Genomic DNA, 233813 nt, shown 5'->3' with positions numbered 1-233813 from the left:
GGCCGTGGCAATGTCAAGTGTGTTTTGCTGTAGCCATTCAACCAGAGAGTGGATCTTTTACAGTGCAATTTGCATGTGGAGAAATCTGGATGGCCCTTAGTTCTGGGGGGGATTTCAGTACTTGTTCTTCAAAAAAAGGCTGTTTTTATGGGGTTGAACTGTCTGTTGTTGTAAAGCATTACATTTTACCAAAGGAGCAAAGCTACTCACCATGATCCTCAGAGTTTTAGTCTCTGTTGTGTATACAAAGTCTGGCCGTGGAGAGAAGTCTCAGCCAAGTTTGGAAGTTAAGTGCCTAATTTGAAACGTTACGGGAATCTAATGTAGGTTATGAGAGGTTTGCCATGCCTGCAGTCGCCTGTGTTGCTGAGGGAAGTGTACTGCAGCAGGCTGTGCTAGGGAGAATTTCCTTTGTGCTGCAGGTTTCATGCCTAGTGATTTTATGGTGCTGAAAGAGAGGAAGGAGGTGACAAAATTGTGAAAAATTGAGGCCAGGTCATTACTGTCAGACGAGGAGAGAGTCCTGTAGCCAGTCAGATGTGACGGAACGCACTTGCTGATGCTGCTACCAGGAAGCTTGAGAGAAATGTGACTGAATGATAGCAGTGCGCATGTGCCTTTGGAGAAAGGAGGCTATCTGTAAGCTCTTGCAATGCTTTTCTCTGCCCAGCAACATCGTTGCTTCTTTCCCTTGCGTTCTGCTTAAGCAGCTGTTCTGCATTTATGATCCAATCTATTCTTCGTATAGGGCCATCTTCGCACCGAGCCACCTTCATTCTAACAGCAGTTATCTGAGATGAATGACAGCTAGGACCTCAGGTTTGCTTTGAGTACGCACCATAAATAGGGCAAAAGCACTATAGTTACTGTTCTCTTAAACTAGTGTGAGAGCCTTGTAGGACCAGCCCCAGTCTCCACCTATGCAAAATGGCTCCTGTTGCCTTGAAAGAGGGAGGCTTCAGCCAAATGCATCTCCGAATTGACAAGTATGGAGAGAATTCTGGGCAAGATCAGCTCGCTAAGGATTTCATTTGATGTAAAGCTGAGCTGAAAGTAAGCTGCCAATAAAAAAGGAAGCTCTGCATCCCTTGCTGTGTGCTTCTAGTGCATTTTGAAGCTACAGGCCACCTTGATTGCAGACTGTAGTTAGACTAGGTTATAGGTAAAATCAACTCTCAGTACCACTCCCATGACCATTTAGCACAGTCATTTCTGAGCACTGCAGTACAGCTCTCGCCACAGCCTTCTCCTTCCCTTCAGTGAGAGTTGCTCCTTGTCTGCCCTGCCCAGCTTGCAAATGTAGCTCATCAGCCTCTGCTTCTTTGCAAATGAGCTGCGTAGGTAATGGGAGGAGGAGGAAGAGGCAGCTCAGCAACCTGCCCATCCCAGCCAGTCGTAAAGGCTCAGTGCTTCTCAGGCTTTCTGGAGTTATTTGCCATGTGAATCGTGTGGGTATAAAACTTCGTTGTTTCCCTAAATGCTCTGCCTTTTGCAACAGGAGGTCATTTCCCAGTGGGGAAAACAGGCTGTTGATGTGGTGGGCAGTCAGCCTGTCATTTGGATAAAATCCAGAGCCGATTAGTTTGGGCGCAGCAGTGTGCTAACACAGGCAGAATGCACCCAGACTGGCTCCAGTCTAGATAGCGCCGATCTCCCCACACTGCTCTCCACCGTCCCTGCAGTGAGCACAGGTCCCTCTCCTTGCCTGTGCTGGCATGCCCACAGTAAACCATAATTTGTAACCCAGTGCTGCTTGCCTGTGTCTCGATTGGTGACAAACCCTCCCAAAGCAAATAGTGATTTGCCTGTCGGCACCGACTCAGCTATGCTGAAGGCAGGAATTGGAGCTAAATCCGGTTCAGTGAAGTCTATAGGTAAAGAATAGGCTTCCATAGCAGACACTGAGGCATTTTAAAGGAACTTGACTATGTCCCAGGAAGTGCACTGAAGTGAGCAATGCTGCATTAGGCAAGAGAGCCTACCCAGGAGCCATTAATCTCTCAACATCTGTAGCCCTGTGGTTGTAAGCGCTGGGAGTTTTCTTCCCCTGCCTGCAATTACTAGCTAGCAACAGGGAATTCAAAGGAATCTGAGCTATCTTTAGGAAGCAAGTACCTACTCTTCGCCTCTTCTCAGGAAGCAAGGTCCTTCATTACAGCCTGTCATGGCAAGGGGCTCACAGATAAAGGAGGAAGGGCAGGAAACCTGCCAGGCTTCACTTCTTTAGCAACTCTAAATATTTTCCATAGTCCTAGCACTATGAGTCAGCATTTCTAGAGCCTAGATTTGTTTACAGCAGCAGTCAGTGAGATGGTACTAGGTAGGTGGGGTGTGGAGGTACGTGTGTGTCTAAAATGAGAAACCCTTTGCCCAGGCGCAAGTGGGGAAGTTACTAACTGTCTTTCCAAAATGGGACTAACAGGGAGCAAAGGATCAGATACCCTGAACAGTAACTGCAGCGGAGCCATTTGCAGGGTAAGGAGTTTCCTAGTGTGAGTAAGGGAGTCAGAACTTCACAAAGCTGTATATATTGTGTTGTCTTTAGTTGAGTTAAAATTAAAAAAGAAAAAAAAGGACTCTGCAAATATTTGGGATTATCAATATAGTGGGATAAAGGTAACACTTCCTGCCTCAAGTGGTCATGGATTCATTTTGCATTGGCCTGGCCAGACTGGCTGCGTGGGAGGAAGGCTCCCAAAATTGTACAGGTAACAGACCAAACACTGAGGTTTCTATTCAGAGCCCATACCTGCACTGGAATAAGGAGCATGAGCCATGGGATCTCTTGTATCACTGCATGCAAGCTTTTTGACTATGCCTGGCTGTTCCGCCTGGATGGATTTCATGGCAAAGGGAGGTAACATCGAAAACAGTATGGATTATTTTAGATCTGCAACCTCAGTTCTGCAAAGGTATTTATTTTGAAAATTCTAGTTTCCATAGCAATGTAGTGCTGTTCTGTCTCATCTCTCTCCTATTACTCCAATCTTAGCAGCCATTAGATAAATTATCAGTGAGGCAAACCTTAGCATTTTTTTATCTTGGGTGATTTTATATATGTTGGTTCCTTAGTGAATCAGAGCCAGTTAGTCAAGGATTGACTCATATCCTTTCCTGGGGCTGACATGAGGTCTATTGCAGTGTAAAGATTGATAATGAAGAATGAATATTATTAATTGGACTTGGTGTATGAATTCCTTGGCTACTTTCCAGTAGAGTGGGGGGTCTTATATCTAGAATCCTGGATCAATTCTAGATGAGTTGTTTGTTATGTCTTTAGATTTTACTTGTGTTTCACTATAGCTTCATTAGGACATAATATTCTTGTTCCATACATGCAGTAAATAAACTCTTTTGCAAGGGTTGCTGTGTACTGCTATTCAGCTGCTGTTCTCCACCCCAGAGGTGACTTCTGGACACAGTCCCCTTCCCATTGTTAACAGAGCCAGTGCTCATGGCTCATTCGTTCATTCTTCTCTTTCAATATGAACAAAAAAGCAGCAGTATGTTAAGAAAACAAAACAAGCTCTTCTTTTTCTCTTTTTTTTTGGTGTGGTTTTTTGGTTTTTTTGTTTCCTGGTGCATCTTGTCTTCCTGGTCAAGGAACTACTAGTCTTGCCAGAATAGTTATGCAGGTTGGAATGTAAAAATCCCAGACTTAACCCTGCAGCAATGATGGCATGCAAAAAGCAAAGATGTAGAGATGATTTATTCTGAGGGTGTAGTTTGCCTTTTAAGGAGATGGTTTAGTGAGTTCTTTTGCCTATACGAACTGTATCTCCACCTGGGGAGCTGTGCTAGAATAGCTGTTCCACAAACCCTTTGCTGCGAACAATAGCCTTTGTCCTGTAATTCAGTCCTCATGAGTATGTAAGCAGTGAAGTAAAGAAACTGTGTGGGAGAACAAGAGTGGCACTGTGGACCAGATTCCAAGATAAGGAAGCAGGGCTAAAGATGAGACGAGAGTTAGCCTTTGATTGTCTTCTGCAGTGTTGTCACTTAGTAACTACAATACCTGAATTTTATAAATTGGAGCATAGATCCATTAAGTTGAGGATGCGAGAACCCCTCTATGGAATCTAGATATTAACAGGCATCTGCTGCACAGCGACCGTTGCTTGCCTTGCCAGTCATTACTGGTCTCTGGTGCCTTGCGTTTTCTTCTGTCTTGTTTATATTCAGTTCATGAGTTCTTTGGAGTAGATGGTTTTATTATGAGTAAATTCTGCCCCCTGCTTCTATTTGAGCTCTCCAGGTGTTGGATACCTAGCAGAAATCTCCTCTTAAATCCTAAGAGGTAGAAGCTCACTTGTGCCCTGAAGAATGATAGATAATAATCCTTCTAAAACCTCTATTTTAGATGTTAAATATTTACTTTTAACTGAATTATGCCCATCCTTTGAGAATACTAATAATACCTTGCTCTTCACAATGTTGCATGTCAGTGATTTCCTTATGTATTTTATGCAAAGCGTTAAAATGTGGTTGCTTATCTTTTAATTTACCTCTTTTTTTTTTTTTCCCTTCATGTTCTTGTGTTCCTATGTTTTGAGATAAGGTGAACAAAAGTTCTCAAACTGCTATCTCCAGGCTATGCATTCTGTAATGCCTTCACTGTGGACTTTTTTTATTCACTCCCTCAGAGGAGAATGGTCCCAGTCTTTTTAATTTTCCTTCAGACAAGGGCTCTTCTCAATCCCTAATCTTGTAGTCAACTGTCATTGCCCTGTGTCACATAATGAAACAGCCATTGTAGTAATAACTCAAATAATAACCCTTCCAGAGTCAATGTTCTGCCAATGCCGGGCATTGTTAGGTTGGAGACCCTGAGTCCAAACACAAGTATTTAAGTCCCCACGTGCCAGATGCAGACATACCCAATGCGTATTTTAAAAATAATTTAAAAATCCGTTTGAAAATAATACATGCTTGGTATCTAAATGCAATGAGAATGAAATGTGAGTGACTAGCGACCTTGTGACTGTTGTGTTGTATAACAAGATAAAAAGTACTTCGGATTTGTGGAATGAGCTTTTTCTCGTTTGTCTTCCAGAGGTCAAAGTCTACTGCAAGCAGTGACTGATACAATCCCCCATGTAAGTCAGGCTAGACTGCCTGTGCGTCAGGTCCTAACAGCAGGGCAGTTTTTGCAAGAGCACCTTGGAAGGTGTTTGTGCAGATTTCTCTGTGGTCCCTGTGATGATCCTAGGAATCATAGAATCATAGAATGGTTTGGGCTGGAAGGGACCTTAAAGATCACCTAGTTCCAACCCCCCAGCCATGGGCAGGGACACCTTCCACAAGACCAGGTTGCTCAAAGCCCCGTCCAACCTGGCCTTGAACGCTTCCAGGGATGGGGCATCCACAACTTCTCTGGGCAACCTGTTCCAGTGCCTCACCACCCTCACAGTGAAGAATTTCTTCCTTACATCTAATCTCAATCTACCCTCTTTCAGTTTAAAGTCATCACCCCTGTCCTATCACTACATGCCCTTGTAAAAAGTCCCTCTCCAGCTTTCTGGGAGGCCCCCTTCAGGTACTGGAAGGCTGCAACAAGGTCTCCCCAGAGCCTTCTCTTCTCCAGGCTGAACAACCCCAACTCTCTCAGCCTGTCTTCATAGGAGAGGTGCTCCAGCCCTCTGATCATCTTTGTGGCCCTCCTCTGGACTCGCTCCAACAGGTCCCTGTCCTTCTTATGCTGAGGACCCCAGAGCTGAGCGCAGTGCTCCAGGTGGGGTCTCATGAGAGCAGAGTAGAGGGGCAGAATCCCCTCCCTCGACCTGCTGGCCACGCTGCTTTTGGTGCAGCCCAGGATACGGTTGGCTTTCTGGGCTGCGAGTGCACCTTGCCAGGCCACGTTGAGCTTCTCATCAACCAACACCCCCAAGTCCTTCTCCTCAGGGCTGCTCCCAATCCATTCTCCGCCCAGCCTGTATTTGTGCTTGGGATTGTCCTGATCCCTGTGCAGGACTTTGCACTTGGCCTTGTTGAACTTCATGAGGTTCGCACGGGCCCACCTCTCAAGCCTGTCAAGGTCCCTCTGGATGGCATCCTTTTCTTCCAGAGTAGTGACCGCACCACACAGCTTGGTGTCGTCGGCAAACTTGCCAAGGGTGCACTGAGTCCTGCTGTCCATGTTGCTGACAAAGATGTTAAACAGCGCCAATCCCAATACCGACCCCTGAGGAACGCCACTCATCACTGGTCTCCCCTTGGACATCAAGCCGTTGACCGCAACTCTTTGAGTGTGACCATCCAGCCAATTCCTTATCCACCGAGTGGTCCATCTGTCAAATCCATGTCTCTCCAATTTACAGACAAGGATGTCGTGCAGGACAGTGTCAAATGCTTTGCGCAAGTCCAGGTAGATGACATCAGTTGCTCTTCCCTTATCCACCAACAGTGTAACCCCATTGTAGAAGGCCACCAAATTTGTCAGGCATGATTTGCCCTTAGTGAAGCCATGTTGGCTGTCACCAATCACCTCCTTATTTTCCATGTGCCTTAGCATAGTTTCCAGGAGGATCTGTTCCATGATCTTGCTGGGCACAGAGATGAGACTGATTGGCCTGTAGTTCCCCAGGTCTTACTTTTTTCCCTTTTTAAAAATAGGGGTTATGTTTCCCCATAAGCAGGAGGAGATCCAGAACTGTCTGAAAGCCCAGAGCCAGGATTCTTTGAAATCCCAGACAAGTAATGATGAGAGACTTGGCTGAGGCCAACCTGCTAGCCTGCCTCCTGTGCTGCTGCTTGTATGTGTCGAAGAAGCTGCCTCCAGTTTATATGACTGCACTCCAGTAAACAATTTTTCATGCAGATATGGGCAGCAGATGTTACTCATGCCTGTGTGAACACTTCAATGTGTTTACAACAGGGGACATTCCTCAGATCTAGTCCTATTAAACAATGGATGTAGCCACCAGAAGGAAGTCCCACTGGTTACAGCCATTCTGTTATAGCTTGCTCAAAACACTTTGAAGGGTGGTCACGCCATCCCTCTTTGGGCACTCGAGGGGATTGACTCACAAATATGAGCAAAATAAAATTAGATGGCTTAAGTGGCTGCAACCCCAGCTGTGTCCCCACTGCCCGATTCCCAGAAGGGGTCATCCCTGCAGCAGGGTTGGCTGTAGAAGGCAACTCCTGAGTTGCTGTAGTGACAGCCCATTCTTAAGGGTATTAATACTTGTCTGGCTCCTCTGTGAAACAGTTCAGGAATAAAAATGTGCACTTTTTTCATCTGAAGAATCGTCTTTTTAGTTTAATTTCTCAAATGGGCTCAGAAAAGCACCAGTGCTGCTGCAAGGGCAGGGCAGTGGCAGGCAGAGGGAGAGAGATGACCTTCCCTTTTGAGAGCAGCTAGCTGTTACGTCAGTTTTTCTGCCTCACAAAACTATGCCTTATGGTTATTTTTGGTGCTGGGCTGCCTTAATTTTCTGGAGAGTGAATGAAGGATTAACGTAGCGTGCTTATGGTGTTTGGAAGTTAAGTTTTTAGGGGAAAAAAAAAAAATCTTAATTCAGCATGTGCTATTAGGTGGAAATGCTTAAATTGTTAGGGATTGGAAAGATAAGTGTCCACGGTATCCATTCCTACAATTCAGTTAGGGGTTAAATCCTTTTTTTTTTTTTTTTTGGCTGCTTTTTAAGACCTCTAACCCAAAGTCTACTATCAAGCTGTCTCTAGAGAACGAAGTCTTTAAAGAGACCAGCTTTGTACCTATAAATAATGTACCCAGCAGAGTACAAAAATGGAGTCGAGGAGAGGCTCCACCTTACCTGAACGTAATTGCGAAGGCTGCTATTGTGAGCTCCGTGAGGATAGCTGTACCCCTGGTCAAGCAGAAGGCTGCAAGGAGCGCTGTCGCCCCTGTCATCCATTTTGACTAGACTACTTCAGAGATCTGAGTCTCCCTCCAACATTTGAACATCAACTGGTAAATCATGACTGCATTGTACTGAAATACATCAGATTTCAGGGGCCAAATGTGGCAAGGTTTTGAATAGTATGGTTATAAACGTACTTGGAACTAAACATCTGCTTGAGTGCTTTGTTAGGTTGGATGTGTTAGAATATAGAGAATTTTGCAAGTCTGAACCCTTGCTATAAATGAAAACAGTGTGGCAAAAAAATGTAAACAAATGCCACACATACTTTATATAAGAGCCCTTCCCAATATCTATAAATATGGTAATTTTGATGTTTCCCACTTTTGAGTCTTAAAATGGGAGACAGACACAAGAAATATTACAAAGCCAGCATTTTTCTTTTCACAGATTAATTTTATAGTTTCTGTTTTAACTTACCTGAAAACACTTAATGGAAATTAAGTAGTGTCTTAAAGAGGATTGCCTTTGAAAGGAAATTATTTGTTCTTAGAAAATCACTAGAATAGCTTCTCAGTTTAACTGCATTGTCATATGAATTCAAAAGTCATCTCGGGTCAGACTCTCCAGGAAAATTTTCTCATGATTTCTGTAGCAGTCGATTCATCCCTTGCTGCCTTCATTTTGCGGCTTTAAATGGCAGGTTCTCTGAAAGCCATCTACTTCGAAGCTTTATAAAATAAAGCTTTGAATAAATTACCGAGTTAGAAATTATGCTGGCTGTGCCCAGCTTTGTGCCTGGATGTGGGAATACTTGGCACTGGCTGTGGAATTCCAAGGAAAATTACCTCTTTCGTTCGCATGAGACCCTGCTGGCTTGCCAAACTCGGAGCAGTAAGAAGGAAAACCGCTGCAGATGAGGAGGCACGGAAATCTCCGGTTTCCCTTTTCCACAGAGAACACATCCCGAACAACTGTGGAATATTAATAGGCGGTGTAACTGGTGCAGCAACGTCGTGCTAACGATGGGATTAATATCCAGTATAGCTTCTGAAGACTACATGTCCCAGCATGGCAGGTAGGAGACACCAGGCTGTGGTGCAGCACTGCATGCTGGAACTTGTAGTACCTGTAAAATGCATCTCTGCCCTAAGCAGGGCGGTGACCCACCTTGTAGACGCGTGTGCAGTTAGCCACCTCACGGTGTGGGATGCCTGTGCTTCATCCGCTAGGTGTGTTACTGAAGGTGATGGGTCCCGGGCTGTATTATTTTGCAGTTTTTTAAATCTGTTTTTGCAAGCTTTAGATAATACTGACAACATGACACTTCTAAGTGGCAAAGTAGTTGCTTTGTCTTTCTCAAAGTGACAACCCGCCGCCCTCTGTATTTGGATTTCTGGTATACGTGTGTGCAGAGCTGATTTGTCCGTAATTATTTGCTTTCTTCAGAGTCTTTTGAAGTTTGTCTTCAAGCCCGTTCCTTATATTAAAAATAAATTCTTCCAAGCCACCAATAAAATGTCAGCTGTGATTAAAGCCTGACTCCTCATTTTAAGACTTGTCTCCTAAGCAATGTGAGGTCGCTCTATGAGTCAGCGTTTGAAAGGACCGTTATTCCTGAGAGCATGGGTAAAGCCCAAAGTTCATAGCTGCTTGCTTAAATGGTTTCACTGCATTTTAAATTGCTTTGCATTGTGCTGAAAGAAATGTAAACTGTGGGGCCCGTTTGGCACAGGACTCATGATATTTCAGGTACCTCAAATCTTGAAAAAAATCCTCCATATTAATGTAGAGGTTGTTATTTCTGGTAGGAAAAGTTTTACCTCCTGTGTATGAAAGAGGAAGGTGGAGTGGGAAGCTGTGCTTGAGGCATAAACTTTCAACGATGTTCTGTTGAAATAAAACTTGGGAACTGTAAAATCTCCGGGCGAGGGCTTTGTCTTTTGTACAGTGCCCAGCAGAACCAAGCCAAAGTCTGACAGGGCTTTCTGGACACAGGAACTTTATTAATTGTTTATTAAAATACTAACAAAATATAGCAGGGCATTAAGGCTGCGAGTGCAAGCCCTGAGAAGCGAGGAAATACTATTTTTAAGACAATCTATGCAGCCTGTTTATTCTTTTTGTGCACATTAATTATAAGAGTCTTTAATTACATGATCACATTTTCTTTTGTGATTCTTCTTCCCTGTTTGCTGTGGTGCACACTCTTGAGCATTTGGAGGTAATTAATCACACCGGAGTAGTTAGTAACTCGGAGCAGGACTCTGACTCCAGCCTGTATGTGTCAATCTCGGGTCTCCCCATCCCTCTCTCTGCCCTTTTCCTACCCTCCTAATTAACTCCCGCCTCGGTTCCTCACTGCTCTGCATTCAAATCAAAACCCTTTGTCTCGGTGCTGCCTGGGTGTCCGTGGGGAATCCTTGGGTCCGGGTGCTCTCTGCCCGAGTGCTGAGGAGGGAACTGGGAGCCGTTGGCCGGAGAGGTAATCTGAGGGGAAGGTCTTGCTGGCCTTTTCCTCCTGCGGTGGAGCATGCTCAGAGCAGAGGCAGTTCAGGTCATTTAGCTGCCCAACACCCCACTGAACGTGCTCCAGTGGGGATTATCAGGGGTTTGATGTGGTATGAAATACGTTACAAATTTTGACAAGTTTCAGGTTGTCTCCCCCTTCCGCTCTCAGGCTTTCCAACAACCTGTGATTTTTTTTGTTAAGCAGCAATCAAAATCTCCAGTGCTTCTCTCAGAAGTGGGCAGGAGTATTTGTTGGAACCTACTTTTTCCCCTCACCAGAGCTGGTACTGAACGCGCACCACGCTCGGCCGAGAGCGGCAGGGCCCGGGAGGGGAGGGGAGGGCGGCGGGCTCTGTGCCGGGCTGCGCTGCTGCCGGGCGGTCTGCGGGTGGAGCCCGGGAGCAGACCGGGGCTCCGGCCCCCGCGGGAGTCTCTGCAGCTCAACCCGGCGTCTTTCCGAGGGCTGCTGCTGCTCCGGAATTCTCAGCGACTGCGGCTGGGAACCCGGCCGTTTACGGCGTTCCCGCTTCACGTCCCTGACCAAACCCCCTCCAGCGTGGCCCTTTGACGCTATTCCAATAACCCCCGCCTGGTGCAGCCACCCCCTCGGCAGCGGGGCGCGGTTTATCCGCTCGTTTACGGTAAAACGAGGCTTTGCTGCATCCCAAGCCGCCCTCCTCCCGGGTGACCCTGCAGCAAAACCCTACTGGGAAACGCGCCGCTCCTCTCCAGGAGGCGAGGCTGCGGCGCCGGGTTGTGAAACACCCCGCTTGTGTGGAAGCGAAGGCGCGGGGCTGCTCGCCAGGCTCCGAGGCCTGACTCAGCGGCGAGGGCAGGGGAAGGAGGTGGCTGCGGCGTGGCCCCTTCTTCCGGCTCGGCCGTGTTTGCACGGGGAGTGTGGGGGGGAGGCGAAACCCACCCGCCCCAAGGCGGTCACCCTCTCCGGCGGCGCGGCCTCACCTGCCGCTGCCCCCGGGGAGGGGGCGGCCGGGTCTCCCCGCCTCGCCTCGCCTCTCCGCCGGGCGGCCGGCGCTTCCTTTTCCGCCGGGCGGGCGGGGCGGGGCGGGGCGGGGGGCGGTCGCGGCGGCGCGACTCGCTGATTGCAGGGCGGGCGCTGCCAGTCCGCCGCCTCCCCCGCGCCAGCCGCGTCCCAGCGCCGGAGCCGCACGGCCCAGCAGCGAGCGCTCAGCCCGGCCCGGCCCCGCCAGCCGCCCCCCATGGAGGAGCAGCCCCACCACCACCATCACCACCATTACTACTACTACGGCCACCACCACCACCACCCGCAGAGCGCCTACCTGCCGCCGCCCGACAGCCGAGCCCAGCCCAAGCCGCCGCTCCGACACGAGCACAAGCACGGCGGCCCGCAGCACCAGGAGGCGCCGAAGCGGAGAGCAGGTCGGGGCGGGCGGCGGGCCGGGGCCTGTGACCTTCGCGGGGCGGCGGCGGGGCCCTCCTCCTCCTCCGCCTCCTCCTCCCCCGGCCCGGCTGGAAGCTTCTCCGCCGCGCTGGGGCCGCTTCCTGTCCGCCATGTTGGGGCCGGCGCGGCTGCGGGAGCCGCGGGGCCCGCCGGCGCCGCCGCCGCCCGCCGGGCACGTGGGGCCGGGCCGCGCCGCCCCGAGGGGCGCTGCCCCCCGCCCGGGCCGCGCCGAGCCGGGGGGGTGGTGGGGGGCGAGGCGCTGGTTAAAAATTGAGGAACGTAAAAATCAATGAGTCAGATAAGGCGGAGGGGGCCCGGCCCGGCCCCGCCGGCGGGAGCGGGGAGGCGGCGGGGCCCGGTCCGGCCCGGGAGGCCTTCGGCCGCCTGCTCCCCGGCCGCCGCCCGTAGCCGGGGGGCGCAGGGGCTGGGGCCGGGGCTGCTCTCTGCGGGCCGGCCGGGAGAGGGGATGCGCTGAGCCGGCGGCGTACCGGCGCGCTGGCCGGGCGGCAGCGCCGCAGAGGCGGTGGCTGGGCAGCCCTGGCTACGGCGCGGCTGCCGCCGGGGGGGGGGGGGGGGGGGGGGGGGGGGGGGCGCTGCTCCCGGGCAGGGTCGGAGCCCCCATTTCGCTCCTGGAGGGCTGCCCGGCTGCTGTGTCTTAAAAAAATCCCATCTGGGGACTTGTGGGTGTTCAAAGCAAGTGCGTGATTACGAGAAGAGCCGGAATGCCGTGTACATTTATTTTATTTTTTCCTTAAAATTTTCATTTACATAATCAGGCGGGAGATGGGAAGGGACCTGGCTTGCACCAGGAGCAGGGTTGGTAGTGCCCCAGAACCATGCATGGTGCCCCCGTGTACGGCCTCTGGAGCGTGGGTAGGGAGGGCCCTGGTCAGGCATACGCTAAAATAAGTTACTGAGCAAAAATAAGTTGAGTAGTCATTTCACTGTTTGCAGTGTGTGCCCGGGGTTTTGATATGCACTTACTCTGACACCCCTCCCTCTCCAGCTATGAAACGATTTGTGAGGTTGCCAGATACTCTTCACCTGTTCATTTTGACATCCTTTATCTTTTCCTCCCCTAAATTTTGGTTGTTGCACCTCTGTGTCCAGGCCAGAGCCAGCTGTGCCAAATGTTGATTTGGAGACAACTCAGGCAGCTGAGTTGTGAATACTTGAAAATTGGAACTAGAAACTGCTGACACACTGACTTGCTGAAATGGATTTTGTTCTTCATTTTATTATTTTCGCTCCTCATCTGCAATGGTCTTACGACCACTCTTGCTGTTTTGTTTCATTAACAAGTGGTGTCAGAAGTCTTGAGTCGTACAAGGTCAGCTATAACACGTTGCTCTTGAGAAGGCTTCCTCTGCGCGTTATTCTGAAATACTTAATTTTTAGTCCTTGACTCAGCTGAGAATCCCATCCTATCGGTTTTCTCTGGGATGAAGTATTTATGGGTAATATTCTTAACAGCGTATTTGAAAGTTATAGTGGAAGTTGTGGTGGTTACAGATACTTGCGTGTAGTAAAATCCTTTTTGATCCCTCTCGGCAAACTCAGTTGTGGAATTTCTGTAAAGATTCCTACAAGGATTCTTGTGTTCCCGACTTGAGCAGTTACATCTGCCAGACATCTGAGGCTCCAGGATGTGAGGATAACAATGATTTTTAGTATAGCAGTTAATTTCAACAACATCGGCAACAACAAAAACATTCTTTTTCAAGCTGGAGTTTTGCCCACTCTCATTCTTGGGGGACTCTGCGCTGCGCTGACTTCGCGCCACCGTGGCTGCAGATGAAGCCTTAGGTGGGTCAGTTGTTGCGGGAGATGTAAGGCTTTCCACCCTCGGGAAGGAGGACGGGTGAGTCAGAGGGAGGATAGCGCTCTTCCCGAAGGAGCGGGTGCAGCAGGAGGGAGTCCCTCTCCTCGGTCCACAGCTGGAGTGTATTTGCTGAGCTGGGTACAGCATGCTCTTCCTGTCTCTCAGTGGGGCTTCAGGGCTTCTCTTGGGGCATTGTAGCAGGGGTCCTCGAAAGCAATAGGTCTCTGGCCAGAGATTAAAAAAAAAAAAAGTTGAGGAGGATGAGGTGGTTTGGTCTGGACTGTTCTGGGCTTCCAGCTTCACTTGAACTGCACTCTCAAGATTCATTTCAGAACCGTAAGGCCTGGAAATGAACTTGAGAAGCAAAAAGGAAAGCCGAGCGTACAGCATGATCTCAGGGTTTGATGAGTTGGAGCCCTCAGCAAGTACTGTACTGCTCGGGTCTCAAGCTAGTACTGGGTCTCCCAGGGACTCCGAAGTTTCTCAGTGGGCAGGAGGCCAGTTGCCAGTGGTGGTGGAAGGGTGCTTGCAGGGATGCATTTCTTCCCAGTTTTATCACCTTTCCAAAGCTAAAGAGCACGTGTAGGGAGGTGTTGGTTGCTACTTTGAAATGAAGCGAGGAGGTGCAACTCCTAACTGGACTTGCACATGTCCTTTTGGAAAATGGCTTGCTTTTTTTTTTTTTCTTTTTTTTTCTTTTTTCCCCTGTTACTAGAGATGGCGTTTGGGAGGAGGGCGGGAAGGAGGGCTGCTGGTGTTGCAGGCCTGGGAGCTGATGATGGAGATGATAGGAGTTGGCCCTTGTTCACAGTATGGATTCTGAACTTCAACAAATCTTGTAGCAAAGGCAGTGGATCTCTCTGTCTTGAAGCATCCTGGGAATTAATTTTTTTCCTCTGTGTGACCTGGAAATAGTAGCTGATGAAATAGCTCTCCAGCTTGCCAGTGATCTTTAGTACAGTATATTTTCCTTACATAGTATCTGTATATATTTTTGCTTTTTTTGTTATCTACACATCACCCTGTTGTATGTGAGAGTCAGTAGCTGCTGCTACTTTCTGCTTAACCCTTCTTGCCATGGCTTCCAGCAAATAAGCATGTGCTTTTGTATGTCAGAGACTAGATGTTTTCCTATTTTAAAATGTCTGCTTGAGGAAACTGGATATGTTTGGGGCTGATTACAGCTTTCTGCATCAGAAGTTTAACATTTCACATTCTAATTCTTGCCTTTTGTTGTTTTTGGCTTTCTTCTAGGCTACGGAGAGCTAAATGGTAACGCAGGAGAAAGAGAAGTGTCATTAAAGGGCCTGTGCTCTGATGAAACCACCACCCCAGGATCCAGGGTACCCAATGGCAGCCAGCAGCTCGTAGACACTAACGTGACCCCAAAGCAGACTGTGAAGGCCAGTGCTTTGGGGAAAGCTGGAATCAAAACCAAGAACTTCATTCAGAAAAATAGCATGGACAAAAAGAATGAGAAGTCCTACGAAAATAAACTTAGAGAAAGCCAGTCCTCAGACAAGCCAGAGGGAGTGTCTATTCCAAACGGTGTGGTAACCAGTAATTCTAGCTATATCACGAATGGCTACGTAGGCAAAGGGGCCGATAACGATGGTAGCGGCTCAGAGAGTGGATATACTACACCTAAAAAACGGAAAGGCAGGCGCAACAGCGCCAAGGGTTGTGAGAACTTGAATCTAGTACAGGACAAAATAATGCAACAGGAGGTCAGTGCACCAACCTTAAAACAGGAACTTGAGAGTTTCAAGCCTGATTATACTGAACAAAAGGGGAACCGAATTGAAAATACTAAGCCTGTTTGGAAATACGAGGCTGGGGCTGGTGGAGCAGGCCGGGGAAAGCCTGGGCTTGGGGATGTGCAGCGAAAAAACTCTGATGCCAAACCTGGGATTAGCAGCAAGAAGTTTGATGACCGGCCCAAAGGGAAGCATGCATCGTCTGCTACGTCTAAAGAGGACTCGTGGACCTTATTTAAACCACCCCCAGTTTTTCCAGTGGACAATAGCAGTGCTAAAATTGTTCCCAAAATAAGTTATGCAAGTAAAGTTAAAGAAAACCTCAACAAAGCGGCTCAAACCCCATCCACATCGTCTTTGTCATCTTCGTCATCTGCCGGGGAAACTCAGGCCCAAACATCAAGTCGACTGTCCCAAGTCCCCATGTCTGCTATGAAATCTGTTACTTCTGCTAGCTTCTCGAATGGGCCGATTCTAGCAGGGACTGATGGAAGTGTGTATTCTCCAGGGACCCAGCCACTGCTCTCAACTGCTGCTAGTACCGTACCATCAACCTCCTCTGAGTCAGTAACCCAGGACATGAGTACAACTTCAACAGCTCTCGAACAAAAGAAATCTAGCCTTTTTATCTACCCTTCAAATATGCAAACTGTGCTTCTGGGTACAGCGCAAGTCGATTTCCCATCACAGGCGAATCAGCAGAACCTGGGAGATATCTTCCAGAATCAGTGGGGCTTGTCTTTCATAAACGAGCCCAGCGCTGGCCCTGAAACTGTTGTGGGGAAATCTGCAGATAATCAGTTAACGGAAGTGACATTTCAAGGGGAATATCCTGCCACTTTGGTTTCACAGTGTGCTGAAATCATTCCCTCAGGAACTGAACAACCTGTGTTTCCTAAGGCTTACGAGCTGGATAAACGGACTAGCCCTCAAATTCTTAGTGCTGTTCTTAAGCCTGGGACTGCTGTTGAGGGTAGTGTCTTAGCTTTGGAGTCGCATCACACAGGTGACCTACAAAAGGCAGACCCCGGTAGCCAAGGTGCTTTAGTGTTTCTTTCAAAAGACTATGAAGTAGAGAATCCTCTGGCCTCTCCTACGAACAATTTGCTAGCCTCCGCCAAAGAACAGAGGTACCAGAGAGGCCTAGAAAGGAAAGATAGCTGGGGTTCTTTTGACCTGAGGGCTGCTATTATATATCACACTAAAGGTAATGGCTTAACTTGCTGCCTAAGGGCATTCTCTTCTCTTTTTTTTTATTTTATTTTTAAGTGCAATATTCTAACATGATCTATTCCTTACAGCAATTCTGATTGTTTTAAAAATGAGCTTTTTGCTTGCATATTTCTAATGGCAATAACGGTTTGGGAAAGTTATTCAAATGGTTGTTTAATTAATGTTAAGAGGTATTTGTTTCCATGTTCCTTTGAACAAGCATAAGTGATGTTGACAGGGATAATAGTTAGCTAGTGTGTTTTACATTTTAATTGCTACGGAAGGAGCAGGTGGTCCTAAGCTTCTCGGCATTGAAGGAGTTAAATGTGTAGGTTCACCTGCTCTGTTCCAGCTTTACCAGGTGATATTCTGTCACTGAAAAGGCTTCATAGTATGTCCTCACACCTCTACCACCAAAGTGTTGCAGCTTCTCCCCTGGGCAGATCAGGCCATGAAATCATGGCTTTGAAGGAAGAAGAAAAAAATATTCCTACAGCTTTTCATGGTGTGACTGATTTTATTTTTTTTAAGTGAACTCCACAAACACTTTTCCCCTGCCCTTCTTGAGTATTATGGCAACAGCAAGACAAATCTTTGCTTATCAACTCTTCTGTAAGCTGCAGATTGAATTCTGTCGTTGTCTTTGTAGGCCAAATCTTTCAGATGATCTTATTGCTTTCGTGGAGTCCTTTGTAGTCCAGCTCCTTTTTTTCCTGGGGGGGTTTTTTTGGTTTGGTTTTTTTTTTTTGAGACTGAAATGACTCAAACATGATACAGATGCTTTAAACTGGGAATGAAGAGAGGGAAGCCTGAGGGACACCTTGCTTTCTGCTTTAGGCTCAGCCCCAGAAGCTCTGAGGTCTTGTGGCAGTTCTTGGCTTTTGGTGCTGGCTCGGCATGAAGGGGAGCCCGGCAGCGTGTTCCCTTTTGGCACGGTGTTATTACCCACCCCTGACAAACACAGGGGCAGTTCCTTTTTTATTCGCCTCCCCCTTCCCTCTCCCTGCATCCCCCTACCTGAAGGGAAAAAGGTGATCATCCATTTTTTGTTTACTGTTCCACATACATACGCGGATAACGTCTTGCTCCTCTCTGCAGAGGGGTTGGTATTTGGATGGTGTTGGCCAATTTGGTGTGTTTTGACCCACTGCAAAGTTCTTAAATTACCTGTTCACAAACTCTTCGTATAGCATACAGAAACTTAGTTGCCTTCCTTTAGTAATAATAATCCCAGTCACTTTAAAATAATAACTCCAAATATTTTTTCCAGGTTATCACACTCTCAAGATGTTAACATTTTAAGTTCTAGTATTCTTGAGAACAGCGTTCATCAGTTGATTTTATCTGGGTCTTCATCCTCTACTGTCTGCTCGGTCTATTCCAGTATTAAAGCAAGCTTTCCGTTCTCATTTCTTGTGTCTGCCTGCAGCCTAAATCCCAGTCTCTCATCAGAAAATGGGGGTACCAGAAAGCATAGCGTGGTGTAGAAGGGAAGGCCTAGGCAATCCTTTTCTTAAGTTGGCAAATTTTCCCAACACTTAAGTTTGTTTCTCTTTTGTTTTTGTCAGCCTGAACTTTCATGTAGAAAAGGAACTCTGTACAGCCACAGCAAGACTCATCAGCCCTCCTTTTTTTCTCTCACTAGCTGTGTGAAAGACAGACCCCAGTAAAACAATAGTAACAACAGGAAAATAAAGAACACTCCCTTCCCATGTCCTCTTAAGGAGGTGTTAACTTCAAAGTCTGGCTGTGTTTAGTTCTTTTAAACACAGGAGTTAATTACATTCAATAGCAAGAATGGACACCTAAAGCACTCTTTAAAATACCGTTTTCTGCTCTTTCCTTGCCTCTGCATGTGAATGCTCTTGCTTTGAGCATCCAGAGCAAGCACCCTTGTGATGCCCTGGGGAAACGGGTTCCTGCCCCACCCCTCCCCTGTGCCGATTTGTTTTTCAAGCTGTATGTGTGCCAACTTCAAGGTGTTACTTAGGGGTGAAAGATGATGGATGTTTCTAATCAGTGTTGTCATTAATGCAGTGATAGGGGTGCTCCAAACAGCTTGAGCTTGTCTTTCTCCTACTTAGTATTCAGTTGCTATTGCTGGTTTACAAAGCAGGAGATCAGGTCTTAGTACATCTTCTGTAATGATGTTGGGTGTTGCATTTCTGTGTGTGTTCCAGTCCATTGGGGTGAGTTGGGTTAAGGGGTATTGGGAGGAATCCAATACTCTGCCCCATGCAGGTGGAAAACGCTGTCCCCTCTTCATGGCTGTGATCCTGCAGCCAGAGCCCCCTCCTGAGGCACAGCGTGCTGCCAAATGTCTAGAAAATGGAGTTGCCAGGGTGTGTTTGCAGGACAGTGGTGCAGTGGTTAATTCCCACACCATTCTCTCCGTTTATCTTGGGTTGTTTTCCTGAGGTCCTACTCCTAGCCAACCAGTTCCTCTGCAATAGGAAAGGAATGATTTAACTCGCTTATTTTTCACAAGCTGCCTTCCCCTCCTCCCCGCTCAGGAGACCGTGTGGGTTTGCCTGGGCCAGCGTTAGGGTGTCCTGGGCAGCTGGATACTCAGATTGTTTGGTTTTGATTTTGAGAGGAGGGTGAACTTCTCCCTCTTCAAATTGATCTGTTTGCTTTTGAGCAAAGTCTTGATAGTTTGATCTTCAAATCTGCCCTGCCTCTGGGGTTATGGACACAAAGAGAAATGATTGCGGGGCAAGGACAGGGGTGAGCGTGGAGCACCGGTGGGGGTCCCTACCCTGAGCTCTTCCGTGTGCGGTAGTTCAGTGCAATCTGCCCATGGTGCGACGATGAGGCTCTGGGTGTTGCAGTGAGGAATGGGCTCTAGCGTGAGCAGTTACAGTGCTTTGACCTGTCTGTCGCAAGCTTGCATCCTTGTTTGCACTGTTTGTGTCTGTAGCTGTGATCAGGTTATGTGGATCCTCATCTTGGACTGTAAATAGGCTGTGGGAAAGCCTCCAGCTTACGCAGTAGCTTTGTTCCAGTAAACCAGGCTTTCCTGTGCACGGCTTGCCCGGTGACTGCAAGGGGCATTATAGATTGTAATTGCTTCACAGCTTCCCTGGGAAAGGATGGATGGAGGAGGTAACGCACAGGGTGGGCTGGCACTGGTACAGTAATCCTGTTTCAACCACCGCAGCACCGTGTGTGCTGGCAAGGCTGTGCTGGGGTGTAAGGCTGGGTGACCGCAGAGCAGAGCGAGGTCCTGATAGAGGAAGCTGTGCTCATTTGCGTGTACCCAGATTGCTTTTTCCCCAGAAGTCAGGGCACTGGGAACATGCTGGCAAGGCTGATGGCGCACCTTCCTGTTCTTCTCTTGGATGCTTTTTGTGCTGGTTTCCTCTGTGCCCCTGCTCCATGCCTTGCTTTTTTTATTATTTTCTTTTTAAAGAGCAGAAAGACTCCCTTGATCATCTGATCTGCCTGTCTGTAAAACACGATCCTTCAACGTGGCTGCCTTCATTGACAGCACATGCTGCTCAGTGTTTGTGACGGTGCCTTGAAACGCTCACAGGTGACATCCCTGATTTAGCAAGGTAGATCTGATTTAGTTGAGCACTGGTGGGCCTGCTGTTTATGTGGTTGGAGGCAGGGACGGTAGCTCAGTATGGAAGACTGGAAGGACCAGGAAGGAGCAATGCTCTTGCTTAGGGACATTGCCCCTATCTAGGTTAGAACTGAACCTCTGCCTCCGTGTGGCATTGCCAAAATCCTCATCTTTTTGAGGTAAAACTGGTCCTCACAGATTTTTTGGTCCTTCAGAAGAGGAGGCTGGGTGTATCTCAGCTTTACTTCTGTTGAAATCAGTATCTTCTTACTGCTTCAGTTCTCCTTTTAAAGACAGCTGGATGAAACATTTCATATCGGAATAATTGTCAGCGCTTTGCAGAATTTCCTCGTGTTTGGGCAGTTGCAGTCTTCCAGGCCAGGCTGTCTGTCACTTAACACCGGGCTCTGTATGGCAAGCTTTGTGGTGGGAAGCTCGGTAGTTTGCTTGTCCTTAGCTAAAAAGCAAATAATGGAGGTCTCCAGTCCAGCTGCACAGTAGCAAAAGACCACGTAGGTGGAGGAGAGGAAACTGCAGGGCTTCCCTCTTCTGTCTTGCCCCCAAGTTTCTGCCTGTGCTGCTGCTTTGTTCCTTCTCGGCATCTCGGTTGCGCCGGCATCTCTGCTTGCGTGAAGAAGCAGAAGAGCAGCATGGAAAATAGAGCAAGACAGCGTGGGCCAGCCAGGAGTGGCATTCGCCGGAATGGTGAACTGGGTCAGAAGAAATAGCAGAGCTGTGAATTCAGCAGTTTTCATCCTTTACATCAGGAGAGGGAAAAATAAAAGCCTTGGTTTCCCATCCCCCTTGGTGGGAAGGGGTTAGATCTCAGTCTGTTGCTTTTGGTCTTGTGGGGCCTGAGCTGTGGGGCAAAAGCTGATTTAATTCTCCTTCAAGTCTCTGCTTTTTCCAGTTGTCAGGATGAGTACAGTGTATTTGGTACAGCGATGAGTCTCCACAGTACTGAATTTTTAGTCTTTGCTTTGTTTCAAGTGCCATCCCCTAACTTAATCGTTGTGTCCTGCAGATAGAAAAGTCAGACGAGGATGGTCCCTCTTCAGGGGTTTGGTTGTTTTTTTTTAGCGTTTCATTTTAGGGACAATTGTCAGTTTATATGTTAGATTTATAAGAACAAAGAACTAGTACCGTGGCATTGTGCAGACACTTCTTTTCGCAGGGGCAGACTCTCTAGCAAGGAAAATGTGTGTAAAAGTGCCTGTCTTAACAAGTTATCACAGAAAAACTTCCCCTGCGAGGTTATGTACCAGTCCTGCTATAAAGTTTATTGACCTATGAGGAATCTCACTGCAATTCACCAGAATGTGCCGTAGTCTGTTCCTGACATCAAAGCCTTCCTCCACCGACTCTTTGTTTCAGTGATAGTCCCCAGAAAAAGTGGTTCCTCTCTGTGGAGCTTGTTAGGTGGATGTGGCTGGGGCCGTCAGCAATTCCTCAGCAAACCGCAAGACCTCCTAGTTCTGCCCCTGGCTCTGAGCAGGGCTGGCTTTGACGCTGGGTTGTGCAAGGGTTTGTTGATGGCATTTTCTCCAGCTGGGTTGGAGTCCGCTGAGAAGGAAGCGTGCCATTTCCCTGGCCGCGTGTCCTGTTTTGGGAATGGTGGCTCTGCTGAGCTGCCTGTCCACCAAGTCGGTCACTGAGGTCTGTCTAATCGCTGTTACAGTGGTCGTGGCACTTGTCACAGCACCTTGCGACGGTTGTAGGAGACCACAGTCTGTAACTGATCCAGAACCAGGAGGAAAACTCACTCTAATGTATAATCAAGTAAAGCAGAATAAATCATAAAATTCCATCTTAAGGTTGAAGGAAAACCTTTTTTTTTCCTAGTTTCGTGTTGCAGTTAGCCCAAGACATTTTTTTTTTCCTCTGTGAAGTTGTTTCAGTTGGTAAATGTGTTTAACCTGTGCTATCCCGTATCCACGTGCCGCTGGCCAGGCAGAGGGGAGGACCTTGCTCTTGCTCTTCTGATGGCAGATGGTATTCAATAACAGTCGATACTGCATCCAGTTTGCCGATGGTCTTTGTTTTTGTAGCTTTGTCAGGCTGAGCATCTGCCAGCCAATGTTCAGGTGTTTGGGATTTACAGGACACTTGGCACCACCCTCTCTCCTACCTCCCTTTCTGAAGAAGGAGAAGGAAGATTGAAGTCTGAAAAGGTTGGGGAGTTTGGGTGTTGGTTTGCTAGGGTTTTTTTATAAAACAGAATTTTGACAACTTAAAAGTTTTTTGGTGTGTTTTTGGTAGTATGTCACTGTCTATCTTATTGTCAGGCACATCTTAATACAAGCAGTTCACATTCTTGTGGTGTCCAGTGAAGTTAGGACCAAATGGAAGTGCAAAAGAAAGCACGGTCTTTTGCATGGAGATACAGTAGCGGGCAGCGCTTCAGCCTCTGCCTTGTATTTGATGCCCCAACGTTGCTTTAATGTGGAGGAACCAACAGCTTGAGAGTAGTTTTCTGTCCCCCTGCCTTTGGGGAAAGCTGTTAAAACAGGTGACGGTCTGTAGCTGTTAGGAAGTGATGCATCTAATGTCACTGAATGGAAAACTAGCTCTGCTGGAGGTAATTTTAGTAGCTGGTTCATTTTACTTCTGGGGAATCCGCATCTGGCGGATGAGGGAGGTAGTCCCTTGCTAGGTTGCTTATATCCCTGGGGTTGTTAGAGGCTGGTTACTATTCCCAAAGCACTTAGGGTTCCCCCGATGAAAGTGCAAAGTATTGCTGCTGTTATCATGATGCAAAAATAACAGACCTCGTAAAATTTTGTCGGGGCCTTCCTTACAAAAGACTTAATTGTGCAGAGAGGGCTGGCAATATTTATTTGCATGCAATTTCCTGCCCCCGGGGAGCTTGAGATTGTAGCGGACAAAGGACAGATGAAGGGTTGGAGAAGGGACGCGAACATGCAAGCGATTGATTGAGGTGACACTTGGCACACATCGTGCTGAGGCCATGAGTTTTGTAGGGGTTTTTCTTCTTCCTTTCCCATGCCGGTTAGTTTACTTATTGCCTCGTTTTGTGCTTTACTGCACATACCGTGTAGCTTAACAATCCATTGCCGTTCTCTGTTCCTAGCCCATACCAAGGTCCTGTCACCTTCCTTTCTGGCAGAAGGGAGACTTGAAAGATTGTTCCTGCAGGTTGTGTTCCTACGAAATGCTCCTTTTCTGTAATTTTGTCTCTTAAACTTGGGCGCAGGATACAGTTAGTGTCTTTATAAATATTCTAGCTCACAAAATTCCAACTTGATAGTGGCTAAATGTAGTTATTTTGAGTAGGTCTCTAAAGATGTGACTTAATTTTTAGGATATTTTAAAGGGAAGAGCCTTCTGTTTCGTAACGTGAATGAAAAGAGCATTTAACTTTGCTGTTATTTCCTAGGTAAACAAAAGCATGTGCTCTTTCAGCGTGAATTGGGGAGGGTTTGTTTGTCTTTAGCCCACAAGTGTGTTGTAGAGGTAAATTGGGGAAAGAGCTGCAAGCCAAGCAGGCAGCCGGGTGTCTGGAGCATCGCACCTTGTTCTCGGATGATATGTAGGCAGCGGTTTTGCAGTGATGTTAGCAGAGTAATCTTTGCATGATGTGCTTCAGCAGATGCATGCTGTGAACCATGAGAAACTCGCTTTGTCCAGCGGTTCTGATTTCACACACGCTAAGCGTCAACTCGTAAAAATCATCTCTCCAGGCTACTTGTTGAGGCTGTAATGTGTGAAGCAGCGCTGGAGTCAGAGTAGTAAAGCCCGAAGTTAGATTGTGATTTGTAGGAGCGGAGAACGGCGATGACATTTCTGATGCTCAGTTTGGCCATCTGACCCTTAAGACCGTGTTACAGCCATCTCTCTGCCTTTTATCGCTGGATCATTCACATCAAATTTGTGCAATCCTGTGGGCTGGGTTGGGGCTGCGCTGCCGGGCTGGATGGGGCTGGCTTTGTGTGAAAGCCTCGGCACAACTGCAGTGGCGTCATGCCGCGCTTGGAAAATTAAAGCATGTTTAGAGTTGTCTCTAATGGCAGCATAAATGTGCGTAATAACAATGGTCTTCTCGTTTTGCCTCCACAGAAATGGAATCGGTTTGGAATTTGCAGAAGCAAGGTAAGGATCTTGGAAGGAATAAATAAACCAAATTGCTCCGTCCTGCTCTGTTGGGACGGGTGTTGAGAACGGGTTGTCTTGGTGTCCGCAGATGCCCGAGTTTGGTTCTTCAGCACTTGCTGTTTGTAGTCTGAGTTTATCTGTGTTTTGGATAGCTAAAAGTCGGGACAGTAAGCTTCGCCGTAAGTGGGGTGGGTGTTCAGAGAGAAGCAGAGTCTCTAAAAGAGAGAGAAAACCAATGTCAAATTAGATGTAATGAGTCTTCCCTGTGTGTATGCAATAATCGCTTTCTATTTCTGGTGTTGAGTGTCACACCCAAGGATAAGTTTTAAATTCTGGTGTGTCCCCACACTTCACCTGTGAAGATGTTCTGTCGGCTTGTGGGAAGAGCAGTAAGTGGAGACTCGTGTGCTGCTTGCAGCGTTGCTGCCCAGGGGTGTAACGTGGGGAGCAGGCACTGCTCTGTTAGGGTCAGCCAGGGCTCCTGAGTGCGTTTGCAGGAGGTGGTGTCACTGGGGGTCCTAAGGAAAAGTTTGTTAGCGGCTGAGTACCTTGCAGATTTCTTGTGAATGTCTTCAGCCACAGGTCCTGAAAGTAGCTTGTTGAAAACTTAGGATTTTGCTTTCTTTCCAGATCCCAAAAGGATAATCACTTACGATGAAGCCATGGATCGCCCGGATCAATGAAGGTAGCAAGACGAGACTGCCTGTTATAACCTTTCTGCAGCATTTGTGCTGTTCGTGGGGGACAAAAGGCTTTTATGCTCCTTCTAAATCTTCAGTGCAGCAGAGGAACCATAACTAGAATCACAGGATAATATATACAAATATATATATAGTTATTTAAAAATGGCAACTGAAAGTAATTAGACTTCTTAAGGAATCTGAAATTTATTTCAACGAGACTACACACGTGATTATTTAATCTCCGGTACTGAATAGATTTTTTTCGTTTTTTTTGTTTTGTTTTTGTTTAAAGAGTGAATGCAAGTGATTAACAAATACAGACTCAATTTACAAGCCCGGTTCTAAAGTTTCTGCTGTCGTCTACATGGGCAACAGCAACCCACTGGAGAGGCATTTCCACTTGACAAGGTTTCTGTTTCTTGTTCTGTGACTGTAGTGACACACTAATCACAGGGAAATCAGGATGATTCACCATCCTTCATCTCCCCTTTTCCTTCCACCTCCCCTATTTGGGTTTTTTTTTTCTGTTTTGTTTTCCATTGAATGCTGGAGAAACGCCTTGAAGTTTGCAGAGTTTCTTTTTTTTTTTTCCAGAAAATTATAATCCGCATGTTTTGCCAGGAGTAAAGCAGCCAATCCTATGCTGGGGATATTGTCTTAAAGCATCATTCTTCTGGGGGAAAGATGGTAATACTGCAGTTCTAGGATGCATGGTGAAGTCACACAGTTGACCTGGCTCCGGTTACACGTTGGACTATTGCAACTGAAGAGTTCTTTCATTTTAAAAGACAACATGCAAAAATAAGCAATCTCTTTAGGCATTTAATATGAAAAAAAAAAAACCAACAAAAAACCACTGTTCCCATAGTTTAATGCCATTGTATTACTGGGAGCAAAAAAAAAAAAAAAAATCTTCTGCTTTCAACTGTAGGTGCTTCATATTTGCTCTGTCTGTCTCCTAACACTAAATGTGCCGGATTTTTTTCCCATTTTCATTGGAAAACTGAAGAGGAATTGAGTTCTGCTAACTTTCACCCTTCTTGAATTATTTTTTTTCTCTTTAAAAAAAAAAAAACACAAAAGAAAAAAAAGGAAAAAAAAGAAAAAAACAGGAAAAAAAGAAAAATGGGAATTTGAATCCTTTTCATTTTGTCCATAGAACGCCAATGGCTGGTCTTCCCGCACCTGCCTATTGGAAATGCTCTTTTATATTTTAATGCAGTCTGTGTATTTCCGGGCTCTGCTTCTAATTATCTCTTAATAAAAATATATTTTATTACAAAAATGGAGGACTTAGGAATGAAAATAACAATTTAAAAATTTAAAAAAAAAAAAAAATATCCCAAGGAAGGGAAAGCTTCCTAGCAGTGGTAGAGAAGGCTGAGCAGACTGCAGACTCCAGCTGTGTAACCCGCTCTGTCCCATTGCAGCTTGTGTAGCGCATCCAAATCATCTTGGGGTTGGGTAGTTTTTCTGGGTTTTTTTTTAAAAGGTGGAAAGTTCACAGGGTCCAGTGCAAGAGCAAGCAGTGAATGAAGCAAAAATGGGATTTCTGACCAGCCCAAGCTCCACACGTACCCAATGCTCGTCATCGGTGTTTGTGGCTGAATGCTGGTTAATATACGTCTGGGCATCAAGGTCAGCAGCAGCTGGTGTGTCCTAAAATTAGATTGGACCCTATGGGGCATTACGGGAAGCAGATAAGCCCAAAACCTTTGCCTACCCCTTGTGCTTAGATTTATCCACGCTTTTTTTTTTTGTTAACTAGGAGTATGTAGCATGCGTTTTTTAATTGTTTTTATTCTTTTAATAAGATTGTTCCTGAATGAGACGCGTAGGTTCATGGTGGGACAATGAAACTTAATTCTGTACCTTTTGTAAGATTGCTAGCTTTCTGCCATGCTTAGTTTTAAACGTTTGACTATGGATTGCCTACTCCATTTTATGTATAAAATACTATATAGTATAATACTGTAGTGTAATACTATATAGTAATCATGTATTGTATCAGTCCAGGTTCAGAAATGTGTGGTTGGCCAGTCGCAAATAGTTCTGTTTCACCTATAAACTGTACCACCTTTACAGGTGTGTGTAACTTTCAGATGTATAACATGTTTACAGATGTGCCCGACATCTAGTCCTCTGATGTTCCTATTTTTAATTCTGTTGAGTCTCCCAACTGCTTGCCAAAAGTCGGAATCGCCTCCGGCTCCGCTGCGGAAGAGCTGGGGCGTTCCTGAGCTTTAAAGTGTTGAACAAACTGGACGGTGGGACTGGGAAGATTAAAGTGGAGAAAATGTTCTTTTATTTTATTATTATTTTCAAAAAGTTGAAGGCTAATAGCAAAGTTTCCAGTTTGTTTTACTGGCTTTAAGGCTCTGCTGTGTATTTCTTTGCCTTGTGTAGTCACTTGTCGCCTTAAGGGCTGGGTTCCATTAAAAAAAAAAAAAAAGAAAAAAGACACAAAAAAAAAAAAAAAAAAAAAGACAAAACCAAACCCTGTTTTGCTTACCTGGGGTCTGCGCTGTCCTGGTACCCCTGCCCCCAGATCCCCTCTCGGGGCTGGCGCGATGCAGCAGCTGAACAGCAATAACCCATGCTGAATCTGACCCTGCGTGTTTAGAAAGGTCTGAGTCTTGCTGAATATTTGAGGACGCTCATCTTGGCCTAGTCCAGTCTGTCTCCTAAGTAGCGAAAGAAGTGCTGAAAGAAACACGGTTCGAGTGATGGGTTGGTTTTTTCCCTGATGTTCGTCCCTACTGCTTTTCCTCGCTGCACGTGGCCCCTTGCCAGTGGTACCCATCCAGAAACACCCTCTGCAGCTTCTCTGCTGTATTTCTGACCATCCTCTCTTCAAATGTCTGTCTGTCTGCCTCCGTGAGCTCCACGGTGTGTGCTCAGCGCTAAGCAGTTAGGAGATCCTTCCTCTGAGCTCCTGTAGCTCTGGCGTGCCGGCACAGGCGGTATTTCTGGGATAGACTATTGCCTAGAGCCAGGCAGGACCGTGGAAGAAACTTCCTTGTGCCGTCGTGTAACTCACCCTGTCGCTGTCTGCAGTCCTCCCGAAGTCCTCACACAATTCTTTACTGAGCACTTATTAAAAATATCTTAAGATTTAATCTGTTTTCTGATTATTTTTGTGTAAACTTATAAAAAAAAAAAGGAAAAAAAACTGAAATTGAGCTGTGACTAATTTAGCGCATTTAAATAATGCTAAGGTGTTACTGATAAGTCTTATGTTTTGGGTTTTTTTGTTTTTGTTTGACTCAGAGTATTAGTACTGTAGCATAAACCAAATACAGCCCGGGAAGGGGTGCAGCAGCCTTCTCTCCCGGGTCTGCGCCCGAGGGTGTCTGTGCGTGCACGCGTGCGGGGGGGCAGGGAGCTGACGGTGCGTGTGCGAGCATCTCACGTAAGGAGAGTGAGCATGTATTTATTTGTGCCATTGTTTTCATTACACTGAGTAAAGTTTTAAAACAAAAACCCTTAAATACGTGTAGTATCGGAAAGTGGCACTAAGGGTGAAATCATGACCTATTTTTTTATTAGCTATGAAGATACTAATTCAGGTTAAGGCTTCTCTCCCATTTCTGTTCCCGTTGTGGGTCTGACGGCTCCCTTTCCTCTAGTTCCCTTGCCAGGCTTTCTATTTATTGGAAGAACAATTCCTGCGCGGGCAGGGGCTGTCTCCTTTCTCCTCTGGTCTTTCCCCACCGCTCCTCCTCTGCCGGCAGGTCCTGCCGGGTGTCTTGTACAGGGTCTTGTGCGACACGGGCTGGAGCGCGTACCGTCGGCCAGATCCAGCACGGGATCAGCTCTCTCTTTGGTGGATCAGGGAGTGTTTCCTCCACTCCAAGAGATGATTTAAAAGCTGCTCTGTGCTCCTGTCTCCGGCAACGGTGGTTTGGGGACCTTCAGCCTCTCTGCTCCCTCCCACTCCACCTGTCCGGTGGATTGGCAACGCGATGGCTTTCAAGGTTTGGTTGGAGTTTGGTTTTGGTTTAAACCCACCTCGGTCATCCGTGAAACCTGTTTTCGTCATTAGGAATCTCTCGTCTCTTCGACAACGTGGGTAGCTCCAGGGCATGGTTTCTTTCGCTAACCCACTTCAAACCATCGCCCTTTCTGAACTGTAAATCCCGCTGTTTGCCTTTGCTGCTGTGAACTTCTTTGAAATGTGGAGGAAAAAAAAAACCCACCCCAATTCTCATTAGGTTGCAAGTATGCCAGCTATTCGGCAGCTGGGAGCGGGTAACGGGGTGAACCGGCTCGCTAAATCGAAAGGAAAATCACTTACTGCTAGGGAAAAAAAAAAAGGAAAAAAAAGAGAGATGGAAGTTGTTGTCTCAGTTGCATGTGTAATTAGTGCTTTTCACCTTCAAGAGAGTATCGTAGCACGATAGCATCCTTTCCAGAAGTGGCCAGTGGGTGACCTCAGGGACATCTGGGAGCGATGGCATTCACAGACGTGTTTCAGAACTGCTGGTAGTTTTCCCGTGCGTTCAGTTTTTGCTCTTGATTCAGCATTTTCAGTAAATTGCTATGGTGTCTGAAGCTTTCAGGAGTCTTGTCCCTCGAAGATTTTTCTGTACATAACGTCCGTAGTGATTTGTTTTCCTTACAGAGGCTGTTTACAAGGGAGATGGTCGAGGTCAGGAGGGGAGAGAATGAGGCTACACATCATTTAAAGCTGCTACACATTTTCACACCAGTGCGTAAGGCAGGAGGAGGGCCGGGGCTGGAAGAGCTCTAGCGTGGTGGAGTAGCCGAAGAAGCCAGAGTAATTCTAGCTTTGGCCACCACGAGAGCATTTTTTCCAGGTGAAAATACCCTAGCGCAAGCAGTTGAGAAGCAGGAACCTGGGCTGGTGCGAAGGAGCAGAAGATCTCGGTCTGCGCTGCCGGACGCGCTGCCTTCCAGAGATTACAGAGCTTTAGACATTTGCACAATACGTGTTACACCACAGGGTAAGGCTGGCGTCCTTGTCTCCTGCTCGGGATCCTCAAAAGTGGCATCGCTCTGCAGCGAGACACCGAAGCAGCGGATGTCTGGGGAGGTACAAGAGAGCTCCGCGGTGGCCTTGTGTTCGGGGCATGAGACCCTCGGAGGCACGCTGCTGGGGGTGCCGGGCTGCGCTCTGTCCTGGGACAGGAGCAAAAGTCGTACCTGTGCTTTCACCAGGGGATGCTGAGCTGTATTTATCTTGACTGTTAATCAGAAAGCTTCATACAACGCGTCCAGAGCTCTAAAGCCATTTTGTAAGATAGCAGTATCCCTTTTCTACAGCCTTATTAATGAGTAGAGTATCTTTAAAAAGAAGAAAAAAAAAAAATAGTTCATTTCTTTCTGTGGTATGAAACTTGTGTACTGCGAACATATGAACGTTTAGCAAAACCACAACTTACAGTTTTCTTAAAAAACAAAGGAAAAACAACAAAAAAAAAAACCTGTCTGCTTTCCATACGGTCTTTCCTCAGGTGCTAAATAAGGGTTCCAAAAATGGATACTGCTTTAGGAGTTTCTGCTTTATTCTTAAAATACATATTTTTTTGCTTAGGTGGTGTAAAGATATTTTAACAAGAATGTTTTTTTAATGTAAATAAGATTGTGTCTTTAATTTTTGTTTTATCTCCTTTTTGTCTATATTGAATAGTCTAATTTTCATTTTATCCTTTTGAGAAGGACCCTCTTATGACCTTCCTTGAAGACATTTCATTAAGTGTTGCTGCATTTAAGAATGAATCTACAACTGTTCATTGTCTTGGATTAATGCTGCTGCTGCTATAAGTAACCCTGAAAATCAAGAATGTGTGATGCACTTTTTTTTACATGACCATATAGTTCCTCTGCAGATAGTTGAACCCTCCTGTAACACAGCCACTAACTCTGCGGGTAGCGTAGGAACTGGGGGAGCCGGGGTGTAGGAGCGGGGTGTACCTGATTTTGGTGCTGACCTACGGGAATTTCTATGCAAACGCAAGCAAAGGAGAACTCTTAACTTGAGAGAACACTGTGCATTTTTATTTTTTTTCCTCTCCTTCCTTTTCTCAAGCTGCTATTGGAAGGGTAGTACAAATCCCTGAGGTTTTCAACTTCTTCCTCGATGGCTGGCGGTGTGGGAAAGATGCCTGAGTAACTTGTAAGGTAGAAAAATCTCGATCAACTATTGTCTCGTCTCCGGTTTTAATATTTTGTTTTCTATTCGAATCTATCTATGGAAGGAAGTTGCTCATCTCTGCAAAAAGATCTTTTTAATGCTTTATCTCAATGTGAAGTTAATCAGCAGTATTAAAGATTGCACGGCCTCCTGCCCGTGCCCCCGGCGCTGGGGAGTCATGGGCTCCTTCTCCAGCTGCCCTCGGGTGCCGGGGAGCGGTCGGTGCCCGGAGTCGGATGTTTTCTGAGAAAAAAGCCATGCCACGCCATCTACCCAGCCGAAACCTGACGGCTGAGACGTGAAAGCCCGCGGCTTAGGGAGTAGTGGAGGGAGGTCTCGCTGCATCGAGGTGCTGCTGTGGGGCGCGGGCAGGTCCAGAACCTCTTGTCGTCTCGGGTCACACCTGGACCACCACGGGGGGACGCGTACCGTGAAGGAGGAGTTCACTGGAGGGAAAAAAGGGAATTTACTTGACTATTTATAGAAGATCCTTTAGAAAAATAAAGTACCTCTGCAAAGTGAGGGAAGAGAAAGGAAGATCTAAAGTCGTGTAGGAAAAACGCTTGGGGATTACAACTGCCTGGAAAATAGTATATAAATACCATAGGCCAGAACTCTCTGCCTGTTTAATTAGTTTATTCAGCATCAATTTGTTTTTAGCCAGCGTTTGCTTTTTTGCACACATGCGAGTGTGTGTACATCTGACTAAATGTGCCTTGCGTGTGTGCTTAGTCTCTCTGAAGAGAGTTTGTAGTGGTGCGTGAGCGGCTGGGACGTGGCGTGGGACGGCCGGGCTCCTGGCTGGCAGCACGATGTCCGTGCCCCATCTACAGTCGAGGGTTCGTCACTGTCCCGGTGACCCTTCGGATCGAAATGAGACTTGGACTCGAGCCTGCGTAGTGGCTGTCTGGCGGCCTGGGGACGATGTCCTGTGGGATGGCACCTTTCCTTTCCTAACACGAGCCGTTTTCTGTGACTTTGGAGGGTAGCGGGGGGGAGAGAAAGAGAAGCTGCTTTGCTGTTCTCCTGCGGACAAAAATAAGCGTTGCAATGCTTTGCCTGCAAAGCGAAAACAAGCGAAGGTCTGGAACCAGCTTTGCTCTGGAGTTAGGGCTCTCCGTGGCGCCGGGGACCCTGTTACCCAGGGGATTTATCCCCTTCCAGGTTGTGGTTCTTGTTACTGTGGGGTTTTTTCAGTTTTTTTTGTAAAAGGAGAAGTAAACACGCCTTGCTTAAAGTTAATGAAATAGAAATGCTTATGTTTGCAGTCAGTGACTCAGAATATGAAGCTGTGCAATTCTTGTTTCTTCATCTCTCTCCCGACTCACTCGCCCCAATGTGTGATTTCTGTCCGAGTCTTTCTGTACTTCTGCCACTGTAAATGTGAAAGCTTGCTTGCATTATTTTTTAGAAATGCATTTTGCACACTCGGGTTTCGCTGAAGCTCCGTGAAAAGGTTAGTTTGAAGCAGAAGAATAAAGCTATGCACATGTTTTGAAAGTTTAATTTGTGTCTCATTACCAGAAGTGACTTATCTGCCCTCTTTTGCATTCCTGTGCTGTCATTGCCTGCATTATCTTCACCATCTCGGAGGGTATGATGTAAGGTGACAGTTCTTTGCTGACAGCTGTAGCAGAAAACTGGCGCTTCTTGATTTTTTTTAGTAGCCTCTCTCTCTCTCTCCTTTGCTTTCTCTGTATCTCTCTGTATAGCTATATAAATATATATATTATTTTTTTATTTTAAAGAGTCTACTTTAGTAATTGAATTGGAGGGAGCAGGGTGTGCTGGCTTGTGTTTCAGATATACTTCATACTGTCGGATGAACGAGTGCCCTTTTTTCTCTGGTCGAGAGCACGGTGGTGGTACCCGCCGGCATCCCGCCGGGTGCGCGGGCAGCGATGGGGACGGGGAGCGCGCGGCTCGGCCCCACGCGAAGCAGCCTCGAGGGGGGGATGGAGATCAGTCAGCCACGTTGCAGGCTGATGGCGTGGGCAAACTTGAGGTTTCTAATGACAAAATTAACCGAAGAGAAACCCTACCGTTGCGTATTCCCACTGTGAGGCGGGAGGGACAGGCTTCCTCGCTGTCCCCGCTGCGGGGGCTGTAGTCCATGGCCCACTGGAGCGGAGGGTGGGCTCCCTTCGGTCTCCGGGGCGAGAGCTTTGTTTTGGTTTTGTTTTCGTGAGTTGGGTGCATTGGGTTGCAGGTACCACCTTTGGAAACTTGTTGCTTAGCCCAGAGTCTTTGTGCGGGAGAGTCGGGATTTTGTGACGGGAGAAAGACCCTGACAGCTTTCTCCTCGCGTTCCCTTCGCCATGGCAGAAATTTGTACTAACTTGACAGCTTTTTTTCATACAGAACAGGGCTGCTTTTCTATCTACCATCACACGTGTACTTACACACCTTCGGCGGCTTGCGAGCCTCTGAAGGTCCTCAACTTGTTTACTGGGGGGACGGATGCCCCTCTCTCCCCCCTCCCCTGAATATTTCAGTGTTAAGGGCGGTGCGAAACACAACCGCGCGCTTCGACTGCGAGCTGGGGCGGGACAGGTCCCTCCAGGCGGAGCCGCCGGAGCCGTCTCCTCTCCTGCCCACCCTCGTCGATAAGTTCTCATTTCGTTCGGTTTCCTGGTGTGTATTAAAATCGCCGCGAAGGGTTGTGTTCTACCTGCTCAGGAGCTGAATTACCTCTGACCTGCGGAGAGGGGCAGCCCCTCTTTGTTGTCGATGTTGTAGTGTGCGACCACACGGATCGGTAAAGGTAGTCTTTGTTTTCTTCTCCCCTCCCCGGTATTTCCAATTAGGTTAATGCACTCTGTGTGCCCAGCTGGAAAAGCGTAGGCGTTTTCCCGGTCGTGAGAGGGTGGCTAGAAGAGTTAGTGTAATACCTGCTGTAGCTGTGTCTGGCGCAGCCCCTTGCGCTGGTATGGGTGATGTCACGGACTGTAAGGATAGGTAATGTCCATGAGCTGTAATGGCATGATGTATCTTTACCAATGATGTCATACTTCACACTAAATGTTTAAAAAAAAAAAAAAAAAAATTACCTGAAATTTTGTTTATTCTGCACCAACAGGTCTTCAAAATTTATCCAAATTTTATTATTTTATCAGGAAAAAAAAGAAATTTGTGTAGATCGAATACGTTAAGACAGACAATAAGTGATGTAAATTGTTGAATAAAAATTTTAAAGTTTGCGGGTGTCAGCGTGACTTTCTTTTTTGCGCTCCGAGGGAGCATCCCTCGGCCCCGGGGATGCCGCGTGGCTGACGACGCGACTTTCGGTCCCTCAGGCCTGGCGGCGCTGGCCGCAGAGCCTACGAGCAGTGCGGCGCACGTGGCTGTGTGCACGTGGGTGCCTGGTGCTGGTGTGGCTTGGCGGGGCGGGGGGCCGGGAGCACGCTGCCCTTCACCTTGACTGGGGAAGGGGAGGGCAGGGAGGGAAGGAAGCCGCACGGCTGCAGAGCTGCAGCAACCGAGGATGTGGCTGCTGTGTTTGAGCGTGCGAGACGGTCGGGGGATGAACTTGCCTTGGTGTGAGCCCCACCGGGCTTCAGTCCTGCTTGAAACAGGCAGGGAGGAGTCTGGTCCCTGCTACTGGGACGGGGATGTGTGACTTCAATCCCAAACACACAAGAGCAAACACCCACCAAGCTGGTTTATCTTTTTCTTTCAGTCACATTTATTGGCAATTGTGGCAGTTGGTACCGTTTGGGAGTGTTGTTCCATAAGCAGTTGCAGTACAAGAAGGGGTGGTTATTTCAGGAGGGGAGTATTAGCACCAAAAGGGAGCCGGTGAGCTTTAGAAACCTTGCGGAGGTGTACTGGAAAGTGGGGAGCTACTGCTGGACACGCCTGATGGATTGGATCTGGGAGGTCTGGGCGTGCGAACCCCACTCTCTCCAGTGCTTGTAGTCTCCTCCGTGGTGGTCGGACTCCAGGACGTACTGGTAGCCACGGTACCCGGGATACTGGTAGCAAACCCAACTGGAAGAAAAGGAGTCGTCAGGCGACCGTAAGGGGGACAAGAGGTAAGCAAGGGGGTTACGGGGTGTCCCCTCTCCAGCTGTGGTAGCACAGCGATGGCAGCCATTTGTGGCCCTTCGCCCGTCACTTACGCGCCGCACTGGATCTTCATGGAGCCCACTTCGTTGTTGGCCCAGCCCATGGCCTGCAGCGAGGGGTAGTCATCGCTGATCTCCCACTGGCGGCCGATGAAGTTGTCTTTCTCGAAGATGGTGATCTTGGATTCCTTGTGATTCTGGGGCGGGGAGAGCAGGGGGTGAGGGGGAGGCGGTGCTCCTTCCCTGGTGTGGATGGGGACGGCGGAGCAACGGCTGTCCCTCCCTATGGCATTGCTTGGAGGGTTTCCTGGGGGTTGCGTGCACAGCCCGAGGGAGGGAGGTGTTCAGACCCTGGGCTGGTTTTTTTTGGGGGGGAGGGGGGGCTGGTTTTCCCAAAACCCAGATGTGTGGAGGTGCTCAGTGGGGTGGCGCTGGGCCAGGACGGGGCAGGGGTTGGCCTGGGAGGCGTCAGTGACAGCTATGCCACAGCTACCGTCTCAGGCTGGCTGTCCCCAAGCTCTGGTCATGTACAGCTGGCCCAGAAGTTCCCTTAGAAGTTTTAGAAAACGGGACAGCAACAGCAAATCCTGCTGGGCATGGTGGGGGGAAGAGCTGAGCCCACCCCAAGGAGCCTCTGCCAAACAGAGCCCCTGGCATGGCTGTGTTTGCCCTTCCTAACCTCACTGCCTTGGCCTGGTGCTATTGCCTGGGACATTTTAACGGGGTCGGAGTTGCGAGAGCTCCGTGGGAGCCAGGACACTCACAGCGGAGCAGACGGGGCGGAAGGACATCAGGCGCTCGATGTGGTAGGCATTGCTGCCGCTCCAGGCGTCCCAGCGTGGGTACTCTCCCCTCTCCAGGATGAACTGCTGCCCGCAGAAGCCGGTGTGCTCGTAACCAACCCAGCTGCAAAAACAGAGCAAGGGCTGCCAGGGCTTCCTGCGGCAGCTCTGGGCCTCCTGCTCGGGGCTGGCACCAGGGCATGGATGCAGGTGCGAGGAGGAGGTTGGGGTCTGGCCTCTGCCCGCAAGTCCGGGAGGAGAGGAAGCGGTGCTGGATGTGTAATCGTGTCTGGTGCCTGGGAGGCTGCCCACATGGCAGTGCCGGCATCCCCCGGCTGCGGCGGGTGATAGGGTCCCTCCCTCAAGGGGCCCAGCCTGCAAGGATGGCTCACTTTCCCCTAACTGCTCTGCGGTTATTTACGCAGATCGGCATCGCGTTAGGATGCCGCAGGACACCGGCGGCCGCCCTTCTCTCCCAAAGGCCTCATTTCTTACTTGTTTCCAATTACAACCTGGCACAGCTGGAAAGACCTGAATTCCTATTGCCCAAACCAGGCAGAACCCATCTGGCTGCGGGCAGGGCAGGGAGCTGTTGCCTTTCCCCTTTTTGGGTCCCCCTCTTCGCTGAAAACAAATATGGAGAGGTGAGAGGGATGCCTCTGCCCCGCAGGGGACATTTTGCAAGCCCTGGTGCTGCCCACATGAGAGCCTGCCCGTCCCCAGGGTGGGACCTCTCCTGGGCACATCCCCTTACAGGGACTGGGGACGGGACAGCCGCAGCCGAGCGGAGCAGGGAGGCAGAGGCTGGGCTGGGGGCTGGAAGGAGGATGGCACAGGCTGTGCAGCCCACAGACCCCCTGCTTACGGGGTATGTGGGGTGCTGAGGGGCACGCTGAGCCGGGGGGCTCGAGGGCCTCTTGCCACTGACCCAAACTGAGCCCCGATCCCCGTGTCCCGCAGTCAGCCTACCCTCGTGCAAGGTGACCAGCCTGATTAGGAACACGTCAACTGGAGCAGTGAGCTGATTACGGCGTGAGCACGCATGCCGCTGTAATCCCATTAGCGTTACAAATCCTAAATATAGCAGCGCAAATCTATCTTGTCTGCTTCCCCAGCCCCAGCGGGATGCTTGCCGTGGGGACCGCTCCTTACACACAGCGCCTCGGAGCAGCTCAGGAGATGTCTTGCCTGCGCCGGGGAAGATTCCCGCGTGCAGGGAGAAGCCCAGCTCTGCTCCCTACCCCTGTCAGCGACCGGGGCAGCCCAGCGCAGGCTGCGGGAAGGCTCTGCTCTGGCCCTGGGGAGCTGCACGGTGCGGGGAGAGCACGGGGCAGAGCAGGGCTGGGCCCTGGAGCATGAGAAGTCGTTCTTAGGCACGGTGCTTCATGGGGTTACACAGGCAGATGGGGACCAGGCTGAGCTCAAGAGCCACTCGCTGAGCACCGATCTTCGCTGCACCCTTGGGCAGCATCCCTGCGGGGCACCGGCGAGCTCCAAACCTGGCTGCTCCCAGACTGCAGGAGGCAGTTTTGGATGATGCCAGAGGCGTTGCCGCCGTCGTCTGGCCCTGTGCCTGCATCAGTGCTGCCCAGGGCTGGCTGCTCTACCCTGGCAGGGTGGGATCCCCCGTGCCTGGCTTCCCCCAGCTGAGCAGAGCAAAGACAGCCAGCCCCGCTCCGCGCTCAGGCACCCCTCAACTCTACCAGCACACCTGGGAAAGCATCCCCACCGCTGGCCGCCAGGTACTCACGCGCCGCACTCCACCTTCAGGGAGCGGATGTTGTCGAAGCCGCACTCCATGATGTTTGGACAGGCTGAAGTGAACTCCATCCTCTTGCCCTGGAAGTTTTCTTGGTCGTACACGGTGATCTGGAACGGAGAGCGAGCTGCCGAGTTGGGAACTGCCCGGCAGTGGCCCCAGGCGATTCAGCGCCTCTTCGAGACGGAGGGTCGTGCTCCGTCCAGGGAAGAGCCGGCGGAGGCTGCACCGGGCACCCCTCTGGGTTGGGACGCAGCCCCGCACGCCTCCGCACGTCCCTGCACTGCTGGCCCCGCGGCGCCCTGCCTTGGTGTCGGGGGAGCCGCACGCTGGCCCCCGCTCCGCTCTCCTGCTCACCCCTGCGGAGATCAGTTCCTGGGGTAGCGGTGCCGTCCGGAGAGAGGAGCGGAGCCGTTCTGGGACAGGCGGGTGGCAGGGCTGTGGCTGGCGGTTCTCCCGGCCTCTGCTCCGAACGCTCTAGGGCAAAGAGGATTAACGGGCGAAAGGGCGAGGGGGAATTCCCTGGGGGGCTGCGGCTGACACTCTCCTCTCCCGCAACAGCTTCAGGCTTCAGCGGGGTGCGCCCCGCTCACGCACGTGCTTCTCCTCTCCCTCTCGGCTCCCTCCTCAAACTGTGTCCTGGGAGCTGTCACCAGACCCCTCGGGGTTGCTCCCCACCTTGCTCTGCCGTGCCTGCCACCCCCTTTGCAGCCCTCGTGCCTGCCCCTGCCTGCCCTGCCAGCCTGCTGCACTAACAGGGGAGGGCGAATAACAAGCATGTGGCTTTCGGGAACTGCTGTAACTGCCTGGCAGAGGACGACTGGTAAGAGCGGGTCACGGCTGGGCCAGCGTGCTAAAAGAAGCTTATGAAAAAAACCCGGGAGGTGTTTGAGCAGGTGGGAGGCAAGTTCCCGTGGGCAGAGGACAGGGGTGCCTTGCTTCTTGTGCTCCCCCCTGCCTCATTGCCTGCTGTGCAGCTTTCCTGGCCCTGGAGGACTGGCTTTGCCCCTCTCCCTGTCCCCCACCTGCATGCAGGGAAAGGCGAGATACAGGGTGTGCGAGGACGTACCTTCCATGGGCCCACAGGGACAGGCAGAGGGTTTGTCTGAGCCATCTTTGCTGCTGGAACGGTGTCTGGAGAAGGAAGGAAAAGCTGTTTGCACTGCAGCATGCGCCTGTGCATCCCTGCTGCCTGCTCATGGGGCTGGGGGATGGCTCTGCGCCCGCCGCCCACAGCGCCTGTTCGAAGGCAGCTGCCCTGCTGCTCGGGACAAGTCACGCCAGTCACAGTGAGACCCTCTTGCTACCTGCAGGACTGGGGGGGGGGCACGGCGGGGAGCTCCGGGACACATCCAAAGCAGGGTGCTCCCTTCTCGCCACCACAGTGCCCCTTCCCTCCTCGCAGCAGTGGCATGGAGCCTGTGCGCCCGCCGGGGCACAGTGCCCGGCTCCCCTTTCTCCTTCCCCAAGGCCAGGATATCGCTAGGAAAAACACCCCTGAGCCGGAGTGGGGAGCTGCGGCGAGGGGCACGGGCTGCCCGGTACCTGGTGGTGTCCAACAGACCCACCTGCTCCCCTCTCCCTGCCCTGGCGCCCCGGCTATGCCTCCCTTGAGAGGCATGGTGGGCTCCCATGGATGGCCCCGGCTAATGGCAGGAGATGCCAACCGGCGTGCCGTGCCGGGGGCCGGAGCCAGGTGGGTGCCAGGAGTGGGGTGCCCCGCGGTAGAGGGGCTCTCAGCCACCCCGGTTGCCAGCAGGGACGTGTGAGCCTGACTTTTGCCACGGGAAATGGCGATGGTCCCTCTGGGTGTCTTTTGCCACCAGGCAGGAGGAAGAGTGTCTGCCCGGCCGGCCGGTGGCAGCGGGGGTGAGCAGGGGGCGAGGTGGAAGAGGTGCGAATCGGTCTCAGGACTCACCTAGCTCAGGCGGTTACTGCTGCTTCGCCCATGTAATGTTTGCCTACTTCAGCGGCTCGGTTTTTATAGGGTGCTGCTGGCCGGGAGCCGGTGCCAGCGTTTGCAGAGCCGTCAGCACAATGCTTGCTCTGGTATTGTCCCGCTGATCCCGGGAGATTTCAGCTGCTCATCCCCATGGTCTGAGCCACATTCTTAGGGAAAAAGAAAAAAAAAAATTTATAATAAAAAAAGAAAAATAATCGGGGCGGCTGTTTGCACAGATAATCTTGGGCACAAATGACTCAACAGTTTGACCGCTCTGGCATTTTCCAGGGGCAATGCACTACGCCGTCACGGGGCGAGCACAGGGGCTGGCCCGGCCCTGGCGCCGGTTGGCACGGTGGGGATGGCGCAGCACCCTCTTGGTGAGACCCTGCGGGTGGTGGGCTCGGCTGGGTGCTTGCCGGACACCGCCGTCACCTTGCTCTGCCGGCCACAGCAGGTCCCTGTCTCCATGTCGGTGTGGACACCCTCCTCCCACCGCGGCCCCATGGCGGGCGAGGGGGGGCTGTGAGGCTGCTCCTCCCCGGTCGGTGGGAGCTGGTGTGGGGCCTCCCGTTCACCGGCCTGGCAGCCACGGCCCCACGGCCGCACCGAGCCCCAGTGCTCGCCCCCTGGCTCCGCACAGCGCTGCCACCGCCCTGGCGCCGTGCCCGTAGGGAGCCGCCATGGGCCTGGGACGCCTCAGGCCTGCGGTAACCATGGCAACGAGGCACCCCCAGGCCTCGGGCCTCGCGGTAACCATGGCAACCAGGTCCTGCTCCCCCTTCCCTGCGGCACAGCTCCCTCAGGGCCCCGGCAGGGCGGGCGCTGCAGGCCCCGGGGTGCCATGGTGGGCGCAGGCCTGGGCCCTTGGGGGTCACGAGGCGAGCATGGTGGCGCGGGCTGCTGCCTCAGCGCATGGCTGCTGACACAATGCACCGCCCGCGTCTGACTGCCCCTTTTGTCTCCCCGCGGAGCGGCCGGCACAAAACAAAGCGCCCCGTCAGCGCTGCCCGCAGCACGGCCTGGCGCCCGGCCCAGGGGGACCCTGGTGGGGCCGCGCTACAGGGATGGCACCTGCCCAGCCCAGCCCAGCCCGAGAGGGCCCAGCAGGGTCCTGGGGGACCCCTCCTGCGGGCAGGGCTCCACCATGGTGGGGGAAGCTGGGGCTCGGGGGGGATCGTTCCCCTCGCCGGCTGCTGCCATGCGCTGCACTGGGCCTGGGCGCTACGGGGGGGGACAGGGATGGGGACGGGGTTGGCGAAGCCGGGGGGATCACTGGGAAGCAGAGCTGAGGCCTGATACCAGCTGCCGGGGCACGCTGGCTGACCGTACCGCCACGTCCTGGCAAATGTGGGATCAGGGAAAGGGAGGAGCAGGGCCACCTGCCCTCTGCAGGGCTGCCAAAACGTGGGCTGCTGGTGGGAACACTCCTGCAAAGCCGCCGGGCACCCTCCCTGTGCACCCCGCCATATGCACCCCCCCCCAGCCCAGCCATCCCCTGGCTGCGAGGGGGAGGCCAGGCTGGAGCTCATCCCCCGGCTCCCTCCAGACGCTCAGGCATGCCCTGGCCATGGCTTCGGCCGCCCCCTGCGGTGTGGAGGCTTTGCCAGGAGCCTGGTGCCACTAGAGGGAGAGCTCACCCCGAGCAGGCCGTGCCGCAGCCGGCGCATGCGGTTGTACGGCGTGTGTAAGGGGTGTACGGCGCCACACACCCCTCTACACCCCGCACGGGCACCCAGCTCCCCTCGTGAAGGGAAAACGCTGGCTCTGGCTGCAAACGGTCCCAGGGCAAAGCCCAGAGCCGGCAGCCACCCCAGGCCAGGAGCAGGGTGGGGGGAAAGCCCCCCCTGCACACCTTGCGTCGGGTACGGCTGGGGACAGGTTACCCTTGGCAGAGAGCAGGGACCCCAGGGTACGGCTCGGGGTGCGGCGGGCTCCCCAGCCGCTCTCCCAGCTCACACTGAGCTCTGCTGGCGGGGCAGGTCCTCCCGACAAGGACCTGGAGGGACATCGGTGAGCGCCTCGGGAGCCACCACTGCGACAATGCTGGTGGGTCCACAGGTTGTCCGGAACAACTGGTTTTTCTAGATCCCAGAGACTATAAAAAAGCAGTGACCTATTTAGGAAACCCTGCGGTGCTGTGAAACAGATGCTTTCCCTCTCAGCCTGGCTCGGGGCTCTTGCTGCTCTGGCCAGCCATCTGCATCTGCCAGGGGCACCGCGAAATGCCGCTGGCACAGGAGCTCTGTCCTGCTTCTCCCAACGTGGAGACTTTCCTTGGGCATGGGGTTTGCTGGTGCCTGTGAAACCCCTGTGCAGCTCCATGCCGGGGGAGAGCTGCTCAGGGCAGCCTGGCCCCGGGGAGAAGGGCTGGCGAGGCCGGACAGGATCTTGCGGGCATGGGCACCCGACTGCCTTGCTGGGAAGCACAGAGGTGTTTAGCCCTGGGGAGGTGGCAGGAGGCTGGCCCTGCTGGTGGCAGGGCTGTGTGAGCCACTGGGGCCCCCGTGCTGTCCCACAGCTCGGCTGTTCCAACCAGCATCAGCCCTGCTGCCGCCTGCCCGGCGTGATAAGGAAGTAGGAGCTGCCGCAGGCTGTAACCGGCTGTTCACCCGCCTGTGCCGGGGAGGCAGGGCAGAAGTACAGTCACACGATGTGTCCCCTTGCCACCGCAGCTGGAAAACCCTCCTGGCAGCTGAGCTGGGGCTCTGCCTTCCCTCCAGCTCACCCGTCCCCGTCACTGCTCTCCGGACGGCTGCAGCTCCCCGCACTGGGCACCACGTGCCTGGGACAAAGGAAAATGTGACAAAAGCAGGCGGTTATGCTCACTGCCGCCGTCCTCTGCTGCTGCTAGGGCTCCATCTCCTCCACCGCTGGGTCCCTCAGCCCAGGGCGCAGCGTGGAGCCTCTTGCACGGCTGCCAGCTTGCTCTCGCCGTGCTCCCGCAGATGCGTGCTGCTCTGCTGCTGCAGCGGGGCCGTGTCCTGGGCACATGTTGTGGGCTGGAAATCACACCCGGCCTTACCGCTGCGAGGAAACAGGGGCTTGTGACACCAGGACAAGCGTGTCCTGAGAGGGGGGGTGAACCCGGTGCGATTCTCAGTGCTTGTGGGGGTGATGCTCGCTGCTACAGAGATGCTCCGTGCTGAGGGCCGGATGGCGGGGGCCTTTCCCCCGTGCATGGCAAGGCCCAGCCTCCAGCTAGTGCACAGCCCGGCACTGCCATGCAGCAAGGCAGGGCGGTGAGGCTGCGACCGCCGGGAAGACCCAAGTCCCCCTCGCCCCGTCACGCTCACAGCCCAATCGCACGAGAGCCGGGACCACGCGGCTCAGCCTGGCTCAGCCTCCGATGGACGGTGGCAGGGTTTTGGAGTGAGTGCTTTGGGGTGCCCCGGGGCAGGGCAGGAGCTGTGGGAGGTGGCAGGGATGGTGCTGGGGGCAGACCCCTGTCCCCGTAGGTCCCTCTGTCCATCCTGAGCTTTCCAGCAGAGACGAAGCACACCCTGAAAAGTGCTTTTGGAAAGAGCTTGTGGATGCCTGTCTCTGGGGTTCCTGTTCCCCAAGCCCCGCTCCAGCTTCCCCAGGCTGCTGGGCCACACACGTACTGCGAAGGGCCCAGAGGTGGCCCAGCTGCTCCCATGTCCGATGGCAAGGGAGGTTGTCCCAGCACAGAGACTGCGGAGCTTGTCCTGAAACCATCTGTCCTAGGGCAGCCGCCACCAGCCTTCACGCTGTGTGCGGCCGGGGGGGGCCCCGCAGGATTTTAGCCGTATCTGACCAACCCCGATGCGATGTCCCAAAGCTGGACACGAGTGGAAGGGGCGTAACAAAGGCTTTGCAGCTCTCGCTGCCGGGCTCGCTGAGAGATGCTCGTCGTTAATCACATGCCGTCTCCTGGCCAAGGCAGCCAGGCACCATCCTGAACGGTCTGGTTTCTGCAGGCTCACAGCCCTCCCTGGGGACAGGCCGATGTGGGGAGAAGCACCAGCCGCAAAATGGCTCTGCAGGCGGCTCCGCCACGTCCTGCTTTGTATTCCCCAGGCTCGGCCCGTGCAGCCGCCTGCGGGGACTGGCCACCCTGCTCCGGCTGCCTGATCCCTGTGCCGGATCAGGCACTGCTCCTGATTGGATCCTTCTGAAAAGGGGAACCCCAGGAGCGTGTGTGTGCACTGGTGCGATGCACGGGGCTGCGTGTGCACCAGTGCGAGTGCACGGCATGCGAGTGCGTTTTCCAGCGCGTGCGTTGTATTCCAGGGTGAGGACTGGTGCGTGTGGGTTGCAGGGGTGCGCCAGAGGGACTCTGCGTTGCTGTGTGCTTACCGGGGGCGTGAGCACACCGCGTGCGTGTACACCGGCTGTGCAAAAGTGGGTGCGCGTGTGTTCCAGCGTGTGCTGCGGGGTGCGTATGCGTGCACACCCCCGTTTAAGAGCGGGCACGTGCGTTGCAGGGCGCACCCCGGCTGTCTGTGCGCCGGGGGTGTGTCACAGCCCGTGCACCGGTCCCGTGTGCGCACCCGCAGCCTGTACATTCGGGGTGCGCCGCGGGCACACCCCGAGTGCGCGTTGTGGCAGCGGGCGGGGGCGGGGGCGCGGCGCGCACCGGGGCTGCCCATGGCAGCGCCCGAGCGTTCCCCAGCGGGCAGGACGCCGCCGTGCCAAGCCCTCCCGTCCCGTCCCGTCCCGTTCCGTGCCGAGCGGAGCCGCGCCCGGCGCGGAGGGCGGCGCGCGCAGAGCCGGCAGTGCCCGCCCCGGTGCGGAGCCGCCCCGCCCCGCCCCGCCCCGCCCCGCGCCGCCGCCGGGGCCCGGCACCGCCGCCGCCAGCACCGGGCCCCGCTCCGCCGCCGCCGCTGGGTGAGTACCCGCCGTTTCCCCACCGCTACCGGTACCGGTACCGGCCCCGGGGCAGGGGAACGCACCGCCCGGCGCGGGGCGGGGCGGGCTGCGTCTGCATCGCCCCCCGGGGCGGGCCGGGCCGGGCCGTGCCCGTGCCCGTGCCCGTGCCCGTGCCCGTGCCCGTGCCCGTGCCCGTGCCCCCGCGGCGCTGCACAACCGGTGTGTGTGTGGTGGTGGTGGGGGGGGTGTTGCTTGCGTGCGTGCGTGCCCGCCCCCCCCCCCCCGGTGCTGTTGCGGGGTGTGTGTACGCGCACGGCCCGCTGTTGTCTTGCAGCGCCTGTGCTTGTGCATCCCCCGGTGTCTTGCGGCGTCTGTGTGTGCGCGTGCATGTGTGTGCGCGTGCATGCGTGTGGCGGCCCCCATTGTGTCACCTTGGGCATGCCCCCCGTTGCGCTGCGGGGTGTGTTTCTGCGTGCCCCCCCCCCCCCCCCCCCCCCCCCGTTGCATTGCAGCACCTGTGTGTTTACCACACGCGCTGTGGGGTGCTGGAGGTGTGTGCACCCCGCTGGGGGCAGCTGTGGGGGCAGCTGTGCCCCCAGGGTGGGCATGCACCCTCCGCCGGGGGGAACAGCCAGCCTGTCCCTGCAGGGTGCCCCATGTTGGGTGCCCCAGCATCCACAGCAGGGCTCCTTGGGGCCGGCCCCGCTTCCAGGGAGAAGCTGCTGGCCTGGGCCTTTCCCGCACCACTGGGGAATTGCATCCGAAGCCATTAGCCCGGCTCACCGTTAACCGCATCGCCGCCGGGGTCAGCGGCACTGGCACCTGGGTCCCTTTTTGGGGTGACACAAGGGGGGGGTGGGTGGCCTTGCAGCAAGCTGCTGTGCTGGGAGCGGCGGGGGCTCGTGAGGCCTGCGGCCACCACGGCGCCTGCCTGCACGTTAATTTGCCTGGGGAGGAATATATAGAGCGGCGGGTGAGGGCTGGGACGCGCGTCCAGAAATAGTGTGGTTTCCAGCCGGCCTGTGAGATGCAAATCGTCTGGTCAACGAGCGCCGGAGCTAAACTTAGGGCAATTACAGAAAAGTGTGGGCCCATGGCGGGTGTGCAAGGGCACGCGGCAGACAGTGTTCCTGCACCCCGGGCTGGCCCTGGCACCCCGGCACTGGGGGACCCCCACTCGGCAGCTCCCACCGCCCCGTCCCTCGTCGGGAGCCGAGCGTTCCCACAGCGCCTGCGCCGGCCCTGAACTTTGCCCACTGACGAGCCGCGGCTCAGCCCTTCACCTTTGCCGTGGGCTGGGCCGTGCTGGGGGTCAGGCTGCAAATTTGGGGCCAGAAACAGGCAGTGGGGGAAGCAAGTGCCTGATGGCAACAGGGCTGTGACCCGCCTGTCCTCCCCCCAGCTGGTTGCTAAACCATCTCCCGCTTTCTCTCCCACCCAGCAGAGCCTGGCAGCAATCGCCGCCCCACCACCTCTGTTTTGTAAGGACTCTCGGGCTGTTTTATTGCCCAGCTTTGGAGCGAGGTGGGTGCCTGCACCCCATGCACGCACCCCATGCACCCTCCTGGCCTCCGCCGCCAGCCCGGAGTGATGCTTCAAAGCCAGGCTGGGTCCCCTTTGCTGCTGGACACGGGGTTCCCGTGGAAGGAGGACCCGAAATTCCGCTTTGGAGACAGCCTGGCGGCACATCCCAGCTGTGACTCGGGTAAATCCAGGATCGTTTTCCTCCTGACGCATCCCAGCATTGTCCGTAAGGGCAGGCAGTGCAGAGGGATTTGGAAACCCCCTAAATTTCCTTGTTCTGTGGAAAATTTGTGTCCGGCAAGGAAGCGAGGAGCCGTCACACAGGTCAGCCCCCTTTGCCCTGTGGGGGAGCTGGGCTGGCCGCTTGGCATCACTGCTGGCAGCATCGTCCCTGCCTGGCTGGGCACAGCCGGGGCGTGGGGTGTCCCAACATGGTGTGCCCAAGGAGGCGACAGCCGCCAGCTCCTGTGCTGAAGCGGTGGGTGAGCACGGCCCTACCACCGGCATCGCGGCGGAGAGCAGAGCGGGGAGGGCAGGCGACCAGGAAACTTGCACTGCAGGTCCCTGCGTGGGGAGCGTGTCGGACGAGATTGCGTCTCGGGGAGGGAAGGAGTGGCCCGGAGTTTCAGTGAACGCCTTCCTCCCTGCCTGAAACTCCCCAGCACCCTGGCAGGGACACAGGGGCTCATGGCCGTGGTGGGGGAACAAGGGAGAAGTTGCATCCCCCTCACTCCTGCTTGGGGGGCTCAGGGAGGGTTTTTGGGTTTGGGAGCCTTGAGCTGGGTCTCCCTTTCTGCCACCCGGCCCTTCCAGCGTGACATCTGCTGTCCCCTGCCAGCCCAGGTGTCACAGCAGCGTCCTTGCGTGCGATCCCTGGGCACAGCCGGCGCCCGCGGGCGCCACTCCCTCCCCTGTCATGGCTCATGCACGCTGCTGCCCCGAGCATGCCTGGCAATCGGTAATCCCAGAGCGAGCCCGGGCTGAGTCAGGGAAGGCACGTTGGGTCTGATTCAGGAGCAAGGAGACGCTCAGCAGCTGCCTCCTGCTCGCGGCGTGGGGCTGCACCCATCCGGCATCCCCGGTGTGTGTGTGTGTGTGTGCCGCTGGTGCAAGCCTCCTCGGGGAAAAGGGAGCAAACCGCAACGGCATCTCACACGGGCTGGGGACGCTGGTGCAGGGGGGATGCTGGGGTCTTCACCCCAGCCCACGAAGCTCCCGTCCCCCCTGCCCGTCTGCTGCCGGCGGTGGCCTTGTGTGGGGCACATGTGGCCGGGCTGCTGGCTGCCGGCGCTGCCTGATTAGAGATGCAGATGCTAACGCTTGTTCCCCCTTTTTGTTGAGCGTACAAAGGCTGGGAGGGAGCGTGTGTGCGGGAGAGAGAAACCACCGAGGACAAAGAGCGCACCGGCCGCCTGCCTCCCAAGCGCCTCGGCTCTAACCAGCACCTGCCTGGCGAGTGGCTCTGCTCCCGAGGGTCCCCCCCTCGGACCCGGGAAGGGGTCCCAGCAGCCCCCTCCCTGCCATGGGGCGAGCTCAAGCTGCTCCCGGGGGTGTAGTCCTTTCTGCATCCCCCTGGCAGCACTGCTTCGGGGATGCCCAGGCAGCTGCGGGTCCCAGTGGCACGTGTCACGGTGGGGGGACGGGCGCAGGTGGTTCCCTCCCTGCCATTGTCTGTGCTGAGGCCCCGGCACCACCGTGGAGGAGCCGGCGGAGAGCAGCCCCTGCAGTGGCGCGGCCACGGGGCCCTTTGCCGGCAGCACCTGCTGCGAGTCAGGGGAAGGAGCTGCACCGTCCCTGGGCTCAGCTCAGCAGTCACCCCGCAGCCGGCATTTCTGGGAGAGGAGAAAGGAGCTGGCTTGTTTTCACGCGTTTTGGGGTCCTGCCCAGCCCAGGTGTAAGCAAAGCCCCGGGTGCTGCAGGGGAAGGCAGAACAGGCAGAGCCCCGGGGCTGAGCGGTGTGGGCAGAGCCACGGCAGCCCCTCTGGCCGTGGGCAGGAGGCTTGGAGCTGGCAAACGCAGCCGCCCGGCTGCGCTGCATGCCTGACCTTGTCCCTCCAACTGCTTCCCCTTGCCGCCTCGGCTGTATCGCGTGCCCCGGGGCCAGCACGGTGCCGCAGCTTGCAGAGCCCTGCCCTCACCTGCCCTGCGGCCGGGCCTCTCCTGGGCACGTGTGCTCCCGGCCCGGCCCTGAGGGGCAGCAGGGTTGGGGCACTCCCCTGCCATCCCCTGAACCCGTGTGGCTTTGCCAAGGAGAGGCCTTGGCAAGGGTTCCCCGTGTCCTGGGTGTGTTCGGGGGCAGTGGGGACCACGTACCCCCATAGGGAGGTGGCCCAGGCTGGGGTGGTGATGCAGCACCGATTCTGTGCTGGAGCCAAGGTGCAGCTTGGCACGGCACGGCATCCATGCATCCCAGGGTGCCCACAGAGCCCACACTGCCAGCGTGGCCAGCGTTGCCTGTCCCCACGGGTTGCCCAAACTTCATCCCCGCGCCCATCGGAGAGCTCTAAAGCAGATGCTTCGAACACCGGGAGTTTTCCTGTTGTCCTTTGTGCTGAGGTTAAGTTCCTGTGCGGCTTCCTGCCCCGTTATATATAGCTGTCAGCCTGTCCCGTGCGGTGCTGCCAGCCGGCTGCTCCAGTTTGGGGTTGTTTATCCGCAGCCCAAGCGCTCGATGGAGGTCGGGGAGGGGCTGGGGGGCAGCGGTTGCCCCGGGGGCAGACAGGTCCCATAGCAGCCCGATGCAGGGCGAGGCTGTGGGTGCCCCTGGGCTCTGGGTGCACATGAGGTTTTCCGAGGGGGGGACGGAGTTTCTGCCTGGCCATGGTTTTGCCACTGGCTGGGTGCTCCCCCCTGCGTGGGATGCCCGAATGAAAGAGTGACTGTTCCTGGAGGTCACCGGCGACGTCATGAGTTTCTGCGTCGCCCCGGCTAAAATTAGATACTTATCAGTGTTTGGGAGGGATGTGATTTTACAGGTTCCTGTTTATCAGAGCAGCCTTCACTTAGGGCCAGGTTTCCAGCTCCCTCCCCGGTGGGGACACTGCCCGTGGCTGTCCACCGCGGCTTTGCGGTGGCTGGGGCTGGGACAAGCGGCAGAGGCCTCTGTTTCTTTGACAAGGGGCTTTTGAACCGGCGGGCAGGACACCTGTGGTGCCGCAGCCAGCAGGGATGGGTGGTTATGCCCAGGGAGCATCCGTGCCAGTGGTAACCGCTGAAAATGCAACTGGGATGCCTTCCTCCCCTGCCTGTGCTGCTCCGAAATGGCTCCCGAGCTGCGGGAGATGCTGGGGGTCTTGGCTGCAGTGAGCTCCAGTGCTGGCATGGGGATGCACGGGGGTGCCAGGCTGCTGGGCTTCTTTCAGGGCATCCCTGGGGGTGCAGGGCCGCCCTTGCTGCATCCCTGGGGCTTGGTGCCCAGCCAGGACAAGGACACAATAACCGGGGCAGTCTCAGAGCCCCATGGTGCTGCTGTCCCCAAGGAGGGTGGGGACGCTGGGACATGGCTTGGGGCTGGGGGTGACCCATAGGGTGGAGTGAGGGGCGGTGGGGTGGGTGTTGGCTGTACCGCTGTCTGATGGCACCCTTACCCATCTGTCCTTCCGCAGGCAGGTGGCCGTGCCGTGACCAGCGCCCCGACCCAGCGCCCTGCCGTGGGGGCGGGCGCGCCCCAAGCCCCCCTCCACCATGTTCAACCTGATGAAGAAGGACAAAGAGAAGGATGGGGCCCGAAAGGAGAAGAAGGAAAAGAAGGAGAAGAAGGAGCGGATGTCGGCAGCTGAGCTCAAGAGCCTGGAGGAGATGAGCATGCGCCGGGGCTTCTTCAACCTCAACCGTGCCTCCAAGCGGGACTCCAAGACCCGCCTGGAGATCTCCAACCCCATCCCCATCAAGGTGGCCAGTGGCTCCGACCTGCATCTCACGGACATTGACTCCGACAGCAACCGGGGCAGCGTCATCTTGGACTCAGGCCACCTGAGCACAGCCAGCTCCAGCGACGATCTCAAGGTGGACGATGCCAACTTCAAGGGCTCAGTGCTGCAGCGGGCGGCCAAGTTCGGCTCATTGGCCAAGCAGAACTCCCAGATGATCGTCAAACGCTTCTCCTTCTCCCAGAAGAGCCGGGACGAGAGCACCTCAGAGACGTCCACCCCCTCCGAGCACTCGGCGGCCCCCTCCCCACAGGTGGAGGTGCGCACACTGGAGACCCAGCTTGCCAAGCAAGGGGTCCCCCCGGGACACCCCTGCACCCCTCCCACCGCCTCCCTGCGTGCCAGGGTGCCGGAGCTCGTCAGCAAGAGGTTCCCTGCTGAGCTGCGGCTGCCCGCCTTGGTGCCCCCGCAGCCCCCCACCCCACGGCAGCTGGAGCTGCAGAGGCGCAACACCGGCGATTTTGGCTTCTCCCTACGCCGCACCACCATGCTGGACCGGGCGCCCGACGGGCAGGTGTACCGGCGCGTCGTGCACTTCGCTGAACCTGGAGCCGGCTCCAAAGACTTGGCATTAGGGTTGGTGCCGGGTGACCGGCTGGTGGAGATCAATGGGCGAAACGTGGAGAACAAATCCCGGGATGAGATCGTGGAGATGATCCGGCAGTCGGGGGAGATGGTGCAGCTGAAGGTGCAGCCCATCCTGGAGCTGAGCGAGCTGAGCCGCTGCTGGCTGCGGGGCGGCCAGGGGACGCGCCGCGCTGCCTGGGATGTAAGTAACGCCATCCCCGCCGCGGGGCCTGTGCCCTGGGTTTCTGCCGGCCGCCAGTGTCCTCGTGGCGGGTGTCTGGGTTGGCAGGGGCCGTGGGAACCGGCGGGTGCTGGGGCTGCTCCGGCCAGAAGCGATGCACGAAGAGGAGCGGGAGACTGTGGCTGGGATGCAGGGACGATGCCTGCCCGTGCCCTGGGGCAGCAGAGGGGCTGCAAGGGAGCGTTTGCATCAGGGCTTGTGAACCGGCACCAGTGGGTTTTTCCCTCAAAATGCTCAGTGTGCTGCTGGGTTTGGTCTTCCTCCTGCCAGAGGGGCTCCGGGAGAGCCCAGCTCTGTGTCACCTGGGGGAAGTCTGTCCCTGTCCGGTCACCGAGGCAGCATGGTCCGGCAGGGAAGGGAGCTTTGCTCCTCACTGCCAGGAAATCCCTAATGCTGCTTTACAGGAGGGGTGCTGCCTGCCCTGCTGCCTGCCCCGCTGCCCACATCAGCCTCCCCACGTTGGGATCCCTCCCCGGGGACCAGGGAGGGCAGCGCGGTGTGCCGGGGGACGGGAGCTGCCGACAGCATGCGCAGCCCTGCGTGCGCGGCTGGTGCTGTATAAATAGAAACTTAATGGCTGGGTGACCCACATCTCCCGCGTGAGCCACCCGGCTCCACTGACCCTGCCGCAGGCTAACCAGTGTCCTGGCCGGCCAGCGTCCCGGCAGAGGCCTCCAAATGCCAACAGCCTGCAGGGTTGGACCCCCCCTCAAGGTCGCAGGGGGGTGCGGCAGCACGGCGTTGGATTAGCTTATAACCGAGCTTGTTTAGTGTATTTTTAAGCCTTCCTTAGGGAGAGGAGGGTACTTGTGCCTGTGGAGCAGGTCGCCTGTGCCCGGGAGAGCCGTGCCGAGTGTGGTGGGGCCCTGTCCCTGTGGGGCGGTGGCCGGGATGAAGCAAGGGTGGCTGTGGTGCAGGGATGCTGTGGCGGTGGCCATGGGGCTCCATGTGCTCCCTGAGCAGGCGCCGGCGCTGCGGGGTGGAGTCTGCGTCGAGCTGGAGCTCTGGCTTTCCGGCAGCTCCTCCCCAGAGTCCGGCAGGCGTCACCGGGCAATGCCGGCTGTGCCGCTGGGATAACCCCTGGCCGGATAAACCCGCGGGGCTGGGGGGCACGGCTGCCGCCCTTGCTGCAGCGCACTGGCATGGGAGCAGGTGCATGTTCAGTGCCAGCGTGCGGGGGTTGGCAAGGTGCTTGTGCCCGCCAAGAGAGCGGTGCTGCGGGCTGGGAAGGGGGGAAAAGGAGATGCTGGTGCCCTTGGGGCTGCAGGGGAGAGGCTGCAGCGTACGGCCTGGTGCCGGGTCCTGGCGCAGTTAGATGGCATCAGCTGGAGGAAACTGGTCAGAGGGGTGGCAGCGACCGTGTCCGTGGCATCTTCGGGTGCCACCGCAGCACGGGCACCCCCAGCGCAGGATGCTGTCCCCCTCCTGCGTGGTGCAAGGGTGCACCGGGGGATGTGCCATGGCTTTGCCTGTGCTGGGGAGCAGAGCCTGCGGTGCAGGGTGCGGTCGGGGGTCCCCCACCCGGCAGGGCTGTGCAAGGTGCCGGCGCGCAGGGAGGCCCGGCTCTCCCCCAGGCCCTGCTAAGCTCCCTGGAATGTTTCTGGTCCTAATTTAAATAAAAATGATCCTTTTTGAAACAGGAAATTATAGACATATTTTGGGCTGTTGCTCTGGAAGCCCCTCCCCGGCTGGAGCAGGGACAGTGCTGGGCTCCCTCTGTACTGCAGGGGGTTTAACCCCCTCGGCAGGGGCCGCGCTGAGCCGCCCTCGTCCCCACAGACCCACACTGCAGCCGGGCAGGGGCAGCACCCGCCGTGTCTGGGGGGGGCTTTCAGTACTGTGGGGTGCACAGGGGCTGGCCAGCAGCATGGTGTGGCCGGGCATCGGGGACCGGATGAAACCACCCCCCCGTGTCCCAGCGTTGCTCCCGGCACGGGGTGGACGGGCTTGCTCAGCTCTGCGCTTGTATTTATTTATTTACCAGCGAAATTCCTCTGGCAGGGCCCAGACGTGCGCCGGCTGGGCAGAAATATTCCAGAAACGCTGCCGACCACTCCAGCGCTTCGGCAGGACCACAGGCATTCGGCAGCCGTGCCGGCAGACCCTGCATGCCATGCTCGCCTGCCGGCCATGGCCGCCCTGGTCCTTGGAGGTTGCTGTCCCCAGGGTGCAAGACCACCGTGCCACAGCGTGGCTGGGTGCCAGCTCTTTGCCGTGCCCCGTGTCCCACCGGGGGACTCCGTGGGGGGATGTGGGGTGGGGGCTGCGGGACTCCCATCGTGCTGGAGACGCTTTCTCCTTTTGTCCACGCTTCTTCCAGGGGAAACTCTTGGGTTGGCTCTTCCTCTGCCCTCACCGTAGGGATGGTGCTGCTGGGGCGTCCCCGGCGTGGGGGTCCCCGAGAGGCCCTGGGGAGGGGGGGTGTGTCTGGCAGGCTCGTGTGTGGGGTTGGTACATCTCCACTGAAGTTCCCGGTGGAGGAACGAGAGGAATCTGCTGGCTGGGCAGAAACGCTGCAGTGGCTGCACGGCCGGGCTGGGGGTGCCAGTGGAGATGGCCCGTGGGAGCCGGGCTCCTCCCTGGTGGGTGGCTCTGTGCCCTGCCTTGTGGATGCTCAGGACCTCCCGGGAAGGCAGGCCCACATTGCATCGCCCGGGTCTGTGCAGGTTTAGCTCGCTGTGGAGGGGGCTGCGGTGGCTCTGCATGCCAGGGCTGGGCTGGTGCCCTTACCAAAGCCTCTTGTTCCTGCTGTCAGGGGATGTGACTTTGACTTTTTGCAAATAACCCAGTGGCTGCTGCCAGTGCTACCTGGGGACACCGCGGGCACCTCCACCGCGTCATGCCAGACCTGCCAAGGGTGTTTGCCGTGGCCTCTCCCTGGCATGTGCCCAGTGCGGAGAGGAGCCGGGGCTGCTGTGCGGTGCTAGCCCCGGGGCAGTGCTGCAAAACCTGGCCTTAACGTGGGCTGGGAGGGACGTGGCCTGGTGCTGGCATCCCCGGCATGGGGATTTCCAGCCCGCCATCGGCACAGCCCTCCCGGTCAGGCCAGGACCCCCTGCTCCCTCCGGGCGTGGTTTTTGGCTTGGGGCACATCTGCGTCCCCAGGGTCGGGCAGGGACCTGCTCTAGGCACCAGCTGGGGTCCCCACTGTGCCCGGGCGGTCACCGCCTCTCATCCACGCCGCCGGCGCGCCTGGCTCCCTGCCGCTGTCCTCCTCCCAGCAGGCCCCGCGCGGGGAGGCCCCCAGCCCCTCACCCGCCGCCCCGCTCCCGCTGTTTCCAGGGAGACCTTGGACCTCCAGAGGCGGCTTTTCCGTGAAAGTGGCTTTACTGTGGGCTACCATGTCGTGTTGGGGGGCTGCTGGGCCGGCACACTTCCTTGGTGCTGGCCCTTGCCTTGAGGCGGGGGGCTGTCTGTCCCCAGGAGCATTTTGGGGGGCTGTTGTGTTCATGGGAAAGCAAAGGGAGGAGCAAGCAGTGTTGGGGCTGCACCGCCTGGCATGATGCAGGACACCCCGCTACAACGCTGGGCACCTCGCTCCGACACCAGGCACCCCGCCGCGGGACCCCGGGGTGCAGGAGCGTGCAACCCCGTCCCTCGTGGCACAGGACCCTCCCTGGCTCCCCCCAGCCCCGCAACTGAGCTTGGCCCAGGGCGTCTTTCCCTGCTCCCCCCGGGGCGGGCAGTGGGACGGAGGCCAGGCAGTTCCTCCCGCGGCGCCGGGCTGCCGCGAGCCCACATCACTTCCTCCGGCGGCGGTGGTGGTGGCGGCGAGGCCCCGCTGCCCGTGTGTCCCCCCCTCGGCGCTCCCTCCGGCTGCTGCGCGCGCCGGCGGGGCCCTCGCATTCCTTGGCTATTTTTAGGGTGGCCCTATCAGCCCAGCTGTCCCCGCGCCGCCGGCTGCCACCCTGCGCGCCTCTCCCACCGTGCTGCGCCGCACTCGCCCCGGCAGAAACCCCGCTCCCGGCTCACCCCAACCCTGCGGTAAGGTGGGGACTCCCAGCGTGACCGGCACAGCATGGGGGAGCACGAGGGGGGCACGTGGGGGCCAGTTCTGGCATTGGGGTCGGGGACTGCGAGGCTGCACCCACCCCTGGGGCGCTTTGGTGGCTGGGGGCTGTTTTTTGCAGCTCCCCAAGGACCCCGACCCTCTGCCCCGACGCTGGTGCTCTCTGGGGACCTTTGGGGCTCTGTGAGGCTGCGTGGAGGTGGGAGCACCATGGGCAGAGGGTTTGGGGGCTCTGACCCCACGGGCAAGTTTGTCTCCGGACCCCTGTGCCCAGCCCGTGCTCTGGATGCCAGCATTTCATGCTATGGTGACGGGGGGTGGGGACAGACGGACGACACAGGGGACCCCTCCGGGACGGGGCAACTTGCCCCCCGATGGGTGGATTGGTTCGGTGGCCAGGTGCTCCTCTGCGCCATGCCCAGCCCTGGGAGGGGGAGTTCTCCCTGCTGGCCCTGGGTGCGACCCCTCTGGGTTTCGGAGCACGGCGGCAGCCAGGGCCGTGGGTCCTGCTGGGGCTGCCCGGCCGCTGGCACGGGGTCAGGCTCAGAATAAACCCCGGCTGTCAGGGCAAGCAGGGCACCCTGGGCAGAAAATATCCCTTCCCTCACCCTGGCATTTGCTTACCACAGCAGGCTGGCCCGCCCAGGGGGGGAAAGTGGGGCACAGTCCTGCGGCCTGACTAAAGGGGCTTTTTTTGCACAGTGAGTTTTGTCGGGTCTCAGCCTGGCCACCTGCCTGTCCCCAGAGCCCTTCCTATAGACACTGCCTGTTCGTACGCCGAGCAGGGCCAGGTGGGCTCAGACTCCCATTCCCGAGGGTCCTGGGCTCCCAGGGCCGGCAGGGAATGACATGTGCTCGTACACCGTGCCATGGTTCAGCATCCCGCGTGCCGGCCCCAGCCCGTCTCACCTCTCCCTCTCTCCTCAGCTAGGGCTGCGGCTCCATGAGACATCGCCATGGCGTTTTCATCCCGGTTTGCATTCTGGGAGCAGAAGGGAAGTCTCTCGCGTGTTTGCCCGCACCCCGCATTCGGGTCACGCTGCCGTGCGCTGCCGACCAGCTCCCCCAGTTTGTCCGGTGCCAGCACCATGTTCGGAGCGGTGCTCCCAGCCTCTCGCTGTGCTGCTGTGCCGGGGGCTGCGCTGAGCAAACAGGGAGCTGCCCCATGCCCCACCGCAGCACGGCTGCGGTCACCGACGCGGCCACGCATGCAATTACTAACGCCATCACTAACGACCGCTTTGCGAGTGGCTGGTGCAGCCCCTAACACAGTGTGAGCCACCTCGGTGTCGCCGGCCAGCCCCGAGTGCTTGCAGGGGTTGTGCGATGGCAAGTCGGGGAGCGTTGCCTGCAGGGTGCACCACGCGCTGCCATTGTGGTGCCACGGCCAAGCCTTGGAGCTCAGAGGCACGGCCCAGGGTAGGGGAGGGTTTGGCTGCCCACCCCCTAGAGACCCCTGGTTGCCCCACTTGGCAGGGAGCTGGCACGTCCCACGGTACGGCTGCCGCAGAGATTAGCTGGTGACACTTAAAACATGCTGTGACGCCCAGCGGGGTGACGTGCGGAAACACAGAGCCCCCATGGGGAGCGGCGACGGGGCTCTATGTACCAGCTCGCTCACTGGCTGCACGTGAGGAGGGGACCTGGGCCAGGAGGGCAGAGCGCTTTCCTCTCCCGCCTTTGGGGTTTGCCATAACTGGGGTGCATCTCCGTGCTTCCCCCCCACTTTTTCGGCTGCAGGGAAGCCTGGAAGGACACACGTCCACGTCCCTGGGGCTGCAGCAGGGGCTGTTTCATGCAGCAGCCTCCTGACCCCTGGCATGGAGGGATGGTCCCAGTAGCTTTTCCCGGTCCCTGTGGCTTTTCTGGCAGCGAGGCCCCGCAGCGGGCTGAAATGCACTCCTCTTGTTTGTCTGACCCTCAGGTCAAGGACGAGGACAAATCCTTAGCTGTGAAAAGACCCGGGAAGGAGGATGGGGCTGTAAGTGTTGCAGGGCACGGGCAGGGTGGAGCTGTGTCGGGGATGGGGCTTGCCCTTGGTGGGGACAGACCCTGTGACAGGGCTTGGGGACATCACGGGGGGTCGTGGGCTCAGCATTCCCCCCCACACCTGCCCTGGTCCCTGGGGAGCACCGGTGGCTGCTCCAAGGCAGTGTGTGGAGGGTGGTGGGTGTTTTCGGCAGGGATGCCCGGCTGTCAGTGCGCAGCGATCTCTCCCCCTCCACCTCCCCGGGGCTTGTCCCTGCCCTGCACACCCCGTCGGGTCAGTGCCCACCCCACGGTTACAGTGCCGGCTCCCGCGCTGCTCGCCAAAGCTGTTGGCGGAGGAAATCTTGCAGCTTGCCCTCCATGTTGCAGAGAGGTTGCTGGTGCCCTTGACCACTGAGTTTTACCCCCGTACTGGCAGCCTGAGGGTCGATGCGTCCCTGTGCGTGGGGCCGGGGAGGTCACCATCGGTTGCGGCCTTGGGGCTCCGGTGGGGGGCTGTAGGTTGGCTGGGGAAGGGGACAGGGTGCGGTGTCCCTTGGTGCCGGGGTCTGGCTGGGAGCTGTGCTCCCATGGCAGGGCATGAAGCCCCGGGCACCACCATGTCCCAAGCAGCGGGTGCTTGCGGTGGCAGGCACCGCACCGCTGGACCTCCACTCACACCGGTGTCATTGTGGCTGCAGTCAGAGAGCCCAAAGGATGTGGCGTCCGCACCCCCGAATCCTGAGCCCCTGAATCCTGAGCCCCCGAAGAGCCCCGAGCCGCCCCCTGGGCAAGGGAAGAGCCTGGAGCCGGTGCTGAACGGGGCGGCCGTGAATGGGCTGGAGGGCCTGGCCGTCGAGGCACAGGGGGACGACGGCCAGGGGCTGTCTCGTCGCAGGGTGGTCCGGGTGGTGCGCAAGGTGGTCCGCAAAGTCCTGCCGGGGGAGGACGCTGGCAGTGCCAAGGAGCCGGGGCGAGACGCCAAGTCTCCCGAGCCGGTGCCACCCCCCAGGAAGGAGGAGACGGGACGTCCCGCTGTCCCAGCTCCCCCCACCGCACCGCCTCCCCCTGCCATGCCGGCAGCCCCCGCCAAGCCGGAGCCCAAGGATGAGATCTCGGCGGGGCTCAAAACCCTCATGGCGAAGGGCAAAACCAAAGAGCACCGGCCACGGCTCCGGCCAGGGGACAGGCGGGAGGAGAAGTCCCCCGAACCGTCTGGGGGGGACGCAAAGCCGTCCCTGTCCCCGGGTGCCGAAGCCAAGACGGAGCCGCTGGTGCAACCTTCAGGAGGCAAAGCGGAGCCAGCAAAGGCATCCGCTCCGAAACCCACTGCCCTGGAGAGGCACAAGGTACCGGTGTGTACATGGCGGGGGATGCTCTAACAGAGTGGTGGGGTTCTGCCCCCCGGCGTGGCATGGTGTGAGCTCACCCGCATGGTTTACAGTGGTTTTGGGGTGTGCAGTGCTGGGCAGGGGTCACTTTTTGGGGCAGTTGTGTGCGCTGCGACCGCCCCATCACGCTGCCCCTTGTCTTCCTCCCCCGGCTCGTGCGGAGAAGAAGCTGCAGCCAGGCGAGAAGCGGCCGACCCCCATGAAAACCACCCCGGCACCCCCCCAGCAGGTGTGTGGGAGTGGGGACCCGCTGGTACCCTAGCTGTGCCAGCCTCAGTGCCCGCGGGTCTGCGCCAGCCTTCGCCCCAGTACCCCCCCCCGAGCACTGGCGGGCTGCAGGGCCGGGAAAGCCTTTGCGATAGCCCCTCTGGCGCCTGCGTACCGTGAGTGCCGGGCCGGCGGGGGCTGCGGGGGCTGCGGGGCGGCCGGCCCAGTGCTAACAGTGCTCTGCCTCCAGGCTGCCCCCGGCCCCGCATCCCAGCTGAGCCCGTCGGAGGAGGCGCAGCGCCGGCTGGAGAGGATCTTCACTGCTTCTGTAATTCCAGGGGCGTTGGCGCTCGCGTGCCGCCCGCCTGGGGTCGGGGAGGCATGGGCAGCGTGTGGCTGCCCCGGCCGTGCCGTGTGCTCCGCACAGGGTGATTGTACCCCTGTGCCTGGCCACCAGCCCCATGGTCCCTCTCCAGGTGGCACCGGCAGTGGGGGATGGATGACCGGGGCTGCCGGTGGGTTTGGGGATCACTGCCCGGACCAGCGTGTCTGACCGTGGGGAGCTGCAGTGCCCAGCAGCCCCCACTGGTGGCATGACTGCCGGTGGCTGGGATGATGCCCAGGTGGTGCCATGGGGACTGTGGTTGTGCCGGGGCCCTGTGGCACATGGTGCTGCTGCTGCTCTCTGCCTCTCACCCCCTCTCTTCTCCTTTCTCTCCTCCTTCCTCGCTGCTGTTAGCTGGACCCCGCCACCTCCGCCTCGGCACCCAGCCAGGTACCGTACCCCCGTCCTCAGGAGCCCTCTGCCTCTGCCGGCGACCCCCCGCCATCCTCTGTCTGCCGCTGGGCTGGCGTCTGCGCCCGCGCCTCGTGCTGGAGCGTAAGGCTTTCCCCATCCCACCCTGCTCCGTGGGCTGCCGCGTCGTCCACGGGGCCGGAGGGTGCCGGGGTGGCCGGGGCTGGGTGCCTCTCTCCAGTGGGGCTGTGCTGGGGAGCCAGGCGTCCTGGGAGGGTGCTCTTGGTGGAGGTGGCACAGCTGGGGCGGGCAGGGGTGCAGAGCAGGATGTAAAGGGGCAGAGCACCCAGCATAGGCAGGATGCACGGCTCGTGCCGAAGCAGCCGTGGCACGCGGTGCTGGCAGAGCTCACAGCGGGTCGGCACAGTGGTCCCCAGCCCCGGAGCTTTGGCGGCACGGCCTCATGGTCAATGTCCTTCCTGGCTCCGTGTGTCCCCAGCACCGTGCTGGACCTGCCACTCCGCTGGCCGCAGCGGTGGCCGTGGTACCGGGAGTGCTCGCAGGGTTTGGCATGGTGGCACTTTGCCCCCGCTCGCTTCCCCCCGCCGCTTTCCGTGCTGTCTGTGGGGGCAGAGATTAACCCTTCTCGCCTTCACTTCCCGTCTCTCGGCCTCGCCAGGGTCAAGCGGATGATGCGCCGGCAGCCCCCTTTGGCCCCGTCCCTGCTGCAGCTCAGGTTTGGCTTTGGGGCTCGCCCTACTCCTGCGTGGCGGGGACATCCCTGCTGTGCGGTTGTGCCAGCCCGGCACTTCCCATGCCGCGGTATTCTGCCATCACTGTGCCGTGTCCTGTGTCCCTCCATTATGTCCCTGCAGCGTGTCCTGTGTCCCTACAGCGTGTCCCTGCCCCGTCTCCCTGCAGCATGTCCCATGTCCTCACAGCATGCCTGGTGTCCCTGCATCCCGGCACGTGGCTGGCATGGGTGCCCGCTCTCTGGGCTGCAGTTTGGGAGCTCAACCCCTCCAGGCTTGCCCAAGGTGGCCGTGGTGAATGTGCTCCTGAGCTACTGTGGCTTCATGTCTGCCCCAAGCTGTGGCAGGGTCCTGGTGGTCTCTGCAGCCCCAAGCCCATTGGGGTCCCCAGGGGCAGGGGGCAAGCTGGGCACACGTGCCGGGAGGGCTTGGGGCTTGCAGAGGGTAGCCGTGGCTGCCTGGCATGTGGCCCTGTGGCCAGGCAGCCCTGCTCCCTCCAGCCCCAGGGACGTGGGGAAGGGGGCAAGACAGGGGGGGGGACAGGTGACCGTGACCACCCCACATCCCGCTGTCCCACAGGCCAAGACGGAGGAGCAGATAGCAGCCGAGGAGGCCTGGTATGAGACTGAGAAGGTTTGGCTGGTACACAGGGATGGCTTCTCCTTGGGTGAGTCGGGGGTCAGCCTGGCGCCTCCGGGACATGGGGCGCCCCGTCCTTCCCGCAGCATAGCAAGCCCCCCCGGCCTGGCTGCAGTGTCCCCAGGGGGCTGCCGGCACGGCCCCACTGAGCGCCCCGTGCCCCTTGCAGGCAGCCAGCTGCGGCCGGAGGAAGGTAGCCCCCTGCCCGAGGGCAAGGTGAAGGTGAAGCTGGACCACGACGGAGCCATCCTGGAGGTGGAGGAGGACGATGTGGAGAAGGTAGGGCCGCAGGGTGGGGGACGGCGGGGCAGACCCCCGTTCCCCACCTGACGCCCCCCCCCCACCTCGCTGCCAGGCAAACCCCCCTTCCTGTGACCGTGTGGAGGACCTCGCCAGCCTCCTCTACCTCAACGAGTCCAGCGTGCTGCACACGCTGCGGCAGCGCTACGGCGGCAACCTCCTGCACACCTACGCCGGCCCCACCATGGTCATCATCAACCCGCTGAGCTCCCCCTCCATGTACTCTGAGAAGGTGACCCCGCTGCCGGGGGGGGACCGGAGGGGACCGGCAGCTGGGAGCCGTGCCACCGTGCAGAGGGAGCCGGTGGGGGTGGCAGGGTGCTGACCCTCGCCCGCTTCCCCTCCCCCTCGCCAGGTCATGCACATGTTCAAAGGGTGCCGCAGGGAGGACACGTCCCCGCACATCTACGCGGTGGCCCAGGCTGCCTACCGCAGCATGCTGATGAGCCGTCAGGACCAGGCGGTCGTGCTGCTGGGTGCCAGTGGCAGCGGCAAAACCACCAACTGCCAGCACCTTGTCCAGTACCTCACCACCGTCGCCGGCAGCACTGGCAAGGTCTTCTCCGGTGAGTCCCCGGCGGGGTGTGGGGACCCCGTTGCCGCCTGCGCACGCCCCTTGCTTTGCGGTCACAGCCCTCTGCAGCCTCCCGCACCCGGCAGCGGCCAGCCACACGCCACACGGCGCGCTTTCACTTTCTCACGCCGGTCCCTTTACCGTGCTATCAAGGGCTGCCGCAGCGCGGAGCACGGCACAGGAGCAGCAGCACTTGGCCAGTCGGCAGTGCCGGCTCTGGCCACCTGCCGCACAACCCCTGCACCCCACCACCCCGCTTCTCTTCCTGCAGCGGAGAAGTGGCAGGCTCTCTACACCATCTTGGAGGCTTTTGGCAATAGCAGCACCGGCATGAACGGCAACGCCACCCGCTTCTCCCAGATCATCTCTCTGGACTTCGACCAGGCTGGGCAGGTGGCATCCGCCTCCGTACAGGTGAGGGGGCCGGGGTGGCCCCCCCTGGCATGGGAGCCGGTCCATCCTCACCGGGGCGGCTCCCCTTGGTGCGGGAGCCGGTTCATCCTCGCCGGGGTGTTTCATCCCGGCAGCCCGGCTGCGTGCTAGCCCGCAAGCTCCACCACAGGCCCCACCGGCTGCCCAGCTGTGCTCACAGCACTTTAGCAGCCAGGCATCCTGCTCTCGTCTTTGTTCACAGCCAGACGTGCACAGATCAGATCAACTCCCCGTCCTTGCTGAGTTAGCTCCGATATCAGGGTGTCTTTCTTCCAGACACCGCCCCGGTGTGATAACAGCAGAGCCCTTAAAATTCAAGAGAGCCGCTTTGTGCTCCTGTAGTAGCAGACACCCCGGGAGAGGAGATGCTCACGGGTTGCTTGGATGATGTTTGCATTCATATGATGCCCTGCGGTGGGCGGGAGACCCTCACGTCTCCACATGGACCCTGGGCAGGCAGCAAGGATGAGGCCGGGGTGGGCTGGGGGGGAGGGGGGGTGGCCTCTCTGTGGGAGAGGGGACCTCGGGGACGGTTCCCAACCCTCCCGCCTCCACCAGACGCTGCTGCTGGAGAAGCTGCGCGTTGCCAAGCGCCCGGCCAGCGAGGCCACCTTCAACGTCTTCTACTACCTGCTGGCCTGCTCCGACAGCGCCCTGCGGTGAGCTGAGGGGGGGGGCGAGGGCAGAGCCCCTGGCCTGGGGCATCTCCGGGGTCTCCCACACGGGGCCAATCTCGGTGTTTATCCCCACAGGACTGAGCTTCATTTCAACCACCTGGCAGAGAACAACGTCTTTGGCATCGTGCCCCTCTCCAAGGTCGCTGCTACGGGGTTGGGTGGGGGGCTGGGGGGGGGGGGAGTTCCCTGGCCCATTCGGGTGCAGGGGGAGGCAGAGCCGGGCTCCCACACCGATAGCTCCTGTTGCTCTCCGCAGCCAGAAGAAAAGCAGAAGGCAACCCAGCAGTTCAACAAGCTCCAGGCTGCCATGAAGGTGATGGGCATCTCCGGCGATGAGCAGAAAGCCTTCTGGCTCGTCCTGGGGGCCATTTATCATCTGGGGGCCGCCGGGGCCACGAAAGGTAACGAGCTGCTCAGGGCTGGGAGGCATTAACGAGCCGAGGCTTGGAGCTGGTGGCTGCATGGGGTCCCGGAGCGATCACCGGCACCTCAGCACCTTGCAAATGGCCCCACCGGTGTGGCCAAGCCCTGGGGGGCGTGTTTGGGGCTGTGGCAGCTGAGGGACAGTGCCCTGCCACCCTGGGCGCTCTGGGGCACCCGGCTTTGCCCCTCAGTTGGGGTGGTCCCACTGCCTGGTGGGAATCGAACACCCCCAGACCCTGGGCTGGCCCCTGCCAAGTTGGGGGACCGAGGACCTGGCTGGGGCTGAGGGAGTCAGGGGGTGCGTGTGTCCCTTGTCCCCAGTGTAATACCTCTCCCCCCTGTCCTCCCCGCAGAGCCGCTGGCGGACGGAGCCGGTAATCGGAGCCACGGGGGGCTCTGCTCCGGGTGGTGCCGTGCGGTGCTGGTTTTGGGGCTGAAATGGGGGCTTGGGATGCTGCTGGTGTGCCGGGACCAACCCTGACCCCCAGCTGGGTCCTGGCAGCCCCAAATTTGCCTGCTGCCCATCAGGACCCCCCCACCCGGTCCTCTTGGCACCATTGGTGGTGTGGGGCAGGGCTGCCCCGGCATCCAGAGCTCACCGTGGGCTGCAGGGCTTGCTCTGACGGGCACCAGCTTCACTCTCCGTCCCTGGGGGCGGTGAATTCGGCTTCGTGGGGCTGCTCTTCTCCCCCTGGGGCTTCACCTTCCCCCGGCAGTGCTGGAAGGCCCCGTGGTGCTGCACGCTGGCGGGAGGGCCTGGGCATGGCACACCCAAAATGGGCACCTGGAGCTGGTGGCTGCACCGAGGGAATTTGCAGCGCCGGGGGAAAAGCTGAGTCGGGGATGGGGAGGGAGAGACTGGAGGGGTCTCAGGGGCGCAGCGGGGTGCAGTGCTGGCCCAGGGGGTGCTTCGCGGCACTAGAGGGCAGCAGGGCCCCGCGCTGCAGCCACCGCAGCAGGATGCTTGGGCAGCTCGGGAGCCTCTTCATGGGGGCCTGCTGGGGGGGAACCCCAGATCCTGCTCGGGGGGAGCATCCCAGCCCCAGTTCTGTGCTGCTCCTGGAGCCTCCCCTGCATCTCGTGGACACTGGGGATGCTCAGAGCCAGCTCAGCCGCACCAGCCCCCATTTCCTTGGCCCCTTGACACTTGTACTGGGCTGGATCCGACAGCAGCTCCCCACGCTCTGGGCCAGAGCTGAGCTGCTCCCCACCAGTGCCCACAGTGCAGCTGGGGCTCGCAGGGGAAGGGCCCCCATGCTGGGTCACAGCGTCTCACTACAGCGATGCCCGGGGGGAGGCCGGGCTTGGTGCGTGTGTAGCGTGGCGGTGCCTGCACGTGGAGTGTTTCAGCAGGAGGGCATCCCCATGCCATGTGTCCGCGCTGTCGCGTGCCGTTGTTTCTAACCCCTGTCTCTGTTTGCATGGTGCATGCTGCCCTTTTGCAATGCAGACGCCGACGAAGGTAAAGTCTTATTCTCTGTGCGTGTCCCTGGCTTCCCCCTCCCACGTGCCACCGCCTTCCCACTGTCGTGTCCCTGCGTGTCACCATTAACCGGCTCCCACCTCCCCTGCCCTCCCCCGGCATCCGTGTGCTTACGTCCAGCAGCCACGGTCTGTCCTGCCGCGTCATGGCGGGGCTGCTCGGTGCATGTGGCCGAGCAGGGATGTGTCCTCGTGCTGGGGCAGCTCAGAGCCCCACGCTGTCGCAGGCCCCAGGGGTCCCCGGGCAGTGGTGGTGAGGGGTGACCCCTGCTTCCCACCCCACGGTGCGGCTCTGGGCTCAGCCCTGCAGAGACACGAAGCCGTTCACCCCCCCATCTCCTCTAATCAGACCCCAAAACACGCTTCCCGGCCCTCTGGCACCAGCCACGTGCTCCCACTGTGCACAGCACCCCCAGCCTACTCTGGGGGACCCTGAGACTGTCCCAGGTCTGGCTGGAAATGCCCCCCATTTGGGGGGATGCCCTGGCCGATGCTGAGCCCCCTTCTCCACCCTCCAGCCGGGAGGAAGCAGTTTGCACGGCACGAGTGGGCTCAGAAAGCCGCCTACCTGCTGGGCTGCAGCCTGGAGGAGCTCTCCTCCTCCATCTTCAAGCACCAGCCCAAGGGCACCCTGCAGCGATCCACCTCCTTCCGGCAGGGCCCCGACGAGCCCCCCCTGGGTGACGGCGGCACAGGTAGGGTGAGGGACGGCGGGGGCAGCGGGTGGCCCCGAGGGACACCGGGCTGGGGACACTCAGGGTTGCCTTGGCCAGGTCCCAAGCTGACGGCGCTGGAGTGCCTGGAGGGCATGGCGGCCGGCTTGTACTCCGAGCTCTTCACCCTCCTCATCTCCCTCCTCAACAGGTACATGCTGGGGGGCCGGGGGGGAGAGCCGGGGGGGGCCGGCAGCATCCGCTCACCCCTCTGTGTCCCTTTGTCTCCCACAGGGCACTGAAGTCGAGCCAGCACTCAGTGTGCTCGGTGACGGTGGTGGACACCCCCGGGGCGCAAAACCCCGAGCTGGCGGGGCAGAGCCGGGGGGCCACCTTCGAGGAGCTGTGCCACAACTACACCCAGGAGCGCCTGCAGCTCCTCTTCCACCAGCGCACCTTTGCCCGCGAGCTGGAGCGCTACAAAGAGGTAAGGGGGACGCCCAGGGCTGCCATCGCCTCCTGCCCTCCCCTCCCCTCTCTGTGCGAGCATCTCCTATGATGTCCCCCCAGTTTCTTACCCCACAGTTGCTCTGGACTGGGTCCGACCGAAGCAGCTCTGACGCGATGCTCAGTGCAGCGGGGGTTTCCCCAGGGCTCCCACTCCGGGCTGTGCCTTTGCTGGCAGCTCCAGCCCCAGCCAGGCGGCTTTGCCTGCAAACGTGCCAGGCTGGGAGGTGATGGGGGTGGCTGTGGGGGCTGGTGGTGGGGAAGATCACTGCTGCTGCTCCATCTCGGCACCGACAGCCCAGGGGGACCCCTCCATGTGTCCTGGTCCCCCCTCGGCACTTGGCATCACCCTGTACTGTGCCGACGCAGCGGGGCGGTGGGATGCTGGGAAAAGCCCTACCTCCTGCCTAGAGCCCATTGAGACCAACGCCCTGACCAGCTGCCAGTCCCTATCACTGCTCCCCTGCTGCGTGCCACTAACCGTGCCTCTGTCCCCCCTCGGCAGGAGAACATAGAGCTTGCCCTGGCTGATGCCGAGCCCGGCTCCTCTGGCTCTGTAGCCGCTGTAGACCAGCCCTCGCACCAGGCACTGGTAAGCACCCGCCGTGCTTCCTCGTGGCCGCGTCACGGCAGTTTGTAGCGTGAGGCAGCGGCCGGGAGGCTTTCCTGGCCCTTTGGCGGTAGTTAGTTAGGGGAAGGAGAGAGGCTGTCCCGAATGCTTGGCCATGAAAGCGCGGCTGCGAGCGTGTGTTCAGCCCGCGTCTCTGGTGCATCCCTCGGTATGGTGTCCCCCGCCACCCTGGGAGCTGCCCGTGCTGCGGGCAGGAGGGAGAGGAGCCCTTGGGCGATCCCCAGGGTGCTCCAGTCCCTGGGGTACACCAGTCCCTGGGATGCTCTGGTCCCCAAGGTGCTCAGGTCCCCAGGGTGCACAGGTCCCCAAGGTTCTCCGGTCCCTGGGGTGCTCTGGTCCTCAGGGTGCATAGGTACCCAAGGTGCACAGTCCCTGGGGTGCTCCAGTCCCTGCTGGAGGAGGCTGCAGAGACTGAGGGGGGCTGCTAGCACCAACCCTGTGCTGGGTTTCATCCCTCGGGTGCCTGAGCACAGCATTTTCCACCCCAGCGAGCATCTCGCTGCCTGGAGTATTACGTACTGACTCTTTCCCTGCTGGGTCTCCATTAAGGAGGGGCCCTCTCGCATGGTGCCGCTTTGCCTTGCTGCTGACAGCGGCCGAGGTTGCATGCTCCCCGGGTGGCCTGGGTTCCCTGTGTCCTCCCATCCCTGCCCCGGGGTACACCGGCGTGCTGGGCTGGGTGCAAGCGCAGTGTTGCTCACAGGTCCGGTCACTGGCCCGCACAGACGAGGCACGGGGGCTGCTGTGGCTGCTGGAGGAGGAAGCGTTGCAGCCGGGCGGCAACGAGGACACCTTGCTGGAGCGGCTCTTCTCCTACTATGGCCCCCAGGAAGGGGGCAAGAAAGGTCAGGGGGGGCCCGGCACCATGGGGCCATGTGTTGGCGAAGCGCCGGTCCTGTGCCCATCGGCGCTGTATCTCCCCGCAGGGCACAACCCGCTGCTCCCCAGTGACAAGCCCCGACACTTCCTCCTGGGTCACAGCTCGGGGACCAACTGGGTGGAGTACGATGCCACGGGCTGGCTCAACCATGTCAAGCACAACCCGGCCACCCAAAATGCCTCCGTCCTGCTGCAGGAGTCGCAGAAGTGAGTGGGGTCCCGGGGCGGTGGGGGGCACGGCGGGGGGGGGAGAGGTGATTTTGGGGGGTGACGTCCCCTCCGTGCTCCGCAGGAAGGTCATCAGCAGCCTGTTCGCCGGCCGCGGCGGGTCGGCGCTGGTGCTGTCGGGCTCGGTGGCAGGGCTGGAGGGGGGCTCCCAGCTGGCCCTGCGCCGGGCCACCAGCATGCGTAAGACCTTCACCACCGGCGTGGCCGCCGTCAAGAAGAAGTCCCTCTGCATCCAGATCAAGCTGCAAGTGGTGAGTGAGAGGGTGCCAAGGTGGGGTCGCCGGGTCTGGCTGGGGCACCGCTGCATGTCACCGCTCACCCTGCTCTCCCATGCTTGCAGGACGCCCTCATCGACAGCATCAAGAAATCCAAGCTCCACTTCGTGCACTGCTTCTTGCCCAAGGCGGCAGGGGGCGGCGGGGACCCCCAGGCTCTGCCGTGCCAGCGGGTGAGTGGCAGCGAGCTGGAGCTGCCGGCAGAGCACTGCGAGGCGGGGCTCATGCAGCTGGACGTGCCCCTCCTGCGCGCCCAGCTCCGCGGCTCCCGCCTGCTGGACGCTCTCCGCATGTACCGCCAAGGTGAGCTGTGCTGCCGGCACCCCTGGCACCCGGGGTGGGGGGATGCCAGGGCTGCGGTGCGCGTCCCACCGCAGGGATGGATGCTGTGGGGTCCTGGCTGCATCTCCTCCCTTGGGAGCCAAAGCCTCCCTGGGGAACCCCTTCGGCACGTGCCCTTGCTCCAAGCTCCACGGCTGCCAGCCGTGTCCCCAGGGCAGTCCTGTCCCCGTCCCCCCTCCCCAACAGGGCCATTATCTGCACCCGGGACAGGCATGGCCTTAATTGGGTGTCTCCGCTGGTGCCGCCGGTTCCTGGCAGCTCTCCCGCTGGCAGCTGGCCCCTGTCCCGCTGGGGTGAGGGACTCCAGGTCGTGCTCAGCAAAGCATTTATCGATACACATGGCCGGCCGCCCAGCCGAGGTTTTATTGCCTGGAGGCCGGACCCTTCCTGCCACAATCGGAAATCGATGCCGCCCGCACACCTCCTGGATCGATGGCTGCGGCCAGCTGGCTGTGCTGGGGTCAGCGTCCCCATCAATACCCCGTCGTTAATTAAGATGTGGAGGCTCAGCACTGCGAGCCTGATGCAGAAGTTGGCTGCGGCTCAGAGCAGAGCCGGCGCAGGGCTTGTTTGCTTGCACAGGCAACACACGTGTCCCTGCGCTCCCCCCGAGGCGGGATCTGGCCACTTTCTCCCCAGATCCCGGCCAAAATTGCTGGAGGACACGGCCAAGGAAAACCTCCCCGGACGGGTCAGGGCACTCCGGCCGTGCCTGGTCCTGTGGGGAACTTGTGCCACGTGGGGTGACCCCATCAGTTCTCCCAAAAGATGGGCCCCAGCAAGTCAGGGCACGCGGGGCTGTCCCTGGCCATCCCCCGGGCGTCCTGGCTGCCCCCGCAGCCCCACTCTCCCTTGCTCCCCCCAGGGTACCCCGACCACATGGTTTTTGCGGAGTTCAGGCGGCGCTTTGATGTCCTGGCCCCGCACCTGACCAAAAAGCACGGGCGCAACTACATCGTGGTGGATGAGAAGCGGGTATGTGCCCCGTTCTGGGGCCAGCGCTGCTTTCTGGGGTCCCCTGCACCTCGGGGTGCCGCCAGCCCAGCCCTAACACCTCTCCCTCCCCGCAGGCGGTGGAGGAGCTCCTGGAGTCACTGGACCTGGAGAAGAGCAGCTACCACATGGGCTTGAGCCGGGTACGATGCCCGACGCTGGCTGCGGGTGCCGGCAGTGGCGCAGGCAGGGGTGGGCGGCACGGCTTGGCACGGCGCGGCGGGGCAGCACAAGGGCGGCACTGTTTGCTCCCACCTACGGCATTCCTCGTGCCTGGGGAATAAAACCCCCACAGCGGGACAGGACCAGTGGCTGCAGAGGGGAAAGCTGCATCCCCACCAGCTGGTGCGGCAGGAGGGTGGCACGGCGTGGCCAGAGGGATGCCGGCACCCATCAGCATCTCACCCCGCTCCCCTCCCGCAGGTGTTTTTCCGGGCCGGGTCGCTGGCCAGGCTGGAGGAGCAACGGGACGCGCAGACCAGCAGGAACATCACCCTCTTCCAGGCGGCGTGCAGGGGCTTCCTAGCACGGCAGCAGTTCAAGAAGAGGAAGGTTCGTCCCAGCGGCTCTCCCCTCCCCGCTCCGCCGCACAATTTCGCCTAAAATGGGCAGCGCAGCCTTTCTGCCGCTGCCTGGGCCAGCACCTCCTCCTCCCGCCTCCCCCCCGCGCCTGCCCAGCCGTGGGGAGCCGGGGGGGGCCGGGGGGGACCGGGGGGCCGGGGGGAACCGACAGGGAGGGTGCTGGGCATCACCACGACGGGATGAAGCGGCATATCAGCTCCTACTTTTATTATTAAAGAGGGCGTAGAATAGGCGTCTCGGCAGCGCCTTGCCTTCCGCAAGATTAGCGTTTGGAGGGGCTGGAGGGAATCAAACACTGGATAAGCCAGGCGCAATTAGCCCAAATGCTAACAAAGGGGAGCATGCCGGGGTGCTGGCAGGGGTGCTGAGCGCCTGCCCGCCCCGCTTTGCCCCGCCGGCGGCACCCTGTGCTGACACCGTACCCCGTGCAGATCCAGGATTTGGCCATCCGGTGCGTGCAGAAGAACATCAAGAAGAACAAGGGGGTGAAGGGCTGGCCCTGGTGGAAGCTCTTCACCACCGTGCGGCCCCTCATCGAGGTGCAGCTCACTGAGGACCAGATCCGCGGCAAAGACGTGGGTATCTCTGTGCTGGGGGATACTGGATGGGGCAGGGTGGGCTCGGGGGAGCGTTGGTCCTGGACAGGGCCCCGCAGTGGGGTGGGATGCAGGACCCCACGGTGGGGTGGGATGCAGGATCCTGCAGTGGGGGGGGATGGAGGACCCCACGGTGGGGTGGGATGGAGGACCCCATGTTAGAGTGGGCTGCAGGATCCCGCAGTGGGGTGGAGGACCCCACAGCGGGGTGGGATGCAGGACCCCGCAGCGGAGTGGGATGCAGGACCCCACAGTAGGGTGGAATGCAGGAGCCCACAGTGAGGTGGGATGCAGGACTGCCGCTGCCCCGTGCCCCGCCAGTGCCAGGCTCAAATTGCTCCCTAATTTGCGAATCAGCATGTCATTAGCATCCCAAGAGCCGGCTGTTGCATGAGCCCAATTACAAAGCGTGGAGAATGGAAATGAAACCGTGTGCTGAGAGGCATATGCGGGGGCTCCGCGCTGCGCTGGCAACCAGACACTCATGTCCCTGCCGAGCCTGCCCGGCATGGAGCTGCTGCCTGGCTCAGCTTTCATCCTGACCCGCCGAGGTCGGGCACCCGGGGTGGGGGCACCTGGGGCCCCTCCTGCTCCCCCCGCCAGCCCATGCTGGGACCAGAGGAGAGGAGAGAAAGATGTGCTTGAAGCTGGCAGCCGGGCACGCCTCCCCGGTGCTGGCTGGTGGTCCCCGGGCATCCCGGTGGGCCCCCTCCCTCCCCACCTGGGCTGGGTGCACCCAAACCCTTCGGCGAGCTGCTGGCGGGTGGGTTTACTCCCACCCCTCTCCCGGGGGGTGCGGGGACCCCTCTCTGGCTTTGCCGGGGCTGCCTGGCGTTTCGACACCATTTATGGGGTTGGAGTCGGCACGGGGGCGGAGTGGGTTGGGGAAAGTCCCTGCCCAGCCCTTGGCAGGGGAGAATGGCCCCCGCCCCAGGAAGCCCCCACCCTGCCCACCCAGCGCTGGGGGGAGACTGGGGGATGGTGCGGAGACCTGCCGGGCTTCTGCCTGCCAACCTCTTCCCCCTTGCGCCTGCCCCCTCCCTCACCGCCCGCTCTGTTGCAGGAAGAGATCCAGCAGCTGAAGAGCAAACTCGAGAAGGTGGAGAAGGAGCGTAACGAGCTCCGTCTCAACAGCGACCGCCTGGAGAGCAGGGTAGGTCCTTGCCGGCACCGGGAGGGGGTGCGGTGCTGTGCCAGCCTGCCCTGGCGCCTGCCCCGGCCCATGGTCCCGCTCACCGCACCCCCCGCAGATCACAGAGCTGACGTCGGAGCTGACAGACGAGCGAAACACTGGCGAGTCGGCCTCCCAGCTGCTGGACGCCGAGACGGCTGAGAGGTTGCGGGCCGAGAAGGAGATGAAGGACCTGCAGGTACACGCACCTCTCCCCAGCCTCGTGGCATCTCCCAGTCCCCCCCGGTGCTCACCGTGGCCATGTCTCCTTCCAGGCCAAGTATGATGCTCTCAAGAAGCAGATGGAGTCGATGGAGATGGAGGTGATGGAGGCTCGGCTCATCCGGGTGGCCGAGCTCAACGGAGAGCTCGACGATGATGATTCGGGTACTGTCCTGCCTCCGGTGCTCACTGCCGGCACACCCTGGGTGCCCCGTGGTCACGGCACCATGCCCCCCTCTCCAGGGTGGCATCGCGCACCCATGGGGCCCTGTACCACCCTGTGCAGCCCCTCAGTGACCCCGTTTTCCCCGCGCAGGCGGCGAATGGCGGCTGAAATACGAGCGGGCGGTGCGGGAGATTGACTTCACCAAGAAACGGCTGCAGCAGGAGCTGGAGGACAAGCTGGAGGTGGAGCAGCAGGGCAAGAGGCAGCTGGAGCGGAGGGTGAGTGGGGCTCAGCCCTGGGGACCCCCCAGACCCCCCAGCGTGGGAATAGGCAGGGGGTGGGCAGCCGCTGCCTGCTCAGAGCTGAGGGAGCAGGTGGCCAGGGCAGCAGGGACGTGGTGGCTTCCCGGAGCCCTGACCGTCCTGCCCGCTCCTGCCCGCAGCTGACAGACCTGCAGGCAGACAGCGAGGAGAGCCAGCGGGCACTGCAGCAGCTGAAGAAGAAGTGCCAGCGCCTGGCTGCAGAGCTGCAGGACACCAAGCTGCATCTCGAGGGCCAGCAAGGACGCAACCACGACCTGGAGAAGAAGCAGCGGAGGTGGGGACCGTGCGCTGGCGGGGGGGGACGCGGCAGGGACGTCATCCTTGCCACACGGCAAGCCTCTTGCAAAGCGGCGTTACCATTTTAGCAGGGATTTGGGCACTTCACCAGCTCCCGCTTGGTCGAGGTGTCTCCAGTGGGATGGGGCTGCCCGGGTCAGATGTGTTCATTGGGGGGGGGGGACCCCAATGCCCTTTTGGGGGGGCCCGGAGCTGAGTGATCCCCCCGTGTGGGGCTGTGTCCCATGGTGGAGGCTGCTCGTGCCCCACGGCTCTGCTCGGTGCTCGTTCTCATCCCGTCCCCTCTCCCAGCCCCAAAGTTTGCTAACGTTATTAAGCAGCAGGGACGCTTTCATCTCATTATGGTAATGATCGCACACACAAATACAGCGAGAGAATCCAATCTAATTAATTTCAATTTCCGCGGATTGGAGTCTGTGCTAATGCAGCTGTTTATTACCCAGTGTGAGGAAAAATGGGGATTAGCTGCCAAGGTGTTTAACGCAGGTCACAAACTCAAGCACAGGGTTGTTTTCCAAGCCCCAAAGGCAGCAATTTCAGAGCAAACCTGGCTGATCCCATCCCAGGGGCATTGGGAGAGGCTGTCCCGGTGCTGCCCGGCTCCAGGCTGTGCTGAGCACTCCCCCGCCGGGGCCTCGTGTCCCTTCTGGGGGTGGGACCGGTGCCATCCCGCTTGGGACCGCGGCACCGGGCTGCGGCTGGGGGAGCCAGCTCCATCTCCGCTGGAGACTCCTCGTGCGTCATGGCCCTTCCATGTCCTGCTTGGAGGGCACGGTGTCCCCAGCTGCCACCGCGTAGCCATGCCCCCACTGTTAGCAGCCATGGCCTCTGCCAGCATGTGCCGGCCCCGTGGGGCGGCTGCTGGGGCTGCTGGGGTCTGCACTGCGGGTGCTGCGCTCTCCATGAGCCGCTGAGTGAAGGCGTCAGGAGTTTCTCAAGTGGCTCCGTGCCGCCATGCTGGCAATTAAAGGCTCATCAACAGCACGTTTCCAACCCAGCGGCACGCCATCCTTCCTGGTGCCTGCTGCCATGGGATGGGGATGCTTGGTGCGGGGCCAGCAGCACGGGGCTGGGGACCCATCCCCAGCACCCATCGTGGGACGCTGAGCACCCACCCTGCTCTCCCCGTGCAGGTTCGACAGCGAGCTCTCGCAGGCACACGAGGAGGCGCAGCGGGAGAGGCTGCAGCGGGAGAAGCTGAGCCGTGAGAAGGACGTCCTGGTGGCCGAGGTCTTCGGCCTCAAGCAGCTGCTGGAGGTGAGTGGCGCCCGGTTCCTTCCCCAGCCCCCCAGGCAGCGGACACCCCTGGCTCACTGTGACCCCTCTCTTGGCAGGACAAGGACTCAGACATCGCGGGGCTGACGCAGAAGGCAGAGGCGCTGGAGACCGAGCTGCAGGACATCTCCTCCCAGGAGTCGAAGGACGAGGCTTCCCTGGCCAAGGTGAAGAAGCAGCTGCGGGACTTGGAGGCGAAGGTCAAAGACCAGGAGGAGGAACTGGACGAGCAGGCTGGGACCATCCAGATGCTGGAGCAGGTATGGCAGGGAGGGGCGAGGTTTCTGGGTGGGGTGGTTTCATGAAGGGCTGTTATTACCTGGGCTGGGCTTGCCCGGGAAGCGGAGGCGGTCGCCCTCAGCCCGGCATCAGGGCAGGCACCGCCGCTGCCGACACGGCTCCTGGCCCTCCGTGCCATGGCCCGGCAGGTTGCTGTAGGGGGGGGGGCCCAGCCAGCCTCCGACCGGGGGGTTTTCCGGGTGAGCGACACCTGGGGATTGGCATGGGGGGGTCCCCATGTCCCCTTCGCTCTGACCATGTTCCCCCTCCCGATTTTGCAGGCCAAGCTGCGGCTGGAGATGGAGATGGAGCGGCTGCGGCAGACCCACGCCAAGGAGGTGGAGAGCCGTGACGAGGAGGTGGAGGAGATTCGGCAGTCGTGCCAGAAGAAGGTAGGGCTCGGCTGCAGCCCCTCTGCCCAGGTGGGGACAGGATGCGTCCCCGTGCCCCAGCCGGGTGCCAGGAGCTGCTGACCGGGCACTGTCATGCAGCACCCGGCTCCCACGCGGCCCCGGCCCAGCTCCACTGGCCCGGCAGGTCTGACTGGTCCCTCCGCCGCCCTGGCCGGCGTGCACCGGGCTTTGCGCCTCTGGTTGCACAAACACCCAGCTGGTGGGGTCACCCGGTGTCCCCAGTATGTGGGGACATGCGAGTGGGGGGGTCCCGGCCCCTTCCTGCCATCCTGACTGGGCTGCCCTTGCTGTCCCCCAGCTGAAGCAGATGGAGGTGCAGCTGGAGGAGGAGTACGAGGACAAGCAGAAGGTGCTGAGAGAGAAACGGGAGCTGGAGAGCAAATTATCTGCCGTCAGCGAGCAGGTACGGTGCAGGGCAGCCGGGCATGTGCCTCACTTTGGGGATCCCGAGGTGGCCGTGGAGGGGTGGGTGCCCCGCTGGCGTGGTGCCCTGGCACGGTCCCCCCTGCCGCAGGCCAACCAGCGGGACTTCGAGACGGAGAAGCGCCTGCGCCGGGACCTGAAGAGGACGAAGGCGCTGCTGGCTGACGCGCAGATCATGCTGGACCACCTGAAGAACAACGCGCCCAGCAAGAGGGAGATAGCCCAGCTCAAGAACCAGGTGTGCATCCAGACCCTCCCAAAACCGCAGCCCTTGAGGGACGCGGAGTGTTCCCGTCCCCCGGCCGGGTGCTGAGCCGTGTCCCCACAGCTGGAGGAGTCGGAGTTCACCTGCGCAGCCGCCGTTAAGGCCCGCAAGTCCATGGAGGTGGAGATCGAAGACCTCCACCTGCAGATCGACGACCTTGCCAAAGCCAAGGCAGCGGTAAGTGTTTTTGGGGTGCGATACACCATGATGGGGCCATGCCCCACATGCACCCAAGGGGAGACCCCCACTGGTGTGGCGCACGCTGGCAGGGTGACCCCACGCCGGTCGGGGTGGTTTTGGGGGTTGGGTGCACCACTCCTGGGGTGCAGCGGGAGACACAGGCGGCTCCCCCCAGCTGGAGGAGCAGCTGAGCCGGCTGCAGCGGGAGAAGAACGAGGTGCAGAGTCGGCTGGAGGAGGACCAGGAGGACATGAATGAGCTGATGAAGAAGCACAAGGCGGCTGTGGCCCAGGTGAGGGGGGAACAGCAGCCACGGCACCCCTGCCCCCCGTAATGCCCCTCTCGGAGCCAGTGCGGTGGGGTCCCTGCTGACGACCCTGGTGTGTCCCGCAGGCGTCCCGGGACCTGGCACAGATGAACGACCTCCAGGCGCAGCTGGAGGAGGTCAGCAAGGAGAAGCAGGAGCTGCAGGAGAAGGTGGGGAGCACCGACATCGTGCACGGGCATGCACGCCGAGTGAAGCCGGGGCGGGCAGGGGGGCACCCAGAGACCCGCTGCCCACACTATGGGGGGGGGCCCTGCACCCTGGGGGGTGCAGAGCAGTCCCACGGGGAGCTCTCCATTGGGATGGGAGCAGCGTGGCCGGGAGCTCCGCTCCAGGGCGGCGTGGCAGGGAGCCGGGGAGGTGGTGGTCGAGGCTGAGGCTGTTGCTCCCCCCCCAGCTGCAAGGCCTGCAGAGCCAGCTGGAGTTCCTGGAGCAGTCCATGGTGGACAAGTCGCTGGTGAGCCGGCAGGAGGCCAAGATCCGCGAGCTGGAGACCAGGCTGGAGTTTGAGCGGACGCAAGTCAAGCGCCTGGAGGTAGGCGCTGGGCAATCCCTCCGCTCCATCTGGGACAGGGATGCAACGGGACCATGATGCGAAGCTGCCCAGGGGGTCCCTGGAGTCCATCCCCAATATCCCCTCCTCGGGATCCCCCACGCTGCAGCCCTCCCCTGCTGGCAGCCGGGCCCTGGCTCCGCACGGAAAGCTCCCTGCAAGCGCCGATAACAATAATCCACCACCCAGCCCAGCAAAGTGCTGCTATTTCCCTGCATTGACTTAGGGAAATTATAGACTCTCCCGGCCCGGCTAAACGCAGCCTGCTTTATATTCTGCCTTTGCAGCTCTGCCGGGGGAACGGAGCAGCTTAGCTCTCTTAATATTTTCCTAGCTGTTATTTCCCTTCCCCGCTCTCTCTGCCGGGGCCATAAATATGCAGCGGTTGGCTCAGCGGCTGGGGGAGAATGGGAGCTATTTTTTCCCTACGTTACATGCTGTAATTACTTCACACACAGTTAAATCTATTTTTCCAATTCGACAAAGCCCCCGCAGGTTGTTCTGCCCTTTCCCTGGCCCTGGGGGGGTGTTTCTCCTCCATCTCCTCGTGTAAATTCGTGGGGATGGGGTCCGTCCTCGCGTGGGCCCTTGGTGGGTGTTGCTGCAGGGTGGGGGGTCCGTGGGGGGATCTGGAGTGACGCCATGGCCGCCGCTCCTCAGAGCCTGGCCACGCGGCTGAAGGAGAACATGGAGAAGCTGACGGAGGAGCGGGATCAGCGTGCGGCCGCCGAGAACCGGGAGAAGGAACAGAACAAGCGGCTGCAGCGGCAGCTCCGCGACGTCAAGGAGGAGATGGGTGAGCTGGCCAAGAAGGAGGCAGAGGCCAGCCGCAAGAAGCACGAGCTGGTGAGGCACCCACGACGGGGCCGGGCAGGGGGACGGGGGGGTTCCCAGGTGTACCTGGCTCACCCCGCTCCCTCCGCGCAGGAGATGGACCTGGAGAGCCTGGAAGCCGCCAACCAGAGCCTGCAGTCGGACCTGAAGCTGGCCTTCAAGCGCATCGGGGACCTGCAGGCGGCCATCGAGGATGAGATGGAGAGCGACAGCAACGAGGACCTCATCAACAGGTGAGAGCGCCTGGGCCTGGCTCCCACGCGGGGCACATCACCGGGGCTCACCGCTTCTCCTCGCCACTTCTGAAATGCCATGGGGACCCCTCGGCTCCGCCTGGCCCTGGCGGGATGCCATCTGTCAGTCCATCCATCCGTGCATCCTGCACACGTGCATCCGTCCGTCCATGCACCGTGCACACGTGCATCTGTCCATGCACCCGTGCATCCGTCCATCCATGCATCGTGCACATGTGCATCGGTCTGTGCATTCGTGCATCCATCCCTCCCTCCACCCGCAGCCCCCGTGCAGCTTCACCCGCTTGCGGAGGTGCCCGAAATGCAGCCGGGGCCGTGCCGGCTGGCTGGAAACAGCCTGGGGAGCCCCAGGAGCCAGGGCAGCGCAGGCTGGCAGGAGGTCTGGGATGCTGGGATCCAGCCCGGCCTGGGATGCTGGGATCCAGCCCGACCCGGGGTGCTGGGATCCAGCCGGGTGCAGCCCCACGCCAGGGGTGCAGGGCAGCTACACTTTCCTCCCCTGGCCCTTCCCCACCATTTAATTTGCCCCCCCCATTAGTTCCCCACCCACTTGGTCTTTTTTTTTCCCTTTCATTTGATTTCCTTTCTGTTGTGTTTCTCCCCCCTCTGACCCCCCCCAACCCCTCCCAGTTTGCAGGACATGGTGGCAAAGTATCAGAAAAGAAAGAGTAAACTGTGAGGAGCTCCTCTTTCCTTCCCCCCCCCTCCCCTAACTCCCACCTCACCCCCGCGGGCCGGGGCCCCGCATGCCGCTGGCCCACCTCCGCATGCCCTAACAGCACCCGTGGCACGGCACGGCATGGCACATAACCGCATCCCACGCCAGGGGACAGGGGATGAGCCCCCGGGATGGGGTGGGGGGTGATGCTCTGCCATGGCTAATGATGGGTGTATCGGCGTGGAGCGGTGACGGAGCCCCGCTGCCACGCACAATTAATATCCTCCGCCGCGGTCGCTCCCCCGCGACCCGGGTCTCGCTTAACTAACAGCACGCTCGCCTGGACATAAATTGCATTTGACGTGGAGTTTAATTCCGCCGGTTATAAAACCTTGGCTGCCCCCAGAGTTTGTTTACGGGGCTCGTTGGGGGGTTTTTTTTGTTGGTTTTTTTTTTTCCAAGCCGAGCATTGCCTGGATGTATTGCGGGGGAGGGAGAGGCGCCTGATGGAGTGCAGCTCATCGCTTTGAATTTAACGAGGAGGATTCATATACAGGGTCTATCCTAGCCCGTCCCCCGTGCCGTCTGCCGCCATCCCCAGGCAGGGAATAAGCCCAAAATCGGGCGGATAAAATGGCCGTTTAAGATCATATGATATATCCCTTCCCCGGCAGCAGCTCGGTGGGAGCCCTCGCCTCTCGCTGGCCGGCGGCGGGGTGGCGAGAGAGGGGGCCATGCCGCTTCGATTTCCTTATAGATCCCGCCGGTACCGCCATAACCCTAATGAAAGCAGTAAGCAGTTAGGTATTAAGGGAGATTTATGCAGGGATGCTTTTAACGTGGAGGAATGGATTTTGCAATGCGTACGGCACCTTCTTTCTAAAGGCAATCAATATGGTTACGAACGGCCGTTATAAATTAGATGGTTTAAGCCAGATAGGGCTTTTTTTACGCCAGGACGTAAATCAGGGGCTCTGGCACAGCAGGGCTGTAAATCTGCCCGCCGCGCTCCTGTGCCCGCCTTGCCGGAGTCGTTTCTGTTCTGCCTGCTAAACTCCTGTTTACCCAGGGCCATCAACATCGCTCTTCCTCGCTGTAATTTTGCACTCGACGGTGGCCTATAAAATGAACCCACTTACTTCCTTCCCAGCCCCGGAGCTGGAAGTCTCCCGTGTTTCTGGAGCCGTGCCCTGCCTGCTGCCCCTCGCTGCCCTGACGCCGGCCCCGCTGTCTTATCTTTCCAGCCCCGGAGCCGTGCAGTGGCGGGGGGGGATGGACATTAGGCAGAGAGTGCAGGAGCCCCTTGGCCAGGCAGGGGGGTAGTTTGGGGTTGCGTGGCACGGCTGTGCTTCAGGGAGCCCCTAGAATGCAGGTTGAGCTGTATGCATGCAGGTTGCGACCCGGAAGGTGGAGCAGGACCACGGGATGGGGTTTCGCCCATGCCAGGGCACACAGGCAGTAGGTGCTGGGGGGGTTCGGCACCCGCCAGCGCAATTTCGCCTCCCCAGCACCCAAAATCTCACCGCCCCATGCTCACTTCTTGCTTTCTTCCACCCCGACCTGCTCCTCCGGCAGCGACGGTGACTCAGATGTGGACTCGGAGCTGGAGGAGCGCGTGGACGGGGTGAAGTCCTGGCTTTCCAAGAACAAAGGCTCCTCCAAAGCACTCTCGGATGACGGCAGCCTGAAGGGCAGCAGGTGGGTGCAGGGCTGGGCGCAGGGCTGGCTGGCAGAGGACAGGGTGAGCTGTGCCAGGGGATGGCCAGGGTTGCGGGGTGGGCACCCATGGGATGTGGCACTCTGGGTGCCGTGCTCCCGCCCGGTGCTTGCATGGCCGGCCAGGGAAGGGTTGACACTGGCGAGCGGCTCAGTCTCCATTGGGGACACATGTCCCCCCACCCATGGGGACCTCCCTGGTCCCCCTCCCCAGCATCCCACCCGCTGCATCACCGGGACCCACCCTGGAGGTGCGTAGGCATCCGCAGCCCCCACCCCATCTGCCTTCCCCAGGGTTCACGGTGGTGGGCCCTAGCCCTGTGCATCGTCCCCCCGCTCCGGGGCCGGATGCCCCCTCCATCCTCCCCTTGTTTGCAGCCCCACCACATCCCTCCCCGCACCTCTCGGCAAACACCGGCTGCCCACACAGCCCCCGGCAGAGGTGGGGGATGTGCCCGGGTGCCCCCACAGTGTGGGGCCGGCGTGGGGCTGGGGCGCACAGCCCCGCTCCCCCGGGGAAAGCACTCGCCTGCTGAGCACAGATTGCTTTTATCCAAACCCAATTTCCTGGCAGGGCTCTGGGAGTCCCGGGGGGCTCCCCCTGCTCTGCCAAGCAGGGGGGAAAGATCTGAGCCGGTTTTTCTTAATTGGTTTAATTTATTCAGCCGTGCAGATGTAAAACATTTTGTTATTGGAGATAATTCCACCTTTTCTGAAGTTGGGAATCAAACGCAGCGGCTCCAGGTAGCCAACAATGAAATAAATTGAACGCAACACTTTAAATGGGAATCAAAGTGCCGGGCTAGAACAATTCCCCCATTTACATGACATTTTTCCACGATGCTATTTCCCGCTGACGCAAATTACCAAGGCTGCCTTGCCGCCGCACTGCCCCCCCCCCCCCCCCCCGCCGCCCGCTCATCTCCGTCTCTCTCTTGTCTCCCCGGTGCGTGCGCGGGGCTGCGGTGCTGCCGGCGCAGGTCAGCCCCGCCGGACGGTCCCGAGAGCGAGGAGCGGCCGGTGTCGGTGTTGAGCTGCCTCAGCTATAGGAAGCGGCCAGGCCTCAAGGACTCCATAGGCGGCCGTGGGGACGAGCAGACGCTCTTCAGTGCGCTTGGCGAGCGACCGCCTTCCCCCGAGCGCGCTGCCCGTAGGGCGGCCCGGGGCGGCGAGCCTGAAGACCGGGCGACCGTCATCGCCCGTGCCTTCGCCGACGCCAGCAGCCGGGCTCGGCAAGGGCTGGGCAAGCGTTGGTCCCTCTCGGCTGCCGATGGAGAGAAAGCCTCCGTCGCCTCTGCCCCAGTGAGCCGGGCCTCCTCCGCCTCCTGGCGCGGGCTGGAGGACGGGGACGAGGGGGACGAGGGGTGCTCGGTGCTGAGCTTCGCCCTCTCCAGCCCCGGGAGCTTGCGGAGCCGGCGTGGGGGGCCTGAGGGTCACCCCGAGTCGCGGCTCTCCCTGGTCCGCAGCCGCCTGGAGGAGGCGGACGAGGGGTCCCGCGGGCAGCCCCCCCTGGGGCGCAGCTTCTCTGTGCCCCCCCGGCCCCGCAGCGCTGCCTCTGAGGGGGGGGGTCCTGGGGACGCCCGCCCCGTGGGGCACTGCTCCTACCTCGACCCCGACCTGGAAGCCGCCATCCAGGAGGTGCTGAGCTACCGCCCACCACGGGCCGGGGGCTGCTCCAGCCCCGAGGCCGACTCGGGGGATGACAGCCGGAGCGTGCGGAGCGCGCGGAGCGCAGCCCCCCTGGGCGCTGCCGACCGCCACCCTGGCAGCCTCCGCCGCTCTGCATCTGCCCTCGACTTCTCTCGGCGCACCTGCCGGCGCCGCAGCAGCTCGGGCTCCTCCGAGGAAGAGGAGGAGCAGAAGAAGAAGAGCGCCAAGAAGCATGCCAAGAAGGCCAAGAAGAAATCCAGGAAGAAGAAGAAGCAGCAGCAGTCATCATCTGACTCAGGTTCCTCCTCCGATTCCTCCTCCGATTCCTCCTCCGGCTCCACCAGCTCCTACCGCAGCACCTCCAGTGTCAAAAAGGGCCCACGGGCGGCAGGGGGCGAGGAGCCGGGACATCCCGGCCGGGGCAAGAAGGAGGAGAAGCAGCGGAAGAAGCAGGTCGACAGCCTGATGATGAAGTACCTGTACCGGCCCGAGAGCGACTGAGGCAGGAGGTGGGAGCAGTGTGTGCCGTGCAGCATGAACCTCCCCGTGTGCCACTAACCGCTCACCTTAACCCTCGCCCGGCTCCGGGCACGGAGCCCAGCTCCACCGGGGGATAGGGCACCCCGCTGCGTCCGCAGCCAGCCCTGCTTTTGGGGTGCTGGAGGGCATCCCCAACGCATCTCCGGCCATAGGGAGCATCCCCAGCATGGCCGCAGCGGGACTGGCAGCTGCCTGTGCTGCCAGGACGCAGCGTGTTCGGTATTAGAGACTGCGGCACGTGGGACACTGGGAAGCGCTAATCCCTTCCCGGCTCCCCGGCCACTGGCCAGGACGCGGCTGAATTTATTCTTTCAGGAAATTTAAGGGTTTGCCGGGCGGCGCAGCATCCCCGCTCACCCCCGGGGGATTTGCTGCCCCAGGGATGGCAGCGGGCCCCGAAGGCGGCGAGGAGGAGCAGGGCGGGTACTAACACGCACCCGCTGCAGTGTGTGGGCGCGGGGGGGGGAGGCAGCACCCGTGGCGGGAGAGCCAGGGTGGGCGATTGGGGCTCAGAGGTGTTTCTCAGGGTGGCCGCATCCTGCTGCCCTGCGCCGTGTAGGGTGCCGGTGACAGGGAATCGGGGCGGGAACAGCCTCACCCTGCAGGGCTTTGGGGCTCTGCACCCTGTTTGATGGCAGAGGAGAGGGTGCGCCAGGGCTCGCCGGCAGCGATTTCGGAGCGGGTTCGTTCTTTTCCGATGGCTTGAATAGGAGAAGGGCTGGAGGAGGGGAAAAAAGCCTTTTGGAAACGTGGTCGCAGTTGGGCTGCCCGCTGCCTGCCAGGCTGCCTGTCCCGGGGCCAGGGAAGGCATCGCAGGGTGGCAGGGGGGGAGAAACACCCCCAGCACCCAGCCATGGGCTCCAGTGTGACCGGGACCCTCGAGTGGTGACACCCGTGAGCGCCAGCATTTGCATCCACGGCCACGTGCCTTTTTCTGAGCGCGTGATGCCGGGTGCCCGTGGGGGCTGCCGCCGCCGGGCAGGCTTGGCTCGGCCCCGCTGCAGAGCAGGGGCTCGGCTCAGCCCGGCGAGGAGTCAGTCGCGGTGGAGTGTGCCCCAAATATCTCGGAAATAATAAAAAAGGTGGCGATCGAGGCTCCATCCAGCTGGCTGCCAGCCTCCCCGTCCCCCCGCTAACCCCACTCTCTCCCGCACAGCCCCCCAGGCTCCCGGCACCCCTTCGCCTATGACAGATGGGACGAGGAGCAGGACGCCGGGGAAAGCACACGCCGCTCCTCCCGCAGCTCCCCCAGCGCCAGCGAGGTGGAGAGCCGGGCCGCCGAGACCCCCGCCTAGCCCCCCACCGCCCTTTCCCATCTCCCCAGAAACACTCAGCTCCTTTGCGGGGCCGCCCCGGGCAGCCGATATTTCTTCTGCACCGGGGGGGAGGGTGGACATGCAGCAGCCCCCCAGCCCTGGCCGCGGGGGGAGCAGCCCGGCCGGCGCGCTGGCTGCAGGCCCCAAGCCGCCCCCACCCTCCCACCCCCCCGTCTGTCCTCAGCGGCAGAGCCGGCAGCTCTGGCACCCTGGGTTTATTCCTCAGTGCCTGCTGGCTCCTTATTTTATAACTTAAACTCCCCACCCCGGGCACCCTCCCGTCCTCTTAAGCCCCTTTTAGTTGAGCCAAAGACGTCTCTCGCTGGCCGGGCCCTGGGGAGCAGCCGCCCCGCAGCTGGGAAGGGGACGTGGGGACAGGGTACCGCGCGCCCCCCGGGTTGTCGTCGCCCCCTCCCCAGCCCCCCACCCCTGCCTGGTTGTTTTGCACTAGCCCAGCTGTGCGTTCTCCCCTTCCCCCCCCCCCTTTACTTTCAGTATGAAAATAAACATCATTTCTGACTGGTGACGCCGGCTGCCGCCTGCTCTGCGTGCCGGGGGGGTCACCCCCACTTCGGGGGGGTGTTTGCATGGTGGTGTGGGCTGGCGGGATGGATCCAGCCCCGGCGAGGATCCAGGGCTGCATGGAGACGCCGAGCCTGGCACCTTCCCTGAGCCCGCTGCACCCCTGGGTGATGGGGAGGGGAGGGGGGAGACAGCCCTCGTGGGTGCCGGCGCTGAATCATTTATCAATCATAAATATGCAGATGAGCAGCGGGGATGGGAGCCCTCTGCCTGCCGGTGTTAATAATTTAAGGCGGAGGAGATGATGATGTGCATTGCCGGCCGCCTGCGCGGCACGTGGCTCGGCCTCGGCTCCGGCACCCACCGGCCCGTGCCGGGTGCTGCCCCCTGCCCCCCCCCCTCCCTCCCCCAGGGACCCCCTGCACCCCCAGGACCCCCCGCACCCCTGGGACCCCGGCAAACCAGGGCATTTGAGCCCTTTCCCCACCATCTCTTGGAAACAAATGGGCCAAGCTCAGCGCTCGCTGCCATAAAGCCACGCTGCGCTAATGCGCTTTCATTAAGTGGGAGCGATCTAATGATAATAAAATGGCACATTTAACATTAAAACATTTAACTTGACTCCTAAGCGAGTGTGTCTCTCCACGCTGTTCCAGCTCCATCTTCATGAGGCTGACAAAGCTCCTTAATTCGTTTCCGGGGAGCGGGAGCTCGGTAGAGACGGCTTGGCCCCGCGCGGCATGGGGGATGCCGGGATGCAAGGATATGGGGATGCTGGGATGTGGGGATGCTGGGATGCAGGGGTGGCTGGGATGTGGGATGCGGGGATGGAAGGGTGCTGGGATGCAGGTAGCAGGGATGCAGGGGTATGGAGATGCCAGGGTGCTGGGATGTGGGGATGCAGGGGTGCTGGGGTGCACAGATGGAGGGCTGCCGGGACGGAGGGGTGCCAGGATGCTGAGTGCTGGAATGGTGGAGTATGGGGACGTGGGGATGCAGGGTAGCTGGGGTGTGGGGGTGGAGGGGTGCTGGGGTGCAGCATATTGGGACACCAGGATGCAGGGAGATGGAGATACGTGGGGATGCAGGGATGCGGGGATGCCAGCACACTGGGGTCTGAGGACACTGGGATGCAGAGACACAGCTGCAGGCCAGTGTGATGCCGTGCAGGCACGGCCGGGACCCTGCACCTACAGTGCAGCCCGGAGCACGCCAGGGAAGCGGGTGATGGTGAAGGGGGCCGTGCTGTGGGATGGCTCCTCGCCCAGGCTCAGCTCGCACAGCAGCTTCCCCACCACTGGCGCCAGCTTGAACCCATGGCCTGTGGGAAGGAGCGGGGGATGTGGGGGGCACAGCCACCCCCACGGCCCCGGCCAGCTCTGGGGTGCCCGGGGGGGCCGGGTGCCCTCGCCTACCTGAGAAACCAGCCCCGATGATGATGTTGCTGAACTTGGGGTGCCGGTCCAGGATGAAGTCTTCATCCGGGGTGTTCTGGGGGAGCCACGGCGTGAGGGTTGTGGGGTCCAGGGTCCTCTCCTGGACCCAAGGTTGGGGGGTGGAAGGGATGGCAAGGTCCACCTTGGCGTGGGGGAGGGGTTGGGACCCCGGACACCTGGGTCCCGCTCCTGAGGGGGGTCTCACCGTGTAGAGGCAGGTCTCCACCACGGCTGGCCGGGGCTCCAGCCCGGGCAGGTAGCTGCTGATGAAGCTGCTCAGGAGGGCAACATCGGGGTGGGGGGTGCCCGGGGGGAGCCGGTCCCGCTCCTCAGGATCAGTGGGGCTGCCATGGTGGTAGCACACCTGGGGGGCAGCCGGTCAGGGGGTGCTGCCGAGGGGATCCCCCTGCCACCACCACCATGCCCCGCTCACCTTGACCAGCCCCGGGTACTCGAGGGCGGGCAGCCCGTAGACGCCGTGGGGGGCTCGGCTCAGCCCCAGGGCCATGAAGCAGGGACTGGCTCTGCCCGCGCTGGGGCTCCCCGGCTCCTTCTCCCTCCAGTAGCAGACGTTGATGCGCAGGGGCTGGGGTCACTGGGTTAGCCCTGGCCGCGGCCGGGCCGCCCCGCGGTGCCGCCGACCCTTACCTGCAGTGGCAGGCGGAGACCCAGGGGTGCCACGAGGGCACGGGTCCAGGCTCCGGCCGCAATGATGAGCCGGGGGGCTTGGTACACCCCAGCGGTGGTGGTGACAGTGAGCACAGCCCCGGGTTCAATGCGCAACACCTTCTCCCCGTCCCGCAGGGTGCCCCCGTGCCGGCGAAAGACGTCCTGGGTGGGGATGGTGATGGGAGGTGGCTGTGGGGATGGAGCCGGGGGACCCCCATTCCGTACCCTTGGTAGCACTCACCTGCACTGCCCGCAGCGCCCGGTTGGCGAAGAGCACCCCACCGGTGCCGTCCCACACGGCCACCTCGCCGGCATGGAGCCGAAGGCCAGGGAAGCGCCGGGCCAGCACCGTGGCATCGAGGACCTGGTCGGTACCCAGGCTGCGCCTGCAGCCCTCCAGCTCCGGGTCGCCCGCCGGCCCCAGCACCACCAGCCCCGTCCGCCTGTTCCCCGGCAGCCACATCAGCTCTCCCCTCGCCCCCTCCCCACGCAGCCCCCCCCGCCTTGCTTTGCCCCTGGGGGAAACTGAGGTGCAGCGGCATCGGTGACACTTGGGATGTGCTGAGCCCTGGTGGGATGCTGGGCAAGGGTGCACGGGGTGATGCACGGGGAAGGTCTGGATGCCAGCATCATGCTCGCCCCCCCAAATACAGCAAGCGCCATCCGCCCTGACCCCGGCAGCGGGGGATCGTTTAGATGCTCATTTCCTTAATGGAGCTTTCTTTACAGAGCTCCATAAATTACCCAGAGACAGCGACTGCCTCCCCGCTGCGTGGGGCTGGGGTGGCCTCATCCTGCCCAGCACTGCGCCCTGATGGAGCAGCGGCCGCAGCCCCCAGCCCGGCCCCGCGGGGAGGGGATGATGCCCGGCGGGGGCTGCGTCCCCGTCCCCGTCACCTGTAGAGGCTGGTGCCAGCCTCGGCCTCCAGCCGCTGCCAGAGGTGGAAGCTGTCGGGCATCATGTGGGCGTAGGGCGCCCGGGGGTAGGCGCTGCGGGTGATGCGGCTCTGCCCGTGAGAGCTGCCCCGCGAGTGGGGCAGGATGAACTGCGGGGCGGGGGGGGAATGTGGGGGCGACCGCGGCCACTGCCACCCCCCAACCCCGCCGGCCCCACGTGCACCGGTGCTGCGCCGCAGCGGGCGCTTTGGGACACAGCCTGCCCTGCCAACGGCGGTGCTGGGAAACAGCAGGACACGGGGGTCCTGGCACTGGGGACATGGGAGTGCTGGCACTGGGGTCACAGGGGTCCTGGTGCTGGGGATATGGGGGTCCTGGCATTGGGGACACAGGGGTGCCAGCCCTGGAGACGCAGGGGTCCTGGCACTGGAGCACACGGGGGTCCTGGTGCTGGGGACATGGGAGTGCTGGCACTAGGGTCACGGGGGTGCTGGCACTGGGGACACGGGGGTCCTGTCACTGGGGACACAGTGATCCTGGCACTGGGGACACAAGGGTGCTGGCACCGGGGACATGGGAGTGCTGACACTGAGGTCACAGGGGTCCTGGTGCTGGGGATATGGGGGTCCTGGCACTGGGGACACAAGGGGGCCAGCCCTGGAGACACAGGGGTCCTGGTGCTGGTGACAGAGGAGTGCTGGCACCAGGGACACAGGGGTGCTGGCACTGGGGACCAGGGGTGCCGGCAGCAGCTCCGCTCCATGCCGTGGCAGAGGGCAGCCAGGTCTGCGGGTGCCCACCCCAGCGCATCGGGGCTGGGGACACGGTGGTATGGGGACACGGCAGGGCTGGGGACACGGCAGGGCTGGGGACACCAGTACCTGCTCCAGCAGGAGGGTGTCCCTGCGGCGCTGGGCTAGGTGGTAGGCGGCGAAGGAGCCCTGGATGCCAGCCCCAATGACGATGGCGTCGTAGGTGGCCTGCTGGGGCTGGCTGGGGGCAGCCATGTCCGTCCTCGTCCCCGTCCCCTGTGGGCGGCTGGGAGCCGAGCCAAGGGGAGGGACAGGGCAGAGTCCGGCCGAGCCGAGTGGGTGGCAGAGTCTTGGCCGCCCTCCAGCCCCTGCGGGGACAACGGGGACATGCGGGGGCCGCATCCTTCCCACCCCTCGGGACTGGCCGGGCAGGAGCATCCCCATTCCCCCACCAATGCCAGCACCCGGTCCCGCTGGGGAAGGCAGCTCGTCCGTCGGCGATGGCAGAGCCGGCAGCATCGGGGGGGGGGGGTGTTCAGCCCCCTTCTTCCCCAGCCGCCCCCACACCGCTGCTGGCTATTTTCATCCCAGCTCGGCACCCGGCACCCGGCACCCTCCGCTCTCCCCGGCCCTGGCACGGGACAGGGACCACCAGCACCAACCCCCCCAACCCCACACCCCAGGTGATCACGGGGCACCACGCTCCCCCCCCCCGCCCCTCCACCTTCACACCCCACACCCCCCCACCGCAGCAGGGCACCACGGGCGAGATCAGAGCGCGTGGGTGGGATACATGTGGTGGAAAATTGTTTCCATTGAATTGCCCTTTCCCTCCCTGCCGCCGGCTGCCGGCTCCGGCTGTGGCGGGACGTGGGGCTCCGTAAGGCTCCCATTTGGGTGCCGATGGGAAACCCCCCGCTTGCTTCAAGGCAAACCAGTTTTTTTTTTTTCCTCCGGCACAATTTATTACGGCCATAAACTATTTTGTTGCCATCTTCTGTTGTTGTTATTTTTTTACCGGGAGATAGGCGTGATTTAGGGCTCGCCGGAGCAGCCGGGGTGCAGCGCGGAGCCCTGTGTCTCACCGGCAGTGGTGGATTTTGCAAGCCTGCAAAATTCTGGGTTGTTATTCGGGGTTTGGGGACACCCGGCGATGCGTCAGTGGGGGGGATAACGCAGGCAGGGGCTGCTGGCTTTGCCCGCCACTGCCACCGCCCCGTGCTGCCTGACAGCTAATTAGGGGAATTAATTTACTCTGGCTTTCCTGGTGTAAAAGGCATTATTTACTGGTTAATTGTCGTTATTACAAAATGTTAAATATCATTATTTATTTTGCCACTCACCTCCGGTGATGGATGAAGCATCGGGGAGCGCGGGAGGCCCACGCCAGGCTGGGGGGGATTTCCAGCCCCCCCCAACCACGGTGCCCAGCCGGGTCACGGGGACATCCCAGCATCGTGCAAAGGCAGAACTGGCAGATAACAGTGACGGGAAGGTGAGAGGAGGCAGATGGGGAGCACAGGCAAAGGCCGGGCTCGCCCCTGGGCCCCTCATCCACGCTGCTGCCCAGGACCACTAATGCAACGAGTGCGTGCCGGTCTCAGCATCACTCACTGTGATGCCCAGGGCTCTGCATCGTGCGGTGCCCCATTAAATCAGCACATCCTCCCTCGCCTTTGATGTTACAAATCATTCACCAGCTTCCCCGGGTTTCAGCTTGCTTTTTTTGCTTTGAACAGCCCCTCTACCTGCTCTTCCCTTTTTGCTGGGAAGATGAAGAATAATTAATTATCCGTGAAACGTTAAATGGCAAAAATGAACTCCCCTCCCGCTAACGGCGTGTTAATAGATCAGGCTGGAAAAGCCTCGCTCATGCCTCTATGAAGCCGGGGAGGCCATCGGTGGGGTGCGGGGACAGTCACCGGCACCGGTGACCGTCCCCAGGGCTCTGCGGGACCTCTCAAGCCATCGCTTTCATTGCACGGATGACCCCAACCAGGGCTGGTCGCAGGCATCAGGGAGGTCTGCAGCCCCGGACCCCAAAAAGCAGCTGCACGGGCTCATCTTAACATTGGAGTGAGTTTTTGGGATTCCCCCCCCCCCCAGCCCTGTGTCCGGTCTCCGGCATCCCTGCCGTCATTCTCTTGACCTGGGTTTAAATTAACCGGAGGCAACGCTTGTGGCAGGAAGAAATCCGTTTCCTAAAGCAGCCGGCGTGGGTCAGGAGAGCTGCGCCGAGAGCACAGTAAAAATGAAATATTCCCTGCGCGGGCTGGGTGGATGGATGGGGAAGCTCGGGGCTGGCATCGGCACGGGGGGGGGGTGATGGGGGTTTGGGGAACAGCCTGGTGCAGGCTGTGGGAGCCACCCTGGCTCAGATCCATGTGGGGCTGGAGAAATTGGGAACGAGGAGCTTTGGCCAAGGCCAGGCGGGGCTCGGCAGCGGCTTGCTGCCTGCTGAACTCTGCACCCGCTGCACCCACTGCACCCGCTGCATCCATTGCAGCCACTGCACCCACTGCACCCATTGCACTCACTGCACCCGCTGCACTCACTGCACCCGCTGCACCCGCTGCACCCACTGCATCCATTGCAGCCGCTGCACCCACTGCACCCATTGCACTCACTGCACCCGCTGCACCCGCTGCACCCACTGCATCCATTGCAGCCGCTGCACCCACTGCACCCATTGCACTCACTGCACCCGCTGCACCCGCTGCACCCACTGCACCCACTGCACCCACTGCACACTGGGATGGTGGCTGACGTTCCCCGAAAGCCCATCCTCATCCACGCCAGTGCTGCCTGCTGGGCTGTGCCAGCCTCATCCTCCAGCAAGTGCAAGCTAGCACTTAAAAAAGAATTAGGGAGCAACGTTGCTCCCCGGGGGAGCCGAGGCTGCGTGGCTGTGGGGAGCACAGCATCCCCCCGCCCGGTCGCAGCGTGCCAGCTCCGGCTGCGCTTGACCCCGTTTACCTCCCCGGCCCTCGCCGTCCCCGACGCTTTGAAGGCATCTGCGAGGGGCTTGTTTGCTTTGTGTCAAAACCAACAGCCGCCGAAGGCAGCCCCTCATTAGCAGTCCAGGTACGTGCCTGGGGAAGCGTCGGGCAGATTAAAATTATTTGAATATCATAATATTAGAAATGCCAATTTGGCCTCAAAATGCTCATCTTCCAAGCCCTACCAGGGCTTTGGTGCATTAAACATTGATGGAGCTACCGGCAGATCAAAGTTTCGGGTTTAACGCTAGAAGTGCTTTGCTGGACTGCCGGTTGCCCCCCGCCCGTTTTGCAGACCCCCCGGGACGAGAAGGATCACGGCGTTGCTGCCTGCCCCGCTCCCACCGCAGCCGTGGGGCTGGCGGTGCACAGCCCGTGCCGTGGGGCTGGCCACTGCTCTTTCCTCCCCGTGCCGAGCCGTGCAGCGCGTGGTTTGCCATTCTCCGTGGCAGGAGTGGTGCGTGTCGGCAAAGCAGGGCCTGGGATTAAAAATAAAAACCCACCCAGTGATGGTTGTGTGGGCCGTGTTTGCTGCCGGGGCTGGCCGGGCTGCGGGGGATCCGTGCCGCGCAAGGCGTCGGCGCGGAGAGGCGAAGCCATCTGGGCTTTCGTGGAGTTGGGGAGGGGGTTATTAAACAAAGAGCTGGGTTTTTTTTTTCATTTTTAACACACGCGAGAGCCGTCCGGCAGCCAGCGAGGAGCCACTTGGTGCTGGTGCCAACGCCATCTGCCTGCTGCAGGGCTGGCTGCCCCCCGCTGCCCGGCCCTCCCGGGGGAGCGGGACCCTGAGCCAGAGGGCTGGGGAGCGGGTGTCAGCCCCTCGCCATAAAGAATAAGGGTCCCCCCACACACCCCCGGCTTTGTGCCGTGCCCAGCTGCAGGGGCTGCCCTGGGCCCAGGTTTCCCTGCTTGGGGGATGATGAGCCCAGCCCCCATTTGGGCTATTTAGGGATGGGGAAGGGCAGCTGGGGGTGTCTCTGGGGCTGGGTGTGGCTGGGGTGAGTGTCCTGGAGGGTTCAGCATGGGGGGGCTGGCAATGGCGGGGAGGCAGGATATAATGGGGTGGGCTCCGAGGACCTTTCCCGCGGCCCTCGGTGGCTCCCCAGCCCGGGGGAGGTCGCCGGTATTCGGGGAGGTAGGAGATCCCCCTCCCCCAGCCTTCAGCTCCCAGCATTTGCTAGGCGCCGCATTCGGAGAGTTACGGCGCGGGGAGGGTGGGGTAGCAGGGAGGAGCCCCCCTTCCCAGCCTGCAGGATTGGCGGGCGCCGCACTCGGAGCGTTACGGCGGGGGGGGGGGGGGGGGGGGAGGCGGAGGCCCCCGGCCCGGGGATTGGCGGGCGCCGCACTCGGAGCGTTACGGCGGGGGGGGGGGGGGAGGCGGAGGCCCCCGGCCCGGGGATTGGCGGGCGCCGCACTCGGAGCGTTACGGCGGGGGGGGGGGGGGAGGCGGAGGCCCCCGGCCCCAGGATTGGCGGGCGCCGCACTCGGAGCGTTACGGCGCGGCGCGGCCGTGCCCGCAGCGCGGAGCTGTCCGCGGTGCTGACCGCCGCCGGCCATGGGCTCGCCGCCGCCCGCCCTGCTCCTGCCGCTCCTCGCCGCGCTGCTCCGCGCACCGGCCCACGGTAAGCGCCGGCCCCGCGCCGACCCGTCCGTCCGTCCCACCCGGTCACCCCCCATCATCCTGGTCACCCCCCCATACGCACCAACCACCCCCGGTACCGGTGGCCCCAGCCCCGCTCCGTCGCCGCCAAACTTTGCCAACTTGCGCTCGCCCCCGGTGCGGCGGGGGCGCTTCTTCCCCCCCCCCCCCCTCCCCAAATCCCGGTGAAGCGAAAATCTCCCCCCCCCGTTATCCGCCCCCCCACCCCGGTGGCGCCGGGAGCGGGAGCCGCCGGGGGCGCGCAGAGCGGTTTGCAGCCGGGCTGGTGCAACGCCGCCCCCGGCGGGCTCCGGCGACAGCCCCTCTGCCGGTATTACCGGCGGGGGGGGGGGGGCACGGCACCGCCCGGCGAGACCCGCTCCCCCGGCTGCCGAGCCCTTCGAGCCCCCCCCCCCCCCCCCCCGGCCGGCTACACCCGGCGGCGGGCTGCGAGCAGGTCCCTCCGTGCTGTTCCCACCATGGGGCTTGGGGACGTTGGGGTCTGGGGCTCTTCCCCCCGCCCCGGTTGGGGTGACCCCTCCAGCTCTGGGGAGGGCATCGGGGAGACGCAGGGATGGGGGGGGGGGGGTGTTGGTCCTTCCCAAAGAGAGCAGCCAACACCCAGCTCAGCTCGTTGGCTCTGCCACCCATGGGGCACGGGCTGCCTCAACACCTTGCGGCTCCACTGCCCCAAAAAAACCAGAACTGGGGACCCGCCGGGGCTTGGGGTGCTCCGGTCCACCGCGGCCATGCCGATGGCGGGCAGCGTGTCCGGGGCGAGGAGCGGGCGGGGGTCCAGCCCGGCGGGATGCGGGCAGCGGGACGCAGGCCGCCCGCACGGCTCAGCCGAGCTGCAGGCAGCAGCCGCGCAGGGAGTTACATAAACTCCCCATCTGGCAGCCGAGCCCAGGCGGGGAAGGGCGCCGTGGCCCTGTGCCCGCTGCTATTCCCGTCTCGCTCTGCCGCCCGGGGCTGCTGCCACAGCCTTCTTGCTTGGGGGGGGGGATGGTATATGGGGGACCCTCTATGGGGCAGCAAGTGGGGTAAGGCCACGGTACCCCCATCTCCTGCCCTGCTGGGGGGCGGGCAGTGAGGCTGGAGGGGTGTCCGTGTCCCTGGCTCTGTCCCCTGGCTCTGTCCTGGGAGCAGGGCCCTGGGCAGGGCAGGTTCCCCCGAGGGAGGTTGGTGCTTACTGTGTCAGTTTAATGATTTCTAATGAGCAATTACCTCTAGTCAGTCCCCTAATTTCTGAATATCAATAAAGTTAATTAAACTCTGCATGTGCATTTTCTAGAGTGTTAGAGGTAGGGATGCCCTGGGAGGTGCTGAGCCCTTCCCAGGGCTGAGAGCCACGGGGTCCCGTCCGCTCTGTGCCCCTCCATGTGCTGTCAGTGCTGGGAGCTACCCATGGGGCTCACCCACCTGCTCCCTGTCCCCCATCAGGCAGGGCTCCCAGCCCAGCACCCCGATTTCTGTGCAGCACCGCCACGCTCGGTGTCACCATGGCCTTGACTTGGCACCAGCTTGGGCTAGTGCATGGTGGGGAAGTGCCATGGGTCTGGGGGATGTGAGGATGGGGGTTTTAGATGCCTCACCCAGGCCAGGGGGATTGGAGATGCCCCCTGGGCGGTGGCAATGAAGGGCCTGATCCTGTCTCTCTCCTGCCACCCTGTGCAGGCCTGTCCCAGCCGTGGGGCAGTACTGGCCCCCGGTGCCCACAGGGGTTTGCCCCAGCAGAAAGTGAGGTCTGGGCCCCACGGCGCTGGTGCAGCCAGGGGGTATGGTGCTGGGCACGGCTCCATCCACCCTGCCCCACCGCACCCCCTCTCCCCAGCTCTCCAAAGCTGTCGCAGGCCTGGCATTTTTGGGGGGGTCATCTTTGCCATGCTGAAGGGAGCTCCTTATAATTTGGGGTCCTGGCAGCCTGAGGTAATGGGAAGCAGCAGGGGGCATGGGGCTTGGCTGTGCCCCCATGAGCTGTGCCGCACCATCCAGCGTCAGCTGGATGCGCCGTACCCACGGGGATGACGCATGGGGGACATGACGTCCCTGGGGATGCGGGTGCTGGTTGGGGTCTCGGTGCGAGGAGGGGGCCAGGGAAGGAAGCAGGCATCTGCTACAGTAATTAACAGCGTGTGTGCTCATCCCCTGCGTGCCTCGGAGGAGTTCATCACCGCTACGCTGCTGTGCCGCCAGGCCAGGATTATCTGGATAATGCTCTTAAGCCGGAGGGCAGGGCTGCCCCACGGGGATGCAGGGCGTGGGCTGGGCCAGCCGCGTCCGCCTGGTCGCCGCAGGACTGGCTGCAGGTTAGCGCCGGTGGGGACGGATTTGGCATGCAGTGCTGTGCCGGGCAGGGCTGCCGGCCCCGGGCTTCATGCAGCTGCCGGGCAGAGCCGGAGCAGCGGGATCACAGGGGGGGGAAAATGGGGTGCAAAGGAGCCTGGGCAAGGGCATGGCAAGGGCAGCCCCAGGCCTGGTGTGGAGCAGTGCGGGGACACACCCCCCCCCCGTGCTGCTGGTGGGACCCCCAGACCGGCACAGGCCTCGCCAGGGCCGTCTCTCTCGGCGTGCAGCCCTGTGCTGGGGCAGGGGCCAGGGCTGACCCCAGGCTGCTGGGCCCCCTGTGAGCGCAGGCAGGCCCCGGGAGAGGCAGATGAAGTTGTGTCTCCGGCGGAAGAGGATAATTTCACCTCCAATCAATTCTTTAAATGCGCACAATTGAAAGATTGCCTTTGAAAGCTGCCTATAACCAGGGAGGTAATGGATTCCCTCCAGTTGCAGGCTGCAGCTCGGGAGCGGCAGCATTCCTTCCTCCGGCTGCTGAGGAAATGGGGCCAGCGGGGGGACCGGCACCTCTCCTGCCACGGGCGTCCTTGGGTGGGCAAAGGGGCTGCCTGGACCCATCGGAGGCAGCCGGGGATGTCTCCATCTGCCTGGCTTCCCATCGGCCTGCCCCATGCTGAGACCCAACGCCACTCGTCACATCTTCTGAGGCGTTGGAGGGTCCCATCGGCCGGGGTTGGGGATGCGCTCGATCCCCCGCCTGCAGGAGAGGTGGCAGGAGCCAGCCCACGCGCTCGCCATGCCAGCGGGGGTTATTACATATATAATTTAAACGCAGTAACAAACTGTGCCATAAGGATCAAATATTAATCAGCCGTGAGAGTGCTGCTGTGACCCTGCAAAAATGCAGAGAGGTGCTTGAAATGCCAGATCGGCCGGCGCTGGCCGATGTGTGGGGGCAATGCCCAGGCAGGGTGGGCTCTGGTGGTCCCCAGCTGCCCTGGGGAGTGGCAGCAGAGGCGGGGGATGTGGCCGTAGCATCAGACCTTGGTGGCTTCCAGAACTGGATGGTTCATCCTACAGAAGGAGTGGTGACGGGGCAGGATGCAGGCTTTGCTGGCAAGGGGATGCTCACGTTGAATTCCCAGGGGGGCGAAGGTGGGCACTGGGGGCAGGCGGGAGGCCAGCTCTGGCGGGAGCAGGCGGCGATGCTCTGTGCTTCCCGCCCGCCGGGAGGGAATGGTGTCTGCGTGGAAGATGACATGGCTGAGCAGCCCAACACGGAGCCCGACAAGCAGCTCTCGCTCTCCTCCCGCAACCGGATTTTAATTACTGTGGCCGGCAGAGGGAAGGGCAGCCGGGAGGGCAGTGCGGCTCTGTTCTCCCCTCCTGCCCTGCGCCGGGCAGGCACCCCCAGCACCCAGGGGTGCCCTGCGGTCTGGGTGCTCCAGGGCGGTGAACAATGCCGGGTCCCAGGGGAGCCTGGAGCTGGCACAGAGCCCCATGGGGGGCTGGCACCCATACTGTGGGCGCCCTGGGGTGGCACAGGGTGGCTGCTGCCCGGCGGTGGGGGCTCCGTCGCAGGGGATCCTGATGCAGGGCTGGGGGGGGGCTGATTCGGGCACTGCCGGCGCGGGGAGGGGGGACATGGCACGGCGCGGCTCCAGCGCTCGGGTCTGAAATAGCAGCAGACATGCAATTTATCACCGCCACCGCTCAGGGAAATTGCTGTACAAACGCATTAGCTCCACAGGGAGAGCAGGGGAAGCGGGATTACACGGGCTGCGGGTGGCGAGGAGGGGACGGGGGCACTGCTGGCACCCCATGGCACCCACTGGGTGGGGAGGGAGGAAAGCCCTGGGGATGGGCACGCCGGTGCCTGCCGGGCTCTGACCTCGCACCCACCCAGTGTCAGTGATGCTCGGCGTTTGGTATGTCAGCCGGCGCTTGGCCGCCGCCGTGATGCTCCAGGAAACCGGTTGTGGCGACATGTGACATGTGTCAGCGGGTAAATGACTGTTCAATTCAAGGAGAATCACAAAACATACAAGGTCAAATGCTTCCCCGCAAGCGCCGCCATGAATATTAAAGCCGGGCTTCTCTGGCAGCCGCCGGGGCTGGCGGCCGCGCTCGCCAGCGGTGTCCCCAGGCACCAGGGCAGCCCCTCTGGTTCCCCCCTCCCCGGCTGCTCTGGCAGCCCCGGCTTGGCCGTGGGCATCTGGCTCGCTGGCGGTGCAGGGGTAGAAGAGGCCATGGGGCAGCAGGATGTGGGTGCCAGCTGGTGCCGATGGGGTGCCCAGCTCCCCACGCCGCGCGCCGGTGGCTCGGCTGCGTGGCAGTGGTGTTGGCTGGGTGGCATGGGGAGCAGGGCTGCGTGGTGGGGAGCTGGCTGCGCAGCCCTGCCCGCACCCACCTGCCTGCACCCTCACACCGTCTGTGTGCACCTGCCTGCACCCACCCGCCCACCCACCCATCCCTGCCTGCGCTCTTACACCACCCACCCGCACCTGCTTGCATCCTGACGCTGCCTGTACTCAATGCTGCCTACACCTCCCACCCACCGCCTGCGCCCACCCTCATTCCCTGCCTGCTCCTGCCCACGGGGCCTTCCTATCCGGAGGCAGGCAGGAGGGTGCCCCCCTCCTTGCAGGGGGGCCCCATCCCCAGGGCCACCGGGGCAGGGGACAGAGATGGGGATCTGGCATCAACCGGGCACGTCCCCCCTCCTGTGCCCGCCGTGGGGGCTGCGGGTGGGGGGAGCACTGCGCCGGCTGCCTGACAGCTCATTCATCACGGCTACCAGCCCCGGTCGCGGGGGCAAAGCCAGATTGGATTTTAAATTGGAAAATAAACCTGGACTCCCGTGAGCCCCAAGGCCTGCCCTCCCCCTGCGCCAGGGTCCCGGCTGCCTGCACCCCCTGCCTGCCCAGGCTGCCAGCTCCCTCCTACAGATGGGGAAACTGAGGCATGGAGCACCACCGTGCCGTGGGGCCGTGATGCTCCTGGGGCGGCCGAGGGCCCTGCACTGTCCCCTCTGCTGAGCTGGGCGCCACGTTATTGCTTTCTTGGCGGGCGGCATTGACTGGCGCTCCCCGGGCGGCTGCGTGCCACCGTATTTGTTTATTTGCGACAGCAGGCAGCATTGATTCCCGCCGGGGGGGTGGCCGCCCGCCGCAGCCGGATTAGTCTCTGGTATCTCTCCGGCTCCCAGCCGCTGTTAATAGGCTCCTGCCTGGCAAAGCTGATGTGAGGGATTAGGACCCCGGCCTGGCTGCAGCCGCGGGCATGTGCCACGCATGGCAAGGGGCCCCGGCGGGGACTTGACGGCCCCTTTGCAACCGCCTCTGCCCACCCTGAGCCCTGCGGGATCCCTGCTGGGTGACAGGGCCCGGAGGGGCGGGTGCTGGGTAGCAGGGTCCCTGTCACCAGCCCCTGGTCACCTTGGGGATGTGGGAGGGACACAGCTGTGGCACGGTCACTGGAGATAAGCTGCTTAGAGACATCTGTGGAGGTGGAGGCTCTAATCCTGTGGTGCTCGAGGGGCACCGGTGGCAACACCTGGGCACCCACTGCCTTCCCACGGTGCCCCGAGCATCCTGCACCCCCTGAGGGCCAAAAGCAACCCCAGTCCCAAGCATCCCATGGTACCCAGAGCATCCCCTGGTGCCAGGAGCATCCTGTAGTACCCAGACCACCACGCAGAGCCCAGGACAGCACCCATGCACTGCCCAGCCCAGGGTGCCACAGCACCCGGATGGGACCTGCTGTAGGAGCCTTGCCGTGGGGTCCGGCCTCACCCGGCAGCCCCAACATGGACCACTGTGCTCCCCAGCACCCCGGGCAGCTGAGACCGTGGGCAGGGGGGTGCAGGGGGCTGGGGTGGGCGTCTCTGCCCCAGCCTTCGCTGCGTGGGGCGGCCGTGGCAGCACAGGGCCCGGCCCCGAGCACTAATATGCTCTTAAAGCCTAGAAGAGATTTTGATGCCCTTCAGTATAAACTCATTAACTTTTATGTTCTAATAAATGGATCCTATTAGAAAATAATTCTGGCCTTGCTGGGGGGCAAGTGAACCTTTTGGAGCCAGTGCGGTCAGGTGCTCGCCTCCCTGCCATGCTGCCATGCCCAGGGCATAGTCACCATCCCGGGGTGCTGGGGACACAGGGGGGGTGGCAGGGTGGTGGGGATGCCCAGCAGCACCCAGCAGCTCCCCCTACACTGCTCACCCAAGCTAATGTCTCTTAATAGTCCCTTAAAAGTTGCAGTCGCAGAGTAATTAATCTTCACGAGGCCCTGCCCTGCTACGGATCGGTATAATTACCCAGTAATTGGCAGTATCGTGTCATCAGCGCCTGTGCATGGCGGCGAGATGTGCCCACACGCTATCACGGCCTCGCGCCCCGCACTGGGCCACGGAGGGATGCTGGGTGCCACCGTGGCATCCCTGTCGCCGAAGCATCCCCCCTGCATGGCACGGTGGGGCTGGAGAGCTGAGCCCCCTGAGGAAGGAGACCATCCAGCGCCGGATCCGGCAGGGAGAAGTGCTGGGTGGCTCATTAGGGCTGATTAATTTGTTTATTTTTTGGTCTAAAGGCTGTAAATGGCTGGACTGGCCACACCGGGGATTTGCTCAGTGGATAATGCACGGGAGGGCCAGGGGGCTGTGGCGGGGGGGTCCCCGTGGCTGCGGGTGGGAGATGGGGTGCGCCGGAGGGGAAGGGGTCCCCAGCAGATTGACATTGTCCGGGGACAGCCTGGCTGGCAGGTGGATGGAGAGAAGCTGAGCTCTCGCAGACTCGTTGCACTGGTGGCCCGGAGCTGGGTCCTAGCGTTTGGGCTCCGGTGGCACCCCCGGTGCAGCCGGTCACGGCAGCCACGGCAATCACCTGCACGTCTGCACCGCAGGGATGTGGGGTCCCGGGGGACCCTCAGCGCAGGATGGCCACCTCATGGAGAGGGACAAGCTGTGACCAGGAACAGCCAACCCCAGGGCTGTCCCCACCAGGGCTGGGTCATGGCAGGGGTGGGCACCCTTAACGTCTACAAGCTGCAGCTGAGTGTTAATTAGTGCTTAATTGCCTGGGCTTCCCCGGTGAAGGGCATAGGACAGCGAGGCAGGGCAGGGCCCCACCGCACCTGGCTGATGTGCTTGTTCGCTGTCCTGGCTGTGGTGCAGCATTGGTCCGCAGGGAAGCGTCAGTCCTTGGAGCAGCACTGGCTCGTGGTGCAGCATCGGTCCCCAGTGCAGCATCGGTCCCTGGTGCAGGATCAGTCCCCGGTGCAGCACAGGTCTGTGGCACTGCACCAGCATCGCTCCCCAGTGCAACATCAGTCCCCGGCGCTGCATCCATCCCTGGCGCAGCATCAGTCCACGGCCAAGGGTTGGTCCCTGGTGCAGCCTTGGTCCCAGGTGCCACATCGGTCCATGGTGCAGCACTGGTCCGTGATGAAGCATCGGTCCCTGGTGCAGCACCAGTCCCCAGTACCGCATCAGTCCATGATGCAGCATCGGTCCATGGTGCAGCACTGGTCTAGTATGAAGCGTTGGTCCCTGGTGCAGCATCAGTCTATGATGCAGCATCAATCCACGGGTCCCCAGCATCCCACGCTCTCTCCTCCTTCTAGGTTTCAACGGGCTGGCAAGCAAGGCCAGGGAGAGCTCTGAGGCCGAGGGGGAGCCGACAGCGTTGCCCACGCTGGCGGAGAGGGAGGCGGAGGCTCGTTTCGTGAGCACGGCGCCCACGCTGAAGCTCCTCAACCACCACCCACTGCTGGAGGACCTGCTGCACGAAGCCTTCCTGAAGAAGGACTACCTGGGCCAGGCACCATTCCTGCCCGCCGGCCCCGGTCCCCTCCTGCCTGCTGGTGCCCTCCAGCCGGCCCCTGGCCCCCCGGCCCCTGAGCCCCCGCCACGCACCCCCGCCCTGCCCAGGGCCGCCTTCCCCACTGACCCGCTGACCACGCCGGCGGGGCGCCCAGGGCCATGGGGGGAGGCGTGGGGGGCCATGCCGGGTGCCGACCCCTCGTGGTCCCCCACTGGGGTGCCGGAGTCGGGCCCCGCGTCCCCCAGCCAGGCACCCGCCGCCCCCGGCACATCCCTGGGACCCCACGCTGGGGCCACTGTGGTCCCCGGGGATGAGGAGGGGACCACCACCACCTCCACCATCACCACCACCACTGTCACCACGCTGCAGGGGCCAGGTGAGGGCCGGGGAGGGAGCTGGGGGGAGCTGGGGCGAAGCAGGGCTGAGCCAGGGTCTCCTCTGTCACCAGCCCCCTGCAACCGGACACTGGCGGGCCCCGAGGGCTGGCTGGTGTCCCCGGAGTCGGCCGCTGTCCCCTACGATGGCAGCCTAGACTGCACCTACACCATCTCCGTCTACCCTGGCTACGGCGTGGAGCTCAAGGTGAGCTGGGGGCTGCGGGTGGGATGGGGTGCCAAGTGCCGGCAGGCAAGCGTGGCCCGTCCCCTGCTCCGTGCCGTGGCTGCGTGGCCATGCACAGTGCAGCAAACAGGTGGTCCTGTCCCTGTCCTCGTCCTTGTCCCCGTGTCCCCGAGCCAGGAGAGCCAGCTCAGGGCATCGCCCACTCTCGGACCCTGCAGCAGGGATGCAGACACGTGAGCTGGTGGGAGCCCTGTGCTCACCGGCTGCCGTGGCTGGCACCCATCACGGAAGAAGCAACACGGGATTTAATTAATGAAGCACTGATGGAGAAGGTGTAAGCAATGCCGGCGGGTGCGACGCTGTGGTGCAGAGCCAGGAAAACCTGGTGCCCATCTGCCAGGAGCAGAGGCTGGCAGCAGCTCCCGCGGTGCTGAGGCCACGTGCTGTTCCCGTCAGCGGCAGGCGGCCGTGTGTCCCCCACCTCTTCCCAGCCCACCGCCTGAGCCGCCACAGGGCAGCACCGTGGCACACCGAAAGCGGGCAGTGAGCAGGAGGCAGCAGCTCCGCGGTCAGCCCCTGCTCCTCCTCCTCACGCAGCAGCGCTCGTCAGTGCCGCCGCTCATCACTGCGCGGCACCGCTTAATTAACATCATTAATAGCAAATTGCTCTGGAGCGCTGGGGCGCATGCCTGGCTGTTGGCAGGACTGTTGGTGTGGGTCCGGCTGTGCCGCGGCACTCCGGTGGAGCCACCGGCTGGGCCCTGCCGCTCTTTGCACGGCGGGATGATTTATGGCACTGCTAACCGTGTTTGAAAGGTGCTGCCCCGTGCAGACAAGCTCCAGCGCGCTATCGACCGCGGGCAAGCTGCCCGAGGACCGGCTCTGAGCCGGGTGCCGGGGCGATGCTGGGGCAGTGACGCCTGGCCGTCCGCCGCAGGTACAAAACATCAGCCTGTTGGAGGGGGAGACGCTGACGGTGGAGAGCGCGGGGAGCCTGGAGCCCACCCTCCTGGCCAACGAGTCCTTCCTGCTGCGGGGCCAGGTCATCCGCAGCCCCGCCAACCTCCTCACCCTCCGCTTCCAGAGCCCCCGGCCCCCCAGCCCCGGCTCCTACCGCTTCCGCTACCAAGGTACGGGGCAGCGCCCACCACAGGCACAGACCCCCCGTGTACCCCCTCCCCCCCCCCGGGGGCTCCCCCACCAATTTGGAGAGTGACGATGCGTGGCGGAGTTAATCTGTGCCGCTGGCTGGTTAAGCGGGCACCTACCGGGCGAAGAACGTCAGTGGAGAGCTAATTGGCATGAGCAATTATGGGCTCATTTAGCATCATTACCGGCAGCGATAGGCACTGTGTCACCCAGCCCTGCAGCACCCAGGTGCTCCCAGGGGGCTGGGGAGGCAGGTGCTGGGCGTGGGGCGGGCTGGGGTCCTGGGGGATCCGTGTGTCCCCCCCCAGTAACACCGCTGCCTGCCCCCAGCCTACCTGCTGAGCTGCCCCTTCCCGGCGCGGCCGGCTTTCGGGGAGGTCTCAGTCAGCAGCCTGCACCCCGGCGGGGACGCCCGCTTCCGCTGCACCACCGGCTACCAGCTGCAGGGAGCCCGCCGGCTCACCTGCCGCAATGCCACCCGCCCCTTCTGGAGCGCCCGTGAGCCCCTCTGCCTTGGTAAGCACCGGCACCGGGGAGACGCGGCACAGCCGGCACGGCACAGCCGGCCGCTGATGGTCCCTCTCCCACAGCGGCGTGCGGCGGGGTGGTCCGGAACGCCACCGTGGGACGCATCGTCTCGCCCGGCTTCCCCGGGAACTACAGCAACAACCTGACGTGCCACTGGCTGCTGGAAGCGCCCGCCAGCCACCGCCTGCACCTCCACTTCGAGAAGGTCTCGCTGGCAGAGGATGACGACAGGTTTGGCCCCGGGACGGGGGGGATTGGGGGGAGTGGGGGCACCCTGGGGCAGCCCCGCACCGGGCACAGGGCCATGTTCAAGGATGGGTGCCGTTCGCCATATCCAAGGATGGGGGCCATTGGCCATGCCCGTGGATGGGTGCCATTGGTCATATTCAAGGATGGGCGTCATTGGCCGTATCCAAGTACAGGTGCTGTTGGCCATGTTCAAAGATGGGTGTCGTTGGCCATGCCGAAGTGTGGGCACTGTTGGCCATTGGCCACAGTCGAGGATAGGTGCTGTTGGCCATGTTCAAGGAAGATACCATTGGCCATGCCCAAGGGTGGGTGCCATTCATCATGTTCAAGGATGGGTGCTGTTGGCCATGGCCGGCACAGCACTCTGCCCCTGCCGTGCCTTGGCAGGCTGATCATCCGCAACGGCAACAACGTGGAGGCGCCGCCGGTGTATGACTCCTACGAGGTGGAGTACCTGCCCATCGAGGGGCTGCTCAGCACCGGGCGCCACTTCTTCGTGGAGCTCACCACCGACAGCAGCGGGGCCGCTGCGGGCATGGCGCTGCGATACGAGGGTATGGGGCCAGGGCATAGGGGGGTACCCAGGCATCCCCGTGCCTGCCTGGCTGCCACAGACCTTCGCCCCTGTGCCCACAGCCTTTGAGCAGGGGCATTGCTACGAGCCCTTCGTTAAGTACGGGAACTTCACGGCCAGCAACCCCCGGTACTCTGTGGGCACCACAGTGGAGTTCAGCTGCGACCCCGGCTACACGCTGGAGCAGGGCTCCACCATCATCGAGTGTGTCGACCTCAGCGACCCGCAGTGGAATGAGACGGAGCCGGCGTGCCGTGGTGGGCACCAGGACCGGGGGGGCTGGGAGCTGGGGGTTCAGTGGGCGCCGGAGTTGGGGGGTGCTGTGTGAGCTGGAGATGGGCCATGATGGATGCTGGAGCCACCGTGCTGCGGTGCGTGCTGGACCTGAGGGACATGCTGGGAGCCGGAGCCAATGGGGATGGTGGGTGCTGGAGCTGGGGGTTGCTGTGGGTGCTGGTGTCGGGGATGGGCTACAATGGATGCTGGAGCCACTGTGCCGTGGTGGGTGCTGGAGCTGGAGCTAAGGGGGATGGTGGGTGCTGGAGCTGGGGTGCTGAAGTGGGTGCTGGAGCCGGGGGGCTGTGGTGGGTGCTGGACACCAGGTGGTAGGTGCCGGTGGGTGCCGTGGCGGATGTCCCCGTGGTGGTGCCGAGCCTGGTGTGTGCCTGCAGCGGTGTGCAGCGGGGAGCTGACGGACGCGGCCGGCGTGGTGCTGTCACCCAACTGGCCGGAGGCGTATGGCAAGGGCCAGGACTGCATCTGGGGGCTGCACGTGGAGGAGGACAAGCGCGTCATGCTGGACGTCCGGGTGTGAGTGCGGGGATGGCTGCAGGATGGGGCTGGCAGGATGGGGTGGTCCCCGTGCCCCCCACCCTCACGGCCCCACCGCCCCAGGCTGCGGCTGGGTGCGGGGGACGTACTGACCTTCTACGATGGGGACGACCTGACGGCGCGCATCCTGGGCCAGTATACGGGTGCCCGTGGCCGCTTCAAGCTCTACGCCTCCACCGCCGATGTCACCGTCCAGTTCCAGTCCGACCCCGGCGCTGGCACCTTCGCCTATCGGCAAGGGTTCGTCATCCACTTCTCCGGTGAGCCCCACGGTGGGATGGCGTCCCCGGCATCCCCAGTGTCCCCGCCACCCTGCTCACCCCACTGTCCCCGCAGAGGTCCCCCGTAACGACACCTGCCCCGAGCTGCCGGACATCGCCAACGGCTGGAAGACGTCCTCACAGCCAGAGCTGCTCCACGGCACCGTGGTCACCTACCATTGCTACCCCGGCTTCCAGCTGGCCGGCACCGACCTCCTGATGTGCCACTGGGACCTGACGTGGAGCGGCGACCTGCCCTCCTGCGAGCGGGGTGAGCTGCTCCCGCCGGTGTCCCCCTTGCCCTGCAGTGCGTCCCCGGCGGCCGCCGTCACCCCCGGTCCCTCCCGCCTGCAGTGACCTCCTGCCGGGACCCCGGGGACGCCGAGCACAGCCGCAGGGTGGTCTCCAGCCCCAAATTCCCGGTGGGAGCCACCGTGCAGTACGTCTGTGACAAGGGCTATGTCCTGGCGGGGGCCGGGACCCTCACCTGCCACGACCGCGCTGCGGGGGGACCCAAGTGGAGCGACCGTCTCCCCAAGTGCATCCGTGAGTCAGGTACCCCCTCCCCGGGCACATCCCCTGAACCGGCGGCAGGCACTGATGCCACCGTGCCCCTGCCCCGCAGCGGAGACGTACGAGCCTTGCCACAACCCCGGCGTGCCGGCGGGCGGGCGGCAGAGCCCCGAGCGGCGGCTGTACCCAGCGGGAGCCACCTTACGCTTCTCCTGTGCCACCGGCCGGGCGCTGCTGGGTGAGGGCAGCCTGCGCTGCCTGCCCGGGCACCCCTCGCGCTGGAGCGGCTCGCCTCCCATCTGCAAGGAGGGTGAGAGGACACCCTCACCCCCCACCCCCACCCCGGCACCCCGCCAGCGCCGCTCGGCACCCCGCTTCTCGCCGCTGACGCTGGCTTCTTTCTTCTGCCCCCTCCAGCCTCCTACGATGAGTTTTACAGCAACCGCAACCTGGATGGTAAGGGCAAGGGTTTGTCGGGGCAGCCTGGGGTGCCGGGGTGTGGACAGGCACCCCGGGGTGCAGCCGATGTGGGGTGCCCCCTTGGTGAGCCCCCGCTCTCCCGGGCAGCCGTGGCCAAAGCCGTGCCCTCGGGGACGGCACTGGAGGGCACCAACGTCGCCATTGCCATCTTCCTGCCCGTGCTGGTGGTGGCCCTGCTCATCGGGGGCATTTATCTCTACTTCTCCAAGTGAGTGGCCGGGTGGCCCCCGTCCCCCTGCGGGGTCCCCCCCAAGCCCCACGGCCGCCCCAGCTGCCCTCTCCCTGCAGGCTCCAGGGGAAGCCAACCCTGCAGTTGCCCCTCGCTGGCTCCCACCCCTACGACCACATCACCGTGGAGTCGGCTTTTGACAACCCCACCTACGAGACAGGAGTAAGTACTGGCCCCCGCGCCCCACCCCCACCCCCCCCACCCCCGGCCGGGGCTGGGCACCCCGGGGACCGAGCATCGCATGGGCCATGCGTGCCAGGGGCTGTGCATGGGGTGAGACAGGCACGGGATGGGGCCATGCGCTCCAGGGACCATGCACGGGGTGGGACATCCATCCAGGGACCATGCACGGGGTGGGACATGCATCCCTGGGGCCATCCCCGGGCTGGGATGTGCCCCCAGGGCCCTACGGGGTGGGAGATGCCCCGTCCCCGTCCCGGGCACCCCATCGCACCGCCGAGTGTCCAACCCCTCGCAGTCTGTTTTCTTTGCAGGAGACGAGGGAATATGAGGTGTCCATCTAGGCGCGGGCAGCGTGGAGCTGGGCGCCGCAGCCACCCCTCCCGGGCCCCCCCGTGCCCGCCAGCCCCCAGCACGGGCCGGGCGCACCTCTCCCAAGGAGACTCAAGCCGAGCGCTCGATGGGAGCGACCCGGGCGCCGGCCACCCCCCTGCCACTCCCAACCCACCCGGACCCCCGTGGGGTCTGCCCGAGCCCCGCTGTCACCCAACCCCCCGCCCCGGGCTCACGGGTTGCTGAGCCAACGGGGGTCCCCAGGCCCCATCCTGCCACCCCGGCCCCCGCAGGGGCACAGCAGCCCCCCCCCGCCCCCGGCCCCCGCGATGGAGGAGGGACCCAGGCAGGGGGAGCGGGGCCGTGGGGACCCCCCAGGTAAGGACAGGGCTCCCTGGGGCTGGGGGGGGGGGGGCCAGCGGGACACCCTGCAAAGCCCTGGGGGGGCGAAGGGCCTGGGTGGCCATGGAGGTGCCCACCCACCCCTCACCCACCCCCAGCAACAGGGCCTGGCCCCCCTGCACCCCCGTGTCTCCCACCAGCGCCACACAGGGACATGTCCCCCCAGTGCCCCAAGCATGTTGCGTGTGTGTCCCCCCCCGGCCCCCCCGCTTGCTTCGCCCTCCCCAGGGCGTCTCCTCTGCCACCGGCGCATCCCCCCCCCCCCCCCCCGTCCCGGCACCCCACCAGGGCCGGATCTGGGCCGCCAGCCCGGGGTGATGGGGTGGGCAGGGGGGCACCAGGCATGGCTGTGCCCCCCCCGCCGCGTCCCGCCCGGGCTGGTGGCCTCGGCCCCGGCCCCAGCCGCCCCCCCGGTCTGGAGAGGATCCCCCCCCCCCCATCTTTTGGTTGTTTCATTAATAAAAACTGGTGTTTTAGAAGAAGTGGTGGCGTCTTCCTCAGCAGGGCCGGGGAGCCCGGAATGGGGGTGCAAACCCACCCCCCACCCCCCAGGGTGGCCCTTGAGCCCCCCCGCATCCCTGCCCCCGCCCTGACCCATGCCCCCCCACCCTGCACCCCCATACCGCACCCCACCCTGCGCCCCCAGACAGCATCCCCGCGGCATCCCCCCCCCACCCGCTCACCCCGCCCCAGCCCCCCCCCCCCCCCATGCTGCCCCCTCCCGCCACACGCTGCGGGGGGGGTGGGGTGGGGGCCGCCAGTGCCCCTTTAAGGGGCGTGTCCTCCGCTGAGATGACGTCACGAGCAGGATACCGCCCCCTCCGCACTGGCGCGCCGCTCGCCGCGCGCCCCCTGCCGGCGGGCGGGCCCCGCCGCCCCGCCCCGCCCCGCGTCGTGACGTCACCGACGGCCGCGCTGCCCCCCCCCCCCCCCCCCCGCTCCCCCCGCCTCGCGCCGGAACGTGACGGCGGCCACGCGCCTGCGCGCCGCCCTCCTTCGCCCCGCCTCTCCCGCGCCTGCGCCGCGCCTTGGCGCGCCTGCGCGGCAAGGGGGTGGAGCGAGACGGGCGCGCGGGGGGGGGCGGTGCCGGCGTCGCGCCTGCGCAACGGAGGCGCGCCCGCCCCCCTCGGCCCCCCCCCCCGCCGCGCCAGGGCCGAGAGCGGGAGGCGGCGGGGGGGGGGAGGGGCGGCGGCGCGGGGCCGCGCCTGCGCGCGGGGTGGGGTGGGGGGCCCCCCCCCCCCGGCGGCGGGGCGCGGTCTGCGCATGCGCGGGCGGCGCGGCGGCGGCGGGGCCCTGAGCGTCGGCGCCGCCTGTGTGTGGTGCGTGCGCGGTGCGTGTGCGGCGGCGGCGGGCGCGGGGCCGCGCCGCCCCCTCCCTCCCCCCTTGCGCGGCATGGCAGCGGGCGCGGGGCCCCCCGCAGCCGCCCCCGGGACCGGCTGGAGGAGGAGGAGGACGACGGGCAAGCCGCAGCGGCCCGTGGGCTAGGCCCCGCCGCCCGCCCGCCCCCGCCGCCGCCCCCTCGACGCGGAGCCGCCGCCGCTGAGGGGCCGCCTCCCCCCCCCCCTCCTCCCCTCCCCTCCCCCCCCCCCCCCCCCGCTTCGCTCCCTCTCGCCGGGGGGGGCTCTCGGGGCCGCTCCCGGGCTGGATGAATGTGGGAGAAGATGGAGACCAAGACGATCGTCTACGACCTGGACACCTCCGGGGGGCTCATGGAGGTGAGGCCCGGGCCGCGGCGGGGGGGGAGGCCCGACCGGGGAGGCCGCGGGGCTGCAAAATGGTGAGGGGACCCCCCCCCCCCCCGCGGAGCCCCGTGGCCATACAAGGAAGTGCGGAGGGACGGAGGCGGCTCGCCCAATCCCCGGGAGAGGCCCTCCCGGACACGGGGCCGGCGGGCGGGGCGGGCCCGGCCGAGGCCCTGTCCCGCCGTCCCCCCACCCGCCTCACCCCCGACGGGCCCGGGGCCGCTTTTCCCCCGTCGGGCAGCTGGGAGAAGGGCGCTTGGGGTCAGGGTCCGTCCCAGCCCCTCAGAGCCCTCTCTGTCTGTCTGTCTGTGCATGTGCAGCAAATCCAAGCCCTCCTGGCTCCCCCCAAGAGCGAAGATGGGGAAAAGAAGAGCAGGAGGCCCGAGAAGGAGCCCAGGCGAAGTGGCAGGGCCACTAACCACGATAGCTGCGATAGCTGCAAGGAAGGAGGGGATCTGCTGTGCTGCGATCACTGCCCCGCCGCTTTCCACCTCCAGTGCTGGTAAGGCTCGGCGCTATCTCCCTCCGGATCTGGCCGTCCCGGCCCAGGCAGCACCTTCCCTCCAGCGGCTCCCACTTCCCGTTAGGTCCCTGCCTTGCGCGGGGAGGGGGGGCATGCGGGACCGGGCGTAGCAGGCAGGAACAAAAAGGAGGTGCAAGCCCCACTCGGGTCCATCCCGCCGAGACTAATCCACAGCGGCCGAGGTGAAAAGCCCCCTCGCTGCTTTCCCTGGGGGTTGGGGGTTCACCACCCTTCTTTCTTTTTGTGCTGAGCAGTGGCCGAGAGGCCTAGAGGAGGAGCGAGGCCTCTGGCTGCGCGGCCTGGCTCCTTTGGTGCTGCCCCTACCCGGCCTTCCACCCCCCCGCCTCCTCCGCCCCGAGCGGATAACTTCCCCTCCTCACCCCTCTCTAAGGGTGCGTTGCCTTGGGGGGGAGGGCCTCCGGAGGGTCCTGGCCGGAGGGGGGGAAGCGACAGTGGCGTCTCCGCACCAGGCCTGACGTTCCCAGCGCTTCCGTGCTGCTGCAGCTGCTGGGAATAATGGAGGTTGCTGTCTCTGTGTCTCCCTGCCTCACTGTTTACAATATGGCGACCTTCCTTTAAATTATATTTTTATTCTCAGCGCCATTTTGGCTGCATATATGACTTCCAAACCCTCGCGGTGCCCCCCCAGTATCTCAAACGTGAAAATACCTTCCCTGTGGAAATCCAGGCCTCCAGACTTTAAAATTGACCGGGTTTATTCTTTTCCCTCCTTTTTTCCTTCCTCCTGACTCTTCGGACCTGCTTGTCTCATCTGTGGGAGTGACTGCCGTGAATTGGGGGCAGTCGGGTCCTCTTGCCGGGAGTTGCGTGGCTTTGTTGATGAAGGCAGATCTTTCTGCATGCAAATCTGGGTGCCGTGTGGGAGTCGAGGTGCGCGTGGAGGCGGTGGCAAAGCTCTAGTCGGTAGAGGCTGCAGCGGGGAAGGACTCTCGCTGCCTTCTCTCGCAGCTTCCTAAGCTCTCGGCACAAAGCGACCTGCCAAAGGCACCTGAACTTTCCGCCCCAAAGTTTTTTCCTTTCTGCACCGGGAGCCCAGATGCATCCGGGGCCGCCTTACCCCCATCTCCCCTTCAACAGTTGACACAGGCGGGCGGTTTGTGTTAAATTAGCGCAGCCAGAGTGGATAATGGAGTGGAGGAGGGAGCGGGGCAAGTCAAACAGCTGGAGCTCGGGCGTAGAGAGTATTCTTCCTTAGGGGAGATTTTTTAACCACATTCCTTTCTCTCTTTCATGCTTTAGAGCTTTGTTTGCCACCCTGTTACAGCTGTCTCCTCTTTGCTTTTTTTTTTCTTCTTTTGCTTGGTGGTTATACTGCGTTTATATGCTAATTGCAGGTCTCTGAACGCTTATTAAACTGATTGCTGATACCAGGAAAACTGACTTGTGCGGTCACAGTTCTGTAGGGAGTGTCCCGTTAGCAGCATATAGCCAGACAAACCCGACAGTGCTGTAGCATGCAGCCATGACATCATCCCTCCTACCCGGAGGAAGTGCTACTGGTGGTAGTGCAGATCCTCTTAATATTTACTAGAAGGACACTAATTATTTTTTTTTTTTTTTGTCCGGCCTTCTTGGTGAGCTTTAATTTAAGGGTTTTTTTTTTTTCTTCTAACGGGCCTAGTTGCTTAAAACTTGGTGTTTGCTTTCAGATGCTGCCGAACACATCCTGAGCCTTCTCTTAGTGAGGCTGGAGCGATGGCTAAAACTTCACATTTTGAGACGGAAGAGCTGTGACTAACGCTGTAGAGTTTCCTGGTTGACTCTGAATCCTAGTTAAACCTAACCGTTAGTGAGACCACTTTGTGCATGGCTGAATTTCATGGCTTAATTTGGCAAGTTTCTTGTAGCTGGCGAGTGGGAAACAGTCATGTACGTCAGATATCTGTAAAGCTTTGGCTGTACTTGAGTTAGCTGCGTTATAATTACCAAAAAAAAAAAATCTTTGGCTAGCTAGTCACCCTTCAGAACAGAAATGGAAGGGGCAATTCTGATCACACCTTCTCGCTTCATTTGTTGCCTTTCCTGGGGTGTATCTCGGGCGATCGTTTTGACAGTAGCCCAGACCCTGCCGGGGGAGGTGGCACGGTCTGGAGTGGCACAGCGGGCCAGCTGCGCGCTGCTGGACAGGCTTCGCCTAAAGGCCTCCGGCTTGGGCCCGGTTCTGCCTCCCTGCTCGTGGACCCCTGTCCGTCGCTTGGCCGAGGCCTTCAAGTGAACCAGGCTGTTTTGAAGGGATGCTCGGTTTTTGTTTTCGTGTTTTCTTCCCTGTACCTCCTACATCTTGCTTAAAGTAAGTTTCCGTTCTGGATATAAACTTAGGCATAAAGGCAGCACTTGCAACTTCCTTTCTGCCTCCTTTTTTATTTAAAGAATAGCAGCTGTAATGCAATGCTTGTTTTAAGTCATTTGAACGGCAGTTTAAATATACTGCTGGGGCATACTAGCTGAATTGTGTCGACAGCTTACCTGTTCTTTAAATATTTATGTAAGCTTTAGTACCAGGTTGCATTTATTATCAATATAGCAAAAAGAGGAAAACAAAAAGAGAAGAGCAGCTCTTAATTGGACTAGGATTTGTAACCAGTTGATTAAAGCTGTATAGGAGAGGCCATATTATAAGAGAAAATGAATGACAAGGGTGTGATCAGCCCAAGTCACGCAGTAGGCTGGAGACAAGCCCAGGAGTTAACCCAGCTCAGTGGCCCATAAACTAGTTTTGTTTCTTCCTGCGTAGAGAAGGCTCTTCTGTATCGTGGTGTTTAAACGTGTAGCGAGCAGGTTGGCTTCATTAGGTAAGTGTGTGGTTCTCAAACTTCAGCGGTTTGCCTTAACTTCAGTTTGGTACCTAAACCTGTTGTCTTCTGCAGAAAACAGAAGGCGCTGGGCCAAAACCCCCAAAACTTTCCCCGTCTGATAGTATTACACATCACTGATGGGAAATAACAAGTTTTGTTGATACACTGTGGAACGCCTGCTCTCCTGAATTAATGTGGGTGGAAGTGGCTTCCCAATTCATCCGTCAGGGTGTCAGCTCTTCTCACAACTCTGTTTCAGAATTGCTAGTTCAGCGTAAAACTCCTACAGGTGCTGTAAGAGTCCACGGGCCGGGAGGATTACCAGCCTGGCTGCAGATAAACTGGCTTGGTGGGAGGGATACAGGAAAGTGTAAAATCCCTTCCAGATACTTAGTTTCAACATACTTGGATTAATATCGTAGTCAGGTGACTGTCTTCAGGTTTGAATTTACAGAGAGGTTTTTTTCTGTCCTTAATAATTCTTGAAAACAGAACAGAGGATTTTTAGCTCTTAAGTCTGCTTTTCGTTATGCTGTTTGCCCATAATCTGCTGCTTTGGGTAACGGTGCAGCGTACATTTTCATTCTGATGTTCTGCCTTAACCCAGGCCCCTGGGAATGGTGCACGCTTCTTCTTTACATGATTGAAAACCAATTTTCCAGTACTACTTCTATTCTTCCCTGCTTATATCCTCCTTCCGGCTATGTGATTGTTAGAATTCCCTGTATTTTCTTGAGCTTGTGATAAACTTGATTCACGCTGAAGTCGGTTTGCAAAGTGACTGATGTTGCAAATTCATTACAGCTTCGCTGAAGGGTCAGAAAGATCCCTGGGAGAGGAAAAGTTTAGTTAACAAGCTGGGGGAGGGGAGTGACAACAGGAGGGAGAACTAACACAGAACAGTTTTGTGTTTGTTTGTTTGTTTTGTTTTTTTTTTTAAAGTCTCACTGCCCGAGTTTCTGGTTGGAGGAGCCCAAAATCGCTTACCTCGCTGAATGCTGCTGTTCTAGTCCCTCTTACAAATCGCATGCTGCTGGCTGTGAAGCACTGCTAGCATGGCAAAGTGACCTGAGTTGCCTAAAGCTGACTAGCTGCCCGTTACGGTAAACAGACAGTACCAGTTTTGTGGCACTGCCCAGCATAAAAGGCTTCCCTTAGCTGCTGGATCACCCCGCGGCTGTGCTGGGAGAGGTACGCTGCATCCGTACTGGGGCCTGCTAGCTCCATCAGACTTTTTGCAACGCTTGCCTCTTCATGTTTATGTTTGGAGCGTTTGGCGCCATTTCCCCTCTGATTTGGCAGTCTTGGCCGAAGTGCTGTTGTCGAAGAACTGGAGTAACGGAGCTGCAGAGAGAAGCAGACGAAGCTAAACTAGCTTAGGTTTTGCATATTTTCTGTGAGTCACATCAGTTAAGTGCTTTGCACAAAGAAAGGAAAAAAGTTGTGTTTGACTGGTGGGACGGCAATAACTTTTTCCCCACCTTATTCAGGTCTAAAATGTCCTGCCTTATCTTGGCATTTGGTCTAGCTTTGGGGTTTTTACATAAATATTCATTCTGTGTGAGGGGAGGGAAACATTAGCCTGTCTATTGTCTTAGCTAATCCTTCCCTTAATGGGCATCTTCGGCTGCCTCGGGGGTTTCAGGTGAAACTTTGAATGGTCTGAAGCATCTGCCGCTGCAAGGAGTAGCAGGGAGTCCGGAAAGGTGCTGGAGAGGCTAACTTCAGGCCTAACAGTGAAGTACAGAGGAGGAGGGTTTCAGTACATTGAATTACATCTGGTGGTGTGACTCTTACACACTGGCACTTCTGACAGCTTCAAAAAAGCTTGTAGGTTAACTGCAGGAAGTTTTTTTTATTTTGAGGCTTTCTGGTTTCTTTTACATTAAATGACTGGCAAAAGCCTACTTTAATGTTCATGTAACTGCATTTTGAAGATCAGATAGTAAGCTGTTTTGTTCCAAACATTAATTTAAATCAATCTATCTTAACTGATAGTTTGTTAAAACTATATACATTTTTTTAGAAGCAGCAACTTTTATGTATCTCTGGTTCTGGTATTTTGGTAGTGTTGGGGCCGGCGTAGTCTCGATCCTAAACCAGAAGGAAGTAATTGCACTGGCTTGGTTTCTCGGTGCGGAGGGTCACTGCGCATGTGTCTGCGGATGTGGTAACATGATCAGTCTTGGCAGTTCTGTTCAGCGAAGAGATCTTTCACTCTCCTTATTTTGTCCTAAATCTCTCGATGCAAAGCCAGATAAGGTCAGCCTAAATCTACGAACTTAAGCTGAGGGCACCAGAAAACCATTCACAGTAAGAATTTGATGAACTAATCTAATTTTGGGACTTGGAAACCATGATTCTCACCTGTGCATGCATGTATGTTGCTCGTGTTAAACTGAGCGTGAGCAGATTTTGCAGCGTGGGCAAGAGTTGGGCGTTCAGATCAAGCCGTGGATCGCTGCTTCTGTTCTCGACATCAGCGTAAAGTGGTAGGAGCAAGGCATTGGGATTCTGACGAAGTCAAGGAGGGGGATGTTTAACTGCTTAACTTAAGCTTTGTCTTCAGACGTGGCTACTGTATGGACTAGCATTATGTCAAACATCCGTAATGATCTGAAGCTGTTTAAAAGGGCACGGTACAGGACTGTTAAGAAGGAAAATTCTCCACTGTTTTGTCCCTTTGCTTGGGAAGGTGCCAGTTTTATGTTGACTGGAACTTGTGGAACTGAGAAGTCTTTTTTTTGTGCTGCTGCGGGGTCCATTTTTGAGTTGACTCCTCGAGTTCGGTAGGATGCAGCGGCTTGCATCGAGGTGGGGTTCACGGCTCCGCTCGTGCTGCTCCAGAGCTGGTCTTTCCTGGTATGTCAGACCTTCAGGCGTGACTCACGGGAGCCTTTCAAAAGTGGAAAGGTCTTCCCAGAGGAATTCCAGCTCCTCCGGGCATTTGCAAAGGAAATTCTTAATTGGATTAGATTCATAATACTAATCTGCTAATGACTGTTTGTTATGGAGATCTTAGCACTATCTTGTAAATATATTCACCTTCATTTAGCTTGCCTTGTGTCTTTTTATCACATACAAGCTCAGTGCTGTTAAGATTGTACAGCCGCCTGCGGATCTTGTAGTTGGGAATGGGAGGACTACTGTTTATTACACAAAATCATATAATGCTCTCATAATTCTCCCCTCTCTCTCCATTTCTCAATGTTGCTTTAGGTGGAGGTAAGTAAATGGGAAGCAGTAAAGATTAGCATGTCTAATATCCTGCTGTGCTTCTGTTACAGCGGGTGTGAAGGACATCTTGGATGGGGAGTGCCCCCATACTGTTGTTGGCGACAGAACTGCGTATTTATAGTAAAAGTCAGGACTAAACATGCATTTTCCCCCCTGAAACTGACCTTTTTGACTTGGGTTGTAGGTGCTGTTGTGATGGTATGAAGAACACCTGCACGGAGGGCAGGGCTCCTGGCTGTCTCCCTGTGTAGGACAGACTGAGTCAATTCAATATTTCAGTTGTAGCATCGATACTGAAACAGTTTTTCTACATAGTAAAGGCACCAACATCAATTCTTCTGTTTATTGACCCACACAAGTGGATGTTAAACAGGTTTTGTTGCTAGACTGACTCACTGGCAGGTGTGAGTTCTTGAGTTTTTCCTGTGCTCTGGAGCCCTTGTTAATCCTCGAGTCAATAGCAGGTAGCAGCAATCTGCTGTGAAGAAAGGGAGCAGTTACTTCCAGAGTAGGAAGGAGGTGTATCTTCCTGAAAGCAAGTGTTACAAAGTCTGAATATTTAGGGAGTGCTGCCTGTTGCAATATAAATCCCATGTGAGAAGGATGTACCTGGGGTTTTTTTTTAACCAGTCAGGAAGTAAGCTTGGACTTGTGGAAATGCTAATGTATCTGAGAATATAATATGGCTTTGTTATAGGGGTATGAAGTACTGGATTTGAAAGAAGTGAGTGTAAGCAAAATGCATCTTGCCACGTCAGGTTACTGGCTAAACTTGTGATTTTGTGACACAGTTGGATTGTCAGAGCTGGCTTTTTCTTCTTACGGTAGTCGATTTACGCTGCCTCCGACTCCACCGCTCGCTAGATGTCTGCCCAGCTTCCTCGAAGGAATGCTGCAGTATCCAGTAACTTTGTAAGCTGAGTAAAAATAGTGTTGTACCTTCTCTTTAATAAAGGGGGTTGACAGATATCAGTTGTAAGGCAATTACGAACCTTTTTAGGGTATGGAGTAAATGGTCCCTATAGCCAAAAATGAAGAAGAAAAAATTCTATAGATCATTCTTCCAGTTGGTGTTTCAGATCTTGAGTACAAAAGGCAAAGACCGTCTCAGCCAGCTGGGGGAAATTTAGCGCCTGAACCCAACTCTTAACCTATTTCTGCTGACGTCTGCTCTGCACGAGTCGAAGTAAACTAGATGGAGTTGGAGATTACCGACTTTGAACCCTGCAGAAAGCAGTGGCCTGAGGATGCAGCTTAGCAGGCTGAAAACCCCATGCTGAATTTCTGGCAAGCGCTAGTGATTGGTGTGAAACACCTGCCTGTACAGCCTCTGACTTTGGGCAAGACATCATGTGAACTTCCCGGTGAACTCCATCTAGAATAGCAACAGGGAGCAGCATGTGAAGGTGATCCGGAAAAGGCAGGAAAGGATGTATACCCTGCTTTAAGGCGTTGGGGGTTTTTTGGTGGATATTTCTATTGCTGCCCTTTTCCCTCTCCTCCCCAGTGTTCTTGGGAAAGCCTAGTCCACATGTAGATGTCAGAATTATACTTCACTTGAATCTGTCTTCACGCAGGCACATACTTTTGCTTTTATGGGTCTGTCCTTCATCCTCTTCTGATGTGCTGCTTTCCTTTTTTCCACCTTACTGCGTCTGTCCTTTCACCCCCATCTCCTTTGAACATATTCAGTATGGCTAGGGCTGAATGTGTTCCCTTCTCAGAAACCTCTCAGACCTGTGTTTTGATTATTTTTTTTTTTCCCCACCAGAGATGTCTCTTCATTTATTGTTCTTAAAGACAAAATTGGATGAAGTGATTCTCACCAGAGCTGTGTTGTTCCTCAGCCCTCTTTCTTTTCCCTGATGCTGCCCTATGTGTCATCCTGCTTTGAGAAGATGACTTCTAATCTGTTAAGAAGATGGTGCTGTAAAGATCTGAACACTTAATAATGAATCTGGACATTGAATTCAGGCTATTGTTACTATTGTCTGCAGTACAGGCATGAGTGATGCATGGGAAAGAAGCAGGAGTCAGGATGTGCACAATGCCTGAATTTCTGGGTCTGACCCAAATTTTCCAAAGTCAACAAGTCTTCCTATTGCCTTCCATGATTTCTGCTTATAAAAAGCTGGATGGTTCTCTAGCAGATATGTCCCAAATATCAGAGTTCATAACCAACCAAACTAATCTAAAAAAAAAAAAAAAAATTCAAAACCCCTCAGTGCCGTACAGGTGGTATTGTACACTTTTTTATGCATATTTATTTATATAGATGTATACTTGGGGTTTTTTATATATATGTGGAAATTTAATATCTCATAAAGTAATACTTTAATTTTTTTGTCAGCTGTTAACGAGGGTGATAACTAATGAGTTGTCTAGGGAATGGTCTCTGTGGGCCAGGTTCTTTCTATAAATAGAAGTAACTAATTACATCAGGTGATCACATGTTTACATGCAGCTTATCCAGTTTATGGGACTCTCCTGCTTGTCAGGGCTGAGACAAAACAGTTCTACTTCATCACGTTGGAGGGAACTTTTCTGCTTCCCTGTGAGTCTCAGGGCTGCCTGCGTACGAGCGCACGGGGAGGAGGCTGGACCCCTGGCGACAAGTGGGAAGGGAAGCGAGGTAAGGTAGATAACACGTGCTTCCATGAAGTTGTACTTTGCTCTCTCTTCCCAAGATGAGACTAGCAGGAGTGGTTTGAGGAAGGATACAAGTAAATAACTTCACTGGCTTCAAAATTGACAAAATACTCAAATTCACAATACACTAGTGCTTTGGCTTGTGAAACAGTGCCTGGTTCTCAGGAGCACGGTAGTACTGCTGCCAGAGACTTGAACCGCTGGTCAGCACAACGTTCTGCCCTTGCAGTGTAGAACGCTGGCTGTTTTAGAAGGTAGAAAGAAGCACACAGTGAATGAAGTTGTGGAATATAGCATACCTGGCGATATTACTTTTAAACTCCTAAAGAGTTCGAGTCTTCCTCTGCTCTTGTACTGGCAGGTGGACAGCTTATGCTAGTGTACCGTTATTTTTCCTTGCGTGCATCTTGTTTCTCGCTGTCTGGCCATATAATGGTGTTTTAATCCTGCTTCTGTTCTCTGTCTGTTGCTGAACCCTTATTTCCAACTCTGGCCATGCTGTTGGAAAGATGCATGCTAAGCAGATGCAGCGTTCCAGGTGATGGGATAATTGGTGACCTGTGAAATGGCCATTACTGTTCCCTTCTTTGCGTAGTGGCAGCCGAAATAATCGTGTACTGACCTGTCCAGTGATGTCCAGGTCTCCTTGCTGGATGTTGCTAATTTAGAACTTTTTATATGCATGCCCAAGACTTTCACTTCAATGTAAACAAAGTTATGCTGACTGCTGTCAAGCTTTTTTTTACTAGTTCCCTCAGGAGGAGTTGCACCACAGGTAAAAGTATAGTGGCTGATGCTCTGTAGTTAATGTGAATTGCACTCCGGGGTTCGAGTAGGTATAACATATAAAATACGTGAGCCTAATTGAGGCCAAAAAGTTAGTCTGTGAGTTTTAATGTGATCAGGTTGTGCCTGGCTTACCTGAAGTTTGGTGGTGTCTGCTTTGATGCTTGAGAAATCTTTGGCTTCATCAACGTTTCTTTTACTCCTGAGCGTCACAGCTTTATCCATATTAAGGAGCAGATGGAGTTTGAAGAACTTGTAGACCTTCACTGAGTAGTTTGTGCTGAGGAATAATCCTGACACTGCTGGAAAAGAGTAGACAGTATTCCTACTAACCGTCTTTCAGGTAATGGAGCCTGACTTCTGTCTTCAGGAAAGAGTAAACTCTTCTTTGATCCAAGAGTTGCAATAGGAAGGTAAGAGAGTTGCAAGGGGGAGGAACTTGAAACAGGCTGCAGCTGTTAGCTTGTTTCGTGTGTTTTTTATTATGTATAAGGTAGAGGCTCCCAGTGCTGGGTTCCAGGTGTCCTCCTCCTGCAGGGTTTTGGAGCAGCTGTGAACAGAAGTGTGTAACTTGGGCACAGTAAAACTGTTTCAAAGAACTGAATTTGTAAATGATGCAACTTTCTCTGTTTCTCAATGGGGCGCTTGTAATGCACTGACAGTGAGGTTGGTTTCCTGGTTTGTTTTAGTTACGGCTGCCATTGAGGCCCTGCTGTAGGAAGCCAGGGAGCCTTGTTCTTTATGAAGCTGGTAAAACAGCTGTAGCTCTATCCATCATTGGGATAAATAGGAGCCCAATAGAAGAGCCGAAAGCCTTCTTCCTTTTTCTAACTGGCAAACATAACCAGCATCCTTCATTATATGCCTGTCATTGAGTCTTGGTAAGTTAATTAGAAGATATCTGAGAAGGAAAAATGTTCCTGCCTACATTTTTCATAGGGTTACTGTTTTCCCCTGCACAGAAAAAAAATACCCAAGTCCGATTGTTGAAAACAACTGACATCAAAGAAAGCTTTGCCAGACGCTGGTTTGTTTTCCTGCCACCATTATCCCAGCCCGATAGCTGGCTGTAGCCTGGTGGGTCCAGAGCGAGCTGTCAGCAGTGTCAATGTGCCGTTGGCGCAAGATGGCCACCAGGAATGCCGTGTGTAAATAGCTTCAGGTTTGCTTATAACGGGTTCCTTTGAGAGCTGTGGCCCAGTTTGTATTGAAGAAGGTGCCGTTCCTTTGAGCGTTTGTTTACTTATTTATTGAGGTCAGCAAAGTGAAGAGTAATTATGGGATTTAGACTAACAACAGGCATCTGCTGTATGAGAGCTCCAGAGTGTGAAATTGAAAAGCTAAGTGGCTTCATGCTATTGTTTGCTTGATAAAAACTCCTAATATATGGATGACTCTTGAAGATTTTTGATTCCTTCGTAGCCATTTAAATTTTATTTAAGGCAGGCTTTGCATAATGTTCTGACCATGGGAGCTAGTCCAGAAGTTTACAAGAGCAGGTCTTGACAACACAAATCTGGTATGAATTTCAGGAGACGCGACTTAACTTTTTTTAGAGAAAGCCATGAGACTAGTGTTATGGCAAGTGACTTCGTATTGGTGTAGTGGCTTTTGAATAGGTAGTGATAAACATCTCCTTTAATTTTCAGAGGCTTTGTATGATTTGGTCTTCCAGGTGTTTGTATAGATATTAACCTTGAAAGTCAGATTCACTTTTTCAGAGCTGTCTTTGTCTTAAATTCAGAAACACATTCTGCTGAGCAGATTTGATTCGGGTCACACCAAACCTTCCAGGTAAAATAACGCTGGCCACCGCTCTCGCCTGTGATGACAAAAGGGAAAACTTTCTGAAACTAAGGTTCAGCAAAATCGTACAGAACAGTACAACTGATTGGTGTGTACTTGAAAGGAGATGTGTTGTAACTGAAGATAAAGTTGGTGCTGTACAATTCCAGGTCCTGTTGGCAGCAAACACTTAACGGCTGGAGATCTGCATGCTAATGAACCTATGAAAGATAGGGAAAAAGCGGCTGTGGTGCTCCTGCCAAAGTGCTTATTCTTACATTGGTTATGAAGATCAAGTATCTTGTTCAGATTTAAAAATCAGTTTCTCTTATGCTTACAGTAAAAGGTTGAAGAATGTGGTCATAACTAGTCAATTAAAACGGCATTCTTTAGCGCTTCCCTGGCTTTATGCTAAGACCCAGGAAATGCTCTCTGCTTGCAGAGAGGCCAGCAGTGCAGGAACAGCATTCATCAGTCTTTGTTAGTGCAGCGAGCTGCCTTGATGAACAGTTCATTAACCAGGAGAAGCAGAATCAGTCTTTTAATACACTTGCTATAGCAGTTAGGCCCTGACAGCAAGCAAAAAAACTCAGGAGGCTAGTCTGAGAGCTAAAACCTTGCTGCTGGTCTGAAACTAATCTTTCCCCTTCCTTCCACAGGCCTTTGGGTAGCAGCATTAATTAAAATGCTTCTCTAAGCTGTCATTTAAGAGTACTGTATATGTAGGATCTCATGGTTGTTGAGCAGATAATTCAAACATAACAAATGGGACAATAACATACACGCTTAAGAAGAAACCTGTTCTAACTCTTCTAGGCATCTCTCAAGATTCACCGTGGTATTAATTGTTTCATTGTAAAATGCATAAGATTGAGGTAACAGTTAAAACAAATAACCGGAGGCATCTGGCAGCGCGTGGATCCCTGGCATGCCGCGCGTGCATTGGATTGGGGCAGACGTGTTTCCAGCAGTTCAGGCACGCTCATCAGTAGCTTCAGAGGGCTAAAATTCACTACGAACAAATCAAAGTCTGTAGGTTTTTTTTTTTTCCCCTGGGGTGCTGGGAGGGGAGGGATGAATGGGCCAGATGAATCTGTACTTGCTGTAGCTGCAGATCTAAGAGCTCAGTTTCTAGCAGGCGTAAAACCTGAGCTATTGCAGGATCCACCTCAGGACTCAAAATGGATTTACGCTGCAGCAAACACATAGGGATCATTTGTTACTCTCCTCCTTCCACCCCCCTTCCCTGTTTCTATTAGCAAAAGATCAGTTTGGGGCAGCGGGGAGTTACTGCTTCAGCCAAACATTTGAGACTTCATGTAAAGCAGCCAGTAGTTGAGGCTTTGGTGCTCTTGTCTAGAGCCTGATCTCTTGTTCATCCAAGTCCTCCAGGAAATGAGAAACATAAGCTGCAGGTATGTTTGTGCATGTATGCAGAGCGCTGCGTTTCTGGAGCGCCTGGAACACGGAGGCCTCTGAAACCCTGCACTCCTCCTCAAAATGGCTGCCAGATGTGTTGGCTCCACTGAATTCCCCGGAGCCTGACACCAGAAATGCTGAGGTTATTCCCAGTTTGGTTCTCGCTGTGTTCTTCCTTCAGTCTTCCAGGCACAGTGTTGCAAGACCGAGTGTGACCCTGGATGGCTGCGGTACCTGCGGAGGCTTTCTGTCGGCACGCTGGCGTGCTCGGGGCAAGGCTCGCCAGGACTCTTGTTTAAACAAAGGAAGCGTGTTTGTTTTTACAGCTCAAGCTCAGGAGCCTGGGCTGGGATCCTGTGCCATTTCCCTGTGCTAGGAGCAAGATACTCGAGGAAGACAGCATCTCTGCTGCAAAGCACAGCTCTTAGGGGCCAACAAATATGCATCTTGTCCTCTCTGGCTTGTCAGTGCCGGAGGCTTCTTAAAGCTCAACTTGGATTTGGTTTGATATTTGTCTGTAGGTGCAATAAACAGTATAGAGACTCCTGAAGTGAACCACAGTCTGGCTGCCCATGTTTGCGTGGCTTCTTGGGCCAGTCTTGTAAGCTCCTTGCTAGTGTGGCTGCACTACTGCTTGATCACCTTGTAACCCAGTCAGTCCCAGCTGGATCCCTTGCAACCCGTTTCCCAGTCAGTGGGAAATGGAGCTTCCAGGTCCTGCGATAGTGCATCTATCTGTTGAGTGTTCAGCACAAGAGAGCAGACTTGCTATGCAGCGGTCTCTAGCATCAGCAGGCAGAACTTATGAAAGTATATCTTAAAGCCATGCTGCATGGTAACTGGCTGTTTTTCTGACAGCATGTACACTTTTCCTGCAGCAGTCAGCAGTTTGCTGAAATAACAAATCTTAATGATAAAGAGGTGTTGGAAAGTACTTGAGCTAGTAGTAGGATCTGTAAGGAAAGTATCATCTAACATATGCTGCTCTGCCTTTAACTGAGGAAAAGTGTTTCTCAAAATAGTCCTCCTTACTCCTTCATCTAATTTGCTTTGGTTTATTTCTAGCATCAAAATGAGAATGTCATTTTGATGTGATACAGCTTTTATAGTAAGTGCAGATCCATATGAGTAGGATGTATCTTGTGCTTCATAGCCAAGGCAAGCTGTATATGTTGACACTTTTAAAGAGTATTTGGGTTGTCTTGGGATATAAAGTGGTTTCCACCATTAAGTAAGTGTGCCCAGGGATGGAGTACATGAGAAGCAGTGGGTAGACTTCATGGCAGCTTGTTCAGTTGGATTTGCACTGCAAATTCAAGGCATGGAAATGCCTAATACGTGACTGCTTGCTGCACGGGAATCTGTGTAGTCTTACATGGGGTAATCAAGTTATTTAAGGAAGTGTTGGTATTAGGGGGGAGGTATATGTGTTGCACACAAGCGAATCTTCCATTTGTCTTTGCTATTCAATTCTGATACTGTCTTCTGAAACTGTGGAGCGTGCCGCATCGTGGAGATGAGATGGGTGTCGTGGAAGACTAGCTTCTTAAAGGTGTCTTGCTAAGTGGTTGTATGGGGGAGCGAAACTGGGGAGCATCACTGTAAAGAAAAGGAGGAAGTGCCTGGGAGCGGAATCTGCAGACCTACCCTGACTCGGGCTGCGTGTACGTGAGAAGAGGCATTCCAGAAATAACAGTAAAGCGTTGCTTTGTATTTCTCTTGTAGCAACCCTCCACTCAGTGAGGAAATGCTGCCTCCGGGGGAGTGGATGTGTCACCGCTGCACTGTACGCCGCAAGGTAAAGCCTCTTGTAACAGACATGATCCTTGCCCATCCGACTGTCCATTTGAAATGTGAACCCTGTGTTTTATACCTTCCTCTCCCTTTAACGTGTATGTATATACCACCAGAGTTGCTCTTTGTGCTCGCAGTTGCGAAGGGCTTTGTTAGGAACAGGCTTAAAGAAAACTGTGGGGTCTTGATGAGACCCTCCTGGTATTTTTAATCTCTCTACTAGGAACCACAAAACTGAAGTGCCTGGTATATTCTTGTCAAGCTGTGCCTTTTAAACTGTTTTCCTTCCTCCCCCCAGCCCCTTCTGGAAAGGAGGGAGAGCTGAGGCACAGAGGGGCTGGGAATGGCTCCTATGCTCAAGGAGGTGAGCTGTCTACAGGCAGAACAGGAGTCATGTTAATGCAGCTTTGGCATCAGGGCTGTGATTCTGGTTAGTGTGTGTTTTTTAGAAGTGTGACTTCACAGCAGTTGCACATCAGCAGAGGGTGAAATCACAGTGAGTTATGATTTCCTGGGCTGTTGAACAGGATGGGGAGGAGATGATTGGGCAAGATTGTGGCTTGTCTTTTTTCCTTGATGCTCTTTCTCCAGGAAGCCGTCTTGCACAATGTAAACATCTCATTGCTGTGACTACGTAAGACTGCGTAGCAGAGGGTTTAGAAACTGCACCAAACTATCTAGCAACTGTTCCCTTGAAGTGACACCCAAAACAGATTGGAAGAAAACTGTGTACTCAGCCTTTTGTTCCTGAAGCAATTGCCTTGTTATGTTTCCAGGGTATTGTTCAGCCATCTGCCAACACTAAAAATGAAGGTTGCGAATTTAAAAAATTATAATAAAATAAATAAAAAAACAGAGAGAGGAAAAAAATCCCCAACTTTTCTGTATTAAAAATTGCCTGATAACACTTTGCTCCTTTTGCAGACCATTTTAGTGATCAAGTAGATTGGTTCATCCATATTGGTGATGCTGTCAGGCACTGGAGCAGTGCACAGTTGCCCATACTAGGCCATGCAGCGTCCCCTCCTGTTGCAAAATGGATCTCACAGTGATTGCAATGTATAGTTTTCCTCTGCTGCAGTTCTCCCTGCCCACCTTGTTCACGATTCCTGTCGTCAAGAGATAGCAGAGTGTCGTTTGTGCTTGTGTTCTCAAGCTGACCTTCTCGTTTCGTAGTGGGTTTGGATGCACTGCCAGGGTTAATAGACTGCATTGGCAACGAACGGTCTACTGTGGAGTTTCTCAGTGTTGGCTAGCAAAGTAAACAGAGTTGTCTGATTTGTCAAGTATTTAGGACTAGATGCAGTGAAACGTTGGCCTGATCTGGACTCAAATATGGCTATCCTGAAAGGAGAGAGACATGCTAACTTTCTTCCCTGTGCTTGGTTCCCTTCAGCTGTTTTGTCATCTGTATGTTAGCTGCAATCGAATTGTTTTTGCTAGGTCAAGGCTTTAATGACTTCACGGGAGAAGTTGTAGTAAGTGGCTCAAGCCTTTTTAGATGCTGTTTGTCTTTGCGTATTTGTCAAGGTTGATGTGCTTTGTTTGTGGCCTCCATGATAAGCCTGCCTATTCATGTCGTGCAGAAGCGAGAACAGAAGAAAGAGCTGGGGCAGGTAAATGGATTGGTGGACAAATCTGGGAAAAGGACCACCTCCCCCACCAGTGACGCAGACCTGTTGGACAGGTCTAGCAGCAGCATCAGGGCTAATGCGCATGCCAGGATCTTGGAAAGGAGAGCAAGCCGGCCTGGCACTCCCACATCCAATGCCAGCACCGAGACCCCCAACTCAGAGCAGAATGATGTCGATGAGGACATAATTGACGTGGATGATGACTCTGCCATTGCAGAAATGGACTGTGGGCAGCCCCAGCTGAAGCGACCCTTTGAGCTTCTTATTGCTGCTGCCATGGAAAGGAACCCAACGCAGTTCCAGTTGCCGAATGAACTGACCTGCACCACAGCACTTCCAGGTGAGCGATGGCTTGTCTAGTGTTGGTGAAGATGTCCGCAGTTGCATCCTGCTGCCATCTTGCCTCTTTTCCCTCTTGACTCCTTGGTAGTTGTGGCTCCAGTGATGCTCGCTGGGGAAAGCAGAGGGTACAGAAGTACCCCTGCTCCTCCTCCAGCTGTCCAACAGCAGGTGGCCTCTTAGATGTGAGCTGTGGGGACACTGCTATACACACTACACCTCCATCAGCACTTGTGATAGAGGCTTGCTGTTACCACCTTAGTCCAGATCATCAATCTGAAGAAAAAAATTCTGATTGTCGAAATACTTGATTTTGATTTATGATATGATAATCTAGTAACAAAGTAATGACTTAATGTATAGGATGTCACTGAAATGATTAATGTAAAATATGCCTACCTTTAAAGACAGTCTCTGTCACTAAGGCTAGATTTAGTGGTTGATAAGTGTTCCTTAAGCAGCTCTTTTTGCCTTTTCTGTTTGCCTCTGCCTGAGATGATTATATGTATCAGCCAGAAAGCAAATCTCTGCTATGTGGGTAACCCAGCGCCTTTTAAAACTTACTTTTAGGTACTAGTAAGAGGAGGAGAAAGGAAGAAACCACAGGAAAGAATGTCAAGAAAGCACAACACGAGTTAGACCACAATGGTTTGGTTCCCTTGCCAGTGAAAGTCTGCTTCACATGCAACAGGTACTTGACTCTTCCAGGGAAGCTGTTCGGTGTAGCTGCACCCTTCACAGGAGCAAAGTTCTTGCTGAAAATGTAGATGACCTGTTCGCTTTCTCATTCTCCTTCATTACTTGCTTACAATCCTCTAAACAAATGGGGGAATAATCATCTTTGCTAAATAACAGATGTTTAACCACGGCAAGTGTAGGTGTGGCTTCTGCAGCCCTGTGTGGCTGTAAAGGGTTTTAAAATGTAGCCTGAAGAGAGTGAGCCATCTTGTCTTCAGTATTTTTCTACTAAGAAAAATTTTAAAGTGATGGTGGTTTAGAAAACAGAGATACTTGTTTATGGTTCATGAAGAAAGTGTGCGAGGAGGTGACCTTTAGGAAATAGAAATCTACTGAGAGAGATATAAGCCCGAGGCAAATAGGAATATTGTGCTGAAATAGTAAATCTGAAAACCAGTACAAAATACTGCTGTTTTTTATAACTGCATAAAAAGTGCACAGATAAATCCCAGTTCAAAAATGTCAGTGAAAACGAAAAACTTTATTTCAGGAACCCAGTCAGAGTGAGTTTCTGGAAGTGGGCTGGAGATTCAGGAGAGTGGAGCTTTTGTGGAGAACAGCTGATGACTTTGTCATAGAGCGAAGACTTCTTTAAAGCCTGGGGAATCGGATGTAGTAGCTTTCTGGAGTTTGAGACTTATTCTGAGAACATCTTGTTGAAGTAAATGTCCCAACTTCACACAAGAGTCATCTTGAGAAAAATTGTAATAACCTAAATCTGAGATTGCCTTTTCATCTCTGAATTTTGCTCTAAATGAAGCCACTCGGAACTAATGCACAAGGTCAACTTGAAAAGTTGCTTATGTGAATCTGACAAGTGCTTACAGCTTTGGCATCTCTTCCTGCCAAAGGACCTCTTCTGCACCGAGAAACCCTCGTGTGCATGGGCAAGACCTTTTGCCTTGAGTGGGTCTTGCAGAAGGTCCATATAGATTAAGTTACAAACCTGAAGCCTGATTTTAGATGCAAGTAACGTAGTGTAGGGGAATTGGTGGGGAAAGACAAGCTAAAGTGGTTAGCCGCGCTTGCCTGCGTGCTCGGTTTATACCCTATATTCTGTATGGGAAATAAGATATGTCTCTCTCTTTGCAGGAGTTGCAGAGTGGCACCTCTAATTCAGTGTGATTATTGCCCACTCCTGTTCCACATGGATTGTCTGGAGCCACCGCTTACTGCCATGCCTCTGGGTAGATGGATGTGCCCAAATCACATAGAACATGTGGTGGTAAGCAGGACTATGATTGCAGTGCGGTAACCGGATGCTGGAGTGGAACCTGGCAGGTCCATTAAAGGACAAAATACAACAAATGTAAAACAGCTTCTGAGCTCTTATTGCTCCCTGTAACGCTTGTAAAGCTCCTGCTGCAAGCAACACACTCTCCAAAGGAATATGATGCTGCTATCTGCAATAAAATATAAAGATGGGGGAACTCCTTCTTGTAACTGAAGCTGACAGCTCAGACTGTGGCTCACTGACAGCTTGTCTAGTTTTCAGACTGGACTCCTTAAGATCTAGATGAGCTTCCAGAGCTGTGATACAAAGCAGCACAGTGCTACAAATAGGGGAAGTAATTCTTTGCATGCTTAACCCAAAAACTTTCATTCCAAGAGGGAGTTTTCATTTGTGGAAAAGCAGAGTACTTGAGACCTAAATACTCAGGAAACAGGGGGCTGAAACAAAGGGCTTGTGCCCAGACAAACTGCTTCTGAGAGCATTGATGCTGCTTAGTAGGCCTCTAAATGCTTTTGTATTCATCTCCAGCAATGTGCCCTTTAACAGAAATGGTTAGTGCTGCAGGAAACAAATAGTCTAAAGCTGAGCTGATGCTGTACTGCCAGTGCTACGAGGCGTTATGAAAGTCTTAGGGTACATTAGAGTGACCCGCAGATCCCTAACTCCTGTGGCATTATCTGATCACCCAGCTGAACCAGAAGAACTTGACCCTGAGTAATCGGTGCCGAGTATTTGACCGGTTCCAGGACACCATATCTCAGCATGTTGTCAAAGTGGATTTCTTAAACCGAATCCATAAGAAACATCCTCCGAATCGCAGAGTTCTTCAATCGGTAAAGAGAAAAGGTTTGAAGGTATGTGTAATCAAGTAGGTGTCGGTGAAACTCCCTGTATATGTATTCTAGTTTGGAAGGGAAACCAGCATGCCTAGTAGGGTTAGCCTCTGGGGGCAGGAGGAAGAGGGTGGGGTCTGAATGAATGTGTTGGTGAGAGGTCTGGAAGTCAACAGTTACTTTTCACTGTGTGTAGGATTTAAGAAGCTCTTTTTCCGCCAACCATAAGGCTCAGCTACTAGTGAGCCTTTAAATCTAGCACAAGCATAGAAGGTACAACACAAAACCTCCTGGAGGTGGCCCTACAGTTGGAATTGGGGCTACTGCATGTTCTGTGTTCAACCACGAAGAATATTTGCTGCCAGAATGCCTGAAAAATGCCATACAGGTTTCCCTTCTTACTTGGCCTTTTTTGCATGACTTCTCTTATGCTGTAGCCACCACGTTGTGCTGAAGTCATGCCTGACCTAAGGGAATAAAACCTATTAATTTCAGCGTGGCTGCATCACTTTAAAGTACTCAGTCCTTGAAACTTCTAATGTATTGTCTGCAGGGTTCCTTTGGGTCAGAAAGCAGCAAACACAAAGCGTAGTGCTGGTTAGTCATTCTTGAGTAATTGTTCTCATGTGTGATCTTCTTTCTCTATGTAGGTTCCTGATGCTATAAAGTCCCAATACCGGCTTCCGCCCCCGTTACTTGCGCCTGCAGCAATTAGAGATGGCGAGCTGATCTGTAACGGGATCCCTGAGGAACCCTTGCAGAAGCACCTTTTGAACACTGAGCACTTAGCCAGCCAGACAGAACAACAGGAGGTAAATGAAGTCAAATGCTTGGACTCTGTAGTTGCTTTGGTACAAAGATCTCTTCCATTTCAGTCATGATTAGAGCAGTTGTCTAGGCGACCGGTCTCAAAATCATGTCTGAAGGTGATAGCTTGTCTTGACTCTGACACCCTTGCCCATTAAAACTTCATTTTGACTTTCCAGGTGAAATGTAAAATTCCTCATTTGACGCTTCAGGGAAGTGGTGAAATAGTCTTCTGGCCTTAAGAGTTGAGTCGAGGGCTATCTGTCTAGATGTCATTTTTATTTCGTGGCTGAGGGGAAATACTTTCCACTTTGATTATGTAAGGCTGCTCTGACACGTTTATTTGTATGCTAATGTCACGTTTCTGGGCTGCTTTTTATTGCTGATAGAATTGGACTTTTAAATCAAGGTCAAATGAGTGTTTAAATCTTGTATGAAACTTCTTGCCAGATTCCACAACGTGAAGGCATGTTGCTTTGCAGTCAGTGGTGTAGTCGAGTCCTTCTGTTAGCTCAGGTGGGGTTCTTCTATGTGGCAGGTGCACGTTCACCATGGAGCTTAAAACTTCAAATAAATCTTTTTGTCTTCCTCTACCTTGTGTAAAAGGAAAGGTGCTCTCCACCCCAGCTTTGGCAGGTGACTCCCTATAGCGTGAGGTAGATGAGCGTTTCTTTCCAGCGTGCTACAGAGTAAGTTGGAGGATTGTGTTTGGATAGAAGCCCATATTAGTGAAAGATGTTGCAACTCTTCAGCTAGTTACGAACACACTTAACAGGTGAAGAGAGGGAAGGGTTTGGGGGTGAGGAAGTGCGTCTGCTGCCTTCTCCCTCCTTTAATCTCAGCTCCTCTGTGTACTGTCCCCAGCACGGAGATAAACGCTACCTAATTTTGGTTGCGCTTTTGTACCTCTGGACAAAGTTTTCTCCTGATTCTAGATGAGCATCAGAGCAGATGCTGTAGTTCCAGGCTGCATCAGAGCAGTCAGCAGCACAGTGAGGCAGCTGAATTTCTTCAAGCTGGGTGAACGATGGAGTAACTGTTGAGGTTTGGAGCGCTGTCTGCCTGTGGAGCTAACCTGCACTTTTTTCTTCCTCCCAGTGGCTCTGTAGTGTTGTTGCGCTCCAGTGCAGCATATTGAAACATTTATCTGCTAAGCAGATGACTTCGCTTTGGGACTCTGAACAAACAGAGAAGGCTGATATTAAGCCTGTTATTGTGGCAGACGGCTCACTCGCCAACCCTTACCAGGCAGCTGACAAGGCACCCACACCTTCCCTCTATTCCATGTCATCCTGCACCTCAGGGATTACCACCCAGAATTCCTTGAGCTCCTCGCAATCCCAGCAGACTTTGTCACAGGAAGATGTCAACTGCAGCTCTTGTATAGATAAATCCAAGAAGGTGTCTTCTTGCGGGACTTCGAATGGGCCGACAGCCTCTGACATTAAAGTAAACGGTCCTCATTTCTATGGCGTTTCGTCTGAATCTTCAGCACAGTTGACTGACTCCCAGAGACTAATCGGATCTGGTAACACAATACCTGTTTTGTCTCATCGGCAAACGTGGCCTCGGCCCCTCACGCCCCCAGCGACTTGTGGACTTCTGAATCACACCATTGGAACCATTGTCAAAACGGAGAACGTAGCAGGACCCGTTTCTTGTGCACAAAGGGGTTCTGTGCCGGTCACAAGTATGCCTACGTCCATATCGAGCTCCTGTGCCAGCCTGGAGACCACCAGCACTTTGCAAAGAAAGAATGTGCAGACACAGATAGGACCGCCGCTGACGGCAGACCTGCGATCTATGGGCTCCCCTCTGACTGCCACGAGGGCTCTCACCCCTCCGCAGGCTGCAGGAGATGGGATCTCTGCTGTTGGGTCCACAAACAGATTCTGTTCACCAGCACCACCTTCAGGTACGTGCCAAACAGCTGATCTTGGCCCCCGGGGCTGAGAAAGTGTTCCGGCTAAATGTTATTCTGAACCTCAAGGCTCTAGCAGTATGCCCTCATTTAACTGGGAATTGGGTTTTCCGTGGAGAGCCGGGAGAAGTTTGTCAAGTCTCCTCTGTCTTAGGTCCCTTCATGGGAGCCACGGGATGTGTTTTTGCTGGCTGCATACACCTGAGAGGGGAACTCTGTCCTGAGAAGCAGGATAGTAGATCGGTTTAATTCTGGAAAGCAACAGTAGTTTTAAATCAGTTGGCTGCTGTCTCGCTGTTTCAACAACTGGCCGCTCCAACGTTTGGTTGCAAGGTAGTCCTTCTCACAAGAGCAGCTGTCTGGCATCTGATCCTATGATCTCTGTACACGGTAACTGTTCTGGCGATGCTGTGTCCCCTAGTACAGGTGTGTTTTGAAGTCTTCAGCTGCACAGCCTTGATGTTAGAGAAATGTGGACTTGGAAAGCTCTAGTCTGTTTAGTATCTGCTAGTCTGTTAATACAAGGTAGTTATGGACTTGGGTATACCATCTCTGTCCTGAGTTGTACCCAAAAACCTTGCTGTTAAAGTGTATATACCCATTCTTCAGTATAAAAACATCAAGTCAAAGATGTTGATAGCTGTTGATCGATGTTGAAGTCAGAGTAACTGCCCATAACTCAAATTTTGTTAGAATGAGCTTTCACCTAAAGCATTCTCCTTCTCTTCCCTTTCCCCACACCAGCTCAACACTCAAACTAGTAAACTCTTTGTGCAGGTTGGGTAGAAGCAGTCACTGAAAAGCAAGCGACAGAGCTGTCTGCCACTTCTCTTGCAGTTCCTAGCTGCTCGGTGGCAGGCTTACGTGAAATGGCTCAGATCTGGCGATTGCAAGCAACAGAGGCAACATCTTTTCATTATTCTTTTTAAAATTCCTTAATGAGTAACTTCTGAGCTTTACCTCGTCTTTGGAAGCAGTCCCCGGAGTACTTGGCCTCCTTGCTTGTTGCTGAACAAACTCGGTTACTCTGAGGCTGCTGGTTTGACCGTGCCCTGCTTAGAAACGCAAGTCTGGGAGAAGTTTTAGTAGAGGAAATGAGACCGTACTATAGAAAACTTCTTGCTTGTGGTTTGAAGAGCACTGCAAACCCTACATAATTTTGCAGTTACTTACGATGTTAAATAATTGCTTTTGATGCAAAGCTTGCATTCTACAAAATGCAGATTAAAACATCATTTTGGTGCAGTGTCTCTTGGGAAAGGTGTAAATATTTAGATTTTCCATCTAACACAATGCATGTATGTATTTATAACAAATCTTAAATTACGGTGTGCAAATTTTGTTGCTGAGTACAAAAATACAAATCATTCATGGGCTCTTTTTTTTGCCATAAATTTCAGGCTTATAGTAGTTCTACTTCTAAGCAAACCAACTCAAGAAGATCTGGTATTAACAACACATTAAAGGGATTTTGTTTCCTGGCATTTGCCATTGCCTCTTTCAGCTGCATGGTCACTGCCAAAGCAGTAGGATTTTATTTTGTAAATAATAAAATCTGCTTATGACTGTCACATTCTCACTGGACAGTGAAGTACACCCCAGACTTGATAATCGTGCAGAAATAAAAATGGGGCAAGTGTCCTTTTTATGCATGTTCAGACCTAGACAAGCTACTTGGCAAATGTGTCTAGGTTTAGTAAGCTCTTCAAGCTCCTGGGGACTTGGTGCTCATCTTTCCAGCCTCTGCAGGACATGACTTACAGTCTGTCATTGCTGCTGCTTCAAACAGGGAGTGGGAGCTTAAATGTATAGGTCCAGAATTCCTCCGACAACTGGAGGTGAGAGGCAGAAGCCGGCAGCTGGCTCTGTGTTGGAGGCACACACTAGTCCTTCTGTGAGCAGAAGAAAGCTAACAGCCTCTAATTCAGGCCTTTTTCAACGCACGGCTATGAGCAAAATCAGTTATTCTGAGCAGCTTGGAAGCGAAGTGCAGCCTGAGGGCTGGGTGCATGTCTCACGAACGTCACAGTGACATATCTTTTCTGCACCATCTTTCTCTGTAGATGGTAAGGTCAGTCCCAGCACCTTATCCATAGGAAGCGCTTTAACTCTACCCTCATCACTCACTTCAAACTCTGCAGCTATGTTGGACCTCACCAGTTCCCTGAAAGCATTTATGGATGGCGGTGAGTATTTAGTTCATTATCAATCTCTACTAGCCCTGTGTGTTTGCTTCCCTAGAGCGTTCGGTTTCTGCTAGAGGAAAAGTTCCAGAGATAAAGAAGGGTTGCAGTCAGGTGAGGGCGGGGCTGGGTATACATTACCTGAAATATGTCACATGCTTCCCTACTTGTAGTGTTGCCAAGGCAGCAAGGCCAATGAAGTGTTTCTGCCTGAAGCTTTTCTGGAGAACGATCACAAAGCATTGCCCAGGCTGCTTTCCAGCTGGAATTCGCATGCAGAAACCTGCAGCCCTGCCATGTTGTGGTGCTAGCTGCAATCCAGAGCTGTTCCCAACGGGCGTAAAGTCCAGCAACAATAGATCTTGTAGTCGAGCAGTCACCTGAGTGGTGATGTTCCGATGGGTCAGTTAATTTTCTGATTTATTTCTGCTTCTGTCAGTCTTCTCCTAGACTGGCCCATTTTTTATTTTCCTTTTGTTGCACTTGGCAAGAAATGCCAAACCTTAGTGGAGTGAGTTCAGGAGGAGGAGATTGCTGAACAGCAATCGTCAGTAGCATAGCGAGGCTGTTGCCAGAGACTTCTACATCTGAAGAACAGCCTTTCTGGCGTTGCCAGTGTGACCCTCTTTTCTTGGGTGAACCCCGACTGCTCAGCCTGCCCAAACTACCTCTCTGCTATCAGGAAAGGCTGTTATAGCTCCGCTTCTTCTGCTTGCTGTTTTAACTGTCGCTGATGTGGAGAAAGCTCTTGGAAGAAGAGGTTAGCCAGCCTGCTTGCTGCCAGAAAGCAGACCTCTGTAGGGCTTTGCAAATATAAATACTTCAAAGCTATCAGCAACAGATCTGCTTTAAAGCCCGTTAATAATACTGTCTGAATTGCCCTGTTTGGTTTAATGGACCCTGCTACGAAAGTGTGTGACTCAATGAGCCTGTAGCAGCTTCAAAGGTGGTTACGGCTTTCCTCTGTGATGTAGGGTTAGACTTTCTAACTAGATAATGAAGCTTCACAAGAAGGACCCAACCTACTGCTCAAAGGGGCGCGATGTCCACCTCTGCAGACCTGTTGGTTCTGAGCCAGAACAGCAGATTTTCAACTTAGCAGTCCTTGTTCCCCTAAACTTCCACTTGCTGCCTGAATTGTAGCTCTCTGGCCATTGCTGGCACTCTCCTCGCACGCTGCTCACCCGAGATGATATGAAGTAATAGATCGCCTCTATGTAAGATTCTTGATATTGCAAAATTGGTCAAGTCTTTGCTGTTGAAGCGAATGGCAAGTTTGAAAGTGGGACAGTTAGATCCACTGCAGCTCAGATTGCACCCTTTCCATGAATAACTTACTAACTGCTTTTTGTTTATTAACAGAGATTGAGATAAATATGCTGGATGAGCAGCTGATCAAGTTTCTGGCCTTGCAGAGAATACATCAGCTCTTTCCTTCCAAAGCTCAGTCTCTAGCGAGCAGTGTCAGTTCCCATCAGCAATCTCCTGTGGGAAACCACATTGAAGGTAAGAGCAGCCCTAGAATAGTTGGTTTATGTTGAGCCATAGCTTTTTGGCACTCCCTTGCCTATTCATTGAAGGAGATCTCCCTCTTCTTCTGGTATCTGTCTGATGCTGCCTTTCGTGTTTCTTTCTTCTCATTTCCCGCTCTGGATATCCACCGGCCAGAAACTCCTTCAGGTCCCTCTACTTAATTATTTACAAATTATGGCAATGGAAATACCTTCAGTAACTTCTGATTATCTGCTGGAAGTCTTTAGTGAAGCTGTGTTTTATTCATCTCAGAATTAGCAAGAGATGGGAAGGTTCAGCTGGGGGGTTTTTTTTGTTTTGGTTTGGTTTTTTTGTCCTCACCTTTGAGATGGGCAAGAGAAATATGTGAATTCCTGCTCTCTTTCTGGAGAAGTTGCTTGTGAGATAAGCACACGAACAGGAGGAACCGGGGCACAGAATATATGTGGGACGTTGTCATTGCCCGTTCAGAATAATGTCACTGTCAAGCTGAAACACTAAATGCAACTAATGCAAATAATGGAAAACAACTTGCGCTTCTGTTGGAAATCTCCAGATTCCTGAGTTCAGCATTGGCTTTGTTTATGGTCACTGGTATCGGCATGCTAACACCTAAAGCTGCAGGGCGAACATGGCTTCCATGTTCCTCTGCGTGCAGCCAGTCAATTTAATCTGCTTTCAAGCACTAACTGGACAGCCGTGTTGTGGGAGCAGTTGTCTGCTCCCCCTCTGCTAGGCCTGGGGGTAAATATCCAAGATAAGACCTTTGGAAGTCTGCTGGCAGTCAGTAACCTTGCTCGCTGCTGTAGCATCACAGCATTCTCTAAATGCTTTGTCAATCTTCTTTTGAACACTGCTGTAGGACACAGCACCAGGCTGTGATATGAGCTGCCTTCCTGTGCTGCTCATAACAGAGGAGTTCTGGAAATTCTTCAGCAGTCTGCCTTTCAAAAGGCAGATTGATGCTGTCTTAACCCATCACCCTTTTTGGGCAGGAACGATGCATCCAGCTGACTGTTTAGCATTGCTGATGAAATGTTAGATCCAAAGCCTTTAGTGAGCCCTGTTGAGCCAGCAGAGCCAGACAGCTGAAAGGACTTGTGCAGGGCAGCTGGGCAGAGGTGGGAACCTGCACGTTTCAGCTGCGTTGAGTGCTGCACGTCCAGTGATGCCGCTCAGTGTGGCCAGTGTTCTTGACGTAGGTGGCTCTGCAAACAATCTCTCGTAATCCTCGTGTTCTGTTCTTTGATTTCACACTCTTGGTGTAAAACTGTCATACAGACGTAGTATCAGGAGAGGCCTAAACTCTGTGCATTTAAGGGGCTTATCTCCAAAAGACAGCTGCTGAAATCCTGGCTAGGCCTGTGTGGTCCACCAGGGTTTGGTATCTGTTCCACAGAAGATGATTTTCTGTCCAGTTAACGTGGGCATGTGAGAACGTGATTTGAACTTGTTTGCCAGGGAGCTGCTCTGGAGGCTCAGCCACTGTCGAGTGTGCCATAGGGACCAACCTGAGGGTAAAGGAGTCCACTCGGTAAATCATCTTGTCCTGGGAGCTGGGTTGGTCCCTGGACAAGCCCTGTTCAACCCATGTGTTTTTTCTGCAGCTTCACTAGAAGCGAAATCGCGGCTGTTAAGTTGATGACATTCAGCAGCACCAATTTTTTTTTTAAGTGGCACTTTGACAGCAAGACTCAGGTCTTTGATTACCCAAAGTGGAAGAGATTAAGAAAGAAGTCAGTGGTAGGAGGTTTGTGTTTTCCTCAGCGTGGCTCCATTGTGCACACTCGGTATTAACGTTCCCCCAGTTGCATGGCTTGTGTGGGTTACTGGAGAGCGCCATTTTCTCTGATGACTGGCAAAAAGACATTTAATGCGCAAACATTCCTGGAGGGTTGGGAATCGGAGTTCAGGCCAAAGCTCACTGCGTCCTCCTTAGGATCTGTGCTTTCTGGAGAGTCTAGTGCTGGGGAAGCTGAGGTCAAGCAGCCTTCATAGCTGATAACACTGTTCAAGTAATTTCTTTTTATCTTGCAGCGCAAAGAAAGGAAGTGCAAGCCCGGGCGGTGTTCTATCCTCTGATGGGCTTAGGGGGTGCAGTCAATATGTGCTATCGAACCCTCTACATTGGGACAGGTGAGTAGCTTTTTCCTGCCCTGACCTTTCAGAATCAGGGTGGTTCTCCCTGACCCTCCCTAAGTATTTGCCAAGTTGGTGTCGAAGAAAACAGACCCATTGTGGCTGCTTGTACTGGGATTCTTCGCTACCGAGAAACGTGGAAATTCCCCGTCCACTTGAATCTTTGTGGGGTTGCACCTTTGTAACCCGGCTGGTATCAAAATTAGCAGAATGGCTGTCCTGGAGATTTAATGCCTGACTGATGGGGAGAAGAGTTACGGTTTGTTCGCAGGTTTTGTTTGTTTCTGCTTAGATTCTTCTGGTGCTCTGGATAGACCCAGTAACTGTGAAATGCTCTTCAACCTTCATGGAGCTGCTAGCCTTCCCTTCCCCCACTGAAACTTTGTTCGGTGGCTTATCGCAGCATTATTCATGCAGTCCTGGGAGCGCGGACAAAGGCAGTTGCTCCCCTGTTGTTTTGCTAATTGAAGTTTAATTCTGTCTGTTGTTCTCTGCTGCCTGACAGTTTTTTTCTGAAATGAACTGAGCCTGTTTTGTCCTCCCCATTGACAGGAGCTGATATGGATGTGTGCCTTACAAGCTATGGTCACTGTAACTATGTGTCTGGCAAACACGCCTGCATATTCTACGATGAGGTGAGTGCCTGAGTGGGGTTTTTTTTTTTATTATTATTTGGCATGCACGGCAGTGGGAGCTGGAGATGCAGGCAGCAGGTTGTCTTTGTGTGGTGCTCCTTTGTGGACTACAAAGTAAGAGCCAGGGCTGTGAATGGTTTCACTCCAGTGAAGGCTGCGTCAGCGTTTTCTGTCAAACCCTTTTCTGAAGCACAGAGCTCTGCCAGCATGATTTCTCTGAGCTAACTGCTTGTGGACAAAGACTGACCGCAAGTAAGCACTGTCACTGCTGGTGTCTAGGGAAGGAAAAAGTCATAGAAACGGTTCGGTACTTTTTGATCCAGCTGCGTTGTTAATAAAAGCTAAACTTTACGTGTCGACATCGAACCTCAGCTGGAACAAAACAGGGAACTGCTCCAAGTCTCTTGCTTTCAGGTGTGATGGTGGTGCAAAGTGTTCATGCCATCTGCAGTACTCTGCATAAATCACTTATTTAACTGAAATTTCAGTTAAGCTCTCAGCATAAACAGAGGTCTACAGTTGCTCCTTAACTACAGTCCAGAGATTAGTTTGTTCTTGAAGTAAATAGACTGGCGGGTCTGCCAATAAAAGCGCCGCTGGAGATGTCTCTTAGCATGGAAACGGTCTTTGAAGCAAGATAGAGTCTTTTATATCACCATTTGTCAACCAGCTACTGAGCAGGATCCAGGATTAACCCATAGCCGGCTTTAGCCATTCCTCCAGCGCACTACAAGCTACAGAACACACTCGGTAATGGGATCCAGACCTTAAATCTGTGTTGAAGCATCTCCTCACAGTGGTCAATCCTAAATCGGGCTCTAGGCACTGAACTTCTTCCGTACTCCAGCAGGCCTCCTACGGCTGTGGTCGCTCTAGAGGGAGAATTCCCCTTCCTTAGCTCTCTCTGCTGTTTCTGCGTTGGCAGCTCGTGCTTGGCCTCAGTCTCTGCAGTCTAGCAGGTTACTTGAAAATTTACTCCCTTGTGCATGGGGAGGTTTTTGTAACTTGATTAAAGCTCTGTAGTCCCTGGGGGACAAGGTCTTCAGCCCTCAGATGATTCCCGTGAGCTAACCTGAAGTCTCCTCCACTCTGTCAACATCCTCTGCAAAGCTCAGTTGAGCGTGACGCTGCTTGTGTAATGCTGTGTCTCACGGTAACGTCTCCTGGCCTTTCAGCGTCCGCAAAAGGCCTGTAAATCCCAGACTGTCTCTATCTTGTGGCTGCCGCAGCACACTGGCATCCCTCTTGCCATCTTGTGTCCGCTTTCCAAAGCGCACTCTTTCCTGCCGGGCACAGGTCTCGGGCTAAGTTTGCATCTAGTGTGCCTGTTTAAACGGTGTGCTCGCTTTGTGAGAATCAACTTGAATCCCTGTTTCCAAAAGATCTGTTGGTCCAAGTGCAGCGGGTAAAACCCACTTCCCTTCAAAGCTGCTTTGGCCCTCCTTCCCTGCCGGGAAGCATCCTGGGAAGCAGCTCTTGCTGGAAAGCCGGCTGTTCTGTGAGCATGAGCCATGCACGAGGTTCGGGTTGGGGGTCTCTGAAGCTGGAGGATATTTAACTGCTCTTATTTAACCGTCAACAGCGGTAGGGAGAGAGGGGTTGCGTTTCGGTGCTCCAAAGGGGTATACGGGCAGAAGCCCTTCTGACTTGATGTCTCAAGTCCTTCCTCTTCCCTTTTTTTTTCAGAATACGAAACATTACGAGCTGCTGAACTACAGTGAGCATGGGACGACCGTGGACAACGTTCTGTATTCGTGTGACTTCTCGGAGAAGATGACGCCCACTCCTCCCAGCAGTATTGTTGCCAAAGTGCAGAGTGTGATAAGTGAGTGTTGAGACGGCGCCAGCCCCGCGTAACGCCACAGGGAGCTATTAGAGGGGGACGGGAGCGGGTGCAAACCGATTCCTTGTTGGTGCCCCTTGTTCCGCAGCGGTTGGTGCACCTCTTCCAAAAAGGGGACTCTCTCCACAGGCTTCAGCCTGGGTTCTGCAAGACCTTCCTCTGCGGGCTTGGGGAGTGCCTCAGCCTGCGGAGCGCTCTGCTGTCAACCCCGCTCCTGCCTCCGGTGCTGGAGTTAACCGAGCTCCAGCCCTGCCTGACATCAGCCCTGGCCGATGAACTCCGGTTCAGAGCTGGGCTGAGGGGTTTCCCCACGCACGTCCTCCCCTCCCAGGCTGTGAGTAGGCGATCTGGGCTGTGCTGCCGGCACCCCGTCCCCGCATGGCTCACTCCTGCTCTCCACCTGATCGGCTTCCTCTTTTTTTTGGCTGCCGAAATAGATGTGTAAATGCCTCTACCTCTCGGGGGCTGTGGGGAGATTCACGTTGCCCTTTTACCAGCCGCTTGCTGCAGAGGACTGAAATGCCTCGTGGCTGGAGGATTTTGCCCCTGAGGCAGCGCAGCAGTAGCCCCTGTTGATGAAAACAAGCTGCCGCTGGCCTGCCCGAATCTTACGTGTTGGGTTTGGTTTTTTTTTTTTTTTCTTTTCCAGAACGACATAAAAGCAGAAAACAAGAAGAGGAGCCGCATGAAGAAGCCGCTGTGATGAATTCGCAGGCACAAGGGCAGCATCGGAAACCCTGTAACTGCAAAGCCAGCAGCTCCAGCTTAATAGGGGGCAGCGGGGCTGGCTGGGAGGGGACGGCCCTGCTCCACCACGGCAGTTACATCAAGCTGGGCTGCCTGCAGTTTGTTTTCAGCATTACCGAATTTGCGACCAAACAGCCCAAGGGGGACACTGCCTTAGTACAAGACATGGACTTGGAGGAGAAGCTTTCTCTGAAACCCCACCAGGTGCCCGTGCTGCGGTCCAACTCAGTTCCCTAGGAATTTTAGGAAGAGAGCTTTGGAGTAAGGAAAAACGCCCTCAGACTCTTGCAATGCAAAAATGTACAAACCGAGGTGGGATTTTCTATGTCGGCCCAGAGACTGTTCACACGCCGTTTGCATGAAATGAAGAACGTTTAACTTTTTTTAATTTTTCTTTTTTGCTCAAGTTTTAGGGGCATTTGCACATATATTTGTACTATACATTTCATTTTAAAAGGAAAACTGCAGTGAGAGCAGGACGTGTCAGAGCGAGGGGCGACCGCTGTCTGACTCGAGGACTCTCTCTGACAGATAGTTCCCATGCAGTTGTAAAATAATCAGAAACTTGTTCTATTTTGTGCCAGTGACAATAGTTTTATATTAAAAGAGAAATACAGTTTTCATACAGCAAATCTATACAATATCATTGTTTTATTTAATGTAAAGAAGCGCTCTTCTTCCCACAGTTATTTTTCCCATCCCTCCCTGCTATGGTTGCACTACAAGTAGCTACTGTGTATTATGGGCAGTGAGAAATGAGTTCTTTTCCTGGTGTCCATCCTATTTTTATTTCAAATAAGGAAAAGTGTTGGATTCTGTGTAAATACATCAGTGATGGCATTTTTCAATGTTTTAAAGCTGTGTACAGTGCTACATGTGGTATGACGTTCCTCAAATTGTCTATTGTAGCAGATCGTTTGTCGTAACCTGTCTGTCTCTTTTGTTTATATGCCACCTCCCCGCAGCAGAACAGCTAGTTCCACTGTACATAGTAATTGTAACGTTTTAGACTTTACAGAAACTTTCCTGTATTCTGTATATAAAAAAAAAATACTTCACATTCTGTTTTCTGACTGTCTGTCTTAACTCTTTGTCACCACGACCTGGAGCTTCCCCGGAGCCTCTGACCGCAGAAGAGGAGCCCGAGCTGCGGAGAAGGGGCTGTGCCCGGGTGGAGCCAGCCTGCCCTCCTGCGTGGGGATGGTGACTGGGGAGGTCGCAGAATCACAGAACTGGTTTGGGTTGGAAGGGACCTTTGAGGGTCATGTCCAACACCCACCCCCCCCCGCAGCGAGCAGGGACCCTCTGCAACTCGATCGAGTCCAACCCGACCTTGGACGTCTCCGGGGATGGGGCATCTGCCACCTCCCTGGGCAAGAGAGGTGGGCTCTGGGTCTAGGGGCGACGGCGTGCACCCCTCGCCCTCTCCCCCAGGGCATCGTGCCGGGCAGCAGCCGCCTCTCCCGGCGCTCGGGCTTTGTAGCGAAGGAGGCGGTTCGGAGGCAGGAGGCTGCCCCGGCCCACGCCGCCGCCTCCTCTCCCCGTCTCTCCTCCCTCCGCTCCGACCCGGGGCCGCGAATTCATCGTGTCCGCAGACAAAGGGCTCCGCGAACCGCTTCCCCCCCCCCCCCCCCCCCGTGCAAACGGCCGCGCTCTGTGCCCGTGACCCCGCGCTTCGGTTGCGAAAGGAGCGGCGCGGCCCCTCGTCCCCGTCCTTCCTCCCGCCCCGGGGAGGCGGGGGCCGGCTGCCGGGGCGGCCCTTGCCCGGCGGGGCGGGACGGGACACGACGCGGAGGCGGCGGCAGCGGCGGCGGTGCCGGTGCGGCGGCGGCGGGATGGGGTGGGCGCTGCTGGGCGCCGGGCTGCTGCTGGCCCTCTACACGCTGCTCCGCCACGGGCTGCGCCGCGCCCCGCCGCCCCGCGCCCGCCCCGCGCTCCGCGGCCGCACCGCCATCGTCACCGGTGAGCGCCGGGCACGGCCCCGGTAAGGGCCCCGGTGCGGGCCCCGGTACGGCCCGGCCCCGCGCTCACCGCCCGCGCTCCGCTCCGCAGGGGGAAGCGGCGGCATCGGGGCGGCCACGGCGCTGGAGCTGGCCCGTTGCGGGGCCCGCGTCGTCCTGGCGGCCCGCAGCGCCCCGCGGGGGGAGGCCGCCGCCCGCCGCATCCGCACGGTGAGCGCCGGGGCACCGGCATCCCCCGGGACACCCCCGTGGGACATCCCCAGGAGACCCCCAGGACACCCCCGGGCACTACCATGGGACATCCCTGGACGTTGCCCGGGCACCCCCAGGACACCCCTATAGGCACCCCCAGGGAACCCCCATAGCACCCCCCCCAGCACCCCAGGGGCACCCCTGAGACACCCCCGTGGGACATCCCTGGGCATCACATGGGCACCCCCAGGACACCCTCGTGGGTACCCCCGGAGACTCCCAGGACACCCCCAGGCACACCCAGGGCACCGCCCAGGACACCCCCATGGGACATCTCTGGGCATCACATGGGCACCCCCAGGACACCCCCATGACCACCTCCGGGAGACCCCCATGGCACACCCCTGGGCGCCCCCGGGGTATCCCCAGGACGCCCCCATGGGACATCCCCAAGCACCCCAGGGGCCCCCTCGGGAAACCCCCAGGACACCCCAGAGCAACCCCCCGGGCATGGGCACCCCCAGCCCAAGCACGGGGCACCCCCACCCACCCCTAACACGGTGCAGTCCCAGGGCACTCTGCAGCCCCCCCTGACCCCCCACCCCGGGCTGGATCCAGCCCCCATCCCGGGCAGGGTGCCCCCACCCCGGGCCGCCCCCCCCGCCCCGGCCCTGCCCCAGGCTGCGCTGTGCCCACAGGAGACGGGGAACGCGGAGGTGCGGTTCATGCAGCTGGACCTGGCCAGCTTGCGCTCGGTGCGAGCCTTCGCCAGCGCCTTCCTGCGCCAGGAGCCCCACCTGCACCTCCTCATCAACAACGCGGGTGAGCGCCGGGATCCCCCCCCCGTCCCCCCCTGCACCCCCCGGGCACCCACCGTGGGCTGCAATGTCTCCTTTGCAGGGGTGAGCGCCGGGGGCACGACGGAGGACGGCTTCAGCCTCTCCTTCCAGGTGAACCACCTGGGCCATTTCCTGCTCACCCAGCTGCTGCTGGAGCGGCTGCAGAGCTGCGCGCCCAGCCGCGTCGTCATCGTCGCCTCCCGCGCCCACTGCGCCGGCCGCCTGCGCCCCGACACCCTGGGCCGCCCGCCCCCCGGGCCGCTGTCGACCTTCCAGGACTACTGCGACAGCAAGCTGGCCAACGTGCTGCACGCCCGCGAGCTGGCCACGCGCCTGGAGGGCACCCAGGTGACGTGCTACGCTGTGCATCCAGGTAGGGACCCGGCTCTGCGGCCCGGAGCTGGGGACGTTGGGACGGGGTGGGCTCACGGTCAGCAGTTGCGTGGGGTGTTCTTTGCACGGGGCGTCCCTTTCTGCAGGGCGTCCTCTGCGTGGTGCGTGCTTTGCACGGAGCAGCTCTGCGCACAAGGCTGCCTTTGCATCGTGTGCTTTTTGCACGGTGCAGCCTTTGCACAGAGCAATTCCTGCACGTGGAGCATCCCCTCGCGTGGAGCGTCCTTTGCGTGGCGTTTCCCCTTGCACAGAGAATCTGTTTGTATGGTGCAACCTTTGCACGGCGTCCCTTTGCACGATGCGCTTTTTGCACGGTGCACCCTTTGCATGGTGTGCGTCCCTTTGCACGAAGCGTCCCTTTGCACAGCGCACCCTTGCCCCCGGGGGAAGGCCACAGCAGAGCCGCCTGTGCAAAGGCCGCCCTGGCGCGGCCACTTCCATTTCTTCCCGCAGAGCAACCGGTTCCCGCGTGGGCCCTTCGCCGCCGGGAGCCGGGGTGCGACGCGGCCGCTTCCCCTCGCCCCAGGGTTCGTCAACACGGAGCTCTTCCGCCACACGCCGCTCTGGCTGAAGCCGCTCTTCCTGCCGCTGGTCTGGCTCTTCTTCCGCGACGCAGCCGAGGGCGCCCAGACCTGCCTGCACTGCGCCACGCAGGAGGGCCTCGAACGCTTCAGCGGCCGCTACTTCGCCGACTGCCGCCTGCAGGAGCCGTGGCCGCCGGCCCGTGACGACCGGCTGGCCCAGACGCTCTGGGAAGCCAGCGAGAGGCTGGTGGGGCTGGGGGGATCCGGGGGGAGCCCCTCGCCAGCCCCCACCGGTTTCGGACAATAAAAGTGACGGTGGTGAAAGGGAGGAGGTCGCCCGTCAGCTCCTGCGCCGGCGCTGCCCCGGGTCGGGGTGGGTGCAAAATGGAGCTGTCGGAGGAGGCAGAGCACGGCCCCGCGGGGCCCCCGGCAGCCTGAGCGGGGGCAGCCCCCAGCCCCCAGCCGCAGCCCTGGATTTTGGGAGGCAGCGGGCGCGTTTGTGGGGCAGACTCGGCTTCCTGCTCCAGCACGGCTGGGCCCCACGGGCTGCGGCACCGTGCGGTGTCCCCCGTGCAGTGGGCGTGCACGCGTGCTGTACAGTGCAGCGCGCTGTCCCCTGCACGCACACACACACGCGTGCACAAGCAACGCAGTGCGCCCCGCTTTACAGTTGCGGCAAAGCCGCTGCCCTGCCTTGCAAAGACATGCATACGCTGCATTGCAGCACGCCCTGCCTTGCGCATGCGTGCACACGCTGCAGTACACACACACTCCGCCTTGCACACGCTGCAGTGCAGAAGCCCCGCCTTGCACATGCATGCACCCCCCCGCATGCTGCAGCGCACATGCTGCAGTGCGCACGCACCCCACCTTGCACGCCCATGCACATGCTGCAGTGCACACAGCTCGCCTTGCACGCCCATGCACACACTGCAGTGCACACAGCCGGCGTTGCACGCCCATTCACACACTGCAGTGCACACACCCCCCACCTTGCACGCCCATGCACACGCTGCAGTGCACACAGCCGGCGTTGCACGCCCGTTCACACGCTGCAGCGCACACACCCCGCCTTGCACGCCCATGCACACACTGCAGTGCACACACCCCGCCTTGCACGCCCGTTCACATGCTGCAGTGCACACACCCCACCTTGCACGCCCGTTCACGCACTGCAGTGCACACACACCCCGCCTTGCACGCCGTTCACACGCTGCAGTGCACACACACACTGCCTTGCACGCCCGTTCACACGCTGCAGTGCACACACACCCTGCCTTGCACACCCATTCACACGCTGCAGTGCACACACACCCTGCCTTGCACGCCCGTTCACACGCTGCAGTGCACACACACCCTGCCTTGCACACCCATGCACACGCCGCAGTGCACACACACCCCGCTTTGCACGCCCATGCACACGCTGCAGTGCACGCAGCCGGCCTTGCACGCCCGTTCACACACTGCAGTGCACACAGCCGGCCTTGCACACCCATGCACACGCCGCAGTGCACACACCCCGCCTTGCACACCCATGCACACGCCGCAGTGCACACACCCCGCTTTGCACGCCCATGCACACGCTGCAGCGCGCACGCGCGTGCCCCATGTTCCCGCGCGCGCGCAGACACGCGGCACCCAACATGGCGGCGGCGCCGGCGGCTCGGCTCAGCCCCGCCCCCGGGGCGCGGCGCGGCGCAGCACCGACCTTCCCAAGATGGCTGCGGCGGCGGGTCGCGGCCGCGACGCGCGGCGGCGGGGCGGGGCGGGGCGGGGCGGGGCGGGGCGGCGCGGGGGGTTGTGGGAGCGGGCGGCGAGGCGGTGGCGGGCGCGGGGTGCCGTGGGCACCATGGGCAACTGTCACACGGTGGGGCCCAACGAGGCGCTGGTGGTGTCAGGTACGGCCGGAGCCTCGCAGGGGCTGGGGGGGGGGACCCTGAGGGGCTGGAGGGGTCCCTGTCACGGGGGGACCCTGAGGGAATTGGGGGGGGGGGTGTGTCTCTGTAATGGGGTCTGCTAGGAGGGGGCCCCGGTGGGAATTGGGGGGGGGCCTGGCTGTGAGGGGACCCTCAGGGGTTGGAGGGGTCCCTGTCATGGGATCTGGTGTTGGGGGGGGGTGTCCCTGCCCTCAGAGGGGGCTTTGGGGCACTGAGGGGGGACCCTGCGATGGGGGGGCCCTGGGAGGTGCTCAGGGGGGTGGTGGGGCCTCCCTGTCATGGAGGGGCTCTGGGGAGGGTCCCTGCCTTGTGGGGGGGAGTGTGGGATCTGGGGGGTGTGTTTGGGTGCACCTGCTGCAGGGTGCCCTGTCATTTGGGGGAGGATCCCCTGGAGGAACACTGGGACGTTGTGGGGGGATGCCCTTCCTTGAGGGGGCACTGGGGGGGGGTCCTTGCTGAGAGGAGGGGAACCGAGGGGGTCCCTGTCATGAGGGGACCTTGCGGCGTTGTTCGGGGGGTGTCCTGCTGTGGGTGGGCAGTGGGGTGCTGGGGGGTGTCCCTGCCAAGCGGGTGCCCCGGGGGTGGCGGGCAGCTCCCCGCCGCGTGGACCCCGGAGCTCCGGGGTGGGGTCCCTGCAGCGCAGAGAGCGGTGGGCGAGGTCGCGGTGCCAGCGGCACACCCCGGTGCTGCTGCTGCTGCTTTCGGATGATGTCAGGCAGTGGCACAGGCAAGGCTGCCGGGCTCTGGGCCGCTGCCAACAGCCTTTGGCTTGGATTACCTAGGAGCCATCCTGCTCCTGGGGGGCAGGTTCGGCTTTGCCGGGGAAGGGGAGCTGGGCGTGGGCATCCCACTAGGGCAGAGGGGGCAGCTTGGGGCAGGGCACCACGGGCCTGTCCCTGGGGAGCCCTTCTCATCCATCGTATCCTAGTGCCGCTTCGTTACTTAGCACGTCACCTGGCAACTGGATGCAGTTGATACCCATCAGATATGTGTAATGTTAATCATCAAGTGAGCTGGTTGCTTAGGTTAGGGTTAAATAAACCAGCAGTGAAATCCCCTGCTGATACAGGTCTGATTCAACCTGTAGCTGCTTCAATACTCTGCCGAAGCTCCAGAGCGCGCTTTGGCATAGACCAGGCTGCATGCAGGCAGGACTTAATTTTAGGTGATGTAACGGCTCACTGTAAAGGCTGGATGCGTCACTCTGTGACAGGCTGAGGCCGTGTGCAAGGTGATAACCAGGTTAGATACAGATGTTTGTCACTTTGTGTGCCCTCAACCATGTTACATCCTTTCTGTCAATGCTGGACTAGTTTTGTGGCAGGCGCTGTGACGCTCAGACCTAAACTCACCTGGGAGAAAATGCCTGTGAACGTCAAGGAGATGCTACGATCACAGCTCTGCCGTGCACGTGAAACTATGTTGTGACGTTTTTGGAGCCAAAGCCACCAGTGGGCTGTGGCTCTTGCTTCTGGCTGGTTTGTTACCAGTTCATCTCTCTTGGGTAACAGACCTGTTACGGGCATTACTGAGGAGATGCCAGAAGCAGGCTGCAATTTTGGAAACAAATATGCCCGCTGTGGCGGCTGCTTCTAAGGAGTTACAGACCACACCCACCAGCTGCCTGGAGCAGCAGTATTTCTTGCAGTTTTCCTCATCTTCTGCACGTCTCTGCAGTTCTCAGCTGGGATCTAGAGCTGATGCTGCGCTTCCCTCCAAAGAGACCCCTGTCAAAATCAGCGCCGCTTGGTGAGATGCCACGTCCGGCGGGAGGAATCGGGAAGCCGTGCTCCAGGTGTGCCGGGATGCCCTTCAGTCTTAAAAGCTTGGTTTTGTTTCTGTTCCGCTCTGAAGTTTACAAAACACGGCTTGCAGGATGAGCCAGCAGGAATTTGTGGCATCTGCTTGCAGTTCCAAGTGTCACGCTTTCCTGCAGCCAGGAGCAGCGAGCCGAGGAAACTCCTCGATGTACAGCCGTGTTTTGGGAAGGGAGCGCAAATCATGCCAGGCTCTGTGAGTCAGAATTGGGTTCGGTGCTGCCACCAGACGTGGCTTTCCTCTATCACTGCCCAACGTGGTCCGCAAACGCTTGCTGTCTCCCGAGAGCACCGTCTCTGAGCTTCAGGGGCAGCCTGAGAGATGCAGAGCCCCGCAGCTCCTCCGTGCTTACGTGCAGAGTGAATGCCAGGGCATTAGTGGGAGGCGCGTAACTACAAGCAGTTGTAGTTCCAGGAACTTGAGCCGTGTCTCTCCGGGGAAAAGCAGAGGGGACCTTGGGGGCCAGCATTTATTTGCATGATATTAAGTTGGATTTGGGGAGAGAAGGGGAAGGGAAGAATAAACCAACAGCAAATAATATTAAAAGCAGGCTTTTGGCTTGCAGCCTTGAATTGTTATACAATTGTTATTTGAAAGACTTCACTTTGCGGGAAGGCACCTCCAAATCATGAAGCTGATTGGAAAGTTTTCTTTATTGTAAATTTAGCCTGTGCCTCTTAAAGGAAGTTTGGTCACGTCCCTCCTTGGCATGTGTTTTTTTTCTGAGGAGTGGTGTTCTTTCTTTTCACTTTCTTGTGAGACACTCGAGTTCCTCCAGTGCTCGAGGAGCAGCCGGCTGTGCCTTGGGAACGTCTGTGTGTGCAGGAGCTTCGTAGCCTTATTTGGGAAGCCGCTTCCCGGGCACGGGTCAGCACTCCGCTGGCACTCGCGTCCTTCTCCTGTTGAGCAACACCAATCTCCTTCTAAGAAACTGCACTCGGTTAGCCAATCCGTCCATGAAATGTAGAGCCCAGGCTTTGTAAGAACGCTCCACAAAGCCCAACGGAGGCGATGGTGGTCTCTCTGGAATGTGAGTCTAACTTTGCTGGAGGGTAGAGGTGCTGGGAGCCTCCGGGTGAGGTTTGGTGCAAGCTCTGAGGAGGCTTTGGCAGGTGCCTGGCCCATCACTGAGTCTTCTCCAAGCACAGCTGGAGCCGATCGAGTTTTCAGGGAGATACACAAAGTACCTGTTCATCCTGATATCCGAATGTTCCCACCAGCTAAATAGGTTGTCTCAGATGCATAATGCTGGGTTTGGGTTACAGTCTGGCTGAATGCAGCTTTCGCGGCTAAGGATCAATCTGCTAATTTTGAAATACAATGCTGTAATATTTCTGCAGAGTCTCATAATAAGGAGATGTAATTTATAATAGCCCTGCTCATCCCACAGTTGCCATAAATACACGGCGTTGCCCGAATCTCTATGGTTGGGGCATTTTCCTTCAGGCTGACGAGGGCTGCAGGGCGGCACCACGCAGCAGTGGTCCCACAGCTTCAAGGTGAGCACCCGGTCAAGGTGACCGGGGAAGGTTGGCACAGCCCACCGTGTTTCTGGGTCAGAACAAACTGCTGTTTCGGCAAAAGTTCAGGATGTGAAAGGAGGAAAAAAAGTCAGGGGAGTTGCAGCCCAGCCAACCTGCCTTTGTTTCCTAGGAGAATACTGATACAAATACACCGCTCGTAAACACCTAGAAGAAAACAAGCAACGTGCATTTGCTGAGTATGAGCCGTGCCCAGCGAATCTGACTTCCCTCTCAGGTGGGTTAGCGCTCTAGGGGATGAGGAGAAGTGGCAGATGTTGTACACCTTGCCTTTACTAAGGCTTGTTACACTCTTTTATCATTTCTCAGAAGTCAGCTTGAGAAATACCGTCCAGCTCAGTTTCTCAGACTTTAGTACAGTGCCCTTTGGGGCTCCTTGATCTCTTTCAAAGTAAAAGAAGAGCTAGCAGTTAATTCCAGTTTTGTGTAAACATTTCCTGCCACACCCCTGCAGGCAGGGGCAGTTAACCCTTCCAGAGCTGCTCTAAGCTCTCTCATCCTGTTACTGCAACCTTCTTATTCCTGCAAGTGGAACTGGTCATGATTTTGAGCCAATGTGACTGTGCTGTTCTATGGTACTTCTCTAAGTTTTGAAAGCCCGAAATAAAGGCTTCTTGAGGCTCTGCAAGCCCTTCCTGCAAGAGGCCTACAGCCCACAGTGTGAGGAGGAACTGGTTTCTCAGATACTATAAAATTAATATGAAACTGCCTGGAAAACCATTGCCAGGGAACTTGACAGTGGCTCACTGTTCAGCTGAAAGGATTTATCAAGCAAGTTCCTTGTTTTGGCTTGGATAATGAAATCGAGAATGTGCTTATTGAATTTGCAGACAGTACTGAGCTGGGAATGGATTTGCGAGCTTTGAAGAGCTGGATCAGAATCAAAATGAACTCAACAGGTTGACCGAATGGTCTGAAAGAAGTACGATGCGGTTCAATAGGGAGAAGTGCTGAGAACGGCACTTAGGCGAGAACAGTCAATTGCATGAAAATGGAATGGGAGGAGAAGGTCCAGGCCGTGTCCTGCAGAGGGGCATGGTGAGCAGCAAGAGGCATCTGAGACCTAACGCTCGTGGTGGGGCTGATGGCATCGGGGTTGTCCCTCCACTTCCAGCTGCGATCCCAGTTCTTCAGCCTCAAAAGCGATACGAGTTTGTGGGAAGGAGTAGGCAGCTGCAGCTGGGTTTCACGTGAGGTTTTGTCCTTGTCTGCATTCGTGCCTTTGGAGCCGGAGTTCAAAACTGTTCCCCGGGGTTGAGATCAAGGTATTCTACCTCTCGCACCAGGCAAACCGTGCAGAAAACTGACGGTGGCACTGCTTGTCGTCTGCCAGGTTTAACTGAGTACTCCTGCAAAGTTAGGTTCTTCGTTTTGGCTAGCCAAAAATCTTTCCCCACGTTTTGGCTAGCCAAAAATCTTTCCCCGCGGTCGGTTCCATGCTGCTTGTGATGCTCGGTGGTTGCTGTCCAGAGTGCGGCATCGCAGCTTGTCTCAAGTTTGTAGCACGAGATTGCCGGTGCTCAATACAGCTATTCACCGCTTGCACAAAAGGCAACTGATGCAGCTCCTCCGTGATGTTTCCTTCTCGGGAGGTAGTTCTTCAGCTTTTTGCAGGTGGTGGGGCTCAAGGTTTCCCTTGTTAGGTGCTTGTTAAATCTCCAAGACTTGCAAATTACTCTTCAGAAAGGAGAAGGAGGTAGACAGAAAAGCCTCGGGGCTTTCCTTTTGGTTTCCAAGAGGAATGCTGGGGCAGTATCTCTGTAGTTTTGTTGTGTAACTTCATTGTGGTTTGTCTTCTCTGGGTTTCTGTTTACAAGATGAGTTAAACTAAACGTGTGTCTTTTAAACTCACTCTGTAGCATTGTAGCATAAACTCATAGCTTAAAATGAGTCATTTTGACATAGATGACATCCAAAACAAGCTAGCCAGCATAATCTGCTTTCATCAGCTGTAGTGACCATCAAAGGATTTTATGGATTCAACTCAGAACCCTGCATCTTTTAAATTTAATTTTTGTTAACCTTGTGCCGTTTCTGCATGTGGACAAAGCCTAATTTATATGCACAGTAGGGCCTAAGAATCCAGACACTGACTTTAGTCTAGACCCTGCTTTATTACATGAGTTTCTTTCTGTATGCCTTTGCCTTTTCCTCTCCTCTCCATTATGTCTTTTGTCAGTCACTGTTTTCAATTATCAATTTTTTCCTTGTCTTTCTGCACTCGCTTGCTGCACTCTGCACCCCACGACATCTCCCAGCACAGGGCTGTTTTTCTAACAAATCCGGCTTCTGTCCGACTGGACCGAGCTGTTTATTCCCAACTTGGGCGGTGGGTCCTCCCGGAGGAGGAGACTCCAGCACCAGATTGCCCTGAACTGAGGCGTGAAGGTGGCGGCTCTTTCTGTGCAGGTGAGGGCAGCGGCGTCTGCTCTGTTCTTGTGTTCAGCCTGCAACGGTCTCCGGGAAGGAATATAGCTATCGAGTTATCGTAGCAGCCTGTTTACCACGCGCTGATTTCTGAATGCTCACTGCTTCCTGCCAGAATACAAGCTCATTGCCTCGAGTTACCTTAGGAGAGCGAACAACAGAGCTTGTTCACAACCTCAAATTGTCCCGGCTTTGATGTTTTGAGCCCCGTGTCCCCGTAACATTTATCTACGAACTCCCAAGTGATTAATCTCATTTCATTAAAAAAAAAAAACAAAAACCAACAAAAACCAGACAACGTGCTTTCTCCTGGTTCTGGGAATTCTTGCTTGAACATGGGACCCCCTCGTTTGGGAAGAGGCCAAGCTGGATGGTGGCTTCCCGGCTATGAATCCTACATTTGTAGTGCGCCTGGCCGCCGTACACTGCCCCGGAAGAGGCACGGTGGATGTTTGTGGAAGCAATGGCCAGGCGGCTGTGAGACCCGGGCTGCTAGAACAGTGGGCGTATTATAGCTGGAAAAGGCAATTTCTCTGCCAAATCTCCTTGTGCAAGAGGGTTTATTCTTTAGCCTTGCAAAGATTCCGCTTTGTTGGTTCCTTTTTCGCTTGCTCTCTGAGACTTGGGAAAGAGGCTGCGGGACTGCAAAGGGAAATGAGCGTTCGGCTCATCTGACTTGCGTTACCAGGACGGAGCTCTGCTGCGCTCAGACGTCCGGCTTGCATGAAAGCAACCAGCTGGCATCCTGCTTCTGTTTAATGTGTTAGTTTTCCCTGATTTTTCGTATGCTCTGAACATTTTTTTTTTTGACATATAATCTAGCTTAGTAAACTGTGCTGTGCAGCAACGTTGTGTAGCGCTGGGAAGCAAGCATGGGGCTGGCTTTGGGTGTCATACTAAATAAGGTATTTCCTTGCATTGCCTGCAGAATAAAAGAAACATCTGTGTGGAGAGGCACATTCTTGTAACAACAGTGGGTTTAGGGTGCGGGGTTTTCTCAGAACATTATTATGAAACGATTACCAGAGGTTCAGCGAAGACCCTGTGAAATAAAGTACCTTTCCACGTGGAGCTGCTTTTCCTGACTGCCAGGAACACCTCCCTTCCTGTTCTTGGAAAACAAGGGCCTGGCTAAAAGGCTGAGCTAACCGGGCTGACGTCCTCCAAGAAATGTTAAAAGGCGTTGCGGTTGTTATGCTGCGGGATAGTGTATCATCAGGTTCTGTAACTCCTTGCCTGGCTGAAAGAGCCTTCCAGCTACAGGAAGAAGGTATCCAGAGGCTGTCTCGGAGGTGACGGGAGAATATTCCTCCAGGCTGTGGAGCACAGGAGACCCGAAAAAGTGTGTAAATCCATCTGCCATTTGTGTTTACTTCCTACTGAAATCGGAGGGTGAAGAATTGTAGATGGGGCCGACGTGTCGGTGTATCAACCGTTGCATGGAAGCCAGTGAAGCAGGCGGTATCTTTAGCTGATAGCGGAAGATGGCCAAACACTTGAGGATGGGGAGGAGGAGGAGGATGGGGAGGACAGAGTCCCCTCCTGCGGTCTAGAGGGCCCTGCCGGCACGCTGGCCTGGATGTGTGCTGCCTTTGCTTCTTCATTTTGACCTATCGCGGCAAACTTAATAATCGTCGTCTCCCTTGAAAGGGCTGTCTTCTGTGGCTGCCGTCTGCTGGCTTCGTAGTTCTCCCTTTCCCCTCCCACAATGCGAAGCTCCCACAGCGCTGCAGCCGCGCTGTTTTCCCTGCGTGCCTGCTCTTCCTCTGCGCTGGCTCCGTCTTGCCTGCGTAGATAGGTCCCGCAGGGCTGAAACCGTCTCTTGCTCTGTTGGTACAGCGCTTGCCTTGCTGAGGCCCTCGGGCGCTGCTGTAATAAGTGTGATTATGGATAACAGGCTAGGGAGGGACTGCTGGCTTGATCTGCCTGAGAGACGGCAGCTCGCGGCTCTGGTCCGAGCCGGGGAGCTGCAGAGCTCCTCCCTTGCCAGGCATGAAACCTAGGGCTGGTCGCTGGCAGGGTGCTCTCTTGGAAGGTAGCGGGTGTCTTACGCCTTGAATCAAAGACGTGAAAATCCAGACAGCGTCTTCTGGCTTCACTGGGGTCAAATCTTAAATGTGTCAGGGGAGTTCTAGAGGCTGCCCGAATTCTGGGCGCAGGCAGCTCTGTGATGGACCGTGAAGGCCTCAGGAACCACAGTACTTGCATGAGCCAGAACTAGGAGATGTTTTTGGGGAGCTCAAGGGTTCTCTCCTCCTCCAACGCTGACCTGCTACGCCAGCTTTTTGATGGGTTTAAGGGTGGTTTGCAGTGTGGGTGAGGGAAAGGAGATGGATTTCTTACATGGCTTTCCATGACGGAGCTGGTGCATCACAGTTAAAGATACTGAAGCATGTGCTTACGATTCTGTTTGCTAAAAATGCTTAAACTGCTTAACAAAACTAAAATAAAACTGTGGTTTGAAATACAGTCGCTTTCTGTGTGTTATTGTTCATCACACTGAATTATTACAAATACTATTTTCCAATTTTATAAGACAATTCCAAAACAAAGGTTGCCTTTGGAAAATGGCCATGTGAAGCCCATGGAGGTGAGGAGAACGTTGGGTTCCCCAGTGGCCGGCTGTGTTTCGGCCGACCGAAGGGCTGCTGTGGATCTTGGAAAGAGTTTTCTGCATTCGTTATTTATCAGACACTGCAAGCATGCTTGGATTCTTCTGGGTCGTGTTGCAGAGCTTGGCTTGGTAGCACCCCTTGCTGTAACGTGGTCGAGCCAAAGTGCTTCCCCTGCTCTGAGGGGCTGGGGGAACCGATGACCCCCCAGGATGCCCTTTCCTCAGCACCCAGGGGCTGGGCAGGCTTGTTATGAAGTTGTTCTGCTCGTGACTCGGTCTGGGTGCAGGTTTTTCCCTGGCTGAGAGCAACGCGCATGTGTGTAATGCCTACGTCTCTGTGCTTTCTGCTGTGCTGCAGGTGGCTGTTGTGGCTCTGATGTAAAGCAGTATGTATACGGAGGCTGGGCCTGGGCTTGGTGGTGCATTACTGACACCCAAAGGTAAGGAGACCCCCGTTATTTGTGGTTTTGGAGTATGAGTTAGGCAAAGCCATCCATCCCAGTGGGGCTGTCAGCAGTATCTTTAGGAACACGGGACTGGGCACTGCATATGAAATCATGGATGAGCGTCGGCCCAGCCCGCTGCCTTTGGCTGTGACCAGCTCCCGGCCCTTCGAAGGAAGGCTGCCTTGCCTACAGCGCTGCAAGTAGCTGGAAGGAACAGCGTGTGCCCTGCGACATGCCTTGAAGCGTGGGGAATGTAGGGCCCCTCACAACCCCACAGCTTCTGGCCGTCCTCTGCTTTGAGTGATGGGGCTGAGGTTGTCCAGGGCCCTGCAGGAGATAACCCTGTCGTTTCAGGCTTACCTGGCAGTAAATGATGATCGATGATGTGCAAAATAAAATCACGGGATGGGGGAGTTCTGTGCTGACTGATTTTGTGGGGACAGCTGGGTATCACAGTGCAGAAGACAAAAAAGAAAAGAAATCCCATGCTTTCAGCTGAAGTACTTTTCAAATGGCCTCTCTGTCCACACCTCTCCTCAAACCCAAGGCAGTCAGATTGCTTTTTTTTTTTCCTTTTTGGTTGTTTTTGAGTTACCTAAAACCCAACAAGCTGAGAGGGCCGTAGCCTGGCTGGTCAGTGTGTTTCTTCCTGTGCAGGGGAAGGCGAGAGCCCTGCTCTCCTCTGCTGCCTTTGCAGCGCTCCGCAGCTACGAGGCTCTCGCAGGGGTGCTGGGCAGCGGGGCCACCGGGCTGGCTCATCCATGAGTTCACAAGAGGAGCTGAGTTCTGCCCAGTATGGCCCAAACCCTCACCCGGTAACAAACACGTTTATGGCATGCAGTGGGCCAGTGCCCCCTCCTGCTCCTCAAGTCTCTTTTTCTAAAAGATGTGCTGACTGCTGTCACCGTGGGAGCAGACTGCGTTCCTATTTAAAACCACGGGATTTCCTTTCTCTCCCTTTCCTCAGTCGTGGATTTTGCTTGCTGCTTCTTACCGCGCTGGTCTCTGAACTAACATGCTGTGATAGTGCTGCTGTCCTGCTAACGTAGCTCTTCGTCTTGAGGATCTGTGGGAATGTTATTCTCTCCTAACACCTCCCTCATGCTCACCAATGCAGGTTTCCTCCATCTGTGTAAAAAATAATAGGGAAAAAGGATAAAGACGTGACTTTTGGGTTTTTGCACTGAGTGACGGCCAGAGGTTGTAGTTAACCCTTACTGCCTGATCTTGCCACCTCTTTTCCCTGTTCATGTGTTGCCACCAGCAGAGAAAGTGAGCATGTTGCTGCCCTCGCTCTGCAGATGATACACTACCGTAGCTGCTGTTCACCGGGGGGGGGTCAGGCAGCTTGCCTTGTTCGAAGGGGTCCTGGCTGCTGCTGGCAACTGACTCACGACACCTCTCAGGTCCTCTTTCAGGTGGCTGGTACTCGGGATTGCTACGAGAGCCTACCATAGTGCTCCGGCTGCATGAAGAGGTCTCAGCTAACACCTGCTGCTTTAGCCGGGGCTTTCCAGCGGTGCTCATACGAGGTGGGAGGGGAAGGAAAGGCCCGGCTTGTGGGCGCAGTGCTTAAAGAACTGCATTTGATCCAGACAAGCTTCATTCCCCAATTTTTGTGAGGCGTCTCATTGGGAGAACTGCTGATTTGAACAAGTGGTTTCTGCTCCTCCTCTTGTGTGAGAAGCCCGGAGAACAGCGCAGGACCTTGACCTGCCGTGTGCAGGAGATAACAGATGTATTCGGGAGGCTGACTTATTAAGTTAAGCAAAGGCTGAGTCCAGGGCCAAGAGCTGCTTGCCAGGAATGAGCTGTCATATGATAGAAGTCTCTGCACTATTTAGCAAACGGGGCTCTTGACAGGAATGCTAGCACCCAAACAAATCTTTTGCTTTAAAATCTATACCCCCGGTTCATGCCATGGGATATGGGGCTTAATTCTCCTGTTGAAAACAGGGCCTTTCCCAAATACCATAAGCGGTGCCACAGATGGAGCCTGCTGCATTAACATGAAGAGTGAGGCAGATTTCCTCCTCTGAAATTAGGACATCTTTTCTGGAACTGCCAGTGCTGAAAGCAAGAGAGACAGCAGCAATTGTGTGGCTGTCGGCAGCATCCCGCCAGGTAGCACTAACCTGGGAACAAAAGGAACAGTTAGAGCTGGCAGGGTGCTGGGCTCTTATCCTGCTGCAACCTTGAGGACTGGAGGGAAAAAAAAAGAAAAAAAAAAAAAATCCTGTCCCTGTTTAAGGGTCAGAAATAAAAGCAGTGAGAGAGGCAGCGCGGTCTTACATGCCTCTGGGGGAACCAAATGGTATTATTCAGCTTCTCAGGACAGCACTTGGAAGCACCTTCTCTCATCAGTGCCTTAGCCAGGGGTGGGTAGCCAAGTCCCTGGCATTTTCATTTTTCTGGCCCCTCTTAAACGTTGGCATAGAAGCATCTACATTATTACAAAAAGGAATTTTCTGTGTGTGAAGATGACTCCAACAGAGAATTCCAGCTGACTGCAGGATGGCAGCCCAGGTGGGACACACGGTTCAGTTTCATCTGCGGTGACTTATGGGATGTAGGGTGGAGATGAGCCCCCAGCCTGTTTAGCCTCATTAAAAGGAGCAGCTGGATGCTGCAAACTCCCTGCCCTGACGAGGGAAGCTGGTCTGGCCCAGCCTTACGGAGCCCTGGGAGCGGGCAGTGGGAGAAAGGCAAACTGAACAGGGAAAAGCCAAAACCTGAAAGTCTCGTCTGTCCTTTGCAATGAGTGTCTTACTCTCTGATAACTGCTTTGTATATTTGCTGTCCTACCCTTATTCCTCGCTGCTCAGACTGTCTTTGGAGGTTATGACCATCCTCTGTCGCTGTGAGAATATTGAGACGTCGGAGGGGGTCCCACTGTACGTAACAGGGGTTGCACAGGTAATAATCCACCAGCTTCCTAACATTGTGTCTAACTGTTTATCTCTCTGTTTTGAGCAGCAGCAACAGCAGCAGCAGCAGGATAACATAAAACCTAATAGTTTTGTAATGGGACAGTTGAAATCTCAATACCTTCCTCTCCTTCCCCTTCTCCGGCGCTTGCCCTGGGGCGCACTCCACAGTTTATAGGTAATGCAGACAGATGCGTACTTGGCAAATTCCAAATTCAGCATCGCTGTACTGGCTCCTTCTGATAACGCTGCAGATGTTTGCTCCAGCTGTAACCCTTTCCTCGACGGCACTGTTTCCATTGTGTGCTTGGTGGAGAGCAAAAGGGCACCTGCTTTTGTGTGGAGCCACAAGCAGGCCAGATTGGGTTCTGTGCAGGATTTGGGGCAGGTGGGAAGGCAGGTTTTGTGCCATTGCAAAAGGAAGCCTGTACACGTGTGGGGAAATTGCAATTTGGCTCTGCATTTTTGGATATGGGTTTCTGCTCAGCCCTTCTTCCTCCACATGGAGACAGTGCCCATTTTGGATGTTGTCATGTTTGAAAGTACAGCATAGAGACCTTGGATGAGTTTCAACATACAGGACTAACGTTTGCACTGTGAGCAGTTATGAACCGGTGTAACAGTAATTACCAAACATCCCTGTGACTTGCCGGCTAAGAAGCAGCACAGTATTGAAATTAAATTCAAAGTATAGATTAGGTCTTCGGAAGGCTAAAATCCTGCACTAGTTGATTAAAGCTGTGAACGCATATGGCAAAAAATGCCTTTGCGCGTCCTGGACAGTGGGATCTGTTTTATCAGCTCTTGGCTTGCGTGCCAGTTTAATTAGGACAGTGGCCAAGGCAGGCATGAACTTGCAGAGATACGTTTCGGCACCTCCAGCCAATCCTGGAGCGACTGGGCGTGCACGCAGCAGCCCAGCGCAGCCCCTTCATGGTTCAGATGTTTGACCTAATGTTCACTGACACAAGCTCTCTGCCCTGTGGCTCCCTGTCCTGACTCCCAACGCCTTCCCGGCTTGTTATGGCCGACATGAGAGCCAGGCTTTGCTTCCTGAAGCAGAACCTGCCACGGCCAAGCATGTCTCTTGTTTTACCAAATCATGACCTGCAGATTGCCGGGTCTGGCCGAAGTACCTTGGGTGACTGAGAAAGCTCTGGAGCTGCAGGATCTGTTCCTGGGTGCCTGATACTATACAGGCGTGGCCCTAAAGAGCTGGAGACTCTCTTCTGTCTGCCTTTGGGTCACGGGAGACAGGAAAAATAGAGGAAGAGGTGAACCAGATCAGGGGGTAGGTCTGTGTTAATGCTAACCCAGCGAGGGCAAAGGCAGGGCTGCTTCTTGCAGCATCAGCGCCAGGTTTTGCCAAGCAGCAGGGCTCCTGCGGGGGTGGCAGTGCGGGGCGGGCGGGAGCATCCCGGGTCCATGCTGTGCTTTTAAACCAGTGACACCAGCCAGCGAGAGCACGCGCTGCCCCGGCGTTGGGCAGCGTGGCACAGCGAGCCTCTGACAGAGGGCCCTTTGGGGTCCCAAAGCTGCTAGCTTCTGGCCACCTCGCTAGCCCAGCAGAAGGGAAAGGGTCACGGTATCGTTTCCAGTCTGGCTCCCAGCCTTTCTCTGCTGATAAATTGCCTTTAAGTGTTATCTGAAAATCTATTTCGTGGCCAAAGTGACTTGTCTGTCTCCAGTCACAGATGCAGTCCCTTGGCTGCATACTGCGCCTGTCTTACATTACCTGTGATGAGTGCGGCAGGTAGCCCAGGGCAGGAGATGCAAGGGGAAGAGCTGAGTGTGTGTTACCTGGAAACGTGCAAATATTTTACGTTTTTTGGCAGGATTTCCCTAGAGATAATGACGTTACAGCCCAGGTGTGAGGACGTAGAGACGGCGGAGGGGGTAGCTTTAACTGTCACAGGTGTGGCACAGGTACAGTAACTCCAAAACATCATTTCAGGAATGCATGTCTCTAACTTACATCTGGTTTTCCCCCTTAAGAGGTTGCTGTTGTCCAGGAACAGAAGCCAACTGCTCTGAAACAAATTTTTGTACAAAACCATGCTGTCCTCATTGGTTCAAACACGCTACAGCATGTCCCGTGTTGTGAAGGGGGTTGTGACCTCTCCTCCTCTCCCCAAAATCATTCCTCTTTTTCTGGTATCTCATTTGTCCACGTGGCAAATGAGGTGTGTGTGGGTGACTTGATCTGTTTGTGAAACGCTGATGTACCATGGAGCCCTTGGAGCTGTGTGTGACCCTGCAGGACTGAGCCATTCACTCCTGAATGGTATCGACCATTATGTCGCTTTGGATTATTATTATTAGCATGTGGATCTTGTAATTCTTCACGGTGAGTTAAAGCTTAAAGAAAAAACTTGGTCCCTCCAGGCACTAAAATTTGTGTATAAAATTTCTGGCTTGAATTGAATTTTGATTCTCTCGAGCCCTCTTCATACGTGAAAAGCAGCTCTTGCTGCTTGTGATAGCACACTTAAACACCTGCATTTCTTAGACTCCGAGGTCTGCTGCCCTGATACAGTCTGTCTTTGTGACAAGGTCCTGCCTTGGGGAGGATGCTGGGAAGAAAATGTTGTTAGCTTTCAACTGAATTTGACTCCTCGAATAGGCAGCTGGATGCTTTGATTGAAAATTGCTCCTGACAGCTCATTTTGGGTGTATAAAACCAAGATAGCGGTTCTCAGAGTGCGCACAAGGCTGCGGTCACCGTGTGTCCAAGGCATGTCCAGGTCTGTTGTTGCAGGAGAGGTGACTGCCACATTCCCTGCGGTGAGCAGCGGAGCTGCGGGGAGCTGCCGAGTGACACAGCGATGTGACCAAAATCCCACGTGCGTCAAAAGGCTCCCCCCAGGGACGAGCGCCGTGGCTGCTGCAGCCCTTTTAAGACCGAGCGCTTGACAGATTTCACCCAGTGCTTTCCAGAGCAGCGGGTTCCTCCCTAGGTTCATTGGTTTGCTCTGAACTGACGTTGCAGAGGAGCTGCGTGCTGTGTCTGTGTGTAACTGAGGATATGAATTCAGCCAGGAACGGTTTCTGGATTGTCGCACATGGCAGAAGGGCTGGGCATGACCGTGACTCAACAGCGGATAATCCATCACCCTGCTGCTGTTGGGGAACGTGGCTACGTGCAAGAGCGCCAGCACGGGAGCCAGCATCTTGGGCTCGTCCTGGCTCTAATCGGTGTGAACCAGCATCCTTGTTTTCAATTCGTCGGTTCTTTAGATCCATTTGGCTGCTAATACGTCACATAACCACAGTGGTCTTTGCATGGTTGGCAAAATGCATGCACCCGTGTCTCCCCTCACATATTTCATAAATCTGTAGGCTTTTCCTTCTGTATTTGGGAAAGGTATTTCTGTGAAGCCAGCGTTCCTTTTTGACCTAGTTTTGGGACATCCTTCCATTGCCTGCAAAATGGTCTAGGCTGGGTGGCGTGCGGTAGCAGAAAGCTGGATCACCAGGTGCCTTGATTTAAAAATGTAGCTCCCAGTTCATCTCATTCATGCTATTCTCTCTTCTCACTGTTCATTTTTTTTTTCACTCTCCTTTAATTTTAAAGGTTTAGGGTTGTGAGGTGCAAGGAATTACCATGCAGAAAGCAGGCTTGAGGCAGCTGGGGACGCGCATGGCAGAGGTTACCTTAATTTTGCAGAAGTACTTTTGAGGTGAACAGTTTTCTTTTAAGAGCTTGTGCAAAAAAGGAGAAAAGCAAAAATGTTATTACTAGAGAAACACCTTTTAAAACATTTACCGTAATAATAGAAGTGCTAAATGTGCATAAGGATGCTGTTCTTTTTTTGAAGAGAGATGTAATGAGTACTCACCAGTAGCCTCCTTCCTGTGCTGGCTCGGTGCTTGGGGTGCGCTGGGATGCTGCTGCCTTAGGCCACACTGGGCTTCGTATCCTTCCGTACCATTTTTCTGAGCCTCAAGCTAATTGGATTGCCTCTGCTCGCCCCTCGCTGTGATTGCAGGTGGCTGGAGCTGGGCGCAGCAGTATCGATCCTCCAGATGGGATTGTTTTATAGAGGCTCTCTGATTTCCTGCCAGCTAAACACTCTCTCTCTGATGTGAATGACATTTGAAGAAGCACCAAGTGTCGCAGTGCCCTGTCTGAAATACTGGAAACAAGCTGAGCGCAAATTGCTCAACTCTATTTTGTTTTGTGCAACCTTTGCTTTGTAGGTTGACATCCGTGTTGAGCGGGTAGCCAGGCTCCTTCGGGCTGTCCAGGGTTTACCGGCGCGGGCAGGCTGCTGGCTGGCTTTATTCACAGAGGCTGAATCGTTCCTTGCTCCTGTTAAGTACCGCAGGGCCTCTCTTAACGAACATCCCGCTCCGTGCTCTGACTGTCCTCTCTGTAGCTTCCGAAGGGTGGGGATTGTTTAGAGAGGTGGAATTGCTGGCAGATGCGCACCATAAACGTTGCTGCTGAATCTAATTGGTTTGGGTATTTGCAAAAATCTCCCGTTTGCTGTGAGATGAGCCTTGTGCAGGGCCCACGCTCCCGGGTGCAGCTCCATAAGCAGCTCTCCCAACTCCCCCTTGTGTAGAAAGTGCACACTGCTGGCCCGGGGTGCAGGGACAAGAAACCGCTGTGGCTTGGCTCCTGAAGGAGCCCAGAGGTCTTGGGGAGAATGCAGAAGAGGATTGCTACGCTTGCCCGAGATTCAGTTTGGCATTTTGACTGGGAGACCCAGCCTGAGAAGCAAAGGTAGGAAATAGGCTCAGCCCAGGCTGGTGTTTCTTCACGTTACTAGGGGTAGGGTTGTGGCAGGGTTGTGGCAACTGAGTCTTGGTCAGCTCGCCACATCTAACACTGTCCACCTCTGGTCCCCTTAGAAGGTGGTGGCTGGTCCCAGTTGTCCTGCTCTCTGGCAGTGCCGGGGCCGGGTGCTGCTGTTCGGCTCCGGAGGTTAGGCTGCGGGATCGTTTCAGACTCACGGGCTATCAGACCAGGCTTTCTCAAGAAATAGTCGTATTCCTTTTGCCAGCAGTTCGACCCTGAAGAGCGGTCTTATAGGTGTCAGGATGAGGTCTGTAGGCTCTGAACCCATCAAGAGCGTGCACTGGGACCCTCGGAGGGCCCCTCTGCAGCACCTGAAGGGGAGGAGCCAGGAGGTGTCCGAGCCAGGACCATGCTGGCATCGCAGGTAGCAGCAGGTCCAGCCAGGGCCCTTGGGGCAGGACGCAGGGTGCCACCAGCATCTCGTGGGACGGGAGGCACTGCCCAGCCCAGATGTCTCCATGAGAGGGTGCTGTGGGACCCACTCAGTGCCCAGAGGTCCCAGCAGGGCTGTGTGGCTGGTATGGCCCTGCTTCCTTCTCTGGTGCTGCCAGACACAGAGACGTCCCTGTGCCCAGGCTTTGCCTGAGCCCTCAGACTGGACCCACCAGGAGCTGTTGCCTTGGTGGGTCGTAGCTCCTCATAACTGGGTCCTATAAAGCTTCATGAGCACACATGTCCACTGCCTCACGTACCCCATGGGGATTTTTAACCCACTTTGCCTTTAAAAAGCAGCTCCGTGACCAGCAGGACCATCTTAAGACCCTGGCTGGTCTGGACCCGGGCATGCTTTTACGTCTGGCTCTGACTGTGGGAGGTGAAAGCGGCGCTGGGGCGGCTCCCCCACCTCTGGGGATCGTTACCAGACTGACCGTGCCGAGCGGGACAACCAGGTCCTGGCCACAGCACACTGGGGTCACCGCAAAGGGCGGCTGGGAGCTCCCAGACACGAGCAGGACAAACCAGCGTGCTACGGCCATCTCGTCTCATCTCTCCTTGCAGGGAACACCAAATGGAGCCCCTGTTCCCAAGCTGCTCCTTGGGCAATTCAGACTCTTCCTTGTTCTCTGCCTTTCTCATGTCAGACAAATTATTTCTAGTGAAGAAGGAGGAGGAGAAAGGTAACGAACTGCCTTTTGGCCAGGGGTGGTAATAGTGAGCCCTCTCCTCCTAGGTCTGGTATTGGTGCAGTGACTGAACTGGTAGTTCAGGGCTCTTTGGTAGAGTTTTCATCAGGTCGGACGGACTTGTAGGGCCAGGTTCTGTCCCCACATCACCCAGTGGCCGCTGCTGTGGGATAGATAGCTGCAGGGAGCACCTCTCCACGCTGAGCTGCAGTCAGTGTTTGGAGAGGTGTCTGCCCCGGACGCTGGCACTGCTGCGTGTGCCTGCAGCAGGGCTCTCCCCAGCAGCAGTGAGCGAGGGCTCGCTGGCCGGTCCGGTGGCCTGGCTCAGTGTGGTGACAGCTCAGCATGGTCCCTCAGAGCATCGGTAGCACGGGGCCTGGCAGCTTGGTGGTGGTACTGCTGCTTCTGCTGCTGCTGCTGCTGTTGGATGCCTGTCCCTCTTCGGACAGGCACCTTCAGTCCCTTTGGTTTTGTCTCCTGTCTCTAGGTGAAGATAATGACTGAGAAGGAGCTCCTGGCTGTGGCCTGTGAGCAGTTCTTGGGGAAGAACGTGCAGGATGTGAAGAACGTGGTCCTTCAGACGCTGGAGGGGCATCTGCGCTCCATCCTAGGTGCTCATGCTCTTGAAGGCATCTTGAGTAGCTTTCTCCCTTCTCTGCTGGCTGGTCCCAGCAGTATTGCTGCCACCGCAGCAGCCACAACGGGTGCCCCCTCTGCTGACTGCAGAGGTGGCATCTTAGATTGTTCCTCCCCTACAGCAGCTCCTGCTGTGTGGCTGGGTGTTGTGATAAATGAGTTTTCAGTGCCTGCAGTAAGAGATGTCTGAGTCCCCACGGGTTACAGGTAGCATGTGTGCGTGGTGGTTGCGCTTGTGAGACTGAGATGTTGGTGCACACTGCAGGGCCTGGGCAGAGGATTATGCCCTTGTGTCCAGATCTGAAGAGATTAGGGGCAACGAGCATGTTGCTGAGCTTAGATTCACACTGTTGTGTGTTACCTGTTCCAAATAAAGTGCTTCGCCTTCCTTCCCTCTGCAGGTACCCTGACAGTGGAGCAGATCTATCAGGACAGGGATCAGTTTGCCAAGCTGGTGCGGGAGGTGGCAGCTCCTGACGTGGGTCGCATGGGTATCGAGATCCTGAGCTTCACCATCAAGGTACACCCAGATGTAGGGCGCTGCGCCATGGGGCAGCCGGCAGCGCTGTAGGACCAGCACAACAGAGTCTGGCCCTGGCTCCTCTGCTGCAGCTGGCTGAAAGGCTCTGGCTAACAGCCTGCCCCAGCCCTCCGGGAGTTTCCATGACAGCTGCCACAGCGTGTCCTGTATCCAGGCAGCTGGGCCAAGAGCACCTGGTAGCTGCCTCTGGAAACGGCTGGTGGAGAGAGCTCGCTGATAACTGAGCCTCCAGGGAGTCGGAGGGAAGATGTCAGGGAGAGCTCGCCTCTCCCTGTCACGCCGGTTTCTGGCAGCAGGCTGACACGGCTCATTCTGACCCTGGCCAAGGGAGCAAGATGGAGTCGCTCGTTTGACATGGTTATGACTTCTCTTCCCCTCCCCAGGATGTCTACGATAAAGTGGATTACCTGAGCTCCCTGGGAAAGACTCAGACTGCCGCTGTCCGAAGGGATGCAGACATCGGTGTGGCAGAAGCCGAGCGAGATGCTGGCATTCGGGTGAGTCTGGAGACGTGCTGGCCTTCCCCAAAGCAGCCTGTTTTGCTCTAGCTGCGCACCCTGGAGCTCTGCTCTCTGTTGCCTCTCTGCAGGAGGCAGAGTGCAAGAAGGAAATGCTGGATGTCAAGTTCATGGCAGATACCAAAATAGCAGATTCCAGACGGGCTTTTGAATTGCAGAAGGCTGCCTTCAGTGAGGAGGTCAACATTAAGGTGAGAGGTATCCGACAGCCCAGTTCTGTTCTCTGGCTGGTTCGTGACGGTGTTGGTAGCTCTGGGACTGTCCGGCTTCCTCCTCCTGCATGTGTTAGGAGAGCTGGAGGTGGAGAACCAAGGTTTCTATGTCACAGTGTGCGCTCCTTGCAGCAGATTCCTCTCCTGCCCTGTTTGCAACGGTTAAGTGGACTAAGAGGAGAGGAAAGGATGGGGAGGGTCATCCAAGCTGACCCCAGAGCTGGTTTGCCTCAGGTGCTGTGGGAAGAGCGCGCAGGGAAGGACAGCAAGTGCAACTCTGGGGATAGGGACATCACCTCTGGGGGGAGGTTTGGTCCAGAGCAGGAGCCACGTCTGTTTTCAGGGCCTGCCAAGGGTCCTTCTGTCTGCGCACAGGAGATCATGGCCAAGACCCCTCTTCTCATCTCTCCCGTGTGCAGACTGCGGAGGCCCAGCTGGCCTACGAGCTCCAGAGCGCCCGGGAGCAGCAGAAGATCCGCCAGGAGGAAATTGAAATCGAGGTGGTGCAGCGCAAGAAGCAGATCGATGTCGAAGAGAAAGAGATCATCCGGATGGAGAAGGAGCTGATAGCCACTGTGAAGCGGCCGGCCGAGGCTGAAGCCTACCGTATCCAGCAGATCGCCGAGGGCGAGAAGTGAGTGAGCCCGTGACCCGGTCGGAGAGGGACCAGCCCTGAGCCCGGCTGCACGCTGGGCTGGGGTGAGGTGGGAGCGGAGTGGGCTCTCTGCGGGGCAGGCACATGGCTGACAGAGGGAGGGAAGCATTGCTGGGTACGCTGCGGGGATCTGGGCTGCTAGAGGGCTGGGTTTCCCTTTCCAGGGTGAAGCAAGTCCTCATTGCTCAGGCGGAGGCAGAAAAGATCCGCAAGATCGGAGAAGCGGAGGCCTTTGTGATTGAGGCCATCGGGATGGCGGAGGCTGAGAGGATGAAGCTGAAGGCTGAAGCACTCCAGCAGTATGGAGAAGCTGCCCAGCTGGCTCTAGTGCTGGATGCGCTGCCTGAGGTGAGGAGGGAGCAGCTTTCCCCAGCTCCGCACAAGTGGTGAGGAGTTCCCAGGCTGGGCCAGGTCTGGGGGCACAGAGAGGCCCCACAAGCTTGGCCAGCAGGCTGGTGAGCAGCTCCTTGGCTCTCTGCTCATCCCGCCCTCCTTCCCTGCCTCCCCAGATTGCTGCTAAAGTGGCTGCCCCCCTCTCCAAAGTGGACGAGATCGTTATTCTCAGTGGAGAGAGCAGCAACACAACGTCCGAGGTGAACCGTCTGCTGGCCGAGATCCCCGCCTCCGTGCGTGCCATCACCGGCGTGGATCTCACAAAGGTGAGCCGGGCTCCGGCAGCTGGCAATTCCTGAGGCTCTTAGGGCACAAGGACCTGCCTGAAAACTTTCAGACTCCCAGGGAGCCTCTCCTTCCCCAGCCCTGCCTGGCCGCAGAGTGCAGGCAGCTCCCTGCCTCCCCCTCATCCAGCCCTAACAGCTTCTCTCTTCCCCTCCTACAGATTCCCCTGATCCAGAAAGCCACCGGGGCCCAGGCATGAGGCTGGCCAACCCAAAGCTAGTGAAGATCACTCCCTGTTATGCACTCAGACATCAACTGCCTTCAACACGTGGGAATTCCTTTTATATCAAAGACAATTGGAGTTTCATTTTTAAGCTCTGGTGCCTTATTTTGTAGGGCCAGAAAGATGCATGTCTAATCAGCTGCTCTTTTTATTACAAAGGGTGGGAGGGGATTTAGTTTGTAATTAACTGTATATTGTATCAGGCCGGGGTTTGGATCCGATCCCCTTACGACTGGCAGCTTGTCTGGTGTTGCAATCCCGGTGCCTTGCTGTTCTCTGTCCTCAGGCGGCCGCCCAGAGCTCAGAGCGGAGGCTCGGCGGGACACGGAACATGGAGTGTGGAGCTGTAGGAAGAGAACAGCCAGGACCCACCTCCCCTGGGCTCCCTGCCCTCCCGCAGCGACCCCCCTGGGCACTGCCCAGCCCCTGCCTCTGCCCACAAGCTGTTTTGTGGCTGGCTTTCCCCGTCCGAGTGTCTCCCTCACAGGGCCCCCGCAGTGCTAGCAGTCCTGCCCCAGGCTGGGCTTCCCAGAGGTGGCAGTCACCCCCTGGGAGGGTGACAGTCGGGCACTGCCGGTGGGTGCTACAGTCGGTGCCCGCTCTCGTGCTGCCTTCCCTCAGGGAAGTTTCCTCCTGGGATCTGGAGGTTGGAGAGCTCGGGGGGGGGCTGATGGCACGTTAGTGGAGGTCTGGTCTGAGCCAGGCTTGGCGAGGTGCCCCCACCAGGAATGCCAAAAAGTAGTGCTGTGCCAAAGCCGCCCCATCCTCCGAGAGGGAGGCGAAACCGCCGAGGCTGCTGTCCCCGAGTGCGGTGGTACCTCTCGCCCCCGACAACTATTCAAGCTATGGGCCAGAGGGACGCGGGGGCCCGGGCAGGGTGCTGCGGTGGGGACGGGCTCCTCCAGCACCGCGGCCTGTACAGCTGGCCGGGGACCAGCGCTCCTGGGGCTGGTGCCGTGGCCGTGAGAAGCAGCCGTGCTGGCCGGGGGATGCCCCGGCAGGCACTGCAGAAGTCCCTACCTCCCTCGCTCCCCCTGCCTCTTATGGCCAGGGGCTTTGCTGCCCTGAGTGACAGTGTGAAAGAGGTCGTCCCCTGCGTGTGTCCCATACTCTCCACAGTGCCACCGGGGCCCTGCGCTGGCCCGTGCCCCTTCCCCGCCTGTCTCGTCGCCTATGCTCAGTGTGGCTGTAGCAGCCAAACCCACGTGTGAAGTCAGCCTGGTGCTGCTGTGGGGTGGTGACCTGCGCAGGCACCCCAGGGTGCTGGGGATCCCTCCACTGGCTCCTTCACCCGCAGCTCCGTGCCACCCCCTCGTTGTCATAGGGTTGGTGCAGGGACCCGGGTCCCCCTCTGCCCTCCTGGCAGTGCCCCCGGTACTGGCCAGTCCCTTTGCCAGGAGTGACCCGCTGCGGGGCGGATGGGTGCTGCGGGGCCGGTGGCACCCCGTCCCCCTCCCTGCCGCTAGCACTGGGGGGGGGGGGGCACCAGCCTTATCAGCCCCCGGCTTGTGCTTGCACCGCGGGGCCGCTGGCACAGATCTGGCGCTTGCTGGCGGGCGTGCCGGGCGAGGCGCCCTATCTGCATGTGCGTGTGCATGCCTGCGCCCCTGCGACCGTCACTGCTGTACGATAATAAAGGCTTGTCACCACCTGCCTTGGCTCTCGTCTTGTGCCTCCCATGCCCGTCTCCCCCGCTGTGGCACCCCCGGGCAGTGCCAGAGCCGGTGCTTGACCGGCTGTGGCGTGGGCTGGCTGGGGGCTGCTGGCCCCAGGGCGGCCAGGCGTTCCCCCTGGGATGGGGGAACAAGGGGTGCATGGAAGTGATGGTCCTGGCTCACGCTGCTCCTGCAAAGCTCCTGGGAGCTCGTGGCCTCCCGGCGGTCACCGTGTCCCTGTGGGCTCCTTGCCCCATCCCCGGGGCAGCTCCTGGCCAGCCCTAGGTGGGGGTAAAGCCTTGTCCTGCTCCCACACGCGTGAGTATGGAGCCAGGAGCCACCGAGGGTGGCCGGTGAGCTCCAGCTGCATCGCTCTCATTAACCCGGGAGCTGATCGCTGCGGGGGCACCCCAACCAGCGGCACCCCGGGGTTCGGAGCAGGGCTGACGTGGGCCGAAGGCTCTGTCTGTCCCAGCAGCCAGGCTGGTGGCAAGCAGCTCGTGCTGCCGCCAACTCCCCCTGCTCTGCTGCCGGCCCTGAGCAGCCCCGTGCCCTTGCCCTGCTGCCAGAGCCCCCTGCACCCTGCGGGGGCCAGGCAACACCCATGTCCCATGGTGCCCCGTGGGCCTGGTGTCCCCGTCCCAGCCCCGCCACACCCTTCCCTGCACTGGGGGACAGGAGGGTGGCTCTGGGGGTACCTGCCCTTCTAGGGGTCAGCCTGCGAGCGGGAGCAGTGTCAGCCAGCAACGGGGCTCACGTGGGGGGCTTTGCTGCACTGCCCTCCCCGGGGCAAAGGCGGTTCCCTCACGCCCTCAAGACCCTCTGTGTCCCCCAGGGCTGGGCAGGGGCCCGGGCAGGATGAAGGGCCCCGTCCCACACGTCCCTCAGGAGGGTGGACCTGCAGATATGCCGGGTGGGGACAGCTCGCCAGCCCCCGGCGGCTCCTTATCTGCAGCCAGACACGCCGCCATGGACCAGCACGGCTGGCGGGAGGGCTGCGGCACCCAGGGGTCCCCACACCAGCTCCATGGTGCTGACCTGGGGGCTGCTCGGGCCCCCCTCTGCCCCACGGGGTGCAGCAGGGTGCAGGGCCATGGGGCAAGGGCTGCCCCCATGCGCCGTGGGTGCTGAGCAGGCGCAGGGGCCAACCCGGATGGGGATAGTCCCATCGTGCTCAGCTGGGGCTGGCTGGGCTTGGGGGACTCTTGGGGACACTTTGTCTGTGTCCCTGCTCTAGGTGCTGGGGTGCCTGTGCCACACAGTTTGGGGAGCACTACAGGCCCCCCCAGGACAGCTCTGGGTCACAGCAGGGGCCAAAGACAGGAGGGGACGGTCCCTTGCAGCCCCCAAGTCCCGGCATCCTCAACCCTGGGGACAGGCTGGTGCCAGGGCTTGACCCCGTGCCACCTCCTGCCAGGGTCTGGCCGGGCTGGGGGGAGGGTGGGTGATGCTGCCCCTGTTCCTGTCACCCAGAGGTGACAGCGGGTCTGGGGACACCTCACGTGGCAGGGCAGGGTCCCCGATAGCCGAACGCTGTTCCTTATCGGGGACCCCGCACAGACAGGCCCGGCGGGGGGTTATCACCTCCCTGCAGGCGGCTTCCAGGAACGCTGGCGTGTCCTGGCGCAAACAACCGGGCGCAATGGCGCGGCGCTCGCTGCGGGATGTGGCCCTGTGGGGACAGACAGGGCTGGGGACACGCATGGCTGGGGGGACACGTATGACCAGGGTCGTCCACAGGCAGGTGACACTCATGGCCAGGGGCTGCAGCCGTTTGGGGACGCACGTGGCCAAGGGACAAGTATGACCAGGGTCACGTGCAATGAGGTGGCACAGCCCTCTTGGGGGGACACATGGCCAGGGGGGCATGTCCTCTGGGGACACACAGCTGGGGGATACATCTCTCCAGGGGACACATGCCCCTGGGGGGGGGTGGCACACGCAGGCAGGGGACATGTCCCTGCAAGCTGGGGGGGCACATCTTTTTTTTTGGGGGGGGGGACACTGCTAGGGGACATGTCCCTCAGGGGAGCATATATGGCCAGGGGACACAGTGTTTTGGAGGCCACCCACCCCAGGGGGACACAGGCTCCCTACACCCACATGCATGTCCCTCATCTGGGGGTGCCTGTGAAGGGTGATCCCCCTGCACCCACATGTCCCCCACCACCACCACCCCGGGCCCCATCCCCACGGGGCTGCCACCCTGCCGTGTCCAAAGACCCTGTCCGGCAACTGGGAACCAGTTTGCAATGGGTAGCTCCCAGTTTGGGGTTCCCCCACCTATGGGGAGGGACCGTCCTGGTGACCACAGGGGTCAAGGCAGGGGGACGGGGGGGTTTGCGGGGGGCCACCCCCTGTGCCTTTGGCACAGGGGGTGGCCCCCCACAAGCCCCCCCATCCCCAAGCCCCCCATGGGCTACGCCAGGTTGGGGGGGAGCTGCTTGGGGCTGTGGGCCCCCCCCCCCCGGGCATGAAGGGGTTAAGGGGCCCCGTCCAGCTGTGCAGTGCAGATGTGAGATATGCAGATGAGGCAGAGCAGGTTTTATAAGGCGGGTGCGGACCCAGCACCCCGCAAAGCCCCAGTGCTACCCCGATAGGTAGGTGCCACCTCCTGAGGAGCTGCTCTCCTGCTCCGGGGTGGTGGGATAGGGGGGGGGATAAGGAGGGGTTAGGGGGGTGCTGGGGTGGGGAGGCTGTTGGGAGCCTTCATCCCGCTCTGGAGCAGTGGGACCAGGGGGGGGACACAGAAAGATGGGGTAGGGGGGATGCTGGGGTCAGGGGGCTATTGGGAGCCTCTGTCCTGCTCTGGGATAGTGGGACTGGGGGGGGACAAAGAGGGGGTAGGGGGGATGCTGGGATGGGGAAGCCATCGGGAGCCTCCATCCCACTCCGGAGTGGTGGGATTGGGGGGGGGGGGGATAAAGAGGGGGTAGGGGGGATGCCGGGGGTGGGAAGGAGCCTCCATCCCGCTCCGGGGCAGAGGGACCAGGGGGATTAGGGATGGGGTAAGGGGGATGCCCGGGATGGGGAGGCGGTGGCCCCGGCGCTGTGCTCCCTAACGGTGCTCTCCTCCCGTGCAGGCGCTGCCCTTCGGCCGCCCCGCGGCACACTGCCCGCCGCCCTGGGCAGGATATCATCGTATACTGTAAGTTCACTATGAGACACTACAGTATAGATGATGTACTACCCCGGGCTGCACCTGCCGACGGGCCCAGAGCGGGGGATGCGACGTGGGACCACGGCGTGGGGCACGGAGGGGTGGGGGACGCGGGGCTGGGACGTGGGACACAGGACCGGAGGGACAGGCTCGGGGGCCGTACGGGGTGGGGAGGTTGGGGTACCACGGGGCACCCCGAGGTGCAGGCAGCTCCAGGCGCAGCCAGGGACCCCCGGCCGGCGGGGAAACCGTTACCATTACTGAGTTTAGTAATGGTAACGGTTCTGCCGACGGTCGGGCATGTGGCACGGCACGGCACGGCACATCGTGGCACGGCACGGCACGGCACGGACACGCAGTGATGGAGCCTGGGGGGCCGGGCGCAGGAATAAAGGGGGTTACGGCACCGCGGCTCCGTCTCTCTTTCTCCATTGTGTGCCCTGGGGGCTCCAGGCCCAGTGGTGGGGCTGGGCCACTGGGGTGTACTGGGGTGCCAGGGGGGGTCAGGGGGTGCACTGGGGTGCAGGGTAGGACAGGGAAGCTTGGGGTGCATTTGGGCATAGCGGGGTACCAGGATACCTTGGGGTGCAGTGCAGGGGGGCACGGGGTGCGGGCAGTGCACTGGGGTGCAGGGGGCACTGGAGTGCATTGGGGTGTATTGCAGGGGGCACTGGGGACAACTGGGAGGCACTGGGGCATGGCGGGGGGGGGACTGGGGAGCCTTGGGGAGCATTGGGGTGTATTGCAGGGGGAGCACTGGGATGCACGGGGTTGCACTGAAGAGGGGAACGGGGAGCACTGGGGCTCACTGGGGAGCACGGAGGAGCGGTCGGATGCTTGGGGTGTGTTGCGGGGGGCACTGGGCATCCTGGGGTGCACTGGGATGGACTGGGGAGTGTTGTAGGGAGCACTGGGGTGCACTGGGGTGTGTTGTGGGAGCACTGGGGCGCACTAGGGAGTGTTGTAAGGTGCACTGGGATGGACTGGGGTGTGTTGTAGGGAGCACTGGGGCGCACTAGGGAGTGTTGCAGAGGGCACCGGGGCGCACCGGGCGCACTGGGGTGTGTTGTGGGAGGCACTGGGGCACACTGGGTGCACTGGGGTGTGTTGTAGGGAGCACTGGGCACACTGGGGCGCACTGGGGAGTGTTGTAGGGTGCACTGGGATGGACTGGGGTGTGTTGTAGGGAGCACTGGGGTGCACTGGGGTGCGTTGTGGGAGGCACTGGGCGCACTGGGGTGTGTTGTAGGGAGCACTGGGGTGCACTGGGGTGTGTTGTGGGAGGCACTGGGGCGCACTAGGGAGTGTTGCAGAGGGCACCGGGGCGCACTGGGCACACTGGGGTGTGATGTGGGAGGCACTGGGGCACACTGGGCGCACTGGGGAGTGTTGTAGGGAGCACTGGGGTGCACTGGGGAGTGTTGTAGGGTGCACTGGGGTGCGTTGTGGGAAGCACTGGGCGCACTGGGCGCACTGGGGTGTGTTGTAGGGTGCACTGGGGTGCGTTGTGGGAGGCACTGGGTGCACTGGGCGCACTGGGCGCACTGGGGTGTGTTGTAGGGTGCACTGGGGTGCGTTGTGGGAGGCACTGGGCGCACTGGGCGCACTGGGGTGTGTTGTAGGGCGCACTGGGGTGCGTTGTGGGAGGCACTGGGGCACACTGGGTGCACTGGGGTGTGTTGTAGGGAGCACTGGGCACACTGGGGCGCACTGGGGAGTGTTGTAGGGTGCACTGGGATGGACTGGGGTGTGTTGTAGGGAGCACTGGGGTGCACTGGGGTGCGTTGTGGGAGGCACTGGGCGCACTGGGGTGTGTTGTAGGGAGCACTGGGGTGCACTGGGGTGTGTTGTGGGAGGCACTGGGGCGCACTAGGGAGTGTTGCAGAGGGCACCGGGGCGCACTGGGCACACTGGGGTGTGATGTGGGAGGCACTGGGGCACACTGGGCACACTGGGGAGTGTTGTAGGGAGCACTGGGCACACTGGGGCGCACTGGGGAGTGTTGTAGGGTGCACTGGGATGGACTGGGGTGTGTTGTAGGGAGCACTGGGGTGCACTGGGGAGTGTTGTAGGGAGCACTGGGGTGCGTTGTGGGAGGCACTGGGCGCACTGGGCGCACTGGGGTGCGTTGTGGGAAGCACTGGGCGCACTGGGCGCACTGGGGTGTGTTGTAGGGTGCACTGGGGTGCGTTGTGGGAGGCACTGGGCGCACTGGGCGCACTGGGGTGTGTTGTAGGGCGCACTGGGGTGCGTTGTGGGAGGCACTGGGCGCACTGGGCGCACTGGGGTGCGTTGTGGGAAGCACTGGGCGCACTGGGCGCACTGGGGTGTGTTGTAGGGTGCACTGGGGTGCGTTGTGGGAGGCACTGGGCGCACTGGGCGCACTGGGCGCACTGGGGTGTGTTGTAGGGCGCACTGGGGTGCGTTGTGGGAGGCACTGGGTGCACTGGGCGCACTGGGCGCACTGGGGTGTGTTGTGGGAGGCACTGGGCGCACTGGGCGCACTGGGGTGTGTTGTAGGGTGCACTGGGGTGCGTTGTGGGAGGCACTGGGTGCACTGGGCGCACTGGGCGCACTGGGGTGTGTTGTAGGGCGCACTGGGGTGCGTTGTGGGAGGCACTGGGCGCACTGGGCGCACTGGGCAGTGCTGTGGGAGCACCGGGGCGCACTGGGAGCGCTGGGCGGTGCGTTGCGGAGGGCACCGGGGCCCACCGGGCGCCGGGGGCACCGGCAGCGCCGGGCTGCGCGTCCGGGCGCCGCCGCCCTGCGCCACGCGGCGGGGCCGGCAGGGGGCGCTCCCGCCTCCCCGCCCACCGCCCCGCCCGCTCCCTCCCCGCAGCCCCGTGCGGCGGAGAGCGGCGCGCTGGCCCCGCCCGCCTCCTCTCTATGCTCCGCCGCTTTGCGCCAATGAGGGCGGGCGCCGCTCGCGCTCGCGCTCCCGCCCTGCCCCGCGGCGGGGCAACATGGCGGCGCCCGTCGCCGCGTCGGCGGTCCGGGCCGTGCGCTGGGCCGCGAGGGCCGCCGCGGCGGGGCCGCTCCTGCTGGGCCCAGGTGGGGCGGGCGCGACCGGGGCCGAGGCCTTGCTCCGGGGGCGGCCGGGGCCGCCGCGGGGCGCGTTTCTGAGGCGAGCCGGGTGGCGGGGCCGCTGCGGAGCGGGGGCGTAAGGGCGAGGCGGGCCGAGGTCGGCGCTCCGGGGCGGGCCCGGAGGCCTTGGGTGAGAGGGGAGCGCTGCCCGGGCGCTGCAGGGCGGGGAGAAAGGGGCCGACGCGATTTTGGGGCGTTTTCGGTACGTGGACGTTCTTCGGGATGTGCAGCCTTTGCTGCTGCTGCTGCTGTCCTTCCAGCCCGCCTCCCGGAGAGCTGCGCCCCGCGGGCCGCCGCGCTCCCGGCCCGCTGGAGCGGGAGCCGCTCGGCGCTGGGCAGCATCCTGGGCATCCCCGCCGAGAAGCCGGCCGGCGCCCTGGGCCAGCACCCGCCGCCCGTGGCCACCAGCAAAGGTGAACGGTACCAGCTGCCGCCCCGGGGTCCCGGCGCCGGGACGGACCGTCCTGACCCGCTGTGGGGTTTTAGCAACGTTCAAGCTCCTTCTTTCCCCTGGCAGAGGAACAGGACCGCCTGTTACGGCATCAGCCTGACCAGCCCCAGAACCCCAAGGTTTTGAGAATTGCCGTCATCGGAGCGCCCAACGCTGGGAAGTCCACGCTCTCTAATCAGCTCTTGGGCAGAAAGGTAAAGCTGGGGTGGAGCAACAAGTTGAGGCTGCTAAATCGCTTTCTTGACGTATTCTGGCTGCGTAACGTGGTTAATTTCTTACAGGTTTTCCCTGTCTCTCAGAAAGTGCACACAACCCGATGCAAAGCCCGGGGCGTCGTCACCTACGAGGACACACAACTGGTCAGCTTCCAGACCTGCTCCCGCCTGGGGCAGCGGGGAGCGTTAGCCAGAAAGTGCGGGGTTTTCTCATTTGTATCCCATGGGGTCGCTTCTAATTGCGCAAATGTAAGTTGGAGCTTTGCCGCTGACTGCAGGCGAACTCACGAGATCTGTCTTTCCTCTTTCTAGATCATTCTGGACACACCTGGCCTCACTAGTCCCTTTAAAGCCAAAAGGTATCACCGCTGAGAGCGGGGGAGGTTTGATAAAACCAGAGAGTGATTTCCCATGTGCAAAGTTTGTAAAATAGGAGCGACGTGAACGTATATTTTTAGCCTTATTTTGGCCTCTGGGTTTTTTATTGTTGCGATTTCAGTAGCAGACAGAGCCTGTGGCATCCCTTCAGCTCTGTTACGTTTGATTCCGCATATGTGCGTGTAACGAGGGATGTCGCAGCCTTGTAAGGCAGCTTTGTGTCAGCTGGGATGATGGAAAACACCCGTTTTCCCCCCCCTTTGAGGGGAAGGAAGACGATTGCGATCGAGTGTGTCTGGCTTACTCATTTGCATTTGTCTTTCAGACATAAGTTGGATGAAGCCATGCTGACAGACCCGTGGGACAGCATGAAACACGCGGATTTAGGTGGGTACTCAACTCCTCTCGGATCAAGCCAAACCCTTTATCTGCCACAGAAGTTTACAGCCCTACAGCTGTGGTATCTGGATGTTTACTGGGCAGCAAAGGCAGCCCTGGGAGCGTGAGCTAGGAGGGAAGGGCAGTGAAAAGACTTGATATGTTGAGCTGGGGAGGGTTTAGGAATTGCCTGGTGCCAAGGAGAGGCAGCTTGGGTTAATAATTGGACTTGGATGTTGGGTTTTAGCATGTGTGATGTCATTAGGATGACAGGTGTAAACTGCATTTTACTGTTTTATCAATTAAAACGCTCCTTTTTGGTTCCGTCCACGTGCTGTTCTGTAGAAGAGAGAGGAGTAGCAGCAGGAGGGAGGTGAGCATAGACTGTAGAGAAGCTGAAAATGAACGTTTTGGAAGACGCAGGTTCATCATCTTTCCCTCGCTCTTTCCTGGCAGTTCTGGTTTTGGTGGACGTGTCGGATCACTGGACGCGAAACTGTCTGAGCAAGGAGGTGCTGAAGTGTCTTTCTCGGTTTCCCCAGGTCCCCAGTGTCCTGGTTCTGAACAAGGTAAATGAGGAGCTTGTTCTTTCTGCCTTCTGCAGTGTTACGCTGGTGTCCTCAGACCGTACCCGCCATCGGCAGCCATGTGTTTTCAGGTCACTGAGTCCGGGTGTGTTAAAGGACACCGGTTTCCCCCTTTACTCCAGAATATTTAAGTGTGGATGTACGTATGCATGTTGCACGCGCACGCGTGCCTGAAGTTATAAGCTGCAGAGTGGGGTTTGAATCAGCCTGGGAAGGGGAGCTGGCACCACAGTGGGGTTGGCCAGCGAGAACGTCAGCAGAGCTGACTAGAGTAGGTGTTGCTGTCAAGTTGACGGTGTTTGGACAAACTGTACTGGAACTGCTGACACACGCTGGTTTGGCCTCTGGTCGGAAAGACTGTCGGGACAAGAAGCCTTGTCCTGCAGCAGCTGCCTCCCCTGGGTGGTTTCTTCTGGATCCAAAGGATCCAGGGCCCGGCTGCCAACCTCATTTAGGACAAATTCCTGACACCTCTCTCTCGTGTTAGGTGGATCTGCTAAAGAAGAAGTTCATCCTGCTGGAACTAGTAACTGAGCTAACAGAGGGAATTGTAAATGGAAGGAAACTGGAAGCGAGATCTGCATTTAAACATAATTCCAGTTCTTCAGCAAAGTCTCCTCTCCAAATCGCCCAGGCTTTTCCACCCGAGAATAGGGCCCGTGAGCCTCGCTGTCTGCAGGAAACAGATCAAGCCCAAGAAGGCTCTAGCTTGGACAACAGCGGTGATATGAGGGCTTCCGAGTCCAGCCTCGTCACAGAAGAAGCACAAGGGCCAAAGCACGATGGACCCAGAGATCTAAAAAATATGAAAGGCTGGCCGTGCTTCCAGGAGATCTTCATGCTGGCGGCTCTCCGTGGGGAGGAGGTGGATACGCTCAAGGTAACTGCAGCCTGAACTTCTGTTACGCTTTGAGACTGGTGTGCTCTTACCCTTGTGGGACCCTGGTACGTCATACTGAGCTTCATCTCCTGTGAGGAAGTGGCAGAGCTGCTGTTCTTGGCCTGGGGTGTGAGGGGGGGAAGTGTCATCTGTTGACGTGGAGTACGTCCATACTGTATCTCCAGAGTTTTCTGTACAGAACTCTTACTTGGGGCTTTCCAAACAGCAGCCTGTTCATAATGATGAAGCCACCCGACGCATTGTCTTTCAGCTACGAGGGATGCTGTGGGCTTTTACAACTCGTACAAACAGATTTAGGGAGGTGTGACCCTTTGGCAGGGTTTGAGTTTCAGAAGCTTCCCTTTCTCCTTTCCCCGCCAAAGATACTAAACTACTGCCCTGATGCCTGACTAGCAGCGGCGTCCTCATAGCGACTCGCTGTAAGGTGAGCGCAGGGGTTGGTGGCACGGCGAGAGTGGTACGTGACAGCTGATGGGTGTGATGTGTATTTCGTGCTGACAGCGGTACCTCCTGATGCAAGCCAAGCCAGGCCCTTGGGAGTTTCACAGCGGGGTCTTGACCAGCCAGTCACCTCAAGAGATCTGTGATAACATCATCAGGGAGAAGATATTGGAGTACCTGCCACTGGAAGTGCCCTACGGCGTGATTCAGGTGGGAAGCATGCGCAAGCGGGCTTGCCTTCGAGCTATTTCATTGGAAATACCAGACTATGTGATGAGAATCCCTTCGTTTGAATTTGTGAAATCTGCCAGACTCTTTATAGGCCTCGTGGGGTGACCTGGGGCTTGCGCGGCGGGTGCTGCGAGACCCTTTGTGTGTTTGAAGGGGGACCACGCTTGCGTGCTCGTGTCAGGGAGCTGAGCTGTCACCTCTGAGGGAGTGGCGTCTGCTGTTCCGGAGGCGCTCTGCAGAATTGCTGAGTTCGTGCTTGCTGTTGCAGGTGACTGAGATGTGGGAGGAAGGACCAAGCGGGGAGCTCCTCATCATGCAGAACCTCTTGGTCCCAAGGAAATCTCACATGGTGAGTAACAGAAGAGAGATGGGGCGCTGGGGAGCGTGAAAGGAGGTTCCCGAGGTCCAGCCGTGGGCATCCTCCCTGTCATCCCCCCTCCCTCGGCTGTGGGGTCTCTGTTGGGAAGAGCCAGGTGCCCGACACAGTCCCAGGCTGTTCAGTAACAGCTTACACCTTTCTGAGGTTGCCCATGGTTTGGTCTTGGGATTTCTCTAACTGCTGTATCCCCTTTAATTGCTTCTGTGGCTGCACTGCTGTTTTCTTGGGTGATTCCTCCCCGCAGTTAAGCGGTGTAAGGAGGAGTATGATGATCTTCTCTCTGGGTTTTAATACAGATGATGTTGATTGGAAAAGGAGGTAAGGTTATCAGCAGGATTGCTCAGGAGGCTGGCCAGGACCTGATGAACGTTTTCCTGTGTGATGTCCACTTGAAGCTCAAGGTGGAGGTGAAGAGTTGAGCTCTTTGCGTATGTTTTAACAGCCCTTGAGCTCTCTGGTCATGCGGAGAGACCGGTCCCGTTTTCCCCTGCGGGTATCTTGGCACCTTTGTTCAGTCCAGAAACAGAGGATGACGGAAGCAATACAGCGGGCTGAAGTAGAATGTATTATTTTTGGGGGGAACGGCCCAAACTGAAATAAAATCTTCAGACCTTCTATGGTACCTTATCTTGTGGAAGCTGGGGACGGACATCAGACAACCAGCTGCACGCGCGATTCTAGTACTGCGTTTACAGAGCTGTCATCCACTTCTTTTGGGCTGTCCCACATCCTTGCCGTCAAGCGTTTGTGCCTGAAGTTCAGGCAGCACCTCCTCTCTTTTAGCGGACAAAGGGTTGCGGTGAAGGATTATCAGCACGCGTTTATCATCTCTTCGGAAGGCTGAATGACTCCAGCAGTGGTCATTCCAGCAGTGGTCATTCCAGCAGGAAGAGGCTACCCCCGCCCACGCGGCGGTCTCCTGTCGGCTTTGCTCTCTGCCCTGGCGAAGTTCATGGGTGTGAGCGTAGGCAGTCAGTATTGCCCTGGCAGCCTGAGCGGGGGGGGGTTTGCTGGCTGGCTGAAACACGCCGTAATGACTGGCTGTGACAGAGGGAGCTCTTAAACTCTCTGTAGATCGTAAAGGCCAGTGGTTTCCAACTCCCGTGGGTGAGCCCTGCCCGCAGGCTTGCGTGCACCATCCTCTTAGCTGACTGCCAGCTGCTGCTTTCATTTTGACCTCTTCTGTGCGGTAGTTTGTAAAAAATGCTTGTTCCTCCTCTTTCCCCTGTCATCCCTTCCTCCAACTTCCTCGGCAGTTCACTGCTCCTGGCGTGTGGTACTCGCTCCAGAGGGGTGGGTCTGGTCACAGACTCTTCTGACCGATTGGATTATTGGAGCAGCAGAGAAATGGAACCGTGATCCGTTCTCGGTGCGTATATGAGCTGCTTCCCTGACCGCCGGTGAGAGGAGCAGGGAGGTCAGAGAATGGCTCGCTGGGCTTGTGAGCATTTGCTGGAGCATATTAATCAGAAAGGGAAACGGAGCAGGGAATAGGGGTCTTTCTGCCGCTCCACATCTTGTTTCTGGCACCCAGCGGGGTCCCACCTGTCCACCCCCTCTGGACGTTTGGCTAACGAATGAATGTGGAGTGGTTTGGTCTGAAGATGCCGCTAGCAGCATCTTACCGATGCTTACTTCTTCAGAATGGCTCGTTCGTCATGCAAAACCAGAGTGACCCCCCTTTCTTAGGAATTTGAATAGTTTATTGCACCGATGTTACTGTAAAGTCATTACTCTCTGCACCAGGGTCGCAGATTACAAACGTAGAGGCCGTCGCAGCTGAAGGAAAGTCCAAAGCGGGAACAGCAGCGGGTTCTGCAGCTCAGGTCTAACGGGGTGTCGGGGACGGAGGGCAGCTGGCACAGGTCAGGGCACGAGCGAGGCTTGGAGGCTGGAGGAGCAGGGCCGTACGGAGGGCTGGGGCACCGCGTGCCGCTCTGCGGAGCCCTTGGCACGGAGTGCGGTGGCACTGAATGATGGAGCCTGGCACCGCGTGTGCGTGCCCGGGCCCCTGCCCTCCCTGCACGTGGACCTGGTGTTCGGGGGCTTGAGTTTTGTCGCTGTACATCACTGTGCTCAGGTGTTTGGAGCACTGGGTAGCTTCCTGCCAGAAATCCAGGTAAATCCCTCGCGTGCTGTTATAAATTAACATCCCTGAGCAAGGAGGCCCCGGGCTGCTGCACCCACAGTTGTGAAGAGATCTGGTAGGGTCTGCTGGGGGGGGACTCTGCTCCCGCCTGGAACCCAAACCTGTTGAGTAAATCCTGTCCCTCTCCGGTGCAACGTCAAGGAGATGCTTTACCAGCACTGGCAAAAGCCTGCGTCTGCGCCGCTGAAGGATACAGCCGTCAGGAATGCAAGATCACCTGAAAGCCAGGTTAAGAAGCCTCCAGAGAGGTGCGCGCTGGCCTGCCTTGTTTCCCCCCGAGCAGGGGACACCGTGATCCCTCGAATGCTTCTATCCAACTTTTGTATTTTCCTTGCAATAAAATGAGGTCCCAGCACAAGCGATTGCTCTCGTCTCCTTTCTTCTTCCCCCGTCAGCCAGACCTCGCAGCCACCACCTTCCGTCCGTTTTATTCCGACTAAAACCAGGGCGCTTTTATGTCTTTCCTCCCTTTCTTCCCAGCTGAGCTTAGATCCCGTTTCCCGAGCCGTGGCTTCTGAAGGTTGCACCTTGCGGGGGGGAGAAAGCCGGGTAAGCGTGCTTTGAGGGGTGGGGGGCGTTTCGTCGGGTGGGGGTGCAAGGGGGAGGCTGTTCCCCCAGGTCAGGATCGCACCGTGCCGCTGCAGAGCCTCGTCCCGGGGTTCCTTCCAGGCAGGAGGAGGGACGGACCCCTGTGCCCAGAGCCACGGCCGGTCCTGGGGGCAATGGAAGTGCTCCAGGTGTGGGAAGGGGTGAAGTCTCTCGGCTTCCCGACCTGCTCCTTAATGAGGTTGGATAATTAGGTTAATTAGCACATTGCAAGCCAATCGCATCGCTGGGAACCGCCGCTTTCCTGCAGCGGGGAGGTGTTTCAGTTGACTTCAGAAAGGGGGGGGGGGGTGTTCGTCGAGGCCTCCTTGGCCCAGGCGTCGCGGGAGCCCCCCCGGGGCGGGACACCCCCCCCCCCCCCCCCCCCCGCCCCGGTTCCCCCGCGGGGCCCCGCCTGAGCCCCCGCCCTCCTCCCCGCGGTGCTCGGCGCTGTACGCGCCACCGGGCGCCGCCAGGGGGCGGCGCGGCGCGGCGCTCCCCGCCCCTCCCCCTCCTCCCTCAGGAGGAAGCCGCGCATGCGCGGGGGCGGGGCGGCGGGGCCGTTGGCGGGCAGCGCGCGTGCGCGGGAGCGGCTGGCGCAGCCACCACGGCGAGAGCGGGCGGCGGCGGCGGCGGCGAGCGGCGGGGCCGGCACGGGCACAGCGGCGGCGGCGCCATGAGGCCCGGGCAGGGGCACCGAGAGTAAGTAGGGGCGGGCGAGCGGCCGCCGCCTCCTCCTCTTCCTCACAGGGCGGCGGGACCGGCGCGGCCCACCCCCCCCCTCCTCATTGTCCTTCCCGGGTGTCCCCTCCCCCCACCCTCTGAGGCGGCGTGAGGTATCCCCGCTGTCGCGACCCTCCCCTTGTCGCGACAGCGCTGCGGGGGCCGCTCCCGGGAGGCGGCTGAGGAACGGGACGCGGGGACGGCTCCTCCGTCCCCGCGTCCCGTTCCTCAGCCGCCTCCCGGGAGCGGCCCCGGCCCCCCCCGCCTCCCCGGGGGTCTCCTCCCCTCAGTCCGGAGCTCCCCGGCTCGTCCTTGTGAGGAGACGGGGGGGAGCAGGCAGCCCGCCTAGGCCCCTCAGTGACCCCGGCACCTGAAGCTTTTAAATACCTTTCCCTTGATATCAACTACACAGCGGGAATCGCGATAATACGTCAGCCGTCGCGACAGAGAAGTGCCTTGAGGAAAAAGGGAGGATTGCGGTTGCAATGTGTGCAAATCCTTTGTGTAATTCTTCCCCACGAAAAGTGTCTTTTTGCAAGAGGTATCGTTAATATGTTTCTCGTCGTTTTTTATTTCCTACCAACCATTTTTCAAGCGTCTTAACACAAGCGTGAAGAAAACTGCAGAGCTTGACTTATCTGTTTTCAGCCCACTCGTGCAAGCAAAGTACTTAAATGCTTTTGGTTATGCAGCATATGATCTTCCCAGAGCAGCACCTGCGAGGGCTTACGGATGTGCTTTATCCTCCTCTTGGCATCGCCCCTAATTGCTAGGTACAAGTTTTAGGCTAAATTGCAGATGCAGGTTAGTTAGTTCAGTAATAATGCATTGCGCTCACTTCGTATCCTAGTCCTAATTATATCTTTTTTTTTAATCGCAGCGTCTCAAGAAAACACAAGTTTATTTGGAAAACTTTTTACAACAATACTTTTACCCCTCTATTGCAGAAACCCAGTTCTTTGTTGAACTGGTAGCTGCAGGAGAGCACGCTCTCAGTAGGTGAGGCTGGGTTCCCGAGTGATGTCATTTGTGCTGGAGCAACGGTGATGACTTTGTGATTGAATAAATCCTACTGGACGTGTCGGGCTTCGTGATTTTGTGTGTGCGCTGTAGAAACTTCGTCTGATTCAGCAGCCGACTGAGAAAATTCTGTGATAGGTGCTACGTAGGCAGTAAGGGAACATAGTGATGATAGTTGCTTTTTCCTTTCAGCGCGTGTATTTCCGATCAGGTCTTTTTCCACCTAAGGAATTTGAACTTGTTAGAGTCCGTTCATTTAGGTAAATACATAAAGCAGTGGGGAAAGACACTGTTGAAGCATATTACAGATATTAGAGGTGGAGAGAACAGGCTCTCCCAGCCAGCAGCCTGGGGAGTGAAGGATGCAGGGAGAGCGTACAGGTGGATCTGATGTCCTGTAAACCAATCCGGAGGGTCCCGAAACTCTGGGGGGGAAAAAAGCAGTGACAACAGAAAGCAAGCAGCGGTGAATTAACTGATCGGTAATTTTTAGTAGAGGAAGGTCTGGATCAAAAGCAAGTAAAAGTCAGAACAAACGGAGGGTAAGATTTGCAATAAATTCAGGACCTAAGCTTTTGGGGAAAAATGCTTCCATAAAAGAAAGGCTATTTATTTTTTAAATTATATTTCCACTGTGCAGTTGGGTAGAATTTCTGAGGTGACGAAATCAGATTGACCCTTTTCTGGGGGAGTTGCAGGTTGAGCTGGAGCTAGATGGGTTGATGAATAGACTGTAATTTACAAGCATCGCTTCAAATATTTTCAGTATTTCTCAACTATTTTAAGAAGCCATATTGAGTTCCAGCCCAACCAGCCTGATAGTCTAGAGAGAGGAAGGATGCGTATTGCTGGAACAAGAATTAAGCAAAAATAGATAAATCTGACATAATGGATGACAAGGGAAAGATGATTGCTGAAAGATGCTGGCATGCTCTCTGTTCCTTCATGCTTGGCGTATATTTTATGTTACATGGCTTTTGAAGTGTAAAAAAAGAAGAAAAAAAGAAAAGAAAAGAAATCTCATTTTGTGCTGAGATAAAAGAAAAAGCAGGTGCTTAAATTCTGTTAAGGATCAGCTTTGATATTGACATTAAGTAGTGACCTTACTTATGGTTACCCCTCGGTCATGTTGTGAGTTTCTCAATAGAATAAATAATGTGCTTAGCACCAAATAAATACCATTTAATAAGATGGTATTTTTGATCCCCCTTTCGCTTCACATTGCAAACAGATTCACACTTTTTCTGCTTGAGTGCAGCCTGGGGTGCTATTTCTGTTAATAACGTTAAAAAAATATGTTGGAGAATGTCCACATAGTATTGTTTTTTCTCCAAATGTAGGATTGAGAAACCCTTATGTTCTCTGTAACTTGGATATTTGCCTTCATTTAAGTCTTATTTGTATTTGTTTCAAGTTGTCCTCTGATAGATAAGCTTTTATATCTACGTTTGCTTCTGGGAACTGTTACCAGATCAAGAAGCGAAGTAAGGATTTTGTCAAGGACTGAAGTATCTGTATTTCCCAGAAATGCAGACTACCGTACAATGTACAGGAGCCTTAGCTTGTATCCTCACCTGCGCTCGCTGAAACGTCTGGACGTGGGATAGAAACTTCTGTAGGTGTTTCCTCCCCAGTGCAATACTTTTCTTTTTCACCTTGGTTTGTCCATTCACGTCTGTTCTTCTTCGTTTTTGACCTTGACTCGTTACTGGCCGGCATGCGGGGATGGGGCGAGTAGGAGGTAGAGGTGGTTGCCCTGACTGCCTGACCCCAAAGCCTCCAGCGCTGAAACGTTTTGTATCCTGTGTATTGCTGGCTCGCTCGTCTTCAGCGAGGTAATAGTGAAGGGAGTTACTGATTTATGAAGATGGGAGATGAAGTAATGTCCGTTCTGCATTTCTCTAAAGCTTGGTAATTTCCAGGATTCTGGGATTTATGGAATTACTAAATACACCAGCGAGAACATAGCCACAGCCTGACTTGCTTGATTTATTTAACAGATGATCAGAACTTTTAAATAATTGCTTTAAGAACATGTGGTTCACTGAAATGCTACACCCGACAGTTGAGTAACAGGTCACTCCGTCGCATTGTAGACTGTAACCAGGGCTTGCTGTCTCCTCTAAGGCTGTTTATGGGGTAAGATGCTCCTGAAGATGAGTAAAGGTTTCACAGTTTTCTGCATCTGTAATGGAGTGTATCATCCCACCGCTTTCAATTTTCAGCATTTTAAACGTTTTCAAACTCGGAAGTTAAGTGAATAATTAAGATTTTTATTCCTTGTGTGGTATGCCGTATTCCCATTTTCCCATTGTATTTTGTGACTCGTATTGAAAGCTTAACCATAACGGTCTTTGAGCAATTTTTCATTTAATTGCAGATCACTACTTTGAATCTGAATGCTAAAATGAGTTTGTCACACCATTCATCTTTTTTCCTTCTAAAAAAAATTGCTTTCCAAATACTGATTCAGCTGCTGAGGAACAGAGCTCCTGAAAAGGCATTCTGCTGACTGGCATCCAGAAAAGTTGTTTTTAACTTTGCCCAGAGATATTTTTCCAATGGGTTGTATTCCTCAAAAGCTAAGCTTACTATCCCAAATAGGCGTAGCTTGGCCTTGGTCTTGCCTACACCTGGAGCTGACGTGTTCATCAGCTGCCGCTTTCCGGGTTTTTGGTAATTTGATTTAAATAGACACTTAAAAAACCAATGACGACTGTGGTCCATGGCTGTTCTGGCTTTATAGAGACCCCTTTTCCTTAATTCGGTACGTTCTGTCTCTGTGTTTCTTCATGCCTCCCCGCTCATTTTGTATTTGGTATGTTGTTGCTATAATTATTCTCCCGTTGTGCTCGGGAATTATGCATAGTTTACGTATTCCCATTGCTTAACTTGTTTATACTGTGTTTGAAGATCAGTCCAAGTTTCCAGGGTTTGTGAAGAAAATGGTGATATTTTGTTACTGGAATAATTTCATGAGGATGTAGTTTGGCTGCAGTCTGGCTGTGGTACAGAATAGCGGGGCTGTATTTCTTGGGGTGTGCTGGGATGAAAACTGGGAGAGATTTTTGATGTAAGTTTTTGAGTCCCGTGCAGCGATTCTGGTCTGCTGGACAGTGTTGTGCTTGGAATGCCTGGAGCAGTTGAGTTGAACATCTGGGATATTGATGTATTTAGAGATAACTGAACTGCTCCAGGCTTTTAAATAGATGCATTGATGGGTTTTCTGTAAATGCCACGCATCTGAGGCAAACCTTTAAGTAAAATTCTGTTGAATTAGGTGACAGATCCTGCCTCCAACAAGAGCGGGCTCTGTAGCATCTTTGGTGTTCAATGAGTGAGATTTTTTTAATTTCTTACGATGTCTGTAGTAATGTGATGCAGAAAAGGTGAACCATGAAAGTGAAGCTATTTTTAGTATTTAAAAAAAAAAAAACAGTCAAAAAATGATCTACCAAGTGATACGCTGCTGACGTCTGTAGTGCAGCCAACCCAATTAAGGTGCCGTATATTGTTTCCAGCAGGATTCTGATTGCTTCTAATTTGGGAGCCACGCGAGAGCAAGTGGAAGTAGGTGAAACAACGTGCTTTGCTATTTGCAGTGGGTCTAGCATCCAGTTGTTTTCTGTAATTTCACTTCTTATACTTGGGCAATCTCCCTGTCCTGTGCTTCGCAGCTAAGACGGTAGCCACACGCGGCCTTCCTAGGTGATTTCTTCCTATATGGTGGGCATGGGGTTCCTGGCAGAGAAAAATGATTTGCTGCTGTAGGGAGAGCGCAGGGCAGTGGAAGAGAAAAAGAAATCCTGCATGTTTTTACTTGGTAAAATATTGCATAAGTCAGTGTTCAGTGCTGTGGATTTTTTTTTTTTTTTCATTTCCTGACCCCAGCGTATCCTTTGCTGTATCCTGCTATCCCTCTTCTTGCCTTCATGTTGTTAAACTTCGAGCGTACATTTTAGAGGACTCGCGTATCGCAGTCCTGCCCTTTCCTGTGGCTGTTGCCTTGCCACTCATTTTGTTCCTCTCTGTAGGCAGTTTCTGCACGCAGAACGCTTTGAAAAATGTTGTACGATTACTGTCTCAATCCAATACTATGTATATATATAGTTTAAATTTTGTTGGATGGAAATAGCATTGTATGAGCCTTTAAAAAAAAAAAAAGACACAGATGCTCCCACTCTCCAAAGTAAACTTCCTCCTCTGCTAATCTTTTTTTAAATCTGGAATGGAAAAAACATACATTTTTTAACATCTGGAAAGAGGAGCCCTTCATGCCTACTTTATTATTCTTCTATCCAGCATTGCTCTTCATTCATCCTCCTGTTCTGTCCCTGTTTTTCTTTTTTTTTTTTTGTCTTCTAAGCTAGGGGAACGTCGTGTGCTTTGGCTTCATTGTGGACAGGGAAAGTTAGGTATTTGCGTGCCCTTCTCTTCCAGCTCATCAGTCTGTTCTGATTCTGGGTTGGTTTTTTTTTTCGTCAGCTACAGAAAAGCCCTCAGCTTTTGCCTAGAATGGGTAATGTGTTTCTAGAGCTGGTAATTCATGCATCCTTTGACTTTAAATTGTTCACAACTATGCTGAGCATTTGTGAATGAGTGTGGAGGAAAATCAATGTGTGAAAAGGCCGGAGCAGGCAAGGGAAAACAGCTCTTCCAGTGCCTTTTTCCTGGTCACACCATTGCCTGATTTTTAGTTTTCCTGTCTGTGAACTCTTCAGTGTTTAAATTTAGAAATGGCTTGTTTTGGAGCAAGCCACTTTTAAGATCGTTTCCAGAAGATTTGCGTGTAATTTAATCCCATTCAGGTTTGCTGCTCTGCTGCTCTGATCTGTGTTTAGCTTGTTCTGCGAGACTTCAGGTTGCTCTTTCTCCCTATACCTCTCCCAGTATTTTCTAGAAATTTGGGGTTTTTTCCAGTCAAAACTGCAACAGCATTTATGAAGCCTTTTATACCTCTTCTATTCCCTGTTTCTATTCCTTGACAAGGTGGTATTTTTAGAATTGTTATTTTGTTAAAATAGCCTGAATGTTTAAAAAATGTAACTTCAGTTTCTCTGAAGGATCTCATTAGTGATTATTATTTAAGTACCCTAGAAATGGAATGCATGTAGTTTAGAAATTAGCCTGAATAATATATTTAATACTTCTGACATATATTCTCTCGTATTTACTATTCATTTCCAACACAGCTTAGTTTAATATTTCAGGACGTCTTCTTACTTACAGATTATCAATGAGTGAAGTTGCTGATGAAGAACCAAAAAAAGGCTTCTCAAAATGTGACAGTACGACATAACTTTTCAACCACTTAAATTTAAGTCAAGGCAGGAAAGAATTAAGATTTTACATACTTCCATCTAGTGTGCGTGAGGGAAATTGCATCTACGGTTAAAATCCCAGCCATTCTCCTAGCAGTTCCAGTTGGGCAAGGATCATCTCATCTGTTGGTCTTTGTTAAGCAGTTACGGCTGATAAACTGTGTAGCATCCCAGGGCTGACAGATTTTAGCTCTAAGTATTTATGTGGCGGTAGCTTTGCGATGTCCATAAAATGGCGACGCACGAAGTTTAAGAAAAATCACCTTTCGCCATGTGGCGTTCATACTCTCCTTCAGTGTGTTCCGCTCTATTTACTTGTCATCCTGTGCTAGAATTTCAGCTGCTTGATTTATGAATTATTGCTATTGAAATAAAATTCAAGTGGCTGTTCAGTTAGTTAAGAGCCAATTAAATCTGATTTTATTCTGATGTAACATTTCCAATGAACGTGCATAAAACGCAGTCTGTGGAGGAAAGTTAGATCTAAAAATGTTTAGTGTTTGTTTTTTATAATCTGTGCTTTAGAAAGCTTGACTTGCCAAATAAAATCCATTGCAATCTCACAGCAGTGAGTTCAGATGTTAAAAGTTACTCCATATAAGAAAATAAAACAGTTTTGGTGTTTTCAGTGATCCTGTATGAACCTTTAGCCACAGCTGCTGGTTGGAGAATGTATTCAACTAGAAGAAAGGAATTTCTCTTGTTTGCAACGCTTTTGGAGAATATAATTTATTTACTAGCCTTTGGTGACTTTCAAAGGTAGAAACAAGGGGTCTTCTGGGACTTCCGTTTCTCAAATCATGGGCTGTACTGTCTTTAGGGATCAGCGTTTATATTAGTTGAGTTTCCAGTATCAGAATGTGCTAATTACTGCGAGGTCCCCCGCTCACGGGGGATGCTCAGGATGAGATGCTTTGAGAAATGCAACCCAAGAACCTCGAGTGGTTCGTGCAGGACAGACAGAGATGCGTCCTTTGTTGCGTGGTGTTGGGGAGCCGAGTTCACTTTTAATGATCTGGTGGGGCGCGGCCACGCCGAAATACTAACGATACCAGAAAATAACCTACTGAGCCTTACAGTCCTGAATTGTGTTAGCAATACATACAGCAAGTGGAGAATGAGCAGGTACTTTTCGTTATATGTGGCAATTAAAATGTTTCTCTTGATTGTGGCATTTATTAGGGGAAATGACTGCCAATTCCAGTTTTATTTTGACAATTTAACACCGTACATTATGTCCTCTATGGGCTGGGAGGGTGCTGGCTGAGACTATTTTGATATTAAGGGTCTGGTTTGCCTTATTTTTTATTAAAAATAAATCATATTGATGCAGATAAATTTTATTTCTAACTAGACAAGTCTGCACTAGCCAGCTCTCAGGTTTGTGGCGTCTGTCTCTAACAAGATTACAGATATGGAGAAAATGATTTATTTTAGTTTCCAACGCTTAGATAAAACTCTGTTTTTGTGCAGATGGCAATGAAAGGATAACACATAGCTCAGACAAATTTGTATAAAGCACCGTATATTTGTACCAGAATCCAAATCTTCGGTACATCAGTAATATTGAGACTTATACTACTATCGTACTAGCCTGGGGTTTTTTTCAGCAGCTAGAATTAATTGCCATGTGTAGAGGTCGGTGGGGTTGGTGTACTCCGGTCTGGCTGCTCCGTGCTTCCAGCTGCCCGGCCCGGTACCCCGAAGAGCTGTTGGGAATTGTCTGGTTGGTATTGGAGAATGCTTCGCGGGTTTTGGGTGGAAGACGTTCAGAGCGTTACAGGGTGTGAGGATGCTCGGCTTTTTGGAGGGGGTTGGAGATGGTACAAGTGTTTGTAGGGTTGCCTGCTCCTCCGTCAAAGGCTTTTATAAAACTCTTCAGTAGAGTGTGATAAAGAAAATTCTGGTAGCTGTGCTAATTCTAAATAAATGTTTACTAAACAACATTAATGGATTTAAAATGTTTTTAGGAATAGTTATTAGTCTTTCAGTCTTGTATGGTGAAGGGAGTTTTGTCTCGATGGGGGGCTGCCATTTTAATGCTTCCTGGCAGGAGGCCTATTTTGATCATGCAAATTAGGTTGGAAAAAGTAGGCTAAGCCATTAAAAAGTAGGAGAGATCATGAAATTTTAAATTTTTAAGGTGACTGTTTTTCTAATTATTAACATTTTTTGTTATCATCGTTTACGTATGTCACTTCATTTTCCTTAATTCTCATGTCCTCATCCCTTAACGCTGACAACCTCAATGCCGGTTGCTCTCACATCCACTGCTCAAAATGGAAGCCATAGTCCGTTGGCTATTTTATTCCCAGCAAGGTGCTTGGAAATATTGCCACGTGGTGTGTTTTGTTGGATAATTAGAAATGCAGATACAGACTTTTTTGTTGCACTGTGGTTAATTTTTTCTATTCTGTGAACATTAATAGGAACTGAAGGTTAAACTTGGCTTATGTAAACTCTGGGTATTTGCAGGATGCTTATTGGCAAGGGGATTAATTCTGGCAGTGAGAAAGGGGCACGCGTGCAAATGGGCGAGGATCGGAGCCAGTGCCCGGAAGACTGGATCTCCAGTGAGAAGACGCTGGGGTTTTCCCCAGGATGATCTCTTCACGGGCTCCACCTTCCCCATCAGTTTCTGGCCGGGGGGACGAGCTGCTTGCCAGCAGGGTGGCATGGCACTGGTGGAACACGGGATCCCACTGGGGATGTGGGGAAGAGCCCCCTGCTACCCCTCCTGGCCGGCACGTGGATCCTGTGGCCACCATCCTGCAGAAACGCTGCAGCCTGTCCTTCACATCCCGCTCCTCCGGGCAAAGAGTGCGCCGGCAAAATAACTGTCTTGGTGCCTGCCAGCTTGCGAGCTTCATTTAATCCTATTAATTTTTAATAGAAAATTAATATTAAGCTAGCATAGTTCTAACATGACTTTGCCTGTGCGCAGAAAGACCCCCGGTTTGCGTTTGCTTTGAAGGAGAAGAGTGTTGGATCCTGCAGGAGTGAGACCCTCGTGGCGGAGCCGGCAGCCAGAGCAGCATGGGGCTTTGAGCTGGGGGACGTGCCTTTGTAGGGCTGTCACCTTCAGCAAATACAGTACTAGTGCCCTGTTCCGCTTCAGTGATCACAAATGTTGGTTGGATTTCAAATGTATATCTCTAAAAGTAGTGCTCTGCAGCGGGGTGTTGTTTGTATGCCGTGCTGCTTGGATAAACTGAGGGGAACTGGGGATTTCCAGCTAAATGTGTGCAACAAGTGTATTGTGTGTTGATTAGCACAGAGCTGATCTGACCGGTGTCTAGGGGACAATGCCAAGAGCTGAATACCATTGTTACGAGGACTTCAGTAAATATTAATTTAAGCAATTTAGGGTTTCTGTTGGTGAAAAAAAAAAAACATATTTTTAATTGCTGTTTTCGCTAGGAGCTAATAAAGGAGAGTTGTGCTGGAGATGCAGAGTTTGTACCCAGCCACCCAACTGTGGCTTTGCTACAGTTGATGTTCTGCAGCCTCCAAAACAGTAAACTTGAAACAGGAAGGTCTGCTCTGTGAGTTGATGGTATCTTTCTCTTGTTAAGATAGGTTCTGGGAAAGTAAGCTGCATTCCTTAGCTCTTGCAAACCTTTTTAATTGTTTTTTCTCACAACCTTAGCCTGATCTTATCATGTAAGTAATTGTTGCATCATATTTACTGGGAAGTCAGATAATTGCTTTATACCTTTTAATGGGAAGTGTTTGGGGAGCCTCTTACCTCTGAGATGTAGATGAGCAGCGCAGCGACGACTGCAACACTTGCATTTCTCCCAGCTTTTCTGGAGCTCGACGGGCAGCGAGCAGGAGAAGGGAGGCACGGATGGCTGGCACCTTCTGTAGAACTGGGTAGCGGCCATAAAGTTACTTGGTGTTTTAGACTCCGTCATAAAAGTAAAGCTACCAGCTCTGATGTGCCTTGTATTTAGGTTTATCTCATCTGCGGGAATATTCAGCCAGACTTTCCTTATGAAGTAGTATTATAGGGTATTAATTATTCATAGTCAGTTTAATTCTTCTTTCTTGCATATTTAATTGTAATAGCATGCTGTATGTCACAGTGATTTCCCAGAAGAACTGTACACCAAAGGAAAACCATTCAGGTATATAGTCTTAAATATGTCCGTGCTAATCTTTGTTGTTTAATTTTGGAGTAGAATGGGTTATTGTCAGATGTTTCTTGCGGAGAAACAATTATGCAAAATCATGATTTAGCTTAATCTTTTCAGCTAAATTCTTCAAGCTCAAATAGCTGGTTTGATTTTCGCTGATGACATTTATGTTGTCTTGCTTATTTTATGAGGAACAAATGCTTAATGGGAGGGAGGACGTGACTTCTGTTTTCTTCTCTGAAGGGGGGGAACCTCTATCAAAGACTTTGGAAGTGCCAATCGATTCCTTCCAGAAGATGAAGGAAGGGAATAAGATTTTTATTGAGTTTTTTTTCAGCGATCAAACGGCAATGCCAAATGCTTGTGTGATTAAGGTTAGGGTTTTTTAACGGCTGGGATGGGCTCTTAATGCTTGACGTGAGAAAATACTGGAGGCACAGGAACTACAAATGCATTCACAATTCGAATTGCATTATCCTCGTTCTAGAGCTGTTTCATGCTTGTAAGGCACTTGGTGAAACCGAATCCCTCGTGTTTGGAGAGCAGGATTGTTCTCCGAGATTTACTGTAGGAGTTTAAACTTCTGAAAAATCTGTTTACAATGTGTCTGAACCAGAGGATAGAGGACACAGTAGAGACTGTTATCTGTTTACTGCTCAGATAAGGAGGTGGAATAGATTGCTGGCCTGTTTCTGAACTCTGCTTAATGAATGGTTGCTAGGCAAATTGCATCTCAATCAGCTTAATCCTCAAGATGTCATTTACAGGTCTGCTCTTTGTGAGGGCCAGAACCGTGTGCTTTCAAACTGTACAGGCCAGAAATTGCTAGCAAAGCAGCTTAGAATAGCTTGTTCAAAAATTCAGCATACATGTGTTGCTGAGCTGCCCAATTTAAAGTGCCTGTTGTCGCAGGGCCATCATTGCATGGCCATGCGCTAGATTAGATGTTCGGTGACAGACAGGAGGCAGCAGCATCATTAGCACCCGTTTCTGGATCAGCACAGCATACATCGTAACATTTTGGCACTGGATTAACATGAAAGAAAATGTTTCTAAATGGGGACTGCACTGCTGACGTGATGAAAGGTATTTCTCTTTTGGCTGAGTTTGCTCAGAGCCGGGTGTGATTTCGAGGTGTATACGTGGGACATGACTAACTTTGGCAAACAGTTGAAAGTGGGAGGTGGTGTTACCTGGCACGGGGCAGGGAGCTGGGGCTGGCCTTGGTGAGAGATCTCTAATCAGGAGAGGGCACGGGTTGGTTGTGTGAAGGCTTCAACCTGCCTCTGAAACACTGGACTTTCACCCGCAGCATCGGGAGAGAGTCGATTAATTGCATATGCTGGTGTGTGTTACCCACATACATTAGGCTCATGATTTAGTCCAAAGGAAAAGGTTTCCTAATGTAGTTAAGCTTTAACAGTCTCTTTGTAAAGAAAGATAACAAGATACTTGTTTTTAGTGGTTTCCCATGACAGTGATTAATCTTATTGCAGGCAGAGCATTGTTCTTTGCATGGCTACACCTTCCTTTCCTTTGACATACATCTTTTGTGAGTGCTGTGTGTCATGACACCGAACACTGTAAATGCAAACTGGAAAAGACTGGACTTGTTGAATGCTAAAGACATTTTAGAACTGTTTATGGTCACCGTGTGCTGATAGGAAATGTCCTTCACGTGGCACGGTTATTAAAAGTGCAGGTGAAAGCGAAGTATGTGAACTTTGCAGTGCTTGCATAGTTTGGATGTGTGCAGCTTTTGTGCTATTCAAAAATACTGTTAGAATTTTAGGAAAAGATTGTATTAAAACATTGAGAGCCTCTCCAAATAAAGCATAAATAAAATATTCCACCTTAGTCACCAGCAGAATGACGGTGGTGCTTGCATCTTTACGCTGTAGATGGGAAGAGGACTGTTGAACAGAAGACTTTGTGATCAGAGAGTGCTTTTCATGCAAATGAAGATTTTATTACATGCTGCTGAATCAGGGGCTTGTGTAGCGAGAACAGCACAGAAGTGATAAGATCACTTTGTCATAGCTTGAAATTTTGCCCAGCGTGTCTTTCAGATCGCTGAAACGGGCAAGAAACACTCTTGTTAAGGGCACAGCAGTAACTGATACAATATTTTGGGGACAGGGCTTTTTCTTCACGGTACGGTCTGTCTGCAGTGATCTGCCACACGTCCGCAGCCCTGATTTCAAAGCAATGAGGAACTGCAACGTGTAGGTGACCCTGCGTACCAGCAGAGTCATAAAAGCTCCCGTTCCTGATGGGATCCCAGTTCTGCTCTTGCCTGAACGGGTACAGAATCTCCTCTCTGCTGCAGGCTAGCATTGGTTAGAGCACAGTTGTCCATCCTTTTGGCCGGGTTAGCCTGTGTTGCTTGTTCCCAAGTCGTGCAGGGGCTCTGCACATGCCGCGGGGCTGTGTTTTCCTGCAAAGGGCACCCATCCAGGACTGGCTCCATTGGTTTTCCTTTTGTATTTGTTAGCTAATATTGTCTTCCCGATGTCCTTTCGTGGTTAGAACCGGTTTGGTTTAATGAGGACTGTTGTTGCCAACAAGCGAATGGATATATGTAGTGGAATAGGCATCTAAATCTTCCCCTGCAAATGGGTAGTATTCAGCATCCTGATGTGACCTTGGTAAAAGTTCTCCGGCGTGTTACTTTCCCTCTTTATTTATCTCTCTTGCTGTGTAGCAGCTTTCGTTACAGAGAAGCATCTGAGCTATTGGAAATCTGTCCGCTCTTCTCTTCCTCTCTCCAGAGACATTGTCAGCATAACACCCAAGCTGCTTAGATTGACGCCTGAATATTCCGCTTTTGCACAATCAGGAGGCATTCAATGAAGTAGCAAGATGAGAAGAAGTTTAAGACTTAGGACTGACATTTTTAGACACTTTTCAAGCCATAATTTTGAATAGTCTTGGTGAGGAAGGTCAAAGGCTTCCTTCACGTGGGATGCCCCCTTACGTGTGTGTTGAGCATCCATCAAAGCGTATAGCACAGGGGAGAAACATGCTTAACAGCCATCAGATTGCAGCGTGGGGCTGTTCATATTTCAAATTCTCATCTGAAGAGTCTAGGAACAAAATCTAACCCTGCACATTCCTGGAGAGTTTCAGAGCAGCAGGATGGAACCTTTTTTTCCCATTTTTCTCATGCAAATTAAGGTAAGAATTATTCAGTGTTTAAAATCTGGTTTATACTGGCTTCTGAATTTCATTTAAAATAAACATCTGGAGAGCTTTTTGATCTCCTGTGCAAGACTGTTGTCTGCCTCGCTCATTAAAATGACTTCTGCTTAATTTTTAGTGAAAGGCAAAGACCTAGATCATTTCAGCCCAGAGGCAATCTAAATGGTTCACCTTCTGCAGTTAGAAATTTCCACGAGCACACAGCCTATCCGGCAGATATTTAAAATCCTTTCTATTAGGGAGCGTGGCAGCTAGAGGTATCTGTTTCTTCTGTGCTGCTCTTTGGGATCTGCAAGGCTGCTACCTGTAGTGCGATTTGTACTTCTGCAAAGCCTTGTTCTCCCGGTGCTGAGCACGTATCAGAGCGGATGCTCCATTTGAGAAGAATTATGGTCTTGTCCCTTTGCAGCTTGCAGTACAAAGCCCTCCTCTGGAAGATTGCCACGGGTTTGCTGGTGTCCCGCAGTCAGATCGGTGGAACAGTGTCACACAGGGAGTAATCGGTTATTTATTCAAATAGCCGTTACATTTGGAGTATGTTTTCTCTGATTTGACAGGAGCTCGCTCCTCTACTCTTCACTGGAGACTGAAAATGCGTGCCCATGGCGAGAGTGCTGGGTATGTGCTTCCTCTGTCTTTCTGGCTTTGAAATGGGTTCCTGTTGCTCTTTGGCAGACCCTGAAGCAGCGATCTGTGGAAGCAGTGTATTCAGAGCGAGAGTGACTTTACCTCTTTGTTTTCTCTATTTATTTATGTCTGTATGGGATCAGCTGGTCCCACATTATGTGTGAAGTAGTTAAATTTTAGCCTGCATCTGTAGGATGTGTTTTCTCCCCCTCCCCTCCAGTTGCTTTGATCAAATCAAATAAAAACACAGCACTTTCATTTCTAGTTTTGTAGTTTCAAAGACAATCTCTTGACATGCTCTAGCAGTCTGGACCCGAGTCCTTTTTTTTCCTTAGTCCAAAGGCACACTGTGTCTTGCGCCTTTCTCTGTATCAGCAGTTGCAATCTGCATTGGCTTTTATCTGCATCAAAAGACAAATGGAAGAGAGCAAGACACTGCAGGAATGGGAAACAGACTTACATGTGCAATGGAAATATGTAATCCTTACGTTCAGTCTGCCACATGGAGTACAGACCAGTTTCTGTATTGGAAATCTGTAGCCTATACTCCCAGAAATGTGAGTTTAGATTTTAGGCTTTGAAGGTTGGTTAATTCCCCCAGCGGTTAATACCAACATAAAATTTTCTGTGATGTCAAGCCTTTCCTTCTAAATGCCTTTTTTTTTTTTTTTTTTTTTGCATATGTCAACTATACAAAGCAACACTCAATTTGAGAAAGTAGCATTCAAACACTCTGTAAGCACTTTATTTTTGTCCGCTTTGTGAGCAGCTGAACACATGTCCAGGCTGAAATACGCTGAGCTGCTGCTTCCCGGCAAGCGTGCCAGTGCTGCTCGGCACGAGGAGTGGTGAGAAGGCTCCCAGCTGTGCAGATGTGGGAGAATTTGGAACTTTGTCCTGTGTCCTGGAAAGGCACTCCTGACCTCCATCCTGGAAAAGCACATCTGCAAATCTCCTGCTCAACGGCATCCCGAGGGAGAGGATCCCAGCTAAGCCATACTAAATCATACCCAGTTTCTCAGCGAGATGAGCACTGGTAGCTGTCATCCCGATCAAAATCCGAACCGTGTCTGATGGCATTCGTAATGTTGTGGTACGCATTACTTTTTCAGAGTAGTAGTGCTTAAAGCAAAGTGTGTTTCTCTCTGCATTAAGGAGTCAGATTCAGGTATTCAAAGCAAGTTGATAAATTGCTTTTCATTAAGTGTCTGAGTGCCGAGGGGTTCAGTATGTGTTCCAAGGAAAAAATACATTAATTACAGCTTCTGTAGAGCATTTATCAATCACGTAGTTACAAACAGTACTAATGCAGTTAATTGAAGGTAGAAAAATTTACCTTTTGAATTTGTTGACTGTAGGAATTCCGTGGCTGGAAAGACAAATTGTCTGGAAACTAAAATCACGCGATACTTTGGGGATTGCCTGAGTAACTGTCTTGAGTATACACTTGACCAGACTCTTGCCCAATATTCAGAGGGGGTGTGCTGCCTTTTAGCACGAGATGCACCGTGGAGGTCAGGGCTGCCCCTGGCTGTTGCAGCCCAGGTTATCGGGAGCTCAGCGTTCATGCAGGCAGGTTTGTGCTGTGTTTGCCATTGAGGTACAGTCGTATGGGCTGCAGTAGCAGTGTTTGTTCTCTTCTCACCCACGCAACCAGGTTGTGTTTACCATGCAAAGGGATGTCTCACTGACTGTAGTACAGTTACAACTGCCTGTGTGTCCTGTCCGTACAATTTATTTATTGCCGTGTGTGCGTGTTGGGTTTTTTTTAAAAGAAAAAGGCAAGTGCAGAGGAGGAAGGATGCACAAAAGCAAACAAAAATCTCCTGCTCACCTGTAGTCAGTAAAACTTGTCGTGAAAAAAGAAATCTTTTGTGAATGTAAACTTTGCATAAAGGCGATTGTTGGCGGCTGCTAAAGGAATCAGGTGAGATTGCGCTGAAGTGTTTTATCAGGCCTGCAGACAAAAATCTCTGGTGCTTGTGGTGTGCAGAGGTTTTGAAAACATCTTGCATGCTCATGTTGCTTTCCCTGTGGCTGTTTTGAACTGCCAGCCATGTTTGTGCTTCTCAGGAGAGCACTGAGAATAGCAGAGACTTTTTACAGTAGCTCACAATTAATGTATTTCTTATCCTTTCTTCTGTTGAGTTGTTATGAGATGGCCTTTGAGGTTCTTGGAAGACTGCTAAGGACACTAGATCTGTGTCAGGACAAGCCAGCGGGGCACCAGCACCTCGTTCTGAAGGTTAACAGGAAAATGCCGTCCCAGTGTCTGGTCCAGCTCTTTGGTATTCACCTGATGGCTTGTATTTTCTGCTGGTGAGTGTTTGGTACTCGTGTTGCAGCTTCTGTTTGAGGTTCTTAGAATACTTTTCATCTTTACAGTAGGCTGCACAATATCTCCAGCTACAGAAGAAGGTCTTATCTTGCCCTTACAAATGGTGAAATGTGTATCTAAGAGCTGATGGTCCGGCAGGAAGCTCTGGCACTGTGCACAATTAGACAGAGATCTCCAATTTTATATCTTAAATAAAAATCTGCCGTATATTTCTCCACTTGTTTTGTAACTAGGCTGTTAAAATTTCACCATAGGTGGGACCTTAATTCAGTATCCAAAGATACTAAATACTGAACCAAACAACTGTCAGTGTAATTGTACGGGTCAAAATGGTACACGTGCATAACCAATAGAAACTGAAATCTACCCCCCCGTGAGCCTGCCCGCCTGCGTTCACACACCATTGGCACACCTGGTCCGCAAGTGAGTCACTTCTTATTTTTTTCTTAATATGCGAGTTCAGTTTTTTGTTTTGTATGAAGTCTAATTCATTCTGCCTCATCTTATTTGAAAATATTTCTCATTTTCAAGTGAATCTATTTTTAAAACAGGACTCGAAGCATATTTTTCAATAACTAACAAATGTCTGGTTTGTTGTTTGGGTGTTGCATAGAGGTAAAATTTGTCCAAAGTTAGCTCTGAAAAAATGTTTTTTTTTAAAAATAATCAGCTTGTAATAAACAGATAGCTACTTTCCTACTTGGGGAGCTGTCATAATCTGTAACTTCTAAGGATAGTTTAGACGGAAAAACTCATCCTTCTGTCATGTGCAGCCACAAGGATTTCTGTAAGTCATGATTAAGACTTTAATTCTGGGCTTTTATAGAGTAAGTGTGGAATGAGAGAAGATAATTATAATGGTGATCTGTGCGAGGCAGCCACTGGAGAGGGAACTATTCCATGTTTCCTTTCCCCTTCGCCTAGGCAGCTGTTTGCTGTACTTAAGAGAAGCTTCCCTTTCAGATCTGGGTAGGCAAGAAAGTTGGGAGGGAGGAATTCTGGCCGAGAGCCGCATGAGGAAGCTCACAGCTTTTGCGTGTCCTTTGTGGTAAAGTAAACCCCAGAATTACAACCTCATGCTTCTCCCAGACATCGAACACATAGGAAAGCTGCACATAACACCGATGCAGCGCACGTTCTTGCTGATGATGTTGAGGTTATAACTGCAGACTCTCCGCTATGGGAAAGGGGTCAATGTGTATTTTGGTTTCTTATCACTTGAAGGCAGAAGGAAGTGGCGTATGAGGATGGAGAATGTCTGTTGGTGGGAATGCGTGGTGCCTCCACCAGGGTATGGTGTTAGCAGCATCCTGTAGTTTGGTAGTTGCTGGGCTGTTCTGGGTTTGCTTTGGATAGAAGTCATCTCAGCTAACCTTAATACTGTCATCTTCATGTGAAAACATGCACACTCGTATCTGTAAGTCTGTTCTGTATTTTATAATAGCTGCTGTGATACTATAGGTGCTGCTCAAGCACGTAGGAGGAAGGTGGGTTTAGTTTGCCCAGAGGATAATGGATGCTTTGGAGGAAGGAATGTTTGTGCCTCTCAGTGTCTTGTTGAAGAAAAGGGTACCTTCTGTGAATGTTACAGTGACAGGTAGGGAGTCTGTTTTGCATTTTGAAAATGCAAATGTAAGCCTAATATCCTGGGCAAGTTATGATTTTGATGACAATGCTGTATTTACCTGGCCTCTGCTCTTAACTGCTGCAGTTCAACTGTAGCATCCTTTGCTCCCTCTCTTAAATGACCGTGCAGATTTATGCACTGTGAAATGTAACTAAGATACATCCCAGACTGTTTCTTCATCCCTGTTTCCCACCAGTACAGCATTAAAAACTTTGGAGTTGGAAGTCACTATAAAAAAGGAGAAAGAAAATTAATTAAAGGTCAGAGTGTTTTAGTGTAGTGAAAATTCAGAGGAAGCAGATACAAAGTTAGTCAAATAGCTTTTGGCTTCAGGCAGGTCGATTTTCCTATTTCTTGCTTATGTTCCCATGGTAAAAGTAGTATCTCATCTGTCTCATAACTGACCACTAGCATATGTGTTTCAAGCACAGCCAGAAATACTCCTTTGAAGCGTTGGCCAGGTGCTACAATAGTCCCAACTTGTCTTTTCTACATCTTTCCTTTGCCTTAGAAGCGGACTGCAACACCTGGCAAGACCTACTTATGCCTGTGTTGTCTGTCAGCTCCTGCCACATTGCAGAATACAGAGTTAAATCTAAAAATAGGCTTAAAAAGAGGTGAGGGCTTCAAGCAAAGTAAAATAAGCCACTGATTTGGGTCATGAAAGGGAATTGATGTCACTGGTTCCCTGTTGCAGCTTTCTTGAGCTAGGAAGTTCTGTTCTGAGCCGTGAAAATGCAGAGGAGTGGTGGTGAGCAAACGGCACTCAGGAGAGGGAAGCGCGGTCTGCTTCCAGTTCTCCCCAGGAGACTGTCCAGACCATGGCCTTGTAAGCCTGACGTGAGAAGTCAAGGTGCTGTTGAATGCTCCGCAGTTTCATTTATCTTCACGGTGGTCTTTCAGTGGTAGAAAACTGTCACCCACCCCTATTCTTTTAACAAGGAGCGACCGTGGCATCGGGTGGTTAAATGCTTCATCCAAAATTACATCAGCAACCTGTGGTGAGCCGGATACTTCCCTCGATCTCTTCTGTCATAGGTTAGCCCATAATCAGGAGACCGGTCTTCTAACATAAATCTGGTCAAAAAACCTTAAGCCTCTGTAAAAGGAGTTGTGTGCAGTTTTTGCCTGTTTCAGAGTGGTTATGTGGCTTCAGTAATGTTTGTTAAGTGCTTTGATATGCTTTGGTGAAGGACAGTGTTAATAATTAAAATTGGAAAGAAGTTCTAAAGTAGTATGGGGGCTGACGACCGCTTTCAGGTCTGTTAGTTAACAAAAATGCAAAATATAAATGGACGAATCAGCAGGAATTTAGTTTAACGCTCCCTTCCCCCAGCCACCTGCATGGGCTGAGCACAAAAAGCAGCTAATTGTCTGCTCTGCTGCGGAGATGAAAGAAGCTGGTCCTACAACAGGAAAGGCTATTGAACTGCGTGAAGGTGGTAAATTATCAGCACTGAAAACCTTTTGAGTTAGTATCTTTATGTGCTCAAAAAGTACATTATTTGTACTGGTATTTACAGCGTTCGGGGGCTGATGAAACCAGCATCTCATGACATGAATCTTATGTTTCAGTCCATGTAATTAAGAGGTCAGTAAAACTGAAACTTGTTTTTGAGACTCTACGCCTTCATGGTGTTTGGGTATTGTCGAAGGGTGTGTTTGGTGAGGATGAGGCCTCTTAATGGTTTTACCTTGGCCCAGCTAACGAGCTATTTGCAGAATTGCACTGTGATTTGCAGTGGGCAGACTGTAAGAGCAGCCTCGTGTTTGTTCATTTTACTGCTAGCAGTTTCATTTGCAAAGTGCAGGCAGGAGCAGGCTTCTTGCCAGCAACAGCTTCATTCAGATTAGGGCTTTAGTTCAATTATGTCCAATTAACTTTTATTGCAGATAGCAGTGATAATTACTTGCAAGTCAATTTTTTGGCTGTGGTTATCCCAAGGCTAAAGTCTGAGCTTGATGGATTTTAATAACTGAAGTGACGTATAGCTTTTCCTCTTTTTTTCTTCTTTAGGCCTCAATTAGATGAAAGGTCAGAAGCTATGTAAAAATCCATCTTACAATTAAAGCCAACTGTTCTACTCTTCAGCAGATGCGTAGTACTGTGTTTTAAAATAATCTCTTGGGACCGACCTAAAAAAAGGCTTTTTAAACTCTAAGATCATAACCTTGAGCTTGCTGCTGCTTTATCTGAAGAGTGTATTTGATGGAGCTGATGTCACACGTGGTAGTACCTGCCGCCGCCTTGGCTTTTTTTACTGCGCTACATCCTGTTCAAAATTGCTCACCTAGAAGCCTTTAGTGGTAGCCCTTGGGCATGAGGAGTGTGATATGAACAATATTCGTTTTAAGTGCTTTACCCCAATGCTTCTTCATTTTCTTCCTCGTTAAGCATTGCCATCCTGGCTCGGGGAGAGGAGCAGAGAGCACAGCTCTCTGTGCAGAGGCACAGCAGGTGCCTCCCCTCTCCTGAAGCACCCCACGTACATTTAAATTCTCTCTGCCTTCCCCTCCAAACTATTTAATTTTGTTGCCTGAGTAATATTATAAATGGAGGTCAGCCCAAAAGGTGAAATGGTTTACAAGCAAAATCATAGTTAATTAAACTGCAAGAAGCAAAAATTGATTTTGATCGAAACTGTTGCAGGGCTCTACAAAAGGTCCACCTGAATGCAGAAAGCCAAAAGGTCCTGTGCTGGCAAATGCTGACCGTGCACTCCGCTTGTTACAAAAGGCGACTTTCTATTGTTCAGTCTTCCTATTTATTTATCCCCAAGTACACCCGATGCTATTGTGATTTATTGTCATTTCAAAAGACTACCTCTTTGCGCATTATTTTGCAGTTTTCCATTTATAAAGCATTAAGAGGATGTGATACCGGCCGGCGATGAATACAGTGCTAGTTTGGTAATTTTGTTCCAGGAAACGGTAAGATTTATCTCTCGCTCTTCAGCGGTCCTGGGAAAGGGCCATTCTGGTAAGTGCCCAAGAATAAAGGGGAGTTTTAGGGCTGGAGAAAGGCAGGAAGCCTGCAGGATCAGTCTAGACGCTGTCAAGCAAGGCATGGCTGACTGGAAGGAATCGTATTGAATGCTGAGGTTGGCGGGGGGGGGGGGTCAGCATCTGCCGTTGACACGAGCAAATTTTTGAAGCCCCTAGATTTTAGGTTACTTTGGGAGAGGGGAAAAGGAATGAGTCTCATGTGGTCTTGAGCAGCCTGCCGGGGCGTAAATGAGACACTGAGTTTCCCTTGGAGCATGAAAATTGGCCTGGATTCAATTATGTTTCCTGGCAAGCTCTTACAGACATTTGTACCAAAGAAACTTCACAACCCGAGTTAGTTTTTGTTTTTGTTTGCAGCGTTTATATATGCTGAACTTGGAATGTGCTGCGTGCGCTTGGGGGTTGCTGTAAATCCCACCAGTGGTTATGGAATTTCACGGGGCTACCTTGTGAATAACGAGGAGAAGCGAAGCGTATCAGTCAGCCGCAAGCGCTTAACAACCCTTGCACAGCTTACGGGACCCCAGGGTGCTGGAAACTTGGAATAGTTTGGAGCTTTTCTTTTGTGTGTGGGTAGATGCTCCTGCTTCCTCTCAGACCCGAGCTTTGTGAACAAGCCTGCAGTTAATCGTGGAATTTCAAACATGCGTGTTTACTTTCAGGAACCTAACTTCAAACTTCACCAGCTCGCTTTCGTCTAAACCAGCTCTGTTTCCCATATTTCACTGGCCAGGGATGGTTTGTGGGGAGTGTTTTCTTTGTGCGCTTACCCTGTAAGACCTCTTGGGAGCTTCAGAAACTGGCATATTTAAAAATTTGGCAATAATTCTGCATATGTGGTCTGTTTATATAATGATAAAGCTGTGTTAGAGTATTAGAAATTTCCTAGTAGTACCAAGTTGCTTTACACCTAGGTTTTACTCTAGCTTGTAAAAGTCTCCCCTGGCCTGAGGAGCACTGGATCTGGCAGAGGCAATATTAATCTTTGAATATCGGCCAGAAAATACTATATATTTTTAGTCCAGAAAGGCAATATCATGGTAAGTTTTACTGGAACTGATTCTTAGCTCTACAGGGAGGAGGGTGGCCCTGGGCAGTGGGTGGAGGTGAGTTTTTCCGTCCTACCTGGTGAGCCTTGGTGGTGACAGGACTTACTCTGAAAATCAGTGCAGGGGACACTGCTGCCTGGACCAAAAAGCACTCCGATAACGCGGGTAAGGCTGAATGTAACAGTCATTGTGGGGATGTGGCAGTCGCCCCCAAATCCCAAGCACTGCAAATCCCTCTTAAGCTTAACATGCTTTGATTTAATTATTAATAAATCTTAGGAGGAAAAAAAAATGTTCATGTGTCTAAACCTGCTAACTATTTCATAGAGCGTCCTGCAGTATGTGCGCTGGGAACATTATATCCTGCAGCCAGATTAAATTAAAATCACTTCAAAGAAGGGTATTTATTTATTTGTTCCAATCTAATGATTGTTTTTCTCTAGAAATGTACTTTATCTTTTCAAGACAGAGCTCGTTATGCTGTGTTTGGCAATATACAGAACCAGTTTAGAATACAATTTTAAAACTTTAAAGGTAAGGTTTTTACAGGTGCCCTCCATTGCTGGGTGCCAAAGCCTACTGGTCAGCTTGCTCTCCAGTTTGCAGCTGACTTGGTTTAGTGATAGTGTTACTGAGCCTGGTACAGTGCAAAAACCCCTCAGTTCCTGACTCACCGTGTCCGTTCCAGTTCCCCCAGTAACACACCTCCCATCCTCGGAGGGGCTGGGGCAGCAGCCCCACGGGGAGATTTGCAGGTGCTGGTGCCCACACAAGTTGCCGCCGTGGAGCCAAGTCTGCTAGTGAGAAGTCTTGACATGCCAAGTTCAATTTATCTCCTGCTCTGGACTAATGAGAAGCAATAAAGCCTAGCACAGGAGGGGACGATGGGCCCAGCTGCCTTTGTCTCAGGAACCTGCGCTGCTGACCTGAGACTGTGCCTAACAGCAGTTTGAGACAGCCATTAATGCTCACCGCAATCCCAAATACAGTCCATGCGGGGGATTTCGGTTCATTTTAGCTGGGTGGTGTGTTGGAGTTGTCTGTGCTAGCTCGTGCTGAAGATCAGTCAGGACAGAAAGTAGTCAGGTGCCGAGTATCTCAAAGGGAATAAATGTTAATTAATCTCTAACAAAAAATGAACGGGCTTGTTTGTAAAGATACTTCAAATGCATTTGTTTTCAAATACTGAGATCTCAATTTTGAAAAACTGTATTTATTTCATAGAGAACAAAAATTGGAGCAGGATTTTAATTATGGAATTCAGCAATGGAGTTATGGTCAGCACTTCTCTATAAGTCTGAATTTCTTTTTTTAATGCTCAGCAGTGACCTAGATGGCATCAATTTGGTTATTGCAAATCAAGCTAAAAGAATGATTTTATGCTTCTACTTAAAATGATTTTTATATGTCCAGTATTTCCTTTAAAATGATTATTGCCACCCCAGTCTTTTATGAACCTTTGGCATTGCCTAAAATGATTATCCACCTGCAGGAACAACTTGCTTTATAGCCCTCTCTAAAACATTACTCTCTATTGGAGCTAAAGCTTCTGTAAATACATGTTTTGACCTTCAAGGAAATACTGCTGTCTTATTGCAGAAGCCTGGCTATTCTGAATCGAATGCTGTGACCACTCTTAATCACTTGTTCTCTCTCCTAATGTGCCATTATCCTGTTTATTGCTGTGTGCGTGGCGCTGAGCCTCTCTGTGGCACTTCAGCAAGAGGCTTACTCGAAGAGTCACAGTGTTCAGGCTGTAATGAGCATTAATGATGGAGCAGGTGAGCAAACCCTCCGCATATCTTGCTGTCAGAAATGCTGCTTGTTCAGTCAAAGAGCCGCGTTGAGTGCAGTGCTGTGCTGCAGAGCACTTCTCTCTCTTTTGGGGCTGCACACAAAACTTGTCATCGGTTAAGTAATGTTTTAGACACCGAGCTCCTTTGGCCGTGCAGGGATGGGAAGTAATCCTGGGCTGGCGTCAGACGTTACTGGACTAAAAAGTAGATGCTTAGGTGAATATGCGAATGGTGTGATCTGATGGTTTTCTGGCTATGGTGAAGGCTCTTAATTTTGTTTGTCAGCTTTTCACTGAGAAATAGGTCTTGTTTTTGCCAGTCTTCTGAAGTTGATGAAATGAGGAAAAAAAGGAAAATACAATTACTATTTTTTCTTGCTGACTGTGCGTGTTTCTGTGGCTTACTCAGGTAAAGCTCTGGCAACTCACAGTGGTTTTGGCTTCTGATGAAAAGGAGCTGGATTCTTGTTTTGTCTTTTTGGTCTTGCTGGGCATGATTTGGGACAAGAAACTGCTGCCCACAGGCTGTTTGGGAAGTTTCACTGAACATTGCATGCTTATAGTAATGAATGAATCTCATCTATAAAGGTCGAGCAACTTCTCAGTTCCTAAAGCAATTCCTTTAAGTTGTGGATGTGACAGGTCTTCAGTCATCGTTTCTGAAAACTTTCTGAAAGACTCCAAGAACTCCACCTGCTACAGAGGGTGAGAAGAAAATCCAGGTTTCGACATTTTTTACAAGGTTTTACAACTACAAATCTTGACCTTACAGTAGTGCAGTCATTACTATCTCCTAGGGATGAAATGGAGAATGAATGTAAACTTGTTCTCTTAGTGGTTGCGCTGTCGGCCCTGCGGCTTGGTGAGGTTGTGTGTGTGTTTCTCGTGGCACTGAGTCACTGTTACGCTGAGCGGGTAGGGTGAATGGGCAGTAGCATGGAGTTGTCAAGCTGACATTCAGTGTCCAAAATTATTTTTAATTGTTAGTCACAGTGGCACCCAACGGGCTTGCTCAGCAACACTCACTCAGCTTTTGAGAGCACTTGCACAGTGAAGATGCAGAAGTTTTCATAAATTAATGTTTGTATGAGATTTCTTGGCCGTTGGCTTAATCAGCCTTTGCGTGTTGAACTGAGGAGATGCATGCAAACATGGAGCTAATGAATTACGCACAGTGAGTAATTGCTGTGTTACGGGTAAGCTTTAAGTCCACACTGTTGGCTGTATCGGTGCAGGTACTCCTTGGGCCGTCTGACTTGTGACGGTGGTCGGAGGTTAGGTTTCAAATAAAGTCTTTAAAACATGCCTGCAGAGAAATTGGCTTTTGGAGCTTTCTGGAGCAGGAAGGCGGTGGTGCTATCCAGGACGCAGCGCTGACGTTGCCGCATCGGGTGTCATCCAAAGGTTTCACTGACATTGCTTATGCAGTCCTCGACAGTGCGACTCTTTCAGAAGTGGCCTCTGCGGGGTTTCCGCAGCCGTGGCTTCTCGTGCCAGTCTCGAGCTTTCTGCTTCACCTGTCTTGATCTTTGAATGCCTTCCCAGTTGTTTTAATTGGGGTTTTGAAACAACGACTGAAATTAAACCAGCCTATAACTTTTGAGGCCTTCAACTCTTTCCATGTTTTGGGGGCCATATAACAAGCCCCAAGCCCTTTCTAGCTGCTCCTTGGGTGTTTTGGCAAAAGCACTCCCTGTATAGCGGCACTGATGCTTGTGGAGATCTGGGCAAGGAGGAGCAGTCAACTGATTTCTCCAGCTTGGCTCAGCCACCCCATTTCCCAGAGCTTTCTAAAGTGCTCATGGCTGGCTGTGGCTTGCCCCAGTAGCTACAGCAGGGGGGGGTTGAGCAGGGGCTTGGACCAGGTGACCTCTAGAGGCCTTGTTCCAACTCAAATTTCTCTCCGTAATCCTAGTAACGTTGGGAGACTTTGAGCCCGAGTTATCTTTGTTGCTGGAAACCCCCCTTGTATCTGTATGCTGATGATGGGATTTGAGGGTAGCTGTGCAGTGTTTATATATAAAGAGCTTTAGTGCTCCGTGCATTCATTTTGAGGTTTGATTTCATAAATGCTGAACCTCTGCAGTAGAGGATGGTGGCACCTCTGCAGCTCTTTTGTGCAGAAGGCACGTCTTGCCGTTTGTCTAACCCAGAGCCGCGCAGGTTAGCGAGTCTCCTATGAAATGAAGGAAGTTGTAGCCATTCATCTTTCAGCCTAATGGACCACAGAAATTACAAGCTGTAGCATGCAGCTTAATCTTGCCACGAGGCAGAGTGCTGCATACTTTGCCTTCAATTTATGCATGCCATGCCTTTTTATTAAATGTAAAAGAGCAGTTGACAGGATTTCTCCAGAGGATTTGCTTTGGCTATACCTGGTAGATAGCCAGCGCATTTCAATATATAGTAAAATGAATGATGGTGGTTTCTTTGCCATTCATAACAACCACCTTTGAAATTTGAGGACAGAGTTACGGATTATCCTCTGTGTGTCAAGCAGCAGAGGAGAGCGAGATGGCTATTTTAGTTTTAACCCTGCAGGTGACCCACTTCTTGAAGTATTTCTGTTGCTGTTACGAGGTGCAGTAAGGGCCGGAGCAGCGGTCACGCATCTGTGCTTGGTCAGGCCTTCACCCAGGGATGGCTCTTTGCCGCTTTCTTTTCTCTGTTCCTCCTTGTATTATAACTTTGAATTGTCTCTCTGTTGTTGCAGTGTGCAGAGGAGTGAATGCCCCATGTTGTGTTAGTGCCTGTCTGCCATGCTGGCCTGTCTGCCAGGACCAGGTGACCTCTCCTTTCAGCTTCTTTCTTACACGCAGATGAACACTGGACTTCAGAAATGTGAGTGACGTTTTGTCTGCAGGATGTGGTTAACTGTTAAATCTGGCTCTGGTACAGCTGTGACATAAACATTCAGGATACAGTGGAAAAACTATTTAATGTTAGTGTCTTTCTTTTTGTTTTGCCTTCAAGGCATCCATCAATAATGGCTCTGAGAAATCGCTGTGGAGGTTCACGTGTGTGCAGCAAGCTCTCCCCCCTTCCTGGCTTTATAAAGGTTAATTTTAACCACAGCAAGATGAAATGCAAGTGAGGTTTCTGTGAGATTCGTGCCTCTCTGCTGAAAATATTTTGTGCTAAAAGTGTGCCAGCTGACTTGCTTCTTAACACAACTTTTTCCTGACTCTCTTTCACTTCCATTCGTTTAATTACTCGTAGACACCAATAAAAGTTGGATCAGGCTAATGCAAACCTTTTGAGGTCAGCAGCTCTGTTGTTCTACATACCTGGGGCGTATACTGCAAATATTAGTGATCTAGCCCAAATTACTAAAGTTCAAAGTTTCCATCTTCTTTCTGATGTGTCTTTGGTGCCTCTGAAATTACGTCTGCAGAGTACTCTGATAATTCTTTTTTGATAACTTCAGTCATTTTTTTGATAGTTGTACTAGTATTTTTAAGAACTTACGCTTGGGAATGTAAGTTTACTGGCTAGAGGTTTTTTTAAATCTTGCTCTGTCTCTCCTCTTTATCACTGAAGTTGCACATGGATTGTTCAGCTGAAATTTCAGAAATACCAGGGTTTCTACATAAGATCTGTGTACTTGGTTCTTAGGGCTGTGACCTGTCTCTTGTATTTGAAATGTGCATTGGGAGATCTCTGTACCCTCAGTTTGCTGATGGACTCGTTGCTCTTTAAAACCAAGTAATTTACACTCCAGTTATAGCTAAAATTGTTACTATGTTAAGACTTGTGGTGCTACTGAAAATAGGTAAGAAAATTTTGCAATTAAGGGTGACATGCTTGAAGTCCTGCCAGAGGGGAACGACACTGTTCACGTACACAGGTGCGTTCCCCTCCAGCGCTTGCATAGCATTTATGCTGACTCCACGGGCTTGGTAGCGGTAGTGACGCACTCAGCAATAGTAAAAATCTTTACTCACAAAAGGACTTCCTTAGGCGGCACGAAACGGGGCATTTTCCTCCTTTCTCTTTTCCATTTCCAGTTCGAGCTTTGCTGACCAAAATATGCTTTTTCAAAAGGTAGGCTATTGTGGTGAGGCCATGACTAGGTCCTCGCATTACGTGAAGTTTCTTTGGTGGATTGGAAAGCTTAGTTCTGAAAGCAAATTGTTGAGGTTCATGTGAGGGTAGCTGTGCCTAAATCAGGTATTTGCTAATTACACATTTACGAGGTAGCGTGCTGGTATGTGGGCAGTTTCTTAACTGATGGTACCTGATGCTGTTTCTGAGAACTGCTTATCCCCATGCAGAAAGCACTGCTGTATCCTGGTTAGTGAAGAGCTTCGGGTACTGCATTTAAAAGAATTTAGGACATAAAGTAGCTGGCAGGCACTGGCTGGCAGTGGTAATGCTCAGCTGTTCCAGTTTGTTCTGATTTATATGGAAAATGAAACTGCTCGTACAGACCTTGCTCACCCCTGGTGCAGATGTGTGTAAGATTAATTGGTGCATTTCTCTCCGTACTGTATATGCACAAGTAGTCTAGCCCCTGGCCAAAGGAGAGCTGAGTTAATGAGCGTTTTTAATGAACGGTGACTTGTGACTTTTGATGGGGGGTTGGAAGCGGGCTTTAATAATAGTGCTATTGCTTTTATAAAAGGCACAGAACTCCACATGATAGCCTTTATTCAGACTTATGATGTTGGTATTAATAATTTTTTAAGTGTAGTTTTCTGGATCAGACTTTTTATTAATGCTTAAAAATCCACATTAGCTCAGTTATCTTTTTTTGTTCTTATTCACTTTGAAATAAGAGGCATTTTTCTTAAAGATGGTCTGTGCAGTAGGAGTTTTGTAGATTAATATGCACATATTTTTTCCTTTAGAAACTGATCTCTACGGGACTTGCAATTTCAGTATTTTTCTTTGAATTCCAACCTGCATCGCAGGAAAGGCTAACCCTGAAATTTGTCCTTATCCACACAGGGGATTTCTCACTGACTCCGTAGTGATATTCTCTCCTTTCTCCCGGTGACTCCAGTATAAACCTGACCAGTCAATCAGGATACTTGAGGCAAGACTGTTCGGGCAGTGCCCGCAGCTGCTGTCGGACATAGCGGCGGTGCTGCAGGGCCTGGGAGAAAAAGGGTGGTTTTTCGTGATAGTGGTGCAAAGTCAAGGTGAAAGGTGCTTCTTGGAGAGCTTTGGGGGGGGAACAAAAGAGAGCAGAGCAGGTTGGGACTGAATACGGGGTCATCAGCTAAAATCGAGTCCTTTCTAGGGGTGAGGGTTCTTTCTGTAAAGCCTGTAGAGAAACTGCTGCAGTTGAGATTTTTATGCAGAAGATGGGCACAGCTGTTTTTTGCTTGTCCCAACACAGATGCTCTCATTAGGGTAGGAATCCTGAAGGCTTGTTTGTATTTTGTTTAATGTTAATGAAAATTTAACCGCAGGCAGTTTTAAAAGCAGTGGGTTTTAAAGCCTTAATGTGAAATGCACTTAAAAAATGTTACATTAGTGCTGAGGTGAGGCAAAGAAATATATCTTATTTCATGATAAAAATAGCTCCAGCGGTGAGACACGCACAGGAATGTGACCAGCTGAATTGGTTGCCACAGGACTAGCAGGAGTGTGAACTTGCAGCTCACTGATTTATTGGGGTAATTGCTCATATGCACAGCTTTACCTTATAGTAAACATGAAGTAATTGCTTTTCAACAAAAGTAATCTGCCTTGCATTTACCATTAGGTAACTTTGTGGAGCTTGTCCCATTGTTTTCTTAATGTAGCTTGTTCATCTGCCATCCTCCTCGTCATTTTATGGCCTGATCCAGAATTCTTGCACTTGTGGTATTCTAATACCAGCATTTTCTTTCGGTCTGTTCTAGCTGGTTTTCCATTCACTTAGTAACCAGACCTAATTGTTCTTTACTGGTTTGTAGGACCTTTGTAGGGGATATTCAGACTCTTGATCGCCCCATAATGCCTTTCTCCTTTCTCCTAATTTTTGTTTGTTGCCTTAATTATTCCAGTCACCAAATCTTGCCTGTGGAACTACTGGCAAAGCACATTTTAAGCAGCACGTTGGGGCACTCATACATCGTCTTGGTCAGGCCTAAGTTAAATGGCTGAATTAGTCCATAGTAAAAGGAGCATAATCTTCGCTGTACGCAAAACGGGCTCCGTTTGAAATGGTGGTTGGTTTCAGAAGATCCTGTCCAAGGTATTTAAAAGATGGTTTGCCATTTGGTAGGATGCCAAACTTGATGTTGGTGCATCATTTCAGTTTGACTGGGGGCTTATTTTCTCTCGTCAGAGGAAGGAGTTCTTCCAGATTCGGGATTACAGATGTGTTGTAACCAATAGCCGCAGCCTGTTCAAACATTGCTGTTTTAGCTGCTTTCTAAAAGCTTCCATCACAGTTCCCTTATAACAGAAAAATAGATGCTTGGGTAAAAGAGTATTCAGTGTATCTATTCTGTTATGTTTACCACCTAATTTGCTGATATGCCTATAGAAATGTAAACCAGGCTGGGAAATTTTGATGGTAAAGGTGTCTTAAAGGATCTACTTAATTTTTCATCTGAAAATAAAAGCTTTATGTGACAATGGCCGTAACTGTAACATAAACCATAATATGAGACAGGAGTGGATTCCTTTGTCCGTTGTTGATGGTTCTTCTCTGATTCACGGTGAGTTGCAAGGGTCATCTCTTGGGAAAGAAGCAGAACTTAATGGGTGTGGGCAATGCTAAAAATAAAGGTTGGGAAGCTCATGAAGGCCTTGGCTGTTGAGTCAAGGTAGTACTGGCAAACTCCATTCAGAGGCTCTTCTCTCCATTAGGAGCATAGCATCTCGCTCAAAAGGACAGATATAAACCACCTGCCTGCAGCAGCAGGTACAGGGATATGAACAGAGAGGATGTTCAGCTTAATATCAAATGAGCATTTCCTTTGATTAAGAGAAAGGGTGGTATGTGCCAGTGTTTGGACAGCACAGAGAGTAAGAGCATAACCGGCGCTGTGGTACGTGCTGTGCTAGAGATGCAAGACAGCCTGCTTGCAAAGCTGCTTATTTCATAAAAGATATTTTTAATGTTTCTATAATTATCCTTTCTTTTGGTATCCATCCTATTTTCCATTTTCTGGCCCTTACTTTCTGAAAGTGAGTGCTCTTAGAGCAGTGCTGCTCTCCCTCACCTGTGAAGACTGGAAGCTGCAGGATGCAAAGAGAGAGAGATGGCTGGTATTCAGACTTGAGCTGTGTTCAGGATCCTTTTGGAGGCAATTTGCTTAAAAGAATCGGAGGTGGATTTTCAAGGGGGAGGGCTGTTTGCCTGGGAGCATCAAGCTCTTTACTGGAGCATTAGATTTCCTTGGGTCAGAGGGCCAGATACGGGGCTGGGGTGCTCTTGGGCTCTGGAGGAGCTGGCTGCTCCATTTCCCGTTCTTTCAGCACAGCAGCAGATGGCATGGGGATGCTGAAAATTTTAGCAAAAAGGGCAGGCTTTTTCTTTTTTTCCAGTAAACCGTTTGCAAGGTGGGGGGGGGGAAAATCAATCAAAAGCAAAATCGGATTGTCAAAGCTCTAAGCCATTATTTGAAGATTATAAAATCACTTCTAAAGCAGTAGTCCCATAGGAGTTAAGCAGCAGAGCTGTGGTACGGGAACGGCCCAACTCTCTGCTTGGAATATGATTATAGCGAGAGAGAGGCACAACCGTTTCCCTAGATTTCTGAAGTTCTTTCCGAAAGCACTTCAAGCTTGTGGGCAAGGTAGGTATCTGGTAAATCGTAAGTGAAACCACACCTCTGTCTCCAGAAGTCTTTTGTCTCTCTCTGGGGAGTAGCATGTTTTCAGTCTTGTGAGGTGATCACGCAATTTTGCTGTGTGATACGAGGATGTTGTCCTTAGCAAGGTGCCACACTGAAAGTTCAGCTGAAGAAATAATTGCAAGCCATAAAATAACGCACGTGTAGCCTCCTTCCATTTGCTGAATTTGGACTGACAAGGGCTTCCTAATGGACAAAAAAACACTCAAAGTGCTTTCAGATGTCAGCATCTAGAAAAGAACTCGGATGTAAATGGAGGCTTGAGCTGAAGTGCTTCGTATGGTTCCCACCTCAGCATTACACGGGTTTAATGTTTAATTCATAACTTTCTGATTTTGAATTACATGGTAAAGATACTGAGAATGGGTTGAAGAGCCATGGGGAGGCAGCCTTAAATTAAGAGAATAGAAACTAGCCCACCACCGCAAGCCGTAAGAAATATTTCAAGCTGGAGACAATCCGATGTTTATAGCATGTTACCTGTTTTTGTCCAACTGTAAACATGCTCTGATCAAAACACTGGTTTCGTTTTGCTCCCCTGGGGAGGTCTTGCCTTAAGCTGAACTGGGGGTTGTGTTGGTCACCAGGTAATAAAGGGAATGAGGTACCTGGTACACGATCTGCCGATCTGGGAAGATGAAGTTCTTGCCTCTTGATTCCTTGGAGATTTTCTACCCTTGTTGTGCAACTGTCTTGCCCTGGAGTTGATCCCTTGCTTACCAGAATTGGTATTGACGAATTTCCTTTCTCCGCAGGGGACACTACACAGAAAATGAGATCTGCACAGTATCCTACCCCAGCAGAATTGGATGCTTATGCTAAGAAGGTCGCCAACAATCCACTGACTATAAAAATTTTTCCAAACAGTGTCAAGGTTCCCCAGAGGAAACACATACGCCGTACTGTGAACGGACTTGATACTTCGGGCCAGAGGTACAGTCCCTACCCGTCTCAGGCCACCACAAAAACAGGCCTCCTGGCGATAGTCAAATCTCCAGCAAAAGGAATCATCAAAGACTTTGACGGGACACGCACGCGTCTGCTGCCGGAAGCGATGATGAATCCCCCTTCCACACCATACGTTGCACCTAGCACTTTAACCCACCCCCAGGCGCTTGCTCGCCAGCAGGCTCTCCAGCATGCACAGACTTTGCCGCACCCGCAGAGTATACCGCAGCCACAGACTTTGCAGCACCCTCAGGGTATACCACAGCCACAAAGCTTACCGCACCCTCAGGGGATACCGCAGCCGCAGACGCTGCCGCACCCTCAGAATATGCAGCAGCCGCAGGGCTTGCAGCATCCTCAGACCATGGCACACCAGACTCTGCAGCACCCCCCGAACCCTTTGCTGCAGCCAGGTTTACATGGAAGCAGAAAGATGCCGGATGCAGATGCGCCGCCGAATGTGACCGTGTCTACCTCAACCATTCCCCTCTCTATGGCTGCCACCCTGCAGCAGAACCAGCCACCGGACCTGAGCAGCATTGTGCACCAGATTAACCAGTTCTGCCAGGCCAGAGCTGGCATTAGCACTACCTCAGTATGTGAGGGACAGATTGCAAACCCCAGCCCTATAAGTCGCAACCTGCTTATCAATGCAAGTACCAGGGTATCTACTCACAATGTCCCTACACCCATGCCTTCCTGTGTAGTAAACCCTGTAGATCATGCTGCTGCTGCTATTCCTCCTGCCTCTGTTAATGTGCCCATGGTGAATATTAACAGGGTGCCGCCCGCGTACCAGAACGAAATCAAATCGGTTGCGTGGAACCAGCACCAGCTTGCACATCTGCAGCAAATGTGCGGGGATGCTGCTGGGCCTGCTGGACTCGCAGGGAAGCACCCTCAGAGAGAGATCGCAGGGCAGAGTTTTCCTGGCAAAACTTCAAACTACCCTCAAGAACTGTGCATGGGCCAGTCGTTCAGCTTGAAGCCCCCCATCGAGAAGCCTACGCCTTCTCCACCTGTGAATGGGTTGCAGGGACCCTTGCCATATACCAATGGGCACTATTTCCAGCCCATCTGGAATAACATTCTGCCCACACCCAACAGTGACAGCTCTGGGTCCCAGGACCTCGCCATGCCTTTCCACGGGGGACAGCCAGCAGGAGCGCCGCTAGATTGTGCAGGAGGAACTCATTACAGAGCTGGAGCCGGCCCATCCAGCCAGAATAATGTGATGCAGACCATGGATTACCTAAGCGGGGACTTCCAGCAGTCCTGCTTCAGAGATCAGAGCATGGCCGTGCTGGGAAAAGTCCATCGGCCTCCCATGAACCGAGCACCTGAACCAACCGATAGTCGAAATCTTCATATTCAACACCCAGGGTATAGATAGGCTGCAGTCACTTTCACAGACAAAAATTATAGGTTTAGTCTTAATTTTAATTAATAAGCAAGGCATTTTTAACTTGCAAACTTGTGTGATCATTATAGTAACCATTGGAAGAAGACATACTGTATATTTAAAAGCTTTGCTTACATGTTACCTATCTCCTTTACGCATCAAATATTTAACATGCCTTTTGTTTCAAAGAATTTCATTACACTACTTCACGCCACAGCTGTTTCCTCACCGCAGAATCCCCTTTGTGCAGCTTTTGCCTTCTGCTTAGTAGCTACTTGCTGGACTGATGTTGAGTTGCTGCAGGGTTTCGCAGTTGCATCTGTTCGCCAGCTCCGTAAAGAGCGAGGTAGCATAGCTGCTTAAATTTCCATCTCAATTTCCTCTGAAGATTAAGAGCAACAGAATTTGTCAGGAAGCAGGGCTTATTTTCAACTCGAAAGCCCATTTCATTAATGCATTAAACATTGACCATTTGCACTGTCTAGAGGCCTATTTAATTGAAAAAGAAGCCTACATTTGAAAAGAGCTAGCTAGGGGTATGTATTTAGGCATTAATATAGGAAGAAGCTTTTCAGCTGTTTCTTGCCGAGACGCCCGCATTTATCGTTTAGACGGTGTCCAAAGTCAAAAGTCTCTGGCAGATTTTTCTGACACTTTTGTTTTTTTGCGGACAGGGTATGGAGGAGGGGGGAATGGCGGTTTTAGGACGTAGGCAGCGTAGCTGCCATAGGTAGCTGCCTTTTTTTCCTGCATCGTGTTTCCCTTCCCCGCTCCCCTTTCGCCAGCGTAAGAGCTAACTTTGTCTGAACCCCTCGCTGCTAGGAGTCTGGCCGTCCTGATGTGAAGGGAATCCAGACCCACCGACAACTCCAAAAAGGGTTCAGCCGCTTCTCTGGTAGCTAGAATTAATTTCAGGGCGAGGAGATGTAACTCGAGCTCGTCTCCAGTGCAATGAGCGGGCGCGCGCGGGGCGGTGTGGCACGGTCCCGTTGCGGCAGCAGTCCTGATAGGGCGGGAGGCGGCTGATCTGAAGCGAAGCTCTGCTCACGAGCCACTGTGGGACCGACGGTCCCGTATTCCTCTCCGTCAAAACGCCACAGCAGGTTTAATGGAACAATTCTCCTCTCTGGGAATTAGCGAAGCTATTTATAACATCCCTTTTTCCCAGGGTCTCGGTGCCTAACTCCTTCTGTTCCTTTCCCACGTCGCTTCCAGCAGCTAGTCGAGTCAGTGACCGTAGGACACTAACTATTGGGTAACCTCAGCGTCTTGTTCTCCTCGGCGTACCGAAACATACCTTTCCTTTCTAACAGCCGAATTTGTTGTAAGTAGAAAATTTCTCATCTCTGTTGATGAGACTAATACTTGAACGTAATGATCACAATCAAGTTTGGAAATTAAAAAAAAAAAAAAAATAACAAAAAAAAATAAATGCATTGATTCTTTATATGTACACTGGCTAAAAAATATTGCTCTACACTGTAACTTTTAAGTGTAATATTTCTGTATGAATGTCGCCTGGTAGTGTGGGTTTGAGTAGCATTGTGTATGGGTGAACCCACTGGCCTCTGCCATCCACTGGCCTCCCTCACAGCCCTTTGAAAAACAAAGCCTTAAGTATTTGCTCCTTGAACTTTCCTTAACGAGCATGGTTTAAAATCTTAAGACATCGTACAAAATTAAAAAAAAAAAAAATAATAACAAGTTTTGAAGTGACGTCATAGTTGGCTAGAGATTCTTAAAAGTTTTTCGTAAATGGAAAAATTAGAAAACATTTATTTGTATTTTTTTAATTTAGACGTGTAGTCCTGGGCTGTAACAAATATTTAGGTTTCAAAGCTTAGCAGAGTACGTTTTCTGACTCCTTGCGTAAGTTAGTACACTTATATCATGTCATTATTTAAATTCTTTTAAGTGTACTATAAGCCGTTCTTTAGTGGTAACTCTTTAGCAAAGTTAAGCAATTTGACTAAAGACGGATTAAATTATGTGTTGGCTTGTGTTGCCTTATATTTAAAAAGGAAAAATTGCCTGATTGTGTTATGCCAAATGATAGCAACATGAAGTCCTAATTTATTGTTTATAATCGTATTCCTGCAGTCTTTGTGAAAACTGGTAAATATACATCTATGAAAGAACTAAAATCCTGAGGCTTTTCATGCAATATTTTTCTGAATACATTATATTGGAAGCCAAGGTTCGAGTCTGAAGCTGCTTCCCTTACAGTCTCCCCGTCGTCTTCCCCGTCCTACTCCCCCAAATCGATCTAGGGCTGTGCTATGACTTTAACCTTTCCTGCCGAGTTAGTTACTGTAAGGTGTTCTGCTACCTGAATACGTACCTTTTTACTAAATAAAAGATTGGCATCTCCTCTGTTCAGCAGCCTGCTACAAATCTCAACCCAGACTGTTATTAAAAGCTAATTTTTTTCCTCCTGCTCTTCTCCTGAGAGAGAGAGACCGAGTCGAGTCCCGTGTTGTGGTGTTTGTGGAAGCGGTTTCGATGCCGGGGAGGTGTTTGCGTTAGCCATGGCAGCACGCTGCGAGTCGTTGGGGATTGTCCTGCACGGGCAGTCGCAGGTAGAGCCACGACCTCTGAGACTTTGCCCCGGTACAGCAGGACCGGGAAGCAAAAATACTCCCGGGACTCATCCAGGTGGGACGTTGCTTGAAAAATCGGAATCATTTTACTATTAAAATATACTGAAATACTTCCTTTTGTTCGAGGAGTGAGATTTTTCTGTAAACCAACCCTTTCCACTTGGGCAGCAGCCTGTTGCTGATGGGCTCTCCTTCCTTCTCCTTCCCCGCCACATCTTCTGTAAAGAGAAACGCAAGCGCTGACCTGCCTCGTTCCCAGGTACGACCTTTGGGAGCAAATCTGCTGCGCGGGGACCCAGACGTGGCCCTGTCACTTACCGAGGTGACGAAGGGAAGAGCAGATGAGGCGCGAGCCAGGGGCCGGCGGGCCGGTGCGTGGTAGGAGGTGCGCTCTCCCGGAAATGTTTCGTTTCACGCTCTGCCCGGTGCAGGAATAAGAGTAACCTAAAGGCCGGGGACACGCCTCCGCCCTGGGCTCTCCCTGGGACCCCGACGCAGATGGTGGCCTGCCTTTGGGGCTCACGCCGCTGCTCCCGTCGCGGCGCTCGCCTTGCCTTTCTGCCTGTCTTTCCGTCCGTGGGTCGGTGGCTTCCTGACCCCCGACTCCGGCGCAAGGCTTCTCTTCCCCTGATGGATCCTGGGCACTTGCAGATGATGGTTCTGCTCCTTGAGGAAAGAGTCAGGGTGTTTTCACGCGTTTTCCTGAACTGTTCACGCTGCCTCATCAGCACTGAAATCTGTCCCCTTTACAGTGCCACCCCCATTTAGCAGGATTCTAAAGGTTCCTGGCAGCTCCCTTGCCAGCTGGAGGCGGACATTAGATAGATCCTAGGAGGGGAAGACATGAAAGTGGTGTAAACCCTTCCGCGAGCAAGCTTCCATCTCCGACGTGTCTTGTCTTTCGAGCAGAAGCTTTGAAGCTGTTAAATCGCAAGCCCGGTTTGTTACAGCCCAAAGTTAACATTTTTGTAAAGACACTTGCGAATTTTCTTTAAGCTTACGACGTGAAAGATGTCTCCGTGGGACTCGGCCGCTCCCGTAGAAACCAAACAGAAACGTTTGCTGGGGCTCACTGGGGAGAGAACTGGGAATTGCTGCTGTATTTCATTAAACCACAGACTGATTATAAACGCTGCTGCTTATGTGCTACGGGTATGAACTAGACATTTTTTTATTTATTTTAGGGGGTTTTTTTTGTCTGCAGGAAAAACAAAAAGCCGGGGGAAAAAAAAAGGGAGAGAGAGACCTGGTGCCTCTGCCCCTTCTGCCGGTTTGATGCAGCGCGAGTGCGTGAGGCTTGCGTGGCCGTGGGCAGCAGCACGGGGAGCCACGGGTGACATGGGGTGGGCGTTCGTCCCAAAGGGGCTTCGGGGAAGGGTCTCCGTGGGTTTCTGGGGTACGAATGCCTCGGGCGCGGCCTGGCTGCCCTTCTCCAATAAGAGCGCCGAGAAGGTCTGGGAAAACGGAAGAGAGACAAAATCTGAGAGCCAGAAAGGTGCTGAAATAATGATTAAAAAAAGGAGGGGGCGGAAGAGTCGAGGAGGTGGTTTAAGTCCTGTCAAGGTGAGCTCCGAGAGATTTTTGACAACGCCTGCGAGGGCTGGGGCTGTCCCGTGCCCTGAAGGCCTGCTTCCCCCGGCCGGGAGGGAGACGGGGGGCTGCTCCAAAAGCTGGACCTAGAAGCTGCTGCCCTTCAAAGTGCTGACTTGATAGTGCGCGTAATAAACTCTTTTGTTTAGTTTTGCTTATTAACATAATACTAAATACAAAATTTTAAAGGGGATTCGTGACATTTGTGGACCCCTTCCGGAAGATGGGAGCCGCGAGGGTTTTCTCCCCTTTCCGGTGATCATACATCTCATTTAATCTGTGTGCTTTCATCGCTAAGAATGACACAACTTCTCAAAACCCATCTCCTTTGCGCTTGCTGCGAACATCGGAGTGTCGAAACCCCTCTGATGGCAAACCAATACCTTTCGTACTGTTTCCAGTGTTGCCCAGATAGTGAGAAACGTACTCGGTTCCCACATGCTTTTCCAGGAATTTGGGCTAAACCGGGCAGCTTAGCCCAGCTGGGCTCGGCTGGGAAGAGCTCTCCTTGCCCACAGGCACGGCCGTGTCCCGGCTCCAGCACTCAGAAAGGCCGTGCCGAAGCAGCCGCTCCCTCCATCCGCCCTGGGGAGACGGAGCTTCAGGATCCTCTTCTCCTTTGACTCGGCATCGCTGGAGCTCCTTCGGTATCTGGATTCTTCATCTGTCCCCCCCCCAGTGGGAGGAATCCCTTCTGCAAAGCTTCTTCAGGAGACTTCTACATCGTCTTTGCAGCTAGTTAGACCTGTTTACCGGAGCGAAGATCTGGTGCGATAACGAGCCAGCGGGGACTTGGGCGTGAGCAGCTGCTGCCACCGCCGAGGAGTTACCTGCAGCCACAGCTAACTAAGCTGAAGGCTTCTGGCAGATGGCAGAGTAAGATTCAACCTTTTAAAACTTCTCCTTTAGGGCCAAATAGGGTTTTCTTCCAAAGATTTAATTGCTGTGTTTGATCTTCCCCCCCCCCCCCCCTCCACGGAGCGCACCGTACCCTGGTAGATGGCGGGAGGACGCGAACGTTGAGTTTGACCCAAGGCAGGCAACGCGCCGACACGCTCTCTGCCGAAAACCAGCAGCACGTCGTCTCGTGATGGAGGCCGGTTGGAGAGGAGCAACTGCTGCGGATGCTGCAAAAAATCAGAGCTGAAAAAAGTCCCGCTCGACGTGGGGGTCCTGGAGGGTCCACGGGGGGGGTGGAGGAGCCGAAGGAAGGGGGCACGTTGAAGTCGGCTCCTCAGGTCTTAGCTAGGGAGGGGGGCTCGTGTCGGACATCCTCTACCAACAGCCGCCTTTCGGATGCTTTTCCAATGCTCAAAAAGGCCAAATGGCAATAAAATTACTGGAGTATTTTGTCTCATTACTTTAAGTTAATTTCAAGGCAATTGGGTACAAACCGTTCATTCAGCTGGGCTGGCTGCTAGCCGAAGAGGTGCACTAAAATTGAAGTGGTGAAATGGCACCAAGAGTCAATGGTCCCACTGTAAAACCCTCTCCCTCGCCCCCCCCCCCCCCCTCAAACCCCGCAGTCCTGGGGAGGCAAAGGGCTGGGGGGGGGGGAGGGCAGCCCGGCCGGGTTTTTAATAAAGGATGTGCAAAGCAAATTTGTCTTGCATTTTTCTCCTGATGAAATATTAACGCCTGCTTTAGCCGTCTTGGCTAAGAAGCATCAATAATCGGCACAAATCGGGGCTCTACCGCATGAAGCGGCAGACGCCGCCGGTTTTTGCCAGAAATTCTCCCTGTCTGCAGCCCAAAGGTTTTGTAAGGTGTTAAAAGGATTTGGTGTTTAGTCAGACCAGGGCATCTCCAATGTGGCTGGGGTCTCAAACAGGCAAAGGTCCAGCCCCCGCCATCCAGGCTGGGGGCTCCCTCGATTCATAGGGTATTTAATAACGCTTTCCCCTATGGCTTGAGCGTCCTGTGAAATACCCGGCCAGCGTCCAAGCTGCGCTGGCCTGATGGAGCAGGCAGCACGCTGGCAGGTTCTGGGCCTTTAGAATAACTCTTCAAACCAACAAGTTTCCTGGAAGTTTATTTTTAAACTTGATATTTGAGGCTAAATTTAGTAGCAAATCGATTTTTCTCCCTCTCCCCCACGATTACTGAGAGCATTCCCCCCCCCCCCCTCCTGCTTTGCAGCCCAGGTCTTGCTGGGGATTTGCTCCCCCGTTTTATGCAAACACAGGAAGGTTAAGAGGTGCTCGAAGCTCCAGCTGACATTTCCAGCCAGGCGCCGCATGGAGACGCGTGCGCCGCGGCGCCGGTTGCGAAGTGCCGGGGTAAATGGAGGAGCTGTTGTGCGGCGCTAATCGGCGCAGGGTGCGTCTGTGCTGGAGTGTTGGCGCTGGGAGCTACTGGACAGCGGCACCTGACGGCAAATTTCACATTTATGGTTGGAGAGAGGGGAAAAGGAAAAGGAAAAAGGAAAAAAAAAAAAACAAACCACCCACAAAAACCAAGAAGCAGGGAAAGGAGAGGGTTGTAAAGAGGTCTCTGAGCTGGGGGTGAGGCAGTGCAGGGGCACGGTCCCTGGGTTTGTTTTTCCCCTCTCGGCTCCCAGCATGGCTTCCCGCCGCTGGGCTGTCGATGAGCACGGCCAGGAGCTGCCGCGCAGGCTTTCACCAGCGTCGCTTCACCAAAATAGCTGAAGCTTTTAGTTCATAAATAAGTAATCTGGGGGGGGTTTTGGTTTGGTGTGTTTTGGTGTGTGGTGGGGGTTTTTTTTGTTTGTTTTTTTTTTTTTTTTTAAGGTAACTAGTGTGCAACAAGAGGCTGCCAAGACCCTGCTGTATGGCCTGACTATAGGAAGAGGACAGGTCCAATACAGCACGTGTGTGTGTGTGTGTGTGTGTGTGTACACATAAACATATACATAAAATGTAGATATAAAATATAAAACTAAATATAAATAAAATGTATGCAGGTCAGGCATTGGCTGATGCTGTTACCCTTATGTAACTCGGACCACATCAGTCTTAACCAGGCAAAAAAGCAGGTTAAGGCTCTGTAGGAGAAAAGAAATAAGAAAAGGGGGGGGACGTGCTGTAGAGCAGCGGGGTTTGGCACTAGCGAATGCCATCTGTGGGGGCTGGAGCGCCTGCTGGCTGTGGTTCTGCTTGGCCATCCCCGGGAGCGAAACCCTCCGGCCCCATCCCGGTGCCGGGAATGGCCTGGCAGACACCGTGCGGCGGCGCGCCCTGAGCCCAGCGCGGTGCCAAGCACCGGGTGGGCTGCGGCTGGGCTCCAGTACGGGGTGGCTCCGGGCAGAAGGGTGGGATGGCATCAGGCAGCAGTGCAGGCTGGCGCCGGGTGCCAGTACGGGCCAGCAGTGATACGGGCTGTTAACAGGCACCAGAACAGGCTGGCAACAGGCACTAGTACAGGGCTGGCACTGGGCACCAGTTTGGGCTGGCACTGGGCAGCAGTGTAGGGCTAGCGTCGGGTACCAGTGTGGGCAAGAACTGGGCATCAGTAGGGGCTGGCATTCGGCACCAGAACAGGCTGATGCTGGGCACCAGGACTGGCTGGCATCAGGCACCAGTTTGGGCTGGCACTGGGCAGCAGTAGGGGCTGGCACTGGGCACTAGTATGGGGTGGCACTGGGTGCCAGTATGGACACCAGTACGGGCTGGCACGGGGCACCAGAATTGGAGGGCACCAGAATTGGAGGGCACCAAGCACCAGTATGGTCTTGCCTTTGACTCCAGTGTAGGACTGGCAACGGCCACCAGTACGGGCTGGCACTGGGCACCAGTAACGGGCTGGCACTGGGCACTAGTATGGGCCGGCACTGAGCACCGACCAGTACAGGCTGGCATCGGACACCAGTATAGGCTGGCACTGGGCACCAGAACTGGCTGGCATCGGGCACCAGTATGGACTTGCAGTTCACCCCGGCAAAGGGCCAGTATCAAGCAGCAGTGTGGGCTGGCACTGGGCAGCGGTATCGGGTGGCACTGGGTGCCAGTACGGACACCGGTACGGGCTGACGGTGGGCACCAGGATGGGCTGGCATCAGCCACCAGTTTGGGCGGGCACTGTGCACCAGTAGGGACTCGCATTTGGCTCCACTGTAGGATTGGCGCTGGGCACCGGTACGGGCTGGCACTGGGCACCGGTGTGGGCGGGAGGCTCGCCCCATTCCCCGGGGCCAGCTGGTGCCTGCAGGGCCCCGTGGTGTCACCCCTGGCCCAGGGGATGTGACATGACCCCGGGCAGCGCCAGGCCACCCCCCCTCTTTGGGCTGGGACCCACCAGGGGGACATTCCTGGGGGGGGGAGACACACGATATGGGGACACCCCAGCAGTGCTGCCCCCCCCCCCCCCCAGCCCGGCCAGGGCCGTGGGGTGCAGCTAATTAGGGGCTAATTGTGTTAAGCCAGGGCGGCACTAATACAATTGTGGGATTAGCCTGCAGAGACGGCACCCCCCCCCCATGCTGCCGCGGTGATTTGGCAGGGGGACGACACACACACGCACACACCTAGGGCCTGATCCAGCCAGGCCCCCCAAACTGCCCCGGTGCCCCTCCTGCCCCCCAGCCATTGCCCACCCATCCTTGTCTGCTCTGAATCCCTGCCTCCCCCCGAGGCTGTAATTGCCCCAGTAACGAGCGGCCGAAGGGGCAAGGGGGCTGCAGGACAACAGCACCCCGGGGCTGCCGACACCCCCCCCCCCCCCCCCCCCCCCCCGGCCATCCCGGCTGCCAGTGATTACCGAATTAACCGTCTCCATCTGAGCCCGTCTGCTGCCGGGATGTGGGTCAGGGATTACCCTCCTCCTTGCCCCCCAGCCCAGCCCTGGCTCTCCCTGTCCCCAGCACCCACGGCTGCACCACGAGCACCCCCCGTGCCGGCAGGCGCTGGGGACAGGGGTCCCCCCAATCCCGTCCCCGGCCAGAAGGAGGAAGGAGGTTCAGGCGGCCGTAATAAATACAAGAAAACTTTATTGAAAAAAGAGACGGGGAGGGGGCAGCAGGCCCCGGCCCGGGGTAATAAATAACAACCGTGCTCCCGGGGGGCACTAGCTTACAAAATATGGCTCTGGGCAGCGGGGTCCCACAAGGTCCCCAGCGAGGCTGGGGGGGGCTGCTGGGCGCCCCAGTGAGGGGCTTGGGGGGCCCAGCCCCCTGGCACCCCCGGGCACCTGAGAAGGGGCTGCCCTGGGGGGGGGCAGCTGGGGCTGCAGCGGGGTCCCAGCCCCGGGAGGGATGTGGGGGAGCAGCCCCATCCCTGCCTACCTGAGAGCCGCCGGCTGCGGCCACGGCAGCGTCCCCAAGCCGGGGGCACCGGCTGCGGGCAGAGGCTCAGCACCACATGGGGCACCCCTGGGTGGGCGCCCGGCTCACGTCCTGTCCCCCCCAGGGCACTGGGGCTCAGGCCAGGATCTTCTGGGGGATCTCCACCGAGGCTTTGATGAAGATGGCGTTGTCCCTCACGTAGTTCCGCTTCTTGATGTCCTCGTGGGAGATGAACTTGGGGTAGCCAAAGCCCAGGGTGCTCTCGTCCAGGGAACTGCGCGAAGCCCCCGGCTTCTGGAAGTTTTTCCAGTTGGGATCGGGGTGGAAGGTCTCGGTGATGTGCTGGGGCTTGGAGAGCGAGGGGTCGCTCTGGTCCAGCAAGGAGAAGGTGACGCGGTAAGAGAAGGGCCACTCCAGCAGGTTGTCATACTCGCCCGGCAGCACGCGGATGTAGACAGAGAGGTGGCTACTCTCCCCGCTCCCGTTGCCGTTGAGGAAAGCCGAGACCTGGAGCTTGTAGCCGTATTTGTGGGTGTAGAAAGGGGGGCTGAAGAACTCGTAGTTGCTGCGGGCCTTGGCCTCCTGCAGCTTGCGGGCGTAGTCAGCGATCTTCCAGATGAGGGTCCCGTCGCTGCTCACAGACAGCTCCTCCACATCCCGCCGCAGCTCCAGGATCTCCTGCCGCTGCCGGCTCACCAGGGCACACACCATGCCCAGGTGCGCCTTGGTGCTCTCCTCCAGGTGCCGGCCCATGGCCAGCTTGGGGCACTGTGGGAACAGCGGGACCATCAGCAGGGGGGGCGCCGGGGGCACGGGACAGCGTGGGGCATGGGGTGGGACAGGACAGGAGAAGGATGCCATGGGGATGTCACGGAGATGTCATTGGAGCATGGGGGTACTGGAGCAGGACGGCACAGGGATGCCGTGGGGACACAGAGGTGGCACAGGGACACCTGGTTGGGATGACATGGGGACGCTTGGATGGCAAAGCGACGCAGGGGTGAGGCAGGACAAGGATGGAGCCACATGGATGGGACAGAGCAGAACAGGGACACCACAGGGGACGGGACAGATGTCAGGGCAGGAGAGGTGTGGGGATGCTGTGGGGCACAGGCACGCCATGGTGGGACGCCAGGGCGGGATGGTCACAGGGACGCCGGCACGGGGCCGGGGACACACTCACCCGGTGTTTGCAGCCAGCTTCCTTGAAGGGGCACAGCAGCATGGCAGTGTTGCAGCTCTCCTTGAGGTGGGTGGGCACGTCCTCCCGAGCGATGCTGGGCGTCCCGCACTGGTTGGGGCAGGGCACGGGGTACCGGGGACACTGGTACTGGTGGTTCTGGGGAGGGAGGGTGGCCGTCAGCCGGGGCCAGGAGCCGGCGGGGGAAGGGTCCCCGTGGGCCCCGTCTCACCTGGATGGTGTCGAAGACAAACTCCTTGGCGCAGTAGGTGCAGGGCTGGGTGCGCTTGGGGCACTCGGCCAGGGTGTGCTGGGACAGCAGGCGCCGCATCATGCGGGCCCCACACTTGTTCTCGCAGTACACGCTCTCCTGGGGACACGTGCCCTGGTGGCCCTGGGGATGGCGGCAGCATCGTCACCATCATCACCAGGGCAGCATCGCCCTGCCAAGGGATGGGGCCATGCGGTGCCCCCCATGGCCAGGCTGTGCCCCCCATAACGTCCGCTGCCCAGGCTCTGTCCCCATGCCCAGGTTGTGCACCCCCCCAGTGTCATGCACTGTCCCCATGGGCAGCTTGTGCCCCCCATGGTGTCCCCCATCCAGGCTCTGTCCCCATGGCCAGGTTGTGCCTCCATGGTGCCCTGCCCCCCCATCTGGGTCCCCCATGGCCACACTGCACCCCACATTGCACCCCCCAACCTGGCTACACCCCCATGGCGTCCCCCATCCAGGCTCTGTCCCCATGGCCAGGCTGTGCCCCCATGGTGCCCCGCAGCCCGTCTAGGTCCCCACACTGCACCCCATATTGCACCCCCCCCAACCTGGCTACACCCCCATGATACCCCCAGCCAGGCCATGCCCCCATGACACCCCTGCCAGCTGTGTCCCCCACGGTGTCCCCACCACGGCCATGCCCCCTGGCACGGCCCCCCCCCCCCCCCGGCTCCCATTGCCCACCTCGAAGGCCTCCCCGGTGAAGTCGCTGGCACAGAACTCGCACTTGACCCGGCGCTTGGGGCAGCCGTGCTGGACGTGCTCAGGCAGGTCACGGCGGCTCAGCTTGGTGCTGCACCGGTTGGGGCAGGGTATGACGTTGAAGCCGCAGGTGCCGAGATGGGCCTGGGGGGGGGGGACAGAGACAGTGAGGGGGGGGCCGTGGGGTGCAGCCTTGGCCCCCCCGTCCTGCTGGACCCTACCTGGAGGTGCTTGATGAGCCCGCTCCAGCGGCAGCCCTCCTCGCTGTGGATGCAGCGGATGGCCAGGCTCAGCACCTGCGCCTCCAGCTCCGGGTCGGGGTAGATCTGGGGAGGCAGCACCGGCACATCAGCATCCCGCACCGGGCTGCAGGGGCACACGGACCCCCCCCCAGCCTGGCTGGGAGCCGCAGGCACGCTGCCCGGGGCCGGATCCCCCCCGCCAGCACACGAACAAGCGCCCTTTGTCAAGAGTGGGTTTCCGTTCCCTGGCCCCGCGGCACAAAGGGCTCTTGCTTCCGCACGGGCGGCTGTGCCAGGCTGGCGCGGCTGTGCCAGGCGGGTGTGCGGAGCCCGGGGGTGGCCCCTTGGTGGGGGGCACAGGTGACGGGGACGTTCCCTCGGAGCGGGGTACCCCAGCCACATGCCGGGCTCACCTTGGCATAGTCCAGGGGCAGCTGGTCCTCCGGACACTTGAAGACGCCTTCGCTGCAAGACACAGAGCAGGGTCAGGATCACCCGGGGCTGGGGAACAGTGTGTCACTGGTGACACAGCCACGATGTCCCATGGGGTCCCCGCCATCCCACCCCAGGACGTCGGCGCTGCCCCTCTGCTGCTGAGTGCTCACCCCGCGCCAAATCCAGCCACGGCCCTCGGGGAGCCGTGGCCCTCGGGGAGTCGCAGCTCTAATCCCGCTCCATCTGTCTGAGCTGGGAAATGCCCCCGCCAGACACCCCCCCCAGGCAGCCACACACCCCCCCCCCCCCAGCCAGGCATGGTGGCCACGGTCCCCAGGGGCCTGGGCCAGCCGCTGCGAGCATGGCACCATCTGGAGCCCCAGCAGCCCCCTCGCCCGCCCCAGCCCCCCAGGATTAAGGCAGGTTGCCGGCGGCTGGCCAGGGGTGGTGCCGGCTGGGGCCACGGACGCCCACAGCCCCAGGTGCCAGGGCCCGGGGGAGCGGTGGGGGGGCAACAGCTGGGTGCCAGATGTGCAGCCCAGACGCATGGCCCCGGGTCTCCCGCTTCGCAGGAAACAGCCCCACAAACCACCGCAGTGAAGCAGGACGGGGGGTACAGGCAGCCGCCCCGGAGGGGTCCCTCTCCCACTGGGCCCCCAGGACAGGGTGCTCCCCCCCGAGAGCCGTCCCCGAGGTGGGAATGGCCCTGCTCAGCCCCGAGCTGCGGAGGGGCAGCGTGGGGTGGGGGGACGGGGCTGGAACTGAACAGGCAGCGTGGCCCATGACACGGCTGGCCAGGAGCCACCATCACCCCTGGCCCTCACGACACCGTGCCCAGGGACAGACGAGGGTGGCACCCCACACGCCACCCCTGATGGACATTGGGGTTGGAGGCCATGGGTGCTGCCCACAGGGACACACAGCAGGGACACGCAGCGACCCCAGGGCTCTGGTGTCCCTGAGGTGGCTCTGGACGAGGCCACGAGGTTGCCCTGCCCGCACACAGCCCCTGCACGTCTAATCACCGCGCGCCCTTGGCAGGCACCGGCGCGGCCTCGACCGGGGCTGCCAAGCGGATGCGAAACAGCGTGACAGAGCCAGCAGTGCCGCCTGGCACATGCTGGCCTGGGATGCCCGGGCACGGCGCAGTGATGTCCCCTGCAGCCACCACCCCTGTGCTGGGGGGCCAAGCGACACCCAGGAAAACCAGCCCCGTGCTGGTTTGTGGGGTGTGACCCCCGCGGGGCACAGCCGCATCCAGCCCTGCCACGTGCCCGGTCTGTTTGCAGCGGGTGTTTCTGCAGGAGTCACCAGGTACCTGCCAAGATAAGCTGCTCCCGGCCGGGGCCGGGCACCCAGCCCTTTCCGGGGAGCCCACAGCTGGCATCGCCCCACAGCTGGCATTGCCCCACCGCTGGCATTGCCCTGCCAGCTTTCCGGGGGCAGCCGGCCCTGCCTGCATCCCGTGCGTGGTGTCGGGGTGCCGGGGCTGGCGGGGAAGTGGGACGGCGACCCGAAGCCAGCGCCTAATCCCCCACAAAGCCTCCCCATTCCTCACGCTCGGCCGGGCAGGGAATGTGCTGAGGCAGCGCTCGGGGGGACCGTCCTTGCCTCTGACCTTCGCGGCGTGCCGGGGCGCAGCGAGGTGATGGGGTGGGGGACCCCCCGGCACCCACCCCGGCACCGCGACGGGGCTGGATGGCTCAGCCCCTGAGATCCCCAAACCTGATCCGGTGCAAACTCGGGGGGGGGCTCAGTGGCGGGACCCCGGTGTCCAGCCGCGCCGGTAGAGCCGAGGTGCCCGTGGGGTGGATGTGGGAGGGGAGCGGAGGCACCTCCTGGCACAGGCTCCGGGGAACGCCCGGTTTCGCAGAAACCGGCCCGCGGCGGCCGTGCCCGCGGGGCCCCCGGCCCGGGCAAAGGTCGCCTCGGCGGGGCGAGGCGCAGCCGGAGGCAGCAGCGCAAACCGGGGCCCGGGGTGACGCTTCGCACCGCCGCAGGCCCGGCCCGGGGGGGCACGGACACCCCCTCGCCGTGCCACCGTGGGACCCCCGGCCCCGACACGGCGGCCAACAACCGGGCAGCACCGGCCCCGGCACGTGCCCCGCGGGCAGCCCCGTCGGCCGCCGGTACCTGGGCCGGGGCTGCCAAACCGAGGGGGGTGGGGTGGGAAGGGGCCCCGTCCCCTCGCTCCCAGCGAGCACCCACGGCCGGGTCGCGCTCACCCGTGGGCGCGGGGGTGGCCGGACCACCCCCGCCCCCGGTCGCTCCCTGCGGCGGAGCCGGGGCAGGAAGGAGTTAAGCACAAATCTTTGCAAGCGCTCGAAACTCGCCGCTCCGGGCTTCACCCGGCCCTCCTCTTCCTCCTCCTCCTCCTCACCGAGAGGGGCCACGGGCCGCTGCACCCCGCGGGGCGGCTGTCACGGGCTGGGCGCGTCCCGCACCCCCTCCCCGGCCCGGGGCATCCCGCACCCCCGGAGCACCCCCTCCCCGGCCCGGGGGCACCCCCGGGGCACCCCGCATTCCCCATCCCGGGGCACCCCCGGGCACCCCGCACCCCCTCCCCGGCCCGGGGCACCCCACACCCCGGAGCACCCCGCACCCCTCCCCGGGGCACTCCGGCGTGCAGGGCGGCCCCGCACCCGGCAGCGAGGCCCGGGGCCGGCGTTGGGGGGGGGGGGGGGAGGCGGGAAGCACCCGCCGCCCCCCGGGGACCGGAGCCCCGGATCGGGGGGGGTGACCGGGGCGCTCCATGGGGGAAGGGGTGCGCGGCGTGACGTCACGGCGCGGCGGCCGTGGCGTCACGGCGGGGCTCACCTGAGGAACTCCTGCAGGCAGGTGTCGCAGAAGCGGTGGCCGCAGGTGGAGACGCGGACGGGCTCCCGCATGGGCTTCCCGCAGAGCGGGCACAGCACCCGCCGCCGCGGCCGCTCCAGCAGCTTGTAGTCGTAGCCCGGCATCCCGCCGCCCCGCGCCCCGCTCGCCTCCTCCGCGCCCCGCTCGGCTCCGCGCTCCGCGCCCGGCTCCGCCCGGGGGCCGGACGGGGCGGTGGAACCGGCCTGACACCGCCCCGCGCCCGGGGCCGGGGGCCGGGCTCCGCCTCCCCGCCCCGCCGCCGCCGCCGCCGCACCGGGGGGCCGGGGCGGCCCCGCCAGCCCGGGGGCTCGGGGAGCAGCGCCTCAGGCACGGCCCCTCCGGGGGGGGGGTGGGGGGGTGGGAGCCACCGCACCGGGGACAAGCCACCCCGGGGGTCTGGGGAAGCATCACATCGGGCACGGCCACCTCGGGGGCTTGCGCACAACCTGCAGGACCCCCCCCCCCACCACCACCACTCGCCCGGCCGCAGCCTCCCCTGGCCCAGGGCTGGGCTCTGGCTCCGGGGGTGCGGGCACGCACCGTGCTGTCCTCGCTGACCCTGCGTCCCCTCCTTGGCAGCGCTGGCTCAGCCCGGGGTGCCCCGGGGGTACCACGCTCCTGCAGGCAGCCCGGAGCTGCGGCTGCGCCCCTGAGCGAGGGCAGTGGAGCCGTGCACCCCGGGGCCTGGGGTGGTGATGGGGACGGCTCCCGTACCTGCTCCTGCCGCACAGAGCGACCCGTGTCCCAGCCATGGCCCGTGGCAGGGTCTGAGCTGGGCAACGGCGGAGCAGGACATGGAGGGGCTGCCCTGAGCATCCCCCCCGGCCCCGTGCCGCAGGCACAGAGGGACCGCGCAGTCCCATGGCTTCGTCTCGCTCGGAGCTCGTGCCCCAGGCTTGCAGCCAAGAGCAGCCCTCCGGCCCGTGGTGGTTTCTAACCTCCTAGCAAGGGCTTGGAGGAGGGAGAATGAAAGAAAAACCTGTCTGGCTCCAGCCCCCACTTCACTCTTTCAGAAACCGGAGCAGCATATGGGAGTATTTGCCCCTTTCCCTAGAGATGGAGACGAGCAGATGACAGGCTGCGAGCATGTGTTAGTCCCACCGACGCACGCTCCAGCCAGCTTCCCATTAAGGGCTGCAGTTGCTCCAGACCCAAATGTTGGCAGTTTTCAATTAGCAAATGGCAGAGGAGAGGGATTCCTGGGGGACACGCTAAGCAAGTCAAGCTCTATCACTTGTCACTCAAGGAGCTCATGTTACCCTTCTCCCCGAGAGGCTCTGCTTAAAATAAAATCCTCCAGCAGCCCGGGGAGGGGAGGAAGGCAGGCAGCCTGCCTTGCTCTCGCTGCCGGAGCCGCCAAGAAGGGGATGGGTGGCTGATTTCTGGGGTTACCCTGAGGGATAACAGGTTACCCCGCCACGGCCCGAGCTGCAACAAGGCTTTAGCTCCCGACACCCAAATAGCGGGGAAGCTCGTACCGGCGTACGTCGAGCGTGAACAGCCACCGCGGGGTTTTTTCCAAGGGACGTGACTAGCTGGCAGCCTGCTCGGGTGGCGGAGAGCAGCGAGCTAAACTTTAACCGGCTCCCAGAGAGCCTGGAAGCCCAACGCATATAAACAAATGACAGTGGGCAACCGTACAGGGAGCAGCGGGGCGCACCGGGCACCTCCGAGCTGTCATGGGGGTGACAGCCTGGGGTTGCGATGCTCCCGGGCCGGGTTTGGTCAGAGCTGTGATCCCCCCAGGACAGGATCTACAAGTGGCCCCGCAGTCCGGTTCTGCCACTAAGTCAGAGCACGCCCTGGAGCCAGGCTCGCCTCCCAACAAGAGAAAGGCACTACCCCAGACACCCGCCCCAACACGCTGTGACCCGGCCCTGGACACCGCTATGGGACAGGGTTCGAGCCAAAAGGATGGGCCCTCGGCCCCACGTGTCAGCATCCCGTGGGGCGATAGGCCTCCCCGGGCCTCCCCCGCAGAAGGCACAGGACACAGCACTCCTGCAAGCTTAGAAAGCCTGCGTCTCCGATGACAGGCATGAAACAGAGCCGAGTTTTATCACTATTTACTGCTTCTCTTTGATGTTTTAAAAATTTTTCTTTCCTAACCTCACCAAAGAGCATCTCCGCTAATTAGCCAGGAGCTGACAAAGCCATCAGAAGGCGCTGGCTGTGCCGGCAGGACGGCTGGGAGGTGTCAGACCCTGCAAACAAAGATCCCTTCCTTTTCCCCTCTCCCTAACGAAGGCCCTCCCCGCACTCAACATCACAGCCAGGCGTTTGTCTCACACAAAGGCGACGTTCAACCTCCGGGCAGGGCAATTCCCTTTGTGCAGGCGATACGTTCTCTGTCCCCCCATGACAGGTCAGTCCTTGAACCCATCTGGGCTCGGGGAGGCTTCCTCGCCTCCTTCCCCCGGCCTCTCCCAGCCCTGCACCCCTGCTCCGTCCCTCTGCCTTGTATTTAACTTAAACTGGAGGGACAGAAAACCGACGCTCCGGCTTCTAAAGAAGTTAAGGTGGAGCGTTTCGCCCCGGGGAAAGGAGCGGGGAGAGTCCTCTCCCTGCTTCTGGGGACTCGTGCCCAGGGAAGGCGGGGTGGGGGGGGGGTAAGGGCAGCGAG

At 55.8% G+C, this 233813-nt stretch overlaps 10 protein-coding genes and 1 long non-coding RNA gene across 41 annotated transcripts in view; 8 read left to right on the top strand and 3 right to left on the bottom strand.

Moving 5' to 3' along the window:
* Nucleotides 1-11504: 11504 nt before the first annotated feature.
* Nucleotides 11505-49610, top strand: NUFIP2 (nuclear FMR1 interacting protein 2). 3 transcript variants are annotated; one of them, XM_076354994.1, is made up of 5 exons: nucleotides 11505-11735; nucleotides 14834-16543; nucleotides 24194-24226; nucleotides 24860-24914; nucleotides 49582-49610. In XM_076354994.1, the coding sequence occupies exons 1-4, from the start codon at nucleotides 11555-11557 to the stop codon at nucleotides 24910-24912; spliced, it is 1977 nt and encodes a 658-aa protein (XP_076211109.1). In that variant the 5' UTR covers nucleotides 11505-11554; the 3' UTR covers nucleotides 24913-24914; nucleotides 49582-49610. The 3 variants fall into 3 exon arrangements, with proteins under 3 accessions (XP_076211109.1, XP_076211108.1, XP_076211107.1); XM_076354993.1 differs by lacking the exon at nucleotides 49582-49610 and adding an exon at nucleotides 25507-34268; XM_076354992.1 differs by lacking the exon at nucleotides 49582-49610 and having other exon boundaries at nucleotides 24860-34268.
* CRYBA1 (crystallin beta A1) lies at nucleotides 34736-39627 on the bottom strand. The gene is given in 8 exon segments (XM_076354454.1): nucleotides 34736-35059; nucleotides 35191-35333; nucleotides 35901-36042; nucleotides 37669-37787; nucleotides 38035-38154; nucleotides 38747-38811; nucleotides 39596-39608; nucleotides 39610-39627. Coding segments are annotated over 8 exon segments (768 nt in total). The 3' UTR covers nucleotides 34736-34911.
* A 50-nt stretch (nucleotides 49611-49660) lies between the features above and the next one.
* MYO18A (myosin XVIIIA) lies at nucleotides 49661-83375 on the top strand. Of its 20 annotated transcripts, none has more exons than XM_076354988.1 (50): nucleotides 54617-54697; nucleotides 55650-55718; nucleotides 56648-56703; nucleotides 57392-58039; nucleotides 58248-58310; nucleotides 58539-58616; nucleotides 59028-59063; nucleotides 59704-59760; nucleotides 60356-60443; nucleotides 60585-60694; nucleotides 60771-60947; nucleotides 61071-61281; nucleotides 61561-61703; nucleotides 62280-62380; nucleotides 62474-62537; nucleotides 62655-62799; nucleotides 63175-63195; nucleotides 64272-64283; nucleotides 64822-64998; nucleotides 65077-65167; nucleotides 65251-65443; nucleotides 65969-66055; nucleotides 66798-66939; nucleotides 67021-67180; nucleotides 67266-67452; nucleotides 67542-67779; nucleotides 68684-68793; nucleotides 68889-68954; nucleotides 69235-69363; nucleotides 69825-69968; nucleotides 71053-71142; nucleotides 71240-71359; nucleotides 71436-71547; nucleotides 71699-71826; nucleotides 71991-72145; nucleotides 73302-73425; nucleotides 73503-73703; nucleotides 74004-74114; nucleotides 74434-74538; nucleotides 74650-74796; nucleotides 74887-75000; nucleotides 75179-75295; nucleotides 75397-75480; nucleotides 75726-75863; nucleotides 76542-76727; nucleotides 76809-76948; nucleotides 77600-77644; nucleotides 79203-79325; nucleotides 80324-81502; nucleotides 82690-82757. In XM_076354988.1, the coding sequence occupies exons 2-49, from the start codon at nucleotides 55679-55681 to the stop codon at nucleotides 81492-81494; spliced, it is 7185 nt and encodes a 2394-aa protein (XP_076211103.1). In that variant the 5' UTR covers nucleotides 54617-54697; nucleotides 55650-55678; the 3' UTR covers nucleotides 81495-81502; nucleotides 82690-82757. The 20 variants fall into 20 exon arrangements, with proteins under 20 accessions (XP_076211095.1, XP_076211087.1, XP_076211106.1 ...); XM_076354981.1 differs by having other exon boundaries at nucleotides 59028-59168; XM_076354990.1 differs by lacking the exon at nucleotides 59704-59760.
* A 517-nt stretch (nucleotides 83376-83892) lies between these two features.
* Nucleotides 83893-87380, bottom strand: PIPOX (pipecolic acid and sarcosine oxidase). Its single transcript, XM_076354397.1, has 8 exons — nucleotides 87255-87380; nucleotides 86374-86522; nucleotides 85718-85919; nucleotides 85456-85638; nucleotides 85241-85393; nucleotides 85013-85171; nucleotides 84787-84862; nucleotides 83893-84692 (listed from the first exon to the last, which is right to left on the bottom strand). Exons 1-8 carry the CDS (start codon nucleotides 87378-87380, stop codon nucleotides 84562-84564), a joined length of 1179 nt encoding a protein of 392 aa, XP_076210512.1. The 3' UTR covers nucleotides 83893-84561.
* Nucleotides 87381-91661: 4281 nt separating this feature from the next.
* Nucleotides 91662-106571, top strand: SEZ6 (seizure related 6 homolog). 3 transcript variants are annotated; one of them, XM_076354641.1, is made up of 17 exons: nucleotides 91662-91746; nucleotides 99672-100247; nucleotides 100320-100453; nucleotides 101370-101562; nucleotides 101912-102097; nucleotides 102172-102340; nucleotides 102746-102912; nucleotides 102995-103189; nucleotides 103604-103742; nucleotides 103827-104023; nucleotides 104100-104294; nucleotides 104378-104569; nucleotides 104649-104846; nucleotides 104954-104992; nucleotides 105104-105224; nucleotides 105305-105407; nucleotides 105740-106571. In XM_076354641.1, the coding sequence occupies exons 1-17, from the start codon at nucleotides 91680-91682 to the stop codon at nucleotides 105767-105769; spliced, it is 2901 nt and encodes a 966-aa protein (XP_076210756.1). In that variant the 5' UTR covers nucleotides 91662-91679; the 3' UTR covers nucleotides 105770-106571. The 3 variants fall into 3 exon arrangements, with proteins under 3 accessions (XP_076210756.1, XP_076210755.1, XP_076210757.1); XM_076354640.1 differs by having other exon boundaries at nucleotides 105724-106571; XM_076354642.1 differs by lacking the exon at nucleotides 91662-91746 and adding an exon at nucleotides 93853-94072 and having other exon boundaries at nucleotides 105724-106571.
* A 1207-nt stretch (nucleotides 106572-107778) lies between these two features.
* PHF12 (PHD finger protein 12) lies at nucleotides 107779-140534 on the top strand. Of its 2 annotated transcripts, XM_076354387.1 has the most exons (15): nucleotides 107779-107875; nucleotides 108223-108404; nucleotides 122843-122915; nucleotides 124498-124885; nucleotides 125455-125575; nucleotides 126715-126847; nucleotides 127546-127710; nucleotides 128340-128501; nucleotides 129595-130411; nucleotides 132481-132603; nucleotides 133963-134106; nucleotides 136150-136248; nucleotides 136804-136886; nucleotides 138573-138711; nucleotides 139379-140534. In XM_076354387.1, the coding sequence occupies exons 1-15, from the start codon at nucleotides 107810-107812 to the stop codon at nucleotides 139711-139713; spliced, it is 3030 nt and encodes a 1009-aa protein (XP_076210502.1). In that variant the 5' UTR covers nucleotides 107779-107809; the 3' UTR covers nucleotides 139714-140534. The 2 variants fall into 2 exon arrangements, with proteins under 2 accessions (XP_076210502.1, XP_076210503.1); XM_076354388.1 differs by lacking the exons at nucleotides 107779-107875; nucleotides 108223-108404 and having other exon boundaries at nucleotides 122846-122915; nucleotides 124763-124885.
* A 777-nt stretch (nucleotides 140535-141311) lies between these two features.
* On the top strand, nucleotides 141312-166624 carry FLOT2 (flotillin 2). 4 transcript variants are annotated; one of them, XM_076354803.1, is made up of 14 exons: nucleotides 141312-141438; nucleotides 141529-141647; nucleotides 142328-142451; nucleotides 142530-142841; nucleotides 154081-154162; nucleotides 158931-159021; nucleotides 163511-163634; nucleotides 164061-164179; nucleotides 164584-164697; nucleotides 164790-164909; nucleotides 165350-165564; nucleotides 165750-165933; nucleotides 166095-166244; nucleotides 166424-166624. In XM_076354803.1, exons 1-14 carry the CDS (start codon nucleotides 141312-141314, stop codon nucleotides 166460-166462), a joined length of 1920 nt encoding a protein of 639 aa, XP_076210918.1. In that variant the 3' UTR covers nucleotides 166463-166624. The 4 variants fall into 4 exon arrangements, with proteins under 4 accessions (XP_076210918.1, XP_076210920.1, XP_076210916.1 ...); XM_076354805.1 differs by lacking the exons at nucleotides 141312-141438; nucleotides 141529-141647; nucleotides 142328-142451; nucleotides 142530-142841 and adding exons at nucleotides 145207-145283; nucleotides 156994-157062; XM_076354801.1 differs by lacking the exons at nucleotides 141312-141438; nucleotides 141529-141647; nucleotides 142328-142451; nucleotides 142530-142841 and adding an exon at nucleotides 145207-145283.
* Nucleotides 166625-174264: 7640 nt separating this feature from the next.
* Nucleotides 174265-178961, top strand: ERAL1 (Era like 12S mitochondrial rRNA chaperone 1). Its single transcript, XM_076354800.1, has 11 exons — nucleotides 174265-174352; nucleotides 174646-174798; nucleotides 174903-175030; nucleotides 175118-175195; nucleotides 175364-175410; nucleotides 175755-175816; nucleotides 176264-176376; nucleotides 176882-177274; nucleotides 177797-177946; nucleotides 178236-178316; nucleotides 178643-178961. Exons 1-11 carry the CDS (start codon nucleotides 174265-174267, stop codon nucleotides 178763-178765), a joined length of 1416 nt encoding a protein of 471 aa, XP_076210915.1. The 3' UTR covers nucleotides 178766-178961.
* Nucleotides 178962-179216: 255 nt separating this feature from the next.
* LOC143168397 (uncharacterized) lies at nucleotides 179217-180853 on the top strand. Its single transcript, XR_012996684.1, has 2 exons — nucleotides 179217-179715; nucleotides 180637-180853. It is a non-coding gene; the product is annotated as an uncharacterized LOC143168397 (long non-coding RNA).
* Nucleotides 180854-181736: 883 nt separating this feature from the next.
* Nucleotides 181737-216336, top strand: FAM222B (family with sequence similarity 222 member B). Of its 3 annotated transcripts, XM_076354378.1 has the most exons (3): nucleotides 181743-181782; nucleotides 208640-208767; nucleotides 214478-216336. In XM_076354378.1, the coding sequence occupies exons 2-3, from the start codon at nucleotides 208686-208688 to the stop codon at nucleotides 216061-216063; spliced, it is 1668 nt and encodes a 555-aa protein (XP_076210493.1). In that variant the 5' UTR covers nucleotides 181743-181782; nucleotides 208640-208685; the 3' UTR covers nucleotides 216064-216336. The 3 variants fall into 3 exon arrangements, with proteins under 3 accessions (XP_076210494.1, XP_076210493.1, XP_076210495.1); XM_076354379.1 differs by lacking the exon at nucleotides 208640-208767 and having other exon boundaries at nucleotides 181737-181782; XM_076354380.1 differs by lacking the exons at nucleotides 181743-181782; nucleotides 208640-208767 and adding an exon at nucleotides 213607-213665.
* An 8858-nt stretch (nucleotides 216337-225194) lies between these two features.
* The window catches only part of LOC143168309 (TNF receptor-associated factor 4-like), a 22016-nt gene continuing 13397 nt past the window's right edge, over nucleotides 225195-233813 (bottom strand). The window contains exons 1-7 of one of the 2 annotated variants that reach the window (XM_076354623.1): nucleotides 231152-231302; nucleotides 228313-228364; nucleotides 227879-227983; nucleotides 227640-227801; nucleotides 226914-227075; nucleotides 226685-226840; nucleotides 225195-226269 (exon numbers count right to left, since the gene is read on the bottom strand). In XM_076354623.1, the coding sequence (XP_076210738.1) occupies nucleotides 225637-226269; nucleotides 226685-226840; nucleotides 226914-227075; nucleotides 227640-227801; nucleotides 227879-227983; nucleotides 228313-228364; nucleotides 231152-231294 (1413 nt within the window). In that variant the 5' untranslated portion in view covers nucleotides 231295-231302 and the 3' untranslated portion in view covers nucleotides 225195-225636. Of the gene's footprint in view, nucleotides 226270-226684; nucleotides 226841-226913; nucleotides 227076-227639; nucleotides 227802-227878; nucleotides 228024-228312; nucleotides 228365-231151; nucleotides 231303-233813 lie in introns of those variants that run through there. The other variant, XM_076354625.1, reaches the window with a different exon arrangement.

This window comes from Aptenodytes patagonicus, chromosome 17 (assembly GCF_965638725.1).
Source record: "Aptenodytes patagonicus chromosome 17, bAptPat1.pri.cur, whole genome shotgun sequence".
In the NCBI taxonomy this organism is placed as follows: Eukaryota; Metazoa; Chordata; class Aves; order Sphenisciformes; family Spheniscidae; genus Aptenodytes; species Aptenodytes patagonicus.
The sequence above is the reverse complement of the archived record's forward strand: the minus strand, read 5'-3'. Positions and strand labels throughout refer to the sequence as shown.

What these genes read in the sequence shown, in the direction of transcription:
- NUFIP2 (XM_076354994.1), top strand. Translation starts at nt 11,555, where the DNA reads ATGGAGGAGCAGCCCCACCACCACCATCACCACCATTACTACTACTAC. An exon ending in TATTATATATCACACTAAAG is followed by an intron (nt 16,544 to 24,193) that starts GTAATGGCTTAA and finishes TTGCCTCCACAG; the next exon opens with AAATGGAATCGGTTTGGAAT. An exon ending in TTGGAATTTGCAGAAGCAAG is followed by an intron (nt 24,227 to 24,859) that starts GTAAGGATCTTG and finishes CTTTCTTTCCAG; the next exon opens with ATCCCAAAAGGATAATCACT.
- MYO18A (XM_076354972.1), top strand. Translation starts at nt 49,661, where the DNA reads ATGTTCAACCTGATGAAGAAGGACAAAGAGAAGGATGGGGCCCGAAAG. An exon ending in AGCTGGAGCGCTACAAAGAG is followed by an intron (nt 65,444 to 65,968) that starts GTAAGGGGGACG and finishes CCCCCTCGGCAG; the next exon opens with GAGAACATAGAGCTTGCCCT. An exon ending in TTGCCAAAGCCAAGGCAGCG is followed by an intron (nt 75,001 to 75,178) that starts GTAAGTGTTTTT and finishes GGCTCCCCCCAG; the next exon opens with CTGGAGGAGCAGCTGAGCCG.
- PIPOX (XM_076354397.1), bottom strand. Translation starts at nt 87,380, where the DNA reads ATGGCTGCCCCCAGCCAGCCCCAGCAGGCCACCTACGACGCCATCGTC. An exon ending in GGGCGCTGCGGGCAGTGCAG is followed by an intron (nt 85,639 to 85,717) that starts GTGAGTGCTACC and finishes ATCCCCACCCAG; the next exon opens with GACGTCTTTCGCCGGCACGG. An exon ending in TGGAGACCTGCCTCTACACG is followed by an intron (nt 84,863 to 85,012) that starts GTGAGACCCCCC and finishes TGGCTCCCCCAG; the next exon opens with AACACCCCGGATGAAGACTT.
- SEZ6 (XM_076354640.1), top strand. Translation starts at nt 91,680, where the DNA reads ATGGGCTCGCCGCCGCCCGCCCTGCTCCTGCCGCTCCTCGCCGCGCTG. An exon ending in GCCTCCCATCTGCAAGGAGG is followed by an intron (nt 104,847 to 104,953) that starts GTGAGAGGACAC and finishes TGCCCCCTCCAG; the next exon opens with CCTCCTACGATGAGTTTTAC. An exon ending in ACCCCACCTACGAGACAGGA is followed by an intron (nt 105,408 to 105,723) that starts GTAAGTACTGGC and finishes AACCCCTCGCAG; the next exon opens with TCTGTTTTCTTTGCAGGAGA.
- PHF12 (XM_076354387.1), top strand. Translation starts at nt 107,810, where the DNA reads ATGTGGGAGAAGATGGAGACCAAGACGATCGTCTACGACCTGGACACC. An exon ending in GCTTTCCACCTCCAGTGCTG is followed by an intron (nt 108,405 to 122,842) that starts GTAAGGCTCGGC and finishes TTTCTCTTGTAG; the next exon opens with CAACCCTCCACTCAGTGAGG. An exon ending in AACCCTCTACATTGGGACAG is followed by an intron (nt 136,249 to 136,803) that starts GTGAGTAGCTTT and finishes CCCCATTGACAG; the next exon opens with GAGCTGATATGGATGTGTGC.
- FLOT2 (XM_076354803.1), top strand. Translation starts at nt 141,312, where the DNA reads ATGGGGTGGGCGCTGCTGGGCGCCGGGCTGCTGCTGGCCCTCTACACG. An exon ending in CTGTCACAGGTGTGGCACAG is followed by an intron (nt 159,022 to 163,510) that starts GTACAGTAACTC and finishes TCCTGTCTCTAG; the next exon opens with GTGAAGATAATGACTGAGAA. An exon ending in GTGAGGAGGTCAACATTAAG is followed by an intron (nt 164,910 to 165,349) that starts GTGAGAGGTATC and finishes TCCCGTGTGCAG; the next exon opens with ACTGCGGAGGCCCAGCTGGC.
- ERAL1 (XM_076354800.1), top strand. Translation starts at nt 174,265, where the DNA reads ATGGCGGCGCCCGTCGCCGCGTCGGCGGTCCGGGCCGTGCGCTGGGCC. An exon ending in CATGAAACACGCGGATTTAG is followed by an intron (nt 175,817 to 176,263) that starts GTGGGTACTCAA and finishes CTTTCCTGGCAG; the next exon opens with TTCTGGTTTTGGTGGACGTG. An exon ending in TGCCCTACGGCGTGATTCAG is followed by an intron (nt 177,947 to 178,235) that starts GTGGGAAGCATG and finishes TTGCTGTTGCAG; the next exon opens with GTGACTGAGATGTGGGAGGA.
- FAM222B (XM_076354378.1), top strand. Translation starts at nt 208,686, where the DNA reads ATGCTGGCCTGTCTGCCAGGACCAGGTGACCTCTCCTTTCAGCTTCTT. An exon ending in GAACACTGGACTTCAGAAAT is followed by an intron (nt 208,768 to 214,477) that starts GTGAGTGACGTT and finishes CTTTCTCCGCAG; the next exon opens with GGGACACTACACAGAAAATG.